This window comes from Oncorhynchus masou, chromosome 15 (genome assembly GCF_036934945.1).
Source record: "Oncorhynchus masou masou isolate Uvic2021 chromosome 15, UVic_Omas_1.1, whole genome shotgun sequence".
NCBI classification, from domain to species: domain Eukaryota; kingdom Metazoa; phylum Chordata; class Actinopteri; order Salmoniformes; family Salmonidae; genus Oncorhynchus; species Oncorhynchus masou.
In genome coordinates this window covers 26,561,047-26,837,549 of record NC_088226.1, presented here as the reverse complement: position 1 = coordinate 26,837,549, position 276,503 = coordinate 26,561,047, and the positions used below count along the sequence as shown (strand labels likewise).

General features: G+C 43.0%; 3 protein-coding genes across 3 annotated transcripts; 2 read left to right on the top strand and 1 right to left on the bottom strand.

Annotated features, from left to right (window-relative positions):
• Positions 1–68,770: 68,770 nt before the first annotated feature.
• Positions 68,771–185,366, top strand: LOC135556830 (probable phospholipid-transporting ATPase IA). Its single transcript, XM_064990273.1, has 20 exons — positions 68,771–68,951; positions 73,979–74,106; positions 75,075–75,152; positions 79,054–79,142; positions 86,025–86,069; positions 102,554–102,641; positions 102,772–102,864; positions 103,071–103,082; positions 108,961–109,045; positions 109,606–109,745; positions 115,138–115,276; positions 119,014–119,078; positions 127,386–127,558; positions 129,362–129,545; positions 143,737–143,847; positions 169,828–169,902; positions 177,349–177,471; positions 182,346–182,423; positions 184,967–185,029; positions 185,343–185,366. Exons 1-20 carry the CDS (start codon positions 68,771–68,773, stop codon positions 185,364–185,366), a joined length of 1,974 nt encoding a protein of 657 aa, XP_064846345.1.
• Positions 185,367–215,552: 30,186 nt separating this feature from the next.
• Positions 215,553–221,487, bottom strand: LOC135555065 (protein shisa-3 homolog). Its single transcript, XM_064987437.1, has 2 exons — positions 220,746–221,487; positions 215,553–218,575 (listed from the first exon to the last, which is right to left on the bottom strand). Exons 1-2 carry the CDS (start codon positions 221,014–221,016, stop codon positions 217,980–217,982), a joined length of 867 nt encoding a protein of 288 aa, XP_064843509.1. The 5' UTR covers positions 221,017–221,487; the 3' UTR covers positions 215,553–217,979.
• A 2,675-nt stretch (positions 221,488–224,162) lies between these two features.
• LOC135556829 (BEN domain-containing protein 4-like) lies at positions 224,163–274,429 on the top strand. Its single transcript, XM_064990272.1, has 6 exons — positions 224,163–224,655; positions 243,236–243,649; positions 244,015–244,106; positions 271,082–271,322; positions 274,179–274,298; positions 274,410–274,429. Exons 1-6 carry the CDS (start codon positions 224,163–224,165, stop codon positions 274,427–274,429), a joined length of 1,380 nt encoding a protein of 459 aa, XP_064846344.1.
• Positions 274,430–276,503: the final 2,074 nt, after the last annotated feature.

Here is a 276,503-nt window from a genome sequence, read left to right as displayed (position 1 = left end):
ACCCTCCAAGTTCCCCACACAGTTCCCCAATAGCTGTCCCTCAACCATTCGAAAACCCTCCCAAATTCTCCCCCAAGAAGAATTTTTTTTAAAATAGAATTAATTCCATTCTCCAACTTCAAGAACCCCCCAATGGCACCAACAACTAAGAGAATGAACTAAAGAGAAAAAAGAGACAGAAGAATACATCAGTAACCAATAAAAAAATATTTAAAAAACAAAGGACATCAAGGACAACCAAAATCATAACAGCAATGCCAACTGTATATGATTGTGTGCATGTCTGGCAATAATACGTGTGTGTTCTTGTATGCGGCGTTTATTTGAATGAGAGTGTGTGTATATGCATGTGTACAAACACCTGCACGGCGTCATCCTCAGGCAAACTGGCATGAGCTGTAAAAACACTGCCCCTCAGTGTCATTCAAACATACTTTTTATTATGTTTTATTTTGACTTTATTTTTTACTTTTATCTTTGACCATCATTCTATCTCCTGCACAGCAACTACACTCCCACTTGTCTCCAATTCCACATCCCCACCCTCAGCTTCCCTCAGCCCATCCCACCTATCTCTGCAGGCCACTCTCTTCAGATTTCTACACAACGTATATCTTTCAACTATGCTGTGATGTTTAACGTACAATTTCAATCCATCTAATCGAATAGAATCCACAGATTGCAAGTTGAAAGTAAAACCTTTTACTAAGAGTATTAGTATATTAGTAATTGACTGACCAGAAACAGGCTACATGAGGGCAATACCAAAATAAATGGTCTAATGATTCTGTATCCTCACAACAAAATCTGCAGAGCTTCGATGATTTTATGCCCCAAATATTCAACATTTCGTTGGTGGCAAGAATTCGACATAATAATTTTATCTGAAAAGCACAAAGTCTTGAATCTTACGTTGTTTTATATACACTTGAAGTCGGAAGTTTACATACACTTAGGTTGGAGTCCTTAAAACTCGTTTTTCAACCACTCCATAAATTTCTTGTTAACAAACTATAGTTTTGGCAAGTCGGTTAGGACATCTACTTTGTGCATGACATAAGTATTTTTTCCAGCAATTGTTTACAGACAGATTATTTCACTTGTAATTTACTGTATCACAATTCCAGTGGGTCAGAAGTTTACATACACTAAGTTGACTGTGCCTTTAAACAGCTTGGAAAATTCCAGAAAATTATGTCATGACTTTAGAAGCTTCTGGTAGGCTAATTGACATCCTTTGAGTCAATTGGAGGTGTACCTGTGGATGTATTTCAAGGCCTACCTCCAAACTCAGTGCCTCTTTGCTTGACATAAAATCAAAAGTAGTCAGCCAAGACCTCAGAAAGAAATTGTAGACCTGCACAAGTCTGGTTCATCCAATTTCCAAACGCCTGAAGGTACCACGTTCATCTGTACAAACAATAGTACGCAAGTATAAACACCATGGGACCACGCAGCCGTCATACCCCTCAGGAAGGAGATGCGTTCTGTCTCCTAGAGATGAACGTACTTTGGTGCGAAAAGTGCAAATCAATCCCAGAACAACAGCAAAGGACCTTGTGAAGATGTCCTATATCGACATAACCTAAAAGGCCGCTCAGCAAGGAAGGAGCCACTGTTCAAAACCGCCATGAAAAACTCGGTTTGCAACTGCACATGGGGACAAAGATCGTACTTTTTGGAGAAATGTCCTCTGGTCTGATGAAACAACAATAGAACTGTTTGGCCATAATAACCATTGTTATGTTTGTAGGAAAAATGGGGAGGATTGCAAGCCAAATAACACCATCCCAACCGTGAAGCACGGGGGTGGCAGCATCATGTTGTGGGGGTCCTTTACTGCAGGAGAGACTGGTGCACTTCACAAAATAGATGGCATCATGAGGTAGGACAATTATGTGGATATATTGAAGCAACATCTCAAGACATCAGTTAAAGCTCGGCCGCAAATGGGTCTTCCAAATGTACAATAACCCCAAGCATACTTCCAAAGTTGTGGCAAAATGGCTTAAGGACAACAAAGTCTGACCTGACCTCAATCCTATAGAAAGTTTGTGGGCCGAACTAAAAAAGTGTATACAAGCAAGGAGGCCTACAAACCAGACTCAGTTACACCAGCTCTGTCAGGAGGAATGGGCAAAAATTCACCCAACTTATTGTGGGAAGCTTGTGGAAGGCCACCCGAAACGTTTGACCCAAGTTAAACAATTGAAAGGCAACGCTACCAAATACTAATTGAATATATGTAAACTTCTGACCCACTGAGAATGTGATGAAATAAATAAAAGCTGAAATAAATCATTCTCTCTACTATTATTCTGACATTTCACATTCTTAAAATAAAGTGGTGATCCTAACTGACAGGGAATTATTACTTGGATTGAATGTCAGGAATTATGATGTTTAATAAATGTATTTGGATAAGGTGCATGTAAACTTCCGACTTCAACTGTATGTATCTCCCTAACAGGGAATGAAGTCTGTTTGTGCTGTAGTACAAAGAGGTCAGCAATTTCATTCTGTCACGATCGTCGTACGAACTGGAAATATACTTAGACCAACGTGCAGTGTGATTTGGGTTCCACATATTTAATAAAGGAAACTCACAAACAACAATAAACAGCAAACGAAACGTGACGTTCAAGCAGTGTTCACAGGCAACTACACAGAAACAAGATCCCATAAAAACCAGTGGGGAAATGGTTGCCTAAATATGATTCCCAATCAGAGACAACTATAAACAGCTGCCTCTGATTGGGAACCATACCAGGCCAACATAGAAATAAATGCACTAGACCTGACTCTATAAGGGAGGGTCCGGGTGGGCGTCTAGCGTCGGTGAGGCTCCGGTGTGGGGCGAAGTACCCACTCCACTCATGGATTCTCCAGCATCGGTGGCGGCTCTGGTGCAGGACTTTGCCACGGTTCCGGCCATGGAGCCGGTAGAACGCAGTGCCCAGACTGGGCATCGGCGCAGAGGAGGGCCCCAGCCATGTGGCTGGGTTGTATGCCGCACCCAGACTGGGCACCTGCGCCTAAGAAGGCTCCGGCCATGGAGCTGAGTTGACCGCCGTGCCTGGACAGGGAACCGGCGCAGAGGAAGACTCCTGCCATGGAGCGGGAATGGACGCCGTGCCTGGACTGGGCATTGGCGCAGAGAAGGGCTCCTGCCATGGAGCTGGACTGGACGCCGTGCAGGACTGGCCATCGGCGCAAAAGAAGGCTCCTGCCATGGAGCGGGACTGGACGCCGTGCTCGGACTGGGTATTGGTGTAGAGGAAGGCTCCTTCCCTGGAGCTGGAGGTTCTGGAACCTGGACCGTCGTAGGAGGTTCCGGACCATGGAGCGTCTCAGGAGGTTTTGGACCGTGGACCGTCTCAGGAGGTTCCGGACCGTGGACCGTCTCAGGAGGTTCCAGACTGTGAAACGTGGCCGGAAGCTCTGGACTGGGGACCGTCGCCTGATGGGGAGGTGCACTGGAGGACTGATGCGTGGGGCCGGCACAGGTGGCACCGGACTGGTGACACGCACTTCATGGCGAGTGTGAGGAGGAGGCACAGGATGTACCTGACTGTGAAGGCGCATTTGAGGGAGAGTGCGAGGAGCAGGCACAGGACATACCGGACTGGGGACACGCACTTCAGGGAGAGTGTGAGGAGGAGGCACAGGACGTACTGGACTGTGGAGGCACACTGGAGACCTGGTGCGTAGAGCTGGCACAGATAGTGCCGGAACGATGACACTCTCTGCACGGTTAATGCGGGAAGCTAGCACAGGACGTACTGGGCTGTGGAGGCGCACTGGAGACCTGGTGCATATAACCGGCACAGATGGTGCCGGAATGATGACAAACTCCGCACGGTGAGTGCGGGGAGCTAGCACAGGACTTACTGTGCTGTAGAGGCGCTCTGGAGACCTGGTGCGTAGAACTGGCACAAATTGTACCGGAACGGTGACACCCACTTCAGGGTGAGTGCGTGGAGGAGACACAGGACATACTGGATTGGGGAGGCGCACTGGAGGCCAGATGCGTGAAACTGGTGCAGTTGACACCGGACTGGTGTCACGCTCCTCAGCACACCTGTTCTGCAGCCCTCCACCTCTCACCGGAATCTTTCGTCGAGTTCCTCCTTCCACTCCGACGGTCTCTGGCTCATTCCTCGGCTCCGCCGACCATCCTGTGTGCCCCCCTGTCTTTTGGGCATACACTGTGGCCGCGAACCCAGGCGTCGTCACTGTCGTCCATTCTCTCCCTGTGTCTGCCTCCACGGAAGGCTTTCGTCTCCAGCCATAATTTCCTCCCAAGTCCAGGATGTCTTCTCCTCACAAGCCCAGGATACCTTCTCCTCCCGGGCACGCTGCTTGGTCCTGTGGTGGTGGTATCTTCTGCCACGTTCGTCATACAAACTGGAAATATACTCAGACCAACGTGCAGCGTGATTTGGGTTCCACATGTTTAATAAAGGAAACTCACAAAAAACAATAAACAGCAAACGAAATGTGAAGCTCAGGCAGTGCCCACAGGCAACTTCACAGAAACAAGTGGGGAAATGGCTGCCTAAATATGATCCCCAATCAGAGACAACGATTAACAGCTGCCTCTGATTGGGAACCATACCAGGCCAACATAGAAATACATGCACTAGATCACCCACCCTAGTCACACCCCGACCTAACCAAAATAGAGAATAAAAAGGCTCTCTATGGTCAGGGCATGACACATTCTGCCTTTGCATGACAGTAGAACAAGAGCACTATTAATGTTCATAGCTAAACTCAGAAAAAAAAGATACGGGTCCTCTCACTATCAACTGCTGCACCTGTTATGGCTGCAACCCTTTGTTCTCAATTTCCGCCTGAATCTAACTGCCTGTAGCTCAGCCCCAGAGGCAAGGATATGCATATTCATGGTATCATTTGAATGGAAACATTCTGAAGTTTGTGGAAATTTTAATTGAATGTAGGAGAATATAACACAGTAGATCTGGTGGAAGAAAAGAGAAAGAAAGAGCATACTTTCTGTTTTTTATTGTTGTAGTATCATCTTTCACATGTACTAGAATAGCCACACAGTCAGATAGGATGCTGGAGATAATTTTGATGGATAACACAAGAGGGCAACTGTAGGTGTGCAAAGTTTGAGACTGATAACTTCAGGAATGGGTGACCTACATGACATTTAGCATGAAGTCACCCAGGTGTCCCACACAAGTTGCCCAAATGTACCCAAGTGGCCGAATTGGTGAAATGACCTATAACTATATACAGCAGTGCAAATAACTATATACAACATATCAAAAATCAATTCTAACACACACACAGAAAAAAAATGTTTAAAAAAAATATTAGAAAAAAAAATATCTTAAAAAACTGTACACACCCCTTGGAAGTCCTCGTCATAATATTTTGCTGCCTGTGCCATGTCCCATAGCAGTCTCTTTCTGATGTAAAGCAGAGGCAAACAGAACAAGTGGTGCATTTCATGCGACACAGAACACAACGACGCCTCCATGCTGTGCCCTTTTGGCTCTGAGGCACAGTCATGCCTGCAATAATGAACTGTGGCATATGAACACCACTGGGGGCACAGGTAGAGCGGGCAGCTTGGCACCGGGGCCTCCCAGTCGGAGGCGCTATCACTGTGAAAGAAAACATAAAAAATATTTGTATTGTATGAGCCTTTTATCTTCACATAAAATAAACAGTTATGTACTGATTGTATAGAGCAGAGGGCACAGTCACTAAGGTGTTCCATTCAACTCCGGCCATTGTTGTGTGTATATATACACACACACACACACACACACACACACACACACACACACAAACAAATGACACATTTCATTGCAAAAAAATGAATAAATAATATTTTTTATATATAATATATATATTTTTATATTTCATAAAACGGCATTATCACTTACCCGTCCAGAAGTACGTCCTGTCCTTGCAAACACAGCTCCTCAGTTCGTTTGAATGATAACACTCCAAGATTCCTCAAACAAAAAATCTGTCTCACTTTCACTTTTACTTTAGTTTGACTTCGCTTTACATGAAGTATTCGCCACGATATCTTCAATGAAATCGTTGAAACTACAACTTTCCGAAATACAGCTGCGCGTAAAAAGCCTTACTACAGCAACCCCTCTGATCGTCAAGGCGAAAATGTAGTTCCCTGCACGTGCGATTACAACCAAGGAATTGTGGTCCAACCCCAAACCATTACATACTGGCGTTTACCTCAGCTCATTGGTTATCTACCCAGCTAGATTTCAAGAAGATCAGTGGCCATTGGGCAGAACTATAGTCAATCAATGAAGCTTCGCTAAAATTATTGGTGCGTCAGGTAGTCATTTATAGTTGTCTTCAAATCAGCTCACTTCGGTCAATTCTCCCCGCAAAAAAAAAACAACTTTGTTTGACTGTGTTGCAAACATCCATAGGAATGCACTGACACCCACCATGACTATGTAAACAAATGTTTACAGGGGCGAATCACGCCGAATGCTCCGTAAAAAAATGATAGAGATGCAATTCACGGCACAAATAGTTTACAAAATGTTTAGATTTAGGCTATAAAAATGGATTTTATCAAAGAAAATGGCACTTCATTTGATCAATGGGATACTCAGGAAGAGAAATAAGAGCAAGATATCAGAATGTAAGTCATAATTTTACCTTCAGATGTAAATGTGTAAAAACTGTCATGGCAAAAATGTTTCTGTTCTTGATTGCTCTTCTCAAACAAAAGCATGGGATTTGTTCTCTGTAATAGCTATTTTAAATTGGAAAACGTAGTTTGATTACCAAGATTCTAATATTTTGAAGGGTGTAAGACAGTTGCATTTTCAAGAATGTTTAATGTTACGAAATTGTATTTTTAGTTGTCACTCTGAAATTTCCCCTGATGTTGATCCCTGTACAGGGACAGCAGCCATAACAGGTAGTACTGCAGTGCATCTCCTCCTCATGGACTGCACCAGATTTGCCAGTTCTGTTTTCGGTTTGTGCCCATAGGCGACATTGTTGCAGGTGATGTCTGGTGAGGATCTGCCTTACAACAGGCCTACAAGCCCTCAGTCCAGCCTCTCTCAGCCTATTGCAGACAGTCTGAGCACTGATGGACGGATTGTGCATTCCTGGTGTAACTCGGGCAGTTGTTGCCATCCTGTACCTGTCCCACAGGTGTGGTGTTCGGATGTACCGATCCTGTGCAGGTGTTGTTACACGTGGTCTGCCACTGCGAGTATGATCAGCTGTCCATCCTGTTTTCCTGTTACGCTGTCTTAGGCATCTCACAGTACGGACATTGCAAATTATTTCCTTGGCCACATCTGCAGTCCTCATGCCTCCTTGCAGAATGCCTAAGGCACAATCACACAGATGAGCAGGGACCCTGGGCATCTTTCATTGGTGTTTTTCAGAGTCAGTAGAAAGGGATCTTTAGTGTCCTAAGTTTTCATAACTGTGACCTTAATTGCGTACCGTCTGTAAGCTGTTAGTGTCTTAATGACCGTTCCACAGGTGCATGTTCATTAATTGTCTATGGTTCATTGAACCAGCATAGGAAACAGTGTTTAAACCCTTTACAATGAAGATCTGTGAATGATCTTTGAAAGACAGGGTCCTGAAAAAGGGACGTTTCTTTTTTTTGCTGAGTTTATTTCTTTATCATGTTTTAAACATGAATAGCCATGTGTTTAATGGCTAATTTAATATATATTTTATGAAGGCACTGCTCACACTTGCAGCATTGCTCACATATCCACAGATATTGTGCTCTGCTAAATGATTTTCACCCTGCCAAACATAGTTTGGGCATACAACATGCCCATAAATCCTCTGATCTACGGGAGCAATGGGCATGTTGTATGCCGTAGGTGTATCTGCTACTACTATCTCCTTGAATTATCGTGAATCAATAATTTAATGTAATTTGCATTGAAACAAAGATTTACAGTGCCTTCCGAAAGTATTCGTACCCCTTGACTTGTTCCACATTGTGTTGTGTTACAGCCGGGATTCAAAATTGATTAAATCGAAAAATAAATCTTACTCATCTACACACTATGCCATAATGACAAAGTGAAAACATGTTTTTATACATTTTAGCAAATTTATTGAAAATGAAATACAGAAATATCTAATTGACGTAAGTATTCACACTCCCGAGTCAATACTTTTTAGAAGTGCATTTGACAGCGATTACAGCTATGAGTCTTTCTGGGTAAGTCTCTAAGAGCTTTAAACACCTGGATTGTGCAACCTTTGCCCATTATTACTTTCAATATTATTCAAGCTCTGTCAAATTGATTGTTGAGCATTGCTAGACAACCATTTTCAGGTCTTGCCATAGATTTTCAAGTAGATTTAAGTCAAAATGTTAACTCAGCCACTCATGAACATTCACTGTCTTCTTGTGTTTTAGGTTATTGCCTTGCTGAAAAGTGAATTCATCTACCGGTGTCTGGTGGAAAGCAGACTGAACCAGGTCTTCCTCTAGGATTTTGCCTGTGCTTAGCTCCATTCCTTTTATTTTTTATCCTGAAAAACTCCCCAGTCCTTAAAATGTTAAAAGCATACCCATAACACGATGCAGCCACCACTGTGCTTGATAATATGGAGAGTGGTACTCAGTACTGTGTTCTGGATTTGCCCCAAACATAACACTTTTTATTCAGGAAAAAAAGTGAATTGCTTTGCCACATTGTTTGCAATATTACTTTAGTGCCTTGTTGCAAACAGGATGCATGTTTGGAAATATTTGTATTCCGTACAGGCTTCCTTCTTTTCACTCTGTCGATTTGGTCAGTATTGTGTAGTAACTACAATGTTGTTGATCCATCCTCAGTTTTCTCCTACCACAGCAATTAAACTCTGTAACTGTTTTAAAGTCACCATTGCCCTCATGGTGAAATCCCTGAGCGATTTCATTCCACTCCTGCAACTGAGTTAAGAAGGACACCTGTATCTCTGTACTGACTGGATGTGTTGTGTCACAGGCCAGCTCATAGCCTGTGGCAAAAATGAGGGGATGCAAACAACAGGTATAGGCCAATTAAAACATGTTCTTTATTGTAAACAAAACTATTACATTTAAACTAAGAAAAAGGAATGAGGTGTGGAAGTATCATAATGTAAAGTGCATGGATGCGTGAATCTGTGTGTGTGTGTATGACTGAGTGAAAACTATGCAAAACTACAAAAGAACAAACAAAGCAGGTTCATACCTGGAGGAGAGGAGAGAGAGAAAGAGAGAGAGATTAGTGGCAGTTTAAATACTCTGATCCCAGGTGACTCCAATCACTAACGACCCTCCTCTGCCTGCAGGAGGAACCACCCCTGCAATGCAGAGGAGGAGCCGTGACAGTTGATACACCATCCAAAGTGTAATTAATAACTTCACCATACTCAAAGGGATATTCAATGTCAGCTTTTTTTGTTTTTATTTGTTACCAATTTACCAATAGGTTCCCTTTGCGGCGAGGCATTGGAAAATCTCCCTGGTCTTTGTGGTTGAATCTGTGTTTGAAATTCACTGCTTGACTGAGGAACCTTACAATTATCTGTATGTGTGCGGTACAGAGATGAGGTAGTCATTCAAAAATCACGTTAAACACAATTATTAGTGTTGCACACAGAGGGAGTCCACGCACCTTATGTGACTTGTTAAGCAATTTTTTACTCCTGAATTTATGTAGGCTTGCCATAACAGAGGGGTTGAATACTTATTGACTCAAGACATTTTAGCTTTTTATTTTTAATTAATTTGTAAACATTTTGAAAAACAATATTGCACTTTGACATTATGGGGTGTTGTGTGTAGGCCAGTGACAAAATATCTCAGTTTAATCCATTTTAAATTCAGTCTGTAACGCAACAAAAAAAACTATCTGAAGGCCTTGTATATAAGGGATGAACCCCTACGTTCTGTACATTACCTTGGAAATAATGGCCAACGCAGACGAGTTCATTTTTCCAATGTAATGTACAGAACGGAAGTGCTGTTATACCACAGTCAAAGAAAACCATATGAAAGCACCCATTTACCTATAGAAGTACTTTTTTTTCATTGACATTTTCATTTTTATAATGAAATTCATACTTTCTCATCTTCTGGTTGCTCAGTCGTTCGTCTGATTAGTTCGACATTTATGAATGCGACCCAGTCATTCGTTCTTTATGTTCCGTTGCCATGTTAAATGGCAACATTCTTCTCCCTTGCTTGCTGCTAGCTAGCCAACTAGCTATGGCTACACAGTCACAACCTTGGCAGCCACAATAACAGCAAAGTAGCTGTTTTCTATTCACATTCATTTGGATACAATCATTATTTATTGATTTTTTGTTAATTTTATTTTAGCTTTTTTTTTAACCAGGTAGGCAAGTTGAGAACAAGTTCTCATTTACAATTGCGACCTGGCCAAGATAAAGCAAAGCAGTTCGACACATACAACAACACAGAGTTACACATGGAGTAAAATAAACATACAGTCAATAATACAGTAGAAAAGTAAGTCTATATCCAATGTGAGCAAATGAGGTGAGATAAGGGAGGAAAAAGGCCATGATGACGAAGTAAATATAATATAGCAAGTAAAACACTGGAATGGTAGATTCGCAGTGGAAAAATGTGCAAAGTAGAAATAGAAATAATGGGGTGCAAAGGAGCAAAATAAATAAATACAGTAGGGGAAGAGGTAATTGTTTGCGCTAAATTATAGATGGGCTATGTACAGGTGTAGAAATCTGTGAACTGCTCTGACAGCTGGTGCATAAAGCTAGTGGGGCAGATAAGTGTTTCCAGTTTCAGAGATTTTTGTTGTTCGTTCCAGTCATTGGCAGCAGAGAACTGGAAGGAGAGGCGGCCAATGGAAGAATTGGTTTTGGGGGTGACCAGAAATATATACCTGCTGGAGCGCTGAACTGATGAGCTGATAATGCCCAATTTAATGCCTGGCATAGCTCGAAAAGTCTTCCTTCTCGCCAGGACACTTGACTCTGTTCAATACGAGGAGATAGCATTGCATATCAAAAACTAGGTTAGAAGCCAACTAAATAGTTTGTTGCTAGCAAACCTGCCAATATGACAACCAAATGTAAAAATATCAGTTGGTCAAACTAGAAACATGGGAGGATTTGACAGCATATTGTATCATGACTGCAACACTAGGGACCTGAGAAATTAATGTTCATCACTCACCACGTTAGGTCATCAGATGCTCCCCAAAAATATCTCTGCAAAAACAAATCAATGCTATCTAGCTAGCTTTGTTGTTTTCTCATTGGACTTGCGTTTACAATGTATTCAATTTTGGTTTATGTGGTTGTTGGTTTAGGTTTCTGTGACTTTTTAGCAAGTACGGTCTGCATGTATAATGTAATGCAACACAAACGTTGCGAGTTCGAATCTCATCATGGAGAACTTTAGCATTTTAGCTACTTAGCAACTTTTCAACTGCTTACCACTTTTTAGCTACTTTGAGCCTAGCTAACGTTAGCCAGCCAGCTAATGTTAGCCACCTAGCTATCTTGCTAAAATTCGTAACATTACGTTTTTTGGAAATTCGGAACATATTGTTCATTTTGGATATTCATAACATAATGCATGTTTAGCAAATTTGTAACATATAATTACATATAATACGAATTGTAATTTGTAACTTATCATCCAAAATGGGTGATGAACCTCACAAGTTAATACATACCTTCCGAAACATGACATATCATACAGTGCCTTGCGAAAGTATTTGGCCCCCTTGAACTTTGCAACCTTTTGCCACATTTCGGGCTTCAAACAATAAGATGATTGAACTTTGAAAAATAGTAATTTATGGCAAACCACACTAGTCAACTAGCTAGCTATAGGTAGCGGTTTCGAATTTGTAGCACATTCATGAATTAGTTTGTAAACAATTAAACAAGCTAGTTTTTATTTTTATTTATTTTATTTAACATTTATTTAACTAGGCAAGTCAGTTGAGAACAAATTCTAATTTACAATGACGGCCTACCAAAAGGTAAAAGGCCTCTTGAGGGCATGGGGCTGGGATTAGTTAGCTACCACATGCTCTTATCAAACTGTCAACAGAGTAGCTAGCAAGCAACAATATATGCAACAGTCTAAAAAATACTTGAGCAAATAAATAATATTTGACCATTCAGACACAAGTCGCATGGCCAGGAATCAGATTTGCATCTGATTTCAAACCACCTAGGAAGGTGGTTTGAAATGTGTATTGAAATTAGAGGTCAGCCGATTATGATTTTTCAACGCTGATACCGATTATTAGAGGAGCAAAAAAAAAAGCTGATACCGATTAATCGGTGGATTTTTATATATATATATATATATATTACACTTGTAATGGTGACAATTACAACAATATTGAACGAACAATGAACACTTTTATTTTAACTTAATATAATACATCAATAAAATTAATTTAGTCTCAAATAAATAATGAAACATGTTCAATTTGGTTTATATAATGCAAAAACACAGTGCTGGAGAAGAAAGCAAAAGTGCAATATGTGCCATGTAAAAAAACTAAAAGGCCTTAAGTTCCTTGCTCTGAACATGAGAACATATGAAAGCTGGTGGTTCCTTTTAACACGAGTCTTCAATATTCCCAGTTAAGAGGTTTTAGGCTGTAGTTATTATAGGAATTATTTAGTGTCAACTATTTATCTCTATAGCATTTGTATTTCATATACCTTTGACTATTGGATGTTCTTATAGGCACTTTAGTATTGCCAGCCTAATTTCTGGAGTTGATAGACTTGAAGTCATAAACAGCGCTGTGATTCAAGCATTGCTAAGAGCTGCTGGCAAACTGACTCTGCTTGCACTAAACGCAAGAGAAGTGACAAAATTTCCGTCCTAGTTGATATTGCCTGAAAACATGAATTTATTTTAACTAAATATGTAGGTTTAAAAAAATATACTTCTGTGTATTGATTTTTAAGAAATGCATTGATGTTGATGGTTTGTTAAATTTGTGCAACGATTGTGCTTTTTATTTGCGAATTCTCTTTTGTTAAATCATCACCCTTTTGGCGAAGTTGAATTAGGCTGTGATTTGATGAGAAATTAACAGGCACCACATTGATTATATGCAACGCAGGACAAGCTAGTGAACCTAGTAATATCATCAACCATGTGTAGTTAACTAGTGATTATGTGAAGATTGATTGTTTTTTCTAAGATAAGTTTAATGCTAGCTGGCAACTTACTTTGCCTCCTTGCAGCCACAAGGTCCTTTTGATGCTGCACTCACATAACAGGTAGTCAGCCTGCCACACAGTCTCCTTGTGGATTGCAATGTATTCGGCCATAATTGGCATCCAAAAAGGCAGATTACCGATTGTTATGAAAATGTGAACTCGGCCCTAATTAATCGGCAATGCCGACAGTTTGAGTAAGGCTTGAAGCGGTGAAGCAATAACAAAGCATCCTCCCCACCACTGCTTCTGTAAAAAGCAGGGGGATGGGACTGGAGAAATGTTACCACTCAAATTCAAAGACAGAACTATGGAAGCAAGGACTGACCATCAATGATATCAACATTGTAGTTTTAGGCTATACAATGTTTGTTTATATTTACTTTGTTTACAAACATTGAGGTAAAACAAGCTAATATTTTGGGCTCTGATGGGGTATTACAGTTGACCTAAGATCAGGAGGCACAAGTTCTATTCTTCAAGAATCATTTGGTACATATCATTCATTTATAATTCCAAAAATGGATGGAGCAACTGCTGATTGCCCCTTTAAGTGTGGCGGGTCATGCTGAAAACTCTGAGTGGAAAAAGACCAGAATAAAACACACATTGACAGGTTTTGTTTCGGTTTGATTTTTTACAAACTTCCTCTCTGTCGCAGAAAGCCTTGTAGCCATATTCACAACAATGCCATATGCTACAGCATTATGTGTAATTAATGAGGGAGATCTATACAGGCAGTTGGAATGGCATCAATTAGGCTAATGGTTCACAGTTTGTTTGTCTCAGACAATGTTGTTTCTGTGTTTTCATGTTTTAGGTACTGTCTTTTTAAGCACATGTCCAAATTAATTTCACCCTGATGGTTTAATAAAGTTAATCTGAATCTGAATGACACACCTTTTTTAAAGTGTTGTGTTGATAAAGCTTAATTTAAACTGTTTGGGGATTGTATAGGTAGCTGTAATTTTTGTATGCCTTATTCATGAATGTTTAACCACATTATTTTAAATAAACTTCTGTACTCATGATTTCTGAGACCACAAAGGTAAATGCACATATGTAAATACAGTGGGCCTTTCATTTTGCAAACAGCCTACAGGAAAACAACACTTTGATTGTTTAAGTCTTTAATATCCGAAAAATAATTAATGTCACAGAAGAAATTGCAGTAGTGACTGCTTTAGACACAGACACACAGAATTAGTGAACCAGTGTCATTGAGTCGTTCGACATTACAGCCGAGTGACCGACAGTGCATGTGACTGCCGACTGACTGATCTACAAATAACCTTTAATCATAAATAACTACTCATTATTATTATTATTATTATTTGTCGATCAGTCAGTCAGTCACAATTTATCCATGATATTTCTCTGCTTGCTACCCCACTTCATGACTAACTGCAGTTGGCAATCTCCATAGGAATCGCTAATGCATCCGTTATGTTGGGTGATACACCTTACAAAATATTTCTGTATTTTTATATCATGTCATATAGTCTCAATTAGTTAGTAATCTGAAGATTTAAAAATCATTTTGCTAAGGCATTTGAATGGTCTCTTTGTTGATTTGATGTGAGCCAGGCATAAACATTTTATTTAGCAATCGGTTTACCCCCCTGCATTTGAGATGGTACAGTCCATATTGTGAAGCGGCATCGTCCTTCCAGTTTCACTTAATGTGAAATATAACCGGTTGTCAGCGTCTTTATTCCTGTCTGTAAAAGAGATGCTGGGGCGACCAACGAAATCTCGAGTACATGGTTTGTCATAAGAAAATGAATGTTAGTACTAGATAAATATGCCAGCATTTAAGTATACGTTTATCGTCTGCATGAGAGAGGTTACTCCGTTGAATGTAGACTGGCCCTGAATTCATATACCGTGAAAATAGCCAGTTAACCGGCGGGACGATGTCTAATCTTCTCTCCCGAGTGGAGGGTGAGTAGCAACCTAGATAACCGGCTATGTGCATGGGTTAGTTAGCTACAATTTAGAAAAAGGCCCAATTTATATCCCTGTGAGATTGATATCGTTATTTTTGGTTATGAACAGGGCGCCTGTCTTAGCAAAGAATGCTAGCTAGCTAAATGATCGCAGCTAACTTTAGCTAGCTATTAGTCTATTATCCAGCTTTGCAAACTAATCAAGTGAAGCTAAACTTTACAACTACCGCTTAGATAGCTAGCGTTATGACACAATAGTGCGGGAATGGGCCGCAATTCGGTTTCTGCATATGGGCATTCATGCACTCCCGCCCCCTCAAGCATCCCAATGGGTAGATTCAATTGTGCTGAGTTGCAGGGCACAGGTAGGCTGGACACATTTTTTTCGGATTAAAATGTGTTAATTGCGTCTGCCATGGAGCCCCGGTTTCATAATACTACAATATTTCCCAGCTGCTTGCGGTAGCTTTGAAGTAATCACGAAAAAACAGGCCTTATTTTAGGGCATGTTTCACCCAGCAGCTCCTAGTTCTATTCAACATGGCACCTTACCATAGCACCAACTCACATTCCGAATATTCTACTCCCAGCCCATTGTTCTGCTTCACAATAACAGCTTTGCTATTGTTAGCAATTACATTTATCCAAGTAAACCTTGAAGGCATACCTCTTGTAACTTAATATTAACCGGGTTACGGCTACTTGGTGAGCGATATCACTGTAAGCCTGGGTACACATTGTGGTAACCCTGAGATGGCTGGTGCATACCAGAGCATGTGATCAGAGTTGAGTTGTTGGAAATGCTTGCACACTGTTCCAGCGCTCCATCTATGTCCTTTCCTACTGCTCTCCTAAAAACCGCTTTAAAAAAACCTTTGAAACCAAACCATATGGATTTGAATGAAAATACTCGAATAAACATGAAAAGGTGAATGAATGTAAGAAGCGAACATCATTTCAAACAGGCTACATATCATATTAAACAGCATATAAACATATGTCAGGAGTCAGACGGAGCCGAAGAAGGGTAGAAAATGAATTATTTAGGCTATTATTTAAATTATTTCTAGGTGATAAGCCTACAAAGAAATTCATTGTGAAGCATTTGCGAGTGCGACAAAATAGGCTGGTAGTGCTCAGCATTTAAACAACATTTTGTTGTATTAAATCATTATAGTCTATAAATTGTGCATATAGGCTGTGACTTCGAATTAAATATAAATTAAACAAAAAATTACTTATTAGTGTGTTTGAATTCATTTTTAGAGTTTAGCCAGTCTGTGGCTTCAAGGCTCATGCGATGGTACCTGGAGAGCCGGCCAGCAGTGGAGAATATCCTCTCCATACTTGCAGAGCCACTGGGGATGCTAAACACCCTTTTGGCCGTTCTCGCCAGGCTGGGCAGGGATGTAGAGTTGTTTTTTTGTTGTTTTCCTATAGGTAGGCCTAAAGGTATTTAGGCAAAAATAAACAGTTGACAGTAGAGGTCGACCGATTAATCGGATTGGCTGATTTTAATTAGGGCCGATTTCAAGTTTTCATAGCAATCGTCATTTTTTAGACACCGATCATGGCCGATTACATTGCACTCCACGAGGAGACTGCGTGGCAGGCTGACTACCTGTTATGCGAGAGCAGCAAGGAGCCAACTTCCGGCGCCGACAGAGATGGACGCCTTGCTTCGCGTTCCTAGGAAACTATGCAGTTTTTAAAAAATTTTTATGTGTTATTTCTTACATTAGTACCCCAGGTCATCTTAAGTTTCATTACATACAGTCGAGAAGAACTACTGAATATAAGATCAGCGTCAACTCACCATCAGTATGACCAAGAATATGACTTACGCGAAGCAGATCCTATGTTCTGCCTTTCAACCAGGACAACGGAATGGATCCCAGCCGGCGACCCAAAAAAACGACTCCGTAAAAGAGGGAAACGAGGCGGTCTTCTGGTCAGACTCCGGAGACGGGCACATCGTGCACCACTCCCTAGCATTCTTCTCGCCAATGCCCAGTCTTTTGACAACAAGGGTAGCATTCCAGAGGGACATCAGAAACTGTAACGTTATTTGCTTCACGGAAACATGGCTCACTGGAGAGACACTATCGGAGGCGGTGCAGCCAGCGGGTTTCTCCACGCATCGCGCCGGCAGAAACAAACATCTTTCTGGTAAGAAGAGGGGCGGGGGCGTATGCCTTATGGCTAACGAGACGTGGTGTGATCACATAAACATACAGGAACTCAAATCCTTCTGTTCACCTGATTTAGAATTCCTCACAATCAAATGTCGACCGCATTATCTACCAAGAGAATTCTCTTCAATTATAATCACAGCCGTATATATTCCCCCCCAAGCAGACACATTGATGGCTCTGAACGAACTTTATTTGACTCTTTGCAAACTGGAATCCATACATCCTGAGGCTGCATTCATTGTAGCTGGGGATTTTAACAAGGCTACTCTGAAAACAAGACTCCCTAAATTGTATCAGCATATCGATTGCGCAACCAGGGCTGACAAAACCTTGGATCATTGTTATTCTAACTTCCGCGACGCGTATAAGGCACTGCCCCCCCCTCCTTTTGGAAAAGCTGACCACGACTCCATTTTGCTGATCCCTGCCTACAGACAGAAACTAAAACAAGAAGCTCCCACGCTGAGGTCTGTCCAACGCTGGTCCGACCAAGCTGATTCCACACTCCAAGACTGCTTCCATCACGTGGACTGGGATATGTTTCGTATTGCGTCAGACAACAACATTGACGAATACGCTGATTCGGTGTGCGAGTTCATTAGAACGTGCGTTGAAGATGTCGTTCCCATAGCAACAATTAAAACATTCCCTAACCAGAAACCGTGGATTGATGGCAGCATTCGCGTGAAACTGAAAGCGCGAACCACTGCTTTTAATCAGGGCAAGGTGACTGGTAACATGACCGAATACAAACAGTGCAGCTATTCCCTCCGCAAGGCTATCAAACAAGCTAAGCGTCAGTATAGAGACAAAGTAGAATCTCAACTCAATGGCTCAGACACAAGAGGTATGTGGCAGGGTCTACAGTCAATTACGGACTATAAAAAAAAAACAGCCCAGTCATGGACCAGGATGTCTTGCTCCCAGGCAGACTAAATAACTTTTTTGCCCGCTTTGAGGACAATACAGTGCCACTGGCACGGCCCGCAACAAAAACATGCGGACTCTCCTTCACTGCAGCCGAGGTGATTAAAACATTTAAACGTGTTAACCCTCGCAAGGCTGCAGGCCCAGACGGCATCCCCAGCCGCGCCCTCAGAGCATGCGCAGACCAGCTGGCTGGTGTATTTACGGACATATTCAATCAATCCCTATACCAGTCTGCTGTTCCCACATGCTTCAAGAGGGCCACCATTGTTCCTGTTCTCAAGAAAGCTAAGGTAACTGAGCTAAACGACTACCGCCCCGTAGCACTCACTTCCGTCATCATGAAGTGCTTTGAGAGACTAGTCAAGGACCATATCACCTCCACCCTACCTGACACCCTAGACCCACTCCAATTTGCTTACCGCCCAAATAGGTCCACAGACGATGCAATCTGAACCACACTACACACTGCCCTAACCCATCTGGACAAGAGGAATACCTATGTGAGAATGCTGTTCATCGACTACAGCTCGGCATTTAACACCATAGTACCCTCCAAGCTCGTCATCAAGCTCGAGACCCTTAGTCTCGACCCCGCCCTGTGCAACTGGGTACTGGACTTCCTGACAGGCCGCCCCCAGGTGGTGAGGGTATGCAACAACATCTCCACCCCGCTGATCCTCAACACTGGGGCCCCACAAGGGTGCGTTCTGAGCCCTCTCCTGTACTCCCTGTTCACACACGACTGCGAGGCCACGCACGCCTCCAACTCAATCATCAAGTTTGCGGACGACACAACAGTGGTAGGCTTGATTACCAACAACGATGAGAGGACCTACAGGGAGGAGGTGAGGGCCCTCGGAGTGTGGTGTCAGGAAAATAACCTCACACTCAACGTCAACAAAACTAAGGAGATGATTGTGGGCTTCAGGAAACAGCAGAGGGAACACCCCCTTATCCACATCGATGGAACAGTAGTGGAGAGGGTAGTAAGTTTTAATTTCCTCGGCATACACATCACAGACAAACTGAATTGGTCCACTCACACAGACAGCATCGTGAAGAAGGCGCAGCAGCGCCTCTTCAACCTCAGGAGGCTGAAGAAATGTGGCTCGTCACCAAAAGCACTCACAAACTTCTACAGATGCACAATCGAGAGCATCCTGGCGGGCTGTATCACCGCCTGGTACGGCAACTGCTCCGCCCACAACCGTAAGGCTCTCCAGAGGGTAGTGAGGTCTGCACAACGCATCACCGGGGGCAAACTACCTGCCCTCCAGGACACCTACACCACCCGATGTTACAGGAAGGCCATAAAGATCATCAAGGACAACAACCACCCGAGCCACTGCCTGTTCACCCCGCTATCATCCAGAAGGCAAGGTCAGTACAGGTGCATCAAAGCTGGGACCGAGAGACTGAAAAACAGCTTCTATCTCAAGGCCATCAGACTGTTAAACAGCAACCACTAACATTGAGTGGCTGCTGCCAACACACTGACTCAACTCCAGCCATTTTAATAATGGGAATTGATGTAAAATATATCACTAGCCACTTTAAACAATGCTACCTAATATAATGTTTACATACCCTACATTATTCATCTCATATGTATACTTATATACTGTACTCTATATCATCTACTGCATCCTTATGCAGTACATGTATCACTAGCCACTTTAACTATGCCACTTGGTTTACATACGCATCTCATATGTATATACTGTACTTGATACCATCTACTGTATCTTGCCTATGCTGCTCTGTACCATCACTCATTCATATATTTTTTGTACATATTCCTTATCCCCTTACACTGTGTATAAGACAGTAGTTTTGGAATTGTTAGTTAGATTACTTGTTGGTTATTACTGCATTGTCGGAATTAGAAGCACAAGCATTTCGCTACACTCGCATTAACATCTGCTAACCATGTGTATGTGACAAATAAAATTTGATTTGACCACCGCCAGTCAGATACTTAGATACTTGTATGCTCAGTCAGATTATATGCAACGCAGGACACGCTAAATAATATCAAGCAATATCATCAACCATGTGTAGTTAACTAGTGATTATGATTGATAGTTTTTTAAAGATAAGTTTAGTGCTAGCTAGCAACTTACCCGAAGTGAAATGGCTAGCTAGTTAGCTCACGCTAATTGTGTTTCAAACTTCACTCGTTCTGAGCCTTGGAGTGGTTGTTTCCCTTGCTCTGCATGGGTAATGCTGCTTCGATGGTGGCTGTTATCGTTGTGTTGCTGGTTCGAGCCCAGGGAGTAGCGAGGAGAGGGACAGAAGCTATACTGTTACACTGGAAATACTAAAGTGCCTATAAGAACAAGCAATACAAATGGTATAGAGGGAAATAGTCCTATAATTCCTATAATAACTACAACCTAAAACTTCTTACCTGGGAATATTGAAGACTTAAAAGGAACCACCAGCTTCCATATGTTCTCATGTTCTGAGCAAGGAACTGAAACGTTAGCTTTCTTACATAGCACATATTGCACTTTTACTTTCTTCTCCAACACTTTGTTTTTGCATTATTTAAACCAAATTGAACATGTTTCATTATTTAGTTGAGGCTAAATTGATTTTATTGATATGTATTATATTAAGTTAAAATAAGTGTTTATTCAGTATTGTTGTAATTGTCATTATGACAAAAAAAAAAAAAATCGTCCGAATAATCGGTATCGGCTTTTTTGGTCCTCCAATAATCGATATCGGTATCGGCGTTGAAAAATCATAATCGGTCGACCTCTAATACAGAGGGTACAGGGCAACAGAAGACGAACAGCAGAGGGGCTAAGAATCTTAGAGATGGGGAAAGGGCTGATAAAACGGGGGGGGGGGGAGTATGCGGGACACCACCTGGAGGGGCAGATCCCAAGTGGACAGCCATACCCTCTGCCTGAGACGATGCCCGGGCCAGTGGTGGTCCATCTGTCATCGATACCTAGAGGTGGTCTTGAAGAGCCGGCCGAGCTCCCTTACAGGTCTGGCGACAGCAGCGACTGAACATCTGGGCAGAGGGTATTTCAACCTCTTGCTCCGGGAAGAGATGGGGGCTGATATCCCAGGGAACACTCAAAAGGCGAGAGACCAGTGGCAGAGTAATAGAGGGTGTTGCGGTCATTCTCAACCCACACGAGTTGCTGGCTCCAGATGGTTGGGTTGGAGGAGACAAGGCCGCGAACAGCCGTCTCCAGGTCCTGATTGGCTCGCTCCGACTGGCCGTTTGACTGGGGGTGGAACACGGTGGACAGGCTGGCCGACGAACCAATGAGGGTGCAGAACGCCTTCCAGAACCGGTATGAGAACTGAGGGTCCCGGTCGGAGACCTTGTCCACCGGGAGTCCATGGCTCCGGAAGACGTGCTGGCCCATCTTTGGCAGAGGGTAGCTTGGAGAGAGGAATGAAGGAATTAAATTCTGCCTTGGAAAACTGGTCCACTACTGTAAGGATGACTGTTGCCATCAGACGGGGGAAGACCAAAGACGAAGTCCAGTGATATGGGTAACCAGGAACGGTGAGGGACAAGAAGTAGTTGAAGGAATCCAGCTGGAGCTTGCAGAGGAGTTTTATTCTGCGCACAGATTGTGCAGGCGGAGATGTCATGGTCGGCCACCAAAAGCGTTGTCGCACAAAGGCCAGGGTCCGACGGGAGCCCGGCTAGCAGGTCAGCCTGGAGGAGTGGGTAAACTCCATGCGCACATTCATGTGCACATTCCCAACGGCGATGATGTACCCGAGGAAGGGGATGGTGGAGTTTCAGAAAAAGCTGGTTCTCCAGGCGGTGCTGTAGGACCTGTCAGACATGGAGCACGTGTTCTTGGGCTGAGCGGGAGAAAACGAGGATATCGTCAAGGAAGAGGACCCTGTTCAACATGTCGCGGAGAATGTCATTAACCAGGGCCTGGAACACAGCTGAAGTGTTGGTTAGACCAAATGGCATGACCAGATATTTGTAGTGACCACTAGCCTTGTTAAAGGCAGTCTTCCACTCGTCACCTCAGAGTTTTGTCCTTTTTTGCCACAAAGAAGAACCTTGCGGGGGAGGCAGAAGAATGGATACACCGTGCAGCCAGGGAGTCCTCGATGTAGGTCTCCAAAACCTGACAGTGGATACAGTCGTCCCCGGGGTGGTGTGGTGCCCAGGAGAAGGTCAATACCACAGTCATAGGGTCGGGGACGGAGGAAGTGAAGTGGCCCGGGCCTTACTGAAAACCTCCCGGAAGTCCTGGTACTCTGCAGAATGGCGGAGAGGTCCGTGGCAACTTCCGAACCCATAGGAAGACTTCAGGCAATGGGCGTGGCAGAACGGACTCCAGCCCATGATGGCACCAGCAGTCCAGTAAATGAGGCGATTATGTCACAGGAGCCAAGAGAATCCCAATATCACAGGAAAGTGAGGAGACTTAATTAGCAGGAATTGGATAGCCTCGCTGTGATTTCCTGACACTTGTAGGTTGATGGGAGTGGTGTAGTGCGTGACCCTGCTTATAGAGCGCCCGTCCAGCGCTCTAACGTCCATGGGAATGGAGAGGGGCTGAGTGGGGATGCCCAGCTCGGACTCCAGTGTGGCATCCATAAGACTCTCATTGGCCCCAGATTCGATGAGCACACATCGATATTTTGACTGGTTCCCCCACAGCAGGATGGCATGGAGAGGGGTGCGAGTAAGGGGAGAGGGAAAGTTCTCAGTATGGCCCACCAGAGTACTCGCCCCTACCGGTGAGCCTGGTCTTTTATTGGACATCAGGACACGAAATGACCAGCAGTCCCGCATACAGGCAACTCTTCGTGTTAAACCTGCGTAAACGTTCGGCTGGAAACAACCTAGCTTTGCCTAGTTGCATCGGCTCGGGAAGAGGCGAATTGGGAGACGTCGGAGATGTCCGGGATGCCTCGGAGGCGAGGTGGAATCAGACCTCTCCTTCCTACGTTCCCGTAGCCGCCCATCGATCCAGATGTTCAGCTAGTTGTTCAGTCTTTTTGTTCTGTATCTATGGGTACAATCCAGTTATTCGTTCTAAATGTTCCATTGCCATACTGGCAGGCAACATTATCCCTTGCTTGCTAGTAAGCCAACTACAGCTAACTTGGTGACGTCAAACAGTGCAGCCAGAATAACAACAGTAGCTGCATTTGCATTTGTTTAAGCTGTTTTTCTAGTGAAATTTATTTGGATACATCCATAACAATGAGCTAATGAGGCACGATTTCGCCTGGCATAGAAAATGTGCTCTCTTGTCAGGACACTGTTTTTCAGAGGAGCTAACAACACGTTCAATACTATGGGAAAGCTGCAAATCGAATTTGAATATTGAAACAATGTTGCAAATGTCGGAGATACAGACAGCAAGGTTTATACAAATCTACGCTGTTGAAAACAATGTTAGTCTAAAAGACATTAGCTGTCAAGATGCTTTTTATAGTGGAGATTAAGTTTTAAAATTGCCTGGCTGGGCTGATGAGACCGTGGATTGCACAGTCAAATGGAACAGAGTAAATAGGCATTTTAACGTCATAGATTTAGCCAGTGGTAACTTGTGGAATAGACACCGCCTGGAATGTGGTTTTAACCAATCAGCATTCAGGATTAGAACCACCCATTGTACAAATGGCCAACAATAGCTTGCAATGAAAACTTTTTGTTACAGACGAGGACAACATAGCTATCTTTGCATTTTATGTCTTGGCTCTTACCTGTGTATGAATTATGATGATTCACGGCAGACTAAAACACTTTCAAAATAATCCTCCCCACTTGGCTTCAACCAGTCCAGACTGCTGTGTTAGATAGCAGCAAGTGTATTCAAGGCAACACTGGTATTGAAAGCTGTAGCTACAATTTTCATGTAGTCCATGATGAAAATATGAGTAAATCCAATGGATGTGCCATTTGACAGAGGCCTTGAGTGACAGAATGGACTCTCTTTCTCGTGAATGTGCCAGCCCTCTCATTATCTCAACCAATCATTTCTAAACAGCATTGTGATTTCACATTTTATATTTACAGATCACATACTAGTTCTTTATTACGGCACCTAAATGTTCAAAAAGGCATTTCTGCAAACAAATTGCATTTAGATAAATGTATTTATTTATTTTTATGTTCAAATGCCACCTGTGAAGTCATAATGTTTGTCATACGCCCAGCTATCTGAAACGGGTCCCAAATGCAATTTCTCCCGCTTGGATACATCAGTGCGCTGTTGAATTGGCGCCTTTTCCTAGACCATGTTGATATTTTGCCTTGCATTAATTGTCTAAGAAAAGTGAGAAGAGTAAACCCCAACTTAATTAGGGTTATAATCAATAACCCGACTGTTAAATGTGCCTGACTTTATAAATCATTCATATGTCTACAGAAATGAGACACATCCTGGTTCTGTTGCCTGAGTGTTTGTTTAATGGCCTACTGATTCCGTACGCATCCACAACATGTCGGATAAAGCAATTTCACAAATGCGGCTGTTTTAATCTTTGCTACGCTGTAATATAGGCTTTACACTTTTCCCCCTATTTAGAACACACACTCTGGTATTACTAATAATTTATTTATTGTTTACACTGTTCCAAATGGTCTAAAAAATTAGAATATTGTAATCTAACAGCACCTGTCACACATTAATGCGCATGCAGCGCTCGCTCTGATACCCTCCTTTTTCTCCATCTCCTTGTTATTATTATTTTGATCATCATTATAATAAGTAATGTCATTATAATTAGTAGGCTTATTATAGCAGCCTTCTATAAACACCAATATGCACGTATAGCGCTTGATCCTTACCTTCCCTCTTTTCTTCTTGATCTCCAGTAGTTTCCACAACCAAGTCAAATTTCTTCCACACATCTTGCTTCCCCTTTCCCTCCTGAGCATTCTCCCATATCAAGTTCATTTTTCACATCCTCTGCATCCATTTTGCTGTCACGTGTTCAGAGTTTATAACTAGAGCCCGACCGATTTATCAGTTGACCGATATGATCATTTTACCAATGTATTTGTATCGGCGTTTATTCCATTGAAAATTACAGAAATAAAATGCTGAGAAAAAGCTTTGCAAAAAAGCCTTCCTTCATAGAATTACTTTATCATGCATTTCTTTATTTGACCAAAAGAGGGTGCTCTTTTCATGGCTACATACCCATCTTGCCTTGATGCGCTACGCTAAGACTGGACACTACCACTGTGCCAACGCAACTACCCCAGTAAGAGGGGAGAGTGAACTAACTTAGTCTTACTGCTTCTACGGTGAGTGCTGAGTAGATAGAAGCTTGCCAAAAATGTGCGCTGGTCATACTGTTATGTGAAGTGTCATGATCGGGTGTCGTGACAAACAATGGATGCTATGCCCGAATGTGAAGTAAGTGCCGTGCTAAGAACGTTCAACTGTGGTAATGTTAACGTTACAGCCCTTTAGTGAAGCCAGCGAAATCTGGTGTTATATTTGCTCTATGCAAAGGGTAATCCTCAACCTGTCATTCAAATGTTTTCAGAGCCACAAAAAAAACTTTGCAGGTTACAAAGTAGCACTTCGTAGCTATGTTTTGGACGTCCCTGCGCTAAACCCTAACCTTAACACTTACCTAACCCGAACCCTTACCGTAACCATATGGAGGAAAGTTCCAAGGAATCGCAGATAGCAATGAGGCAATGCTTGGTGTGAGAGGCAACTACCAGAATTCAGTAGCATTTTGGGGAATATTCAGAGGTGGAAACCTTCCGTGGGAATTAACGGTAATATATGGGAATTAACCTAAATATATGCAAATTATATTACTATCATTGAAATGTAGATGTTTTTTGCATTGGATATATTTACCATATCCTATGGAGACAAACATAAACCTTTTTACCTTGTCATAAGTAGACATAATTGCAAATAATTTAAATCCTTCCAATAGAAAAAAACAAAACGATTTAGTTACGAATTTAACTTTAATTAAATGGGTTGACTCTTCTCATGGGATTATTTCACTGAACATCAAAACAAAGGGAATATTGAATGATTCTTAATGATCCATTGCATATCCCAGTAACGTTTTCAACATACAGTTGAAGTCGGGAGTTTACATACACCTCAGCCAAATACATTTGAACTCAGTTTTTCACAATTCCTTGACATTATAAATCTTTGTAAAAAATTCCCTGTCTTAGGTCAGCTAGGATCACCACTTTATTTTAAGAATGTGAAATGTCAAAATAATAGTAGAGAATGGTTTATTTCAGCTTTTATTTCTTTCATCACATCCCCAGTGGGTCAGAAGTTTACATACACTCAATTAGTATTTGGTAGCATTGCCTTTAAATTGTTTAACTTGGGTCAAACGTTTTGGGGTAGCCTTCCACAAGCTTCCCACAATAAGTTGGGTGAATTTTGGCCCATTCCTCCTGACAGAGCTGGTGTAACAGACAGGTTTGTAGGCCTCCTTGCTCGCACACGGTTTTTCAGTTCTGCCCACAAATTGTCTATAGGATTGAGGTCAGGGTTTTGTGATGGCCACTCCACTACCTTGACTTTGTTGTCCTTAAGTCATTTTGCCACAACTTTGTCGTAGCTCATTCTTCCGAGGTGGAATCAGTGCAGTTTATACTCCTTTTACTGTAGTAACAGCAAAACTGTAGTAACAGTTTTGCCAGAAAATAATCTAATCTTTCTGGTGTTCCTAAATTTTATGTGGTGCTTACTTTGTTATTAATTTTGTATTATTATACCTTTATTTCAACAATGAACACAGACTGAGACCAAGCTGGGTCCCAAGCTTTTATAGCTGGGCCCTGCTTATACATGTTAACACATACAGTTTCAGAAACTACACAAGACAAACAAAACGATCACAGATAACACAAATACAGCAGCGGATTGGTTATTTCCCTAATAGCACAAGAACTTGCATTACCCGAAACAGTTACAAGCAATACAAAAATAAAAATGCTCCAATAAATGTTTAAAATGGGCAACAGGTGGACAAGAGTCTCAAGTTTAAGTTTAGTCTGCAGGCTATTCCATAAGCAAGGAGCGTAACAGGAAAAGGCAGCCAAACCCAACTCTTTTGAAATCTCATGGGCCTCAAGTGTAATTAATGCTTGAGACCTGGTTTTAGGAATTATAATTCTAATGCTGATGAGTGATGATAAATAAGAAGGTAGTTTATTCAAAAGTGCTTTATAGACAAACACAAGAGCATGTTGTTCTCGTCTCACGGACAGTGAAGTCCAACCCACATTTTGATATAAAACACAGGGATTAGTTCTGTAGCTATAGTACCCGTAATAAGTGCGGAATGATAAGTAGCATCCAGCGATTTAAGTGCTGATGCCGTAGCATGCGTGTATATAATATCCCCATAATCTATAACAGACAAAAGTAGCTTGCACCTGTAAGTCACTCTGGATATGAGTGTCTGCTAAATGACTAAAATGTCAAGTGAGGGGAGAGAGAAAGTGGGTGGAGAGAGAGATGGGTAGTTGGCAGTTCCTCTTCGTTTAATACTAATGATAGCCCACACACATAATTGTGTAAGTGTGGTTTCCGTCCATGGTGCTGTGTTTTGTGTAGGTTTATCTACTGTGCAGCTGAGGTTAATGCACCCCCTTAGGTCCACAACAGCACCACTGCACATCTCCCCCTCAACTGCGAGAGTAAAAGAGTCTTGTCCATGGGGCGCCATCCAGGTTATTGTGTTGTACCCACTGGAGCGTAGTAGGGGAGTTATACCAGTGTGATTCCTGCTCTCCCCCTCTCCCCTCCATGTTGTGCAGTGTCACGGGGGAGCTGAGAGAGCTGTCTCCACCTGTCTGTCCACTCCACTGGCTGCTGGCAGTCTGGAGCGTGGAGGGAAATCCCTATCTCTGAGTAGAATGGAGAAGCCCTCATTCTCACTGGATAATCCCTAAAGCCCAAGGACGTAGCCTAGGACGGCATTAGAGCTGATCTCATCTGGATCCCGCAACACTAACAGATGTTCTTATGTACATTTGAAATCTAATCTAACACATGTTGTGTGCTTGTTAATTGGACGGGTATGGTACGGTGTTGTTGAGCTGACTAATGTGATTTGGCAGTGCCATTGGTGCGTAGCAGTAAGGGCTCTTTTACAGAGAGGGTAATTTAACTGAGGTGAGCAGAGGGGAAATTGGATGGAGTGTATAGGTTCAAATAGTGAAACTTTCAAATAATGAGTCGGGTTGAGAACTGGTGACATGGTCACTAACCTAGATTATTTCAATATACATGACTGTGCTACAATTGAGGAAATGGAAATGACACTCCTTCACTACCTCTGCAAGTTGTGACTGACTCACAAAAGCAATGTATGAGTCACTATATTAAAGTAACAGTCCAGTGTTTCCAGAGTTCTATGAAATAGTTTTCCTCCCAGGTGTTAAGATGGCACCGTACCGGATGGCCGCCGTTTTGATGGCTCCGACCCAACTTTGCTTAAGAGAAATATCTATGTGTGAATGCTGTTCATTGACTACAGCTCAGCGCTCAACACCATTTTCTCTGCAAGCTAATCACCAAGGTTAGGACCCTGGGACTAATCACCTGCCTCTGCAACTGGATCCTGGACTTCCTGACGTGGAGACCCCAGATGGTGAGAATAGGCAACATCTCTGCCACGCTGACCCTCAACACGGGAGTTCCTCAGGGGTGTGTGTTTTGTCCCCTCCTGTACTGCGTGTTCACCCACGACTGCTTGGCCACGGACGACTCCAACACCAAGTTTGCCGACGACACGACGGTGGTAGGCCTAATCACTAGTGACAATGAGACAGCCAACACAGAGGAGGTCAGTGACCTGGCAGTGTGGTGCCCAGATAACAACCTCTCCGTCAACGTCAGTAAGACCAAGTAACTGGTTGTGGACTATAGGAAACGGGTCGAGCACGCCTCCATCGACTGGGCTGCAGTGGAGCGGGTCAAGAGCTTCAAGTTCCGCTGTGTCCAAATCACTAAGGACTTAAAATGGTCCACGTGCACAGTGGTGAAGATGGCATGACAGCGCCTCTTCCCCCTCGAGGCAGAAAAGGTTTGTGTCCAAATCCTCAAAGTTATTGCAACAGCACCGCCCTTAATCACATGGCGTGAGGGTGATTCGGCTACCCCAGTACATCACTGGGGCTGAGCTCCCTGCCTTCCAGGACCTCTATCAGGCGGTGTGAAAAATGGTAATTAGGTGTGTTCAAAAGCAGCTTTTCTGTGTTGGAATGGTGTGGGCGTACCCCAACAACAGAATAGTGTGGGCATATGCCGATTTTAGTGGGGTAAAATTTGATATGTCTGTATATACACTGAGTGAACAAAACATTAGGAATACCTGCTCTTTCTATGAAAGACTGACTAGGGGAATCCAGGTGAAAGCTATGATGGATTTGACAGGTGGCATCAATCAGTGTATATCAGGTATTCCCAAACTGGGGAACGCACAATGCTGTTGGGGGTACGCCAAATAAAAATGTGATTCACATTGTTAACAAGTAAAATATATAGAAATATTCACATTTTCAAACCGTCCATTTAATATTTTCTAATGGGGATATACAGTTGAAGTCGGAAGTTTAGGTTGGAGTTATTAACTCGTTTTTCAACCACTCCACAAATTTCTTGTTAACAAACTACAGTTTTGGCAAGTCGGTTAGAACATCTACTTTGTGCATGACACAAGTCATTTTTCCAACAATTGTTTACAGACAGATTATTTCACTTATATTTCACTGTATCACAATTCCAGTGGGTCAGAAGTTTACATACACTAAGTTGACTGTGCCTTTAAACAGCTTGGAAAATTCCAGATAATGATGTCATGGCTTTAGAAGCTTCTGATAATTGACATAATTTGAGTCAATTGGAGGTGTACCTGTGGATGTAATTCAAGGCCTACCTTCAAACTCAGTGCCTCTTTGCTTGACATCATGGGAAAATCAAAAGAAATCAGCCAGACCTCCACAAGTCTGGTTTATTCTTGGGATCAATTTCCAAACATGTTCATCTGTACAAACAATAGTACGCAATAATAAACACCATAAGACCACACAGCCGTCATACCACTAAGGAAGGAGACGCCTTCTGTCTCGTAGAGATGAACGCACTTTGGTGCGAAAAGTGCAAATCAATCCCAGAACAACAGCAAAGGACCTTGTGAAGAAGATGCTGGAGGAAACAGGTACAAAAGTCTCTATATCCACAGTAAAACGAGTCCTATATCGACATAACCTGAAAGGCCACTCAGCAAGGAAGAAGCCACTGCTGCAAAACCGCCATTAAAAAAGCCAGACTACGGTTTGCAACGGCACATGGGGACAAAGATCGTACTTTTTGGAGAAATGTCCTCTGGTCTGATGAAACAAAAATATAATTGTTTGTCCATAATGACCATTGTTATGTTTGGAAGAAGAAGAACACCATCCCATCGTTTCACTGCCTTAAAATAAACCAATGTAAAATACAGGTAGCCCAGTCAAATAATAACATCCAGTCACATTAATCGTTACTCTCTCGCGGGAATTCCACTAATGCAGTCATGTAGCTGCTGCTCATTCCGTTTGCTCGTAAATGGATGAAAGGTTAAAAAAAGTAAGTTCTGCTTCCACGAGCACATCCAATGCTAACTCTTCAGTAATTCTACATTTGTTGTTAGCTCAGTTAGCATGGACACAGACAGTTGTGAATCTGATGCAGCCAAAGAGCTACTGCCCCCTTACCCGGGAAAGCACCGTACAAAAGACAGGGACATTGGACCATTGAAGAGGCGCAAATATGATGAACTACATTCATTTGGGGTTCACTTATATTGGGAGTAGTGCCTTTACTCAGCCACAGTGTGTCATATGTGCAAAAGTACTCTCTCACAACTCAATGATACCTTCACTCTTACGCTGACATTTTAGAAGCAAGACATACTAATTTGAAAAATAAGCCATAGGAGTTTTTGTAGTGAGAATTAAGATGATTTTTGAGTAGTACGACATGTATAAAAGCAACAGATACCATTAATAAGAAGGGACTAGAAGCATCTTATAAGGTGAGCTACCGAGTGGCTAGGACAGGCAAGCCCCATACTATTGTGGAGGACTTAATTCTTCCTGCCACGGACAATGCTGGAGGAAAAGGCCCAAAAAACTATACAGACAACGCTTTCAACAAACAACACTGTTTCACGACGCATCAGTGACATGGCAGGAGATTTTATGAAACAATTACTGCTTCGCATACAGGCCAGTGAATTCTATGTGTTATAGCTGGATGAGTCAACACACTTGGCGGGCTTTGCACAGCTCCTGGTATATGTCCGTTACTTTTTTGGGGGGTTAATTAAAGCACACCCTTCTCATTAACCTGTGAGTTATTCACAATTTTCTATGAACAAATAAGGTTTCATATGTAAGATGGTTAAATAAAGAGCAAATTGATTGATTACTATTATATTATTATTTGTGCTCTGGTCCTATAAGAGCTCTTTGTCACAACCTGGCTCGTGGGAAGTGACACACTCACACTCATTCTTATGTTTAATAAATGTATCGTATGTGTGTGTGGCAGGCTTACAATGATGGCAATAAACAACATTTGAGTGCGCTGATCCTGGTGCTAGACAGGGTACATAGCTGGAGGTTGAATGTTTATACGGGACTATAAAAGTTTGGGAACTACTCGTGTAGATGAAGGGGAGGAGACCGGTAAAATAAGGATTTGTAAGCCTTGAGACAATTGAGACGTTAATTGTGTATGTGTGCCATTCAGAGGATGAATGGGCCATACAAAAGATTTACGTTAAAATGTAATTTATTTTGGCCAATCCTCTTGCGAATTGAAGGAAAATTATGAAATACAGAGATGAAAGATACATTTCTGTATTTTTGGGGCTTCCCTTGGCACCCATGAATACACACCGCTGCATCCTACTAAATAAACATATTGTAGTTGTCTTTATTTTTAATTAGGTGTGTTCAAAGAATGGAAGTCAGTAGCTGACACTGCACTTACCTGCACACGTCCGTGTTTGTGTGTGTATTTTTGCTTAGTGTCATTCTCTGCTCTTTTGTCTGTAGCTTAGGAGGAGCCAGTTAAAGATGTACCTGCGGTGTCTGATCCTCCTTAAGATGGCACCTTGAAGGGCCTTTGTGTAAGAGGCACTTTCTCTAGCCATAAATTCACTCTTCTGTGACACACACACAACGTGACACCTGAGCTCATGCAGGATGGATGTGCCTCTAAAACAGTGTGAGAGTTGTCCTTGACTCTGCCTGCTGCTGCATGGACCAACCTTGTCATACTTTTTTTCTGTGATCTTATCCAAAAGTCTTCTGAGTGCTTTTCTTTGAGAACCTCAAACCTTTTCATCTTGATGGTCCCTGTGCAGCGTTGGTTGGATTCAGCACAGAGAAGAGCCACGATAAAAAAATCTATTCAAAGTACAAACTTTTGTTCGTTTTACTATGTCACACACTGCAAATACTCAATATATGACTAGAGGGTGACTATTAAATGGTTGAAACTATCTGGGAAAATCAGGTGCTGAAAAGACTACAGATTGAAGCTCAATCTTTTGAATGTGTTTTTTTGCCCTTCTCTCTTCAGGGACCGAGGACACGGCAATCTCAGAGAAGACATCCTTAGTTGACCAAGAAGACGCACGACTGATATTCCTCAATCAGCCACAATTGACCAAGTTCTGCAGCAATCAAGTCAGGTAAAACCTCTGTACATCGGGTTGGCCTGTCATTCCATTGTTTGCCTGCAGAATGCTGAAAGACAATAACTGTGACAATACAGTTTCCCGTATGAAAGGATAAAGATAGAAAGTGTTAGCTTATAGCCCTAGAGACCTACTAGAGTGACTTACAGGTGTTACTCATCTTGCGCAAAATATACCTTGACACAGGATGTTACATACGTTTTCCTCATACAATGCTCCAGGCTGCGATTCAAGGACGGCTGAATTTTATATCGTCAGATATTTGCTTGGATGATAAACGTCTATTCAATTGGGTGCACGAAGCGTCACAGAGTTACAGTCACACTGCAGTACTTGACGTCCCCCTCTCTCCCCTCGGTCTCTCTCTCCTTCCCATCCGCCCGCTTTGCCCTGCGACACACGGTGCTGGGAGGAAAAAGGAACAATTTTTAAGTGTTGCCGCCACTTGACAAAATAGGGGAATGGTCGTATGTCAATGTGCCAGAGTTTAAATATGGGCTCGGGGAAATCTATAGTGGGGATGGAGGAAGGTCAGGCATGCACAATGAACCAGACTCCCCCTATAGAAGCATCCAGCTTTTACACCCTGATAGGACACAAATAGGCCGCTAGACAATCGGATAAGGTGCAAATCTTCATTTGAAAAGGTAATTGTCTATTAAAATTGAAGTGATGAATTGACATAAATAAGAGATTTATGAATACCTGATAATTCTCAGTGAAATCTGAAGATAATTCATATGGGTCAATTATCGTGATTGAAGTGGTACTCTCAGGGGTATGCGCTGGCGTGAGAATCTGTGCTGTTTTCGTAAAGGCAAGCATTTTTTCTTTATCGACCTCCAGCAAATCTGACCTCTTTGCCTTTTACAGTGCCTTGCGAAAGTATTCGGCCCCCTTGAACTTTGCGACCTTTTGCCACATTTCAGGCTTCAAACATAAAGATATAAAACTGTATTTTTTTGTGAAGAATCAACAACAAGTGGGACACAATCATGAAGTGGAACAACATTTATTGGATGTTTCAAACTTTTTTAACAAATCCAAAACTGAAAAATTGGCCGTGCAAAATTATTCAGCCCCTTTACTTTCAGTGCAGCAAACTCTCTCCAGAAGTTCAGTGAGGATCTCTGAATGATCCAATGTTGACCTAAATGACTAATGATGATAAATACAATCCACCTGTGTGTAATCAAGTCTCCGTATAAATGCACCTGCACTGTGATAGTCTCAGAGGTCCGTTAAAAGCGCAGAGAGCATCATGAAGAACAAGGAACACACCAGGCAGGTCCGAGATACTGTTGTGAAGAAGTTTAAAGCCAGATTTGGATACAAAAAGATTTCCCAAGCTTTAAACATCCCAAGGAGCACTGTGCAAGCGATAATATTGACATGGAAGGAGTATCAGACCACTGCAAATCTACCAAGACCTGGCCGTCCCTCTAAACTTTCAGCTCATACAAGGAGAAGACTGATCAGAGATGCAGCCAAGAGGCCCATGATCACTCTGGATAAACTGCAGAGATCTACAGCTGAGGTGGGAGACTCTGTCCATAGGACAACAATCAGTCGTATATTGCACAAATCTGGCCTTTATGGAAGAGTGGCAAGAAGAAAGCCATTTCTTAAAGATATCCATAAAAAGTGTCGTTTAAAGTTTGCCACAAGCCACCTGGGAGACACACCAAACATGTGGAAGAAGGTGCTCTGGTCAGATGAAACCAAAATTGAACTTTTTGGCAACAATGCAAAACGTTATGTTTGGCGTAAAAGCAACACAGCTCATCACCCTGAACACACCATACCCACTGTCAAACATGGTGGTGGCAGCATCATGGTTTGGGCCTGCTTTTCTTCAGCAGGGACAGGGAAGATGGTTAAAATTGATGGGAAGATGGATGGAGCCAAATACAGGACCATTCTGGAAGAAAACCTGATGGAGTCTGCAAAAGACCTGAGACTGGGACGGAGATTTGTCTTTCAACAAGACAATGATCCAAAACATAAAGCAAAATCTACAATGGAATGGTTCAAAAATAAACATATCCAGGTGTTAGAATGGCCAAGTCAAAGTCCAGACCTGAATCCAATCGAGAATCTGTGGAAAGAACTGAAAACTGCTGTTCACAAATGCTCTCCATCCAACCTCACTGAGCTCGAGCTGTTTTGCAAGGAGGAATGGGAAACAATTTCAGTCTCTCGATGTGCAAAACTGATAGAGACATACCCCAAGCGACTTACAGCTGTAATCGCAGCAAAAGGTGGCCTTTATCTACTTTCCTAGAACTTGTGGATACCATTTTTTTATGTCTCTATGTCAAGTATGACGGATGTTAGAGGTATTTTACCTAACTAGCCACAGTGCAATGACTGGAAGTCTATGGGTATCTGCTAACATACTGGCGCTACTTAGCGACTTCTTTCAAACTGCACGCAGAGACATACAAACTGTACTCTGGGGAAATAAAGGGCATTTGTGCCTAGGTGTAAATACTCATTGTGCGGCACAATAGTGCGGCCTTCTGGACCAAATGTGGCCCCCGGGGGGATGGTGCTAGGGGGTTCAAACCAATGATTTATATATACAGATGACTGATTGGGGGCGCTGTGTTGAATCCACTGTGCCTCCATCTTGACACTCCCCCACAACTGTCAAAAATATTTTGTAATCTAAAGAAATGCATTTATTAATGTCTATTTGTTTTTGCCCCATGTATTTTTTTGTAATACATTTTTTGGGGGGTTAATTTGATTCTTGTAAAGTAAATACAGGGTCTCATTGCCAAAATCCCAAAGTATACTTACAAAGTATATATATTACTGTCCCCACTACAACAAAAAAATACTTAAATACATTTTGTCCTTGAAACATTTAATTGAAATACTGTAGAATTCCATTAATTCCTATGGAGGACTGCTCCTACTGGAAAGTGCCAATATTGCTGACCGGTGGCTTCGAAGGCTCTCAATGGCTAATACATAGTTGATATAAATAATTGTCAGAAAACCGATTCATATATTATCAATCGCTGGTTCACTTTTTTGTGTGCACATCTTTCTACCTTATGAAAATACCTCATGTTTTGTGACAATTGATACGTTCTTTTTCAGTGTCGAACTGCATGTAACTGCGTTGACGGTCAATGTATTTCGATTGTTCAGCAATAGTTTTAGTAGTGTTGCTTTAAACAATCAGGATATATGGTCATTTTTAGATACAGTGGGGCAAAAAAGTATTTAGTCAGCCACCAATTGTGCAAGTTCTCCAACTTAAAAAGTTGAGGCCTGTAATTTTCATCATATGTACACTATGACAGACAAAATGGAAAAAAAATCCAGAAAATCACATTGTAAGATTTTTGATGAATTTATTTGCAAATTATGGTGGAAAATAAGTATTTGGTCACCAACAAACAAGCAAGATTTCTGGCTCTCACAGACCTGTAACTTATTCTTTAAGAGGCTCCTCTGTCCTCCACTCGTTACTGGTATTAATGGCACCTGTTTGAACTTGTTATCAGTATAAAAGACACCTGTCCACGACCTCAAACAGTCACACTCCAAACTCCACTATGGCAAAGAGCTGTCAAAGGACACCAGAAACAAAATTGTAGACCTGCACCAGGCTGGGAAGACTGAATCTGCAATAGGTAAGCAGCTTGGTTTAAAGAAATCAACTGTGGGAGCAATTATTAGGAAATGGAAGACTTACAAGACCACCTGATAATCTCCCTCGATCTGGGGCTCCACGCAAGATCTCACCCCGTGGGGTCAAAATGATCACAAGAATGGTGAGCAAAAATCCCAGAACCACACGGGGGGACCTAGTGAATGACCAGCAGAGAACTGGGACCAAAGTAACAAAGCCTACCATCAGTAACACACTACGCCGCCAGGGACTCAAATCCTGCAGTGCCAGACGTGTCCCCCTGCTTAAGCCAGTACATGTCCAGGCCGTCTGAAGTTTGCTAGAGAGCATTTGGATGATCCAGAAGAAGATTAGGAGAATGTCATATGGTCAGATGAAACCAAAATATAACATTGGTAAAAACTCAACTCGTTGTGTTTGGAGGACAAAGAATTCTGAGTTGCATCCAAAGAACACCATACCTACTGTGAAGTATGTGTCACGCCTTGGTCTTAGTATTTTGTGTTTTAGTTAATTAGTTGGTCAGGCCAGGGTGTGACATGGGTTTATTGTTTGTTGTATTCTTAGTGGGGTTTTTTGTTATTGGGATTGTAGCTGATTAGGGGTGTGTGTTACATAGGTTTGGCTGCCTGAGGCGGTTCTCAATCAGAGTCAGGTGATTCTCGTTGTCTCTGATTGGGAACCGTATTTAGGTAGCCTGGGTTTCGCTTTGTATTTCGTGGGTGATTGTTCCTGTCTCTGTGTTAGTTTCACCAGTCAGGCTGTAATAGGTTTCACGTTCCGTTTTGTTGTTTTTGTATTTATGCGTTATTTCATGTATAGTTTCGTTATTTGTTTTCACTAATAAACATGAGTAACAAACACGCTGCATTTCGGTCCGACTCTCTTTCGACAAACGAAGAACGTCGTTACAGAATCACCCACCACACACGGACCGAGCAGCGTGTCAACAGGCAGGAGCAACCCAAATAGGAGCAGCCCAAAGTGGAGCCGTGTATTAAGGATTTCTGGACATGGGAGGAAATCCTTGACGGGAGAGGACCCTGGGCTAAACCAGGGGAGTGTAGCCGCCCAAAAGTGCAGCAGGCGAAGAGGAAACAGGAGCTGGAAGGAAAAGGACCCTGGGCTCAGCCTGGTGAATATCGCCGCCCTAAGGAGGAACTAGAAGCGGCTGAAGCGGAGAGGCGCTGGTATGAGGAGGCAGCACGGCGACGTGGATGGAAACAGGAGCAGCCCAGAATGGAGTACAGTATGGATATTACGACGTGGGAAGAAATAGACAGGTGGGCGGCCGACCCAGAGAGAGTGCCGGAGCCTGTCTGGGATTCGCTGGAGCAGTGCGAAGAGGGCAATAGGAGAATGGAGTCGAAAAAAAAGACACGGCGGTGCAGAGCGAAGCCCCAAAAATTTCTTGGGGGGGGCTCAGAGGGGGAGTGGCTGAGTCAGGAGACAGACCTGAGCCAACTCTCCCTGTTTATCGGTGTTGGAGGTGAGCGAAGCAGAGACTGTGAAGGAGTTAATGGGGAAGTTGGAGGAGAAATTAATGAGGGAGTTGCTAGTTTGGTGCTTTAGGTACAATATTCGTCCGACGGAGCGTGTCGGGGATTTAATGGCACCTGGGTCAGCGCTCCATACTAGTCCTGAGGTGCGTGTTAGTCGGCTGGTGAAAAATGTGCCAGCCTCACGCACTAAGCCTCCTGTGTACCTACCTAGCCTTGCACGTCCTGTGCCAGTCCTGCTCTCAGGCTCTCCAGTATACCTTCACGGTCCAGTCCATCCTGTGCCACCTTCACACACTAGTCCTCCGATGGTAGCTCCCCGCACCAGGCTTCCTGTGCCTGTCCTCTATCCAGTACCACCTCCACACCCCAACCCTCCGGTAGCAGTTCCCCGCACTAGGCTTCCTGTGCGTGTCCTCGGCCAATTACCACCAGTGCCAGCACCACGCATCAGGCCTTCAGTACGCCTCGCCAGTTCAGCGCAGCCAGCGCTTTCTCCCTCTCCTGCGCTGTCGGAGTCTCCCGCCTGTTCAGCGGTTCTAGAGCCTTCCTCCTCTACAGCGCTGCCGGAGCCTCCTGCCTGTATGGGGCAGCTAGAGCTGCCAGTTTGCATGGAGCAGCCAGAGCTGTCAGTCTGCATAGAGCAGCCAGAGCTTCCAGTCTGCATAGAGCAGCCAGAGCTGCCAGTCTGCATGGGGCAGCCAGAGCTGTGTCTGCTTAGAGCAGCCAGAGCTGTCAGTCTGCATGGAGCAGCTAGAGCTGCCAGTCTACATGGAGCATCCAGTGTTGCCAGCCTGCATGGAGCAGCTAGAGCTGCCAGTCTGCATGGGGCAGCCAGAGCTGTCAGTCTGCTTGGAGCAGCCAGAGTTGCCAGTCTGCATGGAGTTGCCAGTCTGCATGGAGTTGCCAGTCTGCATGGAGCTGCCAGTCTGCAAGGAGCTGACAGTCTGCATGGAGCAGCTAGAGCTGCCAGTCTGCAAGGAGCTGCCAATCTGCAAGGAGCTGCCAGTCTGCATGGAGCAGCTAGAGCTGCCAGTCTGCAAGGAGCTGCCAGTCTGCATGAAGCAGCCAGAGCTGCCAGTCTGCATGGAGCAGCCAGAGCCGCCAGTCAGCATGGAGCAGCCAGAGCCGCCAGTCAGCATGGAGCAGCCAGAGCCGTCAGTCAGCATGAAGCAGCCAGAGCCGTCAGTCTGCCAGAATCTGCCAGTCAGCCAAACTCTTCCAGATCTGCCAGTCAGCCAGACTTTTCCAGATCTGCCAGTCAGCCAGACTCTTCCAGATCTGCCAGTCAGCCAGACTCTTCCAGATCTGCCAGTCAGCCAGACTCTTCCAGATCTGCCAGTCAGCCAGACTCTTCCAGATCTGCCAGTCAGCCAGACTCTTCCAGATCTGCCAGTCAGCCAGACTCTTCCAGATCTGCCAGTCAGCCAGACTCTTCCAGATTTGCCAGTCAGCCAGACTCTTCCAGATCTACCAGTCAGCCAGACTCTTCCAGATCTGCCAGTCAGCCAGACTCTTCCAGATCTGCCAGACTCTTCCAGATCTGCCAGTCAACCAGACTCTTCCAGATCTGCCAGTCAGCCAGACTCTTCCAGATCTGCCAGTCAGCCAGACTCTTCCAGATCTGCCAGTCAGCCAGACTCTTCCAGATCTGCCAGTCAGCCAGACTCTTCCAGATCTGCCAGTCAACCAGACTCTTCCAGATCCGCCAGTCAGCCAGGATCCGCCAGTCAGCCAGGATCTGCCAGATCTGCTATTCAGCCAGGATCCGCCAGTCAGCCAGGATCTGCCAGATCTGCTAGTCAGCCAGGATCCGCCAGTCAGCCAGGATCCGCCAGTCAGCCAGGATCTGCCGGATTCAACTGCCTGGCTGGGCTTCATCTCAGTACTGGGCTTCTTCTCAGTACTGGGCTGCCTCTCAGTGCTGGGCTGCCTCTCAGTGCTGGGCTGCCCCTCAGTCCCGAGCTGTCCCTCAGTCCCGAGCTGTCCCTCAGTCCCGAGCTGTCCCTCAGTCCCGAGCTGTCCCTCAGTCCCGAGCTGTCCCTCAGTCCCGAGCTGCTCCTCAGTCCCGAGCTGCCTCAGTCCCGAGCTGCCCCTCAGTCACGAGCTGCTCCTCTGTTCAGTAGGTTTCTGGGTGAGGACTATTCGGCCATGGTCGGCGGCGAGGGTGGATCATCCCAGGACGCGAAGGGGAGGAACAATGACATTTATGAAGTGGGGTCCACGTCCCGAGCCGGAACCGCCACCATGGACAGACGCCCACCCGGACCCTCCCTATGGTTTTGAGGTGCGTTCGGGAGTCCGCACCTTAGGGGGGGGTTCTGTCACGCCTTGGTCTTAGTATTTTGTGTTTTAGTTAATTAGTTGGTCAGGCCAGGGTGTGACATGGGTTTATTGTTTGTTGTATTCTTAGTGGGGTTTCTTAGTTATTGGGATTGTAGCTGATTAGGGGTGTGTGTTACATAGGTTTGGCTGCCTGAGGCGGTTCTCAATCAGAGTCAGGTGATTCTCGTTGTCTCTGATTGGGAACCGTATTTAGGTAGCCTGGGTTTCGCTTTGTATTTCGTGGGTGATTGTTCCTGTCTCTGTGTTAGTTTCACCAGTCAGGCTGTAATAGGTTTCACGTTCCGTTTTGTTGTTTTTGTATTTATTCGTTATTTCATGTATAGTTTCGTTATTTGTTTTCACTAATAAACATGAGTAATAAACACACTGCATTTCGGTCCGACTCTCTTTCGACAAACGAAGAACGTCGTTACAGTATGGGGGTGGAAACATCATGCTTTGGGGCTGTTTTTCTGCAAAGTGACCAGGACGACTGATCCGTCTAAAGGAAAGAATGAATGCGGCCATGTATCGTGAATTTTTTTGTGAAAACCTTACATCAGCAAGGGCATTGAAATGAAACGTGGCTGGGTCTTTCAGCATGACAATGATCCCAAACACACTACCCGGGGAACGAAGAAGTGGCTTCATAAGAAGCATTTCAGGGTCCTGGAGTGGCCTAGCCAGTCTCCAGATCTCAACCCCATAGAAAATCTTTGGAGGGAGTTGAAAGTCCGTCTTGCCCAGCAACAGCCCCAAAACATCATTACTCTAGAGAAGATCTGCACGGAGGAATGGGCCAAAATTACCAGCAACAGTGTGTGAGAACCTTGTGAAGACTTACAGAAAACTTTTGACCTCTGTTATGGCCAACAAAGGGTATAACAAAGTATTGAGAAACTTTTGTTATTGACCAAATACTTATTTTCCATCATAATTTGCTAATAAAGTCATTAAAAATCCTACAATGTGATTTTCTGGATTTTTTCAATTTTGTCTGTCATAGTTGAAGCGTACCTATGATGAAAAGTACAGGCCTCTCATCTTTTTAAGTGGGAGAACTTGCACAATTGGTGGCTGACTAAATACTTTTTTGCCCCACTGTATACAGGGTAAAGTTGAGAATTTCATAACGAGCAATCACTTTTGTGAGGCGCGCTGCATGGCAGAAGTGAGAGAAGATCTCTCCTTAAAGTAAAAACGGTCAAACCATTCGATTTAAAAAAAAGATCGGCATGAAATCCAAAGTTGCGTTATATAGTCATTGGCTATGTCATAGCTAATTTGTAAACAATAAATATTAACGGCTCAAACACTTAAATCAGCAAAAATTACAAATTAATTAGTGGGTCCTGGTGATTTCAGACAGAAAACAGGCTACATTGCCCCCCTAATCTGATAGTTTCCCCCCTAATCTCACTCACACTCTGAGAAGTCAGCTCAGAGTGGCCCAACTCTTCTGAGTTCCATCAGAAGCCGATTTTAATTGAAAATGTAATGTTCATGCAACAAATGTTAGTGCATCGCATCAAACCGAATCGCACAAAATCATTTCAAATTATAATGTATCGTATCGGAGCCCATGTATTCTCGATGCGTATCGAATCGTCTTGAAAGGGAAAGATGCACATCCCTAGCGAATATATTACGGAGCTGAGTAACTTGGTGTACAGAGAGAAAAGGAGAGGGCCTAGATCCATACACTGGAGGATACTAGTAGTGAGACCACCTTTTTCAAACCACTTAGTTTTTCTTACAGATACTTGGATGAGAATGGCGCCGGAGAGAAACGGAGGCCGTATTATAGGCTCCTTTTCCCCCCGGTGATCTTCACATTTTTTTGTATGTAATGTTTCCGCCATCGTTTCTACTTCAATGAGTCTGAGGTGAAAGACATTGATTATTCGCCTCTGCCCTCTGTTGTATTGGCAAATACTATTTACCAAGAGATTTTTCATCTGTATTTTTCCTAGCTGTCTGTTTACCACCACAAAGCACACTCAACGAGCTGTAGATTATTTGTATTGTGTTTATTATGGATACCCATTAGGCAGCAGCTACTCTTCTGGGGTCCAGCAACATAAGTTACATAGTGTTGAAATGTAATGTCATGTAGTATTTTAATTGGGCCATAAGTAAACAAGAAAATGCTCATCTAGAAGCGGCGCTCCTAGTGGCCAGTGATTTTAATGCAGGAAACTGATCCATTTCACCTCATTTCTACCATTTTTTTTAATTTAAAATGTTTTTTTTTTAACCTCTTTTATTTTACTAGGCAAGTCAGTTAAGAACAAATTCTTATTTTCAATGACTGCCTAGGAACAGTGGGTTAACTGCCGGTTCAGGGGCAGAACGACAGATTTGTACCTTGTCAGCTCAGGGATTTGAACTTGCAACCTTCCGTTTACTAGTCCAACGCTCTTCACCACTAGTCAATAGATCACCTTTACGCCACATACAAAGCTCACCCCTGCCCTCCATTTGGCAAATCAAACCATAACTCTATCCTCCTGATTCCTGCTTACAAGCAAAAACTCAAACGGGAAGTACCAATGACGTGCTCACTACAAAAGTGGTCCGCTCAAACGGATGCTAAGCTACAGGCCTGTTTCTCTAGCACAGACTGGAATATGTTCCGGGATTCATCCGATGGCATTAAGGAGTTTACCACGTCAGTCACCGGCTTCATTGATAAGTGCATCGACAATGTTGTCCCCGTGTTGACCGTACGTACATATCCCAACCAGAAGCCATGGATTATGGAGGCCATGGATCTGCTCTGAGCTAGCAGTTATAGCTGTTCCTTTCAAGGAGCAGGACGCTTATGAGAAATCCCGCTATGCCCTCCGACAAACCATTAAACAACCAAAGCGTCAATACAGGACTAAGATCGAATCCAACTACACCAGCACTTTTGCTCGTTGAAGGTGGCAGTGCTTGCAAACTACTGTATCACGGATTACAAAGGGAAACTCAGCCGAGAGCTGCTCAGTGACTCGAGCCTAACAGACAAGCTTTCTGTGCTCCTTTCAAGGCAAGCAACACTGAACCATGCGTGAGAGCAATAGCTGTTCTTGATGATGACTGTATGACCAAACCTCTCCGTAGCCGATGTAAGACCTTTAAACAGGTTTACATAAACAAGCCCGCAGGGCCAGACGGATTACCAGGACGCTTACTTAGAGCATGCACTGACCAGCTAGACTGCACTGACCCAGTCTGTAATACCTACGTGTTTCAAGAAAACCACCATAGTCCCTGTGCCTATGAACGCCAAGGTCTAAAGTCTCTAAATGACTACCGCCCCGTAGCACTCACATCTGTAGCCATTAAATGCTTTGAAACGCTGGTCATGGCTCACGTCAACACCCTCATCCCAGAAACCCTGCACCCACTCCAATAGATACACTGATGACGCAATCTCTATTGCACTCCACACTGCCCTTTCCCACCTGGACACGAGGAACACCTACGTGGGAATGTTGTTCATTGACTACAGCTCAGCATTGAACACAATAGGGCCATCCAAGCTCATCACTAAGCTAAGGACCCTGGGAATTAACACCTTTGTCTGCAGCTGGAACCTGGACTTCCTGACAGGCCGCGCCCAGGAGGTAAGGGTAGGCAACAACACATCCGCCACGCTGACATTCAACACGGGGGCCCCTTAGGGGCGCGTGTTCAGTCCCATACTATACTTCCTGTTCACCCACGACTGCGTGCATGAATCCAGCACTATCATTAAGTTTGCCGACGACGTGACGGTGGTAGGCCTGATTACCGACGACGATGAGACAGCCTAGATGGGCAAGACAAAGGAGCTTATCGTGGACTACAGACCCCCATTCACATTGACGGGGCTGCAGTTGAGTGGGTCGAGAGCTTCAAGTTCCTCGGTGTCCACATCACTAAGGACCTATCATGGTCCAAACACACCAACACAGACGTGAAGAGAACATGCCTCGTCTCCCTCAGGAGGCTGAAAAGATTTGGCATGGGTCCTCAGATTCTCAAAAAGTTCTGTAGCTGCACCATTGAGGCGATCTTGACTGTCTGCATCACTGCTTGGCGTGGGAACTGCTCATCATCCGCCTGTAAGGCCCTACAGAGGTTAGTGCATACGGCCCAGTACATCACTGGGGCCGAACACCCTGCAACCTGGACCTCTACACCATGCGGTGTCAAAGGAAGGCCCAGCCATCCAAGTCATAGACTCTCCTCTCTTCTACTGCACTGCAAGCGGTACCGGAGCACCATGTCTTAATAGTATGGCACTTACTCCCTTGCACTGGCTCTATGCACGCTCACTAGACTCTACCCACACTCTCACACAGACACACTTTCACACAAACTGCTGCTACTCTGTTTATTATATATCCTGATTGCCTAGTCACTTTTACCCCTACCCACATGTACATACTGTATTACCTGATCTACCTCCTACCCCTGCACATTGACTCGGTACTGGTACTCCTTGTATTTAGCTTCAGTATTGTTTTAATTGCGTTACTATTTCCTTTTTTATTTATGAAATATTTGTCTTTTTAAATCTGCGCTGTTGGGAATGGGCTTGTTAGTAAATCAAATCAGTAAGTAAGCATTTCACTGTAAAGTCTACACCTGTTATATTCGGATAATGTGACCAATAACATTTTATTTGGTGAAAATCAAGGGAGGCTCAAAAAAGGCTGAGGCTCGCCAGCACAGCACTCTGCTATGCTGGTACGATAGTGTACTACGGCCTATTTTATAGCCGTCTACAGCCATGTGTGCTGATGTATGCTGTTGTCTGACTTGGCGCTCCACTATAGGGATTATATGGGGAGACGATGAATTGACTGTCTGCTAGTCTCTCTACACTTGCCAGTGTACGATGCTCCCCTATCTCTGTTTGTATTACCCAATGTTTGTGTGTGTGCTTGCTTTTGTGTGTGTGAATGTCTGCTTATTGATGTTGATTTATTACACTCTGATCGAGTGCTTTGTCTATGGATGGATAGCCTAACGTAGCTGGCGTAAAAGAAACGCCTGAGAGGGTTTCACACATTCGGTTTTCAGGGGAAAAGGAAGCTAGGTTGAAGATTCTGTATCCCTGAAAACCGTATGTTTCTCATTTCTACAGATCCTGCTGAGGGTGATGGATGGAGGCCTATTATGGATTGTGTGTTTACAGTGCCTTCGGGAAGTATTCAGACCCCTTGACTTTTTCCACATTTTGTTACATTACAGCCTTATTCTAAAATGGATGAAATAAAAATCCTCAGCAATCTACACACAATACTTCATAATGATGAAGTGAAAACAGATTTTTTAGAAATGATTTTGCACATTTACAACACACTTACTCATTCTAGGGTTGTTCTTTATTTTTTACTATTTTCTACTTTGTAGACTATGAAATAACACATATGGAATCATGAAGTAACCCAAAAAGATTCTTCAAAGTAGCCACCCTTGATAACAACTTTGCACACTGTTGGCATTCTCTCAACCAGCTTCATAAGGTAGTCACCTGGAATGCATTTCAATTAACAGGTATGCCTTGTTAAAAGTTAATTCATGGAATTTCTTTCCTTAATGTGTTTGAGCCAATCAGTTGTGTTGTGACAAGGTAGGGGTGGTATACAGAAGATAGCCCTATTTAGTCAAAGACCAAGTCCATATTATGGCAGCTCAAATAAACAAATAGAAACAACAGTCCATCATTACTTTAAGACATGAAGGTCAGTCAATGTGGAAAATGAATCTGGCTCTCACGAGGACCGCCACAGGAATGGAAGTCACAGAGTTACCTCTGCTGCGGAGGATAAGTTCATTATAGTTAACTACACCTCAGATTGCAGCCCAAATAAATGCTTTACAGAGTTAAAGTAACGGATACATCTCAAAAGGCCTCCATGGTCGAATTGCTGCAAAGAAACCACTACTAAAGGATACCAATAAGAAGAGACTTGCTTGGGCCAAGAAACACAAGCAATGAACATTCGACCGGTGGAAATCTGTCCTTTGGTATGTTGAGTACAAATTTGAGATTTTTGGTTCCAACCGCTGTGTCTTTGTGAGATGCAGAGCAGGTGAATGGATGATATCTGCATGTGTGGTTCCCACCGTAAAGTATGGAGGAGGTGTGAGGGTGCTTTGCTGGTGATGCTGTCAGTGATTTATTTAGATTTCAAGGCACACTTAACCACAGCATTCTGCAGCGATACACCATCCCATCTGGTTTGCACTTAGTCCCACTATCATTTGTTTTTCAACAGGACAATGACCCAACACACCTCCAGGTTGTGTAAGGGCTATTTGACCAAGAAGGAGAGCGATGGAGTGCTGAAACAAATGACCTGACCTACACAATCACCCGACCTCAACCCAAACAAGATGGTTTGGGATGAGTTGGACTGCAGAGTGAAGGAAAAGCAGCCAACAAGTGCCCAGCATATGTGGGAACTCCTTCAAAACTGTTGGAAAAGGATTCCTCATGATGATGGTTGAGAGAATGCCAAGAGTGTTCAAAGCTGTAATCAAGGCAAAGAGTGGCTACTTTGAAGAATATAAAATACATTTAGATTTGTTTAACACTTTTTTTGGTTACTACATGATTCCATCTGTTATTTCATAGTTGTGGCATAATAGTGAACATACCAAAATGTAGAAAATAGTAAAAATAAAAACCCTTGAATGAGTTGAGTAGGTGTGTCTGAACTTTTTACTGGTACTGTTAAGTATTCAGACCATTTGCTATGAGACTTGAAATTGAGCTCAGGTGCATCCTGTTTCCCATTGCTCATCCATAATGTTTCTACATCTTGATTGGAGTCCACCTGTTGTAAATTCAATCGATTGGACATCATTTGGAAAGGCACACACCTGTCTATATAAGGTCCTACAGTTGACAGTGCATGTCAGAGCAAAAACGAAGCCATGATGTCAAAGGAATTGTCCGTAGAGATCCGAGACAGGATTGTCGAGGCACAGATCTGGGGAAGGATACCAAAAATTGTCTGCAGCATTGAAGATCCCAATAACACAGTGGCCTCTCATTCTTAAATGGAATAAATATTGAACCACCAAGACTCTTCCTAGTGCTGGCCGTCTGGCCAAACTGAGCAATCTGGGGAGAAGGGCCTTGGTCAGGGAGGTGGCCAAGAACCTGATGGTCACTCTGATAGAGCTCTCGAGTTCCAGAAGAACAACCATCTCTGCAGCACTCCACCAATCAGGCATTTATGGTAGCGTGGCCAGACGGAAGCCACTCCTCAGTAAAAGGCACATGACAGCCTGCTTGGAGTTTGCCAAAAGGCACTTAACTTCTCTAGGGTAGGGGGCAGCATTCGGAATTTTGGATGAAAAGCATACCCAAATTAAATGGCCTGCTACTCGGGCCCAGAAGATATGATATGCATATAACTGGTAGATTTGGATAGAAAACACTAAAGTTCCCAAGACTGTTAAAATAGTGTCTGAGGAAAAACAGAACAGATTTGGCAGGTGAAAGCCTGAGAGAAATCAATTCAGGAAGTATTTTTGTTTTTGTAGTTTTCTATTCAATGCCATTACAGTATCCATTGACTTAGGACTCAATTAGCAGTTCCTATGCTTTCCACTAGATGTCTTTTGAGGGGGTAAGACCAGTCTGAATGAGTGGACCCTGAAGTGTCAGAGCTTTTTCATGCGCAAAATCCCAAGAGTGCATTTCTTGTTTACCTTTTCTATTGACGACGTTATTGTCCGGTTGAAATATTATAGATCATTTAGGCTAAAAATAACCTGAATATAAACATCGTTTGACATGTTTCTATGAACTTTACGGATACAATTTGGATTTTTTTGTCTGACTGCGTTTGAGCCTGTGGATTACTGAAGAAAACCCGTGAACAAAATTGAGGTTTTTGGATATAAAGAGACTTTATCAAACTAGATTGAACTCTTTGGCCTGAATGCCAACGCCTGGAGGAAACAAGGCACGGCTCATGACCTGGCCAATACCATCCCTTCTGTGAAGCATGGTGATTCTGTGCGGTGTTTTTCAGAGGCAGGGTCTGGGAGACTAGTCAGGATCAAGGGAAAGATGAACAGAGCAAAGTACATAGATCCTTGATTAAAAACCTGCTCCAGAGCGTTCAGGACCTCAAACATTGAAGGTTCACCTTCCAACAGGACAACGACCCTAAACACACAGCCAAGACAGCGTAGAAGTGGCTTCGGAACAAGTCTCTGAATGTCCTTGAGTGGCCCTGCCAGAGCCCGGATTTGAACCCGATCTAACAACTCTGGAGAGACCTGAAAATAACTGTGCAGCGGCGCTTCCCTTCCAATCTGACAGAGCTTGAGAGGATCTGCAGAGAAGAATGGGAGAAACTCCCCAAATATAGGTCTACCAAGCTTGGAGCATCATATACAAGAAGACTCGATGCTGTAATCGCTGCCTAAGCTATTTAAAAAATATATAGTTTTTTAAAAATCTGCAAAGTTTCTCAACCTGTTTTTGCTTTGTCAATGTATGTATGTATGTATATGTATGTATGTATGTATGTATGTATGTATGTATGTATGTATGTATGTATGTATGTATGTATGTATGTATGTATGTATGTATGTATGAGAAAAAAATATATTTTAGAATAGGTCGGTATTGTAACATAATGTGGAAAAAGTGAAATGGTCTGAATACTTTCCAAATGCACTGTATACATTTTGTATACTGGTATAAGATGTCTATTAGCGAAAAGCAACTGATTCATGTAACTGAACTGATGTTTTTTCTGTATTTCTTTCTGTATTTTATCTCTCAATCTCTCCCTTTCCATCTCTCTCTGCCCTGCAGCACTGCAAAGTATAATGTCCTGACGTTCCTGCCTCGGTTCCTCTACTCGCAGTTCAGAAGGGCTGCCAACTCCTTCTTCCTCTTTATCGCTCTCCTGCAGGTAAGATACATTATTTTTTCATTGGTTGCGACAGCCTTGGCATCTGTAACAAATATCACATGCACGGGTTGGAACCAAAACAGTTTTCCATTTTTTGTTCTGAGCAGAACCAGTATTTTTTTTTGTTCTGTTCCACTCTTTCGACCAGCAAAATAAAGTTCTGAACCGATTCCAACCTGCCAAAAGTAATGTTTTTTTTCTCCTCTTTAAACCTCTGAAATATAATCATTTTTTTTATTTAACTCGACATTAAAGGGAATTTCACCCTGGAGAGATCTGGAGACTTATGTTTTTATATATGGTTGTCCTTGTTTGATAGAGCCTTTGGATGTCTTTCGGCGATGTTCCTGTCAGCGTATTCATTGCTAAATATACAAGCTGACACAATTTTTCCGGTCTCTGAAGTGTGGGGGGGCGGTGCTTCATGCTTTGGCCCTGTTCCTCCCCCAAGGCAGGCTTTTTTGAAAGGGAGGCGGACACTAACAACAGAATCCTTTGGGCAAAACTGAAAGAACTGACCAGACCTAAATGACATCAATTTATTCCTCTCATCAACACATATTTGATGGAGCATTTTTGTGTTGCTACATGGTGACATTCAGTCATACATGTTTCTACTGGAATATAGTGAAGAGGAATCGAAAAAGTTGGATTTAGCAAGAAGCTCAGCTACAGCCGAAGCCAGCACCAAGAGGGCAGATGACAGATACGGTGGTTAGCTAAGTAAATTATTTTTCATGCTAGCTAGCTAGCTACTAACTTTAGTTGATTTACTGAAACCCATATTGTGTATTGCTTGCTAACATACTATTGCGTTACAGTCGGAGAAAATCAAACAAAAAATATCTGTTTGATAATGTAGCTAGTCCAGCAAGATAAGTTAGATAAACAACTACAGGTAGCCATATCCATGATTAAAAATTGTTTTTTACAACCGGAAATCTATTGTAACACTTCTTCTGTTTTTTAGTCGTAGATGTGGCTACTAAACGGCAAGCTACAACATTAGAACCAGCCACCTAAAGCTAGGTTTACCAGCAAACGTTAGCACATGACTGGCGTTGGCTAGCTAGTTAGCTTGGCACCTGCCTACTTGTTACTATGCTCCTGGCCTCACATTTGTAATGTTTTTGTAAACGTGTGTAACATCAGCAATGGTACATAGTTTTACTAGCTAGCTACAGTGCCTTGCGAAAGTATTCGGCCCCCTTGAACTTTGCGACCTTTTGCCACATTTCAGGCTTCAAACATAAAGATATAAAACTGTATTTTTTTGTGAAGAATCAACAACAAGTGGGACACAATCATGAAGTGGAACGACATTTATTGGATATTTCAAACTTTTTTAACAAATCAAAAACTGAAAAATTGGGCGTGCAAAATTATTCAGCCCCCTTAACCTCTTACATCTATGGGGGCGCTATTTCATTTTTGGATGAAAAACGTTCCCGTTTTAAACAAGATATTTTGTCACAAAAAGATGCTCGACTATGCATATAATTGATAGCATTCGAAAGAAAACACTCTGACGTGTCCAGAAATACCAAGATATTCTCTGTGCGTGCCCTAGAACGTGAGCTTCAGGCAAAACCAAGATGAGATGGCATCCAGGAAATGACAAGGATTTTTGAGGCTCTGTTTTCCATTGTCTCCTTATATGGCTGTGAATGCGAGAGGAATGAGCCTGCCCTTTCTGTCGTTTCCCCAAGGTGTCTGCAGCATTGTGACGTATTTGTAGGCAGATCATTGGAAGATTGACCATAAGAGACCACATTTACCAGGTGTCCGCCCGGTGTCCTGCGCCGAAATTGGTGCGCAAAAGTCACCTGCCAGTATTTTTCCATGCGATACAGAGAGGAAAGCAAGCTTCCACGAACTGCATATCAATGAAGAGATATGTGAAAAAACACCTTGAGGATTGATTCCAAACAACGTTTGCCATGTTTCGGTTGATATTATGTAGTTAATCCGGAAAAAGTTTTACGTTGTAGGTGACTGAATTTTCGGTTCGTTTCGGTAGCCAGACGCAATGTAGAAAACGGAACGATTTCTCCTACACACAGACGCTTTCAGGAAAAACTGCGCATTTGGTATGTAACTGAGAGTCTCCTCATTGAAAACATCAGAAGCTCTTCAAAGGTAAATGATTTTGTTTATTTGGTTATCTGGTTTTTGTGAAAATGTTGCGTGCTAAATGCTACTCAAAATGCTATGCTAGCTTTGCATACTCTTACACAAATTAGTCAATTTCTATGGTTCAAAAGCATATTTTGCCAAAAAGTTCAATTTTGGTTTCATCTGACCAGAGCACCTTCTTCCACATGTTTGGTGTGTCTCCCAGGTGGCTTGTGGCAAACTTTAAACAACACTTTTTATGGATATCTTTAAGAAATGGCTTTCTTCTTGCCACTCTTCCATAAAGGCCAGATTTGTGCAATATACGACTGATTGTTGTCCTATGGACACCACCTCAGCTGTAGATCTCTGCAGTTCATCCAGAGTGATCATGGGCCTCTTGGCTGCATCTCTGATCAGTCTTCTCCTTGTATGAGCTGAAAGTTTAGAGGGACGGCCAGGTCTTGGTAGATTTGCAGTGGTCTGATACTCCTTCCATTTTAATATTATCGCTTCGGATGTTTAAAGCTTGGGAAATCTTTTTGTATCCAAATCCGGCTTTAAACTTCTTCACAAAAGTATCTCGGACCTGCCTGGTGTGTTCCTTGTTCTTCATGATGCTCTCTGCGCTTTTAACGGACCTCTGAGACTATCACAGTGCAGGTGCATTTATACGGAGACTTGATTACACACAGGTGGATTGTATTTATCATCATTAGTCATTTAGGTCAACATTGGATCATTCAGAGATCCTCACTGAACTTCTGGAGAGAGTTTGCTGCACTGAAAGTAAAGGGGCTGAATAATTTTGCACGGCCAATTTTTCAGTTTTTGATTTGTTAAAAAAGTTTGAAATATCCAATAAATGTCGTTCCACTTCATGATTGTGTCCCACTTGTTGTTGATTCTTCACTAAAAAATACAGTTTTATATCTTTATGTTTGAAGCCTGAAATGTGGCAAAAGGTCGCAAAGTTCAAGGGGGCCGAATACTTTCGCAAGGCACTGTATGTAACATAATTGATGAGGGTTGACATTGATTATGATATTGACCATAGATCCATTTCAAAATCATACAATTATAGGCATGACGCAAGATAGGATTCCAAACATTTGTAAATAACAATTATTGGCTATCCAGCACACTAGCTAGCTAGATAGGGTCAGCCTTCCTACCTAGGTACATTTGTACAGTCCGGTCACTGTAAAGGTTGAGGGTTATTCCATATTTCTTTCTATTTGGCTAGATATTGTTCTAAATATAATCTCTGTGTCTGTGCAACTAGTTTTACCCTAATGGTGTTATTCTGGCACAGTTCAACTGTCGTTCAAACTTTGCAATGGAGTACAATTGATCTTTTTTGTCTTTACAGACAATACTGTGTGGTACCTGGGCTTCTTCCTGGAATGGATTCTTAGAGAGAAGCAGAATTCCTTTGCCTGCGTGACATTGTAGCAGAACTTTATCCCTCTCGATGGATTGGACATTATGCTGGATTTCAAGCAGAAGATGACTCGAGGAGCTAAATGGCAGTTTGATCATGACAACACTCCTCACATATGTACAAGTGCTCCCTGAACTTACAGGATGTTTCTTCAAGACCACCTCTCCCATCATCTTCTAATAACCAGTTCTCTTAGCTACAGATTGTTACACCAGATAATGTGATTTAACCAAAGATTATTGGTATCCTTTACTGGGAGGTACAGGATAGTTGCTTTTTGGTGTAGCACAGAATTTTCTACCAACCTTAGCTTGGTGACGCTGTCTTCATCCTCGATTCGTGGAAACAGGTGTGAAAGGACCACCAGAGGGCATGCTGGGCTCACGGATAGTAGCCCAACAAGGCATGGGAGACAAGGTAACCAGAGGCAATTAAGCACAGCTGACGGTACTAATGACATTCTCCTTCCCCTATAAGAGAGAGTATGGAACCAGAAGAAAGGGGGGGGGGAAACCATCTCTAGAAGATGGCCACAGAGACAGAGGAGCTATGCATGAAGAACCACTAAGACGGTGACAATCTCGTGACTTTTGTTGTAGTTTAAAGATAATCGTATCGTGTTCCTGTTTCATCTGGAGAAGATGTATGTTTTTCCTTGGGAGATTTTCATTGATTATGTTGGAGTATTTGTGTTAACCAAATGCCCTCAATAGAGAACTATGTTCAATCAAGAAAACCTACTCCTGACTCGTTTATTCCACCTTTCTGCTTTAGGACCAATTACTTGGTCCGCTCACACAGGAGACTCATAAAATGTCCAGTTACAGGGGGTCAATTTAAAAATAGGAAATGCTCAGTTAATAAATGTTTAAAAAAAATGTTTCTCCTTGAAGTAATCCATACAGTGCCATCTTGTCTATTTCAAGTCTTCTCTCATTGATTGAGACGAGTGTCTGTCATCATGACATACGGCACTTTGGATTGATCCTGTCTTGATCAATGAGAGAAGACTTGAAATATAAAAATACATTTTGTTTACTGAGCATTTTCTATATTCAAACAGACCCCGTGCAACTGGACTCAAACATTTTGAGACTCCCGTTTCCACGAATTGAGGACAAAGACCGCATCGCCAAGCTAAGGTTGGTCGAAGAGTCTCTGTACTACACCAAACCGTACCTATCTTGTAACTCCCAGCAACGGATACCCAAAATATTTGGTTAAATCACATTATCCGTTGTAACAGTTCTTTACTGCTTTACTGTACTATGCTGTTCATACTGTATTGTTTTTGTATGTTACTTTTACCATATAACATTGGTTGTATTTTAGATTTTGACAAATAAACATCCTTGGATATAGTTGAATGTTTAACATCTGTTTGATGCTACAGAGCCCTGTGACTCCATAAAGGCATTTCAAGGATTGATCGAAAATATCCATATTTATTCTATGATCCTTTATCCGGCTTCGGTACACAGGCAATGGTTTTTGGCATGGTGGGCTGTGGAAACAGAGTGCTTGTGGGGAATTGTCTTGTCTTTTGACACTTTTTGTGAAAGGGACGTAGGGCAACACGTCTTTGTTGGTGAAGGGACCTAAGTGTTTAGAAACAGATTGGTGTAATGTTTGTTTATGGACAATGAGAGCTGCTTTTGAGAGCCAATCTAATAGAGTAAATCAAGTGAATGGCCTGTGGGGCTGCAGAAGGTGTGAAAAGTCTTAGGAGTGCAATTCTTACACAGCATGTATTGATTTTTATGGAAGATTGAGGAGATATGGCACTTTTCAATTGTTCTTACACAACAATACATTTACCGTCTCTAAGCACAACCATAAACCCGATCCTCATCTCAAAGACCAAGCTGTAAACCTTCACCAGCCGATTGACTTTGACGTTGTAGCGCTGTACGCTGTGAGTCGGGAAGCAAGTTCAAGGAGTGAAAACATTGAATAAATAAATGAAACAAACACGTAACACAAACATCGCACCGGCATGAAACGGAAACAGAAACAATGACGACTGGGGAAGGAACCAAATGGAGTGACATAAATAGGCCAGGTAATCAAGGAGGTGATGGAGGTGAGTGTCATAATGCACAATTACGCGTTATGATGGTGACGGGTGTCCCACAATCTTGTGCTCCCTCATGCTTGTGTACCCAAAATGCAGCCGCTTTGGGGTATCTTTCAGCAGGGCACTGTGGAAGGACTCCAGATAACCTGAGTTTTACAAAGAGAAAGGGTAAAAAGAGAAATGGGGAACACTAAATTGATTACATGGTCTGGAAGGTACTCTGTGGTCCCCAGGCTACATCTAACCTGTAACCCCATAACACAAACCCATACGAACAGTACCCAATTCATGTCTAAACTCAATTTACAGTAAGCATGGCAATCTTACCAATTTACCTTCACCTTGTGCAGAGCTAGGGGTGAGAAACATGCTGGTTAAATCAGATTATGTACAACTCACAACATTACAGAATTTAACCTCCCCACTAAGTGTAACAATATATTAGACTGGCTAGCTTAGCACACCTAACATGGACATTTCAATATTGTCAGCTTCAGTAGCGTGCCGTGGTTCTGGGTCCTGGGCCTTCAGTGAAGTCCTACACAGTCCCACCCGAATTAATCCACCTCTTATTACCATCATTATGATGCCATGGCTCTAGACACTATACATTTTGACAGAAACGCAGTATAACCAGGCGTTGCGTCACCTTGAAATTGACATTTTTATTCAGAGAATTGCAGGGGAAGAGTACAATACCTTTTCATTGTGCAGCTTCGTTGCCCTGCGCGCTTGTTCATTGAGCTGTAGATCCACTTGGGAGTCCCCAAAAGTTTTCAAAAGCACCATTGCTTGTAAGTGCCCAGCCGTACTTTGGTGTCTCGTTGCTACCTTGGTTAGACAACTCAGGTTTGCAAAGCCAGTGTGGCTCCAAGGCATTGTACTTAGATACAGTGGCATAGTTTAGAGTACAGTATATAAGGCTGAAGTCAGAAGTTTACATACACCTTAGCCAAATACATTTAAACTCACTCAATTACTATTTGGAGCATTGCCTTTAAATTGTTCAACTTGGCTCAAAAGTTTTGGGTAGCCTTCCACAAGCTTCCCACAATAAGTTGGATGCATTTTGTCCCATTCCTCCTGACAGAGTTGGTGTAACTGAGTCAGGTTTGTAGGCCTCCTTGCTCACATAAGCTTTTTCAGTTCTGACCACAAATATTCTATAGGATTGAGGTCAGGACTTTGTGATAGCCACTCCAATACCTTGACTTTGTCCTTAAGCCATTTTGCCACAACTTTGGAAGTATGCTTGGGGTCATTGTCCATTTGGAAGACCCATTTGCGACCAAGCTTAAACTTCCTGACTGATGTCTTGAGATGTTGCTTCAATATATCCACATAATTGTCCTACCTCATGGTGCCATCTATTTTGTGAAGTGCACCAGTCCCTCCTGCAGCAAAGCACCCCCACAACATGATGCTGCCACCCGCATGCTTCATGGTTGGGATGGTGTTCTTCAGCTTACAAGCATCCCCCTTTTTCTTTTTTCTTTTTCTCTCCTTTTTTCTCCCCAATTTCGTGGTATCCAAATGGTAGTGGTTAGTCTTGTCTCATCACTGCAACTCCCATACGGACTCGGGAGAGGCGAAGGTCGAGACACATGCGTCCTCCGAAACACAACCCAACCAACTACTTCTTGACTTGATTCCAAGCACCACCCTCCTTTTGAAGCTTCCAGTCTGTTATTCGAACTCAATCAGCATGACAGAGTAATCTCCAGCCTTGTCCTTGTCAACACTCACACCTGTGTTAACGAGAGAATCACTGACATGATGTCAGCTAGTCCTTTTGTGGCAGGGCTGAAATGCAGTGGAAACATTTTTTTGTTGTTGATTCAGTTCATTTGCATGGCAAAGATGGACTTTGCAATTAATTGTAATTCATCTGATGACTCTTCATGACATTCTGGAGTATATGCAAATTGCCATCATACAAACTGAGGCAGCAGACTTTGTGAAAATTAATATTTGTGTCATTCTCAACTTTTGGCCACGACTGTATATATTAAAATCGTCCGATTTAATCGGTATCGGCTTTTTTTTGGTCCTCCAAATCTGCGTTGAAAAATGATAATCGGTTGACCTCTTGTTTGAAGGGACAGTTTTTCAAAATAATATGGCTACACCTCTGGCCTTGGACGAAATAGTTGATTGATAAATCTGTGAAACCCAACTACAATTTAATCTCCATTGCTCTGTATTCTTAATGTCATTTTCTTGTAGAAACATAACATCTCCAGAAAGTTTTCAAATGGGAAAAAGCTTTTCCTCTTTTCAAATTCAGTAGCCAAAGGAAATAATTATTTGGTCCTCAAATACATTAGAATTGTAGCAGTAGGGTTGGCGCAAAATGTAAAGAGCAATGGACAAATGAAAAACACAAGAAAAACATTCTCCACCTCCCTCCCCCGTCCACTTCCCCAAACAAAGTGGAATAGTTATTCCCCCATAAACACTGTGGAACTGCTGGACACTGCGGGGAGACATAGGCTTGCTAACTAATTTATAATGAAACTAAATTAGGGTACCTTCAGGTGGTCCGACTGGGCCCCCTCACCCTTATGTCTACAACATATGCTCTTATAAAATAACTGAATTGAGCCAAACGATGTAGTCAATATGTCCCTACCGTAACAGGGAAATCGGTCAGGTGCAGTTTTACCCACCTGTAGGACTCTGACAGCGCTGTCATATCTGAAAACTTTGGGATAATCCGGCCTACCGATCACGGTGAACAGCTACTTGGGACGGCCCTATCGGTCCTAGGTGTTGGTGGCTATAGTAGTGATCCTGTCAATGAAAGACTCGACATCCTTTGGTTTTTCGAACACCTTCTCTACCATACAATGGATAAGAATTAGCCGAGCAAGGAAGAGGAGGCCGTGTCTGATTCCCGCATCTCAAAATTTCTTTCTACCTCCATCAATGGCCTGGCGCTGCTTGGTTACCTCAGCAGTGTAGTCTGGGTATATGTTAATGACGGTGGGAATTGCTGGCGGGACAGGCGCAGAATCTTTTCCTTCTCGGGGTCGTGGTATATTTTGGCAATCATGACGCGGTGTGCTCAGTCCACTTTTAGGCCTTGGGGGAAATTGTCGATTCCTAACAGTTTTGGTATAAATTTTGCCACGAACTGTGTTGGTATCTATGCTAACAATATAGCTCTGGTTCATAGGAAAATTATTACTTCATACAATAGCTGGAGGATCAGCTGAGGCATTCAGGGCAGTTATATCAAATTTTATTTGTCACATGCGCCGAATACAACAGGTGTAGACCTCACAGTGAAATGCTTACTTACAAGCCCTTAACCAACTATGCAGTTTTATTGGGCCATAAATTAGATTAATTACATTGTGTCCTCCAACGCAGAAAAGTAATGTTTTATGGCTCCTTTCCCTCTCTCTGGATCTGACGGGGCACTGCCTGCTGTGGGAGGTCTGGACCTATCGCTGGGAGCAGCGTACGCTGTCCTGCTTCTCGTGGGCCCTTGAAAAGTTCAACAAATTGTGTGAGGGGTAGGAATGGGCGGATTTCTGTATCCCCTCCCCGGCCGTTGTATTGGGCAGTTCAACGATGAGAAATGTCTCAGTCCCTGGAGCAAAAACTTTGTGCTATCCAGGAGCACAAGTAGAAGACATCAACAAGCCGCTCCCAAACATGTTAAACCTGCATCAGGACATCAATAAGCTGCTCCCAAACATTTTAAACCAGCATCAGGAAATTGAGTCCATCATAGTTAATGTGGGATTCAATTATATTTTGAAGGGAAGCTCAGAACAGCTGAAGATGAATTTTAAAGAACTGATTGGGTCTCTACTTGACACCAACAAACACCCCATAATATCTGGCCTCCCTAAATCGTGGCATTGCATGTTTCCGCAGACTTTTGAACCTCCATAACTGGCTACGGGACTATTGAAGCTCTGTGGGGTATAACATTTATTTATAATTTTGATGCCTTCGGGAAACAAAGCTTTTATATGGAGGATGGTATCTACCCCAATCATTTGGGTTACTGGATCCTTTCACAGCATTATTAGGATGCTTTGAGACAATGACTTATCAATGACCCAAGCCCGGCTCAGTTAAACCCCTAACACTGTGTTGATGAGTTGTCATAATGCTTCAGCAAATGTATATTATCCCAGGGGTCCTTGCATATATGGCAGTGTAAGTTGTTATTATGTTAAGAATTAATCTGTTTAATTAGACATTGAACTTGAACCATGTAAGAATTCTGTATCTGGGCTCACAAGTGGCGCAGCGGTCTAGGGTTGTGTTTTGGAGGACGCATGGCTCTGGACCTTCACCTCTCCCGAGTCCGTATGGGAGCTGCAGAGATGGGACAAGACTGTAACTACCAATTGGATATCACGAAAAAGGGGTAAAAGTACATAAACATAATAATAATTGTAAAAAAAATGCCCTGGATTGAGCTGTCAGACAGTTTTTTTTTTGTATCTCAAATCTCAGAAATGCAGTTCAACTATGTAACATATTGTGTCTCCTTATGTTAGGGGTAATTCCCAAATAATGTATTGCAAAATCGAATGCTTCTAACCAAAAGAATCACCTTACCTTGACACTTAAAACCTAAATCGATACGGTCATTAACATGTTCTTCAGTAATTATGCACAATACTTATTGGATGTGCATTTGGTGTCCAGCTGATTAGTTACGCTTTGGTACCATTATCGGATCTAGGAAGGAATTTTCCAAATGAAAGTCAAATGATGAACAGCTGTTGTGATGGCGCAGGTCAATACTGTTGTGTCTGGATCCATGTTGGATCTAATATCCATGGCAAATCTATCAGGTTCAAGTCTGGGCTCTGGCTGGGCCAGTCAAGGACATTCAGAGACTTGTCTTGAAGCCACTCCTGCGTTGTTTTGGCTGCGTGCTTAGGGTCGTTGGAAGGTGAACCTTCACCCCATTTTGAGGTCTTGAGCGCTCTGGAGTAGGTGTTTATCAAGGATCTTGCTGTACTTTTATCTGTTCATCTTTTCCTCGAATCTGACTAGTCTCCCAGTTCCTGCTGCTGGAAAACATCCCCACAGCATGATGCTGCCACCACCATGCTTCAACGTAGGGATGGTATTGGCCAGGTGATTAGCGGTGCCTGGTTTCCTCCTGATGTGACGTTTTGCATTCAGGCCAAAGAGTTCAATCTTTCATCAGACCAGAGAATCTTGTTTCTCATGGTTTGAGAGTCCTTTTTACTGAGGAGTGGCTGTTTGGCCACTCTACTATAAAGGCCTGATAGGGAGTGCTGTAGAGATGGTTGTCCTTCTGGGAGGAACTCTAGAGCTCTGTCAGAGTGACCATCGGGTTCTTGGTCACCTCCCTGACCAAGGCACTTCTCACCTTTTGCTCAGTTTGGCTGGGTGGCCAGCTCTAGGAAGATTTTGGTGGTTCCAAACTTCTTCCATTTAAGAATGATGGAGGCCACTGTGTTCTTGGGGACCTTCAATGCTACCGAAATGTTTTGGTTCCCTTCCCCAGATCTGTACCTCGAAACAATTTGTTTCGGAGCCCCACAGACAATTTCTTCGACCTCATCTGAGTTGCACTGTCAACTGTGGGACCTTTATATAGACAGGTGTGTGCCTCTTCCAAATCATGTCCAGTCAGTGGAATTTACCACAGGTAAATTTGCGGTTTTCACGGTTTTGTCTCACCAGGGGTGATGGTCGGTTTCACCTTTATTGTCGGAAGGAATGAGCGTTACACCGAGGCATGTACTCTGGAGCAGGATCGATTGGAGGTGGAGGGTCCGTCATGATCTGGGGCGATGTGTCACAGCATCATCGGACTGAGCTTGTTGTCATTGCAGGCAATCTCAATGGTGTGCGTTACAGGGAAGACATCCTCCTCCCTCATGTGGTACCCTTCCTGCAGGCTTATCCTGACATGACACTCCAGCACGACAATACCACCAGCCATACTGCTCGTTCTGTGCGTGATTTCGTGCAAGACAGGAATGTCAGTGTTCTGCCATGGCCAGCGAAGAGCCCGGATCTCAATCCCATTGAGCACGTCTGGGACCTGTTGGATCGGAGGGTGAGGGCTAGGGCCATTCCCCCCAGAAATGTACAGGAACTTGCAGGTGCCTTGGTGGAAGAGTGGGGTAACAACTCACAGCAAGAACTGGCAAATCTGGCGCAGTCCATGAGGAGAAGATGCACTGCAGGACTTCATGCAACTGATGTCCACACCAGATACTGACTATTACTTTTGATTTTGACCTCCCCCCTTTGTTCAGGGACACATTATTCCATTTCTGTTTGTCACATGTTTGTGGAACTTGTTCAGTTTATGTCTGTTGAATCTTGTTATGTTCATACAAACATTTACACATGTTAAGTTTGATGGAAATAAACACAGTTGACAGTGAGAGGACTTTTCATTTTTTGCTGAGTTTATTTGCGAACATTTCTATGAACCAGTTTTTTCTTTGTCGTTATGGGGTATTGTGCGTAGATTGATGTAGAATTTCATAAATTTTAGAATAAGGCTGTAAGGTAACAATGTGGAAGAAGTCCAGCGGTATTCTGATTAGACTACGGCTATTTCAATTCAGTGATCTGTGTCCCTGATGGACATTGTTTTGTAGAGGAATTGTCTTTGAGAGATTAGTACTGGGTACGGGTCAATTTAGTTAGTTTGTGAAAGTGTAGATTTTCCTTTAGTACTTAGTGATTTTTTTGCCATTGTTTCATTGATTTTTGTTGGACTTACATACAGTAGATCCTTGATGAGTATGCCTTTTATTTCCATGCAGTATTATCTGTAGGATTTATCTGACATTGTTTGCATTTGAGCCGTGGTCAATTAATAAAGCGGCGGTTATTCGAATTTTGATGTCGGCGTCGATTTGACTTGATATCCTTTTTTTAATAGGCTTTAATATGTAGACTATATTTAGTTTTGTAAAGCTGCCTGGATGTTTATGGACAATATTAATTGGATGCGTTAGATTTATCAAGATAGAATTTAGTTGTGATAAGGGACGCTTTTCTTGCCGTTTTAAATTGCATCATCAGACCTTTTGATTGTTAATATGGCATTTTGTTAGAACATTAAATATTATCTATGGGTCTTCATGTATTATCATAATTAGTATAAATGTCTCCTCTTTCTCGCATTTTTGTGGAACAATTCTATATAGGCTACCAGCATTTCTCCATTTAGCGTTTCAGAACATGGATGGAGACTGGTGATCATTTAATAAAGTTAGATCAAAGTCACTTGAGAAAGTATTCACACTCCTTGACTTTTTCAAAATGTTGTTTTGTTACAGCCTGAATTTAAAATAGATTACATTTAGATTTTTCTCCCCCCCACTGGCCTACACACTATAATGTCAAAGTGGAATTTCTCCAAATGAATAAAACATTTTAAAGCTGAAATGTATTGAGTCAATAAGTATTCAACCCCTTTGTTATGGCAAGCGTAAATAAGTTCAGGATAAAAAATGTGCTTAAGAAGTCACATAAGTTACATGGACTCATTTTGTGTGCAATAATAGTGACTTTGAAACAGTTACAGAGTTTAATGGCTCTGATAGGAGAAATTGAGGATGGATCAACAACATTGTAGATACTCCTCAATACTAACTTAAGTGTAAAGCAGGAAGCATGTACAGAATAAAAAATATTCCAAAAAGTGTGTCTGCAAAAAGTTGTTTACAACAATGCACCAAAGTAATACTGCCAAAATGTGGCAAAGCAATTCACTTTTTGTCCTGAATACAAAGTATTATATTTGCGGCAAATCCTACACAACACATTACTGAGTCCCACCCTCATATTTTCAAGCATAGTGGTGGCTGCGTCATGTGATGGGTATGCTTGTAATCGTTAAGGACTGGGGAGTTTTTCAGGATAAAAAATACATAGAATTGAGCTAAGCACAGGCAAAATCCTAAAGCCTAAAGGGAAAACTGGTTCAGTCTGCTTTCCACCAGAAACTTGGAGATTAATTCACCTTTCAGCAAGACAATAACCTAAAAGAACAAGGCCAAATCTACGCTGGAGTTGGTTACCAAGAAGACAGTGAATGTTCCTGAGTAGCCGAGTAACAATTTTGACTTAAATCTGCTAAAAATCTATGGCAAGTCCTGAAAATGGTTGCCTGGTAATGATCAACAATCAATTTGTCAGAGCTTGAAGAATTCTGAAAATAATAATGGGCAAATGATGCACAATCCAGGTGTGGAAAGCTCTTAGTCTTACCCAAAAACATGCATACCTATAATCTCTATGTCATGCCCTGACCTTTAGATATCTGTTTTCTTTATATTTTGGTTAGGTCAGGGCGTGACTAGGGTGGGTTTGCTAGTTTTTGTGTTGTCTAGGGTTTTTGTATGTCTAGGGTTTTTGTAGGTCTCTGTGATTTGTATGTCTATGGTGTCCTGATATGGTTCCCAATCAGAGGCAGCTGTTTATCGTTGTCTCTGATTGTGGATCATATTTAGGTAGCCATTTTCCCTTTGGTGTTTGTGGGATCTTGTTCTATGTTTAGTTGCCTGTCTGCACTATTTGTATAACTTCACTTTTCGTGTGTACTTGTTTGTTTTGTTTTGCTGAGTTTCGGGTTTTATTAAAAACATGTGGAACTCTACTCACGCTGCGCCTTGGTCTCATCTTTATAACGAACGTGACAGAAGGTCCCACCACAAAAAGACCAAGCAGCGTGTTCAAGAGGAGTGGACATCCTGGGCCCGGGAAAAAGATGAGTGGAGGACATCCTGGACCTGGGAGGAGGTAATGGCAGGGGACAAGACCCTGCCATGGAAGCAGGTGGAGATAGCACAGGAGGTGACGATACGAGGGGACACGGCTAGCACCTAAGCCCGAGAGGCAGCTCCCCAAAAAAGGTGGGGGGGAACACGGGGAGATTGTCAGAGTCAGGGATTAGACCTGAGCCAACTCCCCGTGGGGAGCGTGTGACTGGTCAGACACCGTGTTACGCAGTGATGCGCACGGTGTCTCCAGTTCGCATTCATAGCCCGGTGCGCTCTATTCCAGCTCCTCGCATTTGCCGGGCTACAATGGGCATCCAGCCAGGACGGATGGTGTCGGCTCAGCGCTCCTGGTCTCCAGTACACCTCCTTGGACCAGGATATCCTGCGCCGGCTCTGCGTACTGTGTCTCCGGTGCACCTGCACAGCCCAGTGCGTCCTGTGCCAGCGCCCTTCACTTGCCGGGCTCAAGAGAGCATCCGGCCAGGACGCAATGTGCCAGCTCTATGCTCCAGATCTCCAGTGTGCCTCCAAAGTCCAGTACGTCCTGTGCCACCTCTCCACTCGCCCTGAGGTGCGTCTTCAGCCCGGTGTCACCTGTACCCGTCCAACGCACCAGGCCTCCAGTGCGCCTCCACAGTCCAGAGCTTCCGGCGACAGATCCCAGTCCAGAGCTTCCGGCGACAGTTCCCAGTCCAGAGCTTCCGGCGACAGTTCCCAGTCCGGAACCTTCAGCGACGGGCCACAGTTCCGGAACCTCCGGCGACGGGCCACAGTCCCGGAACCTCCGGCGACGTGCCACAGTCCCGGAACCTCCGGCGACGGGCCACAGTCCCGGAACCTCCGGCGGCGGGCCACAGTTCCGGAACCTCCGGCGACGGGCCACAGTCCGGGGTCTCTGGCGATGATCCACGGTCCGGTTCTACAAAGGCGGAGAGCTTCCGGCTTTCTACAAAGAGCTTCCGGCGACAGTTCCCAGTCCGGAACCTCCGGAGACGGGCCACAGTTCCGGAACCTTCGGCGACGGGCCACAGTCCCAGAACCTCCGGCGACGGGCCACAGTCCCGGAACCTCCGGCGACGGGCCACAGTCCCGGAACCTCCGGCGACGGGCCACAGTCCCGGAACCTCCGGCGACGGGCCACAGTTCCGGAACCTCCGGCGATGATCCGCGGTCCGGTTCTACAAAGGCGGAGAGCTTCCGGCTTTCTACAAAGAGCTTCCGACGACAGTTCCCAGTCCGGAACCTCCGGCGACGGGCCACAGTTCCGGAACCTCCGGCGACGGGCCACAGTCCCGGAACCTCCGGCGACGGGCCACAGTCCCGGAACCTCCGGCGACGGGCCACAGTCCCGGAACCTCCGGCGACGGGCCACAGTCCCGGAACTTCCGGCGACCGGCCACGTTCCGGAACCTCCGGCGACGGGACACAGTCCGGTTCTACAAAGGCGGAGAGCTTCCGGCTTTCTACAAAGAGCTTCCGGCGACAGTTCCCAGTCCGGAACCTCCGGCGACGGGCCACAGTCCCGGAACCTCCGGCGACGGGCCACAGTCCCGGAACCTCCGGCGATGGGCCACAGTCCGGGGTCTCCGGCAATGATCCACGGTCCGGTTCTACAAAAGGCGGAGGGATCAGCGTTAAGAGTGGGGACTGCGTCCAGAACCGGAGCCGCCACCGAGGGTAGATGCCCACCCGGACCCTCCTCTATAGGTTCAGGTTTGTGGTTGGGGGGGGGTACTGTCACACCCTGACCTTAGATATCTGTTTTCTTTATATTTTGGATAGATCAGGGCGTGACAAGGGTGGGTACGCTAGTTTTTGTATTGTCTAGGGTTTTTTGAATGTCTAGGGTTTTTGTAGGTCTAGGTGATTTTTATGTCTATGGGGGCTTGATATGGTTCCCAATCAGAGGCAGCTGTTTATCGTTGTCTCTGATTGGGGATCATATTTAGGTAGCCATTTTTCCTTTGGTGTTTGTGGGATCTTGTTCTATGTTTAGTTGCCTGTCTGCACTATTCGTATAGCTTCACGTTTTGTTTGTGCTTGTTTGTTTTGTTTTGCTGAGTTTCGGTTTTATTAAAAACATGTGGAATTCTACTCACGCTGCGCCTTGGTCGCATCATTATAAGAAATGTGACACTCTATCATAAGTGCTTCTACAAAGTATTGACTCAGGGTGGGTTGTAAATTAGATGTCTGTATTGAATTTTCTATACATTTCTCAAAACATGTTTTCACTTTGTCATAATGGGGTATTGTGTGTAGATGGGTGAGAAAAAAAAGATGTTTTATCTATTTTGAAATCAGGCTGTAACACAAAATGTGGAATAAGTCAAGGGGTATGAATACTTTCTGAAGGCAATGTATGTCTGCAAGATCACATTAGACGTAACATAACTGAATTTAATAGTATACTATAACTACTTTTATAACAAAAAACACCACCTCATTTCTTAAGAGTTTGAATGGATTTTTCTCAAAACTTCATAGCAAGCGCCACAAGGTAAAATAGATTGAACCAAAACACAGGTAGGCTACAGTTTATCACCATTTGCTTTTAAAACTGCTCACTGTCGGCCTGCATAATAGAAAACAACACTGTAGGTTACAGAGCCTAATCCATCCTGAATACATATTCTCGTGAAACTGATTGAGATCAAATGGTTAGCATGCAGATGTTTTGAAAATCCTAAAGTATCCCTTTAAAGGTTCCCACAGTCTGGTGGGAACATTGTGGGGACATCACACAAGATATGTTCCCAAAACACAAAATTGTCCATTCAAATCAAATCAAATCAAATTTTATTTGTCACATACACATGGTTAGCAGATGTTAATGCGAGTGTTGCGAAATGCTTGTGCTTCTAGTTCTGACAATGCAGTAATAACCAACAAGTAATCTAACTAACAATTCCAAAACTACTGTCTTATACACACAAGTGTAAGGGGATAAAGAATATGTACATAAATATATATGAATGAGTGATGGTACAGAGCTGCATAGGCAAGATACAGTAGATGGTATCGAGTACAGTATATACATGTGAGATGAGTATGTGATACATGTATTACATAAAGATGCAGTAGATGATATAGAGTACAGTATATACGTATACATATGAGATGAATACTGTAGGGTATGACAACATTATATTAGGTAGCATTGTTTAAAGTGGCTAGTGATATATTTTACATCATTTCCCATCAATTCCCATTATTAGAGTGGCTGGAGTTGAGTCAGTGTGTTGGCAGCAGCCACTCAATGTTAGTGGTTGCTGTTTAACAGTCTGATGGCCTTGAGATAGAAGCTGTTTTTCAGTCTCTCGGTCCCAGCATTGATGCACCTGTACTGACCTCGCCTTCTGGATGATAGCGGGGTGAACAGGCAGTGGCTCGGGTGGTTGTTGTCCTTGATGATCTTTATGGCCTTCCTGTAACATCGGGTGGTGTAGGTGTCCTGGAGGGCAGGTAGTTTGCCCCCGGTGATGTGTTGTGCAGACCTCACTACCCTCTGGAGAGCCTTACGGGTGTGGGCGGAGCAGTTACCGTACCAGGCGGTGATACAGCCCGCCAGGATGCTCTCGATTGTGCATCTGTAGAAGTTTGTGAGTGCTTTTGGTGACAAGCCGAATTTCTTCAGCCTCCTGAGGTTGAAGAGGCGCTGCTGCGCCTTCTTCACGATGCTGTCTGTGTGGGTGGACCAATTCAGCTTGTCTGTGATGTGTAGGCCGAGGAACTTAAAACTTACTACCCTCTCCACTACTGTTCCATCGATGTGGATAGGGGGGTGTTCCCTCTGCTGTTTCCTGAAGTCCACAATCATCTCCTTAGTTTTGTTGACGTTGAGTGTGAGGTTATTTTCCTGACACCACACTCCGAGGGCCCTCACCTCCTCCCTGTAGGCCGTCTCGTCGTTGTTGGTAATCAAGCCTACCACTGTTGTGTTATGTCATAGTTCCTGAGTTCAGAGTTCCAGAACATCAGAACTATGCAAAATTATTCAGCCCCTTTACGTTCAGTGGAGCAAACTCTCTCCAGAAGTTCAGTGAGGATCTCTGAATGATCCAATGTTGACCTAAATGACTAATGATGATAAATACAATCCACCTGTGTGTAATCAAGCCTCCGTATAAATGCACCTGCACTGTGATAGTCTCAGAGGTCCGTTAAAAGCGCAGAGAGCATCATGAAGAACAAGGAACACACCAGGCAGGTCCGAGATACTGTTGTGAAGAAGTTTAAAGCTGGATTTGGATACAAAAAGATTTCCCAAGCTTTAAACATCCGAAGCGATAATAGTTAATTTGGAAAAAGTTTGACGTTTTGGTGACTGAATTTTCGGTTCGTTTCGGTAGCCAAATGTGATGTACAAAACGGAGCGATTTCTCCTACACAAAGATTCTTTCAGGAAAAACTGAACATTTGCTATGTAACTGAGAGTCTCCTCATTGAAAACATCCGAAGTTCTTCAAAGGTAAATTATTTTATTTATTTGGTTTTCTGGTTTTTGTGAAAATGTTGTGTGCTAAATGCTACGCTAAATGCTAAGCTAGCTATCAATACTCTTACACAAATGCTTGATTTGCTATGGTTCAAAAGCATATTTTGAAAATCTGAGATGACAGTGTTGTTAAGAAAAGGCTAAGCTTGAGAGCATTTCATTTGCGATTTTCAGAAATCGTTAACGTTGCGTTATGCTAATGAGCCTGAGGCTGTATTCACGATCCCGGATCCGGGATGGGTAGTATCAACATAAGGGGGCTGAATAATTTTGCACGCCCAATTTTTCAGTTTTTGATTTGTTAAAAAAGTTTGAAATATCCAATAAATGTTGTTCCACTTCATGATTGTGTCCCACTTATTGTTGATTCTTCACAAAAAAATACAGTTTTATATCTTTATGTTTGAAGCCTGAAATGTGGCAAAAGGTCGCAAAGTTCAAGGGGGCCGAATACTTTCGCAAGGCACTGTATGTCCATGTCTTTTGTCCAGAACTCAACACGGCCTCCACTGAAGCTGTCTAACGTGGAGCGCATCACAAACTTCCAGATTCTATTGCTGTTCGGCTGTCTACTGGCCATTTCTCTGGTGTGCTCCATCGGACAAACCATCTGGAAGTACCAGTACGGCAATGCAGCTTGGTACATGGATTTGAACTGTAAGAGCACCAACGCCAGATATATTCCACATAGCCCACATATTGTGTCTCACTTGTCTGCCACGTCTGCTTAGTTCTCTGTTGTTTTTGAGTTACTTTTTGTTCATGTCTGTGTGTTGTTGTCTTTTATTTTTATGTTGACTCTGGCAAATGGGGAATAACGGAATTCCCATGTAAATGTAAAAGTGATTGTGACATGCATAGACGTGCGATGTGAATGAAAGACATGGTTGAATATCAATCACGGTGCTGCTGTGTTTTGGATCAGTTCTAATGTTCTGTTCGGTTCTTTGTTTTTCTTTGTTGTCGTTTTTTAACAGCTCCAGGTAACAACCATTTTAAAAGCCCTGGCCCTCCGTGAATGACCCTTCCATACTAACCCACTAACTGAAGCTCTGCCTTTGCTAAGCAAATGAAGCACCCTCTATATGGTTGCCCTACTTTGTAAAGGCCCCTTTGCCATGGACAGCACAGACCAGGGATCTGACGATAGGTTTTCCCATCCAGCTCTTACACTCTTCTCTTTAGTTCCTTTTGTTGCCTGATCCACAAAGTGTTTCTCCCTTTTCTCCTCATTTATTGTGTGACACATTAAACTCTTTGCAAATCCAGGCCTCAGATCCAGACCCCTTTAAAAAATAAAATAAAAACTATTTTCATTGCAAATGGACCATGAGTCACTACACTTATTTTCTGCTCTTTGTCCTGTGAGAGCCAGAGATGAGATGGCACTCAGGAAGGAGGCTTCTACATATTTGTCGTTGAACACAGAGACTGCAGTGTAGCCCCGAGGGCTACTGCTGATATTTTCTAAATGCTTCCCTCTACTGCCTCTTTTTGTTGGGTTTATTTTTCCAGTAGAGAAGAGAGAAAGTGAAAGAGGGAGAAGGAGAGATGCCAAACCTATTCAGCACGAAGATGGGTTCTCACATCCCACTCTGAGATATGTTTTTTAATTAAAATGAGGTGGTGGTAGACTAACTACTATTGACAGAATAGAAGCAACAGGTAAGAAGAAGGTAGAAGAATAATGAAGGTTAGGTGACTTCTGTGGCTACTTGAAAAGCGCTTTAGTATTTTTTTCCCCCATTGCAAAATAAGGCTTTCTTTTGCAATGAGTCTGTGAGCCTTGTTTGCAGACTGATTAACGTGACACAACAGCCATTACTCTTATTTTCAACTAGGCCTGTGTTAGGAGAGGTTGTGTCCTTATCCATTTCAACCTTGTTTTATGACATACACTCTCCCCTCAGTCTTAGAACATTGTCACATTGTCATGGATCTCCAGGGTTTTTTCCTGTGCTCGTTTGTAGCTTTGAAACTCACACCTAAAAGACCCATCATGTGGGGCGGCACAGAGAGTGGTGTACAAATGATGGTGATGTGAGTCATAAAGCAGGCGTCCATCTTGACACTGATTGTGTTCTTTTCAGTGGTGGCGGGTCTCAGGCCACTGCAGATTGTTCCGACCTGTGTCAAAAGAGAGAGGTGGCCAATTCATAACGTCATATTCACTGTAGCATTTACATACTGCGTGCCCAAACTACTTGACTGTAATTGCACATCGAGACATGTCAACACAATCTCTAGTTAGGCGGAGACCAATGGTTTAATGGATTGACAGATCATGCTGGCCAATGGGGAGAGAAGCTGGATCACCACACATAAAACACATACCGTACATGCCCATATGTCAGAGATGGTCTGTTTATGATTATGCCTGCACAGTAAATAATGATTTAGACTTTGACGCAGCTTACACTGCTGACATCTGGCTTAACTGGCATGGTTCCTGGTCTATAGATCTTAAAGGGTCAATCTGCACTTGCTACATCCATTTTTTAAGGGAAAAAAATATGCTTTTCTTTCAAAAACAAGGACATTTCTAAGTGACCACAAACTTTTGAACGATAGTGTATGCTCATTGATTCTTCAAGAATATAATTTATAGATGCCCTTATCAACCTAATTCAACTGTCATACCCCATCAGAACCCAAAATATAAGGTTGTTTTACTCCAATGTTTGTAAACAAAGTAAATGTAAACAGACACAGTATAGCCCCAACACATGGTTAAAACTATCATTTTGATATCATGGATGGTCAGTTCTTGTATCCATAGCTCTTTCCATGAGTTTGAGAGTGGTTACATTTCTCCAGCACCATCCCTCAGCTGTTTACAGTGGCGGGGTGTCCGCTTTGTTATTGTTTGAACTGCAGGTTGCCCCTTTTACAACCTTTATGTAGATGAGGTGTTGAAAATGACTTGCGATCATTTGTTATGCATTCATGCCACCTGCTACACATCACTGTGGGTTAAATCCCTGTCCACTAAAAAGCAGGGAGCTGAGTTTTTTGTCCCCCGGATTGTGTTGTTTTCTGCTGACTGTTCCACTACTTTAAAAAGCCGACCCCTTGAAGTTAGCAGACGGTTGTAGCTGCTCTTTGCGCTACTATGGTAGAAAGTTATTCTAGAGGAGAGGGGCTGGTTTTATTTTTGGATACGCATGCTCTGAAATGGAAGCAAATACCGGCGCAAAATCACATAATACTGTTATTTTACTCAGATATTTCACAGATATATTCAGACATAGTAAGGAGATATTGTGGATGGTGCGTGTCTTGGTTTGTTGAGATTTACTTGCCCATGGCTGCAACTTGATCTGATCCCAACCTTATTTACCCCTGTGAGAGTATACAAGTTCATGTGAAAAAAGGAGACCTCACAAAATGCAGAGAAAATAGTTACTTATAGGACAATCACACTGGACAATGTTGATATCAAAATCCACCCTCTCTTTTACACTCTTTGTTGGTTGGGATGGGAATGTGCTTTGGACTGAATCCGTTTCCTTGTGTCTTGCAACATCCACCATGTTTGTCTTTCTCCCCACCTCTGGCAAGCTCACCCCATCTCTCTGTGTGCTGTCCTTCCAATAGCAGTAGCCACCCCCTTTTTTATTATGTCATCTTAATATCATTCTGTTGTGGGGAAAAAGTCTCCCTCTCTCAACTGCTAAACTAAAGGGGAAAGGCTTGGGTTGAGGAAGGTAACTCTTGCCACTCCTGCAAGCTGACGAAAGGTAAATCACATCACTCATGTTTTTGTGTCAGCTACTAGGGTGTCAGTGGGGTTGTACTGTATGTCTCCTTTTTGGTGTTTTTGATTATTTCATCATAGATCGGGTGAAAGAGAATCCATCATTGTGCACAGTGGTTTGTGGAATTGATTGCCTGGGTCATGCCGGATGCCAAGGCTGCTGCTACAGTGGCTTGTGAAAGTATTCACCCTTGGCATTTTTCCTATTTTGTTGCCTTACAACCTGGAATTGAAATTGATTTTTGGGGGGTTTGTATCACTTGATTTACACATGCCTACCACTTTGAAGATGACATTTTTTTTATTTTTTATTACGAAACAAACAAGAAATAAGACAAACAACTGAACTTGAGCGTGCATAACTATTCACCCCCCAACCAAGTCAATACTTTTTAGAGCCACCTTTTGCAGCAATTACAGCTGCAAGTCTCTTGGTGTATGTCTCTATAAGCTTGGCACATCTCGCCACTGGGATTCTTGCCCATTCTTCAAGGCAAAACTGCTTCAGCTCCTTCAAATTGGATGGGTTCCGCTGGTATACAGCAATCTTTAAGTCATAACACAGATTCTCAATTGGATTGAGGTCTGGGCTTTGACTGGGCCATTCCAAGACATTTAAATTAAACCACTTGAGTTTTGCTTTAGCAGTATGCTTAGGGTTATTGTCCTGCTGGAAGGTGAACCTCAGTCCCAGTCTCAAATCTCTGGAAGACTGAAACAGGTTCCCCTCCTAGAATTTCACTTTTTCTAGCGCCATCCATCATTCCTTCAATTCTCCTCAGTCCTTGCCGATGAAAAACATACCCACAGCATGATGCTGCCACCACCATGCTTCACTGTGGGGATAGGGTTCTCGGGGTGATGAGAGGTGATGGGTTTGCGCCAGACAAAGCATTTTCCTTGATGGCTCTGTGGAGTGTACAGCTTAAAGTGGTCCTATGGACAGATACTCCAATCTCCGCTGTGGAGCTTTGCAGCTCCTTCAGGGTTGTCTTTGGTCTCTTTGTTGCCTTTCTGATTAATGCCCTCCTTGCCTGGTCCGTGAGTTTAAGAGCGTGGCCTTCTCTTAGTTTGTTTGTTATGGTGCCATATTCTTTACATTTTTTAATAATGGATTTAATGGTGCTCCGTGGGATGTTCAAAGTTTATGATATTTTTCTATAATCCAACCCTGATCTGTACTTCTCCACAACTTTGTCCCTGACCTGTTTGGTGAGCTCTTTGGTCTTCATGGCGCCCCTTACTTAGTGGTGTTGCAGACTCTGGGGCCTTTCAGAACAGGTTTATATATACTGAGATCATGTGACAGATCATGTGACACACAGGTGGACTTTATTTAACTATTTATGTGACGTCTGAAGGTAATTGGTTGCACCAGATCTTATTTAGGGGCATCATAGCAAAGGGGGTGAATACATATGCATGTACCACTTTCCCGTTGTTTATGTTTTTGAATGTTTTATTAAGTTATTTTTTAAATTTCACTTAATCAATTTGGACTATTTTGTACTTTTCCATTACTTGAAATCCTATTTAAAAATACATTTAAATTACAGGTTGTAATGCAACAAAATAGGAAAAATGCCGGGGGGGTGAATACATTTGCATGGCACTGTATATCACCTCCACTCTAGTCCCAGTTCTGTAGGAGGAATTATGGAACCGTAATTAGAGTGAATATCAATGTCAGAGGTGAGAGGATAAGTTGGAGTGGAAGAGATGGTTATTAAATCTCACCTAATGAACATCATTGATACAACATTGTACAACACGTACACTGGATTGTGAAAACATTGAGCATAAGATGGGACTTGGCTTTGGGAACTATTTATTTTTCCCAATGTTTTTTTGTTGATGGGATTCAACATTGACAAAAGTCTTGTCTATCGCTCCTCTATCCCCGCCAAACTTGTCATCCCTCTGACAGATGGCGGTGCGGCGAACTTTGGCCTCAACTTCCTCACCTTCATCATTCTCTTCAACAACCTGATCCCCATCAGTCTGCTGGTGACCCTTGAGGTAATCAAGTTCACCCAGGCCTTCTTCATCAACTGGGTGAGAGAAGACACAGGGGATATGGATTTGGGACCTCGTGGTCATCACTGACTGGGGTTGTGGTCAATTCCATTTTAATTCAGTGACTTCAGTTTACATCCTGAATTCATTGAATTTAAATGGATTTGACTTCAACCCTATTAATGTTTATCATCATATAGCTCTGAACCCAATTCAATTCTCTGCCTTTATCCCCAAAGTGTACACTATATTAGTTATCCTGGTTAAGACTGAGTACTTCTATCCTACACCAATTTAATGCTTTGAAATCCTTGAGTTGGGAGTGATGGAGTTACACTTCTGGGAGAAGGGGATAATCGGAATTGGGTTCTGGTCTTTAACATGCTGCCTTGAAAACCCAGACTGTCTGCAACTCAAAAATAAAAGGTTACATTTTACTAAGTTAACCAACCGTTAGATTATCAAACTTAGTAAACAATTTAAGTAATACCGATTTGGGTCAAATCTCTCATGGCACACATACATACAGTGGTGTCTGAAATTATTGACACCCTTGCTAAAGATGAGCAATAATGACTCTAAAATAAGTAATTAAAATACTGAGCTATGTTCTATGCAAAAAAAAGAAGAAATACAATTCTCTCAATAAGGTAAGTTGACAAATTATCGACACCCCCAAAGATTCTTATAAATTAAGTAATCAGACGTTTAGTATTTTTTCCAATATTTCTAGCACACAATGACTACATCAAACTTGTGACTCTACAAACTTGTTGGCTACATTTGCAGTTTATTTAGGTTAATAATGATTATTTCCCAATTTTGTTGAGCATACAATATAGCTCATTGTTTGAAACATGTATTTTATACAGCCATTATTGCTCATCTTTATCAAGGGTGTTAATCATTTCGGACCCCATTTGTATCTGGTGCTGTCTAGTCACTTGATTTCAAAGTCTAAGTGTTTGAAGTTGGTGTTGTGTCTCATAAGATTCTGATTATTTCAGGATACAGACATGCTATATGAGCCCACTAACACCCCTGCTGTGGCTCGCACTTCCAACTTGAATGAAGAACTAGGACAGGTAACGCAGATTGTTTAATTTTTTTAATGAATTACATTGAATTCATTAATGACATTATATCCACCTCCACCTGCACATGTTGTAGTAGTTGTACCAAATACATGTTTCCAATGTTGACAAAAAATGAATTCTAGTCACCTGTGAATTGGGGACATTTCTAGTGCCTTCAGAAAATATTCACACCTCTTGACTTTCCCAGATTTAGTTGTTACAGCCTGAATTGAAAATTGATTACATTTAGATTTTGTGCCACTGGCCTATTGTAATGATGGGGTGGTGAGTCGGAAGCAGGTGCAGGTGAAACGTTTTAATAAAACAACAAAACCAAGAACATGACAATAACACAAGGCAGAGCGCCCATACACTAGAAAAATATAACTAGTGAGTGAACCTGGGAGACTGACATATAAAGGAGAGGAAATGAAGGTAATGGACGTGTGGCTCCAGCCGCAGGACGTCGCCGACCAGGGGGAAGACCCCGAGGACGAGGAGCGGATTGGTCCGGGCGGCGAAGGTGGACATCACGGATGATGTTGGGGTCCAGAATGTCCTCCACTGGAACACAACACCGCTCCTCTGGGCCATACCCCTCCCAGCCCACCATATACTGGAGCCAACCCCCATGATGTCGGGAGTCCAGTAGGGATCTGGCAGCGTACTCCGGGCTCCCCTTGATGTTCAGGGGGATGGAGGTGTGTCGTGGGGAATAGCATCAGCTAAGGGACAAGGAACCACCGGCCTGAGAAGGGAGACATGAAAAGAGGGTGAGATACGGTGATGACTGGATAATTGTAACCTGTATGTCACCTCATTGACCCTCCAGAGAACCTTGAACGGCCCCACATACCGGGGGGCTAAGTTTCTTGCAGGGCAGGCGGAGTGGGAGGTTCCTGGTAGAGAGCCAGACGTGATCCACAGGATGGAACACAGGGGTCTCACTACGATGACGGTCTGCCTGCTCCGATGACGCTGGAGTCTTATGTGTGCATTGTTCCACACCTCCTCCGTACGCCGGAACCACTCATCTTCCGCAGGAGTCGCAGTCTGGCCCAGGGTCCACCGGCTGGAAAATCAAGACACACTGAAAGGGGTCAACCCAGTGGAGGAGTGACGTACTCTGCCCATGGAAGGAAACGTGCCCACTCACCTTGCCGGTCCTGACAGTAACTCCTCATCCTCTCCACCTGCCCGTTAGACTGAGGCCAATACCCGGATATGAGGCTAACAGTGACCTCTAGCTTCTCCAAGCGGCCCTCCATACTCTGGTCCAAGATGATGTCCTTTGGAAGGCCTGTTGGATGAGTGCCTCAGCGACCTGGAGAGCAGTGGGAAGACCAGGAAGAGGGATTAAACGACATGACTGAGAATCTATCCATGGTGAAACCATCAGAAGGGGGAAGATCAGTAACAACGTCAATGGATAGATGGGGCCAAGGTCACTGAGGCACAGGAAGTGGTAAGAGCTTCCCTGCTGGAGCATTCCGGACAGACTTGGTTTGAGCACACACAGAACAGGAGTTGACATACCACATAACATCCTGCATCAAGGTGGGCCACCAGTATTTCTCAGTGATGGAATGGATGCTGCATGAAATACCTGGATGTCCAGCGATGGCAGCTGTGTGTGCCCAGGTCAGCAGCCAATCCCTTATCCCCACGGGAACGTAGATGCACGCGGGAGGACAAATCCGGGGTGTGGGCTCCCTCTCTAGAGCCTGGTGGATGTCCACATCTATGTCCCAAACCACTGGACCCACGACTCACGACCCACGAGGATGGGATTAGGGGTGCCCTCTAGACAGGAGCCTCTCCTGAATTGTAGATACGGGACAGGGCATCGGCCTTGATGTTCTTAGAACCTGGGCGATAGGTCAGTGTGAAGTCGAACCTGGTGAAGAAGAGGGCCCACCTGGCTTGGCGCGGATTCAGTCTCCTCGCTGTCTGTATGTACTCAAGGTTCCGATGGTCGTGAGGATGACGAATGGGTCGACGAATGGGTCCTTTACACCCTCCAGCCAGTGTCTCCACTCCTCTAATGCCAACTTCAATCGCCAACGTCATAATTCCTCTCTGCGGGGGACAGAATTCTTGGTGAAGAAAGCACAAGGATACAATTTTAGTGGGTTCTCCTGTCTTTGTGACAAAACTGCCCCCACACCCACCTCTGACGCATCTACCTCAACCACAACATGTTGTGTGGGATCTGGGTGTTTTAGCAAGGGGGTGGAGGTGAAACGCCCCTTGAGGAGACGAAATGCCTCGTTGGCTGCTGGAGACCAAACCAACCTACTAGGCCCAGCCTTGAGGAGGGAGGTGAGAGGGGCGGCAACGGCACTGAAGTTCCTGATGAAGCGGTGGTAAAAGTTGGCAAACCCCAAAAACCATCTTAGCCCCTTGACGTTGGCTGGGACTGGCCATGACCTTACCGCATTTACCTTCTTGTCCTCCATCCTCACTCCCTGCGGGCTGATTTGGTAGCCCAAGAAGGAGACAACCCTTTGATGGAATTGGCACTTCTCCGCCTTGACGAACAGGTGGTTAGCCAAGAGGCGTTCCAGGACTGCTCGAACGTGAATGATGTGATCCTCCAGGGTGGTCGAGAAGATCAGGAGGTTATTGATGTACACAATCATCTGATGTCCGAGCATGTCCCTGAACACCTCGTTGACGAATGCCTGGAACACTGGCGGAGCATTGGCTAAGCCAAAGGGCATAAGCCAAAGGGTTGCTGATGCGTATATAGTTGAATCATCAGCATACATGGACACACATGCTTTGTTTAATGCCAGTGGCAGGTCATTTGTAAAAATAGAAAAGAGTAGAGGGCCTGGTGAGCTGCCCTGCGGTACACCACACTTTACATGTTTGACATTAGAGACGCTTCCATTAAAGAAAACCCTTTGAGTTCTATTAGATAGATAACTCTGAATCTACAATATGGCAGATGTTGAAAACCCATAGCACTTAAGTTTTTTAACAGGTTATGGTCAATAATATCAAAGGCTGCACTGAAATCTAAGAGTACAGCTTTCCATCTACTTAGATACTGTCAATCTACTGTCAATGCCAGGAGGTTTGTCATTATTGATTGATAACAATCATTTTTCCACCTCTCCCACAATAACTTTACAAAATTCAAACTTGCACTGCTTTTCTTTCATTATTGTTTTTTTTATACATTAATATAATTGCTCACTGTTTGTCATGGGCATTTCCTGCCTAACTTTGCCCACTTTGCCAATTAAATAATCATTCAAATAATTGGCAACATCAAATTAAGCCATCTGATTCGATGAATTTGTCTTTCTGCTCATAATTGAATGTGGCCTAGTTATAGTTTTGAATTAAATCGGCTTGAAAGTCTTTGGCAGGACTTGAAAATGGCTGTCGAGCAATGATCAACAACAAACTTGACAGAGCTTGAAAAATAAAAAAATCTATAAAAAATGTGCAAATATTGTACAATCCAGGTGTGCAAAGATCTTAGAGACTTACCCAGAAAGACTCGCTGTAATTGCTGCCAAAGGTAATTATAACCTGTATTGACCCAGGGAGGTGAATACTTACAGTAAGTAATCAAAATATAGTATTCTTTTATTTTCATGATTTTTTTTTTTTTTACAAATGTAGATTTTCTCTTCCACTTTGACATTAGAGTATTTTGTGCAGAGCACTGACAAATAATGTCAAGTAAATCCATTTTACTCCCACCTTGTAAAACAACAAAATGTGGAAAAAGTCAAGTGGTGTGAATACTTTCTGAAGTGAAACATTTGTGCCATCTGAGCTATTACTGATTTAATCGTAGCACCACATGGCTCAACGCTCCTGTCTCTGGTGTCTCTCTGATCAACATTGAGCAATGATTAGCTGTCTTTCTCTTGTCACTTTCTTGTCACAGGTGAAATACATCTTCTCTGACAAGACGGGGACTCTGACCTGCAACGTGATGCAGTTCAAGAAGTGCACCGTCGCCGGCGTGGCATACGGGTAAGACTCGACACCCCCCTCCCACGCTTGTTTATCTCCTTCCTCTCTCCCCCCTCTCCTTTCTCCACCCTACCTCCGCATCACCTTCATTAAGTGCAGTGTGTACCGTGGTGTAAAGCAGTACATTTGGCGTTCCTTTTTCTCTCCCAACCACGTTAGCAGCTGCATCAGTGCATCCCTCCCCTCAACACGTCCCATGGATTCAGGAGCATTTTTCTTGCAATTCTACTCATTTTGCCATGGGGGAGAGATATTTCTTCAGTTTTAAAGCTAATTTCCTGCAATTCTACACATTTTGCCATGACGTATGCCATGTTAAAGATATCTGATGATATTTGAGTGAGAGTGGGGGGCTGAGACCGCTTATGTCACCTATTCCTGGAGCCAGCCCTGATCTCGTCAGAGCGGAGAGGATCTGCATTATTAATCCCATTAGGATTATGTTAAAAACACAATTGATAAAGTGCAGGGTGAGGGACAACAAAGACTGTTTCATCTCCAGTGCCACTTGTGAAGCTCTCCGACTTGCGAGCTAGAGAAGGAGGATTAGAAAATGAGTAGTTGGCACACTTTCCTCGTGAAGGTTCAGGTGAATGGAGAAAACAATCAATCAAAGATCCATTACATTTGTTTGTGGAGTGTTCGAGAATATCAGTTTTCCAATGTGAGTGTCCAAATCGAGTGGGTGAAATGTGATTGGTAGGATGTGATGAATGCATTGTGTATTGTACTGTGTAACCATTAATCTACCCATTTAAACACTAACCTGTCAATCATAATCCCATTTTGATCCTTCTCTCTTTCTTTACATTACCAAAAGTTTCTGGACACCTGCTCGTTGAAATTCTAATTCCAAAATCATGGGCATTAATATGGAGTTTGTCCCCCCCTTTGCTGATATAACAGCCTCCACGCTTCTTGGAAGGCTTTCCACTAGATGTTGGAACATTGCTGTGGCGACTTGCTTCCATTCAGCCTCCATTCAGCCTCAATTAGTGAGGTCGGGCACTGATGTTGAGCGATTAGGCCTGGCTCATAGTTGGCGTTTCAATTCATCCCATAGTCTAGAATGCTATTGTATGTTGTACTGTTAAGATTTCCCTTCACTGGCACTAAAGGACCTAGCCTGAACCATGAAAAACAGCCCCAGACCATTATTCCTCCTCCACCAAACTTTACAGTTGGCACGATGCATTGGGGCAAGTAGCATTATCCTGGCATCTGCCAAACACAGATTTGTCCTGTCAGAATGCCAGATGGTGAAGCATGAGCCATTATTTCTCCTAGACATTTCCACTTCATAATAACAGTACTTACAGTTGACCAGGACAGCTCTAGCATGGCAGAAATTTGATGAACTGAGTTGTTGAAAAAGTGGCATCCTATGACTGTGCCACGTTGAAAGTCACTGAGCTCTTTAGTAAGGCCATTCTACTGCCAATGTTTGTCCATGGAGATTGCATGGCTGTGTGCTTGATACTATACACCTGTCATCGACTGGTGTGGCTGAAATAGCCGAATCCACTAATTTGAAGGGGTGTCCACATACTTTTGCATTGAAAATGCATTGTCTCAAACAAACATCTGGTGAAAGTGCAGAGAGCCACATCAAATAACAGAAATACTAATCAGAAACATTGATAAACGATACAAGTGTTAAGCATGGAATTATAGATAAACTTCTCCTTAATGCAACGGATGAGTCAGATTTTAAAAATGCTTTACGGCGAAAGCACACTTTGAGATTATGTTAGATTATGTTAGATTATGCTGCGCCAAGTCACAGAAAAACAATCAGCCATTTTCCAAACAAGGAGAGGTGTCACAAAAGTCAGAAATAGCATTAAAATTAATCACTTACCTTTGATGATCTTCATCAGAATGTACTCCCAGGTCTCCATGTTAGACAATAAATGTTTGTTTTGTTTGATAATGTCCCTCTTTATGAGCAAAAACCTCCTTTTTGTTTGTGCGTTTTGTCCAGTAATCCGAATGCAGAAGGCGCGTGCACTAATTCCAGAACAAAAAGTTTAAAAAATAAGAATAAAAGTTAGTAGAAACATGCCAAACGATGTTTAAAATCAATCCTCCGGTTGTTTTTGTCATGAATAATCAATAATATTTCAACCGGACAAAAGCTTCGTCAATAGGAAAGGAGAAACAAAGGCTCATTCACGATCAGGGCGCATGGCTGATGAATGGAAATTTCCACTGGCCACTGATTGAAAGTGCTGTATCTCCCTCATTTTTCAGAGTAAAAGCCTGAAACAATGCCTAAAGACTGGTCACATGTAGAGGAAGGCACAGAGCTCGTGAACTAGGTATTTGTATGGTGGATAGGCTTTCAATGGAAAAACAGCCTTTCAAAATAAAATAATAGTACTTCCAGGTTGGATTTTCCTCTGGCTTTCACCTGCCATATCAGTTCTGTTATACACTGACATTATTTTAACATTTTTGGAAACTTTAGAGGGTTTTCTATCCAAATGTACTAATTATATGCATATCCTATCTTTTGGGACTGAGTAGCAGGCAGTTTAATTTGGGCACGCTGTTCATCCAAAATTCCAAATGCTGCCCCCTACCCTAGTGAAGTTAACTGACTTGCCTAGTCAAATAAAGGTTAAATAAAAAAGTGCTACGAGGCGGTAGTAATTTAAACAGGTTACCTTGGTGTTCTAAGTCATAGGGACTATTGTGGTTTGCTTGAAACATGTCTTTTTTACAGATTGGGTCAGAGAGAAGTTGAAAATGTCATGGAAGACACTTGCCAGCTGGTCAGTGCATGCGCTGAGTACCTGTTGTGGTAATCCATCTCTCCCTGCGGCCTTGTAAATATTAACCTGTTTAAAGGTCTTACATCGGATACGGAGAGCGTGATAATACAGTCATCTGGAACAGCTGTGTTCTCATGCATGGTTCAGTGTTGCTTGTCTTGAAGTGAGCATAGAAGGAATTTAACTTGTCTGGTAGGCTCTGGGCAGCTTTAGGCTGAATTTCCCTTTATAATCCATGATAGTTTGCAAGCCCTTCCACAATCTGACGAGAGCTGTAGGATTCGATCTTAGTTCTGTATTGACGCTTTGCCTGTTTGATGGTTCGTCTTATAAGCGTCCGGATTAGTGTCCTGCTTCTTGAAAGCGGCAGCTCTAGCCTTTAGCTCAATGCGGGTGTTGCCTGTAATCCATGGCTTCTGGTTGGGATATTTATGTATAGTCACTGTGGGGACAACGTCGCCGATGCACTTATTAATGAAGCCGGTGACTGATGTGGTAAGTTCCTCAATGCCATCGAATGAATCCCTGAACATATTCCAGTCTGTGCTGGCGAAATTGTCCAGAAGCTTAGCATCCGCTTCATTGGACCACCTTCATATTGAGCTGGTACTTCCTGTTTGAGTTTTTGCTTGTAAGCAGGAATCAGGAGGATAGAGTTATGGTTCAATTTGCCAAATGGAAGGTGGGGGAGAGCTTTGTATGAGTCTCTGTGTGTGGATAAAGGTAATCTAGAGTTTTTGTCCATCTGGTTGCACAGGTGGCATGCTGGTAAAAATGAGATAAATCGGGTTGAAGTTTTCCTGCATTAAAATCACTGGCAACGAGGAGCGCTGCCTCTGGATGAGCATTTTCTTGTTTGCTTATGGCCCTATACAGCTCATTGAGTGTGGTCTTAGTGCCAGCATCTGTTTGTGGCTGTAAATAGACAGCTACGAAAAGTACAGATGAAAACTCTCTTGGTAAATGGTATGGTCTACAGCTTATCATGAGTTATTCTAACTTAGGCGAGCAGAACCTCGAGACTTCCTTAACATTATAGATTGCTCACCAGCTGTCGTTAATAAAGAGACAAACATCACCACCCCTGATCTCTGCCGTTCTGTTCTGCAGATGTATAGAAAAACCAACTAGATTCATATTAGAATCTAGAGGCGATTTATTTATTCGCTTGAGAGTCTCAACAGGGTGCCCGCTTGCTTGCCTCTATAGCGCCGTCTTCGCCTTCTACAAGTGTCGGGGATTAGGGCCTGGTCCGGGATAATCAGTATGTCTTTTGCCTTTGACTCATTGAAGTAGAAGTCCTTGTCCAAATTGAGGTTAGTGATAGCTGTTCTGATGTGCAGAAGCTCTTTTCGGTCATGGGAAACGATGGCGGAAACAACAAGCATTTCGCTACACTCGCATCAAGCATTTTGCTACACTCGCATTAACATCTGCTAACCATGTGTATGTGACAAATAAAATTTGATTTGATTTGATTTATGTACAAAAAAGTGAAGATCAGAGCAAAAAAATATGCAAAATAGCAGAAAAAAATATACAAAATAGCACAAAAAACATACAAAATAGCACAAAATATGCAAAATAGCAGTGTAGGCCAGGAGCCCGTGAGACGGCTGCCATTCACTCCTTCGCAATTCTCTCTGTAACCGTTGAGTTTCTGGGGACCATCATGGCAAAAGGGAAAAACTCAAATGCTCTACTACAGTGATGGAAGCTCTTAGCCTAGCAAGCAGCCAATAAAACACTGGATGAGTTGCTAATATGATTAGCACAATTTGTATTTATCGGTTTAAAGCCAGCAATTGCTGTTTAAGGAAACCCTGATGTCTACATCTGTGTGGGTGTGTGTGTGAGTGAGGGCATGTGTGCTAAGGTGCAGAGAGTCAGTGAAGGTGGCCAGTCCAGTTCAGTGTTCAGCAGTCTTCAAATGAGCCAAAAGTGCTTTTGATAATCTGATCCCTCTGTGTGCTCCTCTCCTCTGTCGCTACCACGACTGTCTGCTACAGATGTAGGGTCTTAATTTGATCACTATTTTGTTGCTGGGAATTTTGCAAACTTGTTGTGTAATCGAGGTTTAAAAAGGCCAGGTCTATAGTTTACACTTATGACTATATCACTTACACTTATGACTAAGGTTAGGAATTTTGGAAGGGTAAGCTGATTACACACCTGTGCATAAGGGGAAAATTCTACCCAGAGTGGTCTTTGACCCACCTGAGAAACAATAGCATTTAAGAGTTGTGTATGTGGCTTAACTTGAACATGGCATCATGCATGTCCTGTACGTAACATGTGAGTTATACAGTGCCTTCGGAAAGTATTCAGACCCCTTTTAAATTTTCCACATTTTGTTATGTTACAACCTTATTCTTACATGGATTTAATCTACACACAATACCCCATAATGACGAAGTGAAAACAGGTTTTTAGAAATGATTTTAGAAATGATTATAAATAAAGTTTTCAGACTCAGAATTGAGCTCAGGTGCATCCTGTTTCCATTGATCATCCTTGAGATGTTTCTACAACTTGATTGGAGTCCAACTGTGGTAAATTCAATTGATTGGATATGATTTGGAAAGGCAATATGACCTGTCTATATAAGGTCCCACAGTTGACAGTGGATGTCAGAGCAAAAACCAAGCCATGAGGTCGAAGGAATTGTCTGTAGAGCTCCAAGACAGGATTGTGTCGAGGCACAGATCTGGGGAAGGTTTTCAAAAAATGTCTGCAGCATTGAAGGTCCCCAAGAGCAAGTTAGGTTACAACGCAGGAGTGGCTTCGGGACAAGTCTCTGAATGTCCTTGAGTGGCCCAGCCACAGCCCGGACTTGAACCCGATCTAACATATCTGGAGAGATCTGAAAATAGCTGTGCAGTGACGCTCCCCATCCAACCTGACAGAGCTTGAGAGGATCTGCAGAGAAGAATGGGAGAAACTCCCCAAATACAGGTGTGCCAAACTTTTTTTACATTTTGGATAATTTAGCAAAAATGCATAAAAAACAGTTTTTGCTTTGTCATTAAGTGGTATTGTGTTTAGATTGATGAGGGGGAAAAACTATTTAATACATTTTAGAATAAGGCTGTAACCTAACAAAATGTGGAAAAAGTCAAGGGGTCTCAATACTTACCAAAATCACTTGTATCTCTGTGTGAAAAGTCCTAACAATGTGTGCTATTGAGCTTCTTTATCCCATCTCATTTCCATTAACAGTACAGTTCAGTCGGTGTTGTGGAGAATATAAAGCTCAGAAAACAATGTTCACTTCCTGCCTCCAAGTGTTATTGGGGCCAGTCAAAAGTGCCAAGCCACAATGTTCTCTAGTCATCTAGATAGCAGGAGTGTGTCCGGTCAACTCTGATCCTCCCCATGTTACAATTAACAATAGCACCTGTCTATGGCTTGCAATTAGTTTGCCAGAGCGGAAATGTGAAAATAATTTGGTGTCCTCGCCTTGGAACAGTGTGCGCTGTGACCACATTTAGAGTTCCCAGCAGGGACACTTGGCCCATGAGCTGCACGCACAGGCAGGCAGACAGGCAGGCAGGCAGACAGGAAAACGGGCAGACAGACCCTTTTGTTTCTTTATTATTTTTCATTTTAAAAAACGCACCAAAGATTCTTATGCTTTTTTAGCAGTCCCCTACTGTTTAGATGATCTGTCACTCATCCCACTTCCATGCTCCTCATCAATAACCACTAGCCAAGTGATTTACGCTCATGTGAGATACTAGCCCTAACTGACCAATCTCCCTTTTAGTATCCCCAAATGAGCCCAACACACTTTGGAAAACCAACCAATCAATGCAGTTTTGTCATTGTCTGCACCATAACAGAACATGGTTGACTGTACAGTATTCTGCAACATGATTTTCTCTCAACAGTCACATTCCCGAGGCTGAGGATGGTAGTTTTGTCATTGTCTGCACCATAACAGAACATGCTAATAGAACATGGTTGACTGTACAGTATTCTGCAACATGATTTTCTCTCAACAGTCACATTCCTGAGGCTGAGGATGGTAGTTTTATCATTGTCTGCACCTTAACAGAACATGGTTGACTGTACAGTATTCTGCAACATGATTTTCTCTCAACAGTCACATTCCCGAGGCTGAGGATGGTAGTTTTGCGGAGGACGACTGGTAAGATTGTTGTGGTTGTGTGCTATTGCTAGAGGCTTTCTCTCCTTGCTTCTGTGATGTATACTGCCCTACCAAGCAAAAAGACAGTAATTACTTATAGCGTGGAACTGAGAAAAATGAATTTTATTTACCTTGGTTTCACAGTAACTTTATACAGTTACTTCTAACATGACCCCCATTTTCTCCTAAACACAATACAATAGAGGCAGGATACTTGTCCACATGATTAAGCATGTATTTAATGTAACAAAAATGACTAACTAATTTTCAACCAAATTAACCTTTTTTGCTTGGTAGTGGAGTATAGTGTTGCATTGTGAATGAAAAAAAATCACTGTGCATCTGGTTTTCTGCTGTGCTTTTTGATAAACTGACTTGGGGTAGGTATTGTGTTGTATGTGATTGTGGCACCAAGTCTTTTCTGCAGGTATTAAAGAAAAAACGGAGAATTTGCATCGAAATTTGTTACCAGTGAAAGGATTAGGGATTCACACACAGCTACTTTATATGCAATATGGGAAAGTGTGATAGCTAAATTACAATACACATTCTGAAATGTGACAGACAATGCAGCCTAATTTGCCCCCCCATTTGTTTGGCATGTTTTGAAGTATTTTTATACTTTTTATTCTGTGTGGAAGCTGTGAAGTTGGCAGCACATTCTCTTTTCCCCCCGTAAGCATCAACCTAGCGGCTGAGACGCAGGCATCATGCACACACACACACACCTGTGATCCATTTGCTGCACCGTGTTGTGATCCTCGGGCACAGCATGGGTGTGTCATCCATGCATGGGAGATTTGGGACTGTTTGTCGATGCAATAATGCCAAATGTGGAGCCACGCATATTTCCCACTTTGTGTGAAAGCATAAGTGGTGTAACGGTTCACCAAACCCACAATTCGGTACTTACAGTGTATTTGCTAAGTATTCAGGCCCCTTGACTTTTTCCACATTACATTTTCTGTGATAATTTCAATTGATTGGACATGATTTGGAAAGGCAAATACCTGTCTATATAAGGTCCCCCAGTTGACAGTTGGCAGAGCATAATCCAAGCCATGAGGTCGAAGGAATTGTCTGTATAGCTCCAAGACAGGATTGTATCGAGGCACAGTACCCAAAAAATTATGCAGCATAGAAGATCCCCAAGAACACATCATTCTTAAATGGAAGAAGTTTAGAACCACCCAAACTCTAACTAGAGCTGGCCGCCCGGCTAAACTGAGCAATCGGGGGAGAAGGGGCTTGGTCAGGGAGGTGACTAAAAACCCGATTGTCACTTTGATAGAGCCCTGGAGTTCGTCTGTGGTGATGGGAGAACCTTCCAGAAGGACAACCATCTCTGCAGCACTCCACCAATCAGGCCTTTATGGTAGAGTGGCCAGACGGAAGCCACACCTCAGTAAAGGCACATGACAGCCCACTTGGAGTTCGCCAAAAGGCACCTAAAGACTCTTAGACCATGAGAAACAAGATTCTCTGGTCTGATGAAACCAAGATTGAATTCTTTGCCCTGAATGCCAAGCATCACATCTGGAGGAAACCTGGCACCGTGAAGCAATCTGGTGGCAGCATCATGCTGTGGGAATGTTTTTCAGCAGCAGGGACTCGGAGACTAGTCAGGATCAAAGGAAAGATGAATGGAGAAAAGTACAGAGAGATCCTTGATGAAAACCTGCTCCAGAGCACTCAGGACCTCAGACTGGGGCGAAGGTTCACCTTCCAATAGGTCAACGGCCCGAAGCACACAGCCAAGACAATGCAGGAGTGGCTTCAGGACAAGTCTCTGAATGTCCTTAAGTGGCCCAGCCAGAGCCCAGACTTGAACCTGATCGAAAATCTCCGGAGAGACCTGAAAATAGCTGTTCAGCAAGGCTCCCCATCTAACCTGACACAGCTTGAGAGGATCTGCAGAGAAGAATGGGAGAAATTTCCCAAATACAATACTGCCCAAGCTTGTAGCGTCAAACCCAAGAAAACTTGACGCTGTAATCGCTGCCAAAGGTGCTTCAACAAAGTACTGAGTAAAGGGTGTGAATACTTATGTAATGTGATATTTCAGTAAAAAAAAAGTGGCTTTGCTTTATCATTCAAATCGAATCAAGATGTTTTTTTGTCACATGTGCCTAATACAACAAGTGTAGACCTTACAGTGAAATGCTTACTTATAAGCCCTTAACCAACAATGCAGTTTTAAGAAAAATAAGTGTTAAATAAAAAATAATTAAAGATAGGCAGTAAAATAACTGTGGCAAGGCTATATACAGGGGGTACCAGTACAAAGTCAATGTGCGGGGGCACCGGTTAGTCAAGGTAATTGAGGTAATATGTACATGTAGGGAGAGTTAAAGTGACTATGCATCGATAATATACAGAGAGAAGCAGCAGCGTCAAAAGAGGAGGTGGTTGGGGGGGCAATGTAAATAGTTCGGGTAGCCATTTGATTAGCTGTTCATTTGATTAGCTGTTAGAAGAGATCCTTTGTCCGACCTTTCCTAGCCCACGTTTACAGGGGCCGCTGCTAACTCAACGGCTAGGAGGTATCACTTCTGTAGTGAATAAGAGTTCAAAGTTCATACCATTCGCAACCAATAAATATAAATACTTCTCCTGCCAGGCTGCTCAGTTTGAAATCGAATTGGATTCTTCTATTCCTTTGGGCTCCTCTCTCAAATCCAGTCCCTTATACAATTTAAACTGATTTAGGCCTATGCCCGGGACATCAAGCATCCAACTTGTAATACCTCTGCAACCCTAAAGCAATCCCAGTCCTTGTGTGGCTGGTGGGTTGGGTGCTGCTTCTGTTGTTTTTTATTGAATCATTATTTCATTATTAGAGTGTCAGTGCACTCTCTGTAAATGCTGAAACGTAAACCCAAATGGTTGATGAACGGAGAATAAAGAATGTCACACACACTAAGGCATATATTACTTTGACTTATTTATTGGGAGTATAAACTGCCCAAACACAGATTGTCGGTCTTGATATGTGTATGGTGAAGCCTGGAGTACACACCATAGAAGGTGGGGGTGGGGTGGTGAGCCTTTTTGGAGCAAAATTGAATGGGTAGTGACCATCCGTTGCTTCTAGGTGACAGAAACAGAATGTGCTCTAAAGGCATGGGACCACAACACAGCGTAGGCATAGCCTATAGGTCTAGTGCTTTTTTTATGTGTTATTAGCGGTTGTTGAGTGAGTAGGGAGGCCCGAAGCGATTCAGAGCAAACAACAAGTGCTCTTATTCCCATAGTGACAGTATGGACCGCTGCTGAGCTGGAGCAGGTAATCAATAACTGACCATCCTTTCGCCTTTAGCCTCAGAAATGTCATCAAGCCGATGGACTCTTGTAGTGGCGACGTCACTGCTGCATCAGTCTTAGAAAAGGGCTATACACTGTAGGTGGTAAGGGTAGGACTGACACAACAATCGGTTTGAATTCTATTACAACTAGGATGTACTGTTGCCATGAGCTGTTATATTTACCTTGGTCTAAGTTCCTCAGCTACGCGTGTTAGTATTGTGTAGCCTATTCATAGATAATTTCGTTTTAACTTGGTTTATAGATGACCATGGCCCGGTTTCCCAAAAGCATCTTAAGGCTAAGTTCATCTTACAATCATAGGATCCTGTTGTTCCAACGATGAGCTTAGCCTTAAGATGCTGTTGGGAAACCGGGGCCCAGGTCTTCTCATGAGACAGGCAGGTAAAGGTATGAAATTTTCCAAGAAAGACATCCACTAAATGAGAGGGCCACCTACCAACACAACACAATAAACAGAAGCCATTACACAAGCAGCGTTCTTCCCCTCCTGTGTGTCTCTGTTTGTGTTCCTCCTTGCGCAGGCGAGCGGAGAGAGACAGAAGAAATTGCTTTTCTCCCCGCATGCCTTGAATACAGGCCTCTGAGTGTGATAGATTCCGTCTTCTCCACCACACCTATTCTCGGTATAACACAATGTCTTCCACAGCCATGGTGTAATTGCATTTGCTCTCTCCCTTCTCTCCCTTTCTCCAAAGCAACATTTATTTGTGGTGGACCATCAGTGAATATTACCGGGTGGCTCTTACGAGCCTTAACAATCCCTCCCCTGGGAATATACTGTAGGTAGACTTATTATGATGGCTAATGGCAGGTACATTCCTATTGAACCCTGTTCCACAGAAGCAAATCGAATCAAATCAAATCGAATGTTATTTGTCACATACACATAGTTAGCAGATGTTAATGCGAGTGTAGGGAAATGCTGATCTGATCCATAGCCTCCTTTTTATCACAGAATCATCATTCAATTTCTGCCGGAGGTAGAAAACGACTTTTGGGAAACCAGGCCCTGGTCATCTATAAACCAAGTTACAACAAAATGATCTGCCTAGAGTCGATTCGGCCAAGATTTGGTAGTGATGCTAAAAGGCTTCCAACAAGACGTGTCACTGCTGTGCTTTTCAGGGTTTTGCATCCAATTATATTGCACTCACAGCCAACATAGCCTTCCTGCAATTCGATTTTGTGATTATGACCAGACCATATGTTGTGTTTTTGCAAGGGTAATAGATGTTCATCCTCTTTATTCCTGCGTCTTTTTGACAAAAATCTACTTTGTTGATGTACAGGAACAGTTGGTTTTATCACATGGCTTTCTGCTGACTTTATCTAAACGCAACCTTTTTAATCTTATGTACTGTGTACTTACTAGATGTCTGAGTGTATCTCTGTCGAAAATCCTAACAGCAAGTCATATCAAATCAAATTGTATTGGTCGCATACACATGGTTAGCCGATGTTAATGCGAGTGTAGCGAAATGCTAGTGCTTCTAGTTCTGACAGTGCAGTAATATCTAACAAGTAATCTAACAATTCTACAACAACTATCTAATATACACAAATATAAAGGGATGGAATAAGAATATGTCCATATAAATATATGGAAGAGCGATGACCGAGCAGCATAGGGAAGATGCAATAGATTATATAAAATACAGTATATACATATGATATGTAAACATTATTAAAGTGGCATTATTAAAGTGACTAGGGATCCATTTATTAAAGTGGCCAATTATTTTGAGTCTGTATGTAGGCAGCAGCCTCTCTGTTAGTGATGGCAGTTTAATAGTCTGATGGCCTTGAGATAGAAGCTGTTTTTCAGTCTCTCGGTCCCAGCTTTGATGCACCTGTACTGACCTCGCCTACTGGATGGTGGTTGTGGCTTTGATGCTTGTCATCCTTGATGATCTTTTTGGCCTTCCTGTGACATTGGGTGTCCTGGAGGGCAGGTAGTTTGCCCCCGGTGATGCGTTGTGGAGACCGCATCACCCTCTGGATGGCCTTGTGGTTGAGGGCGGTACAGTTGCCTTACCAGGCGGTGATACATCCTGACAGGATGCTCTCAATTGTGCATCTGTAAAAGTTTGAGGGTTTTAGGTGACTAGCTGTAAAAGTGGAAAAGAAGTCTACATTTTAATACCTGAAACAGGCAATACCAACACAAAGTTGCGTTTTTTGTATTGTTGTATTGCTGTATTTTTGTGTTATGTTTTTTCATGCTGAAAATAGATAGTATTAATAGATATCATGACTCTTGTTTAGATACAGGTTTCTCTGCCGATTTTATAACTTAACTGTCTCTTTTGCATAGTTTTTTAGAGAGGGTGTTGCATGTGTGAGGGGGAGGAAAATGAATTAATGTTACCCAGAAGTTGAGAGTCACCAGGTACTCCAGGCTTGTGCAATGTAATAATCCACCCCCTTGCCTGTTTCCCCTGATGCATTTTTGGAGTAATTTCAGGCTAGCAGTTGCTGGCTTCCCAAAAAGTTGTTTTACTGTCAACATGTTACAGAATCACTTAATGTTGCCACTGTGTGAAGACTGTAACTGTATACACAATCCCTCGGGACCAGCTACACATGTCTACAATTGAAACAATTCCCAACACACAAACTCTTCGTACAGTCTCCAATTATAACATCCTCTCTGGAGAATTTTAAAAAGAGTCTTATGGTCTTGTGTTGTCATAGTAATGGAGCCTTGTGATAGTGTTTTTTTACTGGTGTCCTTTTTTCTCATTCTCATTCACAGCCACAGCACACAGTCATTATCTGAGGAGGCTGGATTTAATGACCCCAACTTGATGATCATGAAGTGGTCACTGGCGTTATTGCATTAATTAGGCCTAATGAATGAATTAATAAATTAACAATATTGTTATGGATGCTATTGGTGTTTATTTTATTTTTGGAGACGTTTTCATTTCTTTGTGATTTGATTATCTTGGATGGAAAACCTATTTTAAACACCCATGCATTATCTGAAGAGACACTTTTTCAAGTGTGGAGAGATTGTAGTGATGCCACAGGCGCTCAACCTGCTTTGTAGAATCTGCTGTGCTGATCGTGCATCTTACCATCGTCCTCTTCCTTGTTCTTGATTCAAACTGAACCAGAATATGGTGGCTTAGTTGTACTTCCACTACAAGATCTTCTGCTCTGCTGTCAACACCACCATACAACACAAATACTCACATATTCTAGAGGAGCACATGGTCAGTTCCAGTACAGCACCTCTTAGGGTTAAGTGCCTTGCCCAAGGGCACAATACTAAGACATTTTATCTGGGATCGTAAACCAGCAAAACTGTACTAAAGCTGCAAAACAAACCAACCAACCAACCACCTAGCCTGACCATGACACATCTTCCATGTGCTCAATTCAAACACGTCCCCCTTTGCGCGTCTGTGTTCGTCTTACTGTATTCGGAGGTTGCACTTCCTTAAACATGACATCCTAGCCATTAAACAACAGTTGACACTGCTCCTGGCTGTTTGCCGTAAACCCTGTTGAAACAACAACGAGCTGCGGCATTGGTGGGCTGGGGTGGAGGGGGTGCCTACAAAACTAAACATGGCCCTCTGGTGCTTTTCATTTTCTCTTGAGTCACCCTTGTCAAAAGTGATGCACTATAAAGGGAATAGGGTGCCATTTGGGATGCTGGCTCTGTGTCTGTTTTGTTTGTTTGTTGGTTGGTTTGCTTACTGCTCCGAGATAGGGAGGCAGAATCCCTTTACACGACTTGCTGCAAGTCCCCCTAACCTTCCAACACAGGTCACATCCGAAGCAGTGGGTGTGCGTCACTGGTGCCATGACACAGATTACAGATTACAGAGTTAGCTAAAGTTATACACCGTAGAGATGCTGTCTGGGCCAAAGATATACGTTTACAGACTCAAGCCAGATTGGCAATAATTTAGGAGATTGAGAAATCGATGTTTAAAACTAGTTAGAAAATTAAAATTTGATTGTGCAGGGAATCCAGCCAAGGTCTTGAAAAGTGTTACATCTCTGAGGGATAGTAACTCTTCTTCTCTTCCCCATCAAATGAATGTAATCTCTGGCACCATTACTGATAAAATTGATATAATTAATGCATTTAATCGCCATTTAATTTCTGCAGGCTATATTTTTGACTCCGTTTCCATGCCAACTCACTGGTCTGTGGTATGGATGATAATGGATGTCATTTGTTGAATGATACTGAAATTGTCTGGATATTACTAAAGGTAATTTGTCCATTGATACTGAAACTGTTGGTCTGGGGTTTTCTTTCAGGCAATTCTCTGCTAAGGGCCTTGCTAACGTTAGACATTCAGAAATCTAAAGTGTCAGATCATAGGGCTTCCTAGTGGCGCAGCGGTCTAAAGCACTGCATCTCAGTGATTGAGGTGTCACTACAGACCCTGGTTCAATTCCAGGCTGTATCACAACCAGCTGTGATTGGGAGTCCCATAGGGCGGTGCACAATTGGCCCAGCGTCATCCGGGTTAGGGTTTGGCCGGGGTAGGCCATCATTGTAAATAAGAACAAATTCTTAACTGACATGCCTAGTTCAATAAAAAAAATGGAACCTGGTCTGCTAAAACGTGCAGCGACCCTTATTGTTATTATTTACAATTTCCAGTAACAGCGACCCAATTTCTAGTAATTCACATTTTAAATCTGACATTGTCTTCAGGAATTATTCCCAAAACTTTGAAATCTGCATATGTGTTGCCTCTCCATAAGGGTGGTGATAGTAGTGATCTTGACAATTACTGACCAATTTCTAGGCATCCTTGTCAAGCTAAGATTCTTCAGTAAATATGCAGCTTCATTATTTTTTTGACTGTAAATGTATTTTAAATGTAAACCAATCAGGGTTTAGACCAGGCCATAGCACTATTACATTCACCACATTAGTTGTGAATGACCTTGTCAATCCTTTGGATGCTAAAATGAGTTGTGCTGCTTTGTTTATAGACATGTTTAAGGCCTTTGATACTGTTAATCATGGTATTTTGTTGGAGAAACTGTAATCTATAGGCCTTGGCTCTGCCGCATGTTCTTGGTTTCGTGACTATCTTAGAGACAGAACTCATGTCATTATGTTGGATGGAGTTATGTCTGATTTTGAGGTACATTAAGGTGTTCCACAAGGATTAATGTTAGGACCTGTTGTTTTTACGATATACATTAATGCTATTGGCCAATCTGTTAAAATGGGGGTCTTAATTTGTATGCGGATGACACTATTATGTATGCAATTGCTCTGTAATGAACACAAGGGGAGACAGAGAGCTGGTTTCAAGCGCAGGTGTTTATTACAAAGGACCACAGGAGGAGGCAGTTAGCTGGGTCCAGGGGCAGGCAGAAGATCATACACAGGGGTTCCAAAAAGGCAACAGTACAGGCAGGGAAAAGGCTAATAATGTAGTCCGGGAGATCAGGCAACAGGTAGATAACAGGAAATCTAATAGATTAAAGTACAGGCAGTGATTAGGCAAAAGGCGTCGTTAGTGAGGCAGGCAAAAACTATCATATATGGGAGGAGTAAATCACGGGAAAAACAGCACTCAGGAAGCCGTGTGTCACAAAGGAAACAATACCTCACAGTGATGGGTGCAAAGAACTGAACTAAATAGTGTGTGATAATGACATACAGGTGTGTGAACAGGTGATTAGAATTCAGGTGATTGGGATCTGGAGAGTGAGCTGCATTCATGGCATCTAGGTGTTTGAGATTGTGATCTGGAAAGTGAGCTGCGTTCAGGGAATCTACGTGTTTGAGGGTGTGAGTTGGAAGCAGACATTACATGCTCCAAGGTTACAGTCTGATTTTGCAGCTGTTCAGGAAGCCCTTGTGAATTTAAAGCTTTTACATAATACAGGCAAAACTAAATGCATGCGGTTTTCAAAGTCTCGTAAAAGTATCTCAGTTGGGTTACATCCTTGAAAGGTTCTGTAATTGAACAAATTCCTGCATACAAATACCTTGGTATTTGGATGGACAATGATCTGTCGTTTAAGAAACTTTTTAAGCTTGTTAAGAAGCCTAAATGTACGTGGGTTTCTTAATATAGAAATAAAGCTTTTTCTCTGGCTTTTTCTCTGGCTAGCAGGAAGCAAATTGTAGAATCAACTTTTCTACCTGTTCTTGACTATGGTGATACCATCTACCAAAACACAACTGACTCTAATCTAAAATCCCTTGATTCTGTTTATCATAGCACCCTTAATTTTATTACATCTGACAGTTTTAATACTCATCACTGCATCCTTTGCCAAAGACACACAGATCACTTCATTACTCTCTTTTTGTTTATTAAGCCCTACTCCACAAGCTTCCAACACACTTATGTTCTACAACGCAATGTAGAATTTATGGTTATAATACAAGGTCACACGGTTGGTAATGATGATGACAGCCTTGGTAACCACAGCATTCGGGAGATCTAGTAGTCTCCAGTTGGCACTTCATTTGGATGATTTGGTGTCCCTGAGTCAATTTTGGAAATTATTTAAGGATTTTTTTAGGGATTAATGTCTTTGTTTTATTTTATTATGATGGGTAATGTGTAAATTGTATGTTTTGTGTATTTTGTACATCATTTTGTGTGTGCTGATGTGACTGTTGTTCCCAGGGTACGCTTGTGAATGAGATCTAGGTCTCAATGTGTCTCGCTGGTTAAATAAAATACATTTGGAGCTGTCTGTAGTGCCCTCGCCCTAACTCTCTCCTATTCTGTCACACACACACACACACACACACACACACACACACACACACACACATTTACATTTACATTTAAGTCATTTAGCAGACGCTCTTATCCAGAGCGACTTACAAATTGGTGAATTCACCTTCTGACATCCAGTGGAACAGCCACTTTACAATAGTGAACAGCCACTTTACAATAGTACAGCCACTTTACAATAGTGCTAGCTGGGCCACTAGAGATCCAGAGTCCAAGCTCTGTCGCAGCCGGCCGCGACCGGGAGAGCTATGGGGCGGCGCACAATTGTCCCATCTCACTCTAGCGACTCCTGTGGTGGACCAGGCACATGCACGCTGACACGGTCGTCAGGTGTACGGTGATTCCTCCGTCACTTTGGTGTGGCTGGTTTCTGGATTAAGCGGGCATTGTGTCAAGAAACAGTGTGGCTTGGTTGGGTCGTGTTTCTCGGCCTTTGCCTCTCCCGAGTCCAAGTGGGAGTTGCAGCGATGAGACAAAACTGTATTGGATACCACGATATTGGGGAGAAAGAGGGGGGTAAAAAATAAATTGAATATCCATTCTAGTGATTCTATTTCTATGCTAGATGTTCTGATAATGACAATGAACACAATCCTATTGTGCCTTTCACTTCTGTTCTGTAGCTCTCATGGCTCTATACATTGTATGGTGGTAATCACTTCTGTGCAAAAACATTTTTTGTGAACAATTGTTTTTTTATTGGGTCACAAGGGCAATACAATGATAAAAATACTCTCCCACCTACTCCAAACATACTCCGGGCACCCCCCCCAAAAAAATATAGAATACATTTATCAATTTTTTACAATTTTAAAATTTATTTTACCTTTATTTTACTAGGCAAGTCAGTTAAGAACAAATTCTTATTTTCAATGACGGCCTAGGAACAGTGGATTAACTGCCTGGTCAGGGACAGAATGACAGATTTGTACCTTGTCAGCTCGTGGATTTGAACTTGCAACCTTTCGGTAACTAGTCCAACGCTCTAACCACTAGGCTACCCTGCCGCCCCACACATCAAGTTAAAATATACAACTCGCTCCAGACTAGAATATGCACAGCAGGTGCCATTAATACAGGTAATGAGTGGAGGACAGAGGAGCCTCTTAAAGAAGATGTTACAGGTCTGTGAGAGCCAGAAATCTTGCTTGTTTGTAGGTGACCAAATACTTATTTTCCATCATAATTTGCAAATAAATTCATTAAAAATCCTACAATGTGATTTTCTGGATTTTTTTTCTCATTTTGTCTGTCATAGTTGAAGTGTACCTATGATGAAAATTACAGGCCTCTCTCATCTTTTTAAGTGGGAGAACTTGCACAATTGGTGGCTGACTAAATACACTGTATATAGGAGAATATTGTCTGCATATGGTATGAGAGGAGGATTTAATCAGTATTGGAGAAGTAACTACATTCTGCCTTAGATGTTGTGCTAATAAAGGCTCGAGCGTCAAAATGAATAACGTTGAAGATAGGCCATCTCCTTGTCTACATCCCCGAAAAATAGGGAATGGCCTTGAGTGTATGCCGTTAGAACAAACCATAGCACCAGGGTTAACATATAACACACAAACCATATCAATAAAATTCTTTCCCAAACCAAATTTCTCCAAAACAGACCACAAGTACTGCCATTCAAGCCAGTCAAAAGCCTTCTCAGCATCTGGAGACAGCACAGCACACGGTGTGTCCAGCTGTTGTGTTTCATGTATTATATGCATCAATCGATGGACATTGTCAGCTGGAAGGTGACCTTTCATAAAACTTGACTGGTCCATGTGAATCAACTTATCCAAATACTTTTCCATCCGTAACGCCAATACTTCTGAATACAATTTTTGGTCTGAATGAATTAAAGATATCGGACAATAATTTGCACAGTCTGTGTGATCTTTCCCTTTCTTTGGCAGTAGAGAGATTAATGCAGAGTTAGTATGCTCAGGGGGAATAAAACCATGTCGATGACCGAATTAATTGACTCCAATAATACTGGTCCTAAATTGTCCCAAAAATGTAGTAACAGCTCAGGTGGCACCTTTCAGTGCCAACTCCAGTTCCTCTAATGAGACGGGTTGGCCCAGATCCGCAGATTGCTTCTCCTCCAATAAAGGCATATCATGATTGTCTATAAACTACCCTCCATTTGTCTGGTTCAAACTGGATATAATATTTTTTATAACTCCTGATAAAAAGACAGAAATGTTCCATTAATTTCCTGTGGATCAGAAAGTAAGCCTTTAACTGGGGATTGAATAGATTCTATAGAAGTACAAGATTAACTTTGTTTCAATTTTAAGGCCAGAAGCCTGCTTGGTTTGCTCCCATTAAAATAATAGTTCTGCCTCACTCTATGGATGATGAACTCAGCTCTTCTTAATAAATCATTCAGTTCGAGTTTAACCAGCCTCAAATCATTGCTGACTGTCACAACTTCTGCCGAAGTCGTTGCCTCTCCTTGTTCGGGCGGTGCTCGGCGTTCGACGTCTTCTAGCCATCATTGATCCATTTTCCATTGGTTTTGTCTTGTCTTCCCAGACACCTGTTTTCAATCCCATTCATTACCTGTCGTGTATTTAACCCTCTGTTTCCCCTCATGTCTTTGTTCAGAGATTGTTTATCGTCAGTGTAGTGTTTTTGTATAGGTGCGTGACGGGTCTTCGTACCCATATTTATTTATTATTCATTTGTCTATTTAGTGTTATGGAGCATGTTACTTGGACTTTATTAAAAGACTCCATTTTGCACTCCGTTTGACTCTCCTGCGCCTGACTTCCATGCTACCTATACACATATGCCTGAAAGAATCTCTGACCCTAAATATGAAGTCAGCAGGAGAGGACACTATGCTCATGAAGCTGGAGGAACGCGTTCGGGAACAAGAGGAGGAGATTGACTGTATAAGCTCCGTCATGGATCGCATTGTCCAGAATATGGATCGCTGGGAGAGACGGAGTTTCTCCAGCGCCACCACCACCACAACCGGAATCTCCCTTGAACGTTTATTCCTCTCCGTAACCAAAGATCCATTTATACCTACCCACGGGATACAACGGAGATACTGCCGGCTGCCAGGGTTTCCTCCTTAAACTGAACTTGTATCTAGCCACGGCCTCACCAGTACCATCTGACCGTGAGAAGAGTTACGCCCTCGTCTCATGCCTCCCCGGGAAAGCCCTGGAATGGGCCAGCGCTGTGTGTAGAAGGGAGGATGCGACGTTGAACCATTTTGAGGATTTCACCCACCAATTCCGGATAGTATTCGATCATCCACCTGAAGGCAAAGCAGCGGGTGAGCTCCTCTATCATCTGAGGCAGGAGACGAGGAGTGCACAGGAGTTTGCTTTGGAGTTTAGGACCTTGGCTGCCGGCGCTGGATGGAGCGACAGGGCCCTGATCGACCATTACCGTTGTAGTCTACGCGAGGATGTCCGTGGGGAGCTGGCCTGTAGAGACACCACCCTCACCTTTGACCAGCTGGTGGACAAAATGCTGGCTACTCGTGGACGTCTAGATCGGGGTCTGGTTGTTCCATCCTCCCGCACCCTCTCTCCCGAACCTATGGAATTGGGAGGGATGGTGCGCAGGGAGACCGGAGGGGGTTCCCGCTCGAGCACCATTCATGGTCGCAGAGGGCACACTGCTGGTCAGTGCCGGGTAGGTTCCTCTGGGAATAGAGAAGGCAGGCAGGGCATTCTGGCATCACCCAAGGAGAGTAGGCACCATTCTCATCCAGAGCCCTCTGTTGCACTAATGTTTGTCTCGGTCTCTTCCTGATTTTTCCATGCATTCCCAGTATAAGGCGCTAGTAGATTCAGGTGCGGCTGGGAATTTCATTAAGAAAAGTTTAGCTCATAGTTTAGGAATCCTTATTGTTCCTGTGGATATGCCTTTCCCTATTCATGCCTTAGATAGTCGACCATTAGGGTCAGGGTTTATCAGGGAGGTAACCGCACCTTTGTGTATGATAACGCAGGAGGGTCACAAGGAGAAGATTAGTCTTTTCCTAATTGATTCTCCTGCATATTCTGTGGTGCTAGGCCTACCCTGGTTAGCTTGCCATAACCCCACTGTTTCTTGGCCACAGAGGGCTCTCACGGGGTGGTCGCGAGAATGCTCAGGTAGGTGTTTAGGGGTTTCCGTTGGTGCTACTACGGTGGAAAGTCCAGACCAGGTCTCCACCGTGCGCATTCCCCCCGAATATGCCGATTTGTCTCTCGCCTTTCTGTAAAAAGAAGGCGACTCAATTACCACCCCATCGACGGGGGAGTGTGCGATAGATCTCCTGGTAGACGCTGCATATCCCAAGAGTCACGTGTATCCCCTGTCGCAAGCGGAGGCTATGGAGACATATGTCTCTGAATCCCTGCATCAGGGGTTCATTCAGCCATCCATTTCACCTGTCTCTTCGAGTTTCTTTTTTGTGAAAAAAAAGGATGGCGGTTTACGCCCGTGCATTGATTATCGATGTCTTAATAAAATCACAGTGAAATATAGTTACCCGCTACCTCTGATCTATATGTCAAGGCTGAGAAATGCTTGTTCTTCCAACAATCCATCTCCTTCCTAGGGCATCGGATTTCCACTTCAGGAGTGGAGATGGAGAGCGACCGCATTACAACCGTGCGTAATTGGCCGACTCCAACCATGGTAAAGGAGTTGCAGCGTTTTTTGGGGTTTGCCAATTACTACCGGAGGTTTATCCGGGGTTTTGGTCAGGTGGCTGCTCCCATTACCTCACTGCTAAAGGGGGGCCCGGTGCGCTTGCAGTGGTCGGCTGAGGCGAACAGGGCTTTTGGGCACCTGAAGACTCTGTTTACCTCGGTGCCTGTGTTGGCTCACCCGGATCCCTCTTTGCCATTCATAGTGGAGGTGGACGCATCCGAAGCTGGGATAGGAGCAGTGCTCTCTCAGCGTTCGGGTACGCTACTGAAGCTTCGACCCCTGTGCTTTCTTTTCGAAGAAGAGCTGTTAGCTGTCGTAGAAGCCTTGAAGGTGTGGAGGCATTGGCTTGAGGGGGCTAAACACCCTTTTCTCATCTGGACTGACCACCGCAATCTGGAGTACATCCGGCAGGCGAAGAGATTGAATCCTCGCCAGGCAAGGTGGGCCATGTTTTTCACTCGTTTTGTGTTTACTGTTTCTTACAGACCAGGCTCCCAGAACGTTAAGGCAGACACATTGTCTCGGCTGTATGACACAGAGGAGCGATCCATGGATCCCACTCCCATACTCCCAGCTTCGTGTCTGGTGGCGCCTGTAGTGTGGGAGCTGGACGCGGACATTGAGCGGGCGTCACGTGCAGAGCCCTCTCCCCCTGAGTGTCCAGCTGGTCGTCTGTACGTTCCGTCTGCTGTCCGCGACCGATTGATCTATTGGGCTCACACGTCACCCTCCTCTGGTCATCCTGGGATAGGTCGGACGATGCGCTGTCTTGATGGGAGGTACTGGTGGCCCACTTTAGCTAAGGATGTGAGGATTTATGTTTCTTCCTGCTCGGTGTGCGCCCAGTGCAAGGCTCCTAGACACCTGCCCAGAGGTAAGCTACAACCTCTACCCGTTACTCAACGGCCGTGGTCGCACCTATCGGTGGATTTTTTGACTGATCTTCCACCTTCACAGGGTTACACCACGATCCTGGTCGTTGTGGATCGGTTTTCAAAGTCCTGTCATCTCCTCCCTTTGCCCGGTCTCACTACAGCCTTAAAACCGCAGAGGCCCTGTTTACACACGTTTTCCGGCACTATGGAGTGCCTGAGGATATAGTGTCTGATCGGGGGTGCCTGAGGATATAGTGTCTGATCGGGGTCCCCAGTTCACATCAAGGGTCTGGAAGGTGTTCATGGAGCGTCTGGGGATCTTGGTTAGTCTTACCCCAGGTTTTCACCCCAAGACTAATGGGCAGGTGGAGAGAGTTAACCAGGATGTGGGTAGGTTTCTGCGGTCTTATTGCCAGGATCGGCCGGGGGAGTGGGCGAAGTTCGTGCCCTGGGCAGAGATGGCTCAGAACTCGCTACGTCACTCCTCCACTAACCTTACTCCTTTTCAATGTGTATTAGGGTATCAGCCGGTTCTGGCTCCTTGGCATCAGAGCCAGACCTAGGCCCCTGCGGTGGACAATTGGTTTCGGCACGCTGAGGAAACCTGGGAGGCAGCCCACGTTCACCTTCAGCGTGCCATAAGGCGCCAGAAAATTGGCGCAGACCGTCGCCGCAGTGAGGCCCCAGTGTTCGCACCAGGGGACAGGGTCTGGCTCTCGACCCGAAACCTGCCCCTCCGCCTGCTCTGCTGGAAGCTGGGTCCGCGGTTTGTGGGGCCATTTAAAGTCCTGAGGAGAGTGAACGAGGTATGTTATAGGTTACAACTGCCCACTAATTACCGTATTAACCCCTCGTTCCATGTGTCTCTCCTCAGGCCGGTGGTGGCTGGCCCGCTCCAGAAGGCTGAAGTGCGTGATGTTCCTCCGCCTCCTCTAGACATCGAGGTGGTTCTGGCGTACTCTGTTCGATCCATTTTGGATTTGAGACGTCGGGCGAGGGGCCTTCAGTACCTCATGGACTGGGAGGGTTATGGGCCAGAGGAGAGATGCTGGGTTCAAGTGGAGGACATGTTAGATCCTTCCATGTTATCAGAATTCCACCGTCTCCATCCGGATCGCCCTGCACCTCGCCCTCCGGGTCGTCCCCAAGGCCTGTATCGACGTGCTGCTGGCCGCGCATCAGGGGGTGGGTACTGTCACGACTTCTGCCGAAGTCGTTGCCTCTCCTTGTTCGGGCGGTGCTCGGCGTTCGACGTCACTGGTCTTCTAGCCATCATTGATCCATTTTTAATTTTCCATTGGTTTTGTCTTGTCTTCCCACACACCTGTTTTCAATCCCATTCATTACCTGTTGTGTATTTAACCCTCTGTTTCCCCTCATGTCTTTTTCAGAGATTGTTTATCGTCAGTGTAGTGTTTTTGTATAGGTGCGCGACGGGGTCTTTGTACCCATATTTATTTATTATTCATTTGTCTATTTAGTGTTATGGAGCATGTTACTTGGACTTTATTAAAAGACTCCGTTTGACTCTCCTGCGCCTGACTTCCCTGCCACCTATACACATATGCCTGACACTGACATTATTTGAGTAATTCCTTTTCAGGTTCTGTTCAAATGAATCACATTTTTTCTCCAATAACTTGATTCTGTGATTCCTGGCTTTATTGAGGTGAGATGCAAAAGAAGATGTAAAGTCTCTGATAGCCATACATGTAAACCTTGGGTCCTCAACAGAGTCCTTGTTTTTTGCTACTACCAGCATCCTGTGGATGTATTTCAAGGCCTACCTTCAAACTCAGAGACTCTTTGGTTGGCATCATGGGAAAATCAAAAGATTTCAGCCAAAACCCCAGAAAAAGAATTGTAGACCTCAAGTCTGGTTCATCCTTGTGAGCAATATCCAAACTCCTGAAGGTACCATCTGTACAAACACCATGGGACCACGCAGCAGTCATACCGCTCAGGAAGAAGACGCATTTTCTCTCCTAGAGATGAACGTACTTTGGTTCAAAAAGTGCAAATCAATCCCAAAACAACTGCAAAGGACCTTGTGAAGATGCTGGAGGAAACGGGTACAAAACTATCTATATCCACAGTAAAAACGAGTCCTATATCGACATAACCTGAAAGACCACTCAGCAAGAAAGAAGCCACTGCTCCAAAACCACCATAAAGAAGCCAGACTACTGTTTGCAACTGCACATGGGGACAAAGATCGTACTTTTTGGAGAATGAAACAAAAATAGAACTGTTTGGCCATCGTTATGTTTGGAGGAAAAAGGGGGAGACTTGCAAGCCGAAGAACACCATCCCAACTGTGAAGCATGGGGGGTGGCAGCATCACGTTGTGGGGATGCTTTGCTACAGGAGGGACTGGTGCACTTACCAAAATATATGCCATCATGAGGAAGGAAAATTATGTGGATATATTGAAGTGACATCTCAAGACATCAGTCAGGAAGTTAAAGCTTGGTCGTAAATGGGTCTTCCAATGGACAATGACCCCAAGCATACTTCCAAAGTTGTGGCAAAATGGCTTAAGGACGACAAAGTCAAGGTATTGGAGTGACCATCACAAACCCTGACCTCAATCCTATAGAAAATGTGTGGGCAGAACTGAAAAAGCGTGTGCGAGAAAGGAGGCCTACAAACCTGACTCAGTTACACCAGCTCTGTCAGGAGGAATGGGCCAAATTCACCCAACGTATTGTGAGAAGCATGTGGAAGGCTACCCAAAACATTTGACCCAAGTTAAACAATTTAAAAGGCAATGCTACCAAATACTAATTGAGTGCATGTAAACTTCTGACCCACTGGGAATGTGATGAAAGAAATAAAAGCTGACATTTCACATTCTTAAAATAAAGTGGTGATCCTAACTGACCTAAAACAGGGATTAAGTATCAGGAATTGTGAAAAACTGAGTTTAAATGTATTTGGCCGAGGTGTATGTAAACTTCCAACTTCAACTGTATGTCCTTTACGTTTATGGGGGGTCAATTAAGGAAGACATCCTCTTCTGCAAACCAGGACAACAGGAGAGGATATTTTACTGGACAGCTTTGTGACATCAAATGGTCTTTGGCGGTCAAGGTGTGTTGGTATCTGTACTGATGGCGCAAAAGCCATTACTGGGAGACATAGTGGAGTGGTAACGCACGTGCAAGCAGTTGCTCCCGACGCCACTTGGGTACACTGCAGCTTCCACCGAGAGGCTCTTGCTGTCAAGGGAATGGTTGACAGCTTGAAAGATGTTTTGGACACTACATTGAAAATGGTTAACTTTGTTAAAGTAAGGCCCCTGAACTCGTGTGTATTTTCTGCACTATGCAATGATATGGGCAGCAACCATGTAACGCTTTTACAACATTCAGAAGTGCGCTGATTATCAAGGGGCCAAGGACATATTCAATGTGCGGGACAAAATTGAGGCTGAGATTAAATAGTTGGAGCTCTTCTATGTCTGCTTTAACAAGGACGACAACACAGTTCTTTCCATCATTGTTAGATTTTTTTGTGTGCAAATGAACTCAAGCTTATGGACAATGTCAAATATGATAAAGCGAAGCACCTGAGTGGGTTGAGTGTGCAATTACACAGGTAGTTTCCTGAAATGGATGATACAAACAACTGGATTCGTTATCCATTTCATGCCCTGCCTCCAGTCCACTTACCGATATCTGAATGAGAGCCTCTTGAAATTGCAACAAGCAGTTCTGTGAAAATGGAATCTAATCAGGAGCCACTTCCAGATTTCTGGATTGGGCTGCACTCAGAGTATCCTGCCTTGGCAAACCTCGCTGTTAAGACACTGATGCCCTTTGCTACCACGTACCTATGTGAGAGTGGATTCTTGGCCCTCACTAGCATGAAAACTAAATACAGGCTGTGTACACTGTACATTGTGTGTGGAAAATTATTTAAGACTGACTCTCTCCAATACAACCCAACATTGCAGAGTTATGTGCATCCTTTAAAGCACACAATTTTCTATGAACAAATAAGGTTTCATATGTAAGATGGTTAATCAAAGAGCAAAATTATTGATTATTATATTATTTGTGCTCTGGTCCTATAAGAGCTCTTTGTCGCTTACAATGATGGCAATAAACAACATTTGAGAGTGCATTGACCCTGGTGCTAGAGGGGGTACGTAGCTGGAGGTTGAATGTTTAAAGGGGTACGGGACTATAAAAACTTTGGAAAACACTGCAACAGGACAACAACCCTAAGCACACGCAGGAGTGGCTTCGGGACAAGTCTCTGAATGTCCTTGAGTGGCCCAGCCAGAGCCCTGACCGAACATCTCTGGAGAGACCTGAAAATAGCTGTGCAGCAACTCTTCTCATCCAACCTGCCAGAACTTGAGAGGATCTGCAGAGAAGAATGGGAGAAACTCCCCAAATATAGATGTGCCAAGCTTGTAGCGCCATACCCAAGAAGACTCGATGCCGTAATCTCTGCCAAAGGTGCTTCAACAAAGTACTGAGTAAAGGGTGTGAATATTTGTGATATTTCATATTTTTATTTTTTTTATTTTTATAGATTTGCACACCAACAAAAGCAAACAGTTTTTGCTTTGTTATTATGGGGTAAAATGTGTACATTGGTGAGGGGTCTGAATACTCTTGTAACGGCTTTCTACCTCCTTCTACCTCCTTCTCTGACGAAGAAGTGGAATAAGGATCAGACCAAAATGCAACGTGGTTCGTTCGATACATCTTTAATTATGACGAAACTCGAACAATACAAAACAAACGTCGAAAACCGAAACACCTGACTGGTGCAACAAACACAGAGACAGGAACAATCACCCACAAACAGTGAATCCCAGGCTACCTAAATAGGGTTCCCAATCAGAGACAACGATAATCACCTGACTGATTGAGAACCGCCTCAGGCAGCCATGGACTAATCTATACACCCCACACAACCCCAAGACGAAACACACTACAAATAAACCCATGTCACACCCTGGCCTGACTCAATAAATGAAGATAACATAAACATAGACCAGGGCGTGACAACTCTGACTGCACTGTATATTCATGAACATCTATTCATAGACATACATATACACAGAGTGTACAAAACATCTTTCCCTAATATTGAGTTGCACCCTCTTTTGACCTCAGAACAGCCTCAATTTGTCTGGGCATGGACTGCAAGGTGTCGAAAGCATTCCACAGGGATGCTGGCCCACGTTGACATCCATTAGATGGTCACCTCTCAAAACGCCTCATTTTTTGGGTGGCTAAAAACATGATTTTGTCAAACTAAACAAAGTGGATTATCCTCACAATTCCTGTAATGAACGTGTCTGCTGCCAGGCCCCTGGGCCTGTTTTATTGGGGGCTGCTGCGATGCGAACCACTCTTTCCCCTCGCCCCCAATGTGCACCAGGAGAGAGAAAAAAGGCTTCTGATTGTATAACATTTCAAAATCCAATTGTGGGAAATTCACAGCGTTGGAAGCAACTAACTGTTGTTCTCAGCTTTCTGTGGGTATATATATTTTTTTTAAATTTCATCTCTTAATATTGAGCTCAATAGCAACTATTTTACACTGAGATATTTGATATCACTTTAAGATAAAGCGCAGAAAATTCACAATTGCACAACGGCCCCCCAAAAGTGTTTAAGACATTCATTATATTTAGTGTTAGCGAGTTAATGTGTTTTGAGTTCACTTCCTCATGTGGTGAATTAGCCCACAAATAAATGTACCCATGCTATTAGTACACATAAAGATGTAGGCAAATTCATCTCTATTGAAAATTCTGGAGCCCTATTTTAACAGTAAAATATATTGTTACGAATCCCTTTTGACCCGACAGTCTAGGGGAGATGGTAACGAGACCCGTAACATAGCTCATGCAATTCATAATATAGTGAAAAAGTGAGAGCAAAATAACCACAGACAACTAAATTACCGTCAAACACATGGTTTATTGGAAAACACACGGTAATGGGGGGAGCAGGAAAAGGGGCTGAGCTGGACCCAAGGAAAGAAACAATAAGCATCCAAAACACCCCTAAGCTAGACTGGCCTATTCTAACAACCGCTAACTAACTAACCAAAAACACAGTGGGTGGTCCGCCCAGTTCTAACTAGTGTTTTTAACAAAGTTTACCTACGGGTAGTGTATGCCCATGGGCGACTTGTCTTGGTTCCCCCTTTTCCCATCAGCAAACAAACACCATAACCAAAAACAATACTCACAGGTGAGGACAAAGTGATATGGAGGTGCTCAAACAAAAGATAGCTCAATACATAAAGAGAGAGTGACACAGAGAGACCTACAAACATGGCATTTACAGAAAGATTGAGCTCTAGAGCAAACAACTGACAGGGTTTTTAAACCAAGGGAAAGGAACTGTGATTGGGTAGGAAACAGGAGGAGGTGTGTCTTCAGATTGATGATTGATTGGGGAGTGATGATTTTCACCTGTGAGGGGAGAAGGAGAGAAAAGAACACAGGATACCTGTATCCGTAACAATATCAACAATACCCTATTGTCAAACCACAATTCATGACTATCACTAGTTTAGGTTGCACATCAAAATATCTTGAATCATGCATTCCTGCTTTCTTGAATAGCCTATAATATCAGTAGTCTATAACACAGTCTAATGCACTGCGAATGGCTTCATTCCACATGGTTTCTATTATGTGATGCTGAGGGAGGAAATTGGTGTGACAAAATCATGTGCTGCCACCAACTGAAAATGTGAGTGGCACCGGTGCCACCAGGGGAAAATGTTTGTCTGGAACCCTGTCAAGGGTATAATGTGTTCTTCTGCCAATTTGGCTGTTTGGAAGAGAATCTTGTGATAAGATGTTTTGCAGAGAAACTTGTTGGTAGGACCAGGCTATGTATGTTTGTGCAGTGATTTATGTTTACTATAGGTTAATGAGGCAGTCAAAATGTGATGGGACTAAAATGAAAGGGCATTTAGTTGACTAAAATGGCCCACTATTTTCATCATTTTGACAATAACTACACAAAATCTTTATTCTAAAGACAAACATGTGAAAGTACAACCTTTTCTCTACGCCCCGTGGCAAGGTGTGCCAAAAGGCAAGGCTCTGACTGCATGCGTGGGTATGGATATGGTGCACAGATTATTTTGTGGCTCCCATCCCCAACAAAGTTGCCCATCCCAAACGTACATCACTGGTGTTTGGTATCTAGTGATTTTACATGGTGGTTTGTTTACATGGCAGTTATTTGCTGGCTGTCCAGACAGTATATGTAATGATTGTGCTGTTTCCAACAGGACACGGTGGTCTACGACCGTCTGGCCGACAGTTCCAGGTATAAAGAGATCACTCTTAAACACCTGGAGCAGTTTGCCACCGAGGGTGAGTGAGGGAACAGCTCCCCCTGTCTACCTAACACACATAGGACCTATTAAAAAAAGTTGAGAAAGGCAAACTTCCTTCCTTTTTCCTTGAGGTAAGCACAGATCTGTAAGTGATTGGATAGGTTTAATCAATGTCACTACCCCTTTACTTTCACTAATCCACTCGATTATTTGATTACTTCAAGGATGGAAGGAAGGAAGAATGTGTTTATTAGATTGCATTGCTTTACCTCTATAAATATACTACCTTCTTGTAAGAGGTTGGCAGAATTGCATTAAACATTTCCCCTGTGGAAAAAATCTGCATGTTTCTAGTTTCTGCAGCTTATAAACCACATTTTTTAAATTATTTAATTGAAGAGAAATGCAAAGTAATGGCATGTGTTGCCATAAGCGGACACCTGTTGTGTAATTATTAGGTTATGTAAGCCTTCTGGGTTTACTCGGGTGAGTTGAGAAGTGACGGTTATTGTGTAGATAGAGGAAGAGGGTGGATAGGGGTTAGTATGGGGTTAGATGGGGACTGATGTGGTGTGTTGTCTGTCCATTATGTCTCAGAGCTGCGTACTCTATGCTTTGCTGTGGCTGAGATCAGCGAATCATCCTATCAGCAGTGGCTGGAGGTGTTCCACGGTGCCGCCAGCGCCCTGCAGAACCGAGCCCCCGAACTGGAGGAGAGCTATGAGCTTATTGAGAAGGTCAGTCTCACACACACATGCCCGTTCGCCCTCGCACAGACACACACACACACACCACATCAGTCCCCATCTAACCCCATACTAACCCCTATCCACCAATCGCCATCTTCCCCTATCTCCACAATAATCCTGTAGGTCTCCACCACCAGGTAAAAGATTAGCACAGATTTCTTCACATTTTCAACCCTATGTGAATCAAAGTTGAGACAAGCAGTTTCTTAACTTTAATGTTAAAATATCTAGTGTTACGATATAAAATTTCAATTTGTTCGCCATTTTAGAAAGGATTTTAGCAGCAATCAGGTCTCCAGAAAGGGATTGATCTTGGGACACACCAAGATACACTCGTTTTAGATTCAATCTCCTTGCCTGCACAGTTTACCGTTATCTTGTCTACCCTACAAACAAAATCAATTTATTTTTTCCCAAATGCAGTGACAATTTGTTGTCAGACAACCAATCTCTAACAAAATGTAATTCCTTACTCAGGGACTCTATGTAAACTGTATCGTTCCCTGATACCAGTATGGCTGAATCATATCAGCTAAGAGATTCCAATGATGAGCGATCAGCTCTGCAAACAAGATAAATACTGCCTGCTTCGTTCACCCTAAGGACACCAACCCCTCACACAAGGCATCCATTTTAAAACTCTCCACCCATTCCATTGAGTGGTTGGCTGAACACAAATCAGTAGAACCGATTTCAGACATTCAACTTGATTAAAGGTCCAACGTTTTAGAAATCGAGGCACACTTAACCAGTATGTCTACCACAGAATTTTGCAGCGATACGCCATCCCATTTGGTTTGCGCTTAGTGGGACTATAATTTGTTTTTGAACAGGACAATGACCCAAAACACACCTCCAGGCTGTGTAAGGGCTATTTCACCATGAAGCAGAGTGATGGAGTGCTGCATCAGATGACCTGGCCTCCACAATCACCCGACGATGGTTTGGGATGAGTTGGACCGCAGAGTGAAGGGAAAGTAGCCAACAAGTGCTCAGCATATGTGTGAACTCCTTCAAGACTGTTGGAAAAGCATTCCAGGTGAAGCTGGTTGAGAGAATGCAAAGAGTGTGCAAAGCTGTCATCAAGACAAAGGGTGGCTATTTGTGTTAGTGTTTTGTCATAGTTTTGATGTCTTCACTATTATTCTACAATGTAGAAAATAGTAGAAAGAAAGAAAAAACATTTAATGAGTAGGTGTGTCCAAAATTTTGACCGGTACTGTATATAAAACACAGGAAAATAAAGTTTTTGACTACACTGGAACTTTAATGTGGCAGGTGTGATTGCCATAGGGGGAGTAGAACAGATGGAGGGGGAGCAGCAGGAGAAAGAATGTCCATAGCGGGAGTAGCAAGAGAGAGTTGAGACAGTAGGAGGGAGTAGCGGAGGGAATGTCCATAGGAGAGGAGTAGCAGGGTGGAGGGGGGTTCAGGTAGCTGACTAGTGGTGGCTATTCAGCAGCTTGATGGTCTGAGGGTAGAAACTATTGGCCAGTCATTCAGTTTTTGCCATGATGCTCCTGTACTGTTCGGGTGCATGTACAGCGGCAAGAAAAAGTATGTGAACCCTTTGGAATTACCCGAACATAAATTGGTCATAAAATGTAATCTGATCTTCATCTAAGTCACAACAATAGACAAACACAGTAACAATAACAATAACACACAAACAATTATACGTTTTCATGTCTTTATTGAACACACTGTGTAAATATTCACAGTGCAGGGTGGGGAAAGTATGTGAACCCTTGGTTTTGATAACTGGTTGACCCTCCTTTGGCAGTAGGGTCAACCAGTTATCTCAATCGGATTGAGGTTGGGACTCTAGAACACATATTTTTTTCTGTTGAAGCCATTCTGTTGTTGATTTCCTTCTGTGTTTTGGGTCTTTGTCCTGTTGCATCACCCAACTTCTGTTGAGCTTCAATTGGTGGACAGATAGCCTATCATTCTCCTGCAAAACGTCTTGATAAACTTAGGAATTCATTTTTTCCTTCGATGATAGCAAGCTGTCCAGGGCCTGAGGCAGCAAAATAACTCCAAACCATGATGCTCCCTTCACCATACTTTGCAGTTGGGAGGAGGTTTTGATGTTGGTGTGCTGTGCCTTTTTTTCTCCACACATAGTGTTGTGTGTTCCTTCCAAACAACTCAACTTTAGTTTCATCTGTCCACAGAATATTTTGTCAGTACCGATGTGGAACATCCAGATGCTCTTTTGCAGACTTCAGACGTGGAACAATGTTTTTTTTTGGACAGCAGTGGCTTCTTCTCTGGTGTCCTCACATGAATACCATTCTTGTTTAGTGTTTCACATAATATAGACTAATCAACAGAGATGTTAGCATGTTTCAGAGATTTCTTTGTCTTTAGCTGACACTCTAAGATTCTTCCTCATTGAGCATTCTGCACTGTGCTCTTGCAGTCATCTTTGCAGACCAGCCATTCCCAGGGAGAGTAGCAACAGTGCTGAACTTTCTCCATTTATAGACAATTTGTCTTACTGTGGACTGATGATCATCAAGGCTTTTAGAGATACTTTTGTAACCCTTTCTAGCTTTATGCAAGTCAACAATTCTTAATCTTAGGTCTTCTGAGAGCTCTTTTGTTCGAGGTATGGTTCACATCAGGCAATGCTTCTTGTGAAATAGCAAACTCAAATTGTGTGAGTGTTTTTTATAGGCCAGGGCAGCTCTAACCAACATCTCCAATCTGTGTGTTATTAGTTTAAGCAGACTGTGTTTGTCTGTTGTTGTGACTTAGATGAAGATCAGATCTAATTTGATTACCAATTTATGCAGAAACCTGATAATTCCACTGGGTTCACATACCTTTTCTTGCCACTGTATCACCCTCTGAAGAGCCATGTGGTCCGCGGCGGTGGAGTTGCCGCGGACCACATGGCAACATGCAGCCCGATAGTATGCTCACGATGGTGCTCCTGTAGAACACTGTAAGGGCCCTCATGGACAGGCCAAATTTCTTCAGCATCCTGAGGTTGAAGAGTCGCTGTCGTGCCTTCTTCGCTACTGGGTACATGTGGTTAGACCATTTCAACTTCTCTGAGATGTGTGCACCAAGGAATTTGAAGTTATCGACTGTCTCCACGGTGGCCCCGTTGATGAGGATGGGAGCGTGTCCAGCCTGGTTCCTCCTGAAGTCCACAATCAACTCCTTTGTTTTGCTAACGTTGAGGGAAGCGTTGTTTACCTGCCACAGAGCTGTCAGAGTGACCAGAAAATAGTGCTTTATATAGGGGCCCAGCCATGGAATCTGAATGGGTTTGGATGGTTTGATGCAGTGTATACTATGGAACTATGGTTTGAGTGTATGGGGGCAGGTTGGGTTGGCCTAGTACCAGAAAGCAACAAACAGTTCCTCTGTGAAAACCAGTGATCTGGAAGTGCTAGTCAAACACAGGCGGCCACACTAGTAAATCAAGTGCTGGGCTCCACTGCTGCCAGACCTTCAGCTCTGCCCAAAACAAAATACTAAAATCACTGTATTAACACAAATGTTCTGAGAGGAGGGTGCAGGGATGTTATAAGTCCACTAGGTGGCAGTCTGAGAGAAGGGTCATGTCCCATAATTCCCTCCTTCTTCCTGAAGTGTGCACTTGCTCACTTCTTCCCACGCCAAAAAGCATTGGATTGGTGGAGGAATGGGCTAATGGCAGTTTCCACCATATTTCTTATACCAGTCATTTCCTTTCAAATCAGTGAAGGGAAGTGAACACGTGGATACTTCAGGTGAAATAGAAAATTGGGATGTAGCTATGGTCGAAGCGTTTAGGAACTGTGACCTCAACATGTACTTTTAGAGCAGATCAAAAGGAAAGCACACCACCACATTACTCTCTTTGCAGAACACTCTTGACAAGCTACTCTCGAACAGCTACTACTTGGTCGTCATTGAAATAAGTTATGCACAAACACACCTTGTGGGGTGGCAGGTAGCCTAGTGGTTAGAGCGTTGGGCCAGTAACCGAAAGGTTGCTAGATTGAATCCCTGAGCTGGGCAGTTAACCCACTGTTCCTAGGCTGACATTGTAAATGAGAATGTGTTCTTAACTGACTTGTCTAGTTAAATAAAATTAAAAATAAAACCTTATGCCTGTTCATTTATTTTGTAAATGTTCGGGTGAATTTTCAGGAGTTGTCTTGATTGAAACCTATTTGCATTCTTGGGTTCAAATAGGCCTACTGTTTGAAATCTTGCTTTAGCCCGGCCGGAATGCCTGCAACATTGTATCAACGTTAAGACAATATAGCTGTGAAGTTGTCACAACATTATTTAACACATCCCTCCCCTCTCCGTGGGGTTTCATATGGCTAGTGGGTTACAGATATACTGCACCTTGGCCTAGATCACAAAAAGCACCGGGGCCTCTCAGTTCCCCCAGGCCCTTTACTAGCAGATACATCTAGCTTACATCAGCTGATATCTCAAAGTGCTGTACAGAAACCCAGGCTAGAAGAAACCTAGAGAGGAACCAGGCTATGAGGGGTGGCCAGGCCTCTTCTGGCTGTGCTGGATGGAGATTATAACAGAACATGGCCAAGATGTTCAAATGTTCGTAGGTGACCAGCAGGGTCAAATAATAATAATCACAGTGGATGTCGAGGGTGCAGCAAGTCAGCACCTCAGGTGTAAATGTCAGTTGGATTTTCATAGTGGATCATTCAGAGTATTTCTACTGCTCCTGCTGTCTCTAGAGAGATGAAAACAGCAGGTCTGGGACAGGTAGCACGTCCGTTGAACAGGTCAGGATTCCATAGCCGCAGGCATAACAGTGGAAACTGGAGCAGCAGCACGGCCAGGTGGACTGGGGACAGCAAGGAGTCATCAGGCCAGATAGTCCAGAGGCATGGTCCTAGGGCTCAGGTCCTCCGAGAGAGAGAGAAAGAAAGAAAAAAAGAGAGAAAGAGAGAATTAGAGAGAGCATACTTAAATTCACACAGTTCACCGGATAAGACAGGAGAAATACTCCAGATATAACAGACTGGCCCTAGCCCCTGACACATAAAACTACTGCAGCATAAATACTGGAGGCTGAGACAGGAGTGGTCGGGATAACACTTCCCAAAGTCCCTCGCCCGTGACGCCCCCCCTCCCCCTCTCTCTCACAACCACTGTGCTGTGACTACAACTGCCCCCTAAGTTTCCCCCCTATTCCTGCCCCCCTCACCCTAACCCCAAATACCCTAATCCGTTCCCCAGCTTTGGGGGGGGTAGAAAAACAAGCGCAGCAGACTCAAGTGAAAAACAGGGAGTAAAAGAATGAGTGACACAGTCTGACCCCTCACATGACGTTGTAAAGCCCCTTCTCTTGTTAGATTTTCTCCTTATTATTACCACATTTTTTTCTCTTCCTCTATAGAACTTGCATCTTCTCGGGGCCACGGCCATCGAGGACAAGCTTCAAGACAAGGTGCCTCAGACTATTGACACCCTGATGAAGGCCGACATCAAGATCTCGATCTTGACTGGGGACAAGCAGGAGATGGCCGTCAACATTGGTAAGATCAAATCAAATCAAATGTACTTATATAGCCCTTCGTACATCAGCTGATATCTCAAAGTGCTGTACAGAAACCCAGCCTAAAACCTCAAACAGCAAGCAATGCAGGTGTTAAAACACGTGCCCGGGAGACTGGACAAATAGTCGAAGTGGACCATAAGAAAGAGATCTGACCAGAAAATATTAAAATAACATAAAAATGACGTCCTTCCCTCACATTGTGAAATAAAACATCTATACCTGATTGTAATCTGGGTATGTGATGTCTCTACTGCCAGAAAGACATTTGAGATGATTTCTTTGGCACATCGTAGATAGTTAAGCAGTGTTGTAGCAACCACAAAAGTAAATAAAAATCATACCGTGGGTATTTCAAAATATATACGGTATTCTACCCAAGCCTGTTTTCTCCCTCCTCCTCCTCTTCCTCTGCCTGAAAATAAAACACCCTCTGTCTAGGTTGGTGGTACACCTTTTGTGGGGAAGGGGGCTGTCGAACTAGACTCTGTCCCGTTCTCCGTGTTCTTCTGTTCCCAGCCTGATTGTGCCAGCCGATGCCGTGAAAAGGCAACGCAAACACTGGCCTACCCTAACAACCCACTCTCTCCTCAACTACACCCTAACCTCACCATGCCCAGATTAAATTGAGTGCCACCCCCACCTTCCCCCTAAAGTCCGCTGCCCCGGCAGCAACTTTTTACCCCTTTTTTTATCCCTAATTTTGTGATATCCAATTGGATATCGCTGCATCGCTGTACGGACTCGAAGGTTGAGAGCCATGTGTCCTCCGAAACACGACCCTGCCAAGCCGCACTGCTTTTTAACACACTGCTCACTTAACCCGGAAACCAGCTGCACCAATGTGTCGGAGGAAACACCGTACAGCTGGTGACCGGAGTCAGCTTGCAGGCGCCTGGTCCACCAGAAGGAGTCGCTAGAGCGCGATGGTACAAGGAAACCCCGGCCGGCCAAACCCTCCCATAACCTGGATGACGCTGTGCCAATTGTGCGCCACCTCATGGGTCTCCCGGGCACGGCCGGCTGCCTGGGATCAAACTCGGGACTGTAGTGACGCCTCAAGCACTGCGATGTAGTGACTTAGACCGTTGCGCCACTTGGGAGGCCTCCCAGCGACCATTTTGAGGAGCCACTATGACATATTGTGCAGCTTTAATTACCTCCCCCAAAGCAACAAACCTCTGGGGTTGCCATGTGTCACAGGTGTCACGCCATACGTATTCCTCAACTCCTTGGAGATCTTTGTTGTTTAGTTCCGCCAGGCCCCAAAACACTGAGAGGAATTGACTTTATCTTTTGAATAAAAAGAGTAGTTTGGTTAGAGTGAACTGAGCCTTTAAGATAAACACATTAAGCAAGGGGACTGTGGCAGGGGTCGCCAGGGGGGTGCAGAGGTGGGTGGGGCATTTTCTACACGCTGGCTTATTTTAAGTTTGCGCATTAACACGTAAGAAAACAATCCACCAGGTCCAGACCTGTTTGGTATTGATTTGAGCCTCTGGAGGTGAAACCTACACGCTCCTCATCCCGACCCCCATCTCGCTCTGTGTGTGTGTGTGTGTGTGTGTGTGTGTGTGTGTGTGTGTGTGTGTGTGTGTGTGTGTGTGTGTGTGTGTGTGTGTGTGTGTGTGTGTGTGTGTGTGTGTGTGTGTGTGTGTGTGTGTGTGTGTGTGATTCTCTCAGACACAGTCCCACCCAAACACTCACGTATACATGCAGATCTAGGTGTTATGGTAAGCCCTCAAATTGCAACAGGAGTCATTTCCAAGCTTGACGAAGCACACAGATGTTCCACTCTGATATTGCCGCTCACTAGGGAGCCATGTTTAACTAACAAATGTCGAACTGCCACCTTAAAACAGAAAACAGACATGTAAACCCGGAGAATTTACATGTTTGTTGTCTTTTTCATCCCATTGGTACTTAAGCTAATAACATCAAAGTAAACAGAGAACTCAATTTCTGGAGGAAGTACATATAACCTATTACTTCTCCTACATTTGCTCTTTTGTATTAAAGTTTATTTTGAAAAGATATAATCATAATACAGTGTTTTCGGAAAGTATTCACACCCCTTGACCTTTTCCATATTTTGTTACATTACAGCCTTAATCTAAAATGGATTAAATAATTTTTTCCCCTCATCAATCTACACACAATACCCCATAATGACAAAGCAGAAACAGGTTTTTAGAAATGTTTGCAAATGTATTAATAATAAACTGATTTTACATTTACATAAGTATCCAGACCCCTTTACTCAGTACTTTGTTAAAGCACCTTTGGCAGTGATTACAGCCTAGAGTTTTCTTGGGTATGAGCTTGGCACACCTGTATTTGGGAAGTTCTCCCATTCTTCTCTGCAGATCCTCTCAAGCTCTGTCAGGTTGGATGGGGAGCATTGCTGCACAGCTATTTTCAGGTCTCTCCAGAGATGATCGGTCAGCTTTCTAGTCTGGGCTCTGGCTGGGCCACACAAGGACATTAAGAGACTTGTCCCGAAGAGACTGTATGCTCAGGGTCATTGTCCTGTTGGAAGGTGAACCTTCACCCCAGTCTGACGTCATGAGCGCTCTGGAGCAGGTTTTCATCAAGGATCTCTCTGTACTTTGCTCTGTTCATCTTTGCCTCAATCCTGACTAGTCTCCCAGTCTCTGCCACTGAAAAACATCCCCACAGCATGATGCTGCCACCACCATGTTTCATCATAGGAATGGTGCCAGGTTTCCTCCAGACGTGACTCTTGGCATTCAGGCCAAAGAGTTCAATCTTGATTTCATCAGACTGGAGAATCTTGTTTTTAGATCTTTAGGTGCCTTTAGTTGCCTTTTTGGCAAACTCCAAGCGGGCTGTCATGTGCCTTTTACTGAGCATCTTTCCGTCTGGCCACTCTACCATGAAGGCCTGATTGGTGGAGTGCTGCAGAGATGGTTGTCCTTCTGGAAAGTTCTCCCACCTCCACAGAGGAACTCTAGAGCTCTGTCAGAGTGACCATCGGGTTCTTGGTCACCTCCCTGACCAAGGCCCTTCTCTCCCGAATGCTCATTTTAGCAGGGCGGCCAGCTTTGGTGGTTCCAAACTTCTTCCATTTAAGAATGATGGAGGCCACTGTGTTCTCGGGAACCTTCAATGCTACAGACATTTTTTGGTATCCTTCTCCAGATCTGTGCCTTGACACAATCCTGTCTCGGATCTCTACAGACAATTCTTTCGACCTCATGGCTTTATTTTTTCTCTGACATGCACTGTGAACTGTGGGACCTTATATAGACAGGTGTGTGCCTTTCCAAATCATTTCCAATCAATTGAATTTACCAAATCAAGTTGTAGAAACATCTCAAGGATGATCAATGGAAACAGGATGCACTTTCGAGTCTCATAGTAAAGGGTCTGAATACTTATGTAACTAAGGTATTTCTGTTTTTTATTTGTAATACATTTGCAAACATTTTGAAAAACCTGTTTTCACTTTGTCATTATGGGGTTTTGAGTGTAGATTGCTGAGGATTTCTTTTGTTTTTATCCATTTTAGATGAAGGCTGTAACAAAACAAAATGTGGAAAAGGTCAAGGGGTCTGAATACTTTCCAAAGCCGCTGCATATAATGCATGATGGCATGAACAATCTTTTTCTTCAGTACTTTAGTATGTTTGATGTTTGATGTTTGCACAATATGACATTGCAGCTCATCTCTTGTTTTCACTTGTCTCTCTCCAGGATACTCCTGCAAACTTCTGACCAAGAACATGGGCATGCTGGTGATGAACGAAGACACACTTGACGTGAGTACAGCAGACTGAGGATCTGTTATCAATCTACATTATTATTATTATATCATTGGACAGGGGATGTGCTATAGTAGCTGCGTAGGTCTACAGTGTGCACAGGGCCATATGCATTTGTGCACACTGTAGCAAACCGCAGCAAAACTAGTGTCTTATCGGACAAGTTCAGGTAGTCCCTCTGCGTTTAGGTCAGTTTTCTTCCATTTGGTAGTGAATACAACCCTATAATACAGTCCCATATTACCCTTAAAAGTTATTTTGCTAAACTGTTTTCATGGAAATTTAGTTATTTTCAGATAGTTAGTGTTAATGCTGTCAATCTGCATAATCCAAATTGCAACGCTCCCTCTCAACCCCAATTATAATCATAATCCATCCCTGTGTGTGAAACAAAAACACCAATCTGGTTTGGCTTGTCGCCTGGAGCCCGCTCAGAATGTAAAAAACACAGTCTTTGTGCCAAAGGTTGGTAAGTCACCACAACAATTGCCTTGACCGACAATGTAATCCCACTTAAAACAGGGCTCAGTGCATCCCCCCATCAGCTAGTGCTTTTGATGACTATTAGCCACGTATCCTGAAAACTCAGATCAAGGGAGTATAAATGACGGCTTCAGAAGGTTGTATTAGTGCAGAGTTCGGTTCATGCCTGGCTCTTGGGGCCTATGTTCAGCGTGTTGTCAGACAAACTCTGACAAACCACAAATATGATCTTGCATGTTGCTAAACCAACTACCGTCATAGTCGGGGACGTTGAACTTGGCTTTACTGTTGCTTTCTTTGTTCCTTAGTCTTTTTCTTCCTCTTTGTCTTTGGATTCTATTTCTCTTCTGTAACAACCCACTCTGTTGTGTAAGTTGCCTCTAGTGACCACAGTGCAGATGCCTCTATGTCAAACCCATAGTTGAAGAGATGTCTCTATCCAGAGTGAAGTGAACCCCGGCTAGTCACAGGGCCAGGGGCGAGGTTGGGGGCTCTGACTGTGCCTAGTGGGATGGTTGGTGAGGGGGATGTCTTTCCGCACATAACCAGAGCCCAGCATGCCTTCTTTTGCATGATGTAGAAAACTCAACAGAAGGAGGCCCAGGTGGGCCTCTAGCCGAAATCCTTTTAACCCCCTTTAACAGCAGAGCAGTAGAGGGGAGAAAGGTAAGCATGCCCCTGCAGGGATAGTCTTGTCTGTTGTCGTGGGGGAAGGACAGGACGAAAAGAAACCACTGCTGCACTCCTCCAGGAGAGGAAGCGAGGGAACAGAGCCGTGGACAGAGGAACCACTCACTGTGTGTGTCGGCGCAGGAGGGAGGGATGAAGGGAGGGAATGTAGGAAGGGAGGAGGGGATACAGCGATGACGGACGGCCTTCACTCTGTCAACCCGGCCAGGTTAGTATGATAAATTAAGTGGTAGAGAAAAGAGGACGGCCCTTTGAAATGTCAGCTCCCATTCTCCTGTGGCTCAAGAGATGCTCATATAAGGTTGTTTGTAAAACATGGAGGAATTATGGAGGAATTCTCTCCCCCCATCCTTCCATTCGGGCTCAATGAACAGAGGTCCTGCTAATTGTGCTGCTGGGAATTGGAGTTGCTCTTATGTTGCCCCTGAGAGTAATTGGAGCGCGTCTTCCTCCCCTTTTCCATGTTTAGAAACAGTTATCAAAGAGATGGGGACGTGTTCGGCGGCTTGAATCTCTTCAGTGCTAAATCTTCCAACCCCTCGAGACCTGAAGTGAAATGTGCTATTCAGGAAGTAGTAAAGAAGGATCCATTAGCTGAATTTTCAAGTTCATCTCAGTGACTGAGATAGTCAAAGAGAGTGAACACGGTGTGAAGGAGCCTAGGGTTGTGCTCACAGCTATCAGGGTTTCCATTAGCTGGTAATTGGCTGCTTTTGGCTGATAAAATAAATGAAAAGCCGGTAAGTAAAATTATAGCCAGCTGAATTGTCCGGGGAGAAAGCGAGAGAGGAGGATTTGCCTAGGCTACTGTTTATTGCAAAGATGAACGCCTTTTTCATTTAAGTAAAATGGAAGTTACACTGAACAAAAATATAAACGCAACATGTAAAGTGTTAATTCCTTGTTTTTCATGAGCTGAAATAAAAGATCCTAGAAATGTTCCATATGCATAAAAAACATATTTCTCTAAAATTGTGTACTCCAATTTGTTTACATCCTTGTTAGTGAGCATTTCTCCTTGGTCAAGATAATCCATCCACCTGACAGGTGTGGCATATCAAGAAACAGATTAAATAGCATGATCATTACACAGGTGCACCTTGTACTGGGGACAATAAAAGGCACTCTGAAATGTGCAGTTTTGTCACACAACACAATGCCACAGATGTGTCAAGTTTTGAGGGAGCGTACAATTGGCATGCTGACTGCAGGAATGTCCACCAGAGTTGTTGTAAGAGAATTGAATGTTCATTTCTCTACCATAAGCCGTCTCCAACGTCGTTTTAGAGAATTTGGCAGTAAATTCAACTGGCCTCACAACCGCAGACCACGTGTAACCATGCCAGCTCAGGACCTCCACATCCGGCTTCTTCACCTGCGGGATCATCTGAGACAAGCCACCCTGACAGATGATGAAACTGAGGAGTATTTCTGTCTGTAATAAAGCTCTTTTGTGGGGGAAATTAATTCTGATTGGCTGGGCCTGGCCACAAAGTGGGTGGCCCTGGCTCCCAAGTGGGTGAGTCTATCAGTTTTGCACATCGAGAGACTGAAATGTTTTCCCATTTCTCCTTGCAAAACAGCTCGAGCTCAGTGAGGTTGGATGGAGAGCATTTGTGAACAGCAGTTTTCAGTTCATTCCACAGATTCTCGATTGAATTCAGGTCTGGACTTTGACTTGGCCATTCTATCACCTGGATATGTTTATTTTTGAACCATTCCATTGTAGATTTTGCTTTATGTTTTGGATCATTGTCTTGTTGGAAGACAAATCTCTGTCCCAGTCTCAGGTCTTTTGCAGACTCCATCAGGTTTTCTTCCAGAATGGTCCTGTATTTGGCTCCATCCATCTTCCCATCAATGTTAACCATCTTCCCTGTCCCTGCTGAAGAAAAGCAGGCCCAAACCATGATGCTGCCACCACCATGTTTGACAGTGGGGATGGTGTGTTCAGCGTGATGAGCTGTGTTGCTTTTACGCCAAACATAACATTTTGCATTGTTGCCAAAAAGTTCAATTTTGGTTTCATCTGACCAGAGCACCTTCTTCCACATGTTTGTGTCTCCCAGGTGGGTTGTGGCAAACTTTAAACGACACTTGTTATGGATATCTTTAAGAAATGGCTTTCTTCTTGCCACTCTTCCATAAAGGCCAGATTTGTGCAATATACGACTGATTGTTGTCCTATGGACAGAGTCTCCCACCTCAGCTGTAGATCTCTGCAGTTCATCCAGAGTGATCATGGGCCTCTTGGCTGCATCTCTGATCAGTCTTCTCCTTGTATGAGCTGAAAGTTTAGAGGGACGGCCAGGTCTTGGTAGATTTGCAGTGGTCTGATACTCCTTCCATTTCAATATTATCGCTTGCACAGTGCTCCTTGGGATGTTTAAAGCTTGGGAAATCTTTTTGTATCCAAATCCGGCTTTAAACTTCTTCACAACAGTATCTCAGCCCTGCCTGGTGTGTTCCTTGTTCTTCAAGATGCTCTCTGCGCTTTTAACGGACCTCTGAGACTATCACAGTGCAGGTGCATTTATACGGAGACTTGATTACACACAGGTGGATTGTTTTTATCATCATTAGTCATTTAGGTCAACATTGGATCATTCAGAGATCCTCACTGAACTTCTGGAGAGAGTTTGCTGCACTGAAAGTAAAGGGGCTGAATAATTTTGCACGCCCAATTTTTCAGTTTTTGATTTGTTAAAAAAGTTTGAAATATCCAATAAATGTCGTTCCACTTCATGATTGTGTCCCACTTGTTGTTGATTCTTCACAAAAAAATACAGTTTTATATCTTTATGTTTGAAGCCTGAAATGTGGCAAAAGGTCTCAAAGTTCAAGGGTCCGAATACTTTCGCAAGGCACTGTAATACAGTGGATGCCTAGGCCAATAGGCAATGCCGTATGCATTTAGTCCTCAAATCTCTGACAGCTACACCTTAAGTTGGACAATTATTGTTTTAGGAAAGTAAAAACGAATAAAACAATAGGCTATATGGTTTTGCATATGCTCCAGTTTGAAATACAAGGAATAATGTTTTTGTAATTAGTTATAGGCTTTTGAAGGACATGTAAATGTGACTCAGTTAGCCAATATCCCTTGTTTATTGATTGTGCTGGCTGCGTGGATAGTGGTTTCCTAATGGGTTACGCACCCAATGCATATGGATGACCGGTAAATGTCTGAAATGTCCAATAAATTAAAATATTCCTGGTCACTTGTCAAGCGCCAAATGTTCCTGACGGAAACCCTAACTGCTATACACAATCACAGTCTTTCTCACACTCTTCTAAAACTAAGGGTGTTCTTCTTGACTTGAGATCCACTTTAACTTTTTCGCAAATATCACATTGATTTAAATTAATGACTTATGCAAAAGTCTGAGTTGCACAACCTTATCTCCACTTTGAACTGGGCCAACTGAATCAAAGCTTGAGTCAAGCCTATCTGAAGTGTTCTGTGTAGAGAGAGGTCAGGGGTCAAAACCAGAAGGGCAGAGGAGAATGTGTGTGAGGCTCATTGTTTTCTCAGACATCATTGACTGCTCTGCTTGATGCTCACTGACAGGAGGAGCTGCCGTGACTGAACTCTGGGCCTGGAGGCAGCAGCTTGACTGGGAAGTGTATGTGTTTGCCTCTGTGCGTGCATGAACGCACGTGGGTTGTGGATGTTGGTGTGCATGGATGTGCATAATATGTCTGCTTTATTTATCGGTGTATGCCCCTCTTTGGGTGTGTCCAGGGTTGTATAGAACTGTATGAGACTAATGGTGACACGTCCGCCTCCTCGGAATCCCTGTCAAGTGTGTCATGTCCTGTTCGCTACATTACTCAACACTTACATCAACAATGGATCACAAAGTCTTGATGGAATCTCGCGTGTTTTTTTGAATGGATGCCATCTCACCACTCCTAAACCAAACACAACTGAGTCACATACGTTAACTGGTCAGTCTAGCCATAACAAAGAGGCTTTAGTAGGAGACATAGCATTACCACTAAAATACCTCGTTGGAAATGGGGACCCTACTTCAGAAAATGGCTGCACTGCTTGATTGCGGTTATCGTGATAAACCGCTTGTACCCAAACATTCCCAGACATGCACCCAGACGTACAAAGTCGGTCCACTGCACACACTTCCATACATTAGTGTTCCCTGTTAAATGCTTTCACACAAGTGTGGTGCCAGTTCACCCTGTGAGGAATCACTGCTTTTGGTTCCAGGGTTGGACACATATGTCAAATGTGAGTCTATTCTTACTCATGTGTGTAACACACACACACACACACACACACACACACACACACGTTGCTTGCCAGCCCGCATGCTGTTTTATGGCCCCCATCAGGGATTTACCATGCTCATGTGGAGAAGTCCACACAGCTGCATTCCTCCCTCCCTCCCTGCCTCCTCTCATTCAATTTCTCTCCCTCTTTAGCTTCAATCTCTCTCTCTCTTCATCTCTTTCCCCCCCCCCCCCTCTCTCTCTCTCTCTCTCTCTCTCTGTGAAACTTGAGGCCCTTCTCTTAAAATATTGTCCTTCAAGCTTTGGTTTCAAGCTTTGTTATGCCAGGAGAGGGTTGCATTGTCCCGTTCATGCCCTTAGGTATCTAACCCTCCTCATCTGACCCTCCCAAGCCTCATTCATGACCACTAGGTCACCCCTGCATTTCATTATAGTCACACCCGGCCGGGCCATCTGTTCAATGTGTTGGGTGTGACCACCTTCGGGTGGAGGTGACGATACCTTTGGGTGGAAGGGCCCACGTAGGTCTTGTAACCCAGCTGATACGCTCGCTCTCACACAAGCCCAGATGCAGATACTTGTGAGTCTCAACCTTACCTCACTCTTCAGACCACACCTGAGTCTGCTGGAGTCTGCGACTCCTATGGGCAAACGGGGTGACTTTCCGCCCTTCTTTATGTGTGAGTTTACCTTTACAATCGTTTGAGTCACTTCTTAGTTATGGGCTGTTAGTCATACAGGACAATTATTGAACTTCATATCACTATCCTCGCTCTTTTTAATACTCTCAATGTCTTTACATAGTAACCACAGCTGGTGTAAAGTTTAAATGACATGTTGGCAAGAACCAGAGTTATCGCTGCACATCATGTTGTTCGAATCATTGTATGGCTGAATTCCTTAGTTTGGTTAAAAAATGTAGAAGGTCCTTTTCAGAGAGTGGTAAAGTCTGTCATTCAAAATTATATTATAGGCATCTATGTAGTAATCCAACTTGACCAAATATTGATGACCACTGTTCACAAATATTGTTATTTATTTTGTTTAATTCAATAACTACCATCACAAGGATACATCTCAGTCACCAATTCCTCACCAGACAACAACAGCAGCAGAAATTGATGGACAATTTATAACCAATTATACCCATGTCATTGATTAGTGTGGTCTGAGAGCAGCATGTCTGTCTCCAATCCCAATTCGAAACCTAAAGATTTACTCTGTCTGGGGCATGTGTGACCTCTCCTGTAGTAATGTATGCACAGCCACATACTCTAGAAGATGTTATGTATCCTACTGCACAAATAAATATTACCAGAGCTGCGATCACATTTCATCCATGTTGTTTCAAGTAGTCTAATATCTTATTTCCATTAACCAAGCCCTTGGCCCCAGGACCACATGCTCGCAATCCTCAGAACCCTCACAACCCTCTTTTATAAGCACATCCATAGCTGTTCCGGTCTCTCTTGGAAATGGTTCCTTGATTGGTTTTCTCTCCAGATGCACAGATGATGTCACCGTGACTACAGTATGTCCATCTCCATCCTGGGCTTTCCCGAGTGCAGCCGCTCCTATTAGATGGCACTTAATTTTACCGGCCATTTATGGCATTTCAACATCGCTTGTCATCGTATCACTATATCACAAACACAACACGAGAATACATCCATTCACGTCCCAAACGTTTTGCTCGGTTTGTGATTTGAGTAATCGTCTCTTGGCCAGGCGTCTGAATAGTCTGTCCAATAGGCATGTAAAACATGGAGGACAGCTGCTATATGGCAGCTTAGTAAGAGAACGGAGAGTGGAGAAATTGACCCTCATTGATTTAGGGACTTATAGAAGATGGAGCCTCCGAGGACGCTTGAAAGACTATGGACTTTCGAATGGGCTCTCCAGCCCAGCGCTGAACTGAGATCTGTGGAAATCGTATCTAGCAGGGATGCTTTGTGTGACCCGTACTTGGTTGGTCGTCTTCTTGGTTTTCAACATGAAACGCATAGGATGACGAATCCCAATGACATACGTCTAGGGTGTCTGTCCTCACGGGAGCCGATACTTTTACTAGCCCCGCTTATCGCTCCAGCAGATGATCCGGGGAATCACGTGGCTTTTTATGGGCAAAATTATATTGAGGTTCAGTGCATTCCCAAGCCAAACATGACCCATCCGCCAGTACAACCTAACCCTTAGAATAACAGTCTCCTCTTTAAGGCCCTATTTGCCATTTTGAAGAGTAATTCTCAGAGTTTGAAACATTAAACTAACAGAGGGTTCATGTGAAGTATCCATAGTATTCAAGTCAGTGGGGATTTAAAATAGTCCAGGTTTAGTCAGTATATGGAAATATTCCTGGCTTTCAGTTTGAACAAATTCAGATGGCTTGGGACATTCCTGAAAATTGGCTCGTAAACCCAGACAGCTAACTGTAGGGTACTTGGTTGCTGAGAACTAAATTATGGAACTGCACAACGAGAGAATATAAACACTTTGTTATTAATGCCCGATACCATGTGAAGTTATGCTTTTCCAAATGAATCATCAAACCGTTTCTAAGTGACCGAGCCTTATGTATTTTTGTGTTATGTTCTATCATTGCATGATGTTCTATCATCTGTAACAACCCTAAATTGTCTTGGCAAGCCTGAATAGTCTTTACCATATGTAAAGATGATACTTGTCATATTTTTTTGCACTGTAAAAATAATAAAATTATTGATAAGGTCAATGTATTCACTGGAGAATAGGTTGCCATGTTGTCTCAAAAACATTGCATTGAAAACCTCAACTATATTTACGTTACTTCACTGACATTTGTAGAATGTGTTCTGTTTAGATATGGTAGTCCTAATGAAGAGAAAATGTGTGTCTTTACAGGCAACCAGGGAGACCCTCAGCCAACACTGTGGAATGCTGGGAGACGCCCTTCACAAGGAGAACGATTTTGCCCTCATCATCGACGGAAAGACTCTCAAATACGCCCTTACGTTTGGAGCACGGCAGTACTTCCTAGACCTTGTCTTGTCCTGTAAAGCAGTGATATGCTGCAGGTAAGGCCCACTCACCGAAAACAGTGTTACACTGAGTATACAAATATTAAGAACACCTGCTCTTTCCATAACAGACTGACCAAGTGAATCCAGGTGAAACCCTAAATCCACTTCAATCAGTGTAGATAAAGAGGGGGAGACAGGTTAAGAAGGATTTTTAAGCTTTAGACAATTGAGAATTGGATTGTGTATGTATGCCATTCAGAGGGTGAATGGGCAAAACAAAATATGTGCCTTTGAACAGGGTACAGTGCCTTGCGAAAGTATTCGGCCCCCTTGAACTTTGCGACCTTTTGCCACATTTCAGGCTTCAAACATAAAGATATAAAACTGTATTTTTTTGTGAAGAATCAACAACAAGTGGGACACAATCATGAAGTGGAACGACATTTATTGGATATTTCATACTTTTTTAACAAATCAAAAACTGAAAAATTGGGTGTGCAAAATTATTCAGCCCCTTTACTGTCAGTGCAGCAAACTCTCTCCAGAAGTTCAGTGAGGATCTCTGAATGATCCAATGTTGACCTAAATGACTAATGATGATAAAAACAATCCACCTGGGTGTATTCAAGTCTCCGTATAAATGTACCTGCACTGTGATCCATCCCAAGGACATCCCAAGGAGCACTGTGCAAGTGATAATATTGAAATGGAAGGAGTATCAGACCACTGCAAATCTACAAAGACCTGGCCGTCCCTCTAAACTTTCAGCTCATACAAGGAGAAGACTGATCAGAGATGCAGCCAAGAGGCCCATGATCACTCTGGATGAACTGCAGAGATCTTCAGCTGAGGTAGGAGACTCTGTCCATAGGACAACAATCAGTCGTATATTGCACAAATCTGGCCTTTATGGAAGAGTGGCAAGAAGAAAGCCATTTCTTAAAGATATCCATAAAAAGTGTTGTTTAAAGTTTGCCACAAGCCACCTGGGAGACACACCAAACATGTGGAAGAAGGTGCTCTGGTCAGATGAAACCAAAATTGAACTTTTTGGCAACAATGCAAAACGTTATGTTTGGCGTAAAAGCAACACAGCTCATCACCCTGAACACACCATCTCCACTGTCAAACATGGTGGTGGCAGCATCATGGTTTGGGCCTGCTTTTCTTCAGCATGGACAGGGAAGATGGTTAACATTGATGGGAAGATGGATGGAGCCAAATACAGGACCATTCTGGAAGAAAACCTGATGGAGTCTGCAAAAGACCTGAGACTGGGACGGAGATTTGTCTTCCAACAAGACAATGATCCAAAACATAAATCAAAATCTACAATCGAATGGTTCAAAAATAAACATATCCAGGTGATAGAATGGCCAAGTCAAAGTCCAGACCTGAATCCAATCGAGAATCTGTGGAATGAACTGAAAACTGCTGTTCACAAATGCTCTCCATCCAACCTCACTGAGCTCGAGCTGTTTTGCAAGGAGGAATGGGAAAACATTTCAGTCTCTCGATGTGCAAAACTGATAGAGACATACCCCAAGCGACTTACAGCTGTAATCACAGCAAAAGGTGGCGCTACAAAGTATTAACTTAAGGGGGCTGAATAATTTTGCACGCCCAATTTTTCAGTTTTTGATTTGTTAAAAAAGTTTGAAATATCCAATAAATGTCGTTCCACTTCATGATTGTGTCCCACTTGTTGTTGATTCTTCACAAAAAAATACAGTTTTATATCTTTATGTTTGAAGCCTGAAATGTGGCAAAAGTTCGCAAAGTTCAAGGGGGCCGAATACTTTCGCAAGGCACTGTATCTCATTCTAATGTCCTGCATCACTTTCTACTCTCCTGTAGGGTGTCCCCGCTGCAGAAGTCGGAGGTGGTGGAGATGGTAAAGAAGCAGGTGAAGGTGATCAAGCTGGCCATTGGTGACGGTGCCAACGACGTGGGCATGATCCAGACGGCTCACGTGGGCGTGGGCATCTCGGGCAACGAGGGCCTGCAAGACACCAACTCCTCTGACTACTCCATCGCACAGGTGAGGGTTCCGGAGTGAAGTTTCCCCTCGGTACAAATATAAGATCAGATTCCCCTATAACCTTAACCATTAGTGGGGAAAATGTCAAACTGACCCCATGTAGGAGCAACTCCTTACTCCCATACACTACCAGTCAAAAGTTTTAGAAAATCGACTCATTGAAGGGTTTTTCTTTATTTTTCCTATTTTCTACATTGTAGAATAACTATGAAATAACATATGGAATCATGTAGTAAACAAAAAAGTGTTAAATCAAAATATATTTTATTTTTGAGATTCAAATAGCCACCCTTTGCCTTGATGACAGCTTTGCAAACTCTTGGCATTCTCTCAACTAGCTTCACCTTTTAATGCTTTTCCAACTGTCTTTAAGGAGTTCCCACATATGCTGAGCACTTGTTGGCTGCTTTTCCTTCACACTGCGGTCCGATTCATCCCAAATCATCTTAACTTGGTTGAGGTCAGATGATTGTGGAGTCCAGGTCATCTGATGCAGCACTCCAGCATGGAGGTGTTGGGTCATTGTCCTGTTGAAAAACAAATGATAGTTCCACCTAGCCCGAACCAGATGGGATTGCGTATCGCTGCAGAATGCTGGTTAACTGTGCCTTGAATCCTAAATAAATCACAGACAGTGTCACCAGCAAAGCACCCCCACACCATAACACCTCCTCCATGCTTTCCAGTGGGAAATACACATGCGGAGATCATCAGTTTACCCATTCCATGTCTCACAAAGACACGGCTGGAACCAAAAATCTCCAATTTGGACTCCAGACCAAAGGAAAGATTTCCACCGGTCAAATGTCCATTGCTCGTGTTTCTTTGCACATGCAAGTCTCTTCTTATTATTGGTGTCCTTTAGTAGTGGTTTCTTTGCAGCAATTCGACCATGAAGGCCTGATGGACTGTAGTTTCTCTTTGCTTATTTTATCTTATAAAAACCCAAGATGGCGTAGCAGTTCAGACTTCTTTGTCTTGTTGTGTCCAGTGTATATATCTTTTTTTTTCTTTGTATATATTTTGTATATTTTTAACCTCAATTTCAAGAGTTTTCTCCTACAACTTGCCTCACCCAATGTGGTATGGATCTGCTATTTTTTATACTTTAGACCCGGAACCCCCAACAGAAGCTAGCCAGATAACTAGCTGCTAGCTAGTAGTCAGTTAGCCACTGCTAGCGGTCATCAGCTAACCTTAGCCCTGTCCACGCAGCCGTCATACCACTCAGGAAGGAGACGCGTTCTGTCTCCTAGAGATAAAAGTACTTTGGTGCGGAAAGTGCAAATCAATCCCGGAACAAAAGCAAAGGACCTTGTGGAGATGCTGGAGGAAACAGGTACAAAAGTATCTATATCCACAGTAAAACGAGTCCTATATCGACATAACCTGAAAGGCTGCTCAGCAAGGAAGAAGCCACTGCTCCAAAACCGCCATAAAAAAGCCAGACTACTGTTTGTAACTGCACATGGGGACAGAGATTGTACTTTTTGGAGAAATGTCCTCTGTTCTGATGAAACAAAAAAAGAACTGTTTGGCCATAATGACCATTGTTATGTTTGGAGGAAAAAGTGGGAGGCTTGCAAGCCAAAGAACACCGTCCCAACCGTGAAACATGGAGGTGGCAGCATCATGTTGTGGGGGTGCTTTGCTGCAGGAGGGAATGGTGCACTTCATAGAATAGATGGCATCATGAGAATTGAACATTACGTGGATATATTCTTAAGCTTGGTTGCAAATATGTCTTCCAAATGGACAATGACCCCAAGCCTACTTTCAAAGTTGTGGCAAAATAGCTTAAGGACAACAAAATCAAGGTATTGGAGTGGCCATCACAAAGCCCTAACCTTAATCCTATAGAACATTTGTGGGTAAAACTGAAAAAGCGTGTGCGAGCAAGAAGGCCTACAAACCTGACTCAGTTACACCAGCTCTGTCAGGAGGAATTGGCCAAAATTCGCTCAACTTAAAATAAAGTGGTGATCCTAACTGACTTAAGACAGGGTCCTTTTACAATGATTAAATGACAGAAATTGTGTAAAACTGAGCTTAAACTGAGTTTAAATGTATTTTGCAAAGGTGTATGTAAGCTTCCGACTTGTGGAGGTCTACATTTTTTGTTCTGAGGTCTTGGCTGATTTCTTTTTATTTTCCCACGATGACAAGCATTGAGGCACTGAGTTTGAAGGTAGGCCTTGAGATACATCCACAGGTACACCTCCAATTGACTGAAATTATGTCCATTAGCCTATCAGTAGCTTCTAAAGCCATGACATAATTTTCTGGAATTTTCCAAGCTGTTTAAAGGCACAGTCAACTTAGTGTATGTAAACTTCTGGAATCAATCTATTGGGGGAAAGAAATCCCTCTCGTCTGAATAGCTCACACAGTTTCCACCATGCCAGGACAGAATGTATAATTTAAGGGATGTCTGTGATGGTTTTTATAGATTTCCTGTCCCATTTCTAAATCAATTCTTCCCCAGTGTCCTCATCTACCTCAAACTTTTCAATGTTCAACCATGAGGGAGAAGGGCCATTGTCAAACCTCAACCTCAGAAATCTAGACTGTGCAGCCCAGTAGTACATTCTGAAATTGGGGAGGTTTAAGCCCCCTTCACCGTAATCAAGAGTCAAGTCCATTTATTTACACAGGTCACCCTCCACTTTTTGCAACAAGCTGGCCAGATTGAGTTTATAGAGGTTGTTCAGGTTACCATCCAGCATTATGCCCAAATATGTGAAGGCCATAGGCGACCATCTAAAAGGAAACCTATGCTTGATGGTATGATAGTCAAAGACAGATAAATGTAAGATTTGCTTTGATCAAAATTGACCTTATATTCAGAGAAAGAACTATAATTCTGTAATAGGTTCTGTAAGTGAGAGAGGGAATATTCTGGGATCTTTAGAAATAAGATAAGGTCTTCCGCAAAAAGTAATAACTTGTGGGTATGGGGGCCCACCTCAAAGCCATGTATGTCAGGGCACGTTCTATTGACCTCAGCCAACGGTTTGATGTTGAAGGCGGAGAGGTGGGGGCTAATTGGGCAACCTTGTCTGTTCCCCATATAGACAGAGAAAGAGGATGACGTTATCCCATTGGTAGCAATCCTAGCTTTAGGAGATTTGTAGAGTGATTTTATCAAATTTACAAACACAGTGCCTAAACCAAACCTTTCCAAGACGCGAAAGAGATATGGCCATTCAACCGAATCAAAGGCCTTTTCGGCGTGGAGGGAGACATTAGATTATTTGTTTTTGTTAGCAAGTTGAATTATATCAAAGAACCTTCTGAGATTATTGGTGTACAATCTATTAATTATGAAGCTAGTCTGATCTGGGTTGACCAACAGGGGAAGACATGACTCCAGTCTCTTACATAGCATCTTGGTGACCAGTTTACAATCTGTGTTAAGGAGAGAGATTGGTCTAAAGGAGGCGCACTTTAGCAGGTTTTTCCCTTTCTTGTGAATTACTGTAATCACCGCTTGAGAAAGCGACTCTGGAAAGCAGTTGTCCACCCTTGGCTTTTTTAAGTACCTCCATAAGGTAGAGTACCAACAGCTCCTTAAATTCTTTATAGAACTCTGGAGGGAAGCCATCCTTCCCAGGAGATTTATTAGAATGTAAGGATTTAATGGCCTCCAACAATTCAGGGACTGAGAACTGTTCCCTCAGGCGCTCTCTGTCTTCCTCTGATAGGCATGGGAGGTTGAGAGGAGAGAAAAGAGTCCATCTCTAATAGATCATCGCTTGATTGGGAAGTGTAGAGGTCTTTGTAATATTTCTTAAAAGTACCATTAATTTCAGTGGAGTTGGAAGATATCTCATTAGTAAGAGTTTCTATAGGATTAATTGTCCTCTTACTTTCCTTTGCTTTCAGTTGCCACTTGCTTTCTGTGTGCTTTGTCTCCAAGCTCGTAGTAATGCTCTTTTGATTTAGTGATGGCCCTCTCAGCTTGGTATGTGTTCAGAGTATTATATTTCAGTTTTTTATTTACCAAAAGCCTGTATAGGTCTTTAGTCAGGCCTCTTTTTGGTAGGTTTTTTTTTTCAGATTCAAGGACATTCAGTTCAGCACTGTGTTTTCTCTTTAGTGTAGGAAATGATCTGCCCCCTCAGATAGGCTTTCAATGCATCCCAAAGAATGAAACTGTCAGGAGCAGAGGGTTTGTTTGTTAAAGTAAAAATATTGATGCTCTCATTGATGAATGCGCAAAATTCAGGTTGCTTCAGGAGTGTAGAATTTAGTCTCCGTCTATATGCTCCATTTACCTTGATAGGAATGGAGATTGATAATATCAGAGGGGAAGGGTCACATCAGTAATCTGGGGAGATAATCAATATCTAACACTGAAACAGTTGGGTCGATAGTAAAAGGTTATCTCTCTCTGTGTGTGTGTGTGTGTGTGTGTGTGTGTGTGTGTGTGTGTGTGTGTGTGTGTGTGTGTGTGTGTGTGTGTGTGTGTGTGTGTGTGTGTGTGTGTGTGTGTGTGTGTGAATAAAAAGAGTAGTCCCTACCCTGTGGGTGCATCTGTCTCCAGATGTCTAGTAAATTGAGATCCTTCATGAAAGACATGGTGAGCTTGTCGGCTTTGGTTAGAAGAGAGGGTTTATCAGAGGACCTAACAAGAACTGTATCTAAACAAAAATGTAAATCTCCTCCAACCAGTAGCCAATCCTGGTGGTGCTTGAGCAACCTGAAGGAAGACATTCTGAATAAACATATGTTCATCGAGGTTAGGAGCATAAATATTCAACAGGGTCCAAGACTCTGAAAACATATGCCCCTGCACCAAAACAAACCTGCCAGAGGGATCAGAGATGATTGTTGACACAGAATGGGAAGTGTCTACTGATCAAAATTGCAGTTCCTCTTGCTTTGGAGTTAAAAGAGGACGCAAGAACTTGTCCTACCCATTCCCTCTTTAGTTTCTGGTGTTCACTGGCTGTAAGATGTGTTTCTTGTAAAAACACAATGTCAGCCTTTAATTTCTTAAGGTATGTATAGACTATTTTCCTCTTAATTGGCCTGTTAAGACCCATAGTGGATTAAGCATAGGTTGGGTTTCAAATATATAATGAATGGTACTTCCTCATATGTAAATAGTCAGGTAATGTTTCAACTTTAGTTTAACACTGAAGTGACCTATGTGTCTCTTTAGCAAGGAAACAACAATAAACATAGAAAAAAAACATAAACCCCACCCACACGGATCGTTGGACTAAAACCACAATCCCAAGAATCAAACATGAAAACACTTGTAGAGATACATTGCTGCTTGCTTTCCATCTTGCTCTTACTAGCTAAATCTTGGCGTAAACTAAAACCTACGAGATCTCTATGTTGAAAACAACTGTTGTGAATAGACATCTATGGCTGAATATTTACTGTCCACAATAAGGGCTGCTTGAGTGTCTTTTCAGGAGAAGAGGAGGAACATAAATGTGGGAAAAGCAGTGGGCCTAACTCAATTGCTTTTCCCAGTGGATATTGACAAAACCACAATATACTCTCCTGTAAATGTAATAGAACTCCCCACAGGAAAAAAACTGTTAGTTGAAAATGTCCAGATCAGCTGTAGCGACCGGATAGCAGGGTAAACGGATCCAAATGACAAGAATACATCAGCAGTTCAGTCCCAGGAGAGCACGAATAAGAAAAAAAAACTGCATCTACCACGGAAAGACCATCGTGACTCAAACGCGGTTCAGTTCTTTGAGAAAAGTGAACACTTCTCCCGGTGTGGCTTCGGCCATTGTACAGAACTTTCATCCGTGCAGGTTGAATGAGGTAGCCGGTGATGTTCCTCTCGTTCAGTGCTTTGGCGGCTGGTCTGAACTGTTGCGACATCCGCGCTCACACCCGGGAAAAGGCTGACCCTCTTGATGGTGATGTCCTCTTTGGCTCTTGCGAGTTGCAGTATCTTTTCCCTGTCCTGGAAACGGAGGAACCTGATCAGGATGGCCCATGGGTGCTCATCTGGCCGGGGTTTCGGTGCTGGTTCTCTATCTAGTCTACCTTGTTTTTGAGGTAGGCATTGTCCTTCTGCAGCTGTATTAGAACCTGGTCATGTCTAGTGACGGTATCTTCAACTGTGCTAATGCGCAACTCTGCCTCAGTCTTTCTCAAAAGGAGATAATTCAGGGAGGATTTCAGGTCATCAATGGAAGAATGGAGTTCAGCTGATTTCTTGTTAATTGTCAGAGAAAGACCTTTGTTACCATCTTGAATTTCCCGGAGGAGAGTAGCAAGCATGTCGGCAGGCTCGGAAGAGGCTGCTGAGAGCAACAGTCTGGAACTTCTTCTGAGTTATGAAGGCTAATGCTAATCTTGCTACCTGTGGCGTTATCATTATCTTGGGATTCAACATGTGTTAGAATATTGTTTCAGCGTTGTTATTTAAGTAATAATAGGATAACTTTGAGGAGCTCGGTTTGTCAACATCTGCTCAGCTCCACGGATTCACGTGCTCTCCACAAATGAACTTTTAATAAGGCACACCTGTTAATTGAAATGCATTCCAGGTGACTACCTCATGAATCTGGTTGAGAGAATGCCAAGAGTGTGCAAAGCTGTCATTAAGGCAAAGGGTGGCTATTTTAAGAATCTCAAATATAAAATATATTTTGATTTGTTTAACCATTTTTGTTACTACATGATTCCATATGTGCTATTTTATAGTTTTGATGTCTTCACTATTATTCTACAATGTAGAAAATAGCACAAATAAAGAAAAACCCTTGAATGAGCAGGTGTTTTTCACCTTTTCACCTGTAATGTAGGTGAATAATTTGGAAGGAGTGTTAGGGTTAGGGCCAGTAGATTAGACAGGTAATCTTTGCTGACACAAGTGAGCAGCAGCAGGACAGGCATCTTTTGACAACGTATTCTATAGCCACAGTTAGGTATTTATAAAGAAACCAATTCTGAAAATGTAAACTCATTATTCAATCTCAGTAACCAGTATCTCTGAAATTCAGAGATAACAAAAACGACAAGGCTTCTATATCATGGATACATTTGGTTTTTCTTCTGTCTCTCTCCATTATTTCATGGTATATACTGTCAATGCCTCACTGTACTTTGTTAATATAGCCAAGGGCTCTGTAAGCAAGGCAAGCCAATAGTTAATTAAAGCACAGTACAGTCTCTAAGCCGTAGCATTGGATTACTCTGAGAGCGACTCTGTCTTTTCTGAAGTACCCCCACTATCTACATGACATTCAGAATGACGAAAGCAGACGTCTTCATAGAATCGGTTTCGGTTGCATCCCAGCAATGTATTCCAGGCCTCATTGGTGTGTAACAATTTGTTGCGCGATAAAGTCAATCTTCACAATTGCATAAGATGTTTTTATTCCTTTAATTGTACTGTATAGGCTACAGCCCTGTCCAGACTCACTCCAGACAATGCATTTTATAGACTGTAGCATCATAGCTGTGTTAGCAATTTATGTTATTCTTCAGAAACGCAAACTTCAAAGCAAATCGGGGAGAAAAATAGGTTTATTCAGAGAGGGCAAGTCAAGATGTTGGGAGTCAGATGTTCAGTCTCCCCGTCCTCAGCTTTTCCCCCAGAACAAGGGACAGGAGGCCACTTATAACCCCAGATGTTGAACTGAAACACAACTCCTATTTACAATTCACTATTGACCATTAGTACTATATTTAGTGTAGTACTCTCATCCTCTCATCCTCTCAATCTCTGCGTTGTGTATTTATCTTAAAAGTATTCTTACATTCTTACATTCTTACATAGTAAAAATGTATTTTTAGAAAACATGAAAAAAATGGACAGAATAATAAACATTAGCAGTCAGCATAAAATCGTTCACATTAAACGCCTTACATTTCACACACAAGGGCATATTCTACTTGCCGTTGCAATAAGACATAGATTTCCCACAAAGTTATAGAAAAGGGATATTAACAGGTGTGATACCACATCTGAGAGAGCACGGTTCATTACAGCACCGAGGACAGTTACCACGGACACATTTACCACAGTCATGAGGCTTGGTGTGACGATGAAGACCTTTATGACCCCCACCACGTTCTGGTGGGGCACCACTGACACCCATCTCCACAAAGACACGCTTGATGAATCTTATATCACGTAACCATCAGATTCTTAGCACACAAACGTCGGGCAATAACACACTTGATAACCTGGATGAGGATAAGAAAAATAACCACAACTCCCACTGTTGGAAGTATCATGCGACACTGTGGCCCCATCCGAGGACAACCCCGGACAGGGCCAAACAGTAAGGATATAACCCCACCCACTTTGCCAAAGCACAGCCCCCACACCACTAGAGGGATATCTTCAACCACCAACTTACCATCCTGAGACAAGGCCGAGTATAGCCCAAAAAGATCTCCGCCACGGCACAACTCCAGGGGGGGGCGCCAACCTAGACAGGAACCTGTAGGAGCCTAATCAAGGGCCAAATGATTTTGCGTCACCACAGTTCAAATGGCAACCATCTCCGCTGTAATTAACTCAAGACTCTCAACTGTACTATTAACTGCGACTTCCAAAGGGTTAGTCATATTAATAACTTCCCGGGCTATTTTAGAAATACCGTAAGAGGAAAACACAATCGCAAAGAATCTCTCCGTTTCTGTAATCACACGTTTATGACGCTGTGAAAAAGGAGAATTCACAACGACGTGTCCCAAATAACACAACCCATGCCACAACTTTGGTAACCAGGACTAGGCATAGGATCCACAGATAAAGTCCCATTAGGAGCTATCATACCATTATTGATGATATTACCGAAGGTATTGGCATAAAAAGTAGTCATAGTGCCACTACCGAGAGTCAATTAAACAGACATGAGACATTCCTCAACCTTAGTACCGTCACAGGCAGATAGGTGGATCTGATGTCTGATCACACTTACTCTGTCCTACTTTGACAAATGCGTCCTGGCGCAGTTGAGACAAATTCCCGAACGAGTGACCTATTAAAACATAACCACCCAACAGGGGCATGTGTAATAACTAGGTAAGGTGGTCGCTGATTAGTGTTATTGGTCATCAAAAGTGAAGGAAGGTACTGCAGAACTTAAGTACTCTCGCATGTTGATACTCAACATTCCCACTTTAAATTAGTCCAAACAATCGCCTTATACCAATTAACATCTCCATATACCCAACATATCACTCTGTTAAAAGGTTCAAAGGAATAACCCTTAAAATGGAATACCTGCCCATGATGTGAATGGTGCATATGTACAAACCCAGCAACTACTTTGATTGACTACTGTGACATAATGTAGAGAAAGAGCTAGAAACGTATTGACGCCCGAGTGTCCCTCATCCTGCTGATGCATCTCTGTGTTAGAAATGGAAACAACATCCACATCCTGTATTAGGAGGAAACTCACAAGGAAAATAATTTCAAACATCTTTCACTTGTCTGCAAATATTCAATCGTCTTATTGTCAAGGTAATCATTCACAAAATCATTCACACTGGTATCAGTCCCACATAGATAACTATTAGAAATGATGTTCTGACAGTCTGCTGGTAGTGAGGAATTATTCCGTTCCACTGGTTGATATGGACTTCTCTAATGAACACTTCACCGGTGATCTTGTATCGTTTCAGGTACAGTCAAGGGATATTTCTGCAGCTTCAGATGGTAGATTCTCATAACCTGGAACGTAGGAAACAAAAAAGTGAAAGTGACATGTCCTGGTTTCAAGAGATTGATATTTCACATAAATTTCCCAGTGTCCCAATTTTCAAGAAACCGTTGGACATTTCACCTAGATAGCCCTAATATGATGATTGTGGTGTACAACATAGAAGCTTATCAGGTTCTGATCACCTCACTATGCTTCTTCACCCAAGTTTGGCCCCCAATTGCTAATCAATCAGTTCTTTATTCTCCTGGCTCCACTTTGTCATCAACATGGACAACCTTGCAATGACTAACATGTATCCATTGTGATTTTCCCTGAACATTTACTGCTGACCTCATTATGAGCAAAGCTTGATAAGGACCTTCCCATTTTGGCCCTAATGTGTCTGTCACCAATTTCTTTACCATCACATATTTTTTTACCATCACCCACTGTCCTGGCACTACGTCATGTTGCCCCTCGGGAGTTATTCCCCATTAGAGAGTTGTATGCTGTAGTAAAACATTGTGTCACTCATAAAGTGGACGCCTGCTTTTCTATAATGTACCTGTCAAGCACACTGGTTCCATATCCACATTTTTCTTTGTAGTCCAAATAGCATGGTTCTGAACTATAGATTCGGTTCTGAACTGTAGATTCGTGTATCAATCTTCATTGGACCAGTAGAAATTGATAATGGTTTGGTCTGTTTCATATCTGTCTCTCCCCACCCCACTCCTGTTGCTCTCATCTTATTGCTCATGTACTGAGGACATATGTTTTGCATAAGATATGGACAATACAGGGACTTCAGCACCCATATCTACAAAAAATATACTGCAAAGTTGTTAACCATCATGTTCACATATATTCCATCTGATTTCATACGTACACCAGCTGAGATGGGACGTTTTCCCTTAGACACTTCTTCTCCTGGCCACTTCTGATAAAATCAAGTTTTTTTTCCAACATTCTCCTTGCCAGTGACCAGAAATCCCGCAATAATAACATTTCTTTTTATCGAACAAATAATGTTGTTGTTTTCACTCAGAACCTGCACAACTCTGATAAACCACGTCTCGTGGATGCTTAAAAGTTGATTTATGTGTGATCACTATCTCTAGAAGTTTGTCTTAAAACATTGTTCACCACTGCTGTCAGAATCTATTGACTCAAAACCAAGCAGTATTGCTTGAAACCTGATCTGCCTTGCCCAATTCAGTGGGAGAGGGAACAGAGAGGTCACGTCTGACTTTTTCACCCGTGTCTCCTCTTCTACTTTGAAATGGGTATAGACATTCTTTTTTAACCTTTAGGTAAGTGACGGCCCAGGAACAGTAGGTTAACTGCCTGTTCAGGGGCTTGAACTTGCAACCTTTCAGTTACTAGTCTAATGCGCCAACCACTAGGCTACCCTGCCGCCCCAGTGAGTCTCATGTTCACATCTGGAAGAGCTGTTCCACCCTTTTCCAGAGTGGTTTTCTCACTTAACAATGACATTACATTAACATCAAAAGTTGTATAATATATATATATATATCCATGTTAATATATTTATTTGTGAACAGCAGTTTTCAGTTCTTTCCACAGATTCTCGATTGGATTCAGGTCTGGACTTTGACTTGGCCATTCTAACACCTGGATATGTTTATTTTTGAACCATTCCATTGTAGATTTTGCTTTATGTTTTGGATCATTGTCTTGTTGGAAGACAAATCTCCGTCCCAATCTCAGGTCTTTTGCAGACTCCATCAGGTTTTCTTCCAGAATGGTCCTGTATTTGGCTCCATCCATCTTCCCATCAATTTTAACCATCTTCCCTGTCCCTGCTGAAGAAAAGCAGGCCCAAACCATGATGCTGCCACCACCATGTTTGACAGTGGGTATGGTGTGTTCAGGGTGATGAGCTGTGTTGCTTTTACGCCAAACATAGCGTTTTGCAATGTTGCCAAAAAGTTCAATTTTGGTTTTATCTGACCAGAGCACCTTCTTCCACATGTTTGTGTCTCCCAGGTGGCTTGTGGCAAACTTTAAACAACACTTTTTATGGATATCTTTAAGAAATGGCTGTCTTCTTGCCACTCTTCCATAAAGGCCAGATTTGTGCAATATACGACTGATTGTTGTCCTATGGACAGAGTCTCCCACCTCAGCTGTAGATTTCTGCAGTTCATCCAGAGTGATCATGGGCCTCTTGGCTGCATCTCTGATCAGTCTTCTCCTTGTATGAGCTGAAAGTTTAGAGGGACGGCCAGGTCTTGGTAGATTTGCAGTGGTCTGATACTCCTTCCATTTCAATATTATCGCTTGCACAGTGCTCCTTGGGATGTTTAAAGCTTGGGAAATCTTTTTGTAACCAAATCCGGCTTTAAACTTCTTCACAACAGTATCTCGGGCCTGCCTGGTGTGTTCCTTGTTCTTCATGATGCCCTCTGCGCTTTTAACGGACCTCTGAGACTATCACAGTGCAGGTACATTTATACGGAGACTTGAATACACACAGGTGGATTGTATTTATCATCATTAGTCATTTAGGTCAACATTGGATCATTCAGAGATCCTCACTGAACTTCTGGAGAGAGTTTGCTGCACTGAAAGTAAAGGGGCTGAATAATTTTGCAGGCCCAATTTTTCAGTTTTTGATTTGTTAATAAAGTTTGAAATATCCAATAAATGTCGTTCCACTTCATGATTGTGTCCCACTTGTTGTTGATTCTTCACAATAAAATACAGTTTTATATCTTTATGTTTGAAGCCTGAAATGTGGCAAAAGGTTGCAAAGTTCAAGGGGGCCGAATACTTTCGCAAGGCACTGTATCTCCACATAGCCCTTTTTAAGGACTCTTAAACTCTTTAAGGACTCTTTAAGGACTCTTAGAACCTCTTCTAGAACACATTGTTTCTGTAGGGCCTGGCTACCCATAACTTATGTTCACTCAAAGCTTGTTGAATGCTTACATTAACCACACGCGTAAAAATTACTACTCAACTAGCAACTCACTTCTATGCAACAAGAAGGTTTCATCCCAAAAAAATTGCTTCTCAACTAACAACTCACCTCTATACAACAAGGTTTCACAAAAACAGAGGCCTCCAACCTTTCCATAGAGTAAGGCCTCCAACCTTTCCATAGAGTAAGGCCTCCGAACCTTTCCATAGAGTAAGGCCTCCGAACCTTTCCATAAAGTAAGGTCTCTGAACCTTTCCATAGAGTAAGGACTCCGAACCTTTCCATAGAGTAAGGACTCCAACCTTTCCATAGAGTAAGGACTCCAACCTTTCCAACCTTAACCCCTCTGCTCTAGCCTGGGGTTGACCAATTAGAAGTCTTTGCAGTACAACTTGGCCAATGGCCAAATAAGTATCCCACTCCAGACTCATTGTACAGACCAATGGAAATGTGGCCCACGTAGCTCTGAGTTCAGGAGTGACATTCCACAGAACCTAACAGATGCTGAACTGAAACCCAACTCCTATTTACAATTCACTATTGACCATTAGTACTATATTTAGTGTCGTACTCTCGTCCTCTCAAACTTTGCGTTGTGTATTTATCTTAAAAGTATTCTTACAGCTGGATTGCAAGACAATTCAGCATTACACTACCTGGAAACGATATACAATATTATTATCCATTTCCTTGGAAATCAATTTTGTCAGGTCAGCAATAAATGATAATGCTATGTGAATGAGCTCTACATACAGCACAGTGGAACTGTTTTGAGATCAGTTGAATGAAGTCTGAGAAAGTTCAGGGCCCAGGAGCCTCTGCTGTCCATCCGTCATCAGCTCACTGCTGTGGGAATACAGGCCGTTTTATCCCAGAATTGCCTCAAACATTTTTATTTACAAGTTATACCGTGCCCTGGAGGGCAGGTAGTTTGCCCCTGGTGATACATTAGGCAGGCCGCACCACCCTCTTGAGAGCCCTGCGGTTGCGGGCGGTGCAGTTGCCGTACCAGGCGGTGGTACAGTCCGACAGGATGCTCTCAATTATGCATCTGTAAAGGTTTGTGAGGGTTTTAGGGGCCAGGCAAAATTTCTTCAGCCTCCTGAGGTTGAATAGACGCTGTTGCGCCTTCTTCACAAAAATGTCTGTGTGAGTGGACCATTTCAGTTTGTCAGTGATGTGTACACAGAGGAAACCCATTAAAGTATTATGTCGAGCCCTGGGAGAGCATACCCCCTCTCTGGCTCTCCCCTTTTCAACAACTTAAGGCAAAACTAACTCCTAATCAAACTATGACAAAAAAATGCCTTACATTTGTCCGTGAAGACCTTGTTCTCGACTGCCCTCTGGCCCTTCAGTTTCCTGCTGTCAAACGACGATAAGATTCTTTCTTTATTTAATGTTATTTCAATATTAAATTATTTAATGTTTCTTTATTTCATTTAAAGAGTTTCTCTCAAAGCATTTTTTCCTCGAGGGATTGCCCCGGTCCTGGGTTGTCCAGGAACAGTCTGTGTACAAACTTTATAATGCCTGTGTCATAACTTTTGGGTTGTTCATTTATTTTGGCCTCTCTCCTCCCTTCCCTCCTACGTAGTTCAAATACTTGAAGAATCTATTGCTGGTTCACGGTGCCTGGAATTACAACCGCGTCGCCAAGTGTATCCTGTACTGCTTCTACAAGAACATTGTCCTGTACATCATCGAGGTAAGTCATGTAGCCCTCAACAGCAACAACCTTCGATGTCTCCCTTAGGGTTCCCATGGCAGTGGTAAGGCAGTAAACTCAATTGGCATAAAAAACGTAGATTTTCCACATGACATTACCAAGTTGAAGTGAAGGGAATTTAAAAAAATGTTTTTATGACTAAGGCATATGCCCTATACGCTAGTTTGCCAATTTGTCCAAGTCTATATACAGATATATAAAACATGATATGATATAAAACAGAATCCATGTATATTCAGCTTTACTGGAAGCCAGTCGTCAAGAATCCAAAACCAGTTTTTAGAAAACTGTAGTATAGATGGTAGGAATTCTGCTCCACTCAGTGTGTAGCTTCTTGGTCTCCGTGGCCAGTGGTGGCATTTAACAGAAGCCAGGTCTTGTGCTAATAGCAGCTTCAGAGCTAAGACCAAGCGTGACCTGACAAGTTTTCAAGATATATAACTTTAAAAATACAGGAATACAGCCAGTTTGCAAAATGCATCATACCATCTATATTTCTGTATTTTGAAAGAAAATATATCGTAACTTGATTGCTGACATGCAAAACATTTTGGCACTATATCAACAATGGACGAATGAAAAAAATCCCAAAGATAGTTTTTGGGTGGAATTTTCCTTTAAAAAGCCTCTTGGATCATCCCAAATTTCATCATCCAATACTTCTTTCAACAACAGTTTTTCAACAAAAGTTACTCCCACCTCAGGGAACAGTGATGCAGACACAGTGAATTAGATACTCCCCTCTTCCCCCTCAGTGAGTCATCACTGTGTGCTCTCAGGCACACTGGAGGATTGGACAAAGAGCTTCTGGGCCCAACTATTCAAGATCAGTGAAGATCATCCTGATGTCATGAGAATGTCACCACCACCACCCCTGGCACATTACAGAGACCGAAGGGTTGCACGCTGACATTACCCGTACAGGAAATCTGAGCCCTTAAAGATTACATTTTTTCCCCCGCTCTTTTTCTGAGACACTTCACCTGTGAACTCCCTTTTCATCCTTGTTTTGGTAAATGTGCTGTGGGAAATCTTGGCGTAACCTCAAGGCCTCTATGTATGTCTGTGTCTATCTACACTCTTAGAAAAAAAGTGCTATATATACTGAACAAAAATATAAACACAACATGTAAAGTGTAGGTCCCATTTTTCATGAGCTGAATTAACTTCTTGCGTCGAGCAATCCCGGATCCGGGATCCTATTTATAGCCTCAAGCTCATTAGCATAACGCAACGTTAACTATTCATGAAAATCGCAAATGAAATGAAATAAATATATTTTCTCTCAAGCTTAGACTTTTGTTAACAACACTGTCATCTCAGATTTTCAAAATATGCTTTTCAACCATAGCTAAACAAGCATTTGTGTAAGAGTATTGATAGCTAGCATAGCTATTAGCCTAGAATTCAGCCAGCAACATTTTCACAAAAACAAGAAAATCATTCAAATAAAATCATTTACCTTTGAAGAACTTCAGATGTTTTCAATGAGGAGACTCTCAGTTAGATAGCAAATGTTCAGTTTTTCAAAAAAATATAATTTGTGTAGGACAAATCGCTCCGTTTTGTTCACGTTTGGCTATGAAAAAAAAACTGTATCCAGTTATAGCCTCAAGCTCATTAGCGTAACGTTAACTATTTATGAAAATCGCAAATGAAATGAATGTGCTAGCTCTCAAGCTTAGCCTTTTCTTAACAACACTGTCATCTCAGATTTTCAAAATATGCTTTTGAACCATAGCAAAACAAGCATTTGTGTAAGAGATAGCTAGCGTAGCATTTAGCGGGCAACATTTGCACACAAACCAGAAAAGGATTCAAATAAAATCATTTACCTTTGAAGAACTTCGGATGTTTTCAATGAGGAGACTCTCAGTTACATAGCAAATGTTCAGTTTTTCCTGAAAGATTCTTTGTGTAGGAGAAATCGCTCCGTTTTGTACATCACGTTTGGGTACCAAAAAAACACGAAAATTCAGTCATCAAAACGGCGAACTGTTTTCCAAATTAACTCCATAATATCGACTGAAACACGGCAAACGCTGTTTAGAATCAATCCTCAAGGTGTTTTTCACATATCTCTTCATTGATATATTGTTCGTGAATGTCTACTTTCTCCTGTGAATCGCTTGGAAAAAGATGTGCAGTTGAAGATGACGCACCAATTTCGACGGAGGACACCGGGCGGACACCTGGCAAATGTAGTCTCTTATGGTCAATCTTCCAATGATATGCCTACAAATACGTCACAATGCTGCAGACACCTTGGGGAAACGATAGATCGGGCAGGCTCATTCCTTGCGCATTCACAGCCATATAAGGAGACAATGAAAAAGAGAGCCTCAAAAATCCTGCTCATTTCCTGTTTGAAGTTTCATCTTGGTTTCGCCTGTAGCATCAGTTCTGGGGCACTCACAGACAATATCTTTGCAGTTTTGGAAACGTCAGAGTGTTCTCTTTCCAAAGCTGTCAATTATATGCATAGTCGAGCATCTTTTTGTGACAAAATATTGCGCTTAAAACGGGCACGTTTTTTTAATACAATAATGAAATAGCGCCCCCATAGATGTAACAGGTTAATAGATCAGAGAAATGTTCCATATGCACAAAAAACATATTTCTCTCAAATTTTGTGCATTATCCTTTGCCAGGATAATCCTTTCACCTGACAGGTGTGACATATCAGGAAGCTGATTAAAACAGCATGATCATTAAACAGGTGCACATTGTGCTGGGCACAATAAAAGACTACTCTAAAATGTGCAGTTTTATAACACAACACAATGCCACAGATGTCTCAAGATTTGAGGGAATGTGCAATTGGCATGCTGACTGCAGGAATGTCCACCTGAGCTGTTTCCAGATACTTGAATCTTAATTTATCCACCATAAACTGCCTCCAACGTCATTTTAGAGAATTTGGCTGGACATCCTAATGGCCTCACAACCGCAGACCACGTGTAACCACGCCAGCCCAGGACCTCCACATCCGGCTTCTTCACCTGCAGGAAAAATCTATAGATTAGGGTCTAAAAATTCCTAGAGTAAGGCCCAATTTATTTATTTCAATTGACTGATTTCCTTCTATGAACTGTAACTCAGTAAAATCTTTGAAATTGTTGCATCAATACATTAATGAATAAATGAAATGTTATTTTCGTGTCAAATCTCCAATTGGCAACCCATCCCTTATGGTAACAAATATTACAGTGATTCACTATGGTAATTAAATGATCGTTCTTCTTCTTGTGTTCTTTGCATTTAGCATCGCATAAAGAGTGAAAAAAAATCTATTCAAATCTAAAAAATCAATACATAATAATAGTAAATAAGGTTATCCAAACAATAATTACTTCCCTAGAGCAGTAAAATAATATACATACATACATACATACACTACCGTTAAAAGGTTTTAGGTCAATTAGAAATGTCCTTGTTTTTGAAAGAAAAGCACATTTTTTGTCCATTAAAATAACATCAATATCATCAGAAATACAGTGTAGACATTGTTAATGTTGTAAATGACTATTGTAGCTGGAAACGGCAGATTTTGAATGGAATATCTACATAGGCATACAGAGGCACATTATCAGTAACAATCACTCCTGTGTTCCAATGGCACGTTGTGTTAGCTAATCCAAGTTTACCATTTTAAAAGACTAATTGATCATTAGCAATGTCACGCCCTGGTCTATAATTATTACGTTATCTTCATTTATTGAGTCAGGCCAGGGTGTGACATGGGTTTATTTGTAGTGTGTTTCGTCTTGGGGTTGTGTGGGGTGTATAGATTAGTCTATGGCTGCCTGAGGCGGTTCTCAGAGTCATGTGATTATCGTTGTCTCTGATTGGGAACCCTATTTAGGTAGCCTGGGTTTCACTGTGTGTTTGTGGGTGATTGTTCCTGTCTCTGTGTTTGTTGCACCAGTCAGGGCTGTTTCGGTTTTCGACGTTTGTTGTTTTGTATTGTTCGTGTTTCGTCATAATTAAAGATGTATCGAACGAACCACGTTGCATTTTGGTCCGATCCTTATTCCACCTCTTCGTCAGAGAAGGAGGTAGAAGAAAGCCGTTACAAGCAAACCCTTGTGCAATTATGTTAGCACAGCTGACAACTGTTGTTCTGATTAAAGAAGCAATACAACTGGCCTTCTTTAGACTAGTCAAGTATCTGGAGCATCAGCATTTGTGGGTTCGATTCCAGGCTCAAAATGGCCAGAAACAAAGACCTTTCTTCTGAAACGCGTCAGTCTATTCTTGTTTTGAGAAATAAAAGCTATTCCATGTGAGAAATTGCCAAGAAACTGAAGATCTCGTACAACGCTTTGAACTACTCCCTTCACAGAACAGCGCAAACTGGCTCCAACCAGAATAGAAAGAGGAGTTGAAGGCCCCGGTGCACAACTGAGCAAGATGACAAGTACATTAGTGTCTAGTTTGAGAAACAGACACAAGTCCTCAACTGGCAGTTTCATTAAATAGTACCCGCAAAACACCAGTCTCAACTTCAACAGTGAAGAGACGACTCTGGGATGCTGGCCTTTTAACCCTTTTAATGGTAATAAACTGCCTTTGTTGACACGGCAACAGGCAATCCTTTCATTTTCATAGGGCACCATAGACGCATAGATCATTGTGATTTTAGTGTCTCATTCATCATTTCTCTTTGACTCAGTGCACACGCAAAAGTCCAGCTTGGATTTCCAACAAACCGTTTAGGTGTAAGATAGTGTACCAAATGTAAATGAGAAAATAAAAATGTAATTCAAATTGCGATCAAGGGCCAACGGTGCCGAATGCAAACACTCGAAATTATACCTTGTAAACGCTGATCCCTTTCATGTAGTTGTCTTAGCTTTCATCCCTTGGGGTAATCTGGTTGCACCCACTGGGAAATACTGAAATAGTTGGCAAAACTTTTGACATGATGGCAAAAGACCAGAGGTTCTCATCACACAACCAGGCCATATGACCCTCTCTCTTTCCTTCAAAAATTAAGAATAGACTTGTCTGGTGGTGGTGGGATACTCTGAGCAACGCAAGCTCATTACAAAGTTTTCCTTTCTGAATTCTTCTCCCACCTTATTCTGCCTCTCTTTGAGTCCAGCCACAAGCGCTCTTTCAAACATGTCAATTCCCTTTTGAAAGGACATTGTCTCTCTCATGTACAGTTTACAGTTCTGTCTGCAAGGTGAGTCCCTCCCCAGCACACATTTTGTTATTCCCTGAAAATCGTGATTCAAGTACATTATAGGGGATTTCTTCACTGTTTTTGCTGCTTTGTGAAGTATCAAACACCCCTGTTTGTAAGGGCTTGACATCCAAGACACTAGCAACCCAGGAGAGGGCTCAAAGCTACATTTGTTTCAGAAATAAGTTTACTTTTGTGCACATGTTTTCCTCTTCCTCTCCCATGCCATGTCCTACCAGAAGAAACAGGGAGAAAAGAAGTAAAGGGGAATGTTCACCTTTTTCTGAGAACATTGTCTGATGTAAATATATCACTAGCCACTTTAAACAATGCTACCTTATATAATGTTACTTACCCTACATTATTCATCTCATATGCATACGTATATACTGTACTCTATATCATCGACTGCATCCTTATGTAATACATGTATCACTAGCCACTTTAACTATGCCACTTTGTTTACATACTCATCTCATATGTATATACTGTACTCGATACAATCTACTGTATCTTGCCTATGCTGCTCTGTACCATCACTCATTCATATATCCTTATGTACATATTCTTTATCCCCTTACACTTAGATTACTTGTTGGTTATTACTGCATTGTCGGAACTAGAAGCACAAGCATTTCGCTACACTCGCATTAACATCTGCTAACCATGTGTATGTGACAAATAAAATTTGATTTGATTTGTCTGTTACAGTGTGCATTAGAATCTAAATACCATGACTGGGATACTGTATAGAGGACTGTGCTCGATAGCCTGACCTGTTCTGGCCTGGCTTGATTTGTTCTCTCCTCTGTCTAGCCTTTGCCTTTGGTTGTTTGAAAGGCATAGAGAAGGATGAAAGGGTCTTTCCAATGTCATTGTAGGGAATGTGAGTGTAGGTGCAGCTCGCTCTTTGTTGGTGGTGGAATCAGCAGCTGTGTTATAATTGCCATTTTGCTGGGAGCCTGGATGGATGGAGGTTAATTGAGAGTCAGGAAGTGAGGCTGACACTGAATTGTCTGTTGGAGCAACAAGTTGGGCTGCCATGCAATGCACCAGTCAGTTTTCTCATGGCCTGTTAGTCTCTCTCTCACTCAGCTAATGCTCTGTCTTTTTATGGCAGGGCACTCATTCAGAAGGAACATTCAAACTTCACAAAGCTTAACGTTTTAATAACTTTGAAGTATAGTTGGAGGGAGATCGTGGTGGTCAGAAAATTTCAGGGGATATGAGGGAGCAGAAGATACTGAAAACAGTTATATATTACACACAAATGCCAAATTATATTTAACACAGCAGTCTTACTTTATTTCCTTTGTCTATAATCTTGCAGTGCTAAACAAACAAAATAATAACAATTGGACAAAATGGAAGGATTTGCCACATTTAAACTGAGAGACCTTTTCAATGATGTTGCCATAATGATTTAATTCAAATATTTGGTCCAGCTGGGCACGACTTTGCTTGATTGACATATTGTCAAGCGGCCCCTGAAGGGCTGATAGACAAGTGGCATTTATGAGGTTATTACAAGAGGCTCAGAAAGCCTGGAGGAACACCTGGAGACCGAGAGAGGAGGGCCTAGTGCTGAGCTGAGCACAGCCTGCCAACTGGTGCCACACTGTGAACATAACCACCACTCAAGACCCTATCCAGGATGGTAACACTGGGTGCCCTTCTCTTTCCAGCATATTTACTAGCTCATCTTTCTTCATCCCTCTCTCTTTCCCCTTTGCCTACTTTTTTGAAGCAGGATAAGGACATCGTTTGCATTTTTTCAGGCGCAAAGAGGGCTGTCATTTTGTTGAGGACAAATGTCACATCTCTCTCTCTCCCTCCTCCTCCCCCTTCCTCCCACACTGAGGCCTACGCATCCGTGGGATGGTGTCGCAGAATTTTTTTATTCTGCTGATGAATATGCAATATGAGCTTCTTTATTGGCGGGACGCATTCCCTTCTTCCCACTCCCTCCATTTCCCCCTGCTCTGTTTTTCAGAATGTGCACTGGGGTAGAGAGGCCAGCCACACCCCTCTGCTGAGTGACATTCAATGAAGAGAGAGGGAAAAAAGACCCTGCCTGGTCCTTCTCCTAATGAGCAAATCAATGCATCTGTCTCTCAAGAGAGTGAGAGAGGGGCACTAGCGGGACCCGAAGGACCAGGCCAAAACACTCACGCATAAGCCGTTGCCGCATGCTCTGAATGGGCCTCTTTTTAAACTTAGCACAACAATATATCAGCCCGGAGTCCCTCATTGAGCAGGCCCTTAATTAATTCAGCACTTTGACCCCAGGCTAGTAGTGTTGTCACGATAGCAGAATTTTGACTTCGATACAATACTCGATACTGTCACGATACTTGATACCAAAACGTCACAGAATGGCACTTGATCCAGACAGCTAATTCCGCTAACGGTCTATTCAATCATTGGGCATCTTTTGAGTTCAATATCATTACATTCAATATCATTACACAATTTTTTAGAGACAGCCATGTACGCATTAACTGAATCAATTATACAATCATTACAATCAATTTGACCTTTTTTTATCAAACTACAAAACAACACAATGGTAGTAATTTATTTGAATGATAAATCTCTGATAAACTGGATAAATCAAGATGTAGCCTAGGTTTTTCACAATACAGGTGAATGCATATTATTCAATAGGAGTGTGAGCATGCATTGAGTAATTTAGCTTGTTTTAGCTGATTTCATGAGGAGACAGATGACAACTAATCCTTACCTTTTAGGACTTATTTTATTGCTGACTGCAAAGAGAACATATTATTTTATTGTATTGATTAACAACATTTGCATAAAGTAATATTTTATTTGATAAAAGTGTGCACTGTCTGTTTAAGAAACATTTATGAACAGCAGGTGGCCTAACGCTTAAGAGTGTTGGACCAGTAATCGAAAGGTTGTTGGTTTGAATCCCTGAGATGACTAGGTGAAAAATCTGTCGATGTGCCTTTAAGCAAGGCACTTAACCCTAATTTCTCATGTAAGTTATTCTGGATAAGAAGGTTATTCTGGGTAAGAATGCTAAATGACTAAAATGTTGAAATGTAAATTCACAGGCAGAATGTGGTTGTGGAATCTGACGTTGTGGCGATGGAATCTAGTGGAAACAAGACGGGAGGCAAACTAAGACAAATAATTTAATGAGTTGCATTAACAAAGTACTAGGGTAGTAAATTCAGCTATATATATATATAAAACATTTGTGAAATTGTTTTTTATTTCACAAAATTAGTGCACTGTCCCTCTACTAGTCCTGTATTAGCAGACCGATATAGCCGTCTGTAGTCCCCACCCCCTCCCAAACATCTTCCCGTGGCTATGCCTGAAATTGAAGCTGGAAGCTAACGGTATCGTCTTGTATTTTATAAAAGTGTTCAAGCCTGTATGGACATTGTTTTGCGAACAGTAATGAACCGTTTCAAATTATTATTATTTATTTATATTTACGATCCCTTTTACGATCCCTTTGGGCGTAATTTTGTGAAATCCAATTGCTGCAACTCCCCTACGGACTCGGGAGAGGCAAAGGTCGAGAGCCTTGCATCCTCCGAAACATGACCCTGCCAAGTTGCACTGCTTCTTGACACAGTGCTTGCTTAACCCAGAAGCCAGCCTCACCAATGTGTTGGAGGAAACACCGTCCAGCTGGTCACCGAAGTCAGCTTGCAGGCGCCTGGACCGCCACAAGGAGTGGCTAGAGCACGATGGGACAAAGAAATCCCTGCTGCCCAAACCCTCCCCTAACACTGACAACGCTGAGCCAAAATGGCCTTCAAAATGTATTTAGTTGCATTATTGAAGTGTGTTAACTTTTATGCAGCATGAGTGGGGACTGGGGAGCTAATGGATCACAGACAGCTTTGGCAATGAGTAAGTGGAGCACGTTATAAAGGGGCTGCGCTGATAAACAGACTTGATGCTCTCAATCACGTGAGACACATTTTGACAGAAGTACTGAACATAACAACAATTCTAGTCCCAAACTGGGGGGGGGTTGTATCGGAAAAATATTGACATTTTGGTATACCGTGCAACACTACAGGCTAGCCACTCATTACCACAATGTCGGCCACAACACAGGTTTAACCTGCTCCATGTTCTTCAATTGAGGTGATTACCTTGTGTGTCTGAGAAAAAACGTAGTTGACCACCAGCGGCATCCCCTTTAAAAAAAACAACATCACGGTAGAATGCACCTTACGGAGGGAAGAGCAGTAGCTGGAATGGGTGGGCGGGGTAGTAGGGGGGATGGGGTGGGGTGTATGGTTTAGGAGAGTGCATACACATACTTGCTTCTCTCTCCTTGCCCAAGTAAATGGGGTGTGCGGGAGGGATGTGTGGGTAACAGACATTTGTTTTGGGAACATTTTCGTGCGTTCGCTTGCACGATTGAATGGGAAGGGCTGGTGGATTGGGAATTGGGCGTGTCCGAACCGAGAATTTGTAGCAATTCAGGCCTTCATAATGAAGTTAAATGAAGCAAGGAAATGTTTGCAGCCTGGCCATGGCACAACACAGCAACCCTGATGTCCCTTCAACAGCCATGGCCAATCCAACAGAGAGGGTCTGTTCAGCGCCACTGTCTGTCCACACAATAACACAGAGACGGCCAGGCTGTTTCACTGTTTCTCACACGAGCAGAAAATCTCACCCGGAAAATGTCCAGACAATAAGGCCTCATTTTGCCTGACATATGCTGGTTTTTGGGGGGCTTTTATGTATGTCTGCAATGGTATTATAAAAAGTCAGGACAGGAATACATCAGTCTTAAATGCACCATCTGACAAGTTCTTTCTCTCTGTGTTTTCACTGTCGCACACAATCACATTCATACATAAAGCCATAATTTTTAGAATGAAATAATAAACCATCTTCAATAAAAAGACTGTATAACAGAACCTGGTATTATGAAAAGTCAGAACATGAACACATCAGTCCTCAATGCACGATCTGACAAGTTGTTCTATAGCGGGAGCATGAAGAAAAGTTAAACACATATCCTGTCTCACATCTCCAATACATTGCTAGATGTATTTTTTTTCCTTCATTTTTTATTCAAGAGCGCATAAAGAACATGTACCATACATACACAACATATCTTTGCTGTCTTTACAAAGGAGCGTAATTACACATGTTAAAACCTCTACAGGATTGGTGAGCTAACGTAGGCTAATGTGATTAGCATGAGGCTGTAAGTAACAAGAACATTTCCCAGGACATAGACATGTCTGATATTGGCAGAAAGCTTCAATTCTTGTTAATCTAACTGCACTTTTCAGTTTACAGTAGCTATTACATTGAAAGAACACCATGCTATTGTTTGAGGAGAGTGCACAGTTATGAACTTGAAAAAATATTAATAAACCAATTAGGAACATTTGGGCAGTTTTGATACAACAGTTGGAACAGAAATGCAATGGTTCATTGGATCAGTCTAAAAAGTTGTGCATACACTGCTGCCATCTAGTGGCCAAAATATAAATTGTGCCTATATTCCTAAGTCATATATTGACCTTTCTCTTGCAAAGGGGGGGGGGGGATCAAATAAAAATGATTTTTTTCTTTGTATTATCTTTTACAATATCTAATGTGTTATATTCTCCTACATTAATTTCACATTTCCACAAACTTCAAAGTGCTACAGGCAGTTAGATTTGGGTATGTCATTTTAGGCGTAAATTGAAAAAAAACGGTCCTATACTTCAGAGTACATTTTGGCTGTATAGAGTAAATATTTCAAGAGTCTGAATATGAATACAATTTGGAAAAAGCCACATAAAAACAACAGAAACAAACAAAAAAAACAAAAATGACAGAATAAGACCAGGAACCTTCATACCTATGCTGTTTATGTTGCAAAATGTATGTAATTCTCTCCATGCTAGCATGTTCCCTGCATAGACCTAACCACATATCTTTTGAGGATGCATGTTCATTTTTCCAGCATTTTGTTACACATTTCCTTGCTGCTGCTAAAAGATCATCTATCAATTTAAGTGGAGAGGATTGGAGTGTATTCAGAGGAACAACACCTAGAAGGAGATGGGTCTGGTTGAATAATAATACCTGTGATGTACTGTATAAAGAAAAGAGAAATTTCAGACCAAAAATACTGAATTTTCGGACATTGCCAAAATATATGTGATAAAGTACCTATACTGCCTCCAACACGTAGAACCTATTCCGTTTTTCATTTTGAATTGAAAGTCCCTTGTACTTGTAGTGGCTTTATATAGTGTTCCCCAACTCTCCTCTGATATCTGCACCTGTAATTCAACCTTCCATGAGTTCCTAAGATTATCTAAAGATAATATTTGCATGTTAAGGATATTGTTGTAAAAAAAACGGTTCCAATGTTTTCCCCTTGATAAAGTAATTCAATAATCTCATCAATAGGAGTTATCGGCTTTTTAAACAATGAATTACCTGACTTAAAGGTACCTATGAACATTTGTTTGAGATATAATGAATTCCTCCTGGATTTCTTGAAATTATAAAAAAATGTAGCCTTTGAAAAGTTGAGAGACTCTACAAAAGCCCTCTCTCTTCCCATTCCCTAAATCATTGGGCCGTAGTAGTAGGAAGAAAGGCTGGGTTGTGGAATATAGGTGAGTGTCTAGACATGTCATTACTCAGTTTATATTGGTGTTGATCCTTCCTCCATGTCTTCAATGTAGGAGTAATAAATGTTTTTTGTTTAATCCTGTCAATAGAAATCTGCTATGAAGACAAGTCAATGTAAAGACGTATCACAATATTGACTCTCAATTTCAAGCCATGACACATCCTTCAGTTGTTGAATCCATGATGCTATGTGATTAAGTTGCGCTGCCCAGTAATATGATTTAAGGTTATGGAGGCCAAGCACACCCAATTCTTTGAACAGCTGTAGTTTTTTATAACTAATATGAGCCTTCTTATTTTGCCATAAAAATGTGCCTATTGCTGCATTTAGGCAAGTAAAGGTTTTCGCAGGATTTTTTAAACAGGAAGCATTGAAAACAGTCTTGGTAAGACATTAATTTTCACTGAAGCAAACTGACCTGCTAGAGATATAGGGAGGGTCATCCAACAGTCTAGAACTTCAGTGATTTGACTAATCACAGGTGGGTAGTTCAAAGCATATAGTTTCCCAATATCCCTGATGTAATATTAACACCCAAGTAACGCATGCTAGTATCAGTGTAACGGCGTTCTTCGTTTGTCGCAAGAAAGTCGGACCGAAATGCAGCGTGTAGGTTACTCATGTTTATTAGTGAAACAAACAACGGAACTATACATGAATAACTAATAAATACAAAACAACAAACGGAACGTGAAACCTATTACAGCCTGACTGGTGAACACTAACACAGAGACAGGAACAATCACCCACGAAATACAAAGCGAAACCCAGGCTACCTAAATACGGTTCCCAATCAAAGACAACGAGAATCACCTGACTCTGATTGAGAACCGCCTCAGGCAGCCAAACCTATGAAACACACACCCCTAATCAGCTACAATCCCAATAACTAAAAAACCCCACTAAATACAACAAACAATAAACCCATGTCACACCCTGGCCTGACCAACTAATTAACTAAAACACAAAATACTAAGACCAAGGCGTGACAATCAGTCCACTTAAATGCATAGTTGTCTTTGATACTTGAGGGTGCATCACCAAATGTCATCATTGCAATAGTTTTACCAACGTAAATTGTATAGCCTAACGTAACACCATACTCACCTAGTAATTTGAAAATATTTTGAATCATTGTCTCAGCCTTATGTTCAGGATGACATTGTCTGCATATAGAGATATCTTGTGTTCATTTGGCCCCACCTGCAGACCATGAATGTTTATGGCACTTCGAATGCCAGAGGTTCTATACTAAGGCCAAATAACAGTAGCGAGGGACAATCTCCTTGACGATTTCCTTGTTGTAGTGAAAAGGAATGAGACATACTCCCATTCGTTCTAACAGATGATTTTAGACTTGAATATATCAACTCTATCCATTTAAAAAAGCGCTCTCCAAAACCAAACTTCTTCAACGTTGCTTAAAGGAAGACCCAGTCAACGCGGTCAAATACCTTTTCAGCATCGAGAGATAATATAACTGTTTGTTTGAGTTGGGTCTTAGAGTAATTGATATTATTCAGAAGTCATCTTATATTCGATGTTGAGTGATGTCCTTTAATGACCCCAGTTTGATTAGGATCCGCAATTATTTTAGAGTCACAATTAAAAAACGCAGCGATTGGTAAGCTGCTCTGACAGCTGACGCTTAAAGTTAGTGAGGGAGATGTGTCTCCAACTTCAGTGATTTTTGCAATTCGTTCCAGTCATTGGCAGCAGAGAACTGGAAGGAAAGGCGGTGAAATCATCCCATGTGAAGAGTCAACTCATTTTATTAAAGTTCAATTCGTAACTAAATTGTTGTTGGGTTTTTTTTCTATTGAAAGGATTTAATTATTTGCAATAATGTCTACTTATGTAATAAAACGTTCATGTTTCTGTCTCCGTATGATATGGTAAATATATCCAATGCAAAAAACATCTACATTTAAACGGTATTAATATGAATTTGCATATATTTCTGTAAATTCCCATATATTCCTGTTAATTCCAACAGAAAGTTTCCACCTCTGAATATTTCCCAAAATGAGCAACACTAGTTGCTTCACACGAAGAACCCGTCTGATCAGCTGTATTAGTTCTTTACTGAACGTTTTATAGAACTCACAGGTGGCATCACGTTTCAGGGAAGACCCAGATGCAGACAGTGTCAAAGTAACAAAAGTTTATTACTAGAACAGAGGGCAGGCAAAACGACAGGTCAAGGGCAGGCAAAGGTCAGTAATCCAGATCCAAGTCCAAAAGGTATAGAGCGGCAGGCAGTCTCAGTGTCAGGGCAGGCAAAGGTCAACAATCCAGGGTGGTACAGAAATGGCAGGCAGGGTCAGGGCCAGCAGGAACGAAAAACAGCCAGGAGCAAGGGGGAAATTCCTGGTAGGCTTGACGAACAAATGAACTGGCAACAGATAAACAGAGAACACAGGTATAACTACACTGGGTATAATGGGGAAGATGGGCGACACCTGGAGGGGGGTGGAGACAAGCACAAAGACTGGTGAAACAGATGAGGGTGTGACCCATCGGGACCCGGACTCTTCCCATTTTGCATGCTTCTGATGGCTGCTTCTATCTCGGAGTCAGTAATGGGGGTGGGTCCTTATCTTCACACGATAGTTCTGCCAGGTTCAAATGTGTGAGAATATCCTCCTGAGAGGAAACATCTTTAGGTTTCTTATATAGGGTCTCGTAGTACTCAGCAAATGTCTATTATTTATTTATTTGGGACAAGAAGTAACTTTGCCCTGCACAGTTATGATATTTGGAATACATCGTTCCACTACATCCTTTTTAAGTTGCAGTGCAAGAAGTTTCCCTGGTTTGTCTCCCTGACTATAATATTTATTCCAGGCAAATCGTATAGAACCGTCAGCTTTATAAGTAAGAGGCATATTAAGCTCCCCTTTCGCTGCAGCCAACTGAATTGGAGTGTCCCCATCCCCTTGTTTCTTATGTCTTTCTTCTAATTAGGACAATAAATTCCAAAAGCGTTGTAAGTTTCTCCAAGAAGAGAAGCGTTTAACCTCCACCTATATGTTTCAGGTTGTCCATCTTTTAACCTAAGTTTTAGGGATACCGAACTGAGATGGTGATGTGATTAATAATACAGTTTTATACCTGATGAGCTAAGGTCTGAGGGATAAGTATGAGGATTTGAAAAGAAAGTATAGTCTTTTGTTGTTGGATTTAACTTACTCCAAATACAGTGGGGAGAACAAGTATTTGATACACTGCCGATTTTGCAGATTTTCCTACTTACAAAGCATGTAGAAGTCTGTAATTTTTTATCATAGGTACACCAACTGTGAGGGACGGAATCTAAAACAAAAATCCCGAAAATCACATTGTATGATTTTTAAGTAATTCATTTGCATTTCATTGCATGACATCAGTATTTGATACATCAGAAAAGCAGAATTTAATATTTGGTACAGAAACCTTTGTTTGCAATTACAGAGATCATCCAGCTAAATCTACACTTCACTGTTTTCCAAAGTGGTGTCTGTTTCTTGCCTGATAGGTGAAGCTGTGTCCAGACAAGTCTGACGAATCAAGATATCAAGTGATCAGCTGCATCTACCCCAGCATATGGTTTAGATACATGGTATCTTTACCTTCCCCTCTCCTTCATCGGCAAGCAGATCCAAGGCTGTCTTTATCCAGCCAGTCTCTCCACACCCATGGCTCCTGCCTCATCACTAACCTTGACTGTCACTTGGATGTCGCTGGCTGGATCAAGGAGGGAAACGGCGGGCATTTGACATATGTTCAGATGTAGTGCTGGGCTAAATCCATGGGAAATATTACACTGTGGAGATGATATCTCTGAGACTTTCACACTCGTCCCCACTAATTCAGTCCACCTCTAATTGTCTCCCGTCCTCATCCCCCGAAGGTTTGAAACGCTGCACTTTCAGAGACTAATGATGTGTTGAGCACAGTTCAGAATTTAAGAAAACAAGATCCAATTTTCCACTTGTTTTATCTCTTTTTATGTTGCCTGGAACATTTTTCTTCCATTTTTTTCCTTTAGTAACAATTCAATACGTATCTAGTCCATGGGCTGTGATACGATACGTTATAGTTTGAAATTATTTGGTTTGATTAGAGGAACTAATCGAAGCGACACTGCACTGCACTAACATTTGTTGCATAAACACATTCATTTTCTATTCTAAACTGAAATCGGCTGCTGATGGAGCTCATGAGCTGGGCCTCTGAGCTGGTTCTGTTTTTTTTTAACCTTTATTTTACCAGGCAAGTCAGTTAAGAACAAATTCTTATTTTCAATGATGGCCTAGGAACAGTGGCTTAACTGCCTGTTCAGGGGCAGAACGACAGATTTTGTACCTTGTCAGCTCGGGGATTTGAACTTGCAACCTTTCAGTTACTAGTCCAATGCTCTAACCACTAGGCCACCCTGCCTCCCCACGTGTGCATGCATGCACGTGTGTGTCACGTGCATGCATGCATGGAAAAATGTAAAGACCATTTGGAAGTTTTGACCAACTTGGACCATGCAGTGTGGGTAGCAAAAGTGATCGCTGTCCTTGTTATGAAATTATCAACTTTGCCCTCTATATCTAAGAATGACATATCCTTCTTGGTCAAATAGCCTTTACACAGCCTGGAGGTGTGTTGTCCTTGTCCTGTTGAAAACAAAATATAGTCCCACTTAGCACAAACCAGATAGGATGGCGTATCGTGTCGGCTTCCCTGTTCCATCTACTGCTGCCCCCTGGACACTATGATCACTTGGCTACATAGCTGATGCCTGCTGGACTGTCCATTAATCACGGTACTCCATTCTGTTTATTTATGTTTTATCTGTCGGCCCCAGCCACGAACTCAGGCTCTGTGTGTAGTTAATCCGACCCTCTCTGCCTAGTCATCACCATTTTACCTGCTGTTGTTGTGTTAGCTGACTAGCTGTGTTGTCTCACCTGTTGTTTTAGCTAGCTCTCCCAATCAAGACCTGCGATTACTTTATGCCTTGCAGTATGTCTCTCTCATATCAATATGCCTTGTATACTGTTGTTCAGATTAGTTATCATTGTTTTAGTTTACAATGGAGCCCCTAGTTCCACTCCTCATACCTCCTTTGTCCCACACAGGTGGTGACCTCACCCATTATAACCAGCATGTCCAGAGATACAACTTCTCTTATCATGACCCAGTGCCTGGGCTTACCTCCACTGTACCCGCACCCCACCATACCCCTGTCTGCACATTATGCCCTGAATATATTCTACTACACCCATAAATCTGCTCCTTTTATTCCTTGTCCCCAACACTCCAGGCAACCAGTTTTGATAGCCTTTACCGCACCCTCATCCTACTCCTTCTCTGTTCCTCGGGTGATGTGGAGGTAAACCCAGGCCCTGCATGTCCCCAGGCACCCTCATTTGTTGACTTCTGTGATCGAAAAAGCCTTGGTTTCATGCATGTCAACATCATAAGCCTTCTCCCTAAGTTTGTTTTACTCACTGCTTTAGCACACTCTGCCAACCCTGATGTCCTTGCCGTGTCTGAATCCTGGCTTAGTAAGGCCACCAAAAATTCTGAGATTTCCATACCCAACTATAACACTTTCCGTCAAGATAGAACTGCAAAAGGGGGAGGAGTTGCAATCTACTGCAGAGATAGCCTGCAAAGTTCTGTCATACTTTCCAGGTCTATGCGCAAACAGTTCAAACTTCTCATTTTGAAAATGAATCTCTCCAGAAATAAGTCTCTCACTTTTGCCGCCTGCTACCGACCCCCCTCAGCTCCCAGCTGTGCGCTGGACACCATCTGTGAATTGATCGCCCCCCATCGAGCTTCAGAGTTTGTTCTGTTAGGTGACCTAAACTGGGATATGCTTAACACCCCGGCAGTCCAACAATCTAAGCTAGATGCCCTCAATCTCACACAAATCATCAAGGAAACCACCAGGTACAACCCTAAATCCGTAAACATGGGCACCCTAATAGACATTATCCTGACCAGCTTGCCCTCCAAATACACCTTCGTTGTCTTCAATTGTCTTCTCAGCGATCACTGCCTCATTGCCTGTATCCTCTATGGGTCCGTGGTCAAACGACCACCCCTCATCACTGTCAAATGCACCCTAAACCACTTCTGCAAGCAAGCCCTTCTAATCGACCTGGCCCGGGTATCCTGGAAGGATATTGACCTCATCTCGTCAGTTGAGGATGCCTGGTCATTCTTTAAAAGTAACTTCCTCACCATCTTAGACAAGCATGCTCCGTTCAAAAAATGAAGAACTAAGAACAGATATAGCCCTTGGTTCACGCCAGACCTGACTGCCCTCGACCAGCACAAAAACATCCTGTGGCGGATAGTCCCCGTGATATGCAACTGTCAGGAAAGCAAAGGCCAGCTTTTTCAAGCAGAAATTTGCATCCTGTAGCTCTAACTCCAAAACGTTCTGGGACACTGTAAAGTCCATGGAGAAGAAGAGCACCTCCTCCCAGCTGCCCACTGCACTGATGCTAGGTAACATGGTCACCACCGATAAATCCGTGATAATCGAAAACTTCAACAAGCATTTCTCAACGGCTGGCCATGCCTTCCTCTCCTGGCGACTCCAACCTCTACCAACAGCTCCACCTCCACCCCCCCCCCCAGCTACTCGACCAAGCCTCCCTAGCTTCTCTTTCACCCAAATCCAGGTAGCAGGTGTTCTGAAAGAGCTGCAAAACCTGGACCCATACAAATCAGCTGGGCTTGACAAACTGGACCCTCTATTTCTGAAACTGTCTGCCGCCATTGTCGCAACCCCTATTACCAGCCTGTTCAACCTCTCCTTCGTATCATCTGAGATCCCTAAGGATTGGAAAGCTGCCGCGGTCATCCCCCTCTTCAAAGGGGGAGACACCCTGGACCCAAACTGTTACAGACCTATATCCATCCGGCCCTGCCTATCTAAGGTCTTCGAAAGCCAAGTCAACAAACAGATCACTGACCATCTCGAATCCCACCGTACCTTCTCCGCTGTGCAATCTGGTTTCCGAGCTGTGTGTCAAATCGGAGGGCATGTTGTCCGGTCCTCTGGCAGTCTCTATGGGGGTACCATAGGGTTCAATTCTCGGGCCGACTCTTTTCTCTGTATATATCAATGATGTTGCTCTTGCTGCGGGCGATTCCCTGATCCACCTCTACGCAGACGACACCATTCTGTATACTTCTGTTCCTTCCTTGGACACTGTGCTATCTAACCTCCAAACAAGCTTCAATGCCATACAACACTCCTTCCGGGCCTCCAACTGCTCTTAAACGCTAGTAAAACCAAATGCATGCTTTTCAACCGTTCGCTGCCTGCACCCGCACGCCCGACTAGCATCACCACCCTGGATGGTTCCGACCTAGAATATGTGGACATCTATAAGTACCTAGGTGTCTGGCTAGACTGCAAACTCTCCTTCCAGACTCATATCAAACATCTCCAATCCAAAATCAAATCTGGAGTCGGCTTTCTATTTCTCATCAAAGCCTCCTTCACTCATGCCGCAAAACTTACCCTTGTAAAACTGACTATCCTACCGATCCTCGACGATGTCATTTACAAAATAGCTTCCAACACTCTACTCAGCAAACTGGATGTAGTTTATCACATTGCCATCCGTTTTGCACCTTATACCACCCACCACTGCGACCTGTATGCTCTCGTCGGCTGGCCCTCGCTACATGTTCGTCGCCAGACCCTCTGGCTCCAGGTCATCTACAAGTCTATGCTAGGTAAAGCTCCGCCTTATCTCAGTTCACTGGTCACGATGGCAACACCCACCCGTAGCACGTGCTCCAGCAGGTGTATCTCACTGATCATCCCTAAAGCCAAAACCTAATTTGGCCGCCTTTCCTTCCAGTTCTCTGCTGCCTGCGACTGGAACGAATTGCAAAAATCTCTGAAGTTGGAGACTTATCTCCCTCACCAACTTTAAACATCTGCTATCTGAGCAGCTAACTGCTCGCTGCAGCTGTACATAGTCCATCGGTATATAGCCCACCCAATTTAACTACCTCAGCCCCATACTGTTTTTATTTTATTTACTTTTCTGCTCTTTTGCACACCAGTATCTCTACCTGCACATGTTCATCTGATCATTTATCACTCCAGTGTTAATCTGCTAAATTGTAATTATTCACTCCTATGGCCTATTTATTGCCTACTGTTACGAATCCCTTTTGGCCCCACAGTCTAGGGGGAGATGGTAACGAGACCCGTAACATAACTCATGCAAATTATAATAGTGAAAAAGTAAAAGTGAGAATGAAATAACCACAGACAACTAAATTACCGTCAAACACATGGTTTATTAGAAGACACACGGTAATGGGGGGGGGGGGGGGTGTCAGGAAAAGGGGCTGAGCTGGACCCAAGGAAAGCAATAATAAGTATTCAAAAACACCCCTAAGCTAGACTAGCCTATTTCAACAACAGCTAACTAACTAACTAACCAAAAATACAGTGGGTGGTCCGCCCACTTCTAACTAGTGTTTTTAACTAAGTTTACCTATGGGTAGTGTATGCCCATGGGCGACTTGTCTTGGTTCCCTCTTTTCCCACCAGCAAACAAACACAAACACCATAACCAAAAACAATACTCACAGGTGAGGACAAAATGATATGGAGGTGCTCAAACAAAAGATAGCTCAATACATAAAGAGCGATAGAGAGACATCATAGGAGAGGGTGAAACAGAGCGATCTACAGACATATGGCATTTACAGAGAGATTGAGCTCTAGAGCAAACGACTGACAGGGTTTTTAAACCAAGGGAAAGGAACTGTGATTGGATAGGAAACAGGAGGAGATGTGTCTTCTGATTGATGATTGATTGGTGACTGATTGGGGAGTGATGATTTTCACCTGTGAGGGAAAAAGGACAGAAAAGAACACAGGATACATACACACGCACCCACAGGATACCTGTATCCGTAACACCTACCTCCTCATGCCTTTTGCACACAATGTATATAGATTTTTTGTTATTGACTTGTTTATTGTTTATTGTTTACCCCATGTGTATCTCTGTTGTTGTCTGTTCACACTGCTATGCTTTATATTGGCCAGGTCACAGTTTTAAATGAGAACTTGTTCTCAACCAACCTACCTGGTTAAATAAAGGTGAAATAAAAAAATAAAAAAAGAGAGAACAGTCTATGACTTGGGTAATTGGAGTCTTTGACAATTTTTTGGGCCTTCTGACTCCATCTAGTATATAGGTCCTGGATGTCAGGAAGCTTGGGCCGTACGCATTACCCTCTGTACCGCCTTACAGTCAGATGCCAAGCAGTTGCTATACCAGGCAGTGATGCAACCGGTCAGGATGCTCTCGAGGGTGGAGCTGTAGAGGCTTTTGAGGATCTGGGGACCCATGCCATATCTTTTCAGTCTCCTAGGGGGAAAAGGCTTTGTCGCGCTCTCTTCACAACTATCTTGGTGTGTTTGGACCATGATAGTTCGTTGGTGATGTGGACACCAAGGAACTTAACTCTCAACCTGCTCCATTTCAACCCTGTTCCTATAGTCTACAATCAGCTCCTTTGTCTTGCTCACATTGAGGGAGAGGTTGTTGTCCTGGCCACACACTGGCAGGTCTCTGACCTCCTCCCTATAGGCTGTCTCATCGTTGTCGATGATCAGGCCTACTACTGTTGTGTCGTCAACAAACTTAATGATGGTGTTTAATGATGGAGTCGTCCTTGGCCACGCAGTCATGGGTGAAGTCATGGGTGAACAGGGAGTACAGGAGAGGACTAAGCACACACCCCTGAGGGGCCCCAGTGTTGAGGATCAGCGTGGCAGATGCATTGTTGCCTACCCCTACCACCTGTGGGCGGCCCGTCAGGATGTCCTGGATCCAGTTGCAGAGGGAGGTGTTTAGTCCCAGAGTCCTTAGCTTAGTGATGAGCGGGCGCTATGGTGTTGAATGCTGAACTGTAGTCAATGAGCAGCATTCTCACATAGGTGTTCCTTTTGTCCAGGTGCAAAAGGGCAGTGTGGAGTGCGATTGAGAGTCTGTCATTTGTTTATCTGTTGGGGCTTTATTGTGAATTGGAGTGGGTCTAAGGTTTCTGACATAATGGTGTTGATGTGAGCCATGACCAGCTTTTCAAAGCACTTCATGACTATCGATGTGAGTGCTACGGGCCGGTAATCATTTAGGCAGGTACCTTAGCTTTCTTGGCCACAGGGACTGTTGTGGTTTGTTTGAAACATGTAGGAATTACAGATTTGGTCAGAGAAAGGTTGAAAATGTCAGTGAAGACACTTGCCAGTTGGTCCATGCATGCTTTGTGTACACGTCATGGTAATCCGTCTGGCCCCGCGACTTTGTGAATGTTGACCTGTTTAAAGGTCTTGCTCACATCGGCTACGAAGACCGTGATCATGCAGTCGTCCAGAACAGCTGATGCTCTCATGCATGCTTCAGTGTTGCTTGCCTTGAAGTGAGCATAAAAGGCATTTAGCTCGTCTGGTAGGCTCGTGTCACTGGCAGCTTGCAGCTGGGTTTCCCTTTGATGTCCTTAATAGTTTTCAAGCCCTACCACATCGGACGAGCATCAGTGCCGGTGTACTAGGATTCAATCTTAGTCCTCTATTGACGCTTTGCCTGTTTTATGGTTCGTCTGAGGACATGCTATTTCTTATAAGTGTCCGGATTAGTTAGTGTCCTGCTTCTTGAAAGCGGCAGCTCTAGCCTTTAGCTCGGTGCAGATGTTGCCTGTCATCCATGGCTTCTGGTTGGTATATGTACGTACGGTCGCTGTGGGCACAACGTCGTCAATGGACTTATTGATGAAGCTGGTGATTGAGGTGGTATACTCCTCAATGGCATTGGATGAATCCCGGAACATATTCCAGTCTGTGCTAGCAAAAAAATCCTGTAGTGTAGCAGGTATATTGATTCCAGGTGACTACCTCATGAAGCTGGTTGAGAGAATGCCAAGAGTGTGCCAAGCTGTCATCAAAGCAAAAAGTGGCTGCTTTGAAGAATCTCAAATATAAAATATATTTTGATGTGTTTAACACTTGTTTGGTTACTACATGATTCCATATGTGTTATTTCATAGTTTTGATGTCTTCACTATTATTCTACAATGTAGAAAATATTACAAATGAAGAAAAACCCTGGAATGAGTAGGTATGTCTAAACTTTTGACTGGTACTCTATAATATCTCTCGCTCTCTGTCTTCTCCTTCATTTTTGAAGAAGTTCAACTATTGTCTTTCTCTCTCTTTGAAAGAAAGACAATAAGCTAAATAAGTCAAGTAAGCTAAATCATAAATCACCATAAGCAAAATCATAAGCTGTAGTTTATGCTTTCAGTGCTAGATTAATTATCTGATTGGGTGGACAACATGTCAGTTCATGCTGCAAGAGCTCTGATAGGTTGGAGGACATTCTCTGGAAGTTGTCATGATTACTGTGTAAGTCTATGGAAGGGAGTGAGAACCACGAGCAGGAAACTAGCTGTCCTCCTGCTACACCATTGTCCTACCCTACAGAATGATGTTGAGGCTACTGTAGACCTTCATTGCAAAACTACGTTTTAATAAATTATTTGGTGACATGAATATATTTAGTATAGTTTTATCTAAAAAGGATAACTTTTTTAATGTTTCACTATTTTTATGAAACTCACTGAGGAGGATGGTCCTCCCCTTCCTCCTCTGTGGAGCCTCCACTGTTGTAGATCAATGACTGTCAACACAACAATTACATGCTTAGTTCGACACTGAAGGAGAGGACGAAGTTGTCACAAAGGGTGAGAGGTAGAAGTAATTTGAGCCAAAAAATTTGTGAACCAGTGGTTCGTAACATTTGACTCGATTTCCTGGTCAATGCATGCCACATTTTGACCAGTTTGGAGTCTTGTAGACCGATGCACTCGTCTGCACTTTTATCTTAAACATTTGAACCGGGACTGATGCGTATTGGTGAATCGTTACACCCCAACACTCTCAGAAAAAAATATACTAAATAGAAGCATATAGGGTTCTTTATTTTGTCCCCTTAGGGCAACCCATTTTGGTGGGTTCTTCATAGAACCCCCTGTGTATGGTTCTATCTAGAACCCTATATGAAGGGTTCTGCCTAGAACCCTCTATGAAGGGTTCTACCGAGAACCATTTCATCTTTGGAGGGTTCCTCCTAGAATGATCTATCAATGGTTCCACCAACCTTATTAGCATTTAAAATTATGTTATTTATGACAATAATTACTTATATCATAAGGCCTTTCTTTTAGGGCCTAGTTATACCCTAACACAGTGGTGTTAGATAACTCCTGTTTTACAGGCCACATCAGGTAAACTGGAACAACCATCCCAGTATCGGGTCCAATGAGTATAAATACTAACAGAATGGATTAGTTTGTTATTTATCTTTGTGTAGCATAACATTAATCAACCAATAAATGTACATGCAAAAACAGATGTTAAATCAAACAATTATGAATATCACCCTGCAGTTGAGCATACTGAGAAATATGGCTCTATGAAGATAGAACCCTTCTTGCCTTCTAAATAATCCTTCTTGCCTTACAAAGAATCATCAAAGAACCCTTTCTTCCAAAAAGGTTTTTGGGGATGTTAAAACTTGTTATGGCTGGGGGCAGTATTGAGTAGCTTGGATGAATAAGGTGCCCAGAGTAAACTGTCTACTACTCAGGCCCAGTTGCTAATATATGCATATTATTAGTAGATTTGGATAGAAAACACTGACGTTTCTAAAACTGTTTGAATGATGTCTGTGAGTATAGCAGAACTCATATGGCAAGCAAAAACCTGAGAAAAAATGGGAAATCGGAGGTATGTAGTTTTTCAACTTATTGCCTATCAAATACACAGTGTCTATGGGGTCATATTGCACTTCCTAATGCTTCCACTAGATGTCAACAGTCTTTAGAACCTTGTTTGATGCTTCTACTGTGAGGGAGGGGGGAATGGGAGCTGAATGAGTCAGGACTCTGCCAGAGTGGCATGAGATGAACACACACGTTCACGTGAGAGTTAGCTTGCGTTCCATTGCAATTCTACAGACAAAGGAATTCTCCAGTTGGAACATTATTGAAGATTTATGTTAAAAACATCCTTAAGATTGATTCTATACTTCGTTTGACATGTTTCTACGGACTGTAACGGAACTTTTTGACTTTTCGTCTGGCCTGTGCGTCATGAATTTGGATTACTGTGCTAAACGCACTAACAAAAAGGAGGTATTTGGACATAAATGATGGACTTTATCGAACAAATCAAACATTTATTGTGGAACTGGGATTCCTGGGAGTGCATTCTGAATAAGATCATCAAATGTAAGTGAATATTTACAATGTTATTTCTGACTTTTGTTGACTCCACAACATGGCGGTTATCTATATGGCTTGTTTTTGTGTCTGAGCACTGTACTCAGATTATTATATGGTGTGCTTTTTCAGGAAAGCTTTTTTTAAATCTGACACAGTGGTTGCATTAGGGAGAAGTGAATCTATAATTCCATGCATAATAGTTGTATCTTTTATCAATGTTTATTATGAGTATTTCTGTAAATTGATGTGGCTGTCTGCAAAATCACCAGATGTTTTGGAACTACTAAACATAACACGCCAATGCAAACTCAGATTTTTGTATATAAATGTGAACTTTATCGAACAAAACATACATGTATTGTGTAACATGTGTAACATGAAGCCTATGAGTCATCTGATTAAGATCATCAAAGGTTAATGATTAAATTTATCTCTATTTGTGCTTTTTGTGACTCTCTTTGGCTGGAAAAATGGCTGGGTTTTTCTGTGACTGGGTGCTGACCTAACATACTTTTTTTGTGTGCTTTCGTCCTAAAGCCTTTTTGAAGTCGGACACTGTGGTGCGATTAACAACAAATGTATCTTTAAAATGGTGTGAAATACTTCTATGTTTGAGGGATAGCGGGATTCAAGCCATAAGAAGAACCCTTGTATCAAAGCGGTTCTTGGTAGAACCCTATCCCCTTTTTCTAAGAGTGCAGTAAAGGGCATATTGCTTAATGTCAAGTGATGGAAAAACATGCATCCAAACGGGAAGGGGACGAGACCAAATGTCTTCTTTTCTCTGCTCTTTTGTCTCCTTCAGATCTGGTTTTCCTTTGTCAACAGATTCTCTGGTCAGATTCTGTTTGAACGCTGGTGCATCGGCCTGTACAATGTGGTGAGTGTGCATCTGATTTACTCTCCTCTCTCCATTACTGTGAACGAGCATGTTTTATAATTCTCCTCCTCTGTTGCTCTCTGGCAAGAAGACGGATTTGCTGTGGCACCCCAGACGTGTTCCCCTTACTGCAGGACCATATCATCATACCCTGAGACATTTCCCATATATTTATGACCTGCTGTTAAGTCCATATTCCCCTCGTGCCCCAAACTATGTACTGACTGTGGAAAGAACAACAGCCTCGCATGCCCCCAAAGAGTGTAGTTAGCGAAGGTGGTCATTTGTGAATGATAAAGGAACAGGTTGAAAATAGAACAGCACACAACCAGCTCTGGGCAACTGATGTCCCACAGGGTTCGGTTTTGGATCTAATGAATCGATGTTTCTTGTCTGTCAAATGAAATGAGTGAATGGGTGGAAAGAATGTGTATTTTAACACTGCAACAAAAAATGTGAATAGTACATTGTTTGGGTTTCAACGAGTTGACGTGTAGTTTTACACCTTTTATTAAAGATATACCCCAAATCCATAAACAAAAGCGAGTGAGGGAAGTGAGAGGAGAGAAGTGCCCACACACCGTTGACGGAACGCTAAAGGAAGTGATTTCATCGTCAACCAAGAAATTAGAACATTAGTCACCGCTCTAGCTGTTTTTTTAAAGCAACCACAGTGTATGGGGTGGTGGGCTATTCTTTCACTTTATCTAAAATGCAGGGAAATTCCACCAGCTCTGTGGTAGTCTGTTGGAGGCATTGGGCCGAATCCGCCCCTCAATGGCAATGCTCGGCACCCTGAATGAGAAACGATGCAGTGGAGCATGTCCTCCTGCATCCCACCAACCCCAGCCTGCAGTCTGGAGCCTGCAGATGGGCCAATGGGGAACTCACACCACTGACCCGCAGAGTCCCCACTCTGTTCTCTCATTCTTCTCTCTCTTCTCTCTCTCAGCAGCTGCTGCAGGGTGAAACATTACAACACCACATAGACATTACACTAGCTCTGCGAACATACCTGCTAACTAGTCAAGGGCATCGCAGATGTTTGTCTGAGATGGCTTTTGCATATGAATGGAGTGTGTCGAATCAAAATAAAACTCCAAACGTGCTACACGCTCAACAGCCTCCACTCAATAGAATCAGGGCAATCATAACTTCAGCATATGCAATCAATGCAAAAGATAAGCAAAAATGTTTGTTTTGTTTTCATTAGGCTGTGTTCACTGTTTACAAAACAAAAAACAGTTTACAATGTTCACAAATGTGGGATGAACTGGCCATGAACTATCTAATGGACAATGATGTACAGTGGGGCAAAAAGGCCACCAATTGTGCAAGTTCTCCCACTTAAAAAGATGAGAGGCCTGTACTTTTCATCATAGGTACGCTTCAACTATGACAGAAAAAATGAGGGAAAAAAATCCAGAAAATCACATTGTAGGATTTTTCATTTAAAAAAAAAATGTTTTAAATGTTTGCAAATTTATACAAAATAGAAAAAAACTGTAATATCACATCGACATAAGTTTTCAGACCCTTTACTCAGTACTTTGTTGAAGTACCTTTGACAGTGTTGAGTTTTCTTGGGTATGACGCTACAAGCTTGGCACACTTGTATTTAGGGAGTTTCTCCCATTCTTCTCTGCAAATCCTCTCAAGCTCTGTCAGGTTGGATGGGTAGCATCGCTGCACAGCAATTTTCAGGTCTCTCCAGAGACGTTGGATCAGATTCAACTCCGGGCTCTGGCAGGGCCACTCAAGGACATTCACAGACTTGTCCCGAAGCCACTCCTGCGTTGTCTTGGCTGTGTGCTTAGGGTCGTTGTGTGCTTAGGGTCCTGTTGGAAGGTGAACCTTCACCCCAGTCTGAGGTGCTGAGCACTCTGGAGCAGGTTTTCATCAAGGGTCTCTCTGTACTTTGATCCATTCATCTTTCCCGTTATCCTGACTAGTCTCCCAGTCCCTGCTGCTGAAAAACATCCCCACAGCATGATGCTGCCACCACCATGCTTCACCGTAGGGAAGTTTCCTCCAGATGTGACGCTTGGCATTCAGGCCAAAGAGTTCAATCTTGGTTTCATCAGACCGGAGAATCTTGTTTCTCATGGTTCGAGTCCTTTAGGTTTCTTTTGGCGAACTTCAAGCAGGGTGTCATGTGTCTTTTACTGAGGAGTGGCTTCCGTCTGGCCACTCTACCATGAAGGCCTGATTGGTGGAGTGCTGCAGAAATAGTGGTCCTTCTGGAAGGTTCTCCCATCTCCACAGAGGAACTCTGGAGCTCTGTCAGAGTGACCATCAGGTTCTTTGTCACCTCACAGACCAAGGCCCTTCTCTCCCGTTTGCTCAGTTTGACCGGGCGGCTAGCTCTAGGAAAAGTCTTGGTGCTTCCAAACTTCTTCCATTTAATAATGATGGAGGCCACTGTGTTCTTGGGGACCTTCAATGCTGCAGACATTTTTGGGTACCCTTCCCCAGATCTGTGCCTCAACACAATCCTGTCTCTGAGCTCTTCGGACAATTCCTCTGACCTCATGGCTTGTTTTTTTCTTTGACATGCACTGTAAACTGTGGGACCTTATATAGACAGGTGTGTGCCTTTCCAAATCTTTTACAATCAAGTTGTTGAAACATCTCAAGGATTATCACTGGAAACAGGATGCACCTGAGCTCAAATTTGAGTCTAATAGTAATGGATCTGACTACTTGTTTTTTTTCTTTCTAAAAACCTGTTTTTGCTTTGTCATTATGGGGAATAGTGTGTAGATTGATGAAGGATAAAAATAAGTAATCCATTTTCGAATAAGGCTGTAACGTAACAAAACATGGAAAAAGTCAAGGGATTCGAATACTTTCCGAATGCACTGTACACAGTGCTGTGAAAAAGTATTTGCCCCTTTCTGATTCTCTTTTTTTGTTGAATATTTCTGATGCAGAATGTTATCAAATCTTCAACCATAACCTAATATTAGATAAAGGGAACCTGAGGAAACAAACACAAAATCTTGATACTTATTTCATTTATTTAATTAACAAAGTTATGCAACACCCAATGCCCCTCTGTGGAAAAGTAATTCCCCCTTACACTCAATAACTGGTTGTGCCGTCTTTATCTGGTTGTGCTCTGTATCAAAGAATTCTAAAGGAGAATGTCAGGTCATTCATCCGTGAGCTGAAGCGCAGCTGTGTCATGCAGCAGTACAATGATCCTAAACACACAATAAAGTCTACATCAGAATGGCTGAAAAGCAGCACATTTAAAGTTCTGGAATGGCCTAGTCAAGTCCAGACCTAATCCCGAATTGAGATGTTGTGGCCGGACCTGAAACGAGCCGTTCATGCTCGAAAACCCACAAATGTTGCTGAGTTAAAGCAGTTCTACATGGAAGAGTGGGCCAACCTTCCTCAACAGCGATGTGAGACTGATCAACAACTACAGGAAGCGTTTGGATGCAGTCACTGCAGATAAAGGCGGCACAACCAGTTGTTGAGTGTAAGGGGACAATAACTTTTTCACACAGAGGCATTGGGTGTCGCCTAACTCTGCTTCTAAAATAATTGAAAAAAGTATCAATATATAGCTTTATTTGTGTTTATCTAATATTATGTTTTGGTTTAAGATCTGATCAAATTCAGTGTCCAAAAATATAAAAAATGTAGAAAATCAGAAAGGGGGCAAATACTTAGCTGAATAGGACATCATTAGTGTCCGTGTTTTCACTAATGCAGTAATGGAATCAATTATGTCTTGAAGGTCCTTGTGATTATGAAAAGCCTGGCTTTCATTAGGTTACTCACTGAGGAAAGATAAGACTATTTCCTCATCCAACATTGTATCTGATAGCGTCTTTGCTAACAGGCCGTTGGTTGAGTATACTGGGCTTTTGAGTTTACTAACTTTATCCTCAATTCTGGGTTTTGTGATGGGACATGTTGAACAATGCAAAACAGTGTGGTTAAGTAACTTCTGGCGCCGACAGAGATGGTCGCCTCGCTTCGCGTTCCTAGGAAACTATGCAGGTTTTTTTTATGTGTTATTTCTTACATTAATACCCCAGGTCATCTCAGGTTTCATTACATACAGTCGAGAAGAACTACTGAATATAAGATCAGCGTCAACTCACCATCAGTACGACCAAGAATATGACTTTCGCAAAGCGGATCCTGTGTTCTGCCTTTCAACCAGGACAACGGAATGGATCCCAAAAAAATGACTCCGTAAAAGTGGGAAACGAGGCGGTCTTCTGGTCAGACTCCGGAGACGGGCACATCGTGCACCACTCCCTAGCATTCTTCTGTCCAATGTCCAGTCTCTTGACAACAAGGTTGATGAAATCCGAGCAAGGGTAGCATTTAAGAGGGATATCAGAGACTGTAACGTTCTTTGCTTCACGGAAACATGGCTCACTGGAGAGACGCTATCGGAGGTGGTGCAGCCAGCGGGTTTCTCCATGCATCGCGCCGACAGAAACAAACATCTTTCTGGTAAGAAGAGGGGCGGGGGCGTATGCCTTATGGCTAACGAGACGTGGTGTGATCACAGAAACATACAGGAACTCAAATCCTTCTGTTCACCTGATTTAGAATTCCTCACAATCAAATGTCGACCACATTATCTACCAAGAAAATTCTCTTCGATTATAATCACAGCCGTATATATTCCCCCCCAAGCAGACACATCGATGGCTCTGAACGAACTTTATTTGACTCTTTGCAAACTGGAATCCATACATCCTGAGGCTGCATTCATTGTAGCTGGGGATTGTAACAAGGCTAATCTGAAAACAAGACTCCCTAAATTGTATCAGCATATCGATTGCGCAACCAGGGCTGGCAAAACCTTGGATCATTGTTATTCTAACTTCCGTGATGCATATAAGGCCCTGCCCCGACCCTCCTTTCGGAAAAGCTGACCACGACTCCATTTTGCTGATCCCTGTCTACAGACAGAAACTAAAACAAGAAGCTCCCACGCTGAGGTCTGTCCAACGCTGGTCCGACCAAGCTGATTCCACACTCCAAGACTGCTTCCATCACGTGGACTGGGATATGTTTCGTATTGCGTCAGACAACAACATTGACGAATACGCTGATTCGGTGTGCGAGTTCATTAGAATGTGCTTTGAAGATGTCGTTCCCATAGCAACGATTAAAACATTCCCTAACCAGAAACCGTGGATTGATGGCAGCATTCGCGTGAAACTGAAAGCGTAAACCACTGCTTTTAATCAGGGCAAGGTGACTGGTAACATGACCGAATACAAACAGTGCAGCTATTCCCTCCGCAAGGCTATCAAACAAGCTAAGCGTCAGTATAGAGACAAAGTAGAATCTCAATTCAACGGCTCAGACACAAGAGGTATGTCGCAGGGTCTACAGTCAATCACGGACTACAAAAAGAAAACCAGCCCAGTCACGGACCAGGATGTCTTGCTCCCAGGCAGACTAAATAGCTTTTTTTGCCAGCTTTGAGGACAATACAGTGCCACTGACACGGCCTGCAACGAAAACATGCGGACTCTCCTTCACTGCAGCCGAGGTGAGTAAAACATTTAAACGTGTTAACCCTCGCAAGGCTGCAGGCCCATACGGCATCCCCAGCCGCGCCCTCAGAGCATGCGCAGACCAGCTGGCTGGTGTGTTTACGGACAAATTCAATCAATCCCTATACCAGTCTGCTGTTCCCACATGCTTCAAGAGGGCCACCATTGTTCCTGTTCCCAAGAAAGCTAAGGTAACTGAGCTAAACGACTTCCGCCCCGTAGCACTCACTTCCGTCATCTTGAAGTGCTTTGAGAGACTAGTCAAGGACCATATCACCTCCACCCTACCTGACACCCTAGACCCACTCCACTTTGCTTACCGCCCAAATAGGTCCACAGACGATGCAATCTCAACCACACTGCACACTGCCCTAACCCATCTGGACAAGAGGAATACCTATGTGAGAATGCTGTTCATCGACTACAGCTCGGCATTCAACACCATAGTGCCCTCCAAGCTTGTCATCAAGCTCGAGACCCTGGGTCTCGACCCCGCCCTGTGCAACTGGGTACTGGACTTCCTGACGGGCCGCCCCCAGGTGGTGAGGGTAGGCAACAACATCTCCACCCCGCTGATCCTCAACACTGGGGTCCCACAAGGGTGCGTTCTGAGCCCTCTCTTGTTCTCCCTGTTCACCCACGACTGCGTGGCCACGCACGCCTCCAACTCAATCATCAAGTTTGCAGACAACACAACAGTGGTAGGCTTGATTACCAACAACGACGAGACGGCCTACAGGGAGGAGGTGAGGGCCCTCGGAGTGAGGTGTCAGGAAAATAACCTCACACTCAACGTCAACAAAACTAAGGAGATGATTGTGGGCTTCAGGAAACAGCAGAGGGAACACCCCCCTATCCACATCGATGGAACAGTAGTGGAGAGGGTAGTAAGTTTTATGTTCCTCAGCATACACATCACAGACAAACTGAATTGGTCCACCCACACAGACAGCATCGTGAAGAAGGCGCAGCAGCGCCTCTTCAACCTCAGGAGGCTGAAGAAATTCGTCTTGTCACCAAAAGCACTCACAAACTTCTACAGATGCACAATCGAGAGCATCCTGGCGGGCTGTATCACCGCCTGGTACGGCAACTGCTCCGCCCACAACTGTAAGGCTCTCCAGAGGGTAGTGAGGTCTGCACAATGCATCACCGGGGGCAAACGACCTGCCTTCCAGGACACCTACACCACCCGATGTTACAGGAAGGCCATAAAGATCATCAAAGACAACCACCCGAGCCACTTCCTGTTCACCCCGCTATCATCCAGAAGGCGAGGTCAGTACAGGTGCATCAAAGCTGGGACCGAGAGACTGAAAAACAGCTTCTATCTCAAGGCCATCAGACTGTTAAACAGCAACCACTAACATTGAGTGGCTGCTGCCAACACACTGACACAACTCCAGCCACTTTAATAATGGGAATTGATGGGAAATGATGTAAAATATATCACTATCCACTTTAAACAATGCTACCTAATATAATGTTTACATACCCTACATTATCCATCTCATATGTATACGTATATACTGTACTCTATATCATCTACTGCATCCTTATGTAATACATGTATCACTAGCCACTTTAACTATGCCACTTTGTTTACATACTCATCTCATATGTATATACTGTACTCGATACCATCTACGGTATCTTGCCTATGCTGCTCCGTACCATCACTCATTCATATATCTTTATGTACATATTCTTTATCCCCTTACACCTGTGTATAAGACAGTAGTTTTGGAATTGTTAGTTAGATTACTTGTTGGTTATTACTGCATTGTCGGAACTAGAAGCACAAGCATTTCGCTACACTCGCATTAACATCTGCTAACCATGTGTATGTGACAAATAAAATTTGATTTGATTTGGTTTCATTTGGCATGTGTGTTTGTGTGTTTAGATTGTCACCGCTCTGCCTCCTCTCACTCTGGGAATATTTGAACGCTCATGCAGGAAAGAGAACATGTTGAAGTACCCGGAACTCTACAAAACCTCCCAGAATGCCATGGGTTTCAACACCAAGGTAGGTCTGTGTCTGGACGTTAGAAGAACATTGTCTCAACGATTCCTTAATTTTCTGTCATTCCACTTTTACCCCTCATGTTGTTTGTCTGGGCCACATTTCCATTCATAGTGTAGTAAACTCTTAAGTATTAAGTATTTTCTAAGCTTAAATAGGTTTACTAAAGTTTACTTAGCACAAACAAAAAGGGAGATATAAGACTGCAATCAACCAGGCGTTTTCTTTTTCTTCTAACCTCTGTTCTGTCTCCAAATTGACATCCTTTACACACAATGGAGACCTGATAAGCTCCGAAATGCTCCAAACTGATTTTGGGCCAGTCTAATGACAGAGAATGAATCTGCTCGTCTGTCCCAATTGGTCTGTGTCTTACACATGGGGTCTCTCCACATAATGATCACCAGTCTTACCAGGTTCAGTGGTCAGAGGGTGTCTGCCTGCCTGTCTCTCTGTCTATTGGGGGGGCTGTCCGTTAGCTTACCCCTGCTGTCTGTTAACAAAGATGTCTCCCCTTCTCCATGCCTACCCCCCTTCTACGGCCTTTAACCCCCCATCCACGGCACACCTAGCCCCTTACTTTACAGGCGTGGAGACCCGGTTAGTGCCGCATGGAGACAGATTAAAGCCCGAGTGGCCATGGAGGTCAGGGACGACAGCGGGAGTGGGGAGATAGCGGGCCATAGAGAGGGGTGGAGATTAAAGGGAGAGAGGAGGATGTGATGGCATAAACTGTGGAAAATTATGATTGTTTTTTAAGCAAGGGGCTGTTTGAACTGGAGGCCTTCTGCCTGGTCGGGCTGGCTTAGCCTAAGTACTGTAAATAAGATAACCCCAGTCTGCATGAGGTCAGTCACCTCACAGTTAGAGCTGACCCATGGACCTCAGCCGGCATGTCCCCCTCACAGCTTTTATTTCTGTTTGGGTGAGAGATGGGCTCCATATGGCCAAGTGTTATATGACCCTCCAGGGAATAGCAGGGTGACATTGTGCAAGGCAGGCCGCAGTCTCAGTTTTGTGGTTTCAAGTTGCCCTGCAAATCAAGACTGACTTGTTGATTCAAATAGTTTTTCCTCCATTTTCATTTGACCCCTTGCTAAAGCCCTTTAACAATGACTTGTCCAGGTCACTGTGGTGTTTTCACTGGCCTGTCCATGCTTTCCCTCCGAAAAATGTCCATGCCGCATGGCCCGAGGCAAGGTGCAAAAATCCAGCAGGAATTTGCCCGAAACCCCATTCTATCTGCATGCCTGTCTCTTTTGTACACGACAGATACTGTCTGAGCAAATTAGGAGGTAAGAGAGAAGGGTGTGAAATATTTCAGGCGTCGCCGCCTGCACCACTGTGTCTCCCTTCATTTTTAATTGCATTTTCCTGACACTTAAGTCCCTCTAATAAACCTCAGTCCCCCGATGTGGCCCCCAGTAATTACACCGCCTCACCATTTCCCTCCATTTACTCCTCCCCCACTACCTCCTCTCGTCCCTCGCTTTGCGCAACAGCATTGAAGAGGAAGGACAGGAAATATTTGACCCGATATAAACGACATCCTTTCATGCTTTTTTAAGCAATTAGGTGCCGCACAATGGGCCCGAATCTTTTAGCCAGGGCACGGACATGGACGGGCCGGCATTCATGCCAAAGTTCTTAGCAACCTGCCGGGATACAGCGGTGGGGGGAGGGGAGTGAGGCTTCACTATGACAAATGATTATGAACATTTATTGATTTAATTAGCATTCATTAGGGTGCTGGGCATTTATAAAGGCTTATTGTTCCACGCGGTGTTGTGTTGGGGCAGAGTGAGGACGTTGATGTGATGTGGGGTTATTGTTCCACACTGTGTTGTGTTGGGGCAGAGTGAGGACTGTGATGTATGGTGGGGTTATTGTTCCACACTGTGTTGTGTTGGGGCAGAGTGAGGACGGTGATGTGAGGTGGGGTTGTTGTTCCACACTGGGTTGTGTTGGGGAAGAGTGAGGACGGTGATGTGAGGTGGGGTTATTGTTCCACACTGTGTTGTGTTGGGGCAGAGTGAGGAGGGTGATGTGAGGTGGGGTAGGGGTGGTGGAGACAGGGACAGAGGGGAAAGTTGTAGGCTACTTGCCAGTTGAGGCTAATTGGGTGTAAACGTGTAATGGTAGCATTGGAAGATAATCTATAACACATTGAACCACAGAGATGGGGGGGGGGGTCATCCATCACAATATACTAGCCATATCAAAGTTTCAAATGCTGGGCATAATATTGTTTATATGAGGTCATACAATAAGTTTTGTAGTGATTCCTATGTTGTTGATGTGAAGAATATTTGTTGGTCCGTGGTGTGGAATGACGAGCAACCAGATGTTGATGAGAGAAGTTGATGGGGGCTGTTTTGTTAGACTTCAGTGCGGCTTTTGACATTATTGATCATAGTCTGTTGCTGGAAAAACCTATGTGTTATGGCTTTACACCCCCTGCTATATTATGGTTAAAGAGCTACCTGTCTGACAGAACACAGAGGGTGTTCTTTAATTGAAGCCTCCAACAAATGGAAGCCGCCAACAAAATCCAGGAAGAATCAGGAATTCCTCAGGGCAGCTGTCTAGGCCCCTTACTTTTTTCAATCTTTACTAACGACATGCCACTGGCTTTGAGTAAAACCAGTGCGTCTATGTATGCAGATGACTCAACACTATACACGTCAGCTACCACAGCGACTGAAATGACAGCAACACTTAAAGAGTTGCAGTTAGTTTCAGAATGGGTTGCAAGGAATAAGTTAAGTCCTAAATATTTCAAAAACTAAAAGCATTGTATTTGGGACAAATCATTCACTAAACCCTAAACCTCAACTAAATATTGTAATGAATAATGTGGAAATTGAGCAAGTTGAGGAGACTAAACTGCTTGAAATATCCCTGGATTATAAACTGTCATGGTCAAAACATCTTGATACAACAGTAGCTATGATGTGGAGAACTCGGTCTATAATAAAGTGTTACTCTGCATTCCTAACAGCACTATAAACAAATCAGGTCCTACAGGCCCTAGTTTTGTCACACCTGGGCTACTGTTCAGTCGTGTGGTCAGGTGACACAAAGAGTAATTGTAATTGCCACAAAGAGGGAATTGTAATTGGCTCAGAACAGGGCGGCACGGCTGGCCTTGGATGTACACAGAGAGCTAACATTGTCAATCTCTCCTGGCTCAAAGTGGAGGAGAGAATAACTTCATCACTATTTGTATTTATGAGAGGTATTGACATGTTGAATGCACCGAGCTGTCTGTTTGAACTACTGGCACACAGCTCCGACACCCATGCATACCCAACAAGACATGCCATCAGAGGTCTCTTCACAGTCCCCAAGTCCAGAACAGACTATGGGAGGCGCACAGTACTACATAGTGCCATGACTACATGGAACTCTATTCCACATCAAGTAACACATGCCAGCATTAAAATTAGATTTAAAAACAGATAAAAATACACCTTATGGAACAGCAGGGACTGTGAAGCAACACAAACATAGACATATGCATGCAAACACAGAATAACATATGCACTATACACACATGTACACATGGATTTTGTGTTATAGATATGTGGTAGTAGAGTAGAGGCCTGAAGCTTAATATGTTGTGAAATCTGTTATGAAGGTACTGTAATGTTTTTTAAATGTATAATTGCTGATTTTTCTGGACCCCAGGAAGAGTAGCTGCTGCCTTGGCAAAAACGCAACTTCAATAAGCCGGTCGGTTTTATAATTTGTCTTAAATAATTGTGTTTTCATCGACCAATTTTATGAGGTTGACAAGAGTGCTTTTTACGGAAGTGTGCCATTAAATTGGTATGGTATCCTGCCAGAAATGTGAAAAGTGAAAATCTTGAGAGAGTAAAGTGATTTTTTTCCAACTCAGAATGTGCTCCTTGCTGTTTTCTAAAAATCTATTTAAAACTTTTAGGAATAACAGAGCAGTGATTGGAGCAGGTTCGGGGAACAAGGGGGCATGAATGCAGTTTTGTTTTGGCAGGGTTGATTACACGGCCATTTCATGCTGCATCATCCTTTAGTGTTGTGTTTGGTGACATCTGTGCATAATGTACATTTGAAACAGTGTTTTTGGAAAAAAGGACTATAAACGTCTCATCCAAGGTCCACACACAACAACGCACACATACTGTAGAGTCGCCTGTGTGGAAACGCACAACGCATATACACACACACACTACTGTTTTCTTACTTTTCCAGCTTCTTATGAATTACCGTAAAAACAAGTTAATTCACTTCAAACTTCTCTGTGTTTTTAGATTGATTTCTGCTTTCTGCTCTTCATTTATTTTTGTGCCATCTTAAATTCACATATGAAAGACTTTTGAAATTGATGAGGAAGTCTACAGGAAAGGAGGGGGAAAGGAAAACTTCCCCCCACCACAAACCATCACACTGACATAGCCCACCCGACTTTCATGCTCTCTCACACACACACACACACACACACACACACACACACACACACACACACACACACACACACACACACACACACACACACACACACACACACACACACACACACACACACACACACACACACACACACACACACACACACACACACACATCCCTGCACCCTCTCTCCTCCAGTACTACACCAACACACAGGAGGATATACAAAGTGTCTGTCAGCGGGGTGGCCATTCAGACAGGGGGCCCTACAAAACCTCCACTTAGCCGAGTGCTGAGCCAGGACAAAGAGCCCAGGTCAGGGGTCGCTAGGCAAGTTCAGTCAGCAACGGGGTTTCTCATGCTTCTTCTCTCCTTCTTTGACCCTGGAACCCACCAACACACCCAACCCCCTCCCTTCTCCATCCCTCTCTCCCCCCTCCTTGCAGGTCTTCTGGGCCCATTGTCTGAACGGCCTCTTCCACTCTGTCATCCTTTTCTGGGGCCCCCTCCTAGCCTTCCAGCATGATAAGCACCTCCCAGAGACTCTAACCCTAACCTGCCAGAGACTCATCTGTCTTTTAAGGGTGTGTCTCAAACGGCACCATATTTGCTACAGTATATGGCAGGGTTCCCCAACTGGTAGCCCGTGGACCAAATTATTTTAAAATAAAATAAACAAATCAGCTCGAAGTGATTTTTGGGAAATATGTTCCAAAGTATTCCCAGGCATAATAGAGAGACATACTACTGTAAGTGATCATATACAAACGTAAGCAAGGTTTGAAATTATTGTGTTTTGGTCAAATATTATATCTGTTTGGAATTATTGCGGTCAATTTGCAGTCTAGAAATTATTTGTAATTATGTTCTGGCCCCTAACCATGCTCTGAAGAAAATAAGTGTCCCACAGCTGAATCTGTACTCAACAAAAATATAAACGCAACAATTTCAAAGATTTTACTGAGTTACAGTTCATAAAACGGAAATCAGTCAATTTAAATCAATTCATTAGACTCTAATATACACATTTCACATGATTGGGCAGGGGCACAGCCATGGGTGGGCTGGGAGGGCATAGCCCCACCCACTTTGGAGCCTGGCCAAGCCAATCAGAATTAGTTTTCCGCCACAAAAGGGTTTTATTATACACAGAAAAACTCCTCAGCACCTCCACCTCCCCCTCATCAGACAATCCCGCGGGTGAAGAAGGCGGATGTGGAGGTCCTGGGCTGGCGTGGTTACACGTGGTCTGCGGTTGTGAGCCCGATTGGATGTACTGCCAAATTATTTAAATGACATTGGAGGCGGCTTATGGTAGAGAAATAAACGTAAAATTATCTGGCCACAGCTCTGTTGGACATTTGTGCGTATGGAACATTTTTGGGATCTTTTATTTCAGCTCATGAATCATGGGACCAACACTTCACATGTTGCGTTTATATTTTTGTTCAGTATAGTTAATGATCCCAGGTATATGGTGTACTGCTTTTGACCAGGTAGTGTTCTATATTGAGAGTAGGGTGCTGTTTGGGACTGAGGCAGGATTTCTAGTCTCTACAGGCTCTGGGTGTAGTGGGATCCAGTTAACACACATACCTTGTCTCGATTACTTTTCTTTTTACCCACTAGCCTCATGAATTATAAACATTGGCATCTATGTAGTCTTGGCTGCTGGACCCAGAGGACCACACAGGCTTGGGCCTGCTCTCCAAACAAAGCCCAGAGAGAAGCCCCTTCAGTCTGACTGACAGGTTGTCAGCAATGCCTCAGCACACACATCGACATGTGACTAGCAGGAAGCAAAGGGGAGCCAGACTCTCTCTCTCTCTCCCTCTCTCGTTCTTGTTCTCTCCCTCTCTCTCTCTCTTGTTCTCCCTCTCTTTCTCTCTCTCTCTCTCTCTCTCTCTCTCTTCTTGTTCTCTCCTTCTCTCTCTCTCTCTCTCTCTCTCTCTCTCTCTCTCTCTCTCCCTCTCTCGTTCTTGTTCTCTCCCTCTCTCTCTCTCCCTCTCTCGTTCTTGTTCTCTCCCTTTCTCTCGCTCTCTCTCTCTCTCTCGTTCTTGTTCTCTCCCTCTCTCTCTCTCTCTCTCTTGTTCTCTCTCTCGTTCTTGTTCTCTCTCTCTCTCTCTCTCCTGCTCTAACACTCTCCCCAGGCACGCCCATGTGTTGAATTTTGAGGATATGTTTTATTTACATGTACATTTTATTCACTTGGCAGACACTCAGAAATTAGGGAGTGTTAAAGTATATACTTCCAGTACAGTACAGGAGCCACATTTTCTGAAACTGTTCAAAAGTTGACCCATTCCTTTACTGGTATTTGAGTAGCAGTTTTATTTTAAGCTTTTATTTGAATACTTGTCAAATATTATTAGACTAATTATATTTGTCAAATATTATTAGACTAATTCTATTTGTCAAAGATTATTAGACTAATTCTATTTGTTAAAGATTACTGGAGTATTTCTTGTTTTTGTTTTCAATAATAACCAGGAAAATTGGGTCATGTCAACCATAGTCCAGACTGCTTCCTGATTGCTCCATCAGGTTGCTCCATCAACCATATGCAATGGACACACTCTGAGGGTCCACACACACACACACACACACACACACACACACACACACACACACACACACACACACACACACACACACACACACACACACACACACACACACACACACAGGACGGCAACTCAACAGTGCCGTTTTACTCCAGTGTCCAGTGTTACATCCCACTGCGTGCTCCAATGGGGCATTATGCTCGCCTGCACATAATGTACAGAGTACTGTACTCACAGTCTGCACTCTTTTCTGTTTATAGTGCACTGCTTTTGACCAGGGCCCAAAGGGCTCTGGTCAAAAGTAGTGCACTGTATAGGGAATAGGGTGCCATTGTGATGCAGACACATTCAATGCCCTGGTTTGTTATTTGGGTTGTTTACTCCATAGCAGAGATTTCACATAATTTTCCCCTGGTCTGATTGAACTCAGTTTCTTAAAAACACGGCCGTGAAGAGGGACATGACCACACATCTAAAGGCTTTTCATGTTGATCATTTTCACAGATACAGTCTTCGGAAACGGAAAGACCCCGGACTATCTCCTCTTAGGCAACATGGTTTATACAGTAAGTACGCATCTGAAATGGCATATTTTTCCCTTTAAACAGTGCATTCAGAAAGTATTCAGATTTTGTTACGATACAGCCTTATTTTAAAATGTATTAAAACAACTTTTTCCCCTCATCAATCTACACACAATACCCAATAATGACAAAGAAAAAACATTTTTTTTTAGAAATGTTCCAATTTTTTTTTTATGAAAATAATATCACATTCAGACATTTTACTCAATACTTTGTTGAAGCACCTTTGGCAGTGATTACAGCCTCGAGTCTTCTTGGGTATGACTCTACAAGCTTGGCACATTTGTATTTGCAGAGTTTCTCCCATTCTTCTCTGTAGATCCTATCAAGCTCGGTCAGATTGGATGGGGAGCGTCGCTGCACGGCTATTTTCAGGTCTCTCCAGAGATGGTCGATCGGGTTTAAGTCCAGGCTCTGGCTGGGCCACTCAGGGATATTCAGAGACTTGTCCCGAAGCCACTCCTGCATTGTCTTGGCTGTGTGCTTAGGGTCGTTGTCCTGTTGGAAGGTGAACCTTCACCCCAGTCTGAGGTCCTGAGCATTCTGGAGCAGGTTTTCATCAAGGATCTCTCTGTACTTTGCTCTGTTCATCTGTCCCTTGATCCTGACTAGGGTTGCACATTTTGGGGAATATTCAGAGGTGGAAACTGTCCATGGGAATTAACGGGAATATATTGGAATTAACGGAAATATATGCAAATTAATATTAATACCCTTTAAAAGTAGATGTTTTTTGCATTGGATATATTTGCCATATCATATGGAGACAGAAACATAAACATTTTACCTTATCATAAGTAGACATAACTGCAAATGATTAAATCCAATAGAAGAAAAATCATTTATTTGGTTATGAATTGAGCTTTAATTAAATGAGTTGACTCTTCACATGGGATGATTTCACTGAACATCAAAATACAGGTAATATTGAATGATCCACAATGATCCATTGCATAAAATGATAGTCTCGAAACTAAGGCATTGGTTGTCTTCCTCTCAGGATTCCATGTCTTTTCCCTGGACCTCCTCAATGTCCACCTTTGAACATCAGACTCTGAGGCCTCATCTTCACTGTCACTTTCCAAGCTTATTGAGGATGGCTTGTTGTCAGGCTCAAAGAGCCTCAAATTTGCCCAATTGGCCACCAATCTTTCAATCCTGTATTGGTCAGCCTGTTGCGTGCTTTGGTGTGTGTGTGTTCCCAAACAAGGACCAGTTGCCCTCTGAGGCTGCTGATGTTGGTGGGATTTAGAGGATGATGGCGGCAACAGGAGAAAGCGCCTCAGATCCACAAAGTCCCTTCCACCAGGTGACGGATGAGACATGTTGGCACGATTGCCATATTGCATCTCATTCCCAAAGCCCTTGCTTGGAACTGTACTTCGCCAGACTGCCAAGAACCTTGCCCTCTTCCAGGCCAAGGTGGCGAGACACAGTAGTGATGACACCATAGGCCTTGTTGATCTCTACACCAGACAGGATGCTCTTGCCAGCATACTTGGGGTTCAACTTGTACGCTGCGGCGTGTATGGGCTTCAGGCAGAAGTCTTGACGCTTTTTGATGTATTTCAGAACTGCAGTTTCCTCTGCTTGGAGCAACAGTGAAGTGGGCATGGCAGTACTGATTTCTTCTCTTACATCTGCAAGCAGAGTCTGAACATCAGACAGGATGGCATTGTCTCCCTCAATCCGTGCAATGGCTACTGCTATAGGTTTCAGGAGTTTCAGGCTGCTTACCACTCTCTCCCAAAATACATCCTCCAGGAGGATCTTCTTGATGGGGCTGTCCATATCTGCAGACTGCGATATGGCCATTTCTTGGAGAGACTCCTTCCCCTCCACGAGACTGTCAAACATGACGACAACACCACCCCAACGGGTGTTGCTGGGCAGCTTCAATGTGGTGCTCTTATTCTTCTCACTTTGCTTGGTGAGGTAGGTTGCTGCTATAACTTGATGACCCTTCATATAGCTAACCAGTTCCTGGCTCTCTTGTAGAGTGTATCCATTGTTTTCAGTGCCATGATGTCCTTGAGGAGCAGATTCAATGCATGAGCAGCACAGCCAATGGGTGTGATGTGAAGGTAGGACTCCCCCACTTAGACCATGCAGCCTTCACTGTCTGTCATCAGTGCAAATACCTTCTGTGGTCCAAGGTTATTGACGACTGCCTTCAGCTCATCTGCAATGTAGAGACCGGTGTCTGTTGTCCCTTGTGTCTGTTGTCCCTTGTGTCGGTGCTCTTGTAGAATGCTGGTTGAGGGGTGGAGATGGTGTAGTTAATTATTCCTTGCCCACGAACATTTGGCCACCCATCAGAGATGATCGCAATACAGTCTGCTTTCTCTATGACTTGCTTGACCTTCACTTTAACCTCTTACATCTATGGGGGCGCTATTTCATTTTTGGATGAAAAACGTTCCCGTTTTAAACAAGATATTTTGTCACAAAAAGATGCTCGACTATGCATATAATTGATAGCATTCGAAAGAAAACACTCTGACGTGTCCAGGAATACCAAGATATTCTCTGTGCGTGCCCTAGAACGTGAGCTTCAGGCAAAACCAAGATGAGATGGCATCCAGGAAATGACAAGGATTTTTGAGGCTCTGTTTTCCATTGTCTCCTTATATGGCTGTGAATGCGAGAGGAATGAGCCTGCCCTTTCTGTCGTTTCCCCAAGGTGTCTGCAGCATTGTGACGTATTTGTAGGCAGATCATTGGAAGATTGACCATAAGAGACCACATTTACCAGGTGTCCGCCCGGTGTCCTGCGCCGAAATTGGTGCGCAAAAGTCACCTGCCAGTATTTTTCCATGCGATACAGAGATGAAAGCAAGCTTCCACGAACTGCATATCAATGAAGAGATATGTGAAAAAACACCTTGAGGATTGATTCCAAACAACGTTTGCCATGTTTCGGTCGATATTATGTAGTTAATCCGGAAAAAGTTTTACGTTGTAGGTGACTGAATTTTCGGTTCGTTTCGGTAGCCAGACGCAATGTAGAAAACGGAACGATTTCTCCTACACACAGACGCTTTCAGGAAAAACTGCGCATTTGGTATGTAACTAAGAGTCTCCTCATTGAAAACATCAGAAGCTCTTCAAAGGTAAATGATTTTATTTATTTGGTTATCTGGTTTTTGTGAAAATGTTGCGTGCTAAATGCTACTCAAAATGCTATGCTAGCTTTGCATACTCTTACACAAATTAGTCAATTTCTATGGTTCAAAAGCATATTTTGAAAATCTGAGATGACAGTGTTGTTAAGAAAAGGCTAAGCTTGAGAGCAGACGCATTATTTTCATTTTATTTGCGATTTTCAGAAATCGTTAACGTTGCGTTATGCTAATGAGCCTGAGGCTTTAGTCACAAACCCGGATCCGGGATGGGGAGTTTCAAGAAGTTAACTCTGTTGAACTCTGCATCCAGCAAATGAGTAGATAAATCATGTCTGGTTGGAGGGGTGCATGCTGGGTGAAGAACATGCATACATCTCTTCCAATACACATTGCCTGTGAGCATCAGAGGTGAACCAGTTGCATACACAGTTCGAGCAAGACATTCATCAGCATTTCTCTGACTACGTTCCTCCATTGAATCAAAAAACTTCTGATTCCAGTAGGACCATAACCTGTTGCTATCGATAAGGTGTCTGATTCATCATTTTCACCTCGAAAGGAAGTAGAGGGACTTTTGTCAGAGGTTGCTAGTTGTGAACGCTGAGGAAACTTTATGCACTTGGCCAGATAATTCTGCAATTTTGTTGCATTCTTCACATATGATTTGGCAGAGTATTTGCAAATGTACACAGCTTTTCAGCTTTTCCTTCTATATTAGTTGCAGTGAAATGCCTCCACATGTTCCTGTAAAGATTCGGGGGAATATTTAAAAAATAAAAATAAATGAAGCTAAAACCCACATGGTAGCAAAAACTAACTAGCAGAAATTGTTAACAAGTTAGAAATGATTTAAAAACACTTTGCTGTAGGCTACTATTTACGAGTTAGCAAATAATCATATAAAATACTTTCACCCCACCCAGTATTTTAATCAAAACTTACCAGAAAGCGTATAGTCCTTGGCTCAGACAGTGCAGTAGTGTGGGCTCAGTAGCGTCTCATTAGTGTGCCAGATCTTGAGAATCAGCTGTACATGTGTTTGTACATGTGTTCCTTGTTCTTCATGATGCTCTCTGCGCTTTTAACGGATCTCTGAGACTATCACAGTGCAGGTGCATTTATACGGAGACTTGATTACACACAGGTGGATTGTATATATCATCATTAGTCATTTAGGTCAACATTGGATCATTCAGAGATCCTCACTGAACTTCTGGAGGGAGTTTGCTGCACTGAAAGTAAAGGGGCTGAATAATTTTGCACGCCCAATTTTTCAGTTTTTAAAATGTTAAAAAAGTTTGAAATATCCAATAAATGTCGTTCAAATTCATGATTGTGTCCCACTTGTTGTTGATTCTTCACAAAAACATACAGTTTTATATCTTTATGTTTGAAGCCTGAAATGTGGCAAAAGGTCGCAAAGTTCAAGGGGGCCGAATACTTTCGCAAGGCACTGTATATTCAAGTGCACCTGTAGAGTCTCCAGCCCAGGCCGCTCATCAGGACTCACTTGCTTTGAAGCACAAGAATGCCCCTTCAGAATGGCACTGAGATGCCAGCTCCACCGACTGTATCACTAGATAACCCAACCTCTCTCCACTCACATGCCAGCTCAATACAGCCAAGACCACGCTAGGACCCACAGAACAGAGACGATCCGTAGTGTGTGTGTTTTGAGTGCGTGTTTTGATTTTGGGTGTTTGAGTGTTTGGGTGCGCGCCAGTGCGATGTGTGTTCATGCGTGCGAGTATATCTATGCTTACTTGTGTGAGTGTGCTGTCACCAGTGCCCCTGCGATTGAAGGAGCAGGGCCGCAGATGACAGTTTTCCTCACTATTTCTCCGCTCTGCCATATCTTTCCAAAACCACCAGGAACCCCTAGAAACTCCAGGGGGTGGATTGAAACATCAGGCTCTCAGCTCCCCATGGTTTGATTGAAACCCACAAGGTTCCTCACTATTAAACCTGTGAAAGACTCTATGATGGAATTTAGAGAGGCACTTCAGCATTGCTGTTGAGCCCCCTCTGTGATTAAAACCACACACACACGGCTCCATTAGGAGCCAGGAACCAACGATTTCTGGAAGACTGAAGCGGCGGTGTAAGGCACAGTTTAGTCCATGGTGTGAGACTTTGCATTGTGTGTGTTATTTGAATGAGTTTATGCATTATAATTCAAATGGATATGGGCTTACTTCTCGTGATCTAACATTCTGGCGCCGACAGAGATGGCCGCCTCGCTTCGCGTTCCTAGGAAACTATGCAGTTTTTTGTTTCTTTTACGTGTTATTTCTTACATTGGTACCACAGGTCATCTTAGGTTTCATTACATACAGTCGAGAAGAACTACTGAATATAAGAGCAGCGTCAACTCACCATCAGTACGACCAAGAATATGACTTTCGCGAAGCGGATCCTGTGTTCTGCCTTTCACCCAGGACAACGGAATGGATCCCAGCCGGCGACCCAAAAAAACGACTTCGTAAAAGGGGGAAACAAAGCGGTCTTCTGGTCAGACTCCGGAGACGGGCACATCGTGCACCACTCCCTAGCATTCTTCTGTCCAATGTCCAGTCTCTTGACAACAAGGTTGATGAAATCCGAGCAAGGGAAGCATTCCAGAGGGACATCAGAGACTGTAACGTTCTTTGCTTCACAGAAACATAGCTCACTGGAGAGACGCTATCGGAGTCGGTGCAGCCAGCTGGTTTCTCCACGCATCGCAAACTTCTTTCTGGTAAGAAGAGGGGCGGGGGCGTATGCTCCATGGTTAACGAGACGTGGTGTGGCCACAACAACATACAGGAACTCAAGTCCTTCTGTTCACCTGATTTAGAATTCCTCACAATCAAATGTCGACCGCATTATCTACCAAGTGAATTCTCTTCGATTATAATCACAACAAACTTTATTTGACTCTTTGCAAACTGGAATCCATATATCCTGATGCTGCATTCATTGTAGCTGGGGATTTTAACAAGGCTAATCTGAAAACAAGACTCCCTAAATTTTATCAGCATATCGATTGTGCAACCAGGGCTGGAAAATCATTGGACCATTGCTATTCTAACTTCCGCGACGCATATAAGGCCCTGCCCCACTCTCCTTTCGGAAAAGCTGACCACGACTCCATCTTGTTGATCCCTGCCTACAGACAGAAACTAAAACAAGAAGCTCCCGTGTTGATGTCTGTTCAACGCTGGTCCGACCAAGCTGATTCCACACTCCAAGACTGCTTCCATCACGTGGACTGGGATATGTTTCGTATTGCATCAAACAACAACATTGACGAATACGCTGATTCGGTGAGCGAGTTCATTAGAACATGCGTTGAAGATGTCGTTCCCATAGCAACGATTAAAACATTCCCAAACCAGAAACCGTGCATTGATGGCAGCATTCGCGTGAAACTGAAAGCGCGAACCACTGCTTTTAATCAGGGCAAGGTGACCGGAAACATGACCGAATACAAACAGTGTAGCTATTCCCTCCGCAAGGCAATCAAACAAGCTAAGCATCAGTATAGAGACAAAGTAGAATCTCAATTCAACGGCTCAGACACAAGTAGTATGTGGCAGGGTCTACAGTCAATCACGGATTACAAAATGAAAACCAGCCCCGTCACGGACCAGGATGTCTTGCTCCCAGGCAGACTAAATAACTTTTTTGCCCGCTTTGAGGACAATACAGTGCCACGGACACGGCCTGCAACCAAAACATGCGGACTCTCCTTCACTGCAGCCAACGTGAGGAAAACATTTAAACGTGTCAACCCTCGCAAGGCTGCAGGCCCATACGGCATCCCCAGCCGCGCCCTCAGAGCATGCGCAGACCAGCTGGCTGGTGTGTTTACGGACATATTCAATCAATCCCTATCCCAGTCTGTTGTTCCCACATGCTTCAAGAGGGCCACCATTGTTCCTGTTCTCAAGAAAGCTAAGGTAACTGAGCTAGATGACTACCGCCCCGTAGCACTCACTTCCGTCATCATGAAGTGCTTTGAGAGACTAGTCAAGGACCATATCACCTCCACCCTACCTGACACCCTAGACCCACTCCACTTTGCTTACCGCCCAAATAGGTCCACAGACGATGCAATCTCAACCACACTGCACACTGCCCTAACCCATCTGGACAAGAGGAATACCTATGTGAGAATGCTGTTCATCGACTACAGCTCGGCATTCAACACCATAGTGCCCTCCAAGCTTGTCATCAAGCTCGAGACCCTGGGTCTCGACCCCGCCCTGTGCAACTGGGTACTGGACTTCCTGACGGGCCGCCCCCAGGTGGTGAGGGTAGGCAACAACATCTCCACCCCGCTGATCCTCAACACTGGGGCCCCACAAGAGTGCGTTCTGTGCCCTCTCCTGTACTCCCTGTTCACCCACGACTGCGTGGCCACGCACGCCTCCAACTCAATCATCAAGTTTGCGGACGACACAACAGTGGTAGGCTTGATTACCAACAACGACGAGACGGCCTACAGGGAGGAGGTGAGGACCCTCGGAGTGTGGTGTCAGGAAAATAACCTCACACTCAACGTCAACAAAACTAAGGAGATGATTGTGGACTTCAGGAAACAGCAGAGGGAACACCCTCCTATCCACATCGATGGAACAGTAGTGGAGAGGGTAGTAAGTTTTAAGTTCCTCAGCGTACACATCACAGACAAACTGAATTGATCCACCCACACAGACAGCATCGTGAAGAAGGCGCAGCAGCGCCTCTTCAACCTCAGGAGGCTGAAGAAATTCGTCTTGTCACCAAAAGTACTCACAAACTTCTACAGATGCACAATCGAGAGCATCCTGTCGGGCTGTATCAACGCCTGGTACGGCAACTGCTCCGTCCACAACCGTAAGGCTCTCCAGAGGGTAGTGAGGTCTGCACAATGCATCACCGGGGCCAAATGACCTGCCCTCCAGGACACCTTCACCACCCGATGTCACAGGAAGGCCAGAAAGATCATCAAGGACAACAACCACCCGAGCAACTGCCTGTTCACCCCTCTATCATCCAGAAGGCGAGGTCAGTACAGGTGCATCAAAGCTGGGACTGAGAGACTGAAAAACAGCTTCTATCTCAAGGCCATCAGACTGTTAAACAGCCACCACTAACATTGAGTGGCTGCTGCCAACACACTGACTCAACTCCAGCCACTTTAATAATGGGAAATGATATAAAATATATCATTAGCCACTTTAAACAATGCTACCTAATATAATGTTTACCCGACATTATTCATCTCATATGTATCCGTATATACTGTACTCTATATCATCTACTGCATCTTTATGTAATACATATATCACTAGCCACTTTAACTATGCCACTTTGTTTACATACTCATCTCATATGTATATACTGTACTCAATACCATGAACTCTATCTTGCCTATGCTGCTCTGTACCATCACTCATTCATATATCTTTATGTACATATTCTTTATCCCCTTACACTTGTGTCTATAAGGTAGTAGTTTTGGAATTGTTAGCAAGATTACTTGTTGGTTATTACTGCATTGTCGGAACTAGAACCACAAGCATTTCGCTACACTCACATTAACATCTGCTAACCATGTGTATGTGACAAATAAAATTTGATTTGATTTACATGTCAAACTGACACTTTTGTCTGTCTGCTAATTTATCTCTCTCACCATTCTAATAATTATTGAGTTGCGTTGTAAATTACCATTGTACAGTTGCACCTGGATGACTTCTGTTGGGCTATACCTGTTTTTGTTAGCATTCCTTCCCCCTCAGTTTTTTTTCTCGGATATCTCAGGGCTATTGTGAGGCGACACAGAGCGTAAAAAGATGGACCCAACTGAGCAAGTCCAATTTTATGTTTTCCATAGTTAAAGCTTAGTGGGGTGGGGTTGTTAAGGGATTGTGAACTCGTCATTTGCTTTTGCGTTGCAATGACGTCGTGGGGGTCATTTGCAGAGTTGTGGGCCGCATCCCATCAAGGCTCCTCTCACACACTCGTGCTCTCTTTCTTTCCCCTTCTCTTGCTTTTACTCACTTTCCTCTCTTTCTTGATCCCACTCTTTCTCTCTCTCTTCCAGGGCATTAAGTGAGCCGCCTCCATCTCTTTTCTCTCCCATCAAATCCTCGGGCACTGGCTTTTTCTTTCTGCATCTGTGTTCACAGCCTGTCCAACAACACACTAACCCTAAGGATTTTGTTTGGCGAGTTAGCATGGAGCTGGTCACCGAGGGATTGGGGGTCATTTTTGGCCACAAACAAACACATCCAGCCTCAATTTGCAGTAGGATACAACTCTGAACCCTCAAATCACCAAATAGCCCTTCCCCTAGCTCCCTAGCGCCATAGCAGAACGGTCTACCCCTCTGTTCTAACTTCCATCCAAATGGTACAGTGTGGTCCGGTAGAGCCAGTAGAATTTAGCCAAAGGAACATGGATGGAGGTAAACCAAATCACTCACTGGGACTGGATTTGACTTAAATAACCCTCATTTCATCGGGCCCAATAAAAAAGAGACACACAAAGAGAGACTGCGCCCAGGATCCTAGTGTCTGAATATTAGCATCCAGAGGCTTTGGCTTTGTCAACAACCAGGCTCATACAGAGAAAAGGGCAGAGACTCAACTTTGACACCCTTTACAGATATGACAGAAAGAGACATGGTAAGAGTGAGGTGTGTGTGCGTGTGGAAAGTTGACTTTTTTTATCTATGCTTTCTAAAGTCAAAAGGTCTAGGAACAGGGTGAAAACCAAGGCCTTGATTGTCCATCCTTCATGTTTACCATCACAATGGCAGGCATTAACATTCTTGGAGTCCCACAATCACTGTGGCCTGTCAGGCATGGTCAGCCGACTGCCGCTGTTGTGAGACCCCCTGATCAATGCATCCAGGCATAGTAATCACACGCCTCTACTCTGAGCCGATTGAATCAGTCTGTTCCTTTACCATCGCATGAAGGATGGCTTTGAAAAATATGTTTTCTTAGACTAAGACACAGTTTCAACAATGTCAAATATGACAAACAACTGTATTGGCATGCCCATATCATATTCAGAGTGAAACAACAGTCTCATTTGTATATGTAAGTAAATTCCAAATTTGTACAGCAAACAAATTACACCTCTATACGATGTACAAAACGGAGCTCTGCAACAGCAACAAAAGCTTACTCGTCTGCTCCAATCAAGATCTTAGGCCGTGTTGATTGGCAGACTGAATGCTCTTTCACCTATGGCTATGAACGTTTCTAACTTGTTAGTGATAGACTGTGTGTATGCATGTGTTTGAGTGTGTGTGTCTGCGTCTGCATCTCCAGTGGCTGTGAGAGGTTGACGGCCTGTCAAAACACTGCGGACACCACTGTTTGCCTGCCCAGATGAGTTTATTAGTTTGTCCTAAAAATACAATCACACCCCCCTGCACTCCAGCTCCCATAGTCCTCCAGGAATGAGCCGTTGCTAGCATCTACCAAACACTGCTGGCTCGGCCAGGATTTAGTGTATCTGTCATCCAAATCTTAAACAGGTAAACATTTATTAAGATTAAGTTAAGCTTTCAATTTACAGATTAGCAAAGTAGTCAGACCTTCGATGCAGTTTATAAAATTTGGAACAGTATTTTTCAGAAGTTTGTTTAAATTAGAAGCTGGTTTATTTTTCATGCTCGTTGACTTCATTTAATCTATTTAACGTGCTGAACCTATATGCACAGTTTATTTTCAAAATACTTTCAAGACAGTTTAAATGCGGCTATTAAAATGAAAACGAAAATATTTACAGTGATGTTATGAAGAAAAAAAAGTCTAGGTTTCTATCCGGGATAGACTTGAAGTGAAAATGTTATTTTCCCTCAACTTATGTATTTAGGTCATTGCCGGGCAACAATAGATAAAACTCCATTTATTCCAATACCATTTCAAACATTAGGAAAATGCCATTTTGATTTCCAGTTATTTGGGATTTCCTCTTTCCCAGATGTTTTGTCAGACATTGAAGTCCATTTCGCTGGTAATAGCTATTTTGGGAACACCTGAAATCTTCGATAGATTTCACACTGATCCGTGTGTAAGTGTGCGTGTGCCCTAATGCGCCGTCCCAGGGTCCAGCTTGTTTCGTATTACAGGAAGACCATTGTCTTGTAAGGCCCAAATTGCAGATGCGACGGGACGTGTGTTTTTCTCGTTAACATGTAATGACAGATAGTTTCAATGCAGCCGGTCCAAAGCAAACACAGCCCTGCGGAGACGAAATGGAACCTCCCGAGTCCTGGAGTTCCGACAGGGCCAATGCGCTTTCGTCTAAACAGCAGACTGTTGTCTGATGATCTGTGTGTTTTTGATGACCAGGGAGAAGATGCTCCTAAGATGTCAGAGTTACGATATCTGGAGGAGGATGAAGAAGAGTTGCCTCCAAGCTTGCGTTTTCCCAATGCATATCATATCAGTGTCAATGCACTCTTAGGGTTGCATCCTAAACGGCACCCTTTTCCCTATATAGTGCAATGCACTACTTGTGATCTGAGCTCTATTAGGGCTCTGGTCAAAAGTAGTGCACTAAATAGAGAATATGGTTCCATTTGGGCCTTGGTTATCTCATGTATCTCATCTGTGGATTTATCTTGGCACTCTGTAGAGAATGAGAGCATTTAGAATATACTGCACACAAAAACATTGGGACAGTGTTTATTATTTGAAGGTTATATAGCATAACAAATAGCTCTTTCTCTCTGTTGGCTGTCCTTACTACTACAAGTCAACGAGCATGAAGGGCAATGGTTCCAATGATACACACACACACAGCTGTAGTTGACCTCCATCTTTTTATAGGTCAATGCATGGAAGGACTACCTTAAGCACTTACATCAGTGGACTTTAATGTGTAGCTGCTCTGCCCTTCTCATGTTTCTCTCGAAAATGTGATGACAAGGGTGAATAAGTGTGTCCTACTGTATTTCCTCCCCTCTGGCTAGAAGTTGGCACAGATCTAGGATTAGCTACTTGCACACCTTAATCATTAGAGGGTTGAACGCAAAACTGACCTTATGAGGTCAGCTACAGTACATCCTACTCCAACCCCTCTCCACTGGTATGGTGTGTGTCTAATGCCTCTTCTTAGTCAGACATGGAGCTTTACCCAGTCAATCAATCAATAAAAACAGATGTCACAAAGTGCTAATACAGAAACCCATCCTAAAACCCCAAAGAGCAAGTAATGCCGATGTAGAAGTACGGTGGCTAGGAAACTTACTTACCTTACCTTACCTTCTCAGTCAACTTACCTAATAAAATAAGGGTCAAATAAAAAATGTCCGTTGGCTTTTTGAGACAGCGGGTGCTGTACCCAAGGTTCTTCACTGATAGGGAATACTTGGAATAAGGGGTTTGGACATACTTCCCATTTGTGTCATTTAGAATGACCCCATTAAAGAGTGTAAAGAATGCGACAGTACAGACTGACTACCATAGTAAAGGACACTACAGTACTAACTAGCATAGTAAAGAACACTACAGTACTAACTAGAATAGTAAAGGACACTACAGTACTAACTAGAATAGTAAAGGACACTACAGTACTAACTAGCATAGTGAAGGACACTACAGTACTAACTAGAATAGTAAAGGACACTACAGTACTAACTAGAATAGTAAAGGATACTACAGTACTAACTAGCATAGTGAAGGACACTACAGTACTAACTAGCATAGTGAAGGACACTACAGTACTAACTAGCATAGTGAAGGACACTACAGTACTAACTAGAATAGTGAAGGACACCACAGTAACTAACTGCACAAAGCTACTTCCTCAGCCCTAGGTGGGTTCTAAGGATCACAGTTGAAACTAAAACAACATGAGTGCCATTTAGTTATAGTGGAATACCAACTATGGTCAAATTAGGTTGACCCATCATTTTATTGTTTAGAAATGCCATTTTATGTAATAGAAATGCCTAAAGCAAGCTGACCCTCTTATTTTCTGCTGAGGACCTCCTTTACTGCTTCACAAACTATTTTGTTTGCAATGACCCAAGGAATGTGTTCCTGTTGTTCTGTGTGTGTGTACATGTGTGTCTCAGGCGGACATGATGTTCAGTTCGGGAGTCTTCTGGATGGGCCTGGTCTTTATCCCTGTCACCTCCCTGGTCTTTTGAAAATAAAAGAGAGCTGCACACTCTTGGAGCTCAGATGCAAAAATTTGATTATACCCTGATGAATACAGCTTGGCTGTCGAAACGTTGGTATTATATTTTTGCATCTGAGCTCCAAGAGTGTGCGGCTCTCTTTTATTTTCAAGTTTCTACTCCGCTAGCCAGCACCTCGTCTTAATAGGTGTGCGTTTCTTTTTCTTCTAGAACCTCCCTGGTCTTTGACATGGCCTACAAAGTGTGAGATCCCCTCCATGCACCTCCATGTCCTGCTTTAGGACACTTTTCTAGGGAATCTTCTTAGATCACAAATACATCACATGCACTCTAAGACATTTACATATACAGTTGAAGTCGGAAATGTACATACACTTAGGTTGTAGTCATTAAAACTCATTTTTCAACCACTCCACAAATTTCTTGTTAACAAACTATAGTTTTGGCAAGTCAGTTAGGACATATACAGTGGGGGAAAAAAGTATTTAGTCAGCCATAAATTTTGCAAGTTCTCCCACTTAAAAGATGAGAGAGGCCTGTAATTTTCATTATAGGTACACTTCAACTATAACAGACAAATTGAGGGAAAAAAACCCAGAAAATCACATTGTAGGATTTTTAATGAATTTATTTGCAAATTATGGTGGAAAATAAGTATTTGGTCAAAACAAAAGTTTATCTCAATACTTTGTTATATACCCTTTGTTGGCAATGACAGAGGTCAAACATTTTCTGTAAGTCTTCACAAGGTTTTCACACACTGTTGCTGGTTTTTGGCCCATTCCTCCATGCAGATCTCCTCTAGAGCAGTGATGTTTTGCGGCTTTTGCTGGGCAACACGGACTTTCAACTCCCTCCAAAGATTTTCTATGTGGTTGACATCTGGAGACTGGCTAGGCCACTCCAGGACCTTGAAATGCTTCTTACGAAGCTACTCCTTCATTGCCTGGGCGGTGTGTTTGGGATCATTGTCATGCTGAAAAACCCAGCCACGTTTAATCTTCAATGCCCTTGCTGATGGAAGGAGGTTTTCACTCAAAATCTCAAGATACATGGCCCCATTCATTCTTTCCTTTACACGGATCAGTCGTCCTGGTCCCTTTGCAGAAAAATAGCCCCAAAGCATGATGTTTCCACCCCCATGCTTCACAGTAGGTATGTTGTTCTTTGGATGCAACTCATCATTCTTTGTCCTCCAAACACGACAAGTTGAGTTTTTACCAAAAAGTTATATTTTGGTTTCATCTGACCATATAACATTCTCCCAATCTTCTTCTGGATCATCCAAATGCTCTCTAGCAAACTTCAGACGGGCCTGGACATGTACTGGCTTAAGCAGGGCACTGCAGGATTAGAGTCCCTGGCGGCGTAGTGTGTTACTGATGGTAGGCTTTGTTACTTTGGTCCCAGCTCTCTGCAGGTCATTCACTAGGTCCCTCCGTGTGGTTCTGGGATTTTTTCTCACCGTTCTTGTGATCATTTTGACCCCACGGGGTGAGATCTTGCGTGGAGCCCCAGATCGAGAGAGATTATCAGTGGTTTTGTATGTCTTCCATTTCCTAATAATTGCTCCCACAGTTGATTTCTTCAAACCAAGCTGCTTACCTATTGCAGATTAAGTCTTTCCAGCCTGGTGCAGGTCTACAATTTTGTTTCTGGTGTCCTTTGACAGCTCTTTGCCATAGTGGAGTTTGGAGTGTGAGTGTTTGAGGTTGTGGACAGGTGTCTTTTATACTGATAAGTTCAAACAGGTGCCATTAATACAGGTAATGAGAGGAGGACAGAGGAGCCTCTTAAAGAAGTTGTTACATGTCTGTGAGAGCCAGAAATCTTGCTTGTTTGTAGGTGACCAAATACTTATTTTTCACCATAATTTGCAAATAAATTCATTAAAAATCCTACAATGCGATTTTCTGGATTTTTTTTCTTCTCATTTTGTCTGTCATAGTTGAAGTGTACCTATGATGAAAATTACAGGCCTGGTGGCTGACTAAATAATTTTTTGCCCTACTGTACTTTGTGCATGACACAAGTAAGTTTTCCAACAATTGTTTTCAGACAGATTATTTCACTCATAATTCACTGTATCAAAATTCCAGTTCATATAGGCTAAATTGACTGTGCCTTTAAACAGCTTGGAAAATTCCAGAAAATTATTTAATGGCTTTAGAAGCTTCTGATAGGCTAACTGACATCATTTGAGTCAATTGGACCACGCAGCCGTCATACCGCCCAGGAAGGAGACGCGTTCTGTCTCTTGGAGATGAACATACTTTGGTGCTAAAAGTGCAAACCAATCCCAGAACAACGGCAAAAGGACCTTGTGAAGATGCTGGGAAAAAACAGGTACAAAAGTATCTATATCCACAGTATATCGTCAGTCCTATATCGACATAATCTGAAAGGCAACTCAGCAAGGAAGAAGCCACTGCTACACAACTGCCAAAAAAAGCCAGACTACGGTTTGCAACTGTACACGGGGACAAAGATCATACATTTTGGAGAAATGTCCTTCGGTCTGATGAAACTGTTTGGCCATAATGACCATCATTATGTTTGGAGGAAAAAGGGGGAGGCTTGCAAGCCAAAGAACACCATCCCAACTGTGAAGCACTAGGTGGCAGCACCATGTTGTGGAGATGCTTTGCTGCAGGAGGGACTGGTGCACTTCACAAAATAGATGGCATCATGAGGAATGACAATTATGTGGATATATTGAAGCAACATCTCAAGACATCAGTCAGGAAGTTAAGCTTGGTTGCAAATGGGTCTTCCAAATGGACAATGACCCCAAGTTGTGGCAAAATGGTTTAAGGACGACAAAGTCAAGGTATTGGAGTGGCCATCACAAAGCCCTGACCTCAATCCTGTAGAATATTTGTGGGCAGAACTGAAAAAGCATGTGCGAGCAAGGAGGCCTACAAACCTGACTCCGTTACACCAGCTCTGTCAGGAGGAATGGGCCAAAATTCACCCAACTTATTGTGGGAAGCTTGTGGAAGGCTACCCAAAACGTTTACCCAAGTTAAACAATGTAAAGGCAATGCTACCAAATACTAATTGAGTGTATGTAAACTTCTGACCCACTGGGAATGTGATGAAATAAATTAAAGCTGAAGTAAATCATTCTCTCTACTATTATTTTGACATTTCACAATCTTAAAATAAAGTAGTGATCCTAACTGACCTAAGACAGGGAATTTGTACTTAGATTAAATGTCAGGAATTGTGAAGAGCTGAGTTTAAATGTATTTGGCTAAAATGTATATAATCTTCCGACTTCAACTATACACTGAGTATACCAAACATTAGGAACACCTTCCTAATATTGAGTTGCGCCCCAATTCGTCGGGCATGTTCTCTACAGGGATGCTGGTGCATGTTGACTCCAATGCTTCCCACAGTTGTTTCGAATTGGCTGGATGTCCTCTGGGAGGTGGACCATTCTTGATACAGACAGGGAACTGTTGAGCATGAAAAACCTGCAAGATCTGCAGTTCTTGACCCAAACCGGTGCACCTGGCACCTACTACCATACCCTGTTCAAAGGCACTTAAATATTTTGTCTTGCCCATTCACCCTCTGAATGGCACACATACACAATCCATGTTTCAATTGTCTCAAGGCTTAAAAATCCTTCTTTAACCTGTCTTCTCCCCTTCATCTACACTGATTGCAGTGGATTTAGCCAGTTCAATAAGGGATCATAACTTTCACCTGGTCAGTCTATGACAGGGAAAGAGCAATGTTTTGTATACTCAGTGGAGAAAAACATTTAGAATATTAAGGTACATATACAAGCAATTTACATTTATGAGAATTTATAGGATATATGTGGTGTAACATTTATAGTGTTTGATTCATAACAAATTCTTAAGTTTGTAATATTTATAGTTATTTGATTTACTGACCGATTCAAAGTATAGATAAGTGTGTACAACTCAGATTTAAATCATTAATTAAAATAAGTATAGGGATCTCTTAATCAGCCTCATAGTCCTGGGAAAGACAAAAGAAATCAACTCACAGCAGATACAATTTGTTACAGACAACTGGCAAATTAAGCGAATAGGATTTTTATATACAGGGCCTTTGGTAAAGTATTCAGACCCCCAGCCTTATTCTAAAATTGATTAAATAAATAAAAATTCTCAGCAATCTACACACAATACCCTATTATGACAAAGCGAAAACAGGTTTTTAGAAATGTTTGCTCATTTATTTATTTTTAAATCTAACAGAAATATCTTATTTACTTAATGGGATACCCCACTTTTATTCAATTTTTGCCTAAATGACATACCCAAATCTAGCTGCCTGTAGCTCAGGCCCTGAGGCAAGGATATGCATATTCTTGGTACCATTTGAAAGGAAACACTTTGAAGTTTGTGGAAATTGTGAATTGAATGTAGGAGAATATAACACAATAGATCTGGTAGAAGAAAATACAAAGAAAAAACCAACCAGTATTTTTATACCACCGTTGAAATGCAAGAGAAAGGTCATAATTCTAGCCATTAATCTGGTTGTAATTCCAATAGTGTCCACAAGATGGAAGCAGTGTTTGTGCAACGTTTCAGATGGATAACTTGACGTATGAGTGAACTACAAGACTTTTAGTGTGAAGGTACATTTGGGCAAATGGTGAAGAAGACAATCGCATTCATATTCCATTTTTCTGCAAGAATATCGTCAAATCTCTATACTTGGATTTTGATTTAGCTTTCCAAGTATTTGTAGCCATATTATAAGTTCAACATTTGCAAAACAAGTTTTCATAACTTCATAACTCTGAATATCCTTATTTTTGTCGTACAAGGTTAGTAGCTACATTTTACAACGTATACATGGTTTCCGGATACTCCCGTAAATCCCAGCTCATTGGCTATCTAGCTAGCTTTGTTTGACCCCGATTGGTGCTTATTTGACAAAGATACAGTCGTTCAAGTGATGGCCGCCCGCGTCATCGGCGTGCCTTGAAGGTGTCGCTCTCTGACCAAATATGGTGTCCTATAGGATATTCTACACCCCTAATGAAATAGTGAAGTCTTATTAACTTCTAGGATCTATGAGGAATAGACACAAATTTGATTTGACTCGTTTGAAACAATGATTAGGGTGAGATTTTCACAGATTCCTTTCTTTGCAAATTGAACAAGTGGAAATACAAAATCGATCGTGCATGCTATATGGACCATTTTAGGATGTGAAAAATAATTTTATCTAACAAAATGACACTTCATGTCATCTCTGGGACCTTTGGATGATGAATCAGGATTTCAGCAGGATTTCAGAAAGTAAGTACACATTTCACCTTCAGAGGTGAATTTATCAAACATATCGCATTGAAAAAAAGTGTTTTGTTGTTAGGAGCTCCCCTCAAACAACAGCATGACATTTTTTCACAGTAATAGCTACTGTAAATTGGGCAGTGCAGTTATATTAACAAGAATTTAAGCTTTCATTCTACAATAGACACTTATATGTTTCCTGAGATTTGTTGTTTCTCTAAAATCTGCGATCTTGACATAACGCGCTGCATGATTTACTGGAGGTAAATCGGAACGCCGATCCTTAATTAAGTATTCCGACTCTCATTTAAAAAAAGCAAATGTTTTAGCAAATATTTCAAAATTTCAGCCCTGCCACATAAAGACCAGCTGACATCATGTCAGGGATTCTCTCGTTAACACAGGTGTGAGTGTTGACGAGGACAAGGCTGGAGATCACTCTGTCATGCTGATTGAGTTCGAATAACAGACTGGAAGCTTCAAAAGGAGGGTGGTGCTTGGAATCATTGTTCTTCCTCTGTCAACCATGGTTACCTGCAATGAAACATGCCGTCATCATTTCTTTGCACAAAAAGGGCTTCACAGGCAAGGATATTGCTCCCAGTAAGATTGCACCTAAATCAACCATTTATCGGATAATCAAGAACTTCAAAGAAAGCGGTTCAATTGTTGTGAAGAAGGCTTCAGGGCGCCCAAGAAAGTCCAGCAAGCACCAGGACCGTCTCCTAAAGTTGATTCCGCCACGGGATCGGGGCACCACCAGTACAGAGCTTGCTCAGGAATGGCAGCAGGCAGGTGTGAGTGGATCTGCACGCACAGTGAGAAGAATACTTTTGTTGGATGGCCTGGTGTCAAGAAGGGCAGCAAAGAAGCCACTTCTCTCCAGGAAAAACATCAGGGACAGAATGATATTCTGCAAAAGGTACAGGGATTGGACTGCTGAGGACTGGGGGGTAAAATCCCCTTTCCGATTATTTGGGGCATCTGGAAAAAAGCTTGTCCGGAGAAGACAAGGTGAGCGCTACCATCAGTCCTGAGTCATGCCAACAGTAAAGCATCCTGAGACAATTCATGTGTGGGGTTACTTCTCAGCCAAGGGAGTGGGCTCACTCACAATTTTGCCTAAGAACACAGCTATGAGTAAAGAATGGTACCAACACATCCTCCGAGAGCAACTTCTCCCAACTATCCAGGAACAGTTTGGTGACGAACAATGCCTTTTCCAGCACTTTGCCATAAGGCAAAAATGGGGAACAAAATATAGATATTTTGGGTCCCTGGCCAGGAAACTCCTCAGACCTTAATCCTGTTGAGAACGTGTGGTCAATCCTCAAGAGGCAGGTGGACAAACAAAAACCCACAAATTCTGACAAACTCCAAGCATTGATTATGCAAGAATGGGCTGCCATCAGTGTGGCCCAGAAGTTAATTGACAGCATGCCAGGGCATATTGCAGAGGTCTTGAAGGGTCAACACTGCAAATATTGACTCTTAGCATCAACTTCATGTAATTGTCAATAAAAACACTTATGAATTGCTTGTAATTATACTTCAGTATTCCATAATAACATCTGACAAAATTATCTAAAGACACTGAAGCGGCAAACTTTGTGGAAATTAATAATTGTGTCATTCTCAACTTTTGGCCACGACTGTAGATTGATTTATCCTGGCTTCCCTATTGTTAGTATTTTGCCATAATTAATTACATAATTACTGTAGATTTATTTATCCTGGCTTCCCTATTGTTAGTATTTTGACATAATTACTGTCTGCCTACTGTACACATACGGTACAGTTCACACTGCACCGAAATGGCTGATGTTGGCGTACAGAGGCCCGTTTTCAGCAACCATTACTCCTGTGTTCAAATGGCACGTTGTGTTAGCTAATCCAAGTTTATCATTTTAAAAGGCTAGTCGATCATTAGAAAACCATTTTGCAATTATGTTAGCACAGCTGACAACTGTTGTGCAGATTAAAGAAGCAATAAAACTGGCCTTCTTGGATTTCTATTTGCCATATATTATTTTGCTTGGAACATTATTCTTTCCCTCTGAAAGTGTGTGGCGAGAGGCTATACTGTACTGTACTGTAGCACCTTCAGTATATTCAAGACATGCATCTTGAGCTGAGCTCACGGAGATGGGTTTTGTCCCAAATGGCACCCTATTCCCTATATTGTGCACTACTTTTGACCAGGGCCCTGGTCAAAAGCAGTGCACTATGTATGGAAATGAGTGCCGTTTTGGACACCGTAATCGACCATTTATGACCCCATCGAAGGCCTGTGGAGTTCATTAGCATGGATCAGATGAGTGTGAAATCTCCTGCCGGCTGAAAGTCTTCCCCCATTGGCCACAGTCCAGGGCCCAGCAGGCTTGGAACACTGGAGCTGAAGACACATACACTCAGTTCCTTTCTCACATGCACACACAACTATATAAACACACATACATACATGCACGCAAACTACACATGCCATCTCCATCTCTTTCTCCCTCACTCTCTTTTTCTCACACACACACATGTTTTACTATACTTCTGGGGACCTAACATTTATTTCCATTCAAAATCCTGTTTTCCCTAACCCCTAAACCTTACCTTAACCCTAACCCCTAATCTTAAAATAGCCTTTGTCCTCTGCGGATGTGGGGAGAAAGGATAATTTTCCTTGTTTTACTATCCTTGTGGGGACTTTGGGGATTTCTGGTACCCACGAGGATGGTACTACAAGCACACACAAACAAACACAGAATCCTCCCCTTCCTCCTCTCCCTACATGGTCTCTCATCAGCAGGAAGTGCAGTTGGCTGGTCTCTCTTCTCTGGTCCTGTGGAGTAATGGGCGCGATAGGGCTTGATGTATGGGTGGTTAAGTTTAACTGAAGGGCTCTGTGTGGCGATTTCTCTCTCTCTCTCTCTCTCTCTCTCTCTCTCTCTCTCTCTCTCTCGTGTGTCTCTTTGCAGTCTGACGGAGAGGGCACAACTCCTGAAGAACGTCTTCAAGAAGAGCACCGTGAGTCTGTACCGATCAGACTCCATGCAGCAGAACCTACGTAAGTCACACACACTATTAATAACACACATGCACATGCCTCACACACTGACCTGGAGGCAAGCCCTCATGTTGTTTTCTTAGAGAGAGAGAGACACATTTTCTCTCAGCACTGGTCCAAAGACCCAAGACAGGCATTTTGTATTGACTATAGTTCCTGTGTCTTAAATGGCACCCTATTGCCTATATAGTACACTACTTTTGACCAGAGACCCATGGGCCCTGTTCAAAAGTAGTGCACTGCATAGGGAATAGGGTGCCATTTTGGATGCAGTCTCAGCATTGGGGATGTGCTAATACTCTGCTGATCCCAACGCTCTTTAGAATTCGATATGCATGTTCCACGTTAGCCAGATGCAGGAAATCCACATAATCCTGTCGTTAACCCCATTAAGTAACACAAAAGTGCCCCACTGTTCCCTGTTGGTGTTCCTCCGCCTGTTAGTACAACCCCCTAACACTATGTGTGTCCCAAATAGCACGTTTTTCCTTTTATAGTGCACTACTTTTGAAAAGGGCCCATAGGGTTCTGGACAAAAAAAGTGCACTATATATGGAATAGGGTACTATTTGGGATGCACCCTAATGGACAGTCTCGTCCCATCTAGTACAAATTTCGAATGCCTAGTGGTCGAGATAGAAGCTTTAAGACAATACAGATGGAATGGTTTTAATTTGGTCTGTTGGATTTGATTTATTTCTGTTATTTTTGCTGACCTTTTTTGTGTTTTTTTGTCTCGTAGGTGGGGATGGGATCGGTTTTGTGTGATCCCTTTTATTTTTGCCTCCTTACCTGTAGAGAAACCATACCCTCGATCCCTATTAGAAACCCCACCTATGCCCTTTTCGCACTATCGCGCCGACCCGGAACACATTGTCCTTTACAGCAGGCTTTCAGCAACTATGATGGATGTGTAACCAGGCCATCTCGGTACAGCTTGGTTAAGTCAAATCAAATCAAATCAAATTTTATTTGTCACATACACATGGTTAGCAGATGTTAATGCGAGTGTAGCGAAATGCTTGTGCTTCTAGTTCCGACAATGCAGTAATAACCAACAAGTAATCTAACTAACAATTCCTAAACTACTGTCTTATACACAGTGTAAGGGGATAAAGAATATGTACAAGGATATATGAATGAGTGATGGTACAGAGCAGAATAGGCAAGATACAGTAGATGGTATTGAGTACAGTATATACATATGAGATGAGTATGTAAACAAAGTGGCATAGTTAAAGTGGCTAGTGATACATGTATTACATAAGGATGCAGTCGATGATATAGAGTACAGTATATACGTATGCATATGAGATGAATAATGTAAGGTAAGTAACATTATTTAAGGTAGCATTGTTTAAAGTGGCTAGTGATATATTTACATAATTTCCCATCAATTCCCATTATTAAAGTGGCTGGAGTTGAGTCAGTGTCCGTGTGTTGGCAGCAGCCACTCAATGTTAGTGGTGGCTGTTTAACCTGTTGCGTCGCGCAATCCCGGATCCGGGATTCTATTTATAGCCTCAAGCTCATTAGCATAACGCAACGTTAACTATTCATGAAAATCACAAATGAAATGAAATAATTATATTTGCTCTCAAGCTTAGACTTTTGTTAACAACACTGTCATCTCAGATTTTCAAAATATGCTTTTCAACCATAGCTAAACAAGCATTTGTGTAAGAGTATTGATTGCTAACATGGCTATAAGCCTAGAATTCAGCCAGCAACATTTTCACAAAAACAAGAAAATAATTCAAATAAAATCATTTACCTTTGAAGAACTTCAGATGTTTTCAATGAGGATAGCTAGATAGCAGTTAGATAGCAAATGTTCAGTTTTTCAAAAAAATATTATTTGTGTAGGACAAATCGCTCCGTTTTGTTCACGTTTGGCTATGAAAAAACCTGTATACAGTTATAGCCTCAAGCTCATTAGCATAATGTAACGTTAACGATTTCTGAAAATCGCAAATAAAATGAAAATAATGCGCCTGCTCTAAAGCTTAGCCTTTTCTTAACAACACTGTCATCTCAGATTTTCAAAATATGCTTTTGAACCATCGCTATTCACTAATTTGTGTAAGAGTATGCTAAGCTAGCTCAGCATTTTGAGTAGCATTTAGCACGCAACATTTTCACAAAAACCAGATAAGCAAATAAATAAAATCATTTACCTTTGAAGAGCTTCGGATGTTTTCAATGAGGAGACTCTCAGTTACATAGTAAATGTTCAGTTTTTCCTGAAAGCATCTTTGTGTAGGAGAAATCGCTCCGTTTTGTACATCACATTTGGCTACCGAAACGAACCGAAAATTCAGTCACCAACAACGTCAAACTTTTTCCGAATTAACTCCATAATATCGACCGAAACATGGCAAACGTTGTTTGGAATCAATCCTCAAGGTGTTTTTTCACATATCTCTTCATTGATATATCGTTCGTGGAAGCCTGCTTTCTTCTCTGAATTCCATGGAAAAATACTTGCAGCTGAGGTTTGCGCACCAATTTCGGCGCAGGACACCGGGCGGACACCTGGTAAATGTGGTCTCTTATGGTCAATCTTCCAATGATATGCCTACAAATACGTCACAATGCTGCAGACACCTTGGGGAAACGACAGAAAGGGCAGACTCATTCCTCTCGCATTCACAGCCATATAAGGAGACAATGGAAAACGGAGCCTCAAAAATCCTGCTCATTTCCTGGATGCCGTTTCATCTTGGTTTTGCCTGTAGCTCACGCTCTAGGGCACGCACAGAAAATATCTTTGCAGTTCTGGAAACGTCAGAGTGTTTTCTTTCCAAAGCTACCAATTATATGCATAGTCGAGCATCTTTTTGTGACAAAATATTGCGCTTAAAACGGGAACGTCTTTTTATCCAAAAATGATATAGCGCCCCTAGAGTTTCAAGAGGTTAACAGTCTGATGGCCTTGAGATAGAAGCTGTTTTTCAGTCTCTCGGTCCCAGCTTTGATGCACCTGTACTGACCTCGCCTTCTGGATGATAGCGGGGTGAACAGGCAGTGGCTCTTGTGGTTGATGTCCTTGATGATCTTTATGGCCTTCCTGTAACATCGGGTGGTGTAGGTGTCCTGGAGGGCAGGTAGTTTGCCCCCGGTGATGCGTTGTGCAGACCTCACTACCCTCTGGAGAGCCTTACGGTTGAGGGCGGAGCAGTTGCCGTACCAGGCGGTGATACAGCCCGACAGGATGCTCTCGATTGTGCATCTGTAGAAGTTTGTGAGTGCTTTTGGTGACAAGACGAATTTCTTCAGCCTCCTGAGGTTGAAGAGGCGCTGCTGCGCCTTCTTCACGATGCTGTCTGTGTGGGTGGATCAATTCAGTTTGTCTGTGATGTGTATGCCGAGGAACTTAAAACTTGCTACTCTCTCCACTACTGTTCCATCGATGTGGATAGGGGGGTGTTCCCTCTGCTGTTTCCTGAAGTCCACATCTCCTTAGTTTTGTTGACGTTGAGTGTGAGGTTATTTTCCTGACAACACACTCCGACGGCCCTCACCTCCTCCCTGTAGGCCGTCTCGTCGTTGTTGGTAATCAAGCCTACCACTGTTGTGTCGTCCGCAAACTTGATGATTGAGTTGGAGGCGTGCGTGGCCACGCAGTCGTGGGTGAACAGGGAGTACAGGAGAGGGCTCAGAACGCACCCTTGTGGGGCCCCAGTGTTGAGGATCAGCGGGGAGGAGATGTTGTTACCTACCCTCACCACCTGGGGGCGGCCCGTCAGGAAGTCCAGTACCCAGTTGCACAGGGTGGGGTCGAGATCCAGGGTCTCGAGCTTGATGATGAGCTTGGAGGGTACTATGGTGTTGAATGCCGAGCTGTAGTCGATGAACAGCATTCTCACATAGGTATTCCTCTTGTCCAGATGGGTTAGGGCAGTGTGCAGTGTGGTTGAGATTGCATTGTCTGTGGACCTATTTTGGCGGTAAGCAAATTGGAGTGGGTCTAGGGTGTCAGGTAGGGTGGAAGTGATATGGTCCTTGACTAGTCTCTCAAAGCACTTCATGATGACGGAAGTGAGTGCTACGGGGCGGTAGTCGTTTAGCTCAGTTACCTTAGCTTTCTTGGGAACAGGAACAATGGTGACCCTCTTGAAGCATGTGGGAACAGCAGACTGGTATAGGGATTGATTGAATATGTCCGTAAACACACCAGCCAGCTGGTCTGCGCATGCTCTGAGGGCGCGGCTGGGGATGCCGTCTGGGCCTGCAGCCTTACGTTTAAATGTTTTACTCACCTCGGCTGCAGTGAAGGAGAGACCGCATGTTTTGGTTGCAAGCCGTGTCAGTGGCACTGTATTGTCCTCAAAGCGGGCAAAAAAGTTATTTAGTCTGCCTGGGAGCAAGACATCCTGGTCCGTGACTGGGCTGGATTTCTTCCTGTAGTCCATGATTGACTGTAGACCCTGCCACATGCCTCTTGTGTCTGAGCCGTTGAATTGAGATTCTACTTTGTCTCTGTACTGACGCTTAGCTTGTTTGATAGCCTTACGGAGGGAATAGCTGCACTGTTTGTATCCAGTCATGTTACCAGACACCTTGCCCTGATTGAAAGCAGTGGTTCGCGCTTTCAGTTTCACGCGAATGCTGCCATCAATCCACGGTTTCTGGTTAGGGAATGTTTTAATCGTTGCTATGGGAATGACATCTTCAACGCATGTTCTAATGAACTCGCACACCGAATCAGCGTATTCGTCAATGTTGTTATCTGACGCAATACGAAACATGTCCCGGTCCACGTGATGGAAGCAGTCTTGGAGTGTGGAGTCAGCTTGGTCGGACCAGCGTTGGACAGACCTCAGCGTGGGAGCTTTTTTTTTTAGTTTCTGTCTGTAGGCAGTTATCAGCAAAATGGAGTCGTGGTCAGCTTTTCCGAAAGGGGGGCGGGGGAGGGCCTTATATGCGTCGCGGAAGTTAGAGTAACAGTGATCCAAGGTTTTTCCGCCCCTGGTTGCGCAATCGATATGCTGAGAAAATTTAGGGAGTCTTGTTTTCAGATTAGCCTTGTTAAAATCCCCAGCAACAATGAATGCAGCCTCCGGATAAATGGTTTCCAGTTTGCAAAGAGTTAAATAAAGTTCGTTCAGAGCCATCGATGTGTCTGCTTGGGGGGGGGGATATATACCGCTGTGATTATAATCGAAGAGAATTCTCTTGCTAGATAATGCGGTCTACATTTGATTGTGGCGAATTCTAAATCAGGTGAACAGAAGGATTTGAGTTCCTGTATGTTTCTTTCATCGCACCATGCCTCGTTAGCCATAAGGCATACACCCCCACCCCTCTTCTTACCAGAAAGGTGTTTGTTTCTGTCGGCGCGATGCGTGGAGAAACCCGTTGGCTGCACCGCTTCGGATAGCGTCTCTCCAGTGAGCCATGTTTCCGTGAAGCACAGAACGTTACAGTCTCTGATGTCCCTCTGGAATGCTACCCTTGCTCGGATTTCATCAACCTTGTTGTCAAGAGACTGGACATTGGCAAGAAGAATGCTAGGAAGTGGGGCACGATGTGCCCGTTTCCGTAGTCTGACCAGAAGACCGCCTCGTTTCCCTCTTTTCCGGAGTCATTTTTTTGGGTCGCTGCATGCGATCCATTCCGTTGTCCTGTTTGTAAGGCAGAACACAGGATCCGCGTCGCGAAAAACATATTCTTGGTCGTACTGATGGTGAGTTGACGCTGATCTTATATACAGTAGTTCTTCTCGACTGTATGTAATGAAACCTAAGATGACCTGGGGTACTAATGTAAGAAATAACACGTAAAAGTGAAGAGAGGCGGCCATCTCTGTCGGCGCCGGAAGTAAGCATTTAACGGCTCAGCTCAGTTCGGCTCAGCTCGGTTCGGCTCAATACTGTGAAAAGCCCTCTATGTACCCACCTCTCCTTCCCTGTGTGCTGTGCCCTGTGTGAGGGGTGGTTAGAGCGAAAATGATTCAATAAACGTGTGCGATATTATTCCCACAATGCACTCCTCTCACTGGGCCTCACTGGGTATTTCAGACCTAAAGGTGAGCTAGGGGGTCAAAGGTTAAGGTTGCGATAGGAACTTCCATAGTTGAAGATAGTGGCTGTAGAGCTAAGTAAAGATGGTAGGTGTCAGGTAACATGACCCTCCCTCGCTTAGCACTGGTCAAGCTTCTTAGGGAGCATGTTGTTATTTTTCAATAATATTGTTTTAATTCAATTGAAACTTATGTTGATTCTTGGTTTATTTTGAAAGTCATTCTTTAATTTATGAGTTTTTGTTTTGAAATGTTTTACTTTAAACTAAGTTAGTTTCTTTCTAATCATGGTTAGAATTTGAACGTGTCACAGCCATCGTTTCTCACTGTTCATCTGTCCTGCTTGCAGACGGATACGCCTTCTCTCAAGACGAGAACGGAGTGGTCTCCCAGTCTGAGGTCATCCGGGCGTACGACACCACCAAACAGCGGACTAACGAATGGTGAAACCACGCCGCTCTCGGCCAGGACAGCCTATCACGATTCACAGTCGTTTTCCGAGAGCGATTTGAATCTGAAGGGGGCAGCCTCTGGATAACCCTAGCTCGAGCCTCTCGGGAATTTGGACATGACAGAGGGATGTCTTGTACATCAAAAATGGAAAATAACTAGAAACAAAAAAAGCATTCAAAAAGTATTCACTGTGTTGCAGTTGTGTGTCCAGCAGACATAAGCACTGTGCTGTAGTTGTGTGTCCAGCAGACATAAGCACTGTGCTGTAGTTGTGTGTCCAGCAAACATAAGCACCGTGCTGTAGTTGTGTGTCCAGCAGCCATAAGCACTGTGCTGTAGTTGTGTGTCCAGCAGTCATAAGCACGGTGCTTGCATTTTTAACAGTGTCTGTGGTTTGAAATTCCTCAGTTAAATGTGTTGAAGTATAACCAACTTAATGTCTCCTCCTTTCATATTAATAGAAAAATATGAGCATTGAGCCAAAACAATATTTCATTTTGTCAAAAACTGTCAACATTTTTAGGTATGTGTACTCCAATTGGTGACCGAATAATACAGATTTGTTTTTGCTAAAATATATTTTTTTAAATTCATTAAATGCAGATTTAAAAAATATCCACCAAGCATATTAATAATTGACAACTTCAGAACAGACATTTTGTTGTTTTGTTGTTCTTTTGCGCTTTGTAAAATAATGATCTACTGTATAATATATAGGCCTTACATTTGTTCATGCCTTCAGCCATCCTTGTTTCTTTTTGTCTTCAAAATGTTTATTTTTTATTTAAGAAGTATGTAGTTATCGTGCCTAATTTGCTTTGTCTTTTTAATGATAGAGTCCTGCAACTTAGTCCAATTTCCAAAAATGTTGTACAGCAGTTTGATTGCTTTTAAAAAGTAATTGCATTCCACACATTACTCAGCTGTAACAACCACAATGGTGCCTAACTAGACTTTTTCCCCGATAGAATACGTAAGATATCCTAGCTAGCGAGTTTAGAACAGTGCTCTACCCCTCGATTGGCAAGATGAGCTCACCCCCCCCACCCCCCCTTGCACTTGTGTATACAATGTGGTAACAAGTGTGGCACATATAAAATCAAGTTACCGTTGTTAATTTCTACCGAGTGTTTTGGGGGGGTGGCTGTATGACGATCCTGTTGAATTTCCGTATGTGGCAACTTTTCTTTCACAGTCTTATATTCCCTTGGAATGGAGAGCTTATCCTTCCAACATAAGTGCCATTAGCTTAAGAGAGAGAGAAAATTTGCCAGAAAACTCCACACAGTATCAAAACTACTTTGTCTCTATAGTTATGTGAATTTGTATTTTTATATTGGAGAAGCACGAATTTTGCATTGACCGGTTTTGTAATGAATTTTTGTCTCTTTTTTTGACAAACAAAAGAATGCTAGAGTAATAGAATGATGAGAAATATCTTTCTTAAATGTCTTGTTGTTATTAATATTGTTCTAATAACTGCTTGGTTTATTTATTATTTGACTGTATGTTTGTTCTCTTCTCAGTTTCCAGACTCTCCGTGTGTGTGTGTGTGTGTGTGTGTGTGTGTGTGTGTGTGTGTGTGTGTGTGTGTGTGTGTGTGTGTGTGTGTGTGTGTGTGTGATCTGCGTGTGTGATCTGTCGTCTGCATGTGCATCTTCTACTCTGGATAACTTCATACGTACGCATATGTCTGTGTCCTTAATGTGAGACTGGGAGCCCTTGGAACCTCAGGTCTTACTTTGCATTATTTGAGTGTGTGTTTGAGGATCTGTATGGGTGGGTGACTGACTGAATGACTGAGTGTGCAATACATGGTTGTCTGTGTGTGTGTATGGTGCTGCTTGCTCCTCTTGTCTGTCTGCACGACTCCAGGTATAATGATGGTGTACTGTCTACAGCTGCATGGCTCTCTGTGTGGCCAGACCTCAGCCGCGGTGGTCCTGGGCCCTGACGCTAAGTCTCTCGCTTGACAGGAGATGTTGAACAATGCACAATGTTACCTTTCCAATAGTGGATATTTTGGTATTATCTGGTTATTGTAATTTCTCTGGGTGTACATGTTTGTAACTTTTTGTTTCTCTGGTGCAGTGTACCTCTTCTTTACAATAACTGTTTTTTGTGGTTTTTCCTGGTTTTAGTTGAGGGTATCAGTAAAAATGTATTTGTTATGCTATACTTTCATGCTTCGATTGATTAGTTATGAACTGCTGTCATAATTCCAAAATGCTGAATGTGGTTCTTCTGATGTGAAATTTGTCGTGGAAAGCTTGGACTGTTGCTTTTTCCAAAACGTTTGTCTGTGATAGTTGTGGGCTGCATAAATGTAAAAAAAGAAAACGTTCTTTGGTTTATTGTAGTACTTTGATTCTCCCTCAAGTGTTGGTCACTACAGAAAAAAAAATCAATTTGTTTGATTAATTGTTTATTTTTACGTCTTTCATTTAATGATTGTTATGCATGCTGGGACTGCAAACTTAAGTGTTATGTCTTGGATGTCGATTAAGGTTGGGGTTAAATGCAGAAGACACATTTCAGTTGAATACATTCAGTTGGACAACTGATTAGGTCTCCCTCCTTTCCCTTTCCCTGCCATGAAGGACTTCTACTAAAATAAACTTTACAAACAAGGAAACCAACCTTTGCCATCATCTCTGACCTACCGTCATAGAAATTGAATATTCCACGATCACAATATCTATGCTGCATCTCAAACGGCACCCTGTATACAGTGTACTAATATGGTCGGAAGTAGGGCACTATGTAGGGAATAAGGTGCCATCCCTCATTTCGGACTTTGTAAACGTCCAAAATGAGGGGAGGCAGCTAGTTGTTTTCCCCATCGAATCATATGCCTATGTGTGTGGTAGCAAACAAGACCTACAGAGCAATGAGAACCTAAACAGGAAAAGGCAGGGGAGACGGAAAACATAGTTCCCTTCCATGCGTGACAAACAAAGAAATGTCGCCATTATGGTGACGTACTCCCTGGTGACTGGTGATCTGAGGTTTACTGTGGGGCCATGTGGTAGAATATCCTTTTCGTTATAATTACAATCATTTGTCTTTGTTATTGACGGAGTGTCACAAAACCAACCGAGGTGGTTTCTCTTTAGTCGTTAGTTCATGAAATACAGAAGTGTCCAAGCATAACCAAATGTATAGAAAATCAATTGTGTTGACATCTGCGCAACTTTAGCACAAAGAGCTCCAAGGAGTAGTATGCAAGTATGCATGCGCTACCAAAGGTTTCTATTGGAACAGGATGCTTGTCTGGGAAAACATTGTAGATTTTGAGCCTTCCAAAAAAGAAAAAAGGACAGCAATACCCAAAGATTGTCGTGGCAGTCATCTCTGGGAATTGCTGTAATTTTTCCTTTGTTCGGAAGACTCCGTCTAGCGCCAAACATGATCCACTATATGATCTATTGTATCTAATCTGCCATAATAGGTCAGTGATTGCCAAGTTTATTTCACACTAAATGACTAGGGTACAGAGAAGTCTTTGGATTCTTGCCATACCTGCTCATCCAACCCAAAACTCTTCCCTATTTCTGGGACCAGTTGTTTTGAACACTGTGGCCATGACAGGCTCATTGAGCATTGACAATGACTGATCTCATTGCCACATTCCTCATGTGAAGATTGATCAACAGGTAGCCTTTATGAACCGTTTCAGTTGCCTATATGTCTGAGGCTGGAGAAAAAAGGGGACTCCGTTATCTGTAAGACAACATTTAGGCTTTTAGAGTCTCTGTATTTAAAGGTTCAATGTGTCATCCATGTTTGCATCCCCTCTCTTTGCATCCCCTCTCTTCAGTATAATAAGTAGAACATTAATAAACCAAATATGGAGGCTAAAAGGTGAAACACAAACTCGGGATTGTGACTCTAACAGCATAATGGAAACAGTTGCCATTTTCACAAGTTAGTACAAAATGTATCCGTAAGTGAACAATTAAGCATTTCTCAACCATTCAATCTTGGATTATTAAAGAGTAGGTTTAATTTTCGAAAATACTGACCAACTATTGAGTGTTTTATATTTTTTTAAATGTACTTCTAGTTTTAGCGTTGCATGACGAGTACTCACAATCATAGAATTAGTCATTAGAATACTAATTAGATAATGGTGTTGACTAATATCATTAAATAAAAACAAACCAGCCAGTGAGCACTGTACACACAGTACATCCGTTGGCTTTGTTCACCCTACTGCACAACTTGGTGTCAGTCCTTCCCCTCTTTTAGGGATTTGTAATTGTCAAAATGATAATTTGATTAAATGTCCTGCAGCTCGCAACAAAATGTCTAGAACACTTCTTAATAATGTTGCTGCCACAAAAGTTATTGTGAAAATTTAACATCACCATTTAACCAAATTGTGTATAAAAGAGAAAGGGAAGACAGAATATTGTTTACAATAGAAATGTATATAAAAAAGTGCATAACATTGAAAACAATATTGACCAATAAACAGTCCTGTCTGTTCTGAGCAGAAGTCCATTCCTGTAATTTAGAGAGACAATACTCTCATGTACTCTGCTCGACTGGGAAGCTTTCTTGTGGTTTAACTTGAACACAGCCTCCTGTCTCCCAGTCTCCATTCAACAGGCCTACTCCAGTAGCCGATGACTGTGTGTCTGTCCACAAAACACACCCATGTTCAGTACAGTTCACTGATTTAAAACAAACTCATACTGGGCAGGTTCAGGTAGTCCCTTCCTGTTGTTTCAGTCTGTTTTCTTCTGTTTAGTGCTTAATGAACATGACCCTACTCACGTCCCAGAGTGTGTCCCACAGTGTGTTCCTGTAATCCACCTCCTCGTTGCCAAGGAAGCCCCGTCAGCTCTGTCCAAAGTCTGCAAAGCCCTTAGCCCCAGAGAAGGGCTCCGGCTGTAGGGGGAAGAAGTACTGCTGGGGCAGCAGGAAGCCCGTGCCCTGGGCCAGGTGAGGCTGTTGGTGTGGGTGCATGGGCTGGTGCAGCTGCAGCTGGGCATGGGAGTGAGGGTGCTGGCGCCCGCCTGGCATGCAGGCTGCAGGGGAGGTGTAGGGGGGTGGAGGGGGTGGTGGGAGTAGCGGCTGGGGTGTGGAGGGAGAGGTGAAGACACGGGTGCTTGGTGCAGACGCTGACACCAAGCACCCGTGCTGCTGCCCCTGACCTCCGAGGGAGAAGCGGCGCACCGAGCTGCTCCCGCCAGCTGAGCTGGAACTGGTGGCCGTGCTGGACTGGCGCGAGGGGGTGCGCAGGCTGGCTGGCGCAGTGGTCAGGATCATGGGGATGGTCTCGCCCTGGCAGTTGCGCAGTGAGAAGCGGAGAGCCTGCTGGGTAGGCTGTTTGGGCCGCAGGCAGGTGCAACAGTAGACGGCAACCAGGGAGCCCACCACCACGAAGGCCACAAAGATGGAGCCCACCATCAGGAAAGGCACGTAGATAGGCTCTGCAAGGAGGAACAGGTGTTTGAATACTTGTATACTTGATAACTTGAATACCTGTTTGAAAACTTGAAAAAGCATCCCTTTACCTTCCTTGAAGTAATCACAGATCTGAATACTGGTTTTATTGGTGAAAGCAATAGGGTGGTAGCATTGCTTACACCTAACAAATCACTTACATACCTGTGCTCACCTCAAGGAAACTAGGAAGGATGTATTCATAAAGTAACAAGGCCAATGAGAAGTGGAGTTTATACTCAACTCTATTTAGAGTCAGTGAAAATATGTGTGCGTAATAAACTGTATTGCAAACATGCACAGACATATGGGAACATCTTGATTGAATAAGATATGCATCTGTGAAATAATTGATTTTTCTACAGAATCCAGAATTATACCTTTTTTTATGGAAAGGGATTCAGGAGAAAATACATTTTTGAAGACAAAAGTCAAATGTTGCTCTTTACCTTCCTGAATCCCCTCAAAATTCAACATGTATTTACATTAACTCACAAGACATAATTTTGTATTGTTGCAAAAATATTTTCAATAGCTCATTTTAATATCAGACTGGTAGTACAAGTTTCTGGATCACAATACAATATAAGAAGACGACTGGGGTGTATTAGGCAAACACAGTGCTGCAAAAAAAAACTATTTTGCTACCATAAAAATAACCAACTACATTTAGGCTGTCTTAATACAATGTATTCAAAGTGTTAAAAGGCATTATATATATTTTTATTCCATATAACCCACATGCACCTACAAAACCAGGCCTATCATTTAGCTACATTTTATTTATTGGTTCTTGGTTAGTCATTGTCTCTATATTTATTTGCTTAGGGCCTGAATTGGACTATGCAAAAGGCTACTGTGCGAATGTTCATTCAGAAGCGTTTTTTCTGAAGACAATGTATTTTTCCAAAATGTAGATTAAACGTTCAGATTACACCTTAAATTAGCAATTGGCACCAGGGGAGGAAATTATTTTAAGTTGAATTATTATCAGAAAAAAAGAGGAAATTGTATTAACCACCCTATAGGGTTAAGCAACTTGGGAGACCATTAAATTGAGCGATTTGGTGAAATGAGTTTTTTAAATATATATTTTTTATGTTTCAGTTTTATTCCATAAATGGTACACATTTGGAACTAATGCTGATGAATAATTCCATGTGAATGGAAACTCTTCTTTTTAAATTAGAAATTAATTCTGAGATAATAACCCCTGCAACACAGGCATATCGAATACACACCTGAAGGTGATTTGATGTCACCTTTGGATACAGTAAGGCATAGGCTATTCTGCCATTGGTGTGCAAAGATATTATTTAGATTGCAGGATTATTACAAAGTTGCATGGTTTATATAGGGGTCAAAATCAATCCACTTCTTTTCACAGCCTACTACTTTCCAGTCCTGGTCTCTATAAAAATAAAAACCTATGATTGGATCTATGATTTCTTGATTGAGCCTTGATTGTGACACTCCAGGTGTATCGCATGGCCCACTTTTCCTTTCCTTGTTTTGGGGACCGATAGCAATATACCTAACCTGTATATGAAGCCCAAGCCCCCAAAAACGGGTGCCCCACATATGCGTAGAATCCCTTTGTAAATCAAGATGGGCTGTAATTTCTGCATCTTGATAGAGCTATTACATTGTTATAACTAAATGAAAAGTTAGTTTTAGTGCTGATGTTAGGTTTCAAAATGACAACATACATTTTAAGGAGATTCTTAGGACAATGTACGTATGAAAACAAAACATAGGCTGTGATAGATATATAGATAATTGCATGATCCCCCCCCCCTTGTATTATATGGATGTCATTTTGGCATCTAAATTATTTAAAAATAGGCACCAACATTTTTGGATTATAGGTTATATTTTATCTTAATAATATAGACTATATAAGACTGATTGAAAACAAAAAAACTTTTATAATGAAACATGTAGGCTATTGCATACCTGACACTGACCTGAAAAGGCTGAATGGTGAAACAAAATACTCTCATTTGAGTGACATGCATGGTTCATTAAAAGCGTGTCGACATATTGAATGTTGAACTCTTTCACTAAATTGAATCTTTGGAAATCCCACGTTTTGAAGTTAATTGTGCATTAACTTGTCCACTCCTGCCAGGCTCTGCATTGGTAGTCTAAACTTACGCGCTGCAAACTCCGTGTTATTTAGTTCTCGGTCGTTGGTACAGCTTCCCTGGTCCAGCCGTGCGTCCACAGCCGCGCAACAGTACCGCAGGGAGCAAGACCCGCAGCACACGGTCGCGTCCATGGTGTCAAAGTCCTCCGGACACTGAAAGCCTTCGTGATAATTTCCATTACTGTCCAGCCACCCATGGCAGTACTCGCCTTGTGCGTCTGATATTCGTAGATTCCAGGTCAGGTAGCCCAGCAAGAGGTAGTTTAGCAGTCGCATCATCCCGACAAAAAAACTTAATATAAAACCTAGTAGCCGACACAGTATTCCTTAACTCCTACCTTGTCTTTAAAATATTCGCATGATGAATTCGGTTTGAAACAGTTCCACGGTTGAATTACCTACAGTTTCAATAGTGTTTTAATTGTCATCATTCGTTTGATTTTAATTCAACCATACGATTTTTTATTTATTTATATCAATTTGGCATATACTCTCCTCATCCAAAATCGGACCAGTATCAGGTCACAGGTGTAAAATAAGCTTGAATTGAACTCTCAGGTTTGTCCAGGTGAATGATTGTTTCAGTCTCTTCTCAAAGTGTAATTATTGCGCAGGCAAAGACAATCTTATATATAACCGAGTGTATCTGAACTTTACCCAGACATTTCTTCTCGTCAGAGCGTTCCTTTGGAAACAATTAAAATAAGTAATTCACCCATAGTTGTTCAGTTCCGTGAAGATGTGATATGGATGGCTACGGTCGTATGGTGTCCAACCTAATTTGAAATCTGTAGGTTTTTTGTTACCGATTCTGTATAGGCGCGCACGCATCCCTTTGACCATCCGGCGTGCGCATCCATGATGGCGCGGGGTTTTTGCGTCACCACGCGGACGGTAGATTGCAGTGATGCTGAGAGCTGCTCGGTTTCCTTAAACATAATAAGGATAAATACAAAAATACCTCATAAATCTAATTGTGCTAATGAAAAAATGTCATATTCATAAATGCAAATTCAGTAATAACAAAAAACTTCCGAATTCGAGCAGCACATTAAGACCTTTCTACATTCTTCTAATAAGAAAGCTGTTAAAATCGAATCAAACTGTATTTGCCACAATGCGCCGAATACAACAAGTGTCGACTTTACCGTGAAATACTTACTTACAAGCCCTTAACCAACAGTGCAGTTCAAGAAAAATAAAATATTTACCAAGTAGGCAAAAAAATAAAAAGTAATACAAAGTAACACAATAAGAATAACAATGACGAGGCTATATACAGGGGGCACCGGTACCAAGTCAGTGTGCAGGGGTACATCCTAGTTGAACAATCAATATGTGTGTTTCTTTTAAGTTATTTATATAATCTCTAAATATTTATACCCCCTAGCATATGTTATCATTGTCTGCTTGTATACCTCTTGTATGCATACTAGTTTTTCTGCAATAAAAAAATAAATACAAATAAAAAGCGATGCTGAGAGGTCATAGGCTACAGTAGTCATGCGTGCCCTTCACTTTCCGTATCAATAAGACAAGGAATATTAATACATAGCCAACCATTTCAATAGTCTTATTTCATATTTGCACAATTAGTCTATAATTTCCAATAGCCTATGCCTACTGACCCTTATTTTGCATCCTGTTTTGAAAAACACACATATACACGTTGTTTGTAGCGTATCTTCACCTCTCCCACTGGGCACGGACGTCAATTCAACGTCTACTGCACGTTGGTTCAACGTAATGTCATTGAAATGACAGAGAAACAGCCTCGATTCAACCAGTAACTTTCTCTCAAATCGCAAAACTTATATTGTTGTGTCGCCCTCTGGTGGCCTTAACGTTGACTGTCACCGTATTTTTTTTGCCATTGTACTTTATATGGGTTGGATTTGTTACCTTATTCGATTAATGGAGTGTTTTTCCTTTCTCGATGCCAATTGATATTCTTCTATAGGCCAACATGAGCATGTGCCAGCTAAATGTAGGTTAGATAAAGGAAAGTGTAGTCTACTCAGATGGCATCTGAGTGTATAGCCTACCTATACTGACTATTCCATTTTTGTAAAGTAGAAAATCTAACAAAAAAACAACAAATGACACCTTTATTTTGTATAATTTACCCCCTTTATTTGTTTTCTCTAATTCAATAACTTGGAATGTATGAGAAACTGTTGATTAGTGAATTCTTAATTTCATTTTATGGATTGGTCATAATGAGCAAATGAATGTCATCAGTCAGTAGGCTAGATGTGACAATCATGCCATGTTTGGTCTCTTGTAGCATTATTTCAAACATTCCCCAAAAGCCAAACAACACTATTATCCAATTCATTTTTAGGTGTCATTTTGAGTGGCAAGCTTATTTGAGGCCATTGTCAAGGGGTGGCATATTCTCTATTTACCTGGCTTGTCAGATGTAAAATGACCGCTATAGTTTCATCGATTTAGCTTCCATACTGAAGTTACATTTGTTGGACCAGGTTAGAAATTACGCAGCATGTTAGGATAATTAACATAGCAGGTTATGAAACTGAGTAATCCTGAGTGGCACAGTGGTCTAAGGTGCTACATTGCAGTGCGAGAGGTGTCACTACAGACCCAGGTTCGTTCCCAGGCTATATCACAAGCAGCCTGTGATCAAGAGTCCCATAGGGGGGGCGCACAATTGGCCCAGCGTTGTCCGGGTTAGGGGAGTGTTTGGCTGGGGTAGGCCGTCATTGGAAATAAGATTTTGTTCTTAACGGACTACTCAAATATAACAAAAGCAGGAAAGAGTTAGGGTGTTAGGGTGAGTGAAAGAGTTAGGGTGAGCGAAAATGATCTCCTAACCTGCTAGAGACAGTGTACAGTTCCCGTCTGCGTTTCCCTCTTGGCACAACCACTTTTTTTATACGGCGGCACCGTCTGGGGATTGGCGATGTGGCCTGTCAGTGAATTAGCCCACTCTGAATATTAAGCTACTGTTGCCGAGTATTCAGAGGGTGTTCTAATTTACTGACAAGCCACAGTGCCAATCCCCAGACAGGGGCGATGCGTAAAAAAAGTGATTGTGCCAAGAGGGGAAAACTGAGCCAGACAACGAGACAGTGAGGAAGAATAACCAGTCACTAGACTGTCACACAAGGACGCGCCAGGATCTGATCGAGGCAAACAGCGCCCCTGTGTCTAAGTATCTGGAGCCCATGTATCTGATGCAGTCTGCCCAAAAATAATATGACGTCATACTCTTTTTTTACTGACAACCCATAGCGCCAATCCCCAGACAGGGGCGGGGCGTAAATAAAAGTGATTGTGCCGAGAAGTGAAAACTGAGCCAGACAACGAGACAGTGATGATGAAAAAGATAACCAATCACCAGACTGTCACACAAGACCGCGCCAGGAGCGAGCACGTGTCACTGCGTGTTGAAACTTGCAGTGATGGAGGGTGAAACGCAACCTGCCGACGAGGGTCTCTGCGCCCCAAATATGTGCGGTCAGCAGCGGGGTCCAGACAGCAACCTCAAAACCTTCCCTAACAGGCGGTTGGCGGGGAAGAGGCGGTTCCACAGACCCACAATGGTCGATATCCCGCTGCTGGGAGACGGAGGCGGACAGAACTACACTCATTTCAGTCACCATCATCCGCTTCAGCAGCAGCATCAGCAGCTCCACCAAACCACCCACACAATCAGCAGCAGCAGCCAGCGTAACCCGACATCCCAGCTGCAGCATAACTTCCCATGCGGTAACAGGCCCAGCAGCAGAGTCGCGACATCTACCTCGACAACGGTGGGGAGTGTGGTCCCAGCATCACTTTGCCTTCAGCAGACGGTCAGCGGTGGCACCATGGTGCACCGGGACCCCACCTATATGCCAGGAGGAGCGGCGCTCAAACATGAACCACCTGATTGCGTTGACAGGATAAGCTCAGGTAAGTTTTAAAACTGGTCACATCTCCATTAATCTCTCCCATTTCTCCATCATTTGCTGTGATTGATATTATGCATTGCTGAGAATGAGCAGTCATGATTGATTATGCCTACTATATGCATGTGTGCACAAATTAGTGGTAGAGTTGTGCAGTTGTTGAAGTGTGTTTGTTTCAGAGTTCGTGTTTTATGCTTTGTGTATTTTTTTTCCTTCAGAAACGCCACTGCTTTTGAGCATTATGAACCTTAATCGATGCAAGGGGGACTTTAATAATATATATAATTATGACGGTTCAACACATTAAATGCTTCAGCTTAGGTTTGGTACATTCCCCTGTTCAAATAAATCATACATCAATTCCAAAAATCTCCCTGTAGTGTTTGCATTCAACGAGCATACAGCAATAAATGAACTCTAAAGTTCCATCTCGAGTGCGAATTATACCGTGACATTCGGGGGGCTCTGTTTTTTTTCCACAAGACCTATTCACGTGCACATTTTTTTTTAATCGGCTTTATAGTGAAGACATGTCATTTAACTGTAAAAATGGATTACCTTTTAATGTGCCGTGAACACAACCAATCATTATGTTTTCATCTGATTGTCAAACAAATCACTTCAAAAAGGGTTCGTCTACTCCAAAATAAGCATTTGAACAGTGCACTGTGCACCCACCATTTGAATGGAAAGGGACATATTACAAACACCAATAAGAGTCATGAAATTCAGCCTACAAAGTGGAGTGTGTTCATAGCTGCCAAGGGAAGCTACGCTTCCCCAAAATGTTAGCGATAAGAAAAGAAACAAAAGTATAAACAGCGCCCCTGTGTCTAAGTATCTGTAGCCCATGTATCTGATGCTGTCTGCCCAGAAATAATATGACATGACATGACTTGCTCTGGTGAGGTTGATTAGTCTTGCTATCAGTGGGTGTCTTTGTCAAACTTATCAATATATCCCGAGACGACCTATCAGACTTTAAGGAGGGGGGGGGGGGGGCGTGGCCACCTTCTGGACATTTGTATGTTACTCTTTCTTGGGTCCAGCAAAATTAAGGCAGTTATAAATGTATTGTAATGTTTTTAAAATTGTGTATCAGATTAATTGTGTGCCCTCAGGCCACTACTCCACTACCACATATCTAATCAAATCTGATTCTACTTGCATCAGTTACTTGACGTGGAATGGAGTTCCATGTAGTCATGTCTCTATGTACTACTGTACTCCTCCCATAGTCTGTTCTGGACTTTGGGAATGTGAAGTGACCTCTGGTGCCATTTCTTGTGGGATATGCATGGGTGTACGAGCTGTGTGCCAGTAGTTTAGACAGAGAGCTCGGTGCATTCAACATGTCAATACCACTCATAAATACAAGTAGTGATGAAGTCAATCACTCCTCCGCTTTGAGCCAGGAGAGATTGACATGCAATGTTAGAGCTCTGTGTACATCCAAGGGCCAGCCGGGCTGGCCCTGTTCTGAGCCAATTGCATGTCCCGTTTTGTGGCACCTGACCATACGACTTAACAGTAGTCAAGGTGCTACAAAACTAGGCCTTGTAGGACCTACCTTGTTGATAGTGATGTAAAGGCAGAGCTGCACTTTATTATGGACAGACTTCTCCCCATCTTAGCTACTGTTGTGTCTAGTGATGCACCGATATGATATTTTGGGCCGATAGCGATATTTTCCTTGCAAAAAAAAAGCGATACCGAAAACCGAAATTTAAGATTTAAGTTGCCTATTTAACTTTCAAATACAATTAAATAGAGGTCAAGGCACTGAATTTCAGTGCAAAAGGCGTCACTACAGTCCCTGGATCAAATCCCATAGGGTGGCACACAATTGGCCCAGTCTGGTCCGGGTTTGGCCAGGATAGGCCTTCATTGTAAATAAGAATTTGTTCTTTTAACTGACTATATAAAACTGACTTATATAAAGGTTAAACACACACACACACACACACACACACCAAAAAGTTTACGTATTAGAGGTCAACCGATTATGATTTTTAAACGCCCATACCGATTATTGGAGGATCAAAAAAAGCCGATACCGATTAATCAACCATTTTTTTAAATGTGTTTTGTAATAATGACAATTACAACAATACTGAATGAACACTTATTTTAAGTTAATATAATACATCGATAAAATCAATTTAGCCTCAAATAAATAATGAAACATGTTCAATTTGGTTTAAATAATGCAAAAACAAAGTGTTGGAGAAGAAAGTAAAAGTGCAATATGTGCCATGTAAGAAAGCTAACGTTTATGTTCCTTGCTCAGACCTTGGACTATTGGATGTTCTTATAGGCACTTTAGTATTTCCAGTGTAACAGTATAGCTTCCACCCCTCTCCTCGCTCCTCCATAGGCTCGAACCAGGAACACAATGACAACAGCCACCCTCAAAGCAGCTTTACCCATGCAGCACAAGGGAAACAACCACTCCAAGTCTCAGAGCGAGTGACGTTTGAAACGCTATTAGCGCGCACCCCGCTAACTAGCTAGACATTTCACATCGGTTACACCAGCCTCATCTCGGGAGTTGATAGGCTTGAAGTCATAAACAGCGCAATGCTTGACGCACAACGAAGAGCTGCTGGCAAAACGCACGAAAGGGCTGTTTGAATGAATGCTTTCGAGCCTGCTGCTGCCTACCACTGCTCAGTCAGATGCTTGTATGCTTGTACGCTCAGTCAGATTATATGCAACGCAGGACACGCTAGATAAACTAGTAATATCATCAACCATGTGTAGTTAACTAGTGATTATGATTGATTGATTGTTTTTTATAAGTTTAAATGCTAGCTAGCAACTTAGCTTGTCTTACTGCATTCGCGTAACAGTCAGTCTCCTTGTGGAGTGCAACGAGAGGCAGGTGGTTATAGCGTTGGACTAGTTAACTGTAAGGTTGCAAGATTGGATCCCCCGAGCTGACAAGGTGAAAACTTGTCGTTCTGCCCCTGAATGATGCAGTTAACCCACCGGTCCTAGGCCGTCATTGAAAATAAGAATGTGTTAACTGACTTGCCTAGTTAAATAAGGATTAAATAACAGTGTACATTTTTTTTATCGGCCAAATCTGTGTCCAAAAATACCGATTTCCGATTGTTATGAAAACTTGAAATCGGCCCTAATTAATCGTCAATTCCGATTAATCGGTCGACCTCTATTACTTATGTCCCCATTACCAGTAAAACATAATCAAAACCTATTTCTTTCTCTTACAGTTGAAGTCTGAAATTTACATACACCTTAGCCAAATACATTAAAACACAGTTTTTAAAAATTCCTAACATTTAAAAGTAAAAATTCCCTGTCTTAGGTTTGTTATGATCACCACTTTATTTTAAGAATGTGAAACGTCAGAATAATGGTAGAGAGAATGATTTATTTCAGCTTTTATTTCTTTCATCACATTCCCAGTGGGTCAGAAATTTACATACACTCAATTAGTATTTGGTAGCATTGCCTTAAAATTCTTGGGTCAAACGTTTCAGGTAGCCTTCCACAAGCTTCCCACAATTAGTTGGGTGAATTTTGTCCCATTCCTCCTTACAAAGCTGGTGTAACTGAGTCAGGTTTGTAGGCCTCCTTGCTCGCACACGCTTTTTCAGTTTTGCCCACACATTTTCAATAGGATTGAGGTCAGGGCTGGACTGGACTTTGTTGTCCTTAAGTTGTCCTTAAACCATTTTGCCACAACTTTGGAAGTATGCTTGGGGTCATTGTCCATTTGGTAGACCCATTTGCGACCAAGCTTAAACTTCCTAACTGATGTCTTAAGATGTTGCTTCAATATATCCACATAATTGTCCTATCTCATGATGCCATCTATTTTGTGAAGTGCACCAGTCCCTCCTGCAGCAAAGCACCCCCACAACATGATGCTGCCACCACCGTGCTTCACGGTTGGGATGGTGTTCTTCGGCTGGCAAGCCTCCCCCTTTTTTCCTCCAAACACAACAATGGTCATTATGGCCAAACAGTTCTATTTTTGTTTCATCAGACCAGAGGACATTTCTTCAGAAAGTGCGATCTTTGAACCCATGTGCAGTTGCAAACTGTAGTCTTGCTTTTTTATGGCGGTTTTGGAGCAGTGGCTTCTTCCTTGCTGAGTGGCCTTTCAGGTTATGTCGATATAGGACTCATTTTGCTTTGGATATCGATACTTTTGTACCTGTTTCCTCCAGCATCTTCACAAGGTCCTTTGCTGTTGTTCTGGAATTGATTTGCACTTTTCACACAAAAGTACATTCATCTCTAGGAGACAGAACGCGTCTCCTTCCTGAGTGGCATGATGGCTGCATGGTCCCATGGTGTTTATACTTGCGTACTATTGTTTGTACAGATGGACGTGGTACCTTCAGGCGTTTGGAAATTGCTCCCAAGGATGAACTAGGCTTGTGGAGGTCTACAATTCTTTTTCTGAGGTCTTGGCTGATTTCTTTTGATTTTCCCATGATGTCAAGCAAAGATGCACTGAGTTTGAAGGTATTCCTTGAAATACATCCACAGGTACACCTTCGAATTTACCCAAATTGTGTAAATTAGCCTACCAGAAGCTACTAAAGCCTTGACAGAATTTTCTGGAATTTTCCAAGCTATTTAAATGCACAGTCAACTTAGTGTATGTAAACTTCTGACCCACTGGAATTGTGATACAGTGAAATAATCTGTCTGTAACAATTGTTGGAAAAATTACTTGTTTCATGCACAAAGTAGATGTCTTAACCAACTTGCCAAATCTATAGTTTGTTAACAAGAAATTGGTGGAGTAGTTGAAAATGAGTTTTAATGACTCCAACCTCAGTGTATGTAAACTTCCGACTTCAACTGTACTTGCTGTGCTGTTTCCTTGTTCATTTGTTCAGTCGTTTCATTCTCAATCTGGACTTCTATAGAACATTTGAGTCTTTGCTATCTAACGGCGTTTGGGTCTTTGCGTGTCGAAAAATACTTAACACTATTTGACGTGTCAAATAACATTATTTAACGTGTCAATTAAGCTTGTTGACCAATTAGGACCTGAATATGACTGCACGTCACATAATAATTTTACGTGGTCATACATTTTTTACGTAGTTATTACACATTGATTACACTATCACTCGTATTTCATATGTCACAATGATTCATCGATATGTATGCTACGATGCTGGTAAAGTTGTCTCACGCACCTACAGTGCTGGTCATTAAAAAAAAGCTAGCTAGCTCATGGATGCAAACAGTGTTCTTCCCCAAAAACATAGCAAAACGACATAATCTGTTTCAGTAGCTATAGTTAGTTAGCTAACTATATAGCTAGGTGTCATCATCTAAAATAACCCTAATTTGTAAGACAGTTCTTATGTTGTTAATGGTGGTCGGACCCATCTATGTGAAGCTAGCCACAATAAGGATTAGCCACAACAGTGAACTTTGCAGTCAGCCTTCAAATGAAAAGTATGGCATAATTCTGCTATTTGTATTCATTTGCCTCACTGTCAATGACATACTTTTATTTTGAAGGCAAACCGCAAATTCCACTATTGTGCCTAATCCTTATTGTGGCTAGCTTCACAACACAGAACCTGGTCCGGTCGAGCCTCATGAGCCAGCTGAAGCTAGCTGGCTGCTTACAACGTTAGCTTTGGGCAACAGGGTTAAGTAGCTTGCTAGTTATTTATTTTCATGAAATGATGTTCAATTTCAATAGGCGAGCAACAAGTGGCAACCCAGCTAATACTTACTCACAAAGATTCCTAAATCATTGCTAAGAATAATGAAAATAACTGCAGTTTCTACTCGTCATTGTTTTCAGGCAGGTTGTATTGGTGCTAGCTAGGTACCAAGCTAAAGCTAGCTACCCAAGAAGTTGTAGTCGAACAAATTATGCTTTATTACCAACGCGGTATTGAAAACACATCGTTCATGGCCGGTGTTTGCAGACTTTTTTGTACAGCTTTGCCAGTGCTACTGTATCTTTTTAGACACGCAAAGACTCAAACGGCGTTCCATAGTATGAATGTCGTGAAGCTAATAGCAGTGATGCTATTACTGTGTAACTCCGGTAGGGCAACATCTGAAAAATAGCACAGTTGGTAGTGTGTACCAGTGCTCGACCAGTCGGCGACAGCCAACATCACCCACGACAGAGAACGGTTGATTGTCAAGGGCAATGAATTCCATTATCTTGGCTTTAATGGATTTCGCTTTTGAGTTGTCTCGCTGAAATTCTTACTGTTTCAAATGACTGCTCCACTTGTTGACTGCTCGATCCACACAGCAAACATTGTGGCTAAGTTAGGAATGCTGTGTGGAAGTGTAGCGCCAAATTTTATGTGGCGTCATTACATCATATACCTAATAGGTATGCACTTCAGCTTTGACATTGGTTTTGCAAATTGGCCTATACCGATGTTGACATTTTTAGCTAATATCGTCCAATTCCGATATGTTCACCAATATATCGTGCATCCCTAGTTGAATCAATATGTTTTGACCATGACAGTTTACAATCCAGGGTTACTCCAAGCAGTTTAGTCACCTTAACTTGCTCAATTTCTGCATTATTCATTACAAGATTTAGTTGAGGTTTAGGGTTCAGTGAATGATTTGTCCCAAATACAATGCTTTTATTTTTTAGAAATATTTAGGACTAACTTATTCCTTGCCACCCATTCTGAAAATCACTGCAGCTTATTGTTAAGTTTTGCAGTGATTTCAGTCACTGTGGAGGTTGACATGTATAGTGTTGAGTCATCCGCATACATAGACACTCTGGCTTTACTCAAGGCCATTGGCATGTCATAAGTAAAGATTTTGAGCAAAAGCAGACAAACGGGTTTCTCAAATAAAGAGTAGGCATAGAAATACAAATTATATATTTCTATAGGAACCAGGGTAAGGGTAATTTCCATTCCTGTCGATTCAGAAAGTAAACATAATTCCAAAACAGTGAATTTCAGTGTACTTCCTGAACTGAATGCAATTAAAATGGAATTGACCCCAACCTGATAGAAACCTTGATCTACGTCCCAAATGGCACCAAATCCCCTATATTTAATTTTTATTTGACCTTTATTTAACCAGGTAGGCCAGTTGAGAACAAGTTCTCATTTACAACTGCAACCTGGCCAAGATAAAGCAAAGCAGTGCGACAAATACAACACAGAGTTACACATAAACAAATGTACAGTCAATAACACAATAGAAAAATGTACAGTGTGTGCAAATGTAGAATAGTAGGGAGGTATAAGACAATATATAGGCCATAGAGGCGAAATAATTACAATTTAGCATTAACACTGGAGTGATAGATGTGCAAATGATGATGTGCAAGTAGAGATACTGGGGTACAAAAGAGAAAGAGGATAAGTAACAATATGGGGATGAGGTAGTCGGGGTAGTCTGTTCTATTTACAGATTGGCTGTGTACATGTACAGTGATTGGTAAGCTGCTCTGACAGCTGATGCTTAAATTTGGAGAGGGAGATGTAAGACTCCAGCTTCAGAAATTTCTGCAATTCAATCCAGTCATTGGCAGCAGAGAACTGGAAGGAAAGGTGGACAAAGGAAGTGTTGGCTTTGGGGTTGACCAGTGAAATATACCTTCTGGAGCGCGTGCTACTGGTGGGTGTTGCTATGGTGACCAGTGAGCTGAGATGAGGCAGGGCTTTACCTAGCATAGACTTATAAATGACCTGGAGCCAGTGGGTTTGGCGACAAATATCTAGTGAAGGCCAGCCAATGAGAACATAGGTGGGTAGTATATGGGGATTTGGTGACAAAACGGATGGCACTGTGATAGACTACATCCAGTTTGCTGAGTAGAGTGTTCGAGGCTATTTTGGAAATGACATCGCCGAAGTCAAGGATATGTTGGATAGTCAGTTTTACGAGGATATGTTTAGCAGCATGAGTGAAGGAGGCTTCGTTGCAAAATAGGAAGCCGATTCTAGATTTAATTTTGGATTGGAGATGCTTAATGTGAGTCTGGAAGGAGTGTTTACAGTCTAACCAGACACTTAGGTATTTGTAGTTGTCCACATATTCTAAGTCAGAACCGTCCAGAGTAGTGATTCTAGTCGGGCGGAAGGGTGCGGGCAGCAATCGGTTGAAGAGCATGCAGTTTTTTTTACTTGCATTTCAAAGCAGTTGGAGGCCACGGAAGGAGTGTTGAATGGCATTGAATCTCGTTTGGAGGTTTGTTAGCACAGTGTCCAAAGAAGGCCCAGAATGGTGTCGTCTGAATGCAGTGATTGACAGAGTCGAAAGACTTGGCAAGGTCGATGAAGACGACAGCACAGTACTGTCTTTTATCGATGGCGGTTATGTTATCGTTTAGGACCTTGAGCGTGGCTGAGGTGCACCCATGACCAGCTCGGAAACCAGATGGCATAGTGGAGAAGGTATGGTGAGATTCGAAATGGATTTGAAGTGATCTGTTTGTTAACTTGGCTATCGAAGATTTTAGAAAGGCAGGGCAGGATGGATGTAGGTCTATAACAGTTTGGGTCTAGAGTGTCTCCCCCTTTGAAGAGGGGGATGACGTGGCAGCTTTCCAATCTTTGGGGATCTCAGACGATATGAAAGAGAGGTTGAATAGGCTAGTAATAGGGTTTCAACAATTTCGGCAGATAATTTTAGAAAGAGAGGGTCCAGATTGTCAAGCCTGGCTGATTTGTAGGGGTCCAGATTGCAGCTCTTTCAGAACATCCGCTGTCTAGATTTGGGTGTAGTAGAAGCGGGTGGGGGTGGGATGGGGGGGGGGGGGGTGGCTTGGGCAAGTTGCTGTGGGGGTGCATGGAAAGCATGGCCAGCCATAGAAAAATGCTTATTGAAATGATTGATTATCTTAGATATATCGGTGGTGGCATTGTTTCCTATCCTCAGTGCAGTAGGCAGCTGGGAGGAGGTGCTCTTATTCTCCATGGACTTTACAGTGTCCCAAAGCTTTTTGGAATTAGTGCTACAGGATGCAAATTTTTGTTTGAAAAAGCTAGCCTTAGCTTTCCTTACTGACTGAGTATATTGGTTCGTGACATCCCTGAAAAGTTGCATATCACAATGGCTATTCATTGCTAATTTATTTAGGCAAGTCAGTTAAGAAAAATTCTTATTTTCAATGACAACCTAGGAACAGTGGGATAACTGCCTTGTTCAGGGACAGAACGACAGATTTTTACCTTGTCAGCTCGGGGATTCAATCTTGCAAACTTTCGGTTACAAATCCAACTCTCTAACCACTAGGCTACCTGCCGCTCTAATGCAGAACGCCACAGGATGTTTTTGTGCTGGTCAAGGGCAGTCATGTCTGGGGTGAACCAAGGGCTATATCTGTTCTTAGTTCTACATTTTTTGAATGGGGCATGCTTATTTAAGATGGTGAGGAAATCACTTTTAAAGAACAACCAGGCATCCTCTACTGACGGGATGAGGTCAATATCCTTCCAGGGTACCCGGGCAGGTCGAATAGAAAGGCCTGCTTGCTGAAGTGTTTTAGGGAGCGTTTGACCGCGGACCCTTTATGCACGCAGACAATGAGGCAATGATCACTGAGATCCTGGTTGAAGACAACAGAGGTGTATTTAGAGAGCAAGTTGGTCAGGATGATATCTAAGAGCGTGTCCATGGTTACTGATTTAGGGTTGTACCTTGTAGTTTCCTTGATAATATGTGTGAGATTGAGGGCATCTAGCTTAGATTGTAGGATGGCCGGGGTGTTAAGCATGTCCCAGTTTAGGTCACCTAACAATACGAATTCTGAAGATTGATGGGGGGCAATCAATTCACATATGGTGTCCAGGGCACAGCTGGGGTTCTATAACAAGCGGCAACGGTGAGAGACTTGTTTCTGGTAAGGTGGATATTTAAAAGTAGAAGCTCGAATTGTTTGGGCACAGATCTGAATAGTATGACAGAACTCAGAACTCAGGCTAACTCCAGCCCCTTTGGCAGTTCTATCTTGTTGAATAATGTTATAGTTAGGGATGGAAATGTCAGGAGTTTTGGTGGCCTTCCTAAGCCACGATTCAGACACGGCCAGGACATCCGCGTTGGCGGAGTGTGTTAAAGCAGTGAATAAAACAAACCTAGGGAGGAGGCTTCTAATGTTAACATGCATGAAACCAAGGCTTTTACGGTTACAGAAGTCAACAAATGAGAGCGCCTGGTGAAAGGGAGTGGAGCTAGGGGCTGCAGGGCCTGGGTTAACCTCTACATCACCAGAGGAACAGAGGAGGAGTGGGATAAGGGTACGGCTAAAGGCTATAAGAACTGGTCGTCTAGTGCTTTCGGAACAGAGCGTTAAAGGATCAGATTTCTGGGCGTGGAAGAATAGATTCCAGGCATAATGTACAGACCAAGGTATGGTCGGATGTGAATGCAGTGGCGGTAAGCCTAGGCATTGAGTGACGATGAGAGAGATTTTGTCTCTAAAGGCACCATTTAAGCCAGGTGAGGTCACCGCATGTGTGGGGGTGGAACAAAAGGGCATATTGAGCACAGTGAAATAAGACAATAATCACTAACCAAAACAGCAAAAGACAAGGCATATTGACATTAGGGAGAGGCATTTGTAGCCGAGTGATCATAGGGTCCAATGATTAGCTATGTGAGCCGGGGCTAGCAAATGGGCCTCCGGGGGACATCACAATGGAAGAGCATGTTGAAACCCCCTCGGACGGTTACGTTGGCAGACCAATCGGGATGGATCGGCGGGGCTCCGTTGTCGGCAGTAAAAGTGTCTATGACAATTGGCAAAATAGGTATTGTAGCCCAAGAATTGGCTGATGTACCTCTTCGGTAAGCCGGGAGATGGGCCTAGCTCGAGGCTAGCTCCAGGCTAACTGGTGCTTGCTTCGGGACAGAGACGTTAGCCAGGAGTAGCCACTCGGAAAGCAGCTAGCCTGCTGTGGTGTTCCTGTGTAAAGGTTCAGAGCTTGCGGTAGGAATCCAGGAGATGTGGTACAGAAAAAGCAGTACGATATGCTCTGGGTTGATATCGCGCTGTGCAGACTGGCAGGAATTGATCGGGCTGAGGTTGGCTGATGTCCGAGTTAACGGTGAGTGGCTAACTGACTACTAGCTAGTAGCTAGTTAGATGGCTCCTGATGGGGGTGCCGGCTCTAAAGTGTAAAAAAATAGCAGATCCGTACAACATTGTGTCTTTTCAACTATACCTTTGTCCCATAGATCTTTAATCACAACTTTAGTAGCATCCATAGCTTCCTTGCTAATGGGATATTGTTAAGTGCAAGGTGGGGCAACACCTGTCAAGCACACTGGTTCCATATCCAAAGCTCCACACTAATTTTTCTTCGTAGTCCAAATAGGATGGTTCTGAACCGTAGATCCCTGCAGTTGTCTAATTTGCCACATCACCTTCCATTCAAACATGTTCCAATGTAGAGTCAAGTTGCATAATAACATCAAGGCCTAAAATAGGTTGTTCAACTGAGCCTATCCACACCCCTGTTTCAATCTTCATTGGACCAGTAGAAATTGATAATGGTTTGGTCTGTTTCATATCTGTCTCTCCCCACCCCACTCCTGTTGCTCTCATCTTCTTGCCCGTGTACTGAGGGCATATGTTTTGCATAAGATATGGACAATACAGGGACTTCAGCACCCATATCTACAAAAAAATATACTGCACATTTTTTAACCATCATGTTCACATATATTCCACCTGATTTCATATGTACACCAGCTGAGATGGGACGTAAAGAGGGAATCTGTTAGTTGACCTCCACAGCATCCAGCAAACGCTGCTGCTGAGCCAGAGAGAGCTTCTTAAATTTCTGCGTTGCATTGTGTCGTTGGGGCCGTTGTCTTGATTCCATTTTCCTTTAGATGGACCCTGCTTCTCCTGGCCATTCCTAACACGTTTTCTTTTCCGACATTCTCGTTGCCAGTGACCAGAAATCCCGCAATAATGACGTTCCCCAGGTTTCTCTTCTGCTAAACGAATAATGTTGTTGGTTTCACTCGGAACCTGCACAACTCTGATAACAGCTGGTTTATTATGTTGATGGATGTCCCTGTCCAGTTGTGACAACTTGTAAATTATGTTGTCGTAGTTTTGTCTCTCCCAGTCATTAGTTGTGGAAACAATAGTTTTTTGCAAATCATCATGTAGGGATTGCATAAGCTGATGAGTGATTACACTCAATTCCTCCAAAAATAGGGCATCTTCATCTTCCATGTCAGTTAACCCACTGTGTCTAGAAGAAAAAGAAACACACACCTATTAAGACGAGGTGCTGGCTAGTGGAGTAGAAACTTGAAAATAAAAGAGAGCCGCACACTCTAGGAGCTCAAATGCAAAAATGAAATTGCCAACGTTTCGACAGCCAAGCTGTCTTCCATCAGGGTATAATCACAAACACTGTGGGATGACTCGTTTATATAGTGTCAAAAGACACAGGTGTCTGTAATCATGGCCAAGAGTGGCCTAATATCATTGGTTAATAATCAAATATTAAAATGTCATACAAAGAACAGCATGCAAACAACAAATGGATAGCATACGATCATAGATTAATTTAATTTAATTTAAATTTATACAAACAATTGCAATGGCAAAGTCACAATAATCACAAGAATGGCTTCAGATCAAAGTCTACGTTGAGACCGAAGGGCGCAAGGGTCTTTAAATTAAACATCCAGGCAGCCTCTCATTTTAACAATAAATTATCAAGGTCACCCCCTCTCCTAGGGAGGGTGACATGTTCAATGCCAATGTAACCCACTGTGTCTAACCTCCTCTGTTCTAAACCTTTCTTCAAATTCAACAAACGGTTCTTTCGGTTTTTGGAAACATTTGGTTACCTCTCCCCAATTGGTGGTTGCATTGGTCAAACCCTTATGGAAAACATGTCAAATCAAATCAAATTTTATTTTTTACATACACATGGTTAGTAGATGTTAATGCGAGTGTAGCGAAATGCTTGTGCTTCTAGTTCCGTCAATGGAGTAATAACCAACGAGTAATCTAACCTAACAATTCCACAACTACTACCTTATACACACAAGTGTAATGGGATAAAGAATATGTACATAAAGATATATGAATGACTGATGGTTCAGAACCGCACAGGCAAGATGCAGTAGATGGTATCGAGTACAGTATATACATATGAGATGAGTAATGTAGGGTATGTAAACATAAAAGTGGCATAGTTTAAAGTGGCTAGTGATACATTTTTTACATCAATTTCCATTATTAAAGTGGCTGGAGTTGAGTCAGTATGTTGGCAGCAGCCACTCAAAGTTAGTGATGGCTGTTTAACAGTCTGATGGCCTTGAGATAGAAGCTGTTTTTCAGTCTCTCGGTCCTTGCTTTGATGCACCTGTACCGACTTCACCTTCTGGATGATAGCGTTGTGAACAGGCAGTAGCTCGGGTGGTTGTTGTCCTTGATGATCTTTATGGCCTTCCTGTGACATTGGGTGGTGTAGGTGTCCTGGAGGGCAGGTAGTTTGCCTCCGGTGATGCGTTGTGCAGACCTCGCTACCCTCTGGATAGCCTTACGGTTGTGGACGGAGCAGTTGCCGTACCAGATTGTGCATCTGTAGAAGTTTGTGAGTGCTTTTGGTGACAAGCTGAATTTCTTCAGCCTCCTGAGGTTGAAGAGGTGCTGCTGTGCCTTCTTCACAACGCTGTCTGTGTGGGTGGACCAATTCAGTTTGTCCTTGATGTGTAACCCGGGGAACTTAAAACTTTCTGCCCACTCCACTACTGTCCCGTTGATGTGGATCGGGGGCTGCTCCCTCTGCTGTTTCCTGAAGTCCACAATCATCTCCTTTGTTTTGTTGACGTTGAGTGTGAGGTTATTTTCCAGACACCACACTCGGAACCTGCACATCCATTGGCCACATCTTGCTCTTCACCACCCACAGCTCTTTAAACCTTTTATTCATGTACACCATGTTCACGGTTGTTCGAAACAAAGGCTAATAACTGTAACCCATCATAAGGATGTAGATTGCAGAGTTTCTTATAATGCTTCAAATGGTCCCACGTTTTCATACCCACTTCTCGTGGATGTTTCAAGGTTTTTGACCATTCAACTGTTTTGGAGATGCGTATTTATGTGTAATTACTGTCACTGAAGGTTTGTCTTTACTACCTTTTACAGCCTGTGTTCTGGTTGGCCTAAGACATCGTTCGTCACTGCTGTCAGTATCTGTTGACTCAAAGCCAGGCAATGCTGACCAGATGCTTGAAACCTGACCATCCTTGCGCAACTCAGCCTGAGGGTAGATTGTGGGAACAAATGGTCCACAGATGGGGGTAAAGTCTGTTTTTACGACCCTTGTCTGTAATTGTTGAATTTCTTCTGTTCACCAAGAGCCCTTAAACTTTATTTATCTCTCTTAAATGTCCTGTCATGATTCTCTAGAAATAATTTCTCATCCCATTTTCTTACTTCGGCTAAAACAGTTAAAGACCATCATGTCTTTGTCAAGGAATTAGACATTCTCTGTATTTTCCCCCAAGCTTTTTGTATGCCAGACAGATTCCATATTCCATCTTTGTCAACAATGACAATATTTCTTTATTATCTCTTGCCTATACTTTGAAATTGTTTTTCATATCACGAGACAGTAAATTTAAAATATCTTTCATGCTCACAACCGGAGGAGCTGTTCCACCCTTTTCCAGAGTGGTTTTCCCACTTAACAATGGCATTATATTAACTAAAAAGTTGTATATTATATATCTCTATGTTTATATATTTATTTAACCCCAAAATATATCCTTTTTGAGGACTTAAACCTCTTCTAGAACACATTGTTAATGTAGAGCCTGGCTACCAATAAAAATGTATGTTCACTTCAAAAAGCTTGTTGAAAGGCATACATTAACCACACGTGTAAAGATTGCTACTCAATTAGAAACTCCCTTCTATCCAACAAGAAGGTTTCACAAAAAGAAAGGACTCTAACCTTTTAATAGAGGACTTAAATCCCTATAATAGAGAACAATGGATTTGAACCTTATACATCACAGATACATATCACTCATTGCATGCACAAATTTTACCCTGATTTGGTTCTTTTAAAATGATATTGGTCTACACTCACCCAGCACTTCAGCCGTCAATTAGGAGATTAAGAGTTGACTCCCAAAGTGGATTGCGCTCAGCCTTCTCTCTTTCTTCTGGATCAACAGATTTGATTTGTTTTTTCTTGTTGTTGTTCAGACCAATTCATCCGGGTCACGGCACCAAATGTTAGCAGTTGATGTTATTCTTCAATAACACAGACCCCAAAGCAAATCAGGGGGAGGAAAATAGGTAAATTCAAAGATAACACATCATGCGGTGAGGTAGATGTTCATGCTCCCCTGTCCTCAGTGATTCTCTCCACAGAACAAAGGGACAGGATGTAGTTTAAATAACCCAGCCCTAGCCTGTGGTTGACCAATTAGAATTCCTTGCAATAAAACTGGACCAATAGCCAAATAACAAGTATCCTATTTCAGATTCAATGTATAAACAATTTGGTCCATTGAGCCATGTAGCTATGAGTCCCGGACTGAAATTCCTCCCATGTCTCTGACCCATTGATATTACAGAAAAAACTCTATTTCCATTGATTGTTTATTCTAGTCCTTTCGTCCTCTGCGTTGTGTATTATCTTTAAAATATTATTACAAACCTCAGGAGGAGGAGGGGGAGGACATCAGCTTACATAAAATCAAATGCATTTGTCAAAAGTTCAGCAACCCAACCCTAAAATTGTCCAATGCAGCCGTTTTTATCTCAATATCAAATCATTGCTGCGTAACAATTAAGTAATTGCTTTCAATTAAAATGGTCAACAAGGAACAAAAATAGCTTCTTAGCAAGAGCAATTTCTCTAGCAATAATTTTGCTAGGACGGTCTGGGAGTGGGGAGGGGAAAATTGACAACTAGCTGTTATTGGCAGAGAGGTTTGGAACGCTCTTTCTTATTGGTCTATTAAATGCCCAATGTAAATGTCCGTTTTATCTCTGTCAAATCACGTCTGGGTAACAAATATACCTTACAGTGACTGGGGGTCATACTTACAAACATAAGCATGTATTAAAAAGTGAAATGGGTTCTCACGCACAAAATGCGTATCAGCCAATGGAAAGCGTTGATTTACTTGCATGTGACCGAACGCTAAATAGTAGCTCGTCCCATGGGATAACATGGCACAAGTTAGCCCTATTCTAACTTCAACAGTAAGCACTGATTATATCCTGGCACAAGTGCATCAGCCATTTAAAGTTGTTGAGGTAGTTGAGAGTGTTCCAAAACTTGTTCATCAAGGGAAGTATCCTTAACATATAGAAGTCCAACAGCCTGTTCTGATGATCATTTGACTGACTGGGCAAAATGTTCTCTGTTTAAAGTGATTAGTACATGTAATGGTCACATATTGTGGAAGGGTTTGAATCTCACATTAGTCACCCCCCCCTTTGAAATGTTGATTTACAGTTGAAGTCGGAAGTTTACATACACCTTAGCCAAATACATTTTAACTCAGTTTTTCACAATTCCTGACATTTAATCCTCGTAAAAATGTGGGCTAATTGAGTCGGGCAAATTGAGGTAGTATGTACATGTAGGTATGGTTAAAGCGACTATGCATATATGATAAACAGAGAGTAGCAGCAGTGTAGAAGAGGGGTTGGGGGGGGGCAATGCAAATAGTCCAGGTAGCCAGGTAGACTTGAACCCACGTCTTATTTATTTTTTATTTTTCACCTTTATTTAACCTGGTAGGCAAGTTGAGAACAAGTTCTCATTTACAATTGCGACCTGGCCAAGATAAAGCAAAGCAGTTCGACACATACAACGACACAGAGTTACACATGGAGTAAAACAAAGATACAGTCAATAGTACAGTAGAAAAATAAGTCTATATACAATGAGAGCAAATGAGGTGAGATAAGGGAGGTAAAGGCAACAAAAAAAAGAAGAAAAAAAGTTTGTGTTAAAAGGTTAAAGTGCAGTATCAGCTGTGAGTCATCTGCTTTAGCAGTGTGTGCCACTGAGAAGCAAAGTTGACAATGATAGCCTACATGACTGCAATTTGCCAAATCTATAAGGTCCTCCTTTTCTTTTCTTTTCTTTTTTTTTACAATATACAATAAACTTATTTTCCTCATAAAAGCACATGGATTTGTGTGAAACTAATCAACACAAAACGTGGGATTGACCTATTTTAAGAAATGCCATTGGTTGGCAGATATAAAGTCGAAGATCTTTTATAGGCTGATGAAGAAGTTGTGCCTGGATATAATCAGTACCATCTGTTGAGGTTAGCATAGGGCTAACGTGTGCCATGTTATCTGATGAGACCAGCTACAATTTAGCGTTCTCTCACATTAATTTTAATCTACGCTTTTCATTGGCATTTTGTGCATGAGAACCCATTGGACTTTCAATGCTTGCTTATGTTCTCAAGTATGGCCCCAGTATTTTCAAATAAAAAAGAAATATCTTCTTAGTAAGACCAATTTTGTCAAGCAAAAATTTCTCTATGACTGTCAGGCAGTGGTCTGAGGGGAGAGGAGAAAATTTGGCATAGAGGTTTGGAACTTTCTTATTGGTCTATCAACTAATTCCAACCGCATAGTGTGGAAATACATATAAAATACAGAAAAAAATATATGTTTTTGACTGTACTAGGCCTTTAAGCCGCAAATAGGAACCAGAGGCAGCAATGGCAAGAAATAGACAAGTACAGGCCTAGACATTGAGGTCTGACTCATCTTCCTTTACAAGAGTGCAATTGAATAGAGGGACCCTGTACTATTGTAAAAGATGGTAGAACATTTGAAAGAGGAAAAGCCAGATAGAGAGTGTGAGAACGTGGGTGATGAGGAAGCCAGAGCAGCGATGCAGAAACCTGTGTAGCACAGCTCAAATGGTTGACAGAACCATTTAGTAACGATGCCCCCCACGGCCGGAAACAGACAGGCTTCAACAGGATGTTGCACTGTGACACCTTTATACAGAATCTGAGAGTCAAGTAGGGGTGCCTGAGAAAGGGATAAAACTCAAGCAATCCTACAGTATTATGACGAACAACCGATCTAGTCGATGCTGATCTTAGTTTTTTGATCCATCAATTCAATGCCAAGTAAATCAGGACAAGTAATTCAGGACAAGTAAATCAGGACAAGTAATTCAGGACAGCGGAAATGTAGAAATGTGCTCAAAAAGTTGATGCCAAAATATACTGATTGACTTGAATGTCATATTGAATGCCTTGGCTATCATTGTGTCTTGACTCCTCTGCTTCTAGAAAACCGTCTCATCTTGGATGCTTTCGCACAGGAGTGTAGCCGTGTACTCACTCCTCAACGGTGGCCGGTTCGTGGAGCCCCAAGATCCTCTGCCCTCCTCCGTTACCTCCCACATCAAGCAGGAGGAAAGCTGCCTCTCTGGGCCTGGGGGGGAGTCAAAGCCAGACGCGGGTCAAGTGATGACTTAGATGCACTATTGTAAAGTGGCTGTTCCACTGGATGTCAGAAGGTGAATTCACCAATTTGTAAGTCGCTCTGGATAAGAGCGTCTGCTAAATGACTTAAATGTAAATGTAAATGTAAGTGGGTCACTGCCCCAACCTGGGCAAGCCACAGCCCAGGGAGAGCTCCACCGTTGATCCTGATGATGAAGCCCAGCACAGTCACTGGAGCCAAAAACAAACATACGCATTCCTGCACATCTTCACAAAGTCCCTCCAGAGCTACCTGTTCACCGGGCCCCAGCAGCCCCACCCGGACCTGGGCCTCGAGGGAGAGCGAGTCCAATCGGCCGAGTTTAGGGTGTCACCCAGCAATAACCTTAGGGGCTGGAGCTCCCCAGCCCCTTCGGAGTCCTATGGCCACCGCTCGTCCACCCTGCAGGAGGAGGAAGAGGAGCGCTGCTGCCCTCGCTGTGTGGAGCTGGAAGCAGGAGATGCTGTGTCTGCAGAAGGAGAACGAAGAGCTGCGCAACAAGCTGGACAACATACCAGGTACAGTACAGGGCTTTCGGGATAATAGAGCACAGTAATGGCAATTTCTACAGTTTATGCAGATTCATGTGAGATGATGACTTGGTATGTGGATATGAAATAATCACCACGTCAGTCTTAACTTAAGTGAGACAATGTGCTCAATTTGCTGCCCAAGACAAAACACTCAATGGATTTGGGCTTTTACTCTGTGACTCAGCATAAGAATTGCACAATAATGACACAGCACCAACACAATGTGGTGTCATACATTACTTTTCATGTCAAGATTAAGTAAATCACATTGTTGCTGTGACTTTTGTCAGATGCACAATTTACAATGAAATGTTTTTGATGGGTTTTATAAATGAAGCCCTTGATCTCCTTCCAGCTCCCTGCCAGACTGTGCTGGACTTCTTCAAGACTGTTCTCCAGCACCATAACCAGTTTATACAGCCCATGTCACAGGAGCAACAAACCGAGGTAAGCAAGCAGTTTGTCAGAAAACACACATGTTTTTATAAAAATACATACTCTTGGTCTGTTCCAGTTCTGTCAGATACTGTACTCTACTGTTTGATACTGTATGTTTCAGTGGTCATAATGTGTATATTATAGATGTTACATAACAAATGCAAAATAAGACACCAGGGTGAACTTCTATATCTAAATAGCGCTCTCTCTCTCTCTCTCTACAGGAAGAAGAACAGACAACATATGAGGTTTGTGTCACACCCTGACCATAGTTTGCCTTGTATGTTTCTATGTTTTGTTTGGTCAGGGTGTGATATGAGTGGGCATTCTATGTCACATGTCTAGTTTGTCTAGTTCTATGTTTGGCCTGATATGGTTCTCAATCAGAGGCAGGTGTTAGTCATTGTCTCTGATTGGGAACCATATTTAGGTAGCCTGTTTGGTGTTGGGTTTTGTGGGTGATTGTCCTTGTTCCTGTCTCTGTGTTACTTTGCACCAGTATAGGCTGTTTCGGTTTTCGCGTTACATTTGTTGTTTTTGTATTGATTTGTGTTTCCTTTGTTTCATTAAAACATGAATCTCAATAGCCACGCCGCATTTTGGTCCGACTCTCCTGCACATAAAGAAAGCCGTTACAGTTTGTGTTTTCATGATGTTTTATGTAACTTAATGACCCCTATTTATTTACTGTTCTGCGCTATAGTTTGAATCAGAGTTCAGTTATTTGTGACATTGTATTTTTGTCATTTGGGCGAGTTGGTTTCACATTGCCAAATGTCAAACTAACTAAAATGCCTGAACAAAACCACGTGTCCTTTGTTTATTGGAGAAAAATTCTCACATTAAATCTATGATTCTCAAGAAGCATATCGTGTCCCAAACTTCGTATTATTTTTTTGGGTCTTCCAACATGCGTGAGGAAACAGAGGAATAGCCACTCAGAGACATGAATAGTCAGTAGCCTGTATCCCCAGTATAGCTCCCTAATCTGCATCATATGCACTGCTACTCAATGTTTCAGAGAAAGTTATGGTACTGCGTGCATTTTATAAAATGCTGGCAGTCAAACCAGCAATACTGCCCATCTCTGATTATTTTCTTGTGTTTGGTCCAGACTGCATTCACACCTGCAGCAAACCGCACCATGGTCTGAATGGAATCAGACCAAACCCCCCCCTTTTTTTTTAGCAAACCACGGTTCATTGTTTAGTGTGCTCCCAGGTGCCGATAGTGTTCACACCAGTCCAAACTAAGGGGGAGTTCAGAAAATCAGCACAAAACCACTTTGGTGTGAAATCCCCTTAGTTATTGTCTTTAAGGAATTGGCCTTAATCAAATATCACCTAAACACCTGTGTTGCTTTCTCAGCATGAGAATTATGAGAAAAAAAAATGTTTTATGGAGTTGATAGTTTTGCTTCTCATTGTAAACGTAAGAGTACATTAATTAATAATTCACATTTATGCAACAGAAGAATGTTGTTTTTGACATTCCAGAAACCCGGTGACTGGTTTGATTGGACTGCTCCCATACTGCCACAGGCTTTAGGGTTAGGGAGAAACAAAACCCTGCAGAGGAAAATGACTAGGACAGAGTAATCTACGTTCAGGACTGTTGTTGCCACCATGGAGCATCAGTCAGAATGAAAATGAGGAGATTGCACAGGAATCCAGGTTTAGGAGTAACACACACACAGTGGGGAGGGTTTGGAATGGTGATTTTGTAGGGCTAGTAAGGCCGGTGGCAAGGTTACCAAGGATGTCTTAGGAGTTGTGGCTTGTAAGGCCTTCAAGATAGGATGTGGATAACAAGGCTGTGGTAGTCTGGTAGGGAGATACAAAAAAGGACACATTAGGAACATAACATTTAAATGTACAGACATTACAAAGTAGTGCCAGGTGACTACAGGGAATAGGCTTAACATACAGTGGTTGCTCCACTAAAAGTTTTGCAATTATGCTGTGCGACTTTGAGGTAATTTGTGGTTTATTACGGTACCCTGCGTCACCACTTCATTGCTCCAGACCAGCGCAAGGGGGGAGTTAGAGCACTGATTTTGCTTTTGGGTCCTACTGTGTCTCTAACTAACAATGAATGGGCGACATAAACCTAAATAGGAACTGATAATTGTACACGACTTCAGTATTAATTACTAAAACTGTTGTTACACTAAGATTTTTATTATTTTATTTTGTTAGGATTATTTTTCTCTTACTGTAGTACTGTAGCCCACTCCCAACCAGTGCCTGAGTGGCGCAATGGTTTAAGACACTGCATAGCAGTAAAAGCTGTGTTGTTACAGATGCTGGTTCAATACCTGTGCTGGCCTCAACTGGGAGACCCATGAGATGACTATAGGTTTTTGGTTTCTCTCCCTCTAAAAACAAAAAGAAATTATTCTAAATAGCAAACTGGCTTTATTTACAAATTAGTAACAATGTCTCACCCTGAAGTTTCTAAAACTGTTTGAATCATGTCTGTGAGTATAACAGAACTTATGTAGCAGGCGAAACCCTGAGGAAAAACCATTCAGATTATTTTTTTGAGGTCACTCTCTTTTCAATGAGTTTTCATTGGGAATCCAGATTTCTAAGGGACCTTGTTGCAGTTTCTACCGCTTCCAGTGGATGTCAGCAGTCTTTAGAAATTGGTTGAGGTTTTTCCTTTTTGTAATGAAGAAGTAGCCCTGTTCAAAACGAGGGTCACTTCAAGTGTACTGTTTGTTAGAAGCGCATGACCAGAAAGGTAGCGTCAGTTTGTTTTCTTCCTGTATTGAACACAAATCATCCCGTCTTCAATTTGATCAATTATTTACTTTATTTATTATTTATTTTGTAGTGACGTTGCGCAAGTTGGAACCGGTGTTTTTCTGGATCAAACGCGCCAAATAAATGGACATTTTGTATATATATCGACAGAATTAATCGAACAAAAGGACCATTTGTGATGTTTATGGGACATATTGGAGTGCCAACAGAAGAAGCTCATCAAAGGTAAGGCATGATTTATATTTTTATTTCTGCGTTTTGTGTCGCACCTGCAGGGTTGAAATATGTTTTCTCTCTTTGTTTACGGATGTGCTACTCTCAGATAAGTTTTCGCTGAAAAGCTTTTTTGAAATCTGACATGTTGTAACGGCGTTCTTCGTTTGTCGAAAGAGAGTCGGACCGAAATGCAGCGTGTTGGTTACTCATGTTTTTAATAGAACAAATGACGATACATGAAATAACAAAAACAACAAACGGAACGTGAAAAACCTATACAGCCTGTCTGGGGAACACTAACACAGAGACAGGAACAATCACCCACGAAATACAAAGTGAAACCCAGTCTACCTAAATACGGTTCCCAATCAGAGACAACGAGAATCACCTGACTCTGATTGAGAACCGCCTCAGGCAGCCAAACCTAAACAACACCCCTACTCAGCCGCAATCCCAAATACTACAAACCCCAATACGAAAATACAATATATAAACCCATGTCACACCCTGGCCTGACCAAATATATAACGAAAACACAAAATACAATGACCAAGGCGTGACAGAACCCCCCCCCCTAAGGTGCGGACTCCCGGACGCACCTCAAAACCATAGGGCGGGTCCGGGTGGGCGTCTGTCCATGGTGGCGGTTCCGGCTCGGGACGTGGACCCCACTCCATAAATGTCATAGTTCCTCCCCTTCGCGTCCTAGGATGATCCACCCTCGCCGCCGACCATGGCCGAATAGTCCTCACCCAGAACCCCACTGGACTGAGGAGCAGATCGGGACTGAAGGACAGCTCGGGACTGAGGCAGATCGGGACTGAGAGAAAGCTCGGGAGTGAGAGAATGCTCGGGAGTGAGAGAAAGCTCGGGAGTGAGAGGAAGCTCGGGAGTGAGAGGAAGCTCGGGAGTGAGAGGAAGCTCGGGAGTGAGAGGAAGCTCAGGAGTGAGAGGAAGCTCAGGAGTGAGAGGAAGCTCAGGCAGGTTGATGGATCTACCAGATCCTGGCTTGCTGGTGGTTCCGGCAGATCCTGGCTGACTGGCGGATCCTGGCTGACTATCAGATCTGGCAGATCCTGGCTGACTGGCGGATCCTGGCTGACTGGCGGATCCTTGCTGACTGGCGGATCTGGAAGAGTCTGGTTGACTAGCAGATCTGGAAGAGTCTGGCTGACTGGCAGATCTGGAAGAGTCTGGCTGAATAGCAGATCTGGAAGAGTCTGGCTGACTGGCAGATCTGGAAGAGTCTGGCTGACTGGCAAATCTGGAAGAGTCTGGCTGACTGGCAGATCTGGAAGGGTCTGGCTGACTGGCAGATCTGGAAGAGTCTGGCTGACTGGCAGATCTGGAAGAGTCTGGCTGAATAGCAGATCTGGAAGAGTCTGGCTGACTGGCGGATCTGGAAGAGTCTGGCTGACTGGCAGATCTGGAAGTCTGGCTGACTGGCAGATCTGGAAGAGTCTGGCTGACTGGCAGATCTGGAAGAGTCTGGCTGACTGGCAGATCTGGAAGAGTCTGGCTGACTGGCAGATCTGGAAGAGTCTGGCTGACTGGCAGATCTGGAAGAGTCTGGCTGAATGGCAGATCTGGAAGAGTCTGGCTGACTGGCAGATCTGGAAGAATCTGGCTGACTGGCGGATCTGGAAGAATCTGGCTGACTGGCGGATCTGGAAGAGTCTGGCTGACTGGCGGATCTGGAAGAGTCTGGCTGACTGGCGGATCTGGAAGAGTCTGGCTGACTGGCGGATCTGGAAGAGTCTGGCTGACTGGCGGATCTGGAAGAGTCTGGCTGACTGGCGGATCTGGAAGAGTCTGGCTGACTGGCGGATCTGGAAGAGTCTGGCTGACTGGCAGATCTGGAAGAATCTGGCTGACTGGCAGATCTGGAAGAATCTGGCTGACTGGCAGATCTGGAAGAGTCTGGCTGACTGGCAGATCTGGAAGAGTCTGGCTGACTGGCAGATCTGGAAGAGTCTGGCTGACTGGCAGATCTGGAAGCGTCTGGCTGACTGGCAGATCTGGAAGAGTCTGGCTGTCTGGCAGATCTTGAAGTGTCTGGCTGACTGGCAGATCTGGAAGAGTCTGGCTGACTGGCAGATCTGGAAGAGTCTGGCTGTCTGGCAGATCTGGAAGAGTCTGGCTGACTGGCAACTCCATGCAGACTGGCAACTCCATGCAGACTGGCAACTCCATGCAGACTGGCAACTCCATGCAGACTGGCAACTCTGGCTGCTCCAAGCAGACTGACAGCTCTGGCTGCCCCATGCAGACTGGCAGCTCTAGCTGCTCCATGCAGACTGGCAACTCTGGCTGCTCCATGCAGACTGACAGCTCTGGCTGCTCCATGCAGACTGGCAGCTCTAGCTGCTCCATGCAAACTGGCAGCTCTAGCTGCTCCATGCAGACTGGCAGCTCTAACTGCTCCATGCAGACTGGCAGCTCTAGCTGCTCCATGCAGACTGGCAGCTCAGGCTGCTCCGAACAGGCAGGAGGCTCCGGCAGCGCTGTAGAGGAGGAAGGCTCTAGAAACGCTGAACAGGCGGGAGACTCCGACAGCGCAGGAGAGGGAGAAAGCGCTGGATGCGCTGAACAGGCGAGGCGCACTGAAGGCCTGGTGCGTGGTACTGGAACTGGTGGTACTGGATCGAAGACACGCACAGGAAGCCTGGTGCGGGGAGCTACCATCGGAGGACTGGTGTGTTAAGGTGGCACAGGATGGACTGGACCGTGAAGGTGTACTGGAGAGCCTGAGAGCAGGACTGGCACAGGACCTGCAAGGCTAGGTAGGTACACAGGAGGCCTAGTGCGTGAGGCTGGCACATTTTTCACCAGCCGACTAACACGCACCTCAGGACTATTATGGAGCGCTGACCCAGGTGCCATTAAATCCCCGACACGCTCCGTCGGACGAATCTTATACCTAAAGCACCAAACTAGCAACTCCCTCATTACTCTCTCCTCCAATTTCCCCATTAACTCCTTCACAGTCTCTACTTCGCTCACATCCAACACCAGTTCTGGTCTCCTCCTTGGCTCCTCACGATAAACAGGGAGAGTTGGCTCCGGTCTGTCTCCTGACTCAGCCACTCTCCCTCTGAGCCCCCCCCCCCCTCCCCCCAAGAAATTTTTGGGGCTGATCTTCGGGTTTCGCTCTGCGCCGCCGTGTCTTTCTTTTTGACTCCATTCTCCTATAGCCCTCTTCGCACTGCTCCAGCGAATCCCAGGCGGGCTCCGGCACTCTCTCTGGGTCGGCCGCCCACCTGTCTATTTCTTCCCACGTCGTATACTCCAATCCTCTGCTGTCCATAACGTCCTCCCTTCGCTGCTCCAGCTGCCTGTTAACACGCTGCTCGGTCCGTGTGTGGTGGGTGATTCTGTAACGGCGTTCTTTGTTTGTCGAAAGAGAGTCGGACCGAAATGCAGCGTGTTGGTTACTCATGTTTTTAATAGAACAAATGACGATACATGAAATAACAAAAACAACAAACGGAACGTGAAAAACCTATACAGCCTGTCTGGTGAACACTAACACAGAGACAGGAACAATCACCCACAAAATACAAAGTGAAACCCTTGCTACCTAAATACGGTTCCCAATCAGAGACAACGAGAATCACCTGACTCTGATTGAGAACCACCTCAGGCAGCCAAACCTAAACAACACCCCTACTCAGCCGCAATCCCAAATAATACAAACCCCAATACGAAAATACAATATATAAACCCATGTCACACCCTGGCCTGACCAAATATATAACGAAAACACAAAATACAATGACCAAGGCGTGACACATGTTGGCTGGATTCACAACGCGTGTAGCTTTAATTTGGTATCTTACATGTGTGATTTCATGAAAGTCTTGATTTTTATAATAATTTATTTGAATTTGACGCTCTGCATTTTCTCTGGCTTTTGGCCAGGTGGGACGCTATAGCATCCCACATATCCCAGGTAATTTTCACAAAGTCTGTAGCCTCAGTTTGTATGATGGCAATTTGCATATACTCAAGAATGTTATGAAGAGTGATCAGATGAATTGCAATTAATTGCAAAGTCCTTCTCTGCCATGTAAATGAACTGAATCCCCCAAAAACATTTTCACTGTATTTCAGTCCTGCCACAAAATGACCAGCTGACATCATGTCAGTGATTCTCTCTAAGTGTTGACGAGGAAAGGCTGGAGATCACTCTGTCATGCTGATTGAGTTGGAATAAGAGACTGGAAGCTTCAAAAGGAGGGTGCTTGGAATCATTGTTCTTCCTCTGTCAAATATGGTTACCTGCAAGGAAACATGTGCCGTCATCATTGCTTTGCACAAAAGGGCTTCACAGACAAGGATATTGCTGCAAGTAAGATTGCACATAAATCAACCATTTATCGGATCATCAAGAACTTCAAGGAGAGTGGTTACATTGTTGTGAAGAAGGATTCTACCGTCTCCTAAAGTTGATCCAGCTGCGGGATCGGGGCACCAGCAGTACAGAGATGGCTCAGGAATGGCAGCAGGCAAGTGTGAGTGCATCTGCACACACAGTTGAGGCGAAGACTTTTGGAGGATGGCCTGGTGTCAAGAAGGGCAGAAAAGAAGCCACTTCTCTCCAGGAAAAACATCAGGGACAGACTGATATTCTGCAAAAGGTACAGGTATTGGACTGCTGAGGACTGGGGTAAAGTCATTTTCTCTGATGAATCCCCTTTCCGATTGTTTGGGACATCCGGAAAAAAGCCTTTCCGGAGAAGACAAGGTGAGAGCTACCATCAGTCCTGTGTCATGCCAACAGTAAAGCATCTTGAGACCATTCATGTGTGGGGTTGCTTCTCAGCCAAGGCAGTGGGCTCTCTCACAATTTTGCCATGAACACAGCCATGAATAAAGAATGGTACCAACACATCCTCCGAGAGCATCTTCTCCCAACCATCCAGGAACAGTTTGGTGACAAACAATGCCTTTTCCAGCATGATGGAGCACCTTGCCATGAGGCAAAAGTGATAACTAAGTGGCTCAGGGAATAAAACATCGATATTTTGGGTTCATGGCCAGGAAACTCCCCAGACCTTAATCCCATTGAGAAATTGTGGTCAATCTTTAAGATGCAGGTTGACAAACAAAAACCCATAAATTCTGACAAACTCCAAGCATTGATTATGCAAGAATGGACTGCCATCAGTCAGGTTGTGGCCCATAAGTTAATTGACAGCAAGCCAGGGCGGATTGCAGAGATCTTGAAAAAGAAGGGTACACACTGCAAATATTGACTCTTTGCATCAACTTTATGTAATTGTCAATAAAAACCTTTGACACGTATGAAATGCTTGTAATTATACTTCAGTATTCCATAGTAACATCTGACAAAAATATCTAAAGACACTGAGGCAGCAGACTTTATGGAAATTAATATTTCTGTCATTTTCAAAATTTTTGCCCACGACTGTAAAGCGCCATTATGGCTTTTAGCAGGTAGCTTGATAATAGACTTGCCTAGAAGGAGTGTAGGGGTGAATTCTATTGTGAAATGTATTTCTAAGTTAGGTTGGCTGTATCACAACCGGCCATGATTGGTTGCAATTTCAGTTTATCCCCTAGAGAAAAAAAGTAATAATTCCACATTAAGTATTATTATGTATCACATCCGATCGTGATTGGGGGTCCCATAGTCCTACACAATTTTCCCAGCGTTTCTCTCCCTTTAAAATCAGAAATAAATGTTTTGGCCTTTGAAAGTATTATTTTGGCCTTTATTCAGATTACAATCGCTCTTTTTCGTTGTTTTTTAAACGAAATAACCTCCAAAATATCGTTATATAGTATCAAGTTGTTGGCACGGTCATATAGCCCGGCACCTACATAAAGTTGAGTGACTCACTCATTCATGGCTTTGGATCAAAATAAATAAGTACTAACATTCTTTCTGATAGTCTTTAATTAAGAAATGTTTCGGTTATCCTGAACTGGACACCATGTACAGTATTATAATATCCCATTATGGACAAAATACCTTTACCAACACCTTTCTGTATTTTGATACTTTGTGGATGGGGCTCCGGAGTGGATGGTGGCTCCTACAGTGCAAACAGATGCAGGTTCGATACCCGTGCTGGCCACCACTGGGAGGCCCATGAGGCGGCTTTTGGTTTTAATTTAGAATCCTCCAATCCTCTATATGTAATTATTGGCGGAGAGTCACATCATAATTTTCAATATACTGTAGGCCTACTGTAGGCGACATGAGTCTCGCTAGTGTTGAGTAATGTGCTGTTAAAGTGGTGTAGGTCTTATTTATTTAAAGAGCATATTGCAGTTAGACGCAATAGGATTTGAAGCAATAGCCTACAACTATTTTAGCACTGCTCTGAGACAAGCATGGGGACTGGTCTTGATAAATCAATTAGATTTTTATTTTCACTGAATCTCCGTTTGGGTATTGGTTAGACTACAATTATACAATTAGGTGTAGAAATGTTATGCTCTTACTGCAACCTTTATTTAACTAGTCAAGTCAGTTAAGAATACATTCTTATTTACAAGGACAGCCTACTCCTTCCTCCCATCAGGGAATTGAATCCTGGTCTCTTTAGCTAAATAGCCAAGTACTGTAGCCTACTCCCAACCGTCATGTTGTACAACGCCATATTTTCCATTCTATCCTAACGGAAACCCAGAGGGTTTTCTTGTTTTTCTTGGAATAGAAGCACCACAATTTAAATCAAATTAATTAAGCAAATACCAGTCAAAAGTTTGGACACACCTACTCATTCCAGAGTTTTTCTTTATTTCTTAATATTTTCTACATTGTAGAATAATGATGAAGACATCACAACTATGAAATAACACATACGGAATCAGCTAAGAACAAATTCTTATTTACAAGGACAGCCTATTCCTTCCTCTTCATCAGGCGGTTCCCGCGTGCGGCATCCAGGGATTATTTTGCTAAACCGCCCTGACAATGTGGTTTGTAAACCAACCGAATGTAATATAATTCTGGCCACATGTTGACTCAGTGGGCTTCTCCATGCAGGATGTAGGACGTGGGAAGGGGGAGGGACGCACATTTTGTAAACAGGAATAGCTGCCTCATCAGATTGTTGCTGGGTAGATACTTTCATATCTAACAAGCTGGCGATGCTAGCTAGCTAATGTTAACCGGGCTAGCTACCCATGTATCAGGATGCCTCGCTCCAGTCCGATTTCATTTATTTTACGACTTCAGCATGGGTTAACATGTGCTCTTTCGTTTTTGACCTCGACATTGTTGCTGGATGGATAATTTCATATCTAACATGCTAGCTCATGCTAACGACGCTAGCTAACCTCATATCTGGATGCCTTACTCGAGTCCACGAGAGAGCAGCATACTGGTAAGTCAACTTTGCTTTCAAACTTTGTACTCATCTGTAAAGTTGTTTTACATGCAGTCATACAAGCTAGATAGAAATTTTGTTTAAAAGCCTGTTGTCATTCATTGGTTGTTTCTTTGGAGCTAGCTAAGCTATCACTAGCGAGCTATGTGATAATAATGTGATGTATAACGTTAGTAGGCTATAGTAACATTACAGTATTACTGAATGACAACAATATAGCTTTGTTACTACTAGTTGGCAAGTTGGTTGATTGTGGGGTGCATTTGGCTAGCGTCGTTGTTATTCGCCCCTTGACAAAATTATGTTATTGTTGACTTGGTAAAATAAGTTAATGGTTGTGTGCACTCTCACTAGATAGAATTGTGTGGTTTGGTGGCAGATTTTCAAAGGAAAATAGACCTACAGTATATCATCAGCAATTCTCATTCATATGAGATACACAGCTAACCCATATTGAATTTCATTCATAATTGTGGACACTAATAATTGTTAATATTCCAATTTTCTAGGCCCTCTGTTCCCAAACCTGAAGCCCCTCTGTTCCGAGCAGGAAAAAACAGAAAAAAAGTGTTGGCTTAAGGTACAACTTCCTATTGAGGAAATGTAAGACAACTCAATGTCACATTTAGCTTACGATGTCAGCATGGCTCAACATAGTTTATTTAGTTTTTGACCTCGACATTGTTGCTGGATACTTTAATAGCTAACATGCTGGCGCTGCTAGCTAGCTGACCTCAAATTTGGATGCCTCACTCAAATCAAATCAAACTGTATTTGCCACATGCGCCGAATACAACAAGTGTAGACTTCACCGTGAAATGCTTACTACAAGCCCTTAACCAACAGTGCGGTTCCAGAAGAAGAAAATATTTACCAAGTAGGCTAAAATAAAAAGTAACACAGTAAGAATAACGAGGCTATATACAGGGGGCACCGGTAACGAGTCTGGCTGCAGGGGTACAGGCTAGTTGAGGTAATCTGTACATGTAGGTGGGGGTGAGGTGACTGCATAGGGAACAAACAAACAATGAGTAGCAGCAGTGTACAAGAGGGGGGGTCAATGTAAATTGACCGGTGATGATTTTTATGAATTGTTCAGCGGTCTAATGGCTTGGGGGTAGAAGCTGTTGAGGAGCCTTTTGGTCCTAGACTTGGCACAACGGTACCGCTTGCCGTGCGGTAGCAGAGTGAACAGTCTATACTGGACTGGAGTCTGACAATTTTATGGGCTTTCCTCAGACACCGCCTATCATGTAGATCCTGGATGGCAGGAAGCTTGGCCCTAGTGATGTACTGGGCCATTCACACTACCTTCTGTAGTGCCTTACGGTCAGATACCGAGCAGTTGCCATACCAGGCGGTGATGCAACAGGTCAGGATGCTCTCGATGGTGCAGCTGTAGAACATTTTGAGCCCCCTGTCCCCAGCAGGAAAGACCAGGAAACAGTGTTGGCTTAAGGTACAACTTCCTATTGAGGAAATGTAAGACAACTCAATATGTCATATATTTAGACATGAATAGAAGCATATAAAAGCAATCTATCAAATATATTTTATAAAGCCCCTTTTACATCAGCAGTTGTCACAAAGTGCTTAGACAGATAACCCAGCCTAAAACCCCAAAGAGCAAGCAACGCAGACGTAGAAGCACAGTGTCTAGGAAAAACTCCCCAGAAAGGCAGGAACCTAGGAAGAAACCTGGAGAGGAACCAGCCTCTGAGGGGTGGCCATTCCTTTTCTGGCTGTGCTGGTGGAGATTATAAAAGAGTACAGCCATTTAGGCCAGATTATTCTTCAAGATGTTTAAATGTTCATAGATGACCAGCAGTGTCAAATAATAGAGGGTTATAGAGGGTGCAATAGTTCAGCACCTCAGGAGTAAATTACAGTTGGCTCTTCATAGCTGAGCATTTAGAGCTTGAGACAGGGCAGGTCAGGGTTCCATAGCTGCAGACTGGATCAGCAGCACGACTACGTGGACTGGAGACAGGGAAAGCCTGGAGTCGTCAGGCCAAGTAGTCCTGAGGCATGGTCCTCGAGCTCATGTCCTGCATCCTTTATTGAAATTGAGTGTAGACTAAGCCCTAGAGGTTTGTAACTTCACATGATTTAGCCTACTTGTCATTCCAGATCTGAATATTTTATATCCTTTTTACTGTATACTGTTGATAGTATTTTTTTCCAAAGCTAATCACTGACTGTCCTACTACAAGGATGTGGTCAGGTTGATACTTCTAAGTCATAATAACACATCAGATTCCAAGGGCAAGTACAATGAGCAGTTGGGAAAATGAAGTCTGCTGCATGGGTTGTCAGATACACACACACACACACACACACACACAAACGTAATTACTTTGTTGTATTTATTATGGATCCCCATTATCTCCTGCCAAGACAGCAGTTACTCTTCTTCGGGTCCAGCGAAATTAAGGCAGTTTTGCCATTTTAAAAACATTACAATACATTCACAACACATTAAGTGTGTGCCCTCATGCCACTACTCTAATACCGCATACAGTTGAAGTCAGAAGTTTACCTACACCTCAGCCAAATACATTTCAACTCAGTTTTTCACAATTCCTGACATTTAATCCTAGTAAAAATTCCCTGTCTTAGGTCAGTTAGGATCACCACTTTATTTTAAGACTGTGAAATGTCAGAATAATAGTAGAGAGAATGATTTATTTCAGCTTTTATTTCTTTCATCACATTCCCAGTGGGTCAGAAGTTTACATGCACTCAATTAGTATTTGGTAGCATTGCTTTTAAATTGTTTAGCGTGGGTCAAATGTATTGGGTAGTCTTCCACAAGCTTCCCACAATAAGTTAGCTGAATTTTGGCCCATTCCTCCTGACAGAGCTAGTATAACGGAGTCAGGTTTGTAGGCCTCCTTGCTCGCACCCGCTTTTTCAGTTCTGCCCACACATTTTCTACAGTATTGAGGTCAGGGCATTGTGGTGGCCACTCCAATACCTTGGCTTTGTTGTCCTTAAGCCATTTTTCCACAACCTTTGAAGTATGCTTGGGGTCATTGTCTAATTGGAAGACCCATTTGGTCATTATGGCCAAACAGTTCTATTTTTGTTTCACCAGACCAGAGGACATTTCTCCAAAAAGTATAATCTTTGTCCCCATGTGCAGTTGCAAACCGCAGTCTGGCTTTTTTATGCCGGTTTTGGAGCAGTGGCTTCTTCCTTGCTGAGCGGCATTTTAGGTTATGTCGATTATAGGACTCGCTTTACTGTGGATATAGATACTTTTGTACTTGTTTCCTCCAGCATCTTCACAAGGTCCTTTGCTGTTGTTCTGGGATTGATTTGCACTTTTCGCACCAAAGTACGTTCATCTCTAGGAGACAGAACGCGTCTCCTTCCGGATCGGTATGACGGCTGCGTGGTCCCATGGTGTTTATACTTGCGTACTATTGTTTGTACAGATGAACGTGGTACCTTCAGGCATTTGGAGATTGCTCCCAAGGATGAACCAGACTTGTGGAGGTCTACCATTTTTTTCTGAGGTCTTGGCTGATTTCTTTTGATTTTCCCATGATGTCAAGCAAAGAGGCACTGAGTTTGAAGGTAGGCCTTGAAACACATCCACAGGTACACCTCCAATTGACTCAGATGATGTCAATTCACCTATCAGAAGCTTCTAAAGCCATGACATTATTTTCTGGAATTTTCCAAGCTGTTTACAGGCACAGTCAACTTCTGTATGTAAACTATGTTTGTAAACTTGTATGTATGTATGTATGTAAACTTCTGACCCACTGGAATTGTGATACAGTGAATTATAAGTGAAATAATCTGTTTGTAAACAATTGTTGGAAAAATGACTTGTGTCATGCATTAAGTAGATGTCCTAACCAGCTTGTCAAAACTATAGTTTGCTAACAAGAAATTTGTGGAGTGGTTGAAAAACGAGTTTTGACTCCAACCTAAGTGTATGTAAACTTCTGACTTCAACTGTATCTACAACACAAAATCCTTGTGTACGTGTGTGTACAGTGCGTATGTTATCGTGTGTATGCATGTGTCTCTTCACAGTCCCCGCTGTTCCATAAGGTGTATTTTTATGTTTTTTACTGCTTGCGTGTGTTACTTGATGTGGAATGGAGATCCATGTAGTCATGGCTGTGCTCCTCCCATAGTCTTTTCTGTTTGGGTTAGTGTGTAATCAAGGCATTGTCATAAACATTTTCTTGTGCCTATTGTGCCTATTTTTCAGATCTGCCAACCTGCTCAGTGGGTGACAGGTAACTGTCTTTCCACCAAGCTATTCCAGGCCTGGAGTGGCACACTGGAACTTCCAGAGGCTTGTAGACCTGAAGCAGTGTGATGTGGTCCAGGTAATTATCAAACACACGTATACTCACTCAGTCACTCAATTTGTTTTGTTGTATAATTATTTTATCACGTCCGCTTTAGCCAACATCCACATAGCGGTTGTTTTGGTGGTGTCTGAGGTGGAACTGTGTTAGAGCTGTCAAATTCACAAACGGCTCCTGGCATTATACCTAAAGCGGACATTGCCACAGAGTCGCATTAACATTAATCTCATGCAACCCTGTTTACAAGTTAGAACACTGGAATATGAGATGTAATCTACTCCTCGACTAGGCTGATAGAAATCCCAATTATTGCTGCTTACCGATTTGACAGATCCAATGCAGTTCCACCTCAGACATCACCAAAACATCAGCTATGCGGGTGTCGGCTATCGACGTTTAACACTTGATCTGATTGAATCTAGGCCTTACACTCATTCAGGCTATTTTACAGTGCCCTGCAAAACTATCCAATTGAGAATTTGTGATATGACTTAAAGATTGCTGTACATCAGCGGAACCCATCCAACTTGAAGGGTGGGGGAAAATAATGCCTTGAAGAATGGGCAAAATCCCAGTAGCTAGATGTGCCAAGCTTACTGAGACATACCCCAAGAGACTTGCAACTGTAATTGCTGCAAAAGGTGGCTCTACAAAGTATTGACTTTGGGGGGGTGAATAGTTATGCACGCTTTCTGAGTTTTATGTTGTTTTTTAAAACGTATTTCTTGTTGGTTTCGCACCAAAAAATATTTTGCATCTACAAAGTGGTAGGCATGTTGTGTAAATCAAATGACACAACCCCCCCAAAAATCAATTTTTAATTCCAGGTTGTAAGGCAACAAAATAGGAAAAATGCAAAGAGGGGGTGAGAACTTCCTCAAGCCACTGTAGTTGTATGATTATTGTCAGTTAAGAAAATGGTGCCTCTCTCTTTTAGATCTGCCACCGCCAGCAGTTCAGCTGCAGTCACAGCAGTCTTCTGCTTTGGTATTTCATTTATCGGCTGCACCAGTTCCTATTACACAGGCCGTGGAGGGAGAAACTTTTGAGGATTCCCACCAACCAGATGTACACAGACATGTTGTTGAGCTATATACTACTTACTGTCACTTTGTGCATTTCTCTTTCAGATCTGCCATGTACTCCTCCACTGCCTGACAGCCTCACCCAGAAGTGCACACATTGGGCCTATCAAGACTGACAAAGCAGAGATGGGTGGCTGACAAGGAAAAATAAAACATATACACACACACTCATTATCCACAATGCAAATAAGTTGTAATTACTTGTTTATTTTATGTATGCTCCATTTTATTTGAGGATTGAAGATATCTACTCCTATATATCCATGATCAATATCTGCATAATTACTCTAAATTTCTATCAAATCAACGTGTGATTGATAATATTGTAAAAGACTTGCTTAATGTGTACAGTTTAGGAAATGTTGTGTGCTTTTTTTTCTGAATTGAAAAACATGCTCACATTACTCACTGCTTTAGCACACTCTGCTAACCCTGATGTCCTTGCCGTGTCTGAGTCCTGGCTCAGGAAGGCCACCAAAAATTCTGAGATTCCCATACCCAACTATAACATCTTCCGTCAAGATAGAACTGCCAAAGGGGGAGGAGTTGCAGTCTACTGCAGAGATAGCCTGCAAAGTAATGTCATACTTTCCAGGTCCATACCCAAACAGTTCGAACTACTAATTTTGAAAATTACTCTCTCCAGAAATAAGTCTCTCACTGTTGCCGCCTGCTACCGACCCCCCTCAGCTCCCAGCTGTGCCCTGGACACCATTTGTGAATTGATCGCCCCCCATCTAGCTTCAGAGTTTGTTCTTTTAGGTGACTAAACTGGGATATGCTTAACACCCCGGCAATCCTACAATCTAAGCTAGATGCCCTCAATCTCACACAAATCATCAAGGAACCCACCAGGTACAACCCTAACTCTGTAAACAAGGGCACCCTCATAGACGTCATCCTGACCAACTGGCCCTCCAGGTACACCTCCGCTGTCTTCAACCAGGATCTCAGCGATCACTGCCTCATTGCCTGTATCCGCTACAGAGCCGCAGTCAAACGACCACCCCTCATCACTGTCAAACGCTCCCTAAAACACTTCTGTGAGCAGGCCTTCCTAATCGACCTGGCCCGGGTATCCTGGAAGGACATTGACCTCATCCCGTCAGTTGAGGATGCCTGGTCATTCTTTAAAAGTAACTTCCTCACCATTTTAGATAAGCATGCTCCGTTCAAAAAATGCAGAACCAAGAACAGATACAGCCCTTGGTTCACTCCAGACCTGACTGCCCTCGACCAACACAATAACATCCTGTGGCGGACTGCAATAGCATCGAATAGTCCCCGCGATATGCAACTGTTCAGGGAAGTCAGGAACCAATACACGCAGTCAGGAAAGCTAAGGCCAGCTTCTTCAGGCAGAAGTTTACATCCTGTAGCTCCAACTCCAAAAAGTTCTGGGACACTGTGAAGTCCATGGAGAACAAGAGCACCTCCTCCCAGCTGCCCACTGCACTGAGGCTAGGTAACACGGTCACCACTGATAAATCCATGATTATCGAAAACTTCAACAAGCATTTCTCAACGGCTGGCCATGCCTTCCGCCTGGCTACTCCAACCTCATCCAACAGCTCCGCCCCCACCGCAGCTTCTCGCCCAAGCCCTTCTAGGTTCTCCTTTACCCAAATCCAGATAGCAGATGTTCTGAAAGAGCTACAAAACCTGGACCCGTACAAATCAGCTGGGCTTGACAATCTGGACCATCTATTTCTGAAACTATCCGCCGCCATTGTCGCAACCCCTATTACCAGCCTGTTCAACCTCTCTTTCATATCGTCTGAGATCCCCGAGGATTGGAAAGCTGCCGCAGTCATCCCCCTCTTCAAAGGGGGAGACACCCTGGACCCAAACTGTTACAGACCTATATCCATCCTGCCCTGCCTATCTAAGGTCTTCGAAAGCCAAGTCAACAAACAGGTCACTGACCATCTCGAATCCCACCGTACCTTCTCCGCTGTGCAATCTGGTTTCCGAGCCGGTCACGGGTGCACCTCAGCCACACTCAAGGTACTAAACGACATCATAACCGCCATCGATAAAAGACAGTACTGTGCAGCCGTCTTCATCGACCTTGCCGCCAAGGCTTTCGACTCTGTCAATCACCATATTCTTATCGGCAGACTCAGTAGCCCCGGTTTTTCGGATGACTGCCTTGCCTGGTTCACCAATTACTTTGCAGACAGAGTTCAGTGTGTCAAATCGGAGGGCATGCTGTCCGGTCCTCTGGCAGTCTCTATGGGGGTGCCACAGGGTTCAATTCTCGGGCCGACTCTTTTCTCTGTATATCAATGATGTTGCTCTTGCTGCGGGCGATTCCCTGATCCATCTCTACGCAGACGACACCATTCTATATACTTCCGGCCCGTCCTTGGACACTGTGCAATCTAACCTCCAAACGAGTTTAATGCCATACAACACTCCTTCCGTGGACTCCAACTGCTCTTAAACGCTAGTAAAACCAAATGCATGCTTTTCAACATTTACATTTACATTTAAGTCATTTAGCAGACGCTCTTATCCAGAGCGACTTACAAATTGGTGAATTCACCTTCTGACATCCAGTGGGATCGCTGCCTGCACCCGCATGCCCGACGAGCATCACCACCCTGGATGGTTCCGACCTTGAATATGTGGACACCTATAAGTACCTAGGTGTCTGGCTAGACTGTAAACTCTCCTTCCAGACTCATATCAAACATCTCCAATCGAAAATCAAATCAAGAGTCGGCTTTCTATTCCGCAACAAAGCCTCCTTCACTCACGCCGCCAAACTTACCCTAGTAAAACTGACTATCCAACCGATCCTCGACTTTGGCGATGTCATCTACAAAATTGCCTCCAACACTCTACTCAGCAAACTGGATGCAGTTTATCACAGTGCCATCCGTTTTGTCACTAAAGCACCTTATACCACCCACCACTGCGACTTGTATGCTCTAGTCGGCTGGCCCTCGCTACATATTCGTCGCCAGACCCACTGGCTCCAGGTCATCTACAAGTCCATGCTAGGTAAAGCTCCGCCTTATCTCAGTTCACTGGTCACGATGGCAACACCCATCCGTAGCACGCGCTCCAGCAGGTGTATCTCACTGATCATTCCTAAAGCCAACACCTCATTTGGCCGCCTTTCGTTCCAGTACTCTGCTGCCTGTGACTGGAACGAATTGCAAAAATCCCTGAAGTTGGAGACTTTTATCTCCCTCACCAACTTCAAACATGTGCTATCTGAGCAGCTAAACGATCGCTGCAGCTGTACATAGTCTATTGGTAAATAGCCCACCCATTTTCACCTACCTCATCCCCATACTGTTTTTATTTATTTACTTTTCTGCTCTTTTGCACACCAATATCTCTACCTGTACATGACCATCTGATCATTTATCACTCCAGTGCTAATCTGCAAAATTGTAATTATTCGCCTACCTCCTCATGCCTTTTGCACACAATGTATATAGACTCCCCCTTTTTTTGTACTGTGTTTTTGACTTGTTAATTGTTTACTCCATCTGTAACTCTGTGTTGTCTGTCCACATTGCTAAGCTTTATCTTGGCCAGGTCGCAGTTGCAAATGATAACTTGTTCTCAACTAGCCTACCTGGTTAAATAAAGGTGAAATAAAAAAAAAATGCCTCGCTCTCTCACACACATTAGACTCAATGTAAATAAATTGTAATAACTTTTTTATGTTGTCTATGCTCCATTTTATTTGAGGACAATATCTGCAATAAAGTAGATTCACAGTTAAAGCAATGTCTTTGCTTTATTGGATATTTCTCAGAATACAATGTGTGACCAGAAGGAAGTTGGCAGACCTGCAACCATTGGACTGTGCAGGTTTTGTCATCGAGAGCTGAAAAGTTGAGAGATGGGGGGAGGAAGAGTGCAGCTTAAAGGTTTATCATTAATAACTGACACAATTATATAATGGATATATATTAGAATAATAATACACGAGTGACCAGTAGTTACTGTGTTGTGATTGTTTAGTGTTTTATTTGCTCAATGAAGTAGTGCCCCAAGGAGGGATTGAACCGTGTCTCAAAAGTATCATAAAAGGTCACCAAAATTTCAGGTACAGCTATACATGACTGGCCTGCCCGCACGACACGGGGATTCTTTAGCTAAATTGACCAGTACTGTAGCCTACTCCAGACCGTCACATCATACAGCGGCATATTTTCTGTTCCATCCTAACAGAAACCCAGAGGGTTTTTTGTTTTTCTTGGAATAGAAACACCATAATATTAATCAAATTAATTAAGCAACATTTCTTAAAATCAGTCCCATATGGGTAGGTTGAACTTCTTACAATGAAATGTTTTAAATTCTGAAGTACAGCCACTATTGAAGGCTATCAAATGCTTCTAAAAGATGCCCTCTGGTGGTCAAACTAGCATTAATGATACCAGTGGTTGACACTTAAATAACGTGCCATAGAATTCTGCGGCACCATGCAAGCTGCGCCGCAGTACGCTGCAACTTTTAAAGGACGAACCACTGTACACTGAACAAAAATATAAACACAACATGCAGTGTTTGTCCCATGTTTCATGAGCTGAAATAAAAGATCCCAGACATTTTCCATGCAAAATGCTTTCTCAAATGTTGTGCACCAAATGTGTTTATATGCCTTTTTGTGAGCATTTATCCTTTGCCAAGATAATCCATCCACCTAACAGGCGTGGCATATCAAGAAGCTGATTAAACAGCATTATCACTACATAGGTACACCTTGTGCTGGGGACAATAAAAGGCCACTCTAAAATGTGCAGATGTGTCACACAACACAATGACACAGATGTCTCATGTTGAGGGAGCGTGCAATTGGCATGCTGACTGCAGGAATGTCCACCAGCGCTGTTGCCAGACAATTTTATGTTAATTTCTCTACCGCTTCAGAGAATATGGCAGAACATCCAACCGGCCTCACAACCACAGACCATGTGTAACCCACTCCAGCCCTGGACCTCCACATCTGGCTTCTTCACCTGCAACCAGCCACCCGGACAGCTGATGGAACTGGGTTTGCAAAACCGGAGAATTTCTGCACAAACTGTCAGAAACCATCTCAGGGAAGCTCATCTGTGTGCTTGTCGTCCTCACCAGGTTCTTGACCTGACTGCAGTTCGGCGTCGTAACCAACTTCAGGCGCAAATTCTCACCTTTGATGACCACTGGAAAAGTGTGCTCTTCTCCAGTTTCAACTGTCCTGGCAGATGTCAGACAGCGTGTATGGGGTCGTGTGAGCGAGTGGTTTGCTGATGTCAATGTTGTGAACTTAGTTGTAGTGGGGCTATGGTATGGGCAGGCATAAACTACAGAAAGAATAGCATTTTATCGATGGAAATTTGAATGCAGGGACAATGTGACAATATCCTGAGACCCATTGTTGTGTCATTCATCTGCCGGCATCACCCTCATGTTTCAGCATGTTAATGCACAGCCCCATGTCGCAAATGGCCCTGTTCTTCCATGGCCTGCATACTCACCAGATGTCACCCATTGAGCCTTTTTGGGATGCTCTGGATCAACGTGTATGACAGCGTGTTCCAGTTCCCGCCAATATCCAGCAACTTTGCACAGCCATTGAAGAGCAGTGGGACAACATGCCACAATCAACATCCTGATCAACAACTATATGCAAAGGAGATGTGTCACGCTGCATGAGGCAAATGGTAGTCACACCAGATACTGACTGGTTTTCTGATCCACGCTCCTACCTTTTTTCCAAGGTATCTGTGACCAACAGATGCATATCTGTATTCCCAGTCATGTGAAATTCATAGATTAGGGCCTAATGAATTTATTTAAATTGACTGATTTCCTTATATAAACTGTAACTCAGTCAAATATTTGAAATTGTTGCATGTTGCATTTATATTTTTGTTCATTGAGGGTTTGAGCATAGTCTGAAGGTAGGGAGGGGCACTTCCCCTTGCTGTTCCGTAGGCAAGCACCATGGTCTTGTAGTGGATGCGAGCATCGACTGGAAGCCAGTGGAGTGTACGGAGGAACAGGGTAACATGGGAGAACTTGGTAAGGTTGAACACCAAATGGGCTGTGGCGTTTTGGATAAATTACAAGCAGGTGAGACCAGTCGACAGAGAGTTGCATTAGACCAGATGAGAAATGACGAGTGTCTGGATTAGGACCTGCACCGCTTCTTGTGTGAGGAAAAGTCGTACTCTGAAGATGTTGTTGAGCATGAACCTGCAAGAGCGAATCACTGTTTTGATGTTTGCAGAGAACAACAGGGTGTTGTTATCCATGGTCACACCAAGGTTCTATGCACTCTGGGAGGAGGGCACCATGGCGTTGTCGATCATGATGGAGAGGTCTTGGATAATAGATTTATCTCTGACAAACTGATACACTTTGATATTGGAGTAAACAATCACTTTAAAAGCCTTTAAGAAAAAACATACATATACCATTAAAATAGGGGAGTGGATGTATCTATTGATTTTGTGGGATGTTGTCGCTGACTCCTTTAAAGTAATGTTCAACTCAGTTGTACAGTAGCTAAGGTGCATTCGGAAAGCATTCAGACTCCTTCCCTTTTTCCACATTGTGTTACTTTACAGCCTTATTCTAAAATTGATTTAATTATTTATTCATGAGCACAGACAGCTAGCGAGCCATGGCACCCTCGCTGCAACTGGGCGGGAGGCCCGGTGCTCTGGCAGCTGGTGAGATGTCTCTATTGGCCTGGCATAACTTCTGTGTGACTGTCATTGTCATGCCCTGGTCGTAATATATTGTGTTTGTCTTCATTTATTTGGTCAGGCCAGGGTGTGACATGGGTTTATTGTGGTGTGTTTTGTCTTGGGGTTTTGTGGGGTGTTGGGTGTATGGCTTAGTGGGGTTATCTAGCAAGGTCTATGGCTGTCTGGAGTGGTTCTCAATCAGAGACAGGTGTTTATCATTGTCTCTGATTGGGAACCATATTTAGGCAGCCATATTCTTTGAGTATTTCGTGGGTGATTGTTCCTGTCTCTATGTTTGTTGTTCACCAGATAGGCTGTATAGGTTTCCACGTTCCGTTTGTCGTTTTGTATTGTTAGTTATTTCATGTTGAGTTCCCTTTCATTAAAGAACATGAATAACCACCACGCTGCATTTTGGTCCGCTTCTCCTTCGACAGACGAGAACCGTTACAGAATCACCCACCATAACGGGACCAAGCGGCATGGTAACATGCAACAGCAGGAGCAACAAAGAGAGGAATGGACATGGGAGGACGAATTGTTCGGAGAAGGACCTTGGGACCAGCCTGGAGAATATCGCCGCCTCAAAGAAGAACTGGAGGCGGGGAAAGCGGAGAGGCGCAGGTTTGAGGAGGCAGCACGGCGACGCGGATGGAAGCCCGAGAGTCAGCCCCAAAAATTTCTTGGGGGGGGGGGGCTCAGGGAGAGTGTGGCAGAGTCAGGAGTCAGACCTGAGCCAACTCTTCCTGTTTATCGTGAGGAGCCGAGGAGGAGACCAGAACCAGAGCCGGTGTTGGAGGTGAGCGAAGCAGAGACTGTGAAGGAGTTAATGGGGAAATTGGAGGAGAGAAAAATGAGGGAGTTGCTGTGTTGGTGCTTTTTGCATGGAATTCGCCCAACGAGCGTGTCGGGGATTTGATGGAACCTGGGTCAGTGCTCCATACTCGTCCTGAGGTGCGTGTTAGTCGGCTGGTGAAGATGGTGCCAGCCTCACGCACCAGGCCTCCTGTGCACCTCCCTAGCCTTGCACGTCCTGTGCCAGCACTGCTCTCAAGATCTCCAGTACGCCTTCACGGTCTAGCCCATCCTGTGCCACCTCCACACACCAGCCCTCCGGTGGCAGCTCCCCGCACCAGGCTTCCTGTGCGTGTCCTCGGTCCAGTACCACCAGTGCCAGCACCACGCATCAGGCCTACAGTGCGCCTCGCCTCTCCTGCGCTGCCGTAGTCTCCCACCTGTTCAGCGCAGCCAGAGCCGTCCTCCTCTCCTGCGCTGCTGGAGTCTCCCGCCTGTTCAGCGCTGCCAGAGCCTTCCTCCTCTACAGCGCTGCTGGAGTCTCCTGCCTGTTCAGCGCAGCCAGAGCTGCCAGCCTGCATGGAGCAGCCAGAGCTGTCAGTCTGCATGGAGCAGCCAGAGCTGCCAGTCTGCATGGACCAGCCAGAGCTGTCAGTCTGCAAGGAGCTGCCAGTCTGAAAGGAGCTGCCAGTCTGCAAGGAGCCACCAGAGCTGCCAGTCTGCAAGAAGCCGCCAGAGCTGTCAGTCTACATGGAGCAGCCAGAGCCGCCAGTCAGCATGGAGCAGCCAGAGCCGCCAGTCAGCATGGAACAGCCAGATCCGTCAGTCTGCCAGGATCCGCCAGCCAGCCAGGATCTGCCGGATCCAACTACCTGCCTGAGCTTCCTCTCAGTGCTAAGCTTCCTCTCAGTGCTGGGCTTCCTCTCAGTGCTGAGCTTCCTCTCAGTGCTGAGCTTCCCCTCAGTCCCGAGCTTCCCCTCAGTCCCGAGCTTCCATTCAGTCCCGAGCTACCCCTCAGTCCCGAGCTACTCCTCAGTCCCGAGCTGCCTCAGTCCCGAGCTGCCCCTCAGTCCCGAGCTGCCCCTCAGTTCAGTGGGGTTCTGGGTGAGGACTACTAGGCCACGGTCGGCGGCGAGGGTGGACTATCATAGGACGCGAGGAGGAGGGATTAAGACATTAATAGAGTGGGGTCCACGTCCTGCGCCGGAGCCGCCACCAAGGACAGACGCCCACCCGGACCCTCCCCTATTGTTTTGATGTGCGTCCGGGAGTCCGCACCTTAGGGGTGGGTTCTGTCATGCCTTGGTCGTAATATATTGTGTTTGTCTTCATTTATTTGGTCAGGCCAGGGTGTGACATGGGTTTATTGTGGTGTGTTTTGTCTTGGGGTTTTGTGGGGTGTTGGGTGTATGGCTTAGTGGGGTTATCTAGCAAGGTCTATGGCTGTCTGGAGTGGTTCTCAATCAGAGGCAGGTGTTTATCGTTGTCTCTGATTGGGAACCATATTTAGGCAGCCATATTCTTTGAGTTTTTCGTGGGTGATTGTTCCTGTCTCTGTGTTTGTTGCTCACCAGATAGGCTGTATAGGTTTCCACGTTCCGTTTGTCGTTTTGTATTGTTAGTTATTTCATGTTGAGTTCCCTTTCATTAAAGAACATGAATAACCACCACGCTGCATTTTGGTCCGCTTCTCCTTCGACAGACGAGAACCAGTCATCTCCAATGAAATGTGCTTTTATCACTGAAATCAGTGAAACCTTTTGCAAATGTATTTTTTTTAAATACAACAGAAACAGAAATTCAGACCCTTTGCTATGAGACTCAAAATTGAGCTCCTGTTTCCATTGATCATCCTTGAGTTGTTTCTATAGCATTGAAGGTCCCCAAGAACGCAATGGCCTCCGTCATTCTTATATGGAAGACGTTTGGAACCACCAAGACTCTTCCTATAGCTGGCCGCCCTGCCAAACTGAGCAATCTGGGAAAAGGAGGTGGTCAGGGAGATGACCAAGAACCCAGTGGTCACTCTGACAGAGCTCCAGAGTTCCTCTGGGGAGATGGGAGAACCTTCCAGAAGGACAACCATCTCTGCAACACTCAACCCATCAGGCCTTTATGGTAGAGTGGTCAGACGGAGGCAACTCCTCAGTAAAAGGCACCTAAAGGACTCTCAGACCATGAGAAACAAGATTCTCTGGTCTGATGAAACCAAGATTGAACTCTTTGAACTGAATGCCAAGCGTCACATCAGGAGGAAACCAGGCGCCGCACATCACCTGGCCAATACCATCCCTATGGTGAAGCATGGTGGTGGCAGCATCATGCTGTGGGGATGTATTTCAGCGGTACGGATTGGGAGACTGGTCAGAATTGAGGGAAAGATGAACGGAGCAATGTACAGAGAGATTGTTGATGAAAACCTGCTCCATAGCGCTCAGGACCTCAAACTGGGAGGCGAAGATTCACTTTCCAACAGGACAACGACCCTAAGCACACAGCCAAGACAATGCAGGAGTGGCTTCGGGACAAGTCTCTGAATGACCTTGAGGGGCCCAGCCATAGCCCGGACATGAACCCGATCTAACATCTCTGGCGAGACCTGTAAATAGCTTTGCAGCGACGCTCCCCATCCAACCTGACAGGGCTTGAGAGGATCTGCAGAGAAGAATGGAAGAAACTCCCCAAATACAGGTGTGCCAAGCTTGTAGAGTCATACCAAAAAAGACTCAAGGCTGTAATCACTGCCAAAGGTGCTTCAACAAAGTACTGATTAAAGGGTCTGAATACTTATGTAAATGTGTTATTTACATAGTTTTTTTTTTAAATCTAAAAACCTGTTTTTGCTTTGTCATTATGGGGTATTGTGTGTAGATTGATGAGGGCAAAAAAACTATTTAAATAATTTTAGAATAAGGCTGTAACATACCAAATGTGGAAAAAGTCAAGGGGTCTGAATTATTTCGAATGCACTGCACTGTATATAGTATCAACCTAAAACTAGTGGCAAAAGATGTGAATGTGCCATTCAAATCAGCTTCTCTAAAAAGGTTTTGAAAATATTATCTTGCATCTGTGTTGCATAACACCGCCCTTTCCTGGGAATTACTTAATGTTCTATTGGGCAATGGCTTTACAAATATAGGAATGTGTTATTGTTAGCTATATATCAGATGTGTAACATGCTTTTGATTTAATTGAGAAATTGAAAAATATCATAGTTCTCCATTACACATTGAGCATGAAGTTAACGACCTTGTTCTAACGCGTGAATGACTGCACTTCTGAATGCTTTGAAAGCATGAATGCACTTTTCATTCCCTGCTAGGGTATTAGGGTTGGGGTCAATCCCATTTAAATGTAGTCAATTCAGGAAGTGAACTGTAATCCAATCCAATTTTCCTTTTCCTTTCATTGCCTTTCAACGAGGAAAAAAATGTAAAATAAATTTCAGTTGACTTCCTCAATTAACTGAACTGAAATGGAATTGAACCCTAACCTGATGGCTCTATGGCAGCGTACTCAGAGCTCATAACTAAGTTGTACCATTCTCACCAGTACTGGATGGTGGCACTTTAAATGGGATGAGAAATGGAATGGAATCAAACACATGGTTTGATACCATTCCGTTCAACCCATTCGAGACATTATGCACCGTCCTCCCTTTACTAGCCTCCTGTCATCCTCACCCTCTTCCGTTCTTCGTACCCCTCCTCAGGGCAGTAAACAGCTCCTGGGGAACTACCCCCTCTTCTTCACCAACAAGCAGTGGGACGAGGCTGTCAACTCGTCCAAGAAGGACGGTCGGCGGCTGCTGCGCTACCTGATCCGCTTCGTCTTCACCACGGATGAGCTCAAGTACTCGTGCGGCTTGGGCAAAAGGAAGCGCTCGGTTCACTCAGGAGAGCCTGGACCGGAGAGACAGCTCCTCAACCCTGTCAAAGTCACCTGCCTCAGAGGTACTGGTGTTATTTCTACTGAAGAGATGTGTACTAAAGCAACATCTATCCTACTAAAGAGATGTGTACTAAAGCAACATGTATCCTACTAAAGATATGTGTACTAAAGCAACAGGTATGGTACAGATATAGGATCTTAATTTAAGCCAGTTTGCCACAGCAGGAAAATAATTCTGAACCAACAGGAAATATGAATTATTATGTGGATTATGGACATTTTTGTAGGGGTTCATACAATTTTCATAAGGGAAAATCAAATCAGAAATTTCAAAGTGGAAATTACTAACTTCAAAAGCCTTTTTAAACCTCAAATACAGTACAAGTTTAAAATGTCATGCACTGCAGGAAAGTTCTACTGCAACAGGTGAACAGATTAAGGTCCTACATCTGTATTAACCCTAAAAGTGCCAACAGGTTGTTTTTTTTTTTTACCCCAAATTAGTAATAATTGCAGAGACAATGTCTGTTAAGCAGTGACACTTTTTATTTTATTAACCTTTTGTTACACAATGGTTTAAATTAGCCAAAATAAGCATAATATCACAAAATTCTAGTGAAATTTGATGTTGTATTTTTCATGTTTTGAACAGATTTCTTAAAATCAATTTCATCCATAGCCACTTGTTATGAACATTTGTCTGTTATTCATTTAAAAAATTGTGTTTCTGTGATACTCAGAGGCGGAGAAACTGGCGATTGAGCTAATCTGACATACCAATACGACCCAAGAAGGTCACCAATATGGGCGATATAGGCAGAGATTGTGGATATAATGACGAAATGCTCATGTCTCCGCCCTAACAATGGCAGTCATTGTCCACAAAGACGGAAGGCAGGTAGGAGTAGGCAAGATCAGGTGGGGAACATTGTAGCCAATGAGAGGGCAAATACAGTTGAAGTCGGAAGTTTAAATACACTTAGGTTGGAGTCATTAAAACAAAATTTTCAACAATAGTTTTGGCAAATCAGTTAGGACATCTAGTTTGTGCATGACACAAGTCATTTTTCCAACAATTGTTTACAGACAGATTATTTCAGATTATAATCACTGTATCACAATTCCAGTGGGTCAGAAGTTGAAATACACTAAGTTGCTGTGCTTTTAAACAGCTTGGAAAATTCCAGAAAATGATGTTATGGCTTTAGAAACATCTGATAGGCTAATTGACATAATTTGAGTCAATTGGAGGTGTACCTGTGGATGTGTTTCAAGGCCTACCTTCAAACTCAGTGCATCTTTGCTTGACATCATGGGAAAATCAAAAGAAATCAGTCAAGACCTCAGGAAAAAATTGTAGACCTCAACAAGTCTGGCTTATCCTTGGGAGCAATTTCCAAACGCCTGAAGTTACCACGTTCATCTGTACAAACAATAGTACGGAGGTATAAACACCATGGGACCACGCAGCCGTCATACCGCTTAGGAAGGAGACGCATTCTGTCTCTTAGAGATAAACGTACTTTGGTGCGAAAAGTGCAAATCAATCCCAGAACAAAAGCAAAGGACCTTGTGGAGATGCTGGAGGAAACAGGTACAAAAGTCCCTATATCCACAGTAAAACGAGTCCTATATCGTCATAACCTGAAAGGCCGCTCAGCAAGGAAGAAGCCACAGCTCCAAACCTTCATAAAAAAGCCAGACTACGGTTTGCAACTGCACATGGGGATCGTACTTTTTGGAGAAATGTCCTCTGGTCTGATGAAACAAAAATAAAACTGTTTGGCCATAATTACCATCGTTATGTTTGGAGGAAAAAGGGGAGGCTTGCAAGCCGAAGAACACCATCCCGACCGTGAAGCACGGGTGTGGCAGCATCGTGTTGTGGGGGTGCTTTTGCTGCAGAAGGGACTGGTGCACTTCACAAAATAAATGGCTTCATGAGGAAGGAAAATTATGTGGATATATTGAAGCAACATCTCAAGACATCAGTCAGGAAGTTAAAGCTTGGTCACAAATGGGTCTTCCAAATGGACAATGACCCCAAGCATACTTCCAAAGTTGTGGCAAAATGGCTTAAGGACAACAAATTCAAGGTATTGGAGTGGCCATCACAAAGCCCTGACCTCAATCCTATAGAACGTTTGTGGGCAAAACTGAAAAAGCGTGTGCAAGGAGGCCTACAAACCTGACTCAGTTACACTAGCTCTGTCAGGAGTAATGGGCCAAAATTCAGCTAACTTATTGTGGGAAGCTTGTGGAAGGCTACCCGAAACGTTTGACCCAAGTTAAACAATTTAAAGGCAATGCTACCAAATACTAATTGAGTGTATGCAAACTTCTGACCCACTGGGATTGTGATGAAAGAAATGAAAGTTCTCTACTAATATTGTGACATTTCACATTTTTAAAATAAAGTGGTGATCCTAACTGATTTAAGACAGGGAATTTTTACTAGGATTAAATGTCGGGAATTGTGAAAAACCGAGTTTAAATGTATTTGGCTAAGGTGTATGTAAACTTCCGACTTCAACTGTATGTGTGTGAACATCAGACACAACTCTAATATAAAATATATAATTTTGAGTTACAAGGTTAGTATACACGACTATTATCCAAAGATAGATTCCTCCATATCAAAACAGAAATTATGATAAATGTTTTGTTTGTTGGCAACAAGTTTATTGAGAAAGTCCTAACATTTCAAAAATATGAAAAAGGGTGGGACGCTTTTAGGGTTAAAGGGCAACTTGGTATGCTAATAAAGGTACAGTATGTTTACTACAGCAACATGCACACTCCCAAAGAGATGTGTGAACAGATGTTTGCAAAATCTCATTATTTTTATTGTTGGTTATTCATAAAACAAAAGAAACTCACCTTAACAAATATTTACTTGTCTCTGTTTTACTCCTCAGAGTTTATCCGAATGCACTGTGCCTCCAACCCTGACTGGTGGTTGCCTTCCGAGGAACAGATCAACAAAGTATTCAGTGATGCGGTGGGTCATGCGCGCCAGGGTTGGTCCGTGGGGGAATGTGAGAGAAATTACAAGATTATGTTATAATTCTTTTATTGCATCAAATGGTTGTTTTATGCAACAGAATAGAGGGTTCTTATAACTCAATTGTGTCTGTGTGAACTGAAAGTGGGCCTCTGGGAGATTTAACACTGACAGGAGATTTTTGATGTCTGTTGGGTGATAAAACCTAAAGAGACTGCATTCCATAGCATGAGTTAATGTTTCTGTTCTATGAGGTACCAAGGAGAGATGACTCCAGGGCCAGACTCTGGTCTCTACACAATGATATTTTTTTTACAGAAGATACTGTCTGCTGTGAATTATAAGTATCTTTCATACACATCTTAACCTTGTGACCCATTCCACACATCTGTTGTTTGGCATGTAGACTGAAGGGGGTGTATCTTGGCTATAAATACCTTTATATCAAAGTGTCTTGGGGCTCTCAACGTCGACCAGCTATCATTAACGTAGAGCACTCAATAGATTCACTTGATATGTGTGTGTTGTATTAACCTCCCTTATTAATAAGTGAATAAAGATTTAGTTTAAGTATAACTCTGACTTGTGTGATAAGTTTGTCTCTCCTCATTTGATAGTAAATAAATTAACCACCACACTGTCTGTGATTTATTTAGAATTCAAGGCACACTTAATCAGCATGGCTACTACAGCATTCTGCATCAATATGCCATTCCATCTGGTTTGCGCTTAGTGGGACTATAATTTGTTTTTCAACAGGACAATGATCCAAAACACTCTTCCAGGCTGTGTAAGGTCTATTTGACCAAGGAGAGTGATGGAGTGCTGCATCAGATGATCTGGCCACAATAGGTTAGGTCACAAATAGAAAGGTTAGTGTGGTTAGTATGAGTATTCGGCTAGCGCTCTAGGGTTACTAGCCACATAAAGCCTACAATTAATTAGACTAGGTCAGCACCGGTCCTCCCATAAAACCATGATTAATATAGGGTAGCCAGGCTATTTGCATCCCCTTCCATTAACACTTACTTAGTGTTTTAGTTTTTTCAATTTCAGAGGGATCAGTCTGCATCTGAAGACGTTCGTACAGAGGCCTGTCACACAGGGGGACAGGACCGCCCTTCAGAACAGGCCCTGGTGAAGTGTATCATGCTGCGTTGTATGAAGAACAATCTTTTGTGTGGGCGGCCTCTGGTCTCTGCCGGAGAGCAGCATCAGTATATAAGAGGTGGAGCTGACACAGAAAGGGAGGAATATGAACTGGCACGAACAGAGGGACACACCACAATCAGAAGGTACGTTGCAGAGGGGACCGTCCTCAGGAACTATGCGGATGTTTTAGCTATGCTGGTCAGGCTGAGACAGTTCTGCTGCCACCCTGACCTACTGCCACCATGACCTACTGCAGCTATGTGGGTGTTACATTTATTTAACATTTTTTATACCTTCTGGAAACAAAGCTTGTTTTATATAAGGAGGATGGGATCCACCCAAATAATTTAAATTCAGAAAAAAAACTTATTTCAAAATATCCGTTCACAGCATTATAAGGCTTTATAATGCTGTGAAAGGATATTTTGAAACAAGTTTTTTTATTTTTTGAAACGTTATTTTTGTTCATTTCACGTCACCAATTTGGACTATTTTGTGTACGTCCATTACATGAAATCCATATAAATTACAGGTTGTAATGCAACAAAATAGCAAAAACGCCAAGGGGGATGAATACTTTTGCAAGGCACTGTAAAATAGCCTGAATGAGTGTAAGGCCTAGATTCAATCAGATCAAGTGTTAACCGTTGATAGCCGACACCCGCATAAAAACGCCAAGGGGATGAATACTTTTGCAAGATGATATGATATAAAGAATGATAGTAAATAGCTTTGGAACATAAATAAAATTTTGGGAGAAAAGGCAAACTCAGCTCCGCCATTTGTTGAATCAGATGGCTCATTCATCACAAAACCCACTGGTATTGACAATTACTTCAATTATTTTTTCATTGGCAAGATTAGCAAACCTTGGCATGAGATGCCAGCAACAAACTCTGACACTACACAAGTATAACGTATTCAATTATAGAAGACAAGCATTGTAATTTTGAATTACATAAAGTGAGTGTGGAAGCAATGAAAAAATGACTGTGTATCAACAATGACAAGCCACCAGTGTCTGACAACTTGGATGGACTTTTTCTGAGGTTAATAGCAGATGATAATTCTACTCATATTTGCCATA

Bases quoted from the DNA above. Each gene is read 5' to 3' on its own strand.
- LOC135556830 (XM_064990273.1), top strand. From the start codon at position 68,771: ATGTCTTTTGTCCAGAACTCAACACGGCCTCCACTGAAGCTGTCTAAC. The intron at 119,079-127,385 runs GTGAGTACAGCA...GTGTCTTTACAG, and splicing joins TGAACGAAGACACACTTGAC to GCAACCAGGGAGACCCTCAG. The intron at 129,546-143,736 runs GTGAGGGTTCCG...CCTCCTACGTAG, and splicing joins CTGACTACTCCATCGCACAG to TTCAAATACTTGAAGAATCT.
- LOC135555065 (XM_064987437.1), bottom strand. From the start codon at position 221,016: ATGATGCGACTGCTAAACTACCTCTTGCTGGGCTACCTGACCTGGAAT. The intron at 218,576-220,745 runs GTAAGTTTAGAC...TCCTCCTTGCAG, and splicing joins TAACACGGAGTTTGCAGCGC to AGCCTATCTACGTGCCTTTC.
- LOC135556829 (XM_064990272.1), top strand. From the start codon at position 224,163: ATGGAGGGTGAAACGCAACCTGCCGACGAGGGTCTCTGCGCCCCAAAT. The intron at 224,656-243,235 runs GTAAGTTTTAAA...TGTAAATGTAAG, and splicing joins CGTTGACAGGATAAGCTCAG to TGGGTCACTGCCCCAACCTG. The intron at 244,107-271,081 runs GTAAGCAAGCAG...ACCCCTCCTCAG, and splicing joins CACAGGAGCAACAAACCGAG to GGCAGTAAACAGCTCCTGGG.